The sequence below is a fragment of the Phascolarctos cinereus genome, unplaced genomic scaffold (assembly GCF_003287225.1).
Source record: "Phascolarctos cinereus isolate Bilbo 61053 unplaced genomic scaffold, phaCin_HiC Scaffold_726;HRSCAF=1367, whole genome shotgun sequence".
NCBI lineage: Eukaryota > Metazoa > Chordata > Mammalia > Diprotodontia > Phascolarctidae > Phascolarctos > Phascolarctos cinereus.
In genome coordinates, this window is record NW_027556098.1 from 424,038,997 (window position 1) to 424,276,556 (window position 237,560).

At 44.9% G+C, this 237,560-nt stretch overlaps 6 protein-coding genes across 7 annotated transcripts; 5 read left to right on the plus strand and 1 right to left on the minus strand.

Annotated features, from left to right (window-relative positions):
- The first annotated feature begins 3,676 nt into the window (after window positions 1–3,676).
- LOC110197901 (uncharacterized) lies at window positions 3,677–61,316 on the plus strand. The gene is given in 14 exon segments (XM_020971949.2): window positions 3,677–3,798; window positions 6,181–6,355; window positions 9,640–9,749; window positions 21,494–21,620; window positions 22,342–22,428; window positions 28,086–29,823; window positions 30,914–30,957; window positions 37,024–37,108; window positions 40,407–40,626; window positions 40,769–41,026; window positions 41,227–41,520; window positions 41,899–42,065; window positions 52,398–52,735; window positions 58,549–61,316. Coding segments are annotated over 13 exon segments (5,778 nt in total). The 5' UTR covers window positions 3,677–3,798; window positions 6,181–6,321; the 3' UTR covers window positions 60,825–61,316.
- LOC110197818 (uncharacterized) lies at window positions 44,018–52,280 on the plus strand. 2 transcript variants are annotated; one of them, XM_020971864.2, is made up of 4 exons: window positions 44,018–44,541; window positions 47,033–47,098; window positions 47,737–47,810; window positions 52,044–52,280. In XM_020971864.2, the coding sequence occupies exons 1-4, from the start codon at window positions 44,115–44,117 to the stop codon at window positions 52,263–52,265; spliced, it is 789 nt and encodes a 262-aa protein (XP_020827523.2). In that variant the 5' UTR covers window positions 44,018–44,114; the 3' UTR covers window positions 52,266–52,280. The 2 variants fall into 2 exon arrangements, with proteins under 2 accessions (XP_020827523.2, XP_078002557.1); XM_078146431.1 differs by having other exon boundaries at window positions 44,019–44,541; window positions 47,039–47,098.
- Window positions 61,317–81,344: 20,028 nt separating the features above from the next.
- LOC110197899 (uncharacterized) lies at window positions 81,345–109,393 on the plus strand. Its single transcript, XM_078146447.1, has 7 exons — window positions 81,345–81,777; window positions 99,635–99,742; window positions 100,447–100,573; window positions 101,093–101,188; window positions 102,368–102,441; window positions 103,498–105,361; window positions 105,526–109,393. The coding sequence occupies exons 2-7, from the start codon at window positions 99,710–99,712 to the stop codon at window positions 106,365–106,367; spliced, it is 3,036 nt and encodes a 1,011-aa protein (XP_078002573.1). The 5' UTR covers window positions 81,345–81,777; window positions 99,635–99,709; the 3' UTR covers window positions 106,368–109,393.
- Window positions 109,394–115,066: 5,673 nt separating this feature from the next.
- On the plus strand, window positions 115,067–135,222 carry LOC110197902 (uncharacterized). The gene is given in 7 exon segments (XM_078146414.1): window positions 115,067–115,233; window positions 118,436–118,527; window positions 128,917–129,043; window positions 129,562–129,657; window positions 130,836–130,909; window positions 131,966–132,806; window positions 132,809–135,222. Coding segments are annotated over 6 exon segments (1,710 nt in total). The 5' UTR covers window positions 115,067–115,233; window positions 118,436–118,470; the 3' UTR covers window positions 133,324–135,222.
- Window positions 135,223–153,685: 18,463 nt separating this feature from the next.
- LOC110197819 (uncharacterized) lies at window positions 153,686–204,387 on the plus strand. Its single transcript, XM_078146284.1, is given in 19 exon segments — window positions 153,686–153,865; window positions 155,897–155,988; window positions 160,497–160,549; window positions 165,455–165,581; window positions 166,093–166,188; window positions 168,192–168,325; window positions 169,078–171,672; window positions 171,674–171,769; window positions 180,377–180,488; window positions 180,866–180,976; window positions 181,118–181,219; window positions 181,625–181,750; window positions 181,843–182,069; window positions 182,489–182,581; window positions 184,708–184,834; window positions 185,333–185,428; window positions 200,074–200,168; window positions 200,623–201,969; window positions 201,971–204,387. Coding segments are annotated over 17 exon segments (5,697 nt in total). The 5' UTR covers window positions 153,686–153,865; window positions 155,897–155,988; window positions 160,497–160,510; the 3' UTR covers window positions 202,145–204,387.
- Window positions 204,388–209,917: 5,530 nt separating this feature from the next.
- LOC110197900 (uncharacterized) lies at window positions 209,918–224,568 on the minus strand. The gene is made up of 5 exons (XM_020971948.2): window positions 224,394–224,568; window positions 223,374–223,501; window positions 221,776–221,902; window positions 219,859–219,954; window positions 209,918–215,014 (listed from the first exon to the last, which is right to left on the minus strand). The coding sequence occupies exons 1-5, from the start codon at window positions 224,404–224,406 to the stop codon at window positions 213,012–213,014; spliced, it is 2,367 nt and encodes a 788-aa protein (XP_020827607.1). The 5' UTR covers window positions 224,407–224,568; the 3' UTR covers window positions 209,918–213,011.
- Window positions 224,569–237,560: the final 12,992 nt, after the last annotated feature.

A 237,560-nucleotide genomic window follows, 5' to 3' on the forward strand; every position in this document is an offset into this window, starting at 1 on the left:
TCCATGGTGGGGGCAGGGGCAGGCAGGAGCCCAAGGCTTCCTGGCTGTAGGGCTATTCTCTATCCCTGGGCCACACTGTGCCTCTCAGTGGTAATCCAAACTGAATAGCCTGCATACAAATTCTAGATATCAGAAAACAATAAAGTTTTTACACGTGTGATAAGATAGAATTTTGTTTAATTTCATAAAACTTGGATTGTTTGACTCTCTTCTCTTGACCTCATTCTGGACATCCCTGAAGCAGAACAATATCGACTCTTAGGAGCTGACAGTACAGGATATAACCTTCTAGATAAATACCCCGTTCCCAAGTTGTAACTTGACAGAGTGAGGTGATTTCTAGAACTTTCCAGAACTTCCATAAAGAATCCCATCCCCCCCATGGGAGTACATTAGACCCAGTCTCCTTGTCTCAAACTGGGACATTGGGTTGACAGAAGTCTCTCCGTCAGACCATTATCCTCCAAACAGCTGTTTTAATATTTGCTCATTTTTAACAAATGTTTCTAATAGCTCCAATCACTGAACCCAGTGTATTTGCTTGAATAACTCTAACCCAGGGATTCCTGAGTCCCCACAACAGCCCTGAATCTACGACCAAGGCCAAGGCTGTGTCCTATCTTTGGATTATCTGTAAATCTGAGAAGTCATTGATAAAAATGTCAAGTATCGGACAATGAAGCTCAGAGCCCTGCTCTAATTTCATTTTCTTCCCTTCCCAATCCCAATCCCACAGCTAATCAATTCACCTATCCAGCGTGGTCCTCTATTGTCAGATCCCTCCCCCCTCATCCTCTCATCTCTTAGCTCTAGCCAAACCTCACACCCCAGATTATTCCTACCACGGGTCTCCTCCACTCAGATGGAATGAAGTGGAAGAGCTCACAGCCATCTAGCTGAGAACTGACCTGAATTAAACAGGAGGTAGCCAGGTGGGCAAAATTAAAGTCTTTAGTGGGGCAAGTGAGTTGCAGCTTAGGGTGCCAAGAGGTACCCGAAGAGGGTGCTGGATGCGGGGCTCTTATAAAGCATTTAGGCCCAGGGGAGAGGGGCTGCAGGTGCAAGGGGGTTGGGACATTCCAGGATTTTACAAGGTAAGCTGTTTTGCATAACTACTGAAAGTTCCTAGAGAAAGCTAGGGAATCCTGGAGAGAGAGTTTGGGACTTTTACAGAACAATCAGAAGCTGGGAGTGACAACGTCTGGTCAGCCCCAGACCATTCATGGGTCTGGGAATTCAGACAAGGGCAGCTTCAGGCAGCCCAGTTTGATGAACAGGAGAAATTCAAGTTATCCAGTCTCACCTAGGCCCCGAAAGCAGCCATGTAAAGCTTTGGGTCCTCCCTGATTCCCTGCACTATCCCCATAGAAATTATTCTAAAACTCTCCTCAAGCCTCCCATACTTTCTCATCCCCACTCCCTCAGCCGAGGACTCTTCCTTCCCTGGTAGAACTGAGGCCATGCACCATGAACAGCCTGTCTACCCCCTCGAAATACCCCCACGCCCACCCAGCCAGCTCTCCTTCCCTGGTAGAACTGAGGCCATGCACCATGAACACCCCGTCTACCCCCTCGAAATACCCCCACGCCCACCCAGCCAGCTCTCCTGCCTAGTTTCTGACAATCAGGTCTTCCTCCTCTGCCAGAGGCCACCTGTCTACCGGTGTCAAGAACCTATCCACATCGCCAGACTGCAATTGCAAACTTACATTGTCCTCTCTCTTTCCATGCCACCATTCCTTCCTCCTTTCTTTCTCCCTCTCTTTTTCTCTCATCTTCAATATCTTCTTATCAAGTAGCTCTCCAGTAACATCCAGCATGTCCATACTCCCCCTTCCTTAAAAAACCTTCGCTGGACCTTGCAATGCCCTCAAGCCTTCATCCTCTATCTTTCCTCCCCAAAATCCAGAAAGAGCTGTCTGGCCCGGTAGCCTCCCTCTCCCCTCCTTTCCCTCCTCAGCCGCTTGTCATGAGGTTGGTGACCTCATCTCTCCAGTGGTTACCTGCTCTCTCACCTGCCCAGCCTGAGGGTCTTTCCTCAGTCCAGATTCTCTGCTGCCCCTCTGAATGCCCTTTCCCCTCGGGCTTTTTTGGGTATTCCTCTCCCTACCTGGAGGAGACGCCTCTCCTTATCTCCTTTGTAGGCGCCTCATCCATATTACTGCCCCTCCCTGGGGGGTTCCCCAGGCTCCAGTCTGGGTGTCTCCTTTCTCCAGTCTCCCTAGCAGGACCTAATCTACTCCTGTGGGTTTCTCTTTTCTTTGTAAACGACTCATAGATTTACAGATCCTGACCCTGGGTCTCCCCTAATTTTAGCTCCACATCACCAACTGCCTACATACGTCCTGTAGGCATCTCAACCTCCCCGTGTCTCATTCATGACCTTTTCCTCCACATCTCTTGCCATGTCCTTGTTTTTCTCTAAGGTGCAGCCATTCTTCCATTGTCCCAGGTTAGTAAACTCGAAGTGGTTCCCCACTGCTCCCTCTCCTTTTCCTGCCAGGTCTCCCTATGGCTCCCTCTCTCTGCTGGGCCACCAGCTGTCCAAGTGGTCTCTGGGCCCCAAGGCTCTCCTCGGATGGTCCAGGCCAGAGCGATTTCCCTAAGCACAACTCTAACCCAGTGCCTCCCCACCTCAATAAACCCTGCGGGGTCCCTTGGGCCCCAAGTATAAAAGGGCTTTTGAACTAGCCTGGCAGTGGGGCTATGTTGGCTTTCTTTCTGTTCCTCATGTGAGTGTGTCTGTCTCCCACCTTCATGCCTTCCCAAGTCCAGAGGCCTCTGCCCACTCGTCCGGAGGTGCAGATGTAGCCCCAGGGGTCTGGATGAGCCGAATCGGGGCGTGCCCCCCCCACATGCCGAGAAGGTCCGCGCTGCCCCCACATGCTGAGATGGCCTGTACCCCCACCCACATGCTGAGATAGGCCGTGACCCCACTCACATCCTGAGATGGGCTGTATCCCCCACCCTCGTGCCGAGCCGGGCCGCCCCCCCCCCCGCGTGCGTGGGCCAACCTCTCCCGTGGAGCCCTCCCCGCGCCTGGGCTTGGGCGGTTTGCCCCTCCTTGCTGACCCCGGGACGGCTGCCCACCACCCCGAGGGCACGGACCCCCCAGGAGCCCAACTCCGGGCAACCACGGCATCCTGACCCGCCTTCTCAGCACTAGCTTCTGAGGCCGCCAGGTGGTGCATCAGCGAGCGGTGACCCCGGCCGCGTCACTCGGCCGCTGCCTGCCTCAGTTTCCCCATCTGTAAAAGGCGGCCAACCCCAGCAGCCCGTTCCCAGGTTGTTGCGAGGGCGCCCCCGCGGCCCTTAGAGCGCTGGCCACGGCCGGCACGGAGGGGACACTTTCTTTGGACAAATCTTTCTAAATGAAGAAGGGCCCAGAACGGGAAAAAAAAGCCCGATTTCCTTTTAATACTGTGGACCCGCTCAGTAGGGTAATCCCACAGGCAGGGCCGAAGCCCGGCTCGGGCTGATTCCCGGCCTGAGCCCCTAGCCCGCTCTGGGCCGGATCCGATAGGGGAGGAGGGTGGGGGGAGGGGTTGTAAGGTTCCGTGCGCGCAGGCGCAGGCAAGACCGGGACAGCCTTGTGAACTTGAACGGTGGGGCATGCTGGGCGTTGTAGTTCGGGAGCCTCCGGCGCGCAGGCGCACTGCGCCTCCGGGCTGGGCGTTCTGGCCTTTGTCCGCGGGGCTGCGGAAGGTGAAGCCGGAGCCGGAGCGCGCGTGGGCGTGGGGGCGGGGGCAGGTGCATGTGGGGCCCCTAGTGTACGGCTGCTGGACTACGGAGGCGTGGGTGAGTGGGCGTTCTGCGGGAGTACGCTGGATCGTGGCCGCTGTTGTGCGTGAGTGTGCGTGTGTCAGGGCTCGCGAGTGTGCATGCGCGTGATTGCACTCGTGCGTGGCTGTGCACACGTGCACTTGCCTGTCTGCCCTTGGGCACGTGCGTGAGTGTGCGTGGGTTGCACTGGTGAGTGCCTGTGCATCAGTGCGTGTGCGTGGCATCCCCACAGCACTTGGGGGGGTGAGTCTGTGCGTGCGGAGTTGTGTGAGAGTGTGCAAGGAGGCTCTACCCTCAACGTGTGTGAGCCACGGAGGGAGCGTGAGCATCCTTTGGGAGCAGCGCTAGGTCATGCCCCCTCGTAGTCTGGGAGCTTAGAATGAAACTTGTTCCAGTGCTGCCTTAGGACCGACCCCCCACATATGGTGTCACCTCCAGACCCGCGCCCCCCACCCCCAAGCCCAGGCTGAGCTTTTTGACCCCCAGGGATCTTCGGTGGGCTGGGTGGCTCATCGGGGCAGCGCCCAGCATCTGGCGAGGGGATGGGGAGAGGGCAAGGAGGGGACCTGGGGAGGGCTCTCGAACTAAGAGATCTGCAGCTGGGGTGGGGTGGGGGGGGGAATTGGGGTGGGGCAGCCCAGGTGTGGGAAGTTCCCGCGGTCTGGGGAGGTTGCAGGGGAGCGGTCTGGAGCTGAGAGATCTGCAGCTGGGGGGTGGGGCAGCCCAGATGTGGGAAGCTCCCACTGTCTGGGGAGGATGGAGGGGAGGGCAGAGGGGCACCTGGGGAGGGGAGGGAAGGGTCTGGAGCTGAGAGATCTGCAGCTGGGGGGTGGGGCAGCCCAGGTGTGGGAAGCTCCCTCTGCCTGGGGAGGATGGAGGGGAGGGCAGAGGGGCTCCTGGGGAGGGGAAGGAAGGGTCTGGAGCCGAGAGATCTGCAGCTGGGGGGTGGGGCAGCCCAGGTGTGGGAAGCTCCCTCTGCCTGGGGAGGATGGAGGGGAGGGGAGAAGGGCACCTGGGGAGGAGAGAGAGGGGTTTGGAGCCGAGAGATCTGCAGCTGGGGGGTGGGGCAGCCCAGGTGTGGGAAGCTCCCTCTGCCTGGGGAGGATGGAGGGGAGGGGAGAAGGGCACCTGGGGAGGAGAGAGAGGGGTTTGGAGCCGAGAGATCTGCAGCTGGGGGGTGGGGCAGCCCAGGTGTGGGAAGCTCCCACTGTCTGGGGAGGATGGGAGAGAGCACAGAGGCACTTGGGGAGGAATGGGAGGGAGGACAGAGGGGCACCTGGGAAAGAGAGGGAGAGGTCTGGAGCTGAAAGATCTGCAGCTGGGGGTTTTGGGGTGTGGGGAACCCCAGCTGCTAGGGAAAGGCCCCTGGGCTAGCTATGTGGCACCAGGCCTGGGGAAGGGTAGCCCCACCTGCCTCAAGCAGGAGCCTGGGCCAGCCAGCTGGCCACTGCAGGCGGTGCAGTGTGGGGGCTGTTGGGGTCTCTGGCCTTTCCTTCCAGGGATCCTTTCCTCATTGCCCCCTGGGGATCGGCGGCCTCCTCTTCCTCCTTACCTCTAGCGTCACACTGTCACCCCCGCTCTTCCTTCTAAACTCTGTGCTCTAGTGGGCCTATATTTTTTCTTTCTTTTCTGGCTCCTCGGTACTGATGGTATTGTTCTAGATGTGAGGCGGCCCAAGTGCTCTTTCCCTCAAGCCCCGCAAGAACCCTGGGAGATAGCTGTTGTTATCACCTCCATTTGAAAGATGAAGAAGCCTGCTACTGAGAGTCCAAGAGCTGGGGCTTCCCTGGGCAGCTCCTGTCCCCTCCGTGGGGGCTCACTCACTCTGCTTTCCCTCCTCCCTCCACCTCTAGTTTAAGAAGTCCTGCAGTGTAGAGAAGGATAAGCTAGTGTTGTTGTTGTTATTATTATTGTCTAGCGTCCCTGTATGCAGGCATATGTGTGTGTGTGTGTGTGTGTGTGTGTGTGTGTGTGTGTGTGTGTGTAAGCGCACAGTCATGCTCAGGGGTGTGTATTGGTGGGGCCTCTGGCCATGCTCAGGGCTGGCCTTCCAGGTTGCTCAGCCCATGGGATCGATTCTCCCGGGCATTGAAAGGTGTGTCTATTTTCTCCAGACCTCCTCAGACTGTTTTGATCAGAAGTCTCTAGGACATGCTTGGAGCTGCTTCGGCAGCCCTTCCCCCTTGCTTCCTGCAGAGTCGGGCACACAGTGGGTTTTCGTGAGACCTTTATTGAATGAAGGTCCTTCAGGACTGCTTTGTTTGCCCTGGGCCCCTGGCATCTGGCTGGAGCTTCTGGGCCCTCCTGCAGGTGCTGTTTTCTGCTGGGGAGGCAGTGATCCAAGCCCCAGAGTGGAGGGAGGCCCCATCCCAAGTGACCCCACTTTGGTACCTCCAGGTCCCAGCTCTGCAGCAAGAAGGAAGTGAAGACTGACTGGCTGTGACCCTCTGCCCAGAGCTCCAGGCCCGAGCAAGGGAGGGAGCAGATCGGGAGCCTTGCACCATCCTGGCTGGGGGTTCTGGCCAAGCAGCAGGGAGGATGGACCACTTCTTCCTAATGCTCGAGGGGAGAGGTGAGAGTGAGGGGCCCAGGGCTGGCAGGGGAGGAGTGGTGGGGGAGGGGAATCTCCCCAGGGAAGAGTCCTCTCCCTACAGCTGGTCGGTGTCTTTTTCTGTTCTCCCGACTCCTTCTGGCTCAGTCAGCATGTATTAAGCACCTGCTGTGTGCTTGACACTGTGCTGGGCCCTTGAGGTACAAAGATGAAGGTGACGGGCCCTCAAGGATCTTCCATTCTGCCAGGGAGGGGCAGCTCTGGTCCAGATCCAGCATAGAGCTGCCTGTGGGAAAGACCTTGGCACCTCTATGCCCAGCTCTCCATCCTTGGTGACGACGGAGCCGAGCTCCCCGCCCTCCCGCTTGTACAGCATGTGTCTGGCACCCACTCATTTGTGGAGTTTAAACTGCCCTCTGCAGCAGGGACGGTATCCCCTGAACCCAGCCAGTAGCGGGCCCACAGTGGACAATCACAGATGCTTCAGGGACCCCGAGCGGGTCGTCCCAAGGATTGGAAATGCCCTTTCCCACCGTCTGTGTGAAAGAGAGCTTTAGAGAAGCCTGCCTTGGCCCGTGTCAGTGGTGGAGAGAGTAGCTATGTGCACTAGAAGATGGAGCAGCAGCACACGGGACAGCCAGGGAGGAGTGGGGGCCTAGCAGGACAGAACAGGGTTCCCTGAGAGTCGGCTGAGGTGCCTCTTCTGCATGGAGCGGCTGCTGGTGCCCTTTCCCCCCCAGTTGCCTTGGGTCTGCGTAGATGTACATGTGTACATATGCCACGTTGTCTTTGAGTCCCCAGCACACGGGGAGCGCTTCATGCAATCCCAGAGACGTCTCTGTGGATTGGATGAGGAACACGGCACCCTCTAGAGCGGCCGGGTGCCCTGGTCAGTCCACACACCTCGAGGGTAGGTGTGGATGCCATAGTTTGGGAAGGACACTGATAGGTGCGGTAGGGGCAGCCAGGATGGATAGCCAGGAGAGTCTGTTGGGAAAATGGGCGTTTGGTCTGGAGAGGAGAGGACCGTAGGGGGACGTAGGCTGATTGGCTTCATGCCAGACGGGTTTGCTAATTCTGCTTGGGCCTCACCCCCGGTGACTCCTGCCTCTGCCTCCAGTCCACCTCATCTCCCCACTTAGGAGGGCAGGGAGCTTCCATTCTTTGTACCTGAGTCCTGAACGCCTTGCCCAGCACCTGGCGCACAGCAGGTCCTTAATACATCTTCGCCGAGGTGTTGATAGGAGCAGCAGATGTGCACGGAGTCTTGGTGGGAGGCGGAGCTGCCTCACCCAGAAGCATGGGCCAGAGCGAGCTTCTCCCTGCATGAGAGGCTTCTGGCAGCTTGTAGAGGGGAATCTTCTTCAGGTACAGGGGATCACGGGTTCGAGGACTGTGTGAACTTGGGAAGTGGAGGGCCTCGGGATCTGGCTCTCTGCTCATCGGTCCTTTCATGGCTTGGATAAAAGCATCGTGGCAGGCTGGTCAGTCTTGGTCACGGCAGAGCCGGGAGAGGGGGTCAGGAGCATACCGGATGACTGTCGGGTCCGAGAAGCCAGGCAGTCAGCACCTCCTATGTGCCCGGCTAAGCACTAGGGAGGGGATACAAAGACTGACTAGAGTCGACCCCCTGCCCTCAAGGAGTTTACGGTCTAACGGGGAAGTAAGCCAGGGACAGGGACGGAGAAAGCTGACAAACGGTGTGATCTCTAGGGGAGAGGGAGAGTGGGAAGAACCCCTGCAGAAGGTGGGCCGTTTTCTCTCGGCCGGGTCAGCAGACATTTATGAAGTGCTTACTTAGGCCTGAAGGGAAGCCGGGAGGGGGAGTGAGGAGGGTGGTGTGGGGCTAAGCTGTAACAGACTGGGAAGGGATGGGGAGCACGGGGTCCGGAAGGGCTTGGAAGGCCCGCAGGATCTGGTGCGTAATCCTGGAGGTGCTGGGGAGCTGGGGAGGAGGTGAGGAGGGCCAAGCCAGGAGACAAGAGAGAGTGTGTGGCATGTTTGGAATGTCAAAGTGACAGATGTGGCAACAGCATGTATGTGGGGGCAGAGCCATCTGAGCGGCGAGCCCACCCCCGGCACCTTCACTTTAAGAGGAAGAGGGGAGAATTTGGGGAGGGGGGACAGATGCTGAGGTCCATCCTGGCCTCAGTGAGTTCATGATAGGTCATTGCAGACACAAGACTGGTTAGTGGTCTTGTGGGCCTAGAAGCAGCGTAGGGACCCCTCCTCAAAATACTGTTTTTAATGCATAAACTAAAATGCATAGGATTGCAAAGGAAACCAATCACGTTGACATACTGTTACCAGGATTTTCTTTTTTATTTTACCAAGTTCACGGAGCCCAGATGAAGAGCCCCTGGGCTCTGTGGTCCCTTCTCCGCCGCGGGGGAAGAGATGAGGCGGGATGGAGTCCTGGGCATGGGAGACAGAAGGCAGAAGAGGGGTGCCAGTGTCTTGTGTAAATTTTCTAAGCCACCAGCTCTACCTTACGATGTGGCTTGGTGAGGGGCCGAGCACGGCCATTAGTGACCGCTCGCTCTCTGGGCACGACCGTGCCGCCCACACCATCTGCCAGCCCTGATCACTCCCTTATGCACATGACCGGCCTGAGAGATTCGTCAGGGCTTTGCAGAAGTCCAGGTAACTCTCCTTAGGATGCTGCCTGAATTTACCGGCCTCCTGCTAGGCGTGCTGAGGAGGAGAGGAGGTTAGCTTGTCCTGACCTGTTTTTGATGAAGCCGCACTGGCTTCTGCTGCTTCCTCTGCTGACCGCCAGCCCGGCCTCGCGGATTCCCAGGCCAGGCCGTGCGCCTCTTCCCCCTTCTGAGACAGTCTCCAGTACTTGCTTTCTCCCGTGCTGCTGTCCCCTGCCTTGATCCCCCCCCACAGAGCCCAGACGGTTCAGCTTTGGCAGCTGATGGAGCCCACCTGGGCCTGTGCGCTGGGGTTTACCAGGGCAGGGAGCTGCTCTCCCCGTTTCTCCCCATTTATCGGGGTGGGAGTGGGGTGTTGTCGGTTGTTTCCGGCCTTCTTGTTTCACACTTTGGAGCGGCCATTCTCCTTGGCAGAGGACACTGAGGCCCAGAGAGGTCACAGGATCCTGGGATCCTGAGCTGGAAGGCCCTCAGAGCCGTCGGGCCCAGCCCGGCCACGAGACCACGTTCAGGCCCTGGACGAGTCACGTCTCTGAGCCCAGGTTTTCCTCCCTAATCCTCCCGGCTGTGCCCTCAGAAGCCAGGACAGGAGCTGGGGGCTGTGGGGCGGCTCGGTCTCTCTCTCGTGACTTCTCTCTCTTTCCTCAGGCCTACCTTCCCACGAGTTTGCCCTTTCCAGAGAATGGAGGCTGGAGGAGGAGGAGGAGCAGCAGCGGGAGGCAGGTGTGGCTTCGCGGCTCCTGGCAGCCATGGCCCAGGTGAGATGAGGGTTCTTCTTTCAGACGTCAGCGCGTCCAGCAAGAAGCTCCAAGCAAGACTGTGCGTGTGTGTATGTGTAATTTGTGTGTGCCTGTGTGTGTACAGACTGTGATTTCAACCATGTGGGGAGCTCCCTCTGAGCTCACGTACACACACTGGTAACTCTCCGCCTTAGAGAGTGGCCCGGGCTCCCGTGTGACCACTAGTGACTTGTCCAAGGTCGCACAGCCAGATTTGGACCCCCTCTGAGTGGACATCACGCTGGACTTATGCTTTATCAAACCCTTCTGTCTCTAAAGCGGGGAGGACCCGGTGCCCCCTGACCCCTCACATGCCCACACATTCCTGGGTTTGGGTTTTCAGGGAGGACTGGAGGCAGGTCTATGCCCGTGGTTTAATTGGTCCAGGTTTAGCTGGGACATCAGGAACTGTTTGCGCCTGACCTAGAGCCTGGCGTACAGCAGGTGCCTAATGAATGCTGCTGAATTCAGTCGACTTGGCCTCCCTTAGGATGGGCAGCCCAGTGAACCTTGTCCAGGAATGTGGGCTTGTAAAAGCATTCCAGGGAAGGCAGGCTGGTGGCTTGGGAGCTGCAGCCTCGGGTCTGGCCTTAGCTGGCCCAGAGGGTGGGGGGGGGCGGGGTGGTTAGCCCTGGGAGCTGAAGGCAGCAGGACAAAGGCAGCCCCTACCCTTAGGGAGCTTCCAGCCCAGGGGGAGCCAGGAGGCCAGTGGAAGTATTCATGCATCACCTTAGATGAAGAAATGCCCAGGCAGGGTTTTATTCTTCCTTATCGGGGAGGGAGAGTCTTCCTTCAGACCTGTTCAGAAAAGAAGGGACCCCAGAAGTGAGAGCCTCGAGCAGGGGAGGGAAGCTGGGGGTAACGAATAGATACAGAAGGAGCGCCCACATTCCTGCTGGCTCAGACGAGCAGAGAAGGCCCCACGGGGGCGCTGGGGTGTGTGCAGGTGGGAGATTGATGTGGTGGTGTCTGAAATACCCTCGGGAAAGGTAATGTGGCTGCTTAACAGAATGACAAACAGCGTTTTACGTTGCGTGTTAAAATGTAACATGTTTGGGGGGCAGCTAGGTGGCACAGTAGATAGAGCACCAGCCCTGGAGTCAGGAGCACCTGAGTTCAAATCCAGACTCAGACACATAATGCTCACCAGCTGTGTGACTGTGGGCAAGTCACTTAACCCCAATTGCCTCACCAAATAAATAAGTAAATAAATAACATGTTTGGGTTCATTTTGTGTGTTTTTATACACCCACCCAGGTTTACTCGCTGCTGTTCAGCCCTGTCTGACTCTCTGGGACCCCATTTGGAGTTTTCTCTTCTTTTCTTTTTCTTTTTTTGCTTTTTTGGTGAGGCAGTCGGAGTTAAGTGACTTGCCCAGGATCACATAGCTAGTGTCAAGTGTCTGAGGCTGGATTTGAACTCGAGTCCTCCTGACTCCAAGGCTGGAGCTCTGTCTACTGCACCACTTGGCTGCCCCCGTTTGGAATTTTCTTGGCAAAGATGGTAGAGAGGTTAGCTGTTTCTCTTCTCCAGTTCATTTTACCAATGGGGAAACTGAGGCAAACAGTTAAGGGACTTAAAGGTTAAAGGACTTGCCCAGTGAGTGTGTGAGGCCAGATTTGAACTGAGGAAGAAGAGTCCTCCTGACTCCCGGCCCATGCTCTGTGCACTATGGCGCCGCCTCACGGCCCATTCATTAGTAATAATTGATTTCAGTTTCTGGAATAGCCTGAGATTTTTCAGCTCCTCCAGCCAGGTCCCCAGCAAGATCCTTTTTCCATGGTCATGGTGGTTGCTGCTGGAGTTCTTTTCAAATTTCATGATATTTCTCAAGAAATACCTCCCAGCATTCCAGTGTATTAATGTGAGGGGCGGTGTGGCTGGGGGTCTGTTAAGTCTAGCCTCTGATGCCCACTGGCCCCGAGGGACCCTGGGCGATCGGCTTGACCCCTCAGCGCCCAGGGAATCTCTCTCTGCCTGTAAGTGCTGGAGGACATACCGTGGGAGAGTTCTCACTGGGAGTACCCTATGGGATGGATGTTTGCTAACATACCACAATTCATCTACCCATTCCCCTCTTGCTGGTGATTTTCGGTGTTTTTGTAATTACAAGTAATGTCACTGTGAAAATCTTTGAGCAGACGTCTCTTCGTTTGGGACAGCACTTTCAGGGTCTGCAGCCAGCAGTGGTATGTCATAAGAGTACGATTGATTTTGTAACTTCATGAATTGCCAGATTTCTTTCCAGAAAAATTGTTATTTTGCAATTTCTCCAGCCGCAGAGGAGCATGCCTGTTTTTGCACAGCCCCGTCAACACTGACTTTCATTGCTTTTCATTATTTTCACCACGTGGAGGTCTGTGAGGTGGTACTCTTGTGTTATTTTAGGTTGCATTTCTGGTTCTTAGTGACAGAGTATTTCTTCTTAGTGATTATGAATGATCTATATTTAAATTATTCATATTCTTTGACCATTTTTCCGTTATGGACTGGGAGTTACCACCAAGCCTCTTTAAATGGTTTTTATTAATATCTTTTGTTTTTGTATTACAGTCATTCGGGAGAAAGAAACCAACCAAATATCTTTGCCTTCATGCATTCTGTATGTGTAAAAGCTTTTTAATTTTTTATTGTGAAAATTGTTTTATTATTGTGATCTCCTCTATTCCTTGTTTAAAAGTCTCCCATCACTGTGGTTGTGAAACAATAGTGAGTACATTCTCTTCTCATTTTTAGAAAATTCAGGTCACATATCCATTTTGAGCTTACTGGACCATCACTGGGGCTTGTCAACAGTTTGCATGCAGTTAAACATCAAGGTTTTGTTCTAGTTGTATTTTCCCCAGCCTTTTTCTCGTCAGTTTTTTGAGGGTTATTGTATAGAATTTGTTATTTTGATAGAATCAGGCATTCTTGTTCTTAATAATTTTATTGGCTGAATGCGAACAAAAACCCCCATCCCAAATCAGGACAAAGACATCACTGCATGTGCTTCTGGCTTTTCTTAATAGCTATTTTATGCTTGTCTGTCAGCCAGCTGGAGTTCATTGGGAAACATCGTGTTACTTGAGGTCCTAAGTATCATTCCCACCAGGTCAGCCCTCAAATTTCCAAAGGGTGTTTCCTCAATAAGTGAGCCTTTCCCCAGTTTTTCTCTTCTATAGTTTTAACAAACACTCATCTTTTATAGACATTTGGTTGGATATCTGGAGTGTGTATTGTACCCCATTGGTCTGCCTCTCCATTTTTGTTTTGGGGGGTTTTGCCCATTTGTTTGTAGTTTTTAGAGTAACAGCCTTGTGATGTCATCCAAAGCCTGGGAGTGTAAGGACACACTTATTCCATGTGCCCCTGTATATATTTTGCTCCCTTGTTTTATTTGTCATTCTTAATTTTTTTTTTAAATTATTGATGTCCTCTTTACATCACCTCCATTTCTACATGTATCTCCTTCCCCACCCCAGGAGCCATCCCTTATATAATAAAAAAGAATGAGGGGGGAGACAGTTCAACAAAAGTAGCCAGCATATCTGCCTGGGTGGGTAGCATTTGCAGCGTTCCACACCCATAACCCTGCGTTTCTTCAGAGGAGGAAGAGAGGTGTATTCTCCTGATGCTCAGTAGCATAGGAACAGAGCCTTGAAGGTTTTGTGGAGGGTTTTCATTCATTCACATTGCTGCTATTCAGCATTTTATGTGCTGCTTTCTTGGTTCTTCATACTTGGTTTGCATCAGTTCACATAAGTCTTCCACGCTTCTCCAGTCATCTGTGTTGCCACAGTCATTGTTTGCACTGTTTTCTTGGTTTTTCATACTTAATTTGCATCAGACGCCTTCCATGCTTCTCTGAATGTTTTAGGCACCAGTTATTATGATAGAGTAAAACTCCATGACATTTATGAACCACAGTTTAGCCATTGCCCAGCCAGTGGTATCAAATCTAAAACATGTGGCTTTGAGTATTTTTGTGTGTTGGAGCCTTTCTGTATTTAATCTTTTGAAGTCTATGCTGAGAAGTGCCTCTGAGTGAAAGGGGTTGAACATTCTAGTCACATCCTTAACATAATTTCAAGTGATCATTTTTGCAGACTATGTGGTCCATTTCTCAGATCCACCAGTAGTGCATGAGTGTGCTTATCTTTCCACAGCACCTCCAACATTGATGATCTTCTTCTTCTTCTTCTTCTTCTTCTTCTTCTTCTTCTTCTTCTCTTCTTCTTCTTCTTTCTTCTTCTCTTCTCCTCCTCCTCCTCCTCCTCCTCCTCCTCCTCCTCCTCTTCCTCCTCCTCCTTCTCCTTCTCCTTCTCCTTCTTTCTTCTTTCTTCTTCGCAGTTGGGGTTAAGTGACTTGTCCAGGGTCACACAACTAGTAAGTGTCAGGTGTTTGGTCTGAGGCCAGACTTGAACTCGGGTCCTCCTGACTTCAGGGAAGGTGCTCTATGCACTGCACCACCTAGCTGCCCCTATTTTCTTTTTTTTACACAGAATAAAAACAAGGGCTGGGACAATATTTACTGTACATCAGCTAAATAAGGAAAAAGCAGGAGCTTTCAGACAGAGCAAAAAAATAAAACAAAGCACAAAAACCATTCACAACATAAAAAGAGATTAACAAGGAAACTGCATTATTCCAAAAGGAACTGTAGACAGCAAGCCAGTATCAGTATAAAACTTGTATGCTCCAGATGCCTGGCATCAAGACTCCATAAAAGGAAATTCACTGAATTATGAGAAGACATAGAGGTTAAAAGAGTAGTGACAGGAGATTTAATATCCTTTCTTAGTTTTAGTGAGTCTTAATAGAAAGGTAAAAGAGAAAACACAGAATTGAACACATTGCTGAAGAAACTAGAGCCAAAAGAGTAAATGGCATCTCCTAAACAGAACTGCTAAAGAATATATGTGTTTCTCAGCATCGCCTTTCACCCCATGGAACTTCTTTCTTTTTAACTGACCTCGTATTAGGGCCCAGAGATATTGCAGACAGATGTAAAATGGCAGAAATAGTGACCACATCCTTGGTGGACCGCAGTGCAATAAAGATGATAATCACTCATAAACAAAAGACACAGGGCCGTGTGGACGCTTAACACAGAACTCCCCACTAATGAGTGGGTCAAAGAACAAGTCATAGAAACAACAGGAAAGTGAACATGATGAAACAACAGACCGAACTTTTTGGGATTCAGCTAAAGCAGTCCTCCAGGCAAAATTATACCCCCCAAGTATACATTAACAAAACAGAAAAGGAGAGGAGTTTGAAAACATTAGGAGGGTGATAGAGAAACGATTTTCATCTTCTGTCCACTGTCATGTTTGTGCTAGAGCCAGGCTGATTAGCATTGTTTCACGAGCAGGATTTGGAGCGGGGCTGTTAATCATTTGCAGTTCTTTTGCTACCCTTTGTCCACTGCTCCACTGGGGAGGGGTCCCCACGGTTTTTTTGATGTTCATTTCAATATTGTGCTTTTGTCCAGTTCTGGAGGCAATAGACAGAAAGCTGGGCTTGAAGCCGGGACGTCTTGGGTTCCTATCCTGCCTCTCTTTGACCCTGGGCAACCCCAGAGAAAGGTCCCCCTCCCCACCCCGTGGGTAGAAATGGTTTCCTTGACCTTCAGAATCACAGGCCCTGCCTGGGTGCATTGTTGGCTTTTATTAAATCTGCAGCTGGTTTGGCTGGTTGTAAATGGAGTTTCCTTATTAGAAAAACCTTTGTTGCTGCTAAATGAGAATGTGGGCTGCTTTTGTGGGCTGGTCTTACTCTGTAAGTGGGCTGCTGGAGGCACAGTGGATGGAGCACTGGGCTTAGAGTCAGCCTCAGATACTAACCAGCCGGGTGACCCTGGGCTACTAGTCACCTAACCCTGCTTGCCTCAGTTTCCTCATCTGCAGAATGAGCTGGAGAAGGAAATGGCAAACCACTCCAGCGTCTTTGCCAAGAAAACCCCAAATGGGGTCATGAACAGTGGGACATAATCTGGAAAAGACTCAATGACATCAATGAATCTTATACCCTAACACGTCCTGTTTTCTGTCTTTGGCCTCGTAGAGGCAGGGTGGTGCTAGCCAACAGAAAGCAGCATGGAGGTCAGGAGGACCCGGGTTCAAGCCCTGCCTCTGACACTTAGTGACCTCTCAGGGCCCCAGGCCACTCTCAGAGACCAGAAGTCATGCCCAGGAGGGAGTTTCTGCTCTGGGACTTCCCTCTGGGGACGAAATCCTGGGTCCAGACAAAACACAAAGTCTCCTGAACCGCGGGCAAGAGCCCCCTTGATTCCAATCTTCTTCCAGCATTAGAGGTTGCTCCTTCACCTTCAGGTGCCCTGCGTTCGCTGGATTGGGTCAGGGTGCGCTCTGGTGTCTTCCAGCGTGCCTCTCTGACATGTGAGGGAGGGGAAGGGAACATGCATTTATAGAGTGAATGCCTGCTGTGTGCCAGGCACCATGCCAAACGCTCATTCAATCCTCACACCCACCCTGCCGCGTTGGTGCAGTTATTACAGATTATATTCTCATCATTAATAATATTATACAGCTGAGGAAACTGAGTCAGTCAGGGGTTAAGTGACTTACCCAGGGTCACACAGCCACTAAGTGTCTGAGGCTGGATTTGATGCAGCATTGCCAGTTCTTTGTGGAATGGAAGTTGTGACAAGTGGGTATTTTTGTTTTCTTGCCATTGTTAGTGGGAATTTCTCTAGTGTTTCACCAAACATATAATGTTGACTTTTATTTTCAAATAGATGCACCTTATCATATTGAATCTCCTCTGTCAATTCTTTCTGTTTTAAAATATTTTGTTACTATAAATTTAATAATACTCATGGAGAAACATAAATAATTAAAACAGGGAATCTCATTTTCTAAAAATCTAGGCCTGTGATTTCATTTGTATGAAGAACTTCCAGTACGGAAATGCCTTCTACCAACCCAGATCAGTAACTCACCCATTACTTAGAGTCAGAGAGTTAACTCCCTAGGATACTGAGAGATGATCTGAAGGGACTGCCCTGGGTCGCTCTAGCAATGTGCGTCAAAGGCAGTACTTGAACCCGAGCCTTCTAGACTCCAAGGCTGGCCCTCTGTCTGCTACCCTTCCCCTGTCCCCATCCGAGTTTCCCCCACCCCGCACTCCCACCACACACACACACACACACACACACACACACACACACACACACACACACACAGCCTGTCAGATCTCCCAAACAGAATTTTAAAAGGCAAACTGCCTTTTTATTGGAAAAAATAACAGTATGGAAAAAACATGAAAATAGAGAACAGGAGGTCAGGACTGACAGGCAGTGTGAGCTGTTGGTCTCAGCCGGAGAAGGTCCCCTCACATTGGCGGGGTCATTGTGGGGACTTTAGGAGGGGGGAGGACAAGGGACGAGTTTGGAAGGCCCAGATCAGTTGCGGTCTGAAATCATAGATCTTGATTTATCAAGGACGGCGCATTTATTCTGCATTGTTCTCTTCCGGTTCTCTGTGGGTATTTATAAAGGTCTGTCTGTTTTGTGTGGGCTCCTGTGGGTTGAGTGTCAATGTGAGTTTTTCCACATTTCTTTGTGTTTTTTCTGTAGCACAGTTTTTGTAGCTAACCTTAGCACGTACAGACGCCTTGTGTAGTAGATGCCTTGGGGATACATACATGTAGCTTGATGTAGGGTGTGAGAAATGCCTCACACCAAATTTCTGCCTGCCACTGGCTTGTTACCTTGTTAATTCTGTCACCAGGCACTAAGGTTATTGAGGTATATTGTGATATTATATCATAAATACCTGAAACCTGTAATTAATAGTTAGCTGTGAGCCCCCACCCAGTAAAACCAGTGACATCTCTTCCCATAAGCTTCTTTCCCTTTCTCCATTTCAAACCCTGATCCCACAGGCTTAGACAAACATCACTCTTAACTGTCTGTATAATTATTAGCAGTCACAGTCAATATCAAGACATAGATAAATATTTGCTCTGTGTATCGACTCTGAGAAAGGTCAGCCAGAATCACTTGAAAAGTGGAGAAAAAAGTGGTTGTCGTCCACTGGAATTTCCCCCCCGCCTGGCTTGCAGCTGCTGACCCCCCAAAGTACCAGAACTTATGGCCGTCATTTCAGGCCCCTTAGGATGGGGGTCAAAACCTCAGTGGTTCTGCACAGAACAGCCCCCACAGTGTGAGTGTTAAAAACGTTCTCTCAGGAGGTCGCTTCAGATACTCCACCTCTAAGACAGTTAACTCTCATTGTCCTCAACAAAGAAGATCTTAGCTCTGTCTCCCCACCTCCCTCAGGACCAGTAACTTTCCAAGCCTTGTTTTGTCGTGATGGTTAACTGTGGACTCTCATGGACCCCTTTCTCCCACAACGCAAGCTTTCTCCTCCAGGGATGCCCATGACAGATCAGTCTCCAAGATTCTACTGGTTGTTTTTTTCTCTTAAAGATAAAGTCATCGTGACCAGAGGGTCGGCAAACACATGTAACCTGGGGTCCTGTTTAGACACACTCTGATTTTGGTCTGTGCTTTTAGTCTGGGCAAGATAGTTGCAGGAGGAAAACTCCCTCCACGGATTAGTTGGCTGTCAGTGCGGGGCTCCGGATGTTGTCCGTGGTCATGTAGCCACTATCTGTCACAGTCTTCAAGGGCTCCAGTCCTTTTTTCCTTCCCTGTCACCAACCTTGCAGGTGATCCTCAGGCTAGAATCTCAACTAGGGGCTCTCTGCAGCACAGGGCATGATCAGTCTTGTGACCATTGATGCCCTCTGTCAGTGGATTTCCCTCTGAGGTCCGGCCGGCCTACCCTACCCACATACCAGGTGCACCGCCCAAGTGGAGTTTTATCACATCTGCCTGTTTTTGCACATTGATGGGAGTAAATTAGCATCTTAAGTTAGCGTGTTTTCATTTCTATTTCCCTGATTGTTAGATATTCACCATCTGAATTTGAGATGAAACAACTGAAAGCCAGAAAGGACCCTGCAGATCTCTGGTCCAGGGACTCTTCACCTTTCTTGGGCCCCAGACCCCTCGGACAGACAGTCTAGGGAAGTCTAAGGCCAGGCTGCTGCTCAGAATCGCATCTTTAAATGCAGAAAATAAAACAGAGGAAACCAGAAATGCTACGATAATAGTGTGATTCCCCGCCCATTCATGGATATCCTGAATTCTCTCCACAGACCTTAGATCTAGAACCCCTGATCTAGTACACACACACACACACACACACACACACACACACACACACACACACACCCCACCAGCCCATTGAGTTGAAATTACTTTCCAAAGGTCCCAAGGTTATAAGGAGCCAAGCCAGGGTCCGAGTTTGGCTCTTAACTTCAGCATGTTCTGTTTGTCAGTGCCCTGCCTTCTTAGCAGTGGAATTCGTCGCCTCCCTCTGAGGGCTGCCCACGCGTGTTCGTCTCTGCCTCCCTCTCCGGCCTCTGCCTCCCAAGCCTGTCTTTCTCTGACCCGGCGACGCAGCAGACTCGACATGGCTTTTCTTTGTGATGCTCACTCATTTGTTACTCGGGGCACAGATGAGATCCCCGAGGGTCTCACTCTGGACAGTGATTTTAAATAGGCAGTTTTTGTATTTATTCCTAGAGTCCTACGATCACAGATCTAGACCTGGAAAGGACCTTGTGGGTCACGCCATCATTTTACAGAGGGGGAAACTGAGGCCCACAGAGGCATTGTGGCAGGATGGATCATGGAGTCAGAGGCCCTGAGGTCAGACCCCAGCTTGCTTGCTGTGTGACCCTGGATCAGTCACTGTGCCTCGGTTTTCTCCTCTGCAAAATGAAGCAGTTGGGATGGATAGCCTCTGGAGTCCCTTCTAGCCCCGAGTCTGTGATGCCAGAATCGGTGACTGGTCCAAGGTCACCGGGGTGATACGCGGTACCCTGTCTGCCCCCTGCTGTTGGTGTACCTCTCTGAAATCTTCCCATTGGAGTTCAGAGGATTGTGGATCACGAGATGCAGGTGGAGAGCTGGGAAGACCTCAGGGGCTGCTGAGTCGGCGTGGGTGGAGGGACTTGACCCCGGGGCCCTGCAGTGCCCTTTCCCCACATCAGTGCTGCCTCTGCCCACCTTCGCTGGTGTCTGACACCATCTGTGCTGAGAGCCAGGTCCCTTCAGCCTCACCCGTCTGCCTCAGCGTTACGTGAAGTTCACGTTGACATCACCGGTCACAGAGCGGGTGGGTGAAAACCCTTTAAACGTGTCTTTGCGGCCGTCGTCATCGCTGTTAAATAGCCTTTTTCTCAGTGATTCTTTATTGAACTATTGACCGTTTGGTCGAATGCTAACAGAACACCTGTTTGTTGCAGTCTTTCTGTGACTGAACCGGCTTTATCCAGACCGCAGCACACAGCATTCCTTTTCTGCTCTTAGGGATGCAGGCTTCTTTCGCCTGGCCTCAACTCCCTGGGGGCGTCGGTTTGGGTGAAGCAGGAGGAACTGAGTCGCAGAAGCGGCCTGTCCTTGATCCAGGGCCCTCCCTGGCAACAAAGAGAATTGATGAAAACACAATGATAATACAGCTCTCTCCTCCTGGCCTGTCCGTTCTCCCCTGCCCCATCTACTGCTCCCCTGGCCACCCCTCAGCCCTCCTCGCCTTGTGCCTGGCCTGTTTCAGTAGGCTGCTGGGGGTCTCCCCGCCTCATGTCTTTCTGACTCCACGTCTGATTCCGCACCCGCTGGCTGCCTTGTGTGTGCAGGAGCTGAGTGTGACAATGAGGTGACTTGGGTGGCTGGGAAGGAGAAGTCCGAGAGAAGGAGATTTGGGGGGCAGGAAGACGATGGTCCTGTCGAGAACCCACAGGACATCCGGCTGAACGTTCTAAGAGGCTGTCGGTGAAGCAAGACAGGAGTTCAGGAGAGAGATGAGGGCTGAACCCAGAGACTGGGGAGTCATCTGCATAGACATGATACAGGAGCAGAGGAGATCACCAAGAATGTAGAGGAAAGAGAAGAGGGCCCAGGACAGAGCCCTAGGGGACCCCTGCCGCTAGTGCACGTGACACGGAGGGTGAAAGGACAGAAGAGCTGGAGAAGGAGCAGCGGTCAGACATGGAGGAGAAGGAGGACCAGGGGAGGCCAGTGCCAGGAGAGGTCAGTGCCCCCAGGACCTAGTGAGGAGTGGTCAGATATGGAGTAGGAGGACCAGGGGAGGTCAGTGCCAGGAGAGGTCAGTGCCCCCAGGACCTAGTGAGGAGTGGACAGATATGGAGGAGGAGGCCAGGGGAAGCCAGTGCCCCCAGGACCTGGCGAGGAGAAGGCAGTCATCAGCTTTCTGGGAAAGACACACAGAGTGGGTCAGGTTACGGGCGGGAGCCGAGGAGAGCTCACTTGAGCGTGCCCCATGTGGGCTCCCGCTTTCTGAGTCCACCTGCGCACTGTGGGGTGATTGGCAGTGGGGAATGACCGCGGAGTTGTCGGTCATCAGCAGTGTGCGCCTGCAGTGACTGCTGATGTCGGTGTTGTAGATCCGATCCCAGGACGGAAGTTGTTTTCGCTCCTGGTCTGGCCGTCTGCCGAGGGCACTCCTGCGCAGGTGAGCAGGGCCAGCCCGTTCCCTGCTGGATCCAGTGCGGCCGCTCTCTGTTCTCCAAAGACGCCCGAGCACCCCCGGGCCTCCCTCTCCGGCCCAACTGTCTCCCTTGGCCCTGAGGCGGCCGGTGAAGGGGACGGTCTGGGCTGAGCGGGGACATGTTTGATGTTTCAGCACCCAGTGACGTTCCGGGATGTGGCAGTACACTTCACCCGGGAGGAGTGGAGCCACCTGGGCCCCGCCCAGCGGGCGCTGTACCGGGAGGTGATGCTGGAGACCTTTGAGAACCTCGTCTCCCTGGGTAAGCGCAGCGTGGCCAGGTCAGGGCCGGGGTGGGGGATGGGAAGGGGGCTCTCCCCGCTTTCCTCAGTGTGGACTTTGCAGTCCACAGCAGACTGCAGGATTCCAAAGCCTCTTAGGGCCAGTAGACATCATGGGAGCAGCGGCCCCAGTGATAGCAGTAACTAGCATTTACCTAGAGCTCTGAGGGTTGTCAAGCACTCACCTCCTCTCTTGATCCTCACAACAGCCTTGTGAGGTAGCTGCTGCTATCATCTCCATTTCACAGAAGGGGAAACTGAGGCAGCTTCTGTGACTTGCCCAGGGCCAGCTAGCTAAGTAAATACCCGAGGAAGTATTTGAACTCCTGTCTTCCTGACTTGAGGTCCAGCACCCTGTCCACTGTGCTACCTCCCTGCCTCTAGAATATCTCTGCTCCCTGTTCGGGGGTGAAAGACCTTTGCTTTGTGAAAAAGGATCTTCCATGTTCTCCTCATGTTGGCCCCAAGGCTGCCCCCAGGTCACTGATTCTTCCCTAAGGTCTGGAGAGAGGGCAGGCACCCCCCCTTAGCACAGTCCTCCCCCATCCTCAGAATGCAGAGCAGAGAGTCTCCTCAAGGCCTTGGACCACCCCAGTCTTGTCAGCATGTCCATGACTGTCCCCGATGGGAAAGAAGGGCTCAGGATTGAACCCTGCGATGGCTCTGACCCTGGCATTGCTTTCCTTCTCTCTCCGTGCCCAGGGTCTCCTGTTTCCAAGCCTCAGGTCATCTGCCAGCTGGAGAGGGGAGAAGCGCCATGTCTGCCCGAGACAGAAGCGCCCCGTCCAGGTGAGTGAGGGAGTGAGTGGGCATCCCTGACCGCGGCCACAGCTCAGCGGGCCGACCTGGGCAGGGGGCTCTCCTCAGCATCGCCCCTTCCTGTGAGAAGCCTGCCTTGCTGCTCCCTCCCCTCTCTGCCATAGACAAAGGTCTTGTCATCTGTTTCCTCATCCCCGCCCAAGAGCCACCAGCACCCCTGCCACGTACAAGCACATTTCTGAGTGATCACACCTCTGGGACCAGAGAAGTGGGTATGTTGGGACCTCCGGAGCAGGAGCAGGTTCCCTTGGCTCTCAGGCTGCTGCTGAACTCGCGGCCCTCTGTTCATTTTCCCAGGGCTTGTCCTAATTGTGCGGGGCTTTGGGGCCATCACTTCCCAGCTCAGGTTTCCTGGCCCAGCAGCGTCTCGGGCATGGTGTCACGTGGGTGGGAGGGGGCGTTTCTCATTTCTCTTGGCTTTCCATTCTCTTCATAAATCTACTTCTCCCACTGCTCATCAGACACCAGGGTGGTTCCAGTTTTTTGCTGGGACAGAGTGTTGCTAGTTTCCCCTTCTGGAAGATGAGGGAGTGGGACCAGAAGGCCTGGGAGGTCCTGTCCAGCTCCAGAGCTAAGGTCCTGCTGCCATTATTTCTAGGATCGTGGTCACCCTTCCTCTGCCACAGCCCCCACCCTGCCCCGGATGGATGCAGTCCATGCTGGGCGTCTGCCTGCCCAAGTCTCTCCCCGCCCTGGTCCATCCTTCATTCAGCCGGTCATGTCACCTGCTCAGTAACTCGGTGGTCCTGTCATCTCCAGGATCTACAGCAAACGCTCAGCTTGGTGCTTGGCACTCGGAGCCTTTTATCACCGCTCCCTCCTCTCTCCCCTACTCGTCCTCCTCAGGCCTCCTGGCTGTTCCATGAGCAAGCCCCTCCCTCTCTCAGCTGGCACTGACGCCCCTCTAAGTCCCGCTAGAATCCCGCCTTTCACGGGAAACCTTCCCCGGGCCCTTTGAATTTCACTCCCGTAGGTCATTGAGGCAGGGACTGCCTTTTGCCTCTTCTCCTATGTACATAATGAATGTTTATTGGTTGATTGATTGACCTCAGAGGTCATTGAGGCCAACCCGTCATTTTACGAATGAGGGAAATGAGACCAGAGAGGTCAAGGTCTTTCACCTGTAGAGCTGGACAGAACCTTGAGGTCAGTGGCCGAGGAGAGGGAAGCACACAGGGGGAAGTGACTGGCCCAGGGTCAGCTAGTCTCTTTTTTACCATCAGATAAAAACGTGCTTCGTGTGCTTTCTGTTTTCATGGTTGTGCTCATTATGTGTATTATTTCCTCGGCTCTGCTGCCTGCACTTGGGGTGAGTTTACCGCGATCTTCCACGCTTTTCTGTATTGGACACACTGATTTCTTGTTTGTTGTCTCTTTTTGATTTATTATTTTGTTTTCTTTGAGAGGCAGCATAGTGGTTAGAGGGCCAGCCTCAGAGCCCAAGAGGTCTGAGTTCAAGTCCCACACAGGAACTCTGGGCAGGTCACTTAAGCTCTGAACGATCCAGGCAACCCTCTAACACAGTAAGTTTGGGTTTACTCCATTTCCTTATCCCAGAGTTTCCTGTGTGATGAAATCACTTTGTTGTTGTTTAGCTGCTTTCAGTGGTGTCCAGGACTCCTGGTGACCTCATCTGGGGTTTTCTTGGCAGAGATTCCGGAGCAGTTTGCCATTTCCTTCTCCAGCTCAGATGAGGAAACTGAGGCAAACAGGGTGAAGTGACTTGCCCAGGGTCACCCAGCTAGTAAGTGTCTGAGGCCACATTTGGACTCAGGAAGATGAGTCTTCCTTGCTCTAGGCCCAGTGCTCTGTGCACTATGGCACCGCCTCCGATTTTTGGTTACTGTGAAAAGAGCTTCTATAAATATTTTTGTATGTATGGGTCCTGTCTTTCCTCCTTTGATCTCTTTGGGGCCTAAAAGTGGTGTAGCTGGTGGTATAATTAGTAGTGGAAAAGCATGCAAACACTTTAGTGCCTTTAGGGAAGCAGCTCCAAGCTTCCTTGCAGAATGGCTCCACCACCTCGCCCCGAGGGGCCTGTTTTCCCACAGCCCCCAACTCGTCCTTGTCCTTTTTCGTCCACTTTGCCAGCGTGGTGGACAGGAGGTGAAATCTGCCAGCTGCTTTACTGTGCGTTTCTCTAAGTAGTAGTGATTTGGAGCATTTTTTCAAAAGGCTGTTGATAGCTTCGATTTCCTTTAAAACTGTTCGTGTCCTTTGACCATTTATCTGCTGGGGAATGGCTTTTTAGTCTTATGAATTTGAACCAATTCCTTATGTGTCTTAGATACGAGACCTTTATCAGAGAACCTTACTACAAAGAATTTTTTCCCCAATTGTCCCTTCTAATTTGGGGGGGGTGTAGGCAGTGGGGTTAAGTGACTTGCCCAGGGTCATACAGCTAATAAGTGTTATGTGTCTGAGGCTGGATTTGAACTCAGGTCCTCCTGAATTCAGTGCCGGTGCTCTATCCACTGCACCACCTAGCTGCCCCTCTAATTTTAATTACATTAATTTTGCTTGTGCAAAAGCTTTTATTTTGTAATCAAAATCATCCATTTTGTCTTGTGATGCTCCCTTTTCTTTCCATCTTCAGAGATTGGAAGGTCATTTCTTTGTTTCTCCTTTAACTGCTTAGGATGTCACCTTTTATGTCTAAGCATCCATTTAGAGTCGATACCTAATTCTGCCAGGCAGCTTTCCAGTTTTTCCGGCACTTTTAGTCAAAGAGTGAGTCCTTGCCCCAGTGACTGGGGGTCTTTGGTTTTAGTAAACCCTAGGCTATTGTGATTGCCTGATCCTGTATATTGTGCACCTCGTCTTTCTACTAATCAACTTTTCTGTTTCTTACTCTATACCAATCATTTCAATCATTATAGCTTTGTTGTATAGTTTGAGATCTGGTACTGCTCAGTCCCCTCTCTTTCTGCTTTTTTTCATTATTTCATTTTTTCCCCCTAGTTCTATTAAAAAAAAAAACAACTAGGGAAAAAATTAAATTCATCCCTCCCCCCCCAGTTCTATAAAATGGTGCAGTGGATAGAGTGGGCAGAGACTCATCTTTTTGAGTTCAAATCCAGCCTCAGACACTTACTGGCTGTGTGACCCTGGGCAAGTCACTTAATCCTATTTGCCTCAGTTCCTCATCTGCAAAGTGAGCTACAGAAGGAAATGATAAACAACTCCAGTATCTTTTCCAAGAAAGCCCCAAATGGAGTCAACAGAGACTCAGGCACACATGAAATGACTGAAAAACAATAACAAGAGTTCTATAAAATAACCCTTTGGTAGTTTAATTAGTGTAGCACTATGTAAGCGGGTTAATTTAGGTAGCATTGTCATTTTTATTGTATCAACTCGATCCATACACAAGTCATTACTGTTTCTTCAATTATGTAGGTCTGATTTGACTTCTTTAAAAGACTCCTTTGTAGCTGGATTCATCTAGTTCCTAGGGTATCTCTGGGGAGCTGGGTTCCTAGAGATTTTGTACGGTCGGTATCATTTCTTCATGTGATTTCTCTTTCTAGCCCTTCCTTCTGGGTTGATAACATGCATGAATGTTGGTGTGTGTTTATTTTCTGTTTAGCCACTTTGCTTAGTTTACGGTCTTAATTAATTTTTAGTTGATGAGGTTTTTCCAGTTGGGTCATCTGAAAAGGCAACAGTTTTGTTTTCTCTTTGCCTGTGCTTATTCACACTCTCTTACTGCTATAGCTAGCATCTCTGGGGCCATGTTAAATGATAGTGATAATGGGCAGCTTTGCTCTACTCCTGGATCTTATTGGAAAGGCCTCCAACTTTTCTCCATTGTATATCATGTTTGCTCCTGGTTTTAAATAGTTATTATGGACTATATTACCATATCTATTCCTAAGAGATTTTAAAATAGGAATAGGTGTTAGATTTTATCAGAAGCCTTTTCAGCCTCCATGGATAGGGTCGTGTCATTTTCATTATATATGACTGTTATTAACATGGCTCATTATGCTTATAATATTCCTTATGTTAAAGCAGCTCTGCATTTCTAGTATAAATCCAGTGTGGTTACAGTGTATCACTTTAGTATGTGGTTGAGGCCTGTTTAAAATTTTTGCATCAGTGCTCATTAAGGAGAGTTGTCTATAGTTGTCTTTCTTTGCCTCGTCTCTCCCTGTTTTAGGTCCCAAGATTGTATTTGTATCACAGTCTCTGATTAAAAAGGGCACTTTTCCTATCTATTTTTGCAAAGTTTATATTATGTTGGAATTAATTATTCTTAGAATATTTGATAGTTTACTTATAAATTCATCCAGTCCTAGAGGTTTTTACATTGGGAATTCATTTATAGTTTGTTCAATTTTTTTTTTTATGTTGGGTTATTTAAAGAATCTGTTTCTTCTTTTGTTAATGGGAGTATCTATTATTTTTGTAAATAATCATCCATTTCCTTTTTGATAGACATATTTTGATTTCTTCTTCCTATTTTTGTTCAAGATTAGCTTTTAGGTTTTTTGTTTTGTTTTGTTTTTCAAAAAGCCAGCTTCTGGTTTTATCTAAGTCTCTACTTTCCAAAAGTCCATCTGTTTTTTCTCATCTGAAAATCGAGGCATTTTCCCAGGAGCGATTCTTTGATGACATTTGTAAGTGTTTGCTGTTGCTGCACACACAGTTAGGTGAATTCTTACTGTCTCTTCCTCCTTACTACCTCCTCCTTGGGTATTCATTTCCACTTAACAACTCTTTGTCCCACCTTTTCTATAGTGAGCACCTTTCTCTCTGATTATAGAAGAAATTAACCCCAGAGCTCACCACAGAAGTGTCAGATACTCCCCAGCCCCACCCAAGGTTGGCCACGCCCTGGTCTTGCCCTTACCCACAAGCACACCACCACTTTCATGGTCATGAGCTCCAAGACTCCTTATCTGGTCATCACCTTTGGTCATTCCATCGCCCCCTCGGCCTTGCATCTTCCTCACCATGACTTCAGCCCCTCTGTTCTTCCCAGGTCACAGGCTACACCCTCCTGCCATCCCCATCTTGACTCCTCAGTGAGCCAGCTCACTCTATGTCTTTTTCTCTCAAGCCCCCATGCCCCCTTACTACATCTCTTGGCCTGACAAGCCTCGACCTTGGCTGACCCCCACCATCCACTGCCTTCACTCCTAGTCATATGCTGTTGAACCACGTACTCTTGGACATAGTGACCCGGCCTCCTGACTACTCCATGACCAAGAGGCTTCATCCCTCGGCTGCAGGCATTTTCTCTGGCTGTCCTCTACATCTGGAGCACTCTCCCTCCTCATCTCTGCCTCGTGCCCTCCCTGGCTGCTTTCAATCCCTGCTAAAATACCATGTTCTCTAAGAAGCCTTTCTCAATGGCCCTTCATGTTAGCCTTTCCTCTGTGGATGATCTCCCGTTTATCCCATGTATATTGTGTTTGTACATAGTTGTTGGCATCTTATCTCTCCCATTAGATTGTGAGCTCCTCAAGGGCGTGGACTGTCTTTTGCCTTTCTTCATATCCCCACCACTGAGCATTGCCCGACCTAGAGTAGGTGCTTAATAAACGTGCGCTACCTTGTCTCAGCTTCCTTCTCCCTGACACAGAGAACCATAGATTTTGACTCTTCTCGTTTTTTTTCAGAGTCTCTCAATTCAGGGACCAAGTATGAGATCAGCGACTGGATTCCAAAGCCCGGCCTTTTTACGGGAGCGTCATTCGAGGAAAGACCAGCAACCAGGAACGGGCCCTGGCATTCCAAGATGGCAGATGCTTGGGACCTCGATGTCCCAGGAGAGGGGCAGAGAGGCGGCCGGGAGACGCAGTCCAGACCTCTAACAGTCTCCTCTGGAAAACCTGTGAATAAAGTGAGCATCTCTGAACGCAGTCCAGCTGACAGGAGTTTTAGCCTGGAGTCCATCTATGCTCCGCAACAGAGAATCTCTACGGAGAAAAGTCTTCATAAATATGACACTCTTGTTAAGAGCTTCAAGCAGTTTTCTGACTTAATTGATTGTAATAGACTTTCCTTGGGAAAGAAGCTTTGTAAGTATAATAAATCTAGGAATCCTTTTAGTTACCACTCAGACCTTATTCAGTTTCATAGAATATATAATGGGGAAAAGATATATGAATGTAATGAATGTGGGAAAACCTTTGGGAAAAAAGCGTACCTTACTCAACATCAGAGAATTCATACTGGGGAAAAACCCCATAAATGTAATGTATGCGGGAAAGCCTTTAGTCATAGGGAAAATCTGACTCATCATAAGAGAATTCATACAGGAAAGAAACCCTATCAGTGTAATGAATGTGGCAAAGCCTTCAGTCAGTGGGGAACTCTAACTGCACATCAGAGAATTCATACTGGAGAGAAGCCCTATATATGTAATGAATGTGGAAAAGCCTTTTGCCAAAGAGGAACGCTTAACGTTCATAAAAGAATTCACACTGGAGAGAAACACTTTGAATGCAAAGAGTGTGGGAAAGCCTTCAGCAATAATTCATGCCTTAATCTACATCAGAGAATTCATACTGGAGAAAAACCCTATAAATGTAATGAATGTGGAAAAGACTTCAGACACAGAGCATCTTTTATTTATCATAAGAGAATTCATACTGGTGAAAAGCCCTTTGAATGTAATGAATGTGGGAGAGCTTTCAGCAAGAAAGGAAATTTTATTGAACATCAGAGAATTCATACTGGAGAGAAACCCTTTATATGCAGTGAATGTGGGAAAGGCTTCATTAACAACACGCGCCTTAATCTACATCAGAGATTTCATACGGGAGAGCGACCCCATAAATGTAATGAATGTGGCAAAGCATTCAGGCACAGGGGAAGCCTTAGTGCCCATCGCAGAATTCATACGGGAGAGAGGCCTCACAAATGTACTGAGTGTTTGAAAGCTTTTGGCCAGAGGGGACAGCTCATTAAACATCAGAGAGTTCATGCGAGGGCAAAAGCCCACAGTTTTGATGAATTTGGAAGACCCTTCAGTCAGTGGGGAAGCCTTGCTGAGCAAAAGAGGATCCCTGTAAAGAAACCCTTCGTGTGTAATGAATGTGGGAAAGCCTTTAGCCAGAACTCAAACCTCATTCTACATCAGAGAATTCACACTGGAGAGAAACCTTTTGTGTGTGAAGAATGTGGGAAAGCCTTCAACCAGAAGGGAAACCTTAATGAACACAAGAGAATCCACACTGGAGAGAAGCCCTTTATCTGCAGTGAATGTGGGAGAGCCTTCAGCCGGAGAGGGCACCTTACAGAACATAAGATAATTCACACTGGAGAGAAACCCTTTGAGTGTAATGAGTGTGGGAGAGCCTTCAGACGGAAGAGACATCTTACTGAACATGTGAAAATCCATACTCGAAAGTAGCCCTTGCAATATGATGAGTGTGGGAGAGTCACTAGCCAGAAAAACATCATGGACATCAAAGAATTTATTTGTGGTGAGAATCTTCATCGTGTATTAATGTGGGAAAGGCTTCAGGACCCTTAGGAAGCATCAGAGAACTGAAGAAAAACATAAGAATGGAATAGCCATGGGAAAAGTGGGGGGACCTTGTTCATCTCACAAGATGTCAGGAACTTAGCCCCCACCTGCTGTGAAGCTGAAAGGGACCTTAGGGGTCATCTGATCTGACAGCCTCATTTTCAGAATTGGGGAGCAAGGTGACAGAGGTAAATGGGTAGTGGAAAGTGCACGAGGACTGGTGCTCTAAACCCAAAGGACCGGGCTCCCATCGCACCCCTGCTTTGTCTCCCTCTGTGCCTCTGGATGAGGCCCAGGACCTCTATTTCCTCTTCTGTAAAACAGAGCCATTGGCCTTTCTGGCCCCTGGGCTGCCTTCCCATTCTCAGCCTCGGATGCTGTGGCCTGAACCCATGCTCTCTGATCCCAGATTCAAGGTCTTCCCTTTGTGCCATATCTGACGCTAGAAGTCGCGCCGCTTTTATGGGGAAATTTCATAACGACTTAGCTACTTGTTAAATACTCAAGAGTCGAGGCTGCGTTTGGGCATTGGCTCTGTCCCAGTTTGGTGCTTTGAGAGGCAGCAATGCCTCCAGCCTCTGTCCTGTCCCTCTTCAGTCCAGAATGTGTTTGCTGCCCTCAGGTGGCCTCCATCAGGGCAGCCAGTGGGCTCGGTCTGAAATAGCACCTGGACTGTAACATTACAGAAATAGATCTATTTTCAGTCAAGACCACCAAAATGTTATTTATTTAGTTATTTGTACAGGATTTGCCTTCAGTTTTCCTTTTTATGCTAAAGTTATTAGCCATCCACAACCAAAAAAAAATTCAAAATAAACACGCAGAGAGGATCATTGTACATTAAATGTATATTACCTCATCGACTGTTTGTTCAGTAAACCAAGCTGGCCACTCTCCCACATCCGCAAGATGGCGACCAAAGGGTTCTGTCTGTTTCTCTGGCCCTCTGTGGGCCCTGGCTCTCCGGTGTAGCCTTCTGAGTGTTGCCGCCATGTACTTGGGTGTGGTCTTTGAACGTATGTTATCATTCCAACTGCTTTCCTTAGTCTGCGTCGGTTTACACGTCTGCCCACATTTCTCTGTACTCTTTGTGTCTGTGACTCTGTTGTGGCGATTTAATATTCAGTTTAATTCAGATGAATAGAGGTAGCGGGTGGTATGGGGGATGAAGTGCTAGTCAGGAAGCCCTGATTAGACAGTTAAGGAGCTGTGTGACTCTGGGCCAGTCATTGAACCCGTGCCTGCCTCAGTTTCCTCAGCTGTAAAATGGGATGATCACAGCACCCACCTCGTAGGGTGATTGTGAGGATGAAATGAGACAGTATTTGGAACAGCCCTGGCACACAGTAGGGGCCATAGAAATGCCCGTTACTTCCCATTCCCATCTGAAGGGCGGTAGGGTGGGAGCAGATGGAGCATCGGCCCCTGAGACAGGAAGACCCAGCTTCCAGGCCCACCTCTCACACATCCTTCCTATGTGTAGGCAAGTCCCAGAGCCTGTCCGTGCCCTCAGCACATCTCTGCAAAGCAGGCCTTCCTAGAGGGAGTTTCCTTGCTATCCCAACTTCTCTCAGATTGTTTTGGACTCAAGACGCCTTTGTATTGTGAACTCACAAAGAGCTTTTGTTTCTGTGGGTTATGTCTACCAACAGGCTTGAGTCAGCTTCTACTGGCTCGCTGGAGCCGATTGTTAAATTTTCAGGAAGTCTCATGAGCTGGTTGTTAAACTGCCATTACTAAAAATTAAATTATATAAACATGCATATATTAAAATAAAGGTAACAAATAATCAAAACTCATCACTTCCTAATTATTTGCTAATTACTATTGCTTATGCATTTGAGGTTATTTTCATTTATTTGCATGGTGAAGATAGCACATAATGTGTGCTACTTAGGATGCATCTCTTCCCAGTTCCATGTTTGGTGATATGTATGTATGCATACTTCCCCCTCCCCTTCCACAGAGAGCTGGTGGTTAAACATTTACCAGCACATCACTGGCACTACTTATCAGTATCATATTAGAAATTAAAACTGATGAAATTTGAAAATATTCATTTTTAAAAAGCAATTATAAGCCCATTACATATAACATGGTTTTTTTTAAATAAACAGGTTTTTTTTTCCAAGTACACGTAAAGATAGTTTTCAACGTTCATTTTTCTTATAAGACTTTGAGTTTCTAACTTTTCTCCCTCCCCAAGACGGCACGCAATCTGATACAGGTTATATACGTGTGCCATCACATATAACATGTTTTTAATGAAAAATAACTTTTCCACCACAATTAGTGAGGATGGTATTGTCTTATGTATTTTTTCAGGTTTCTTCAGTGTCTGATTTGTAGAAGATTTAGCTGGATTCTCATATTGCTTCTGCGTTCACTCTTATGATGTGCTGTTTTGCATGGAGCGTAGGAAGAGAGTCTGACTTCACGAGATTTGTAGTTGGAAAGGAAGGAGTATCTCAATAGGCAGATAACCTCTTACTATTATTATGAAAATAGTCTTGTCCTTACAGATGTTATTGTTGTTTGCCCTTCGATCTCGATGAGGCCCATGACACCAGGGAGTTGGTGCCATGATATGCAAGTGAATTGGAAGGATTCGGGGGACCCAGAGGTTCACTGACCACACTTTGAGAACTTCTGCCCACTGCTAGGTCCAGTCCCTAAACATTTACTAAGCACCTACCATGTGCAGAACACTGCAGAGGAAAAGGGCACACACAAAACCATTTTTCTTCTAAAGGAGTTTACATTCTACCGGGGAGGTAAAACCCATTGAGACAAGTCAGTTCATGCTAATTTGATGAGGGACGAATGTTACCAGTGGGCAGGATCAGAAGGACCTGCATCGGAGGGGGCCCCTTTGGTAAACCTCAGAGGAGGAAGCCGGGTTCCGGGCTACGTGTGAAGGAGGGCACCAGAGCGCTTCCTGCAGGATGGCCTGGCTGTCCTGAAGCATGGCAGAAGGGTGGAAGGCAGCAACATCAGCCCACCGAGCTCCCTGATCCCAGGATTCCTAGCCCAGGAGGCAGGGAGGGCTGCCTAGCCAGCAGAGCTCAGAGACCTGCCCCCCGGGCTCGTGACAGGCTCATAGACCAGGGGAGTGAGTGGTGCCCATGAACCTCACAGACAGGCGCAGGCATTATTATCCCATCCATCAAAGGTGAAGTGTTCAGAGCACGTTGGGGGTTTGCTTCCTATTGTGGAGGGCACCCCATCCTCACAGTCCCCAGGCTCACACCCTTGGAGTCACCCTGGATCTTCGCCATCTCTTATTCCCCATGTCGGAGCCATTGCCAGGACCTGTAGAGTTCCCCTCTGCTACGTGTCTCCAGTACGCCTCTGATGCTGCCCTAGCCTGCTGCAGACACCTCACGCCTGGCCTATTGCACCAGCCTGTAGGGGGAGTCTGCCTGTCATCAGGTCTTTCCCCCTCCAGTCCATCCCCCATTCAGCTACTAATGTTATTTTCTAAAGCCCAGGTCCAACCATGTCACCACACCTTCAACTCCGGTGACTCCTTACCACTCCCCAGGGTGGGGAAAAGCTGCCTATAAAACATGGGAGTTTAGTTGGGACTTGAAGGAAGCCAGGGAAGTCTGTAGGTGCAGACAAGGAGGGGGAGTGTTCCAGGTGTGGGGGACAGCCAGAGAAAAGGCCAGGAGTCAGAAGCTAGTGTCCTAAGTCCTCTACAGAGCAAACTTGCACGTGGTTTGGGCTTTGTACAAACCCAAAGGGAATTTGCAAACATCTCGCTGTCCCCTGAGCTCTTACCTTTGCACTGATCGATAAATGCTTATTAACCAGTCAGTCAAGCAATTATTAAGCACGTGCCAGAGATATGAATACAAAAATGAAGCATTCCTCACTCTCTGCTCTCGGAGCTCAGGTCGTATTGAGGGAGGTAATATGTACCTGAAGATCTCATTAGCATAGGCAAGTCCCAGGGGAGGAGCTAGATAGTATAGCTTATACATATAAAGAGTATATTCGTGATCTAATAGCAATATGATGATTTCATGTATGTTTATAATAGTGTTTCTATTTGTTATTTTTATTTATATTTATTTATATAATAGCATTTATTTGTTATTTTTAATATAGCATTTAAATATATTCAATATTTATAATAGAAATATATTATTTAATATAATATGTTAATATTTAATATATTATTTAATATATTAAAATATAGTTATTATTACATAGCAATTTAAGGCTCGTAAAGTGCTTTACAAATATTTGACCCTCACAACCACCATGAGAAGTAGGTGCTATTATCTCTTACAGAGGAGGAAACTGAGGCAGGCAGACAGGCTCACTCACACCAGCAGTGAGCGTCTGAGGCTGGATACGAATTCAGGTCTTCCTGACAGGCCTGGCCCTCTATCCACTGCACTACCTAGCTGCTTAATACAGAATTGTGGTTTGTCCTTCGTTCTTGAAGAGGACCATGACATCATGGAGGTGATGCCATGACTTGCAAGTGAATTGGATTTAAGTGAGGCAGGGCAATGCTGAGTCACCAGCCTCACTTTCTCCTTAGGAGCCATTTGGGTCCCAGTGGCCAGATACAGATCAGGGTGACTGGAGATGGCCCATTAATACAGAAGAGATACAACATAAAGGCAAGGTGGTTTAGGGAAGGGGGAGAGCGGAAGCTGGGAGGATCAGGAAAGGAAGGCTTCTGTTAGAACGCAATGATCCAGTGGAATCTTGAGGGAAGCCAGGGATTCTTTGAGGTCCAGTGAGAAGGGAGTGCGTTCTGGCCATGGAATGCCTGGGTGCCCCCAAGCTAGATGCCTCTGCAAAAGAAGAGGAAAGAAAGTTGAGACGGCCAGAAATCCATGGGAGATGAAAACGGATTTCTGTGTTCCTGAACCTTGGTTTGAAGAATTGCCCACACCAGGCTTCTGGCTCTCCAGACCTGACTGGACCTTCCCTTGAAGGCCAGCCCCCTTTTCTTAACTCCTTATGTGTTCATCCATTACAGTGAAGCTCCTTCAGGGCAGGGACTGTATTTTCACTTTTATTGCGCTCCACCCCTTACCACAGTTACTAGCTCTTAGTAGGGGTTTAATGCTCTGTCTAAATCTATTTGTCTGTCCATCCATCCATCCACCCACCTACCCACCCACCCATCCATCCATATACCCATCCATCCACCCACCCACCCATCCACCCACTCACCCTTCTACTCATCCACACACCCATCCATCTATCCATCCATCTGTCTATCCATCTACCTATCTATCCCTGTCTTTCCTATCTGTCTGTCTTGTCTGTCTGTCTTCCTCTGTCAAGCATGGAGCCAATAGGAAAACCGATGTTTGCTCTTAAATATCTACACAGAGATGCTTCAAGTATAGATCGCCAGAAGGATGAGCTAGAGGTCCCAACACAAGCAAATTTGACACGTTAGGTAAAACTAAGACTTAGTGGGATGTGACCCGAGTCTGGAGTGTGCTTCTGGTTGGAAAGTGGATCTGCCTTATTATAAAGATCTGTGTATAAGTGGAGGAGGGGAGAGACATTTAATGAAATCAAAATGCATTAATACTGTACTCTGTTTTAGGCACAAGTCTACTGGAAACAGTTTAATTTATTATTATTCTACAGGGGAAGCTAGGTGGCCCTGAAGCCTGCAGTCAGGAAGACCCGAGTTCAAATCCAGCCTCAGATACTTACTAGTTGTGTGACCCTGAGCAAATCACTCCACTTGGGTCTGCCTCAGTTTCCTCCTCTGTAAAATGTGCATAGTAATAGCACCTATCTTGCAGGATTGTTGTGAGGGTCAAATGAGATAATAATTGTAAAGTGCCTGGCATATAGGATGCACTGTCATTATTATTATCAAGCCAGAAATGGCAGAGTTTGCTCTTGGATTTGATGATTGGCCTCAAGAAAATGTTAGGTGCCACTTGAAGAAAATCACAATAAATAAAAGTACAGTTTGGGGTTCACATTCCAGCAATTTGAGTAAACAAAGTCACCGTCCATCCCTCTCCCCGACCGTTCTCTTCTCTCCAGGACTAAACAGAAAGAACCCTCCTTTGGATACATTTCACAGGCCTTTGTCAAGGGAGAAAGGTGGGTCCTGGGGCCAGTCTCGGCCGGCCATGATACGTACCACACACAGGAGTTACTCCTGGTTGAAAGGTCGGGCACCAAGTTAGTCCATTTCCCATAGAAGATCCCACCCCTAGTTAAAAAGGCAGTGGTATCTAGGAGGCTGGAAAAGGCTTTAGAGGAAAATATTTCTAGAGAAGGTAAAATGGAGGTTTTTAATATGCTTCCACACATTATGTTACAAAAGTACCTTCATGTGGGGAAACTGAGGCACCAGGGAAAGGAAAACATCATGGGGCGCATTTTAGTAAAGATCAGTGGCAGCAGAAACACAAGTGATTTTGTCATGGGAATAAAGAACAGCCTCCCTGATAGAGGATGATAGGGAAGGTGGTCTGGAAACACAGAGGCGTGATATGATAGTGGTGAGTGATAATAATAGTAACAATAGCTAGCATTCATACAGCACCTACTATGTGCCTGCTAAGCTCTTTACAAATATCTCATTTGATCCTCACCACAGCCCTCTGAGGTAGGTGATATTATACCCCCATTTAACAGCTGGGGAAACTGAGGCCAACAGAAGTTAAATGACTTGTCCAGGGTCACAGCTAGTAAGTTTCTGAGTAGCATCAGTTATCTGGGTTTCGTTGGAGCTCTCTGTCCAAAACATAGCAGCTCACAATGTCTTCATTTGGCTTTATGATAATTCCATGCGTCGGAAGGGTGGAAGCATCATCAAAGGAAAGTTCTTTTCTTGGTCTGAGTCATAGCAATAGGGAAGAACTGGTGGCTGGAGTGAAAATAATGGGAGCTTTTCATTGAAAATGTTCTAGGAGAGGAAGAGAAAGCAGAGACTAGTCTGATATCGGGGAAGGCCGTTTTGAAAGGGTTCGGGAGGATGTGTAGGCCTGCACGAACTAAAATGCTGCAGAACTCAGCCAGGAGGGACAGGAAACCCTCAGGAACACAGCTGTGCAGCCAGAGATGAACTGTTTCAATAGGGAGGAAAAAGGAGGCGGTCTACACGAGTCCAATGTGGATCACAGGAAACTCACCAGCGGCCCGCGGTTTCTACAAGCGACACAGGTACCTCTGGATCCCACCCCACGTTACAGGGTGTACCACAGTGCCATGAGAGCTGGCAGCAGTGGTATAGGTCAAAAGGAATTATGGTTGGTGAAGAAAGCCCCTCACAACAAAAAGGCTGGCTTGCCCAGGGTCACACAGCTAGTAAGTGTCATGTATCTGAGGCCAGATTAGAACTCAGGTTCTCCTGAATCCAGGGCCGGCGCTCTATCCACTGCACCACCTAGCTGCCCCTGGCTTTTCTTAAAAAGCTGTATTAGGGAGTGGGGGAGGACCAGAGAAGGGGACAAGGATACTTGTATAGGGAGAAAGCAGACTGGCTAGTTTTCTGAGCCGAGGAGAATGACCTTTGGACAGGAAATAACAAAAATAGATCATAGGGAGCTAACGGGGCCTGAGATAAGTAAGAGAGCACCAGGTGGTCCAGGATGAGTTCAAGTCCCTGGCCCCAATGGACTCCATCCCCAGGAACTGAAAGCTGGCAGGTGCGGCCTCTGCCAGAGATCTGTGGTGCGCCAGCACTGCTTCTCCAAGAGAGCCTAGACTCTTCTAAGGCCTCCCCCGTGTTTGCTGCTGTTAAAAGGACAATCCTCTGTCTGGGCTTCTGCCCTGATTAATGAGACAACTCAAGACAAAGAGAATTAAGATGAATTTATTAAAAGTAGGGCAAGGGCGCTGGTCACCGACGCTCAGCCAGGGCATCGAGACGAAGCGAGCTCTTAGCAATAACTTCTGTGATGAGATAAAGACAATTCAGATGGACTGTTGCATCGGTCAGCCCTGATAACAAATGACCAGCAGCTCTGGGACCAAGGTTAGCTCCCACAGGTCATCACAGCAAAATAAAACCAGAAAAAACGGCGGTCGTGAGCAAAAGCTTTCTTTATTCTGTTGGCGGGAAACGAGCCCCGTGCAGGGGCCCCTCTAGCAGGAGCCCAATCTCAGTACTTCTGCCAATGGCTACACGGCGAGCTGTGGCCCTGACAATGAAGGCTCATAGCCACGAGAAGCCTAGCAGGGGTCTGGGATTCTGCTGTAGCTGTGCTCTTCCAGAGGGCTTGCACAAAGGATTGCCAAACTCAGGGCACAGTCTGCTTGCTGGGCCTTAGCTCTGGAAAACAGGGCGTCTCCTAATAGTGAAAAGAGAGGGATGGTCTTGGCCTGGGGATCCTGACATTGCCCCTTTTGGCCAAAGGGAGGGAGTCTGAAAGAACCCCTCCCATTCTGACCAATAAGGGAGAGGCAGGCATAAGCCAAGATGCCACAAGAGGGCAGCTGGGCCAGGATGAGAGCTGTTTAGGGGTTAAGATGGCAGATCTAACTAACAGTTTGTTAGCCCTTCCCCTTAGCAATGATGGATTGGCATTTGAGGGGACCCACGGGGAAGTGTGTCCCAGGTAGGCAGGCCGAGAACGTAGAGGAGGAAAAAAAAAAATCTAGCACAGTCTACTCAGTCCTTGTCTGGAATCTTGGGTTAGCTGGCTTGCCTGGATGTCGGCTGCTTCTGACTCTGTACTAGATAAACTCTGAGGTCTCCAGAGGGTTCTGCCATTCACTTGGGAATGGGGGCTTTCATCAGATGATCCAGGAGTCCACACCCACAAGTTTGGCAGCTGTGGGAGTAGACAAAAGGACCTAGTAGGGGCCCTTAGAAACACTGATTGATTGATTGGTATGGGGCAAATTTTCAGATAAGACATATGAGTTGTTAGAGATGTACATTGCATCAGTCTTTGGATCTGACTGAGTTTCTGGTCCGCATAACCTAGATCCTTAGTTAGAGTCTCTAAGCAGCAAGAAGAGGTGGTCCAACTTTCTAGCCACACAGGACTAGGTTCAAACAATGCAATAAGGTTTTTCATAAATTCATAGTCATAACTACAGTGTCATGTTACATTAATGTCAGGTTGTAGATCAGACTATTCAGAGGGCTCATAATGGACTAGCTTTGAGAAGGCAGATTTACATGTCATCAAAGTAACCAAGAAAACTTAAACTATGCAAAGTGATACAATTATCACCAATACTAACTCACATCAAGGCTCCTTGTATCTGAGTGACCCATTCTCAATATTTATTTAATCAGCACATTTTGAGTCCCAGATGTCTCATGTAATCATCTGGTCCCTACATATCTTTTCTTGGACAACAGGCTTTATTCTGTGGACATCTCCAAAGGGAGTTCTGCTTCTCTGATTCCAAATCTAGAGGTTCCTAGATAATTCTGATGATATAATTTAGCACAGTCACTTAAATTGGGTTCTCCAAATTTGAACCTTCAGAAAATGTTAAGTTTCTATACCATTTGTTATTTCTATCCTTACCTAAAACCTGTATCTGATATAAGAATCTTTTTAAAAAAATATTCATGAGGGTCCAACTGTAAAATGAACTCTTCTGACTTCTAAAATTATCAGATATTTTTAAAATGGGAAAATACTTTTACTTTCTTTACCCTTATCAATATAACTTATGTGTAAAATCCTTACTCCAATTTTGAGAATGTATTTCTAAAACATACTCAAAGCCTAAATTTCCATGATAGATACATTTGGAAGCCAATCATATACATCTGTACATAGTTCTTAGAGAAAGGACTAATCCTGTTGCGCTTCTCAAAATGTACTATTCCATTTAGCTAGAAAACTTTTACATATCACACCTTCGCCTTATTACTTCCTCCAGTCATTTCCCCCTTAGCAGGACATCATCCCTGTACTGTAATGCTCAAACTTGCATCTTATTATAGTAACGACATAAGCTTAGTAAACGCTGGTTGATTGACTGATTGTCATATAGTTCCATTTCTTCATTTTACAGGTGAGAAAACTGAGGCCTCTGCTATCTGGCTGCTTTCATTTTCCATGTAAAATCTTTTCTCTCAACTGATTATTTTCCATTGATCTTGTATGTACTCCTTGGTCCGTAGCCAATTGCATGTTGTGGAGCTCCTCTAAACCTTGCTTTGTATCTCCAGAATTTAACACAGTGACCGGTACACAGCAGGTGCCCAATAAATGCTTGTTGTCTTGTCCAGTTAGCCAATACTCATTAGTCGCTCTAATTAAACAACATCATGAACATGGCAGCTTGGGGAGCTGGCCTGAAAGTCAGGAAGGAGGAGCTCCAGTCCCTGTTCTAACCCGTCTATGCAGAGCAGGTGTGGAAGTGAGGACTAGATGATGGGGGCCCCTGTCTGCAGGGCAGGTGCAGACCTGTGGAGGTGAGGACTCAAAGGACGGGCCAGAGCAGGTGTAGAAGTGAGGGCCAGATAATGGGGCCCCTGTCTGCAAGGCAGGTGTGGACATGAGGACCAGGGGACGCACCGGTGCGGGGCAGGTGTAGACGCAGGAGCGGCCCTTCAGCTGCACGGGCTGAGAACCACCCACGAGGGGCTTTTTGGTGACCCGCAGGTTCCAGGGCTCCCCTCCCCCGGGGCCCACAGCTCCCGGGGGCACCACTGGTATCACTATTACTCCCGTGGAGAAAATGAAGACAATGAGGCTCGCCCAGCCTGGGTGAAGGGCCGGTCCGCGCCGGCCGCAGCCTGGTCGGGGAGGGAGAGGGCAGCCCCGATGCCCTCAGAGGCTCAGCACAGCACACGTGGGTGCTCTGGGCTCTCAGAAATCCGCATTCACTCATACGGACTTCATTTCCCAGAATCCCCACGGCCTCCGTCGTTCCGTCATCGCGTCTCGGCCGTGCATCCTCCGCACTCCCCTCTCCCCGTTGCCGCAGGGCCCGGTGCACTGTGGGAAGCGTAGTTCCCGAGTCGGGGCGCGCAGGCGCAGTAGGTGCGGAGAGGGTAGTCGGCCCCTTTGTTCTTGGTGGCGTCCCCGCAACGGCGGCGGGGACTGGGTCCGAGTTCCGAGGGAGGCTGGTTCAGGAAGCCGGGCCCGAGGGCCGCCTCCGGCTGAGGTGAGCGCCCGCGCCCGGTAGGGACCGAGGGCGCATGTGTGGAGGGTGCGCGTGCCCGCACGCGCGCGGGGCAGTGGGAGGAGTGGGGCTGGGGGAGGGGCGCGCTTCGTGTGCGAGGCTGCGGCTGGGGCTGGGGTCGGGCCGGGCCGGGCCGGGCCGGGAGGGGCTGCGGCAGGGACCGGGCGGGGCCGCGTGCGCAGGCGCGGCCGGGGCGGGGCGGGGCCGGTGTGCGCAGGCGCGGCCGGGGGCCGGACGCCGTGCTGCTGGCGGCCTGTAGGGTGGCGGGAGAGCTAGGGAGCCGGTGCGTGGGTGAGTGCGGCGGGGCGGGGGGCGCCGAGCCCCCGGGGAGGGCACTCGTCCTGGGTCACTCCGCCGGCTCCGCAGCGCGTGGGGAAGGATTCGAACTCGGGGTTTCCCGCCTCTGCCGCCCCCTCGCGGCCTCGGTAGAGACGGAGCGGTGGTTGCAGTGGGGCGCCCGGGGGTGGGGTGTGCGCGTGAGTGTGACGGAGGTGGGAGAGACGGACACAGGGTGACCGGAGCGCCCCTGCGGGCCCGGGCTGCCGGCACTCCCATTCTGCAGATGAGGAAACTGAGTCAGGCAGTGGCCAAGTGCCTTCCCTGATGCCTGCTATGTAGGCATTTGAACCCAGGTCTTCAGACTCCAGGCCTGGCGCCCCCAAAGATGGGTGATGCCCCCCCAGGACCGCAGAGCCCCTCTCCCTCCCCAGGACCCCCCCCTTCAGGACCGCAGGGTCCCCCCCAGGCCCGCTGGACCCCCGTCTCGGGGTCATCCTCGCCCTCTCCCAGTCCTATTGACGATGCCCAGTGGTCTCAGACCCGGGGGCTTCTGAGCCCCCTGTGCCCCGTCCCAGGCCTGGGGGTTGGAAGAGACACGGAGGACGTTTATGGTGTCCCGCTGTGCCTCTGACTTCATTGGTTCAGGCAGCTACCGGGCGAGCCCAGGCCCTCCACTGGGGCATGTCGCAGCTTCCCAGCCTGGGGCATCAGAGGTGGCCTACCGCTCCCCCCCCCCCCGGTGGTTGGCCATGCCCCCCATTTAGACGGCCTCTGAGCCGGCACCTGCCCACACTGGGAGGATCAGGAAAGGCAAGCCTTGCTGGGCTATTGGAAGTGCGTGTGAGGAGGAGGCCCTGCATTGTAAGGTGGGGTTCAGGCGTCTGGGCCCCTCACTAGGAGCAGCCTTTCTCTGACGCATCCCCACCCTCGGCCTTTGGTGGATTTGCCAGGACCCTGTGACGTCACAGCCAGGACCCATCTGTGCGGCCCAGGCTCACTCTGTCGTCTGTCTCTCCTCCCTCTCATCTCTCTCCATCTCTCCTTTCTCTCTCTCTCCCTCTGTCTTTCCTCTCCCTCTCTCTCCATCTCTCCTTTCTCTCCTCTCCATCTCTCTCTCTTCTCTGTGCCCGTCTCCCTATCCTCTCTCCTTCCCTCTCAGTTTCTCCTCTCTCTCCCTCTGTCTCTCCTCTCCCTCTCTATCTCTCCTTTCTCTCCTCTCCATCTCTCTCTCTTCTCTGTCCCCATCTCTTCTCTTATCCTCTCCCCTCTCTGTTTCTCTCCATCTCTCCTTTCTCTCCTCTCTATCTCTGAGTTTCTCCTCTCTCTCCCTCTGTCTCTCCTCTCCCTCTCTCTCCATCTCTCCTTTCCATCTCTCTCTCTTCTCTGTGCCCGTCTCCCTATCCTCTCTCCTTCCCTCTCAGTTTCTCTTCTCTCTCCCTCTGTCTCTCTCTCCCTCTCTCTCTATCTCTCCTTTCTCTCCTCTTCCATCTCTCTCTCTTCTCTGTCCCCATCTCTTCTCTTATCCTCTCCCCTCTCTGTTTCTCTCCATCTCTCCTCTCTATCTCTCAGTTTCTCCTCTCTTCCTCTGTCTCCTCCCTCTCATCCATCCATCTCTCCTTTCATTCCTCTCTATCTCTCCTCACTGTCCCCATCTCTTTCTTATCCTCTCTCCTCTCTGTTTCTCTCCATCTCTCCTTTCTCTCCTCTCCATATCTCAGTTTCTCCTCTCTTCCTCTGTCTCTCCTCCCTCTCATCCGTCTATCTCTCCTTTCACTCCTCTCTATCTCTCTCTCTCCTCACTGTCCCCGTCTCTCTCTTATCCTCTCTCCTCTCTGTTTCTCTCCATCTCTCCTTTCTCTCCTCTCCATATCTCAGTTTCTCCTCTCTCCCTCTGTCTCTCCTTCCTCTCATCTGTCTCTCTCTCTCCTTTCACTCCTCTCCATCTCTCTGTCTCTCCTCTCTGTCCCCATCTCTCTCTTCTCTTATCCTCTCCCCTCTCTGTTTCTCTCCATCTCTTCCTAACTCTCTCAGGCACAGAGGATTTGGATAAATGGAGACCAGCAGGGGGCCATGCACGCCACCCCCTCCCCTGCAGGAGGCAGCCAGAAGGGTCAGTGGACAGAACGTTGTTTGGGCTGGAGATCAGGAAGACCTGAGTTCAAATTGGCCTCAGACACTTAGTAGCTGTGACTTTGGGCAGGTCACTTCATTGCTGCCTGCCTCGGTTTCCTCATCTGCCCTTTGGGGTTATTGTGGGGATTCAGTGTGTAACCTGCGTCTTCCTGATAAAAGGCCCCTGCTTTTTCTGCCCTGTGGATAGAGAAAGGATTGTAGGAAGCACTTACTGCCTGTTGTCAGTGATGCTGTCTCTGCCCTTGGGACGCTCACGTTCTGATGGCAGAAGAGGGCTTGGTGTGGGGGGGGGTGGCGTGTTTCTGCAGGTGGCCTTAGTCCATTGGGCCACCCACCAGGCTCACGGTCAGTGGGCGAGGGTCCTGTCTGATCCACCTCATTTCCTCATCTGGAGCGCCTGTCTCGGGTTGCCTCTGGCCAGCCCTCTTTCTCATCTGACGGTGTCTGTGGTCTCCCTCGTGTCTCTGACCCTGTCTCCGCTGGCCTCCACTCTTTCTGTCGGTCCCATGTTTTCCCCCGTCAGGGGGTCTGGGCATCTGAACTTAGTCCTCCAGCTGGTGGAAAGCATGGTGCCGGCTCTTGATTTCCTTCCAGGAGCTCGGAGACCGAAGCCAAGCCTGTCATTTTACAGGCAAGGACACCGAGGCTCCAACAGCAGATGGGACTTATCCAAGGTCACACAGAGCTTGAACCCAGTTCTTCTGATCTTCTGTCCAGATTCTTTCCATTGCAACATGACTTTGTTATTGTAGTACCTGATTGGCATCATTTTCCATCAGTTAATAAGCATTTATTAAGTACCTACTTGTGCTCGGCACCATGCCACATGCTGTGGCCACAGAGAAAAGGCAAAACATGTTCCCTGCCCTCGAGCTCACAGTGCAATGGGAGAAAAAGATGGTGCGACCACTGTACTTGGACCCTTGTGCTGAGCACAGTGCCTGGCACACAGTGGGTGCATAATAAATGTTTGTTGACTGATTCAGGACAGAGAACCTTCCCAGCATGGGACAGTCACGTCACGGACTGGAGAAGCAGCCTGGAGGCCCGAGAGTTGGGTCCTAGAGCCCCTGGGGAGGAGCCAGGTAAGCCGAGCCTCCAGAATAGTTGGAAGGGCTGTAGAGGCCAAACGGAGTGTATGACTGTCCTTTCGTGGCCCAGAGAAGACACCATTAGACCAGAATGCGCCCTCCCACTGTGTAGGACGCAGACTGCGTTGGTGGTGTTGACAAGAGGCAGTAATGCGGGGCTCTCTCCCTCTCTCCTCCCCACCTCTGTATCTCCTTCTCACTCCTTCCCCTTCTCTCTCTCTTCCTCTCTCCTCCTTCCCCCTCCCCATCTCTTTCCCTCCTTCCCTCTCTTTCTCACCCTCTCTCCTTCCTTCCCCCCTTCCTCTTTTCCTTCCTCTCCCCCTCCCCCCCATTTGCTTTACTAATTCAGTAACCATGCGAAGGAAGGCTGAGAAGCCCTGCTCCAGCGTCCCTGGCTCCTGTGGGAGGGCTCAGGAAGGCTGTTTCTAGGCAACCGAGGCACTGGTATCTGGAGCATCTGACACAGCTCTGTCTGTGGCTTTGTGGAGCATTTTTCTTAATGGAAATAATATTCCAGATATTCCTACCATCTCCTCTCCCGCATTCCCAAGGGGAGAGTGATCGATTCACTTGAGAGAAGAAAAAAATCCATATTCATTTGAAATGTTGATGGGTGGGCTCTTTGAATGGGTCCGTATACAGAATCCAGACTTAGAGGGAATGTAGAGAGATGTTTGTGCACCATCCAGCGAGCGTGAAGATCCCTGCCTTGTCCAGGCCCCTTGGGTAAGTGGCTGGGCTGCACTTGGACAAGATGGTATGTGAAGCGTCCTCCCATTGGGCACAATTTAGGTACGTGAGCCTGAAAAAGTAGTAGTAGCTAGCATTTGCATAGTGTTTAAAGGTTTGCAAAGCTTTACAAGTCTTATCTCACAGCAACCCTGAAAGGTAGGTGTTGTTATCCCCACTGTAGAGATGGAGAAACCGAGGCAAAAGGTGTGACTTGCCCAGGCTCACACATCGAATAGGAATCAGAGGCCAGATTTGAACTTGTGCTGTACCCACAGAGCCACCTGGCTGCCCTGGGACTACAGGCTGCCAGCTCACCTCCCCCGGAAGGAGTCCCCCAGGCCTACTCAGGAGCCCCGGCCTTTATTGTATGCCATGATCCAGAAAGCCGGGTCAGGTCCCCACACCCCTTTCTCAGCCAGCCGTTTATTCCCACATCAGTTTTTCCTCTCCTGTATCCTCTGCTTCGGGTGGGTGGGCGGGCGTCAGTGAGGACAGTGGTCCCTACGCAGATGTCTGGTCCCTCAGGAGCCCCATGGGACAACCATTCTCTGCCAGCAGCTTCTGGCCTTCTCTCCTGGCCTCACTTTCTCGCCCGTCATGCAGGTAGGGCTTTTTCATTTTACAGATAGAGAAACTGAGTCTCAGAGCAGCCAGATCTCACAGCCAGATTGGAGGCTGGTAGGAGTCTAGCTGGGTCTCCTGACTTCGGATCTTCCCTGTGGGCTCAGCTGCCTCCCCGATAGCATCACTCTCTGTGAAGCTCTCTTGTCCCCCATTACTTTGTCTGCTCTGTTAGTCATGGCCCAGATAACCCCCTCCCAGAGAGGTCAGCCACTGTAGTGGAGACCCTGATATGCCCCCTGCCGATGAGCCAGGGTCTCCTGTTATTGCTGGGCCGCTCAGCAGCGATGTTGGCCAGGTCCTTTACCATGTCCATTCAGTGTGTACTCGGTGCCACGTGCTGTGCTAACCATTAGGAGCTACAAAGAAAAGCACAAACATGGCGCAGAGAGCTGGGGCTGGGTGAGAAAGACACCGGAGAAATCGGAGATGCCCCGAGGGAAGCCACTGGCACAAGGGAGGGTCGAGGGAGGTGGCTCTCTGTGGCTGGGATTTTAGCTGGAATGTGAATGCAGCCAGCAGGCCAAGGCGAGGGAGAATATTCCAGGCGTGGGGCTCAGCTGGGGAAGGTGCTCGGGGGCGGGAGATGAAGAGTCGTGTTTTAGAGGAGCTGGGGAGGCCGGGAGGCCAGTGTCACTGACCAGAGAGTATGTCTTGGGCATGCGAGGACCAGAAGAGGGGGAGGGGACTGGGGCCGGGCTGCAAAGGGTTTTGATTGCCAAGCAGACCATTGTGTGTTTGATCTGGGAGGCAATAGGGAGCCGCTGCACTCTGTTGAGTGGGGCGTGACATCACTTTTATGGCTGAATGGAGGATGAATTGGAGTGGGGAAAGACTGGAGGCAGGGAGACCCTGTGCAGCTATTGCCATAGACCAGGCCTAGGTAATGAGGGCCTGCACCGGCGGGGCGGGGGTGGCGGCAGAGGAGAGGAGAGGAGGGGGCGAATTCAGAGGTAATGGGAAGGATTGATGGGTCTTGACACCATATTGGATATGGGGGTGGGGAGCAGTGAGAGAGAGTGAGGAATCCAGGAGGACTCCTAGGTGGGAGGCTGGGGGGTTCCCTCTACAGTAAAAGGGGGTGGGGAGGGTTTAGGGGAAAAGATAACAGGTTCTGTTTGAACATGTTGAGTTTCAGATGTCTGCTGGACGTCCAGTTCAAGATGTCTGAAGGGCAGTTGGAGCTGGGAGATTGGAGGTCAGTGGAGAGGTCTGGCTGGCTAGGTGGATTTGAGATCGTCAGCATAGAGATGGTCATTGATGTGATCATCCAGTGAAGTTGGATAGAGGGAGAAGGGAAGAGGGCCAGGACCAAGCCCTGAGGGGCCCAAGGTTAGAAGGTGAACCGGCCCAGGAAGGGGAGGAGCATGGAGAGAATGAGGGCAGTTTGGGGGGGTGATGAGGTTGGAGGTTGGACTGCAGATAGTGGGAGGGGAGGAAGCACAGGCAGTTGTTATCTGCCGGCTGGACATCCCCTGTCCTGAGCCCTAGGAAGGAAACAGATCTGAACAGTGGAGAAGGGTTCAACCCTGTCATGCCCCACCCCCCAGCTCAGGGCTCTGCCTTGGACCCTCGTTCCGGGCCCAGAGTTCAGCCACCTGGAATTGCTTGCCAGCCCTGGGCAGGCTTGGGCCCTCCACTCTGGGGATCTTTGGCTCTTCTCAGACTCTGGAAGGATTCAGGGCTGGTCTGGCTTTGATTTGACCTCTTACTGGTAGGGAGTGGGGTGGGGGGGTGATGGACAGGTGTTTGACACCCTCCCCCCTTCTGTCCTAGTGGGTTTGAGTTCTGTGGGGCAGGTTTCATTGCCCTCATGGCTTCTTTTTCCTCCTATAGCTCTGCCTTCTCCCCCTCAAAGGATCCTCAAAGAGGCAACAATGACTTCAGGGCTCCTTTCAGCCATGCCTCAGGTGAGTTAAGATTTCTTCATTCCAAGTATAGATTGACTTGTTGACTTGAACTTTGCTCTTCTTTGCCCACCCTGGTTCCATCTAGGGATCTCAGTCTCACTCCTCCCCAGAACACTGGATTTTTCTCATGGTGCTAGACTATTGATAAGTCATCCAGGCCAGAACCCTTGTGTCATCTCAGGTCTCAAGGATTTCAGAGGCCTTCGAGAGTGGGCCCTGGGTGGACTCATTCCTCAGAGAGCCTAGGCCTCCAGGCAGCCAAGATCGCTGCTGATCATTTAGATTGCGTGAAGGGTCTACGCAGAGAGGGACAGGCCTAGAAGCTGGGCCAGAGAGAATGCTGTGAAGCTGAGGGAGAAATGGGAAATCCCACACATCCCATGGTGAAGGTGACTTGCCTAGATTGCAGTTCCATTGAGAAAGACCTGGGGCCTGTAATGGACCCCAGCAAGCTCACCATCCCTGCCAGAAAAGGCCACTGGTAAGAGGAACTTGGGCTGCATAAGAGAGGATTTGTGTCTACACTCCTACTGGAGTGGCACCCACTCCACTAACTTTGCCGAGAAAACCCCAAACGGGGTCACAGAGAATTGGGCAAGATTGAAAAAGAACTGAACAACAACGTAGAGGTGTAGGGGCCCAGGGTCACTGTTTTCAAGATCTGATGGGCCATCACATGAAGGAGGCATGAGAATGTTCTTGTTGGCCCCTGAAGGCAGAACCAGGAGCCAAGGGGGAGGGCCCTAGAGGGGAAGATTGAAGTTAGAAGGGCCTGATGAGAGATGGCGTGGAGGGGGTTATGGCAGGATTTCTCAGCTGCTTGGGCATGGGATGGGGCAGAGGGTTGGGAGCCTGGATGATTGAGGTCAGCGGAGATGGGGAGGGTTTAGGGGGAAGATAAATGAGCCGGATGTCACTCTGGTCGTCCGAAAGGCATCACCAGGCAAAAGGTGGTGAGCTGCGTAGAAATGGGAGTGGAATGCATGGGAGGTCACCAAGTGAGAGACTGGAGAAAGAGAAGAGAAGAAGGCCAAGGGCAGGCAGGCCCTTGGGTGCAGGCGATGCTGTGGTAGAGGCAGCTGAGAAAGAGCAGTCAGACAGGGAGGAGAGCCAAGAGAGCCCCCAGGGAGGCTGGGGACAGGCCAGCAGATTGGGCCATGAGGAGATTGCTGGTGGCTCAAGCAGGGAATATTATTCTGTTCCCATTCTTTAATTAATTTTGTGTCTGTGACTGAGAGTTACTTGTAGATTAAAGTCTCTGCTTCTTTCTCTGGTCACATCTGTAGATGGAATATCCTCTCTCCCTCATGCATTTTGACCTTGTTTGTCAGCCTTCTGTGTATTTTTCTTTTCTCTTTATTAAAAGATGCTAAAGTTAAGTCCTCATCCAAAGTAGTAATGTGATTGAGCTAGTTCTCACTTTGCTGAAAAATGAGTTTCAAACACATATAGTCTTCCCAGATAGGATTCAGATAAGAGCTGGTATGCTGGGATGGCCAGACAGCAGGCCTCTAAGTGAGGAAGACCTGGGTGGAAGATGTCCCACTCTGGCCATACTGGCCTAGAGACCCCCAGGCAGCTCTCGAGACAGGAAATATAGAGCAGCTCCATGAGCCCATTTGGGGTTTTCTTGGCAAAGTTAGTGGAGTGGAGTGGTTGCCACTCCAGTAGGAGTGTAGACACAACTCCTCTCTTATGCAGCCCAGGTTCCTCTTGTCAGTGGTCTTCTGGCAGGCCCAGTGAGCTTGCTGGGTCCACTAAAGGCCCCAGACCTTTCTCACTGGAACTGCAATCTAGCCTGTGGTAAGGGAGTTTCTCCACCCTGAGGAAATCTCAGGGGCAGTCCCCTGCTCACTTCCTCCCCATCTCAGAATGATCAAGAGATCAAGCATTTCTCACAGTCGGAGTCGCTGGGTCCAGCCTACCAAGGTGCTCAGTAGTCGGGGCTGACCCGGCCAGAGGCCCGAGACCTTGGGAACGTGTGTGACCTCGAGCCCGTGGCTTGTGTTTGCTTCCCTCGGCAGGATTTCACCCAGCTTCGGTGGGCAAAGCACAAGTTACGTCTTTGAATGTGCAAACAGGAAATGAATCATTGATCTTAGATTTAGGGAGCTGAGCTATGATCTCGAGATAGAAAGGGAAGCAAGCCAGAGCTGAGTAGCTTTGGTTTTTAACAGACTAATCCCCTAAATATTTTTTCCATTGTTTGCCTTGATTTTTTGAGGGGGGGGCCTCTTGTTCCTTCAAATGAATTTTGTTAATGTGTTGTCTAGTTCGAGCAACTCCTTAGTGGTTTCATAGTAAGTGATAGTAAATCTGTAATTTAATTGATAGTTTCATCATTTTAATTATATTGGTATCCATCCAGAAAGAATTAATTTTTTCCTACGATTATTCGTCTTCCTTTTTTTCTGTGAAGAGTATCTTGTAGTTATATTCATTATAACTTCTGTCTGTGTCTTGGTAGGTGGGATCCCAGATACTTGATATACTTTGTAGCTATTTTAAATGGATTCTTTTTTTGTGAGACAGTTGGGGATAAGTGACTTGCCCAGGGTCACACAGCTAGTAAGCGTTATGTATCGGAGGTAGGATTTAAACTCCGGTCCTCCTGACTCCAGGGCCGGTGCTGTATCCACTGCACCACCTAGCTGCCCCCTGGATTTTCTTTTTCTATCTCTTCCTGCTAGGTTTTGTTAATAGTATACAGAAATGCTGATGACTTTTGTGGGTTTATTTTCTAACTTGCTACTTGGCTGAAGTTATTAATCATTTTAATTAATTTTCAGTTGCACCTCTACAGCTCTCTAAGTTGTTTCCTAACTTTCTTTCCATCCCTGATTGGCCTTTGTGATTTGCTTCTGCATTTTGGTGATCGGCCATTTGTTAGGATGTATGACTCCTGGACTCAATGAATGCCTTTCCCAGCTGTTCCCCTAAAGCCAGCATCGTAGTGATTCTTCAGAGAATGGAGGATGTCTTTCATGACTGCTGCTATGCCTCACAACTGAATGCAGAAGGAGGCATCAGCAAAATTCCTCTACTGATTCTGACCCCAAAAGAGAGAGCCTTTAGTTATCCAGTCCTGTTCCCTTCAAGCCCCAGACAACTTGGGCAGGACCCTCGGCCACCTTCCAGAAGTCAGCAGAGATGCAGCTCTTACTGGGCCCATCCCTTAGGCCTCCCTAATGTGCCAGTCACTGAGTTGGCAGCTCTGCCCACCGGGAGGACTTGCCAGGACCTGAGCCTCATGATTCGTGAACTTTGTATCCCCCCCTCACTTACCTCTGTGCCGGGTGTAGTGAGGGGCTTACTAAATGCACCTCTCCCCAATCCCTCATTAGATTGTGAGCTCTGTGAGGCTCTGTAGGTCCCCCGGCACCCAGCACTGTGCTCATCTGCACACAGTGAAGTGTTGGGTAAATATGTGTGATAGTAAGGGAGTGGTAACCGAGTCTTCACTGTCTGAAATGAGCTGTGGTTTGGGAGAAAAAGCTGAGGGGCCTGAGTGCTTGGAGATGGGAGAACGTGTTGTACTTCATTATGTTACTCTTGGGATCTGGCCTCTCTCAGACTGTCTCCCCCAGAGCAGTGGGGTCAGTAATGGAGAACGGGCTTGCTAATAAGGGATAAAGAGTTGGGTGTGCAAGCTTGGGTCACATCAGTCGATGTATGTGGATTTTCTTTGTGTGCTGTGGTACTTTGTAGTGTATACCTCCCTTGGGACTCAGTTTGGAGGTAATTTGTAGGGTGAATTCGAGTCACAAAAAGGCTATCGATGTGAGGCTAAGTGTGGCATGAACTGAGGAGGTGGTGGTCAGTACTGGATGTGAAATAGCCCAAACTGTCAATGCATTGAGAACTCCTTATGTGTGTTGTGGGTTAGCCATTTTTCAGTCATGTCTGACTCTTCATGACCTCATTTGGGGTTTTCTTGGCAAAGATACTGGAGTGGTTTGCCATTTCCTCCTCTAGCTCATTTTGCAGATGAAGAGACTGAGGCAAACAGGGTGAAGTGGCTTGCTCAGGGTCACACAGCTAATAAGGGACTGAGGTGAGATTTGAACTCAGGAAGAGGAATCTTCCTGACTCTAGGCCAGGTGCTCTACCCACTATACCATCTAGCTGCCCCTTCTAAAAGAACGCCTTATAAATTCTGGTAACTCCATGTTTTCTCCATGGTCTACATGCAGTATGACCGCAGGCTGAGCAGGGATGTGTTTGCTGTTGCAGGCGGCACTGATGTTCAGGGACGTGGCCGTGGACTTCACCCGGGAGGAGTGGAGACGCCTGAGCCCGGCCCAGAGGGACCTGTACAGGGACGTGATGCTGGAGAACTATGAGAACCTGGTCTCTGTGGGTAAGCACGGCCACCCCCTGGAATGGATGCTCCGCTGGGTGGCTTTGGATTCTCTCTTGGTGAAGCCTGCAGGGACATGGGAGGAAGGCACCTAACATGCCTCTCTGAACTTTTGGCTTTTCTGGGCGGGAATATTTAAGAAGAGCTGATGTGGGGAGGCTCCAGAGACCTTTATGGCTCTGTTCCCTGCTTCTGGGGGAAAGGCTCTTGTTTGTATGAAAGGCCAGGTGCAGTGTGCTGACCAGGGCAACAGGTGCCCAACTGTCAGCAGCCTCAGGCCAAAGATCCTTCAGTAAAGTGTCAGGGCAGAAGTGGGAAGACGTGAAAAGTCCCACTCCAGTGGGGAGTGGGTCAGATGCACTAACTGTCTTTCTGAACCCAGACCATGTTTGGGAGACATTCCCTCAGAGAACCTTTCTACCACCCTCTGGGCCTGCTTCATCTGCTTTTCTGTTTCTCTGCCTGAGCAGGACTTCGCTTTCCAAACCCGAGGTGATCTGCCGCCTCGAGAGGGGAGAAACCCCCTGGGTGCCCCGGCGAGGAGCCTCCAGGACCACTTGTCCAGGTGAGTGAGGAGAAGGGAGGCCCGGGGAGTGACCTAATGGTGACAGCAGCAGCAGCAGAGTTAGGGGGCCTGCGAGGCTTCTGTGCAAGTGCTCAGGAACATTCTGCTTTGGAGAAGTGCCAGTCAGTAGGATGCTTGCCATTTGTACCTTGAGGACTGCAGATTTTCATCAGAACCATTTTTATTTACAAGCTGCACTGCCCTGTTTACTTTGGAAGTCTTGCCTGTGGTGGTGGCAAACTTTCTTCTTTGTCGGTTCAGGGCCAGCTATCTTGTCCCCATTGATTCCTACTTGTGTGATAGGTGAGAATTTTTGCCTCTACAATTATCCTAAGTAGATCCTACAAGTGTCTTTAAAATGGAAACTGTTTCAGATCCTTGATTTGGAATTTGTGAGATGGATGTGATTGCGTACTTTTGGCCACACTGCAATCTGTGTTTCCCTACCAAGGTCTCACAGTTGATATAGAGTTCAAAAACCGTCCTGTCCATGTCATCCTGGGCCATAATCCCTTGGGGCAGTGTCCCCAGCAAGTGAAAGGGAAACCACCTGTCTGAAGGCTTCACGTTCTGCTTCCTTCTGTGATCCAAAATCTGCCTCTGGGACTTGGTCCATCTTTGCTTCTTCTGTGCTCTGGGGCTATACAGAGCAAGTCTGGCCCTTCAGCCATCTGAATTCGGATAGAATATCCACCCCTAAATTTGAACTTTTTAGAGCAAAAAACCTTTTGACATCCCTATTTCCTTCATCACCTGATCTTCGTATGGTAAAATCTTGTCATCCTTTGTTTCCCTAGTCACCTTCCCCTGACTGCTTTCCGGTACATCATAGTGTCCCAGTGTGGTCATCTAGGCCAGCATAGAGTGGGATCTGCGTCTCGCCGGGGGCCTCTCAGGGTGACCGTGGAGTCACTTACCAAGCATGATGTCCACTAAGGTCCTCGGGCCTTTTTCAGCTGAACTGCTCAAGGAGAGGGTTTTTCGTTTTCTTTATCAGATTGGCCCATTTGAACATTTCAGGATTTCTTTGGCTCTTGCCTGGGCCGTCCATCAATTCAAGGATCTCCCAGCTTTTTTATCACCTGGAAAACACTGATAAAAAGGTTTTATTGAAGAGTCATTCTCCTCCCCATTGTTTGGTCAGCTTCGATTTAGCCAAATCTTATTATTCTATTTTGTGACCTCGGTTGTAATTCTGGAATTTGTCCTATTCTGTTTTTCTGTTTTTTCACCCAGGACCAGATTTTAGTTATTGCTGCTTTAGCCGACAATTTGAGAAGTAGCAATGCAAGTGTCACTTAATCCTTTTTGTTTCTTAATAATTCTTGGGTGTTGATGTCTGTCTAGTCTTCACATGAGTTTATGTCCTCACTTTGTGTAATTCTGTGAAGTGGCATGTACACACACAACAGGAAGGAGGGAGAGAGACCAAAAGGAGGGGAGGGGGAGAGAGAGAGAAATGCTGGCTGTTTTGTGGTGTGTCTTCCTTCTGCCACATCATTATGCTGGGTAAGGTTTAGCTTGCTGGAGCTAGTCGTCTTAACTCTTTGGTTTTGAATTCTTGGACATTCTTAAATTTTTCTCATTGTTGCCACCTTCTGAACCATCATTTTGTCTTAGATTTCCAGTAGTTTTCCAAGTGAATCATTTTTGAGCTCATTTTTCCATTTCTTGTGGGGGTTTTATTTTTCCTCTCGCTTTTGCCATTTTTGTATCTGATGTGATGGAAAATGCTGTCCACATCCAGAGAAAGAAATGTTGGAGTCTGAATGCTGATTGAAGCATACTACTTTCATTTTATTTTTTTCATGTAAATTCTATTTTTTTTTTTGCAAACTGTTTCTTCGTTGTCTGATATTTTGTTTATGTTTTCTGTGGCTATTTTTAACTATTACTTCCATCTTCATCTTGTCCTAAGATTTTGTAGTCACACGATTCCTTCTGTAAGAGGCATGATTTAGTGAATAGAGATTTGGCCTTGGACTCAGGAAGACCTGGGTTCAGATTCTGCCTCTGCTGCATTCTGTCTCTTGGGTCCCGGGCGAATCATTGAATTTCTCAGAGCATGCCCCAAGTAGCCATTTCCTAAGACTTGACAATGAAGAGAAAGTTTTATCTGCATCAATAAAAGAGTTCTTCATGAGGAGTTCCCTACTCTAATGAAATCACAGATCTGGTATAGAAAGAATACTTTTTCATTGGGTTTATTTACCATTTTATTGTGGGGTTTGTTTTTTAATTTAGCTCTTTTCAATTAAAAAGCATATCTTTTCTCTCCTTCCCACTTTTCATAAGCCATAAATGAAAAAAAATTAGGAAAAATTAAACCCTTGTAACGCACAGTTAAGCAGAACACATTTTCACCTTGTCTGTGCTCTTCAAGCCTGGCCCCTTGGCCTGCAGGTGGCAGCAGCGTGGCTTCTTCTGTCCTTTCTGATCGCAGTTGGCCATTGCCACGATCAGATTTCTTAAACCTTTCCCAGTTGTTTGTCTTTACAGTGTTGTTGTTACTGGATAACTCTTATCCTCTTTTGGCTCACTTCTTTGGATTCGTTTTGTACTAGTCTTCCTAGATTTCTCTGAAACTGTCTCTTTCCTCCACCATTTCTTGTAGAGTAACATCAATATTTCATTCATTTACATGAGATAATTTTTTTCAGCCCGTATTGCTAGGTATCACCTTAGATTCCAGTTCTTTGCCAATATAAAAAGAGCTGCTATGAATTTTGTACATATGTTTCCTTTTCCTGTTTCTCTGATCTCTTTGGAGCACAGTAATGGTATCAGTGGATCCAAGAGTTTTCCCAGTTTAGTGACTTTTGGGATCTAATTCCAAATTGGTTTTCATAATAGCTGAACCAATTCTTACAACTATGCCAGAAGCGCATTTTTGTTGTGTTTTGAGAAAATTGTAACTTTGTTTCTGGTATTACCACTGATGTACCAGTATGTTTTCCTTTTGGCATTTTTTCCTCAGCTTCATTGATCCTTACCTTTTAAAAATTGAGTCAGACTTTGTTTCTTCATTTTAAAAAATAAACCAAGTGTTTGAAGGTAATATTGCTCTTTTTTTTATATTGCTCTTTTTTTAACATTCATTTTTTATAAAATTTTGAGTTCCATATTTTCTTCCTTCTTCCTTCCCTCTCCCCTCCCTAAGATGGTAAGCAATTTGATCTAGGTTATATATGTGCAGTCATATAAAACTTATTTCCGTATTAGTCATGTTGTAAAAGAAGAAACAGTTTGCCAAAAAAAAAAATAGAATTTACAAAAGGAAAAAACCAAGAAAAAAATAAAGAGAAAATAGTATGCTTCCATCAGCATTCAGACTCCATCAGTTCTTTCTCTGGATGTGGATAGCATTTTCGATCATGAGTTTTTTGGAATTGTCTTAGATCCTTGCATTGCTGAGAAGAGCCAAGTCAATCATAGTTGATCATTGCACGGTGTTGCTGTTACTGTGTACAGTGTTCTCCTGGTTCTGCTCATTTCTCTCAGCATCAGTTCATGTGAGTCTTTCCAGGTTTGTCTGAAATCATCCTGATTGTCATTTCTTAGAGTACAGTAATATTGCATTACAGTTATCTACCACAGCTTGTTCAGCCATTCCCCAGTGGATGGGCATCCCTTTGATTTCCAATTCTCAGCCATCACAGAAAGAGCTGCTGTAAATACTTTTGTCCTTGTGCGCCCTTTTCCCTTTCTTATGATCTGCTTGGGAGACAGACCTAGAAGCGGTATTGCTGGCTGATTGCCTTTGGGCATAGCTCCAGCTGGCTCTTCAGAATGGTTGGATCAGTTCTTAACTCCACCAACAAAGTGTGTTAGTATCCCAGTTTTCCCACATGTTCTCCAACATTTATAGTCATCCCTTCTACATTGTGGGAATTAGGGGCATGGAGCCCCTGGGATCTGGAAAATCCGTGTAGAATTTTTTTGACTCTCCCTTTGTCCCAGAGAAAAAGTCTGAGTTATTATGGGATTAAAAGATAAAATATGTTGATCTTATACAGTACTGTACATATGTTTTGTGCATTTCTGAGTTCCTAAACTTTTTCTCTGTGTCATCTACCAGCATTTGCGTGTCATCTGCAGCTTCCATGAACTTCCAAAAAATACCCATTCAGTTTCTTATGCTAGCCTGCAATATATTAAAACCTTGATGGGGAAAATTGCGATGTGGAAGGGATACCTGTATTATTTTCCTTTTCTATCACATTAACCAATCTGATAGATATGAGGTAGTACTTCAAAGTTGTTTTAATTTGCATTTATATAATTAATAGAGATGTAGAGGATTTTTTATGTGATTGTAGATAGCTTTGATTTCTTCATCTGAAAACTACCTGTTCCTATCCTTTGACCATTTTATCAATTGAGGAATGACTTGTATTCTTAGAAATTTGACTGAGTTCTCTGTATGTTTGAGAAATGAGGCCTTTATCAAAGATACTTGTAAAAATTGTTTCCTAGCTTTCTGCTTTCCTTCTAATCTGGCTTGCATTGGTTTTGTTTGTACAAAATTCTTTTAGTTTAATGTAATTAAGGTAATTTTGCTCTTTTGAGGTGGTTATTAAGGAAATAGGTTACCTTGCAACCTCATTCCTCCTGTCTTCCCCAAAGTATCTGATTTTGGAGTCAAGAAAAACTCCCGAGTCCAAGGCCAGCATTATTTCTACTCTCCTTTGCTACCTTTTCTGTCTGTAGTGTGAGACTTAAGACTACTCAGCACGTTGTCATTTATCCCTTCACTTATCCCTTCACTGTCAGTTATCCAGCCTGATAAAGTTTGTCTGTCACCCAGACCCTCCTTCACCATTTCGTTTGGAGATAATGTGGCAGACTTTGTGAAATGCCTTGCTTAACTCTAAATACCCAATATCTGCAGCATCCCTTCCCCAGCCATTTGACCATCTTTATCAGGAAAGAAAATGAGGTGAGTTGTACATGATTTGTCCTTTCTGAACTGATAGTGGGTCTTCGGGATCAACTCTTTTTCGGTGTGCCCACACTCTCTGATGTGGTTCTGAATTTTGTCATGCAAGAGTCTTTGCCAATCTGTTCCTTTCCTGAACATTAGGCATTTTCCCAAAGATGATCAACAGTGGTTCTCAGAGGATGTCTCAAAAGTGCTTTCAGTACCCTGGAATAGAATTGGCTTGGCCTTAGCCTCTTCATTCAGAACTCGTTTGTAGTCGAAATTGAGTCCCACTCTGATTTTGGATTAGAAGATGTTGCAGTTAACCTTTATTGGCTGAGTACAAGCAGGTACTTGGGGAGCTTATTGGACAGAGTGTCTCTTTCTTCATCAAGAGCTCTGGCTTATAGTTCTTTGCATCAAGCATTCAGAGTGTAAAAAGAAGTGACTCACTGACAGCTAGTTCAGTAATAAATGATGGATCTAATTAACATTTTATAAGAGGCAAAATCTTAACAAGATTCAGCAGTTATTCAGATACAGGTTGGTAATGCACAGTTTTGTGACATTTCAGCATTAATTACCAATTTCTAAAATAAGGGAAACACATTGGGTTGAAGTATATTATGTATAGTTAGCACACACTTGGTTGTCTTTTGGGCCCTCAGCAAGTCTGCCTAGATCTTGATTTCTGAAAGCCTTGGTGTCTGATCCCAGAGTCTTAGGCTACCCCACTTAGCACATCCGTCTTCCTCCTCAATTTCTCCCCTTAGCAGTTGTTTACAGATCACTTTGTTTTTTCCTTAATCTTGTGAAAACAGAATCTAGGCCTTATTTTTGTTTGCACAGCCCAAAAAAACAGGGGTGATTGATAATGTCTGGTTTTTTCCAGGTTCCCATCGTCAGGAGACTAGCTGTGACAGCAACAGCATGACTTCCAAGCAGGATGTTGTTATAGGAGCACCGTCTAAGGAAAGACTGGCAAAGAGTTGGTATTCCAAGGCAGGAGAAACTTGGGGGTGTGATGGCAGGCTAGGAAGACAGCAGTGCAGCCCGGAGAGACACGCCAGACAAGTAACGGGCACAAATGGAAAGCCTGAAGGTGAAACATTTGGAAGAAGTTTGAATCTGGAGTCCGTCTTTGTTACTACACAGAGAACTCCCACAGAAAAAAGTCTCCAAAGTCATGCAGTTACAAAGGGCATAAAACAGTTTTCAGAACTATTTAAATATAATAGAATCCCCCTTGGGAAAATGCTTTGTAAGTACAATAAATGTGGAAAGTCCTTTAGTTATCACTCTGATCTCATTCAGTTTCGTAGACAGCATACTGGAGAAAAGCTGTATGAGCGTAACGAACATGGGAAAGCCTTCAGCAAAAGACCATACCGTACTCAACGGAAGAAAATTCGTAATCGAGAGAAACGTTATATATGTAATGAATGTGGAAAAGCCTTTAGTCAGTGGGGAAGCCTTATTGATCATCTGAGAATCCATACCGGAGAGAAGCCTTTTCAGTGTAATGAATGTAAGAAAACCTTCAGCCAGAGGGGAACCCTTATCAGGCATCATAGAATTCACACTGGAGAGAAGCCCTTTGAATGTAATGAATGTGGGAAAGCCTTTGGCAACAATTCCTGTCTTACGCTGCATCAGAGAATTCATACTGGGGAGAAACCTTATGTATGCAACGAATGTGGGAAAGCCTTTAGTGGGCGGCAAAACATGATTCATCATCAGAGAATTCACACAGGAAAGAAACCATATCAATGTAAAGAATGTGGGAAAGCCTTTCGACACAGGGCATCCTTTGTTTGTCATCAGAGAATGCACACTGGGGAAAAACCTTTTCATTGTAATGAATGTGGGAAAGCATTTAGACGAAAGGAAAACCTTACTGCACACAGGAGAATTCATACTGGAGAGAAGCCCTTTGAATGTAATGAATGTGGGAAAACTTTCAGCAACAATTCTTGCCTTACTTTACATCAAAGAATTCATACTGGAGAGAAACCCTACAAATGTAATGACTGTGGAAAAGACTTTAGGCACAGGGCATCCTTTACCTATCATCAAAGAGTTCATTCTGGAAATAAACCATATAACTGTAAGGAATGTGGTAAAGCTTTCAGTCAAAGAGCTAATCTTATTGAACATATGAGAATTCATACTGGAGAAAAACCTTTTGAATGTTATCAGTGTGGGAAAGCCTTCATCAATAATGCACGACTTACAGTACATCAGAGATTTCATACTGGAGTGAAACCTCATGAATGTAATGAATGTGGTAAAGCTTTCATGCACAAGGCAAGCCTCACAGCGCATCAGAGAATTCATACTGGAGAGAAGCCCTATAAATGCAGTGAATGTGGGAGAGCCTTCAACCAGAGTGCACATCTTATGAGGCATCAGAGAATTCATACTGGAGAGAAACCTCGCAAGCCTAATGAAAATAAGAAGACAGCCAACCAGTTGGGAATCCTGGGTGCAAATGAGTCAGTAAATACTAGAGAGAATCTTTATCATTGTGATGAATGTGGGAAAGGTTTTAGGCAGAAATCATACCTTTCTCTCCATCAGAGAATTCACACTGGAGAAAAACCTTATCATTGTAATGAATGTGGAAAAGCTTTCATTGGGAGAGGACAGCTCAATACACATAAAAGAATTCACACTGGAGAGAAACCCTTTGAGTGCAGTGACTGTGGGAAGGCCTTCAGCCGAAAGGAACACCTTACTGCCCATGAGAGAACTCATACCGGAGAGAAACCCTATCAGTGTAAAGAATGTGGAAAGACGTTTAGCCAGAACTCACACCTTACAGTACATCAGAAAACTCACACTGGAGAGAAACCATTTTTGTGTAATGATTGTGGAAAAGGATTTAGCTACAGGACCTCCCTTATTTCACATCAGAGAATTCATACTGGAGAGAAGCCCTTTGAGTGTAGTGTATGTGGAAAAAACTTTAGTCATAGACCATCACTTATTAAACATCAAATAATTCATACTGGAGAGAAACCTTTTGAATGTCTTAAATGTGGGAAAAGCTTTACCCACAGGTCATCATTTATTAAACATCAAAGAATTCATAATGGAGAGAAAGCCTACTAGTGAAATGAATGAACAAAAGCCTTTAGCCAGAGGGGAAAATTTAGAAGGGATTAATGCTGAAGAAAAAGCCTTTGACTATTGAATGTGAAAGCTTTTGTCCTGGTTCTTGATTAACTTGTTTTCAGAGACCTCACAGTTGGAGGCAGCCTGATGTGAGTACTGGACTTGGAGTCAGGAAGGCTTCAGTTCAGATCCTCTCTCTTGACACTTTCTAGCCATGTGACCCTGAGCAAATCGAATCTCTTTGGGCCCAGTTTCCAAATCTGTCAAATGGAGATGATCGCACCTACCTCACTAGATTGTGGTGAGGTTAAAATGAGATCATGTACTTAAAGCACTTTGCAATCCTTAGAGCGTTATATAACTGAACTGTTATTTTTTATCCCTGGTGAGAAACTACAGAAAAGCCAAGACTGTGGGAGAGCCTTTTTCCCAAGGTGATGTCCTACTGTACATCAGAGAATTTATACTGGTGAAAAAAATTCCATAAGTTTACCGAATGAGGTAAAGTCTTTTGTTTTTTAAATTAAAGTTTTATTTTTTTAATTAACAGAAATCTGTTTTCTTTCCCTCTCATACCCCTCGCTTCATCAGGGGAAAAAAGAAAAAAAATTCCTTGAAACAGATATGCAAAATCAAACAAAACAGATTCCCTCATTGATTGTGTTAAAAAATAAATGCCTCATTCTGCACCCTGAATCCATTCCCTCTCTGATCCACAGTGGATAGCATGCTTCATCATCAGTCCACTGCAATCACAGGTAGGCCTTGGATAGATCATAGTTCTTACTGCTTTCAAAGTTGTTTGTCTTCGCAATATTGTTATAGAAATTTGTCCTAGTTTTGCTGATTTCATTCTTCATCACTTTATGAAAGTCTTCAAAATTATCCTTTTATAGCATTGATGTTACTGTATAAATTATTATAACTGCTCACTCTGCTTTGCATCAGTTCATATAAGGCTTTCTTTGTCTCTGAAATCATTTTTTCCTCATTTCTTAACAGCATAATAGAATTCCATCCCATTTATATGCCACAGTTTATTCAGCTGTTCTCCAGTTGATGGGCGTCCCTGTAGTTTCCAGGTTTTGTTTTTTTTGCCACCACAGAAAGCTGCTACAAATATTTTTCTACACAAAGACCCTTTTCCTCTTTCTTTGGTCTCTTGGGCATAGGCTGATGGTATAGCTGAGTCAAAGGCTGTCATGGGTGTTTTGAGGTGTAATTCTGAATTACTTTCTAGAGATGTTGGACCCGTTCACTGATCTACCAAGAGAGAATCAGTATACCTGTTTGCCCACAGCACTTCCAACATTTGTTGTTTTCCTTTTTTGTCATCTTTGTCTATCTGATAGGTGTCAGGTAAAACCTCAGAATTGCTTTAATTTGTATTTCTTCAATCACTAGTGATTTGCATTATTTTTTTATATGGCTCTAGTTCTCCTGAGAACTGCCTATTCATATCCTTAGGTCATATATCATTTGAGGAATGTTCTTACTCTTATGAATTTGAATCAGATCATCATCAACTTGGAAATGAGACCTTTATTAACAGTAACTTGCTATGAAGTTTTTTTTTCCCTCTCTTGGTTGTTTTCCTGTTCATTTTAGCTTTGTTGGATTTGTGCAAAAAAATTTTTGTTATCCAAATCATCCATTTTGTCTCCTATGATCCTCTCTATCCCATGCTTGGCCATGAACTTTTTTTCTATCTATTGATCTGATTGGTTGATTTTTCCAAATTTATCTATTTATGGTGTGACCTTTTTTTTTTTTAATTTTTTTTTTTTTGCTTTTAGGCAATTGAGGTTAAATGACTTGCCCAGGGTCACACAGCTAGTAAATGTTAAGTGTTTGTTCTGAGGCCAGATTTGAACTCGGGTCCTCCTGACTTCAGGGCCAGTGCTGTATGCATTGTGCCACCTAGCTCCCCCCTGGTGTGACCTTTTATAGCTAAGTCATGTACTATTTGGAGTTTATCTTGGTATAAAATATGACCGGTTGGTCCAAATCCTAATGTCTTCCATACTGCTGTCCAATTTTCCCTGCAGTTTTATCAAATAATTCTTACCTCATTAGGTTTTTGTTTTTTATCAAACACTAGGCCACCAAAACATTAAACTCCACATTTTTTTATAAGCATTTCTTAAGCACAGTGGATAGAGTGCTGGGCCTAAAGTCAAAAAGACTTGACTTCGTATCTGGCCTCAGACACTTACTAGCTGTGTGACCCTGGGCAAGTCACTTAACCTCTGTTTGCCTCAGTTTCCTCAACTGTAAAATGGGAATAATAGTATCCATCTTGTAGTACTGTTGGGAAGAGCAAATAAAATAATAATTGTAAAAAGTACTTTTGCACAGTGCCTGGCACGTAGATGAGCTATTTCCTTTCCTGAATTCTATTAAATATTCAAAGAACAATTAATTTCAGTATTTTGCAAGCTTAGGAAGAAAATGCAAATATCTTCTATGACACAGACATTATCTTGATGCACAAACTAGGGAGAATTTTTTTTGAAAAGACCAAACTGAAACATTGGCAAAGAGGGTAAAAGCACATCACAAGGATTATACAATACTTGACCAGGTTGAAGTTAACCATATTAATAACGAAAACACCAAAAATCATAAGATTGTATCAATAGAAGCAGAAAAGGTTTTGACACAATACAACAGTCATTTGGTTTAAAAAAAAAACAAAACGAAACAAAAAACCCGATAACACTAGAAAACAGGAGTAAGTGGGTTTTATCTTAAAGTGATGAATAGTTACGTCCCAAATCAAGAGCTACTGTTCCATGTGATAGAATAAACTAGAATCCTTTCCTATTAAATTGGGTGAAACAAGGATATCCATTGTCACCACTTCTGTTTGACATCACCTAGACGTGGTGCTGTGTCCATAGGAAAAAGCAATGGAGGGCATGTGATCACATGGTAGCTTAACCGCTGGCCTTGAAGCCTGGATAATCTGAGTCCATGTCATGACTAACATTCATCTGTCATCAGGTCATTTACAGCTTCAGTACCCCCAGGTAACTGCACTTCTGTGAGTTACAGATGAGTTGTCTGTCTGCACTGATGGGGCAATTTCTACACTGGGAGGTTTCCCAACAGTAATGAAGTGACTGTGCTAATGCTAGTGAAATTATAGATCTGTGCCAAAAGAAAAACATGCATTTTCTTTTTTTGTTTTATTGATTCCTTTTTTTATACCACATTTTTTCATATTCCTCTTATGTCTCCAGGCATCTGGAGATATGGTTTTCAGTCTCTCTCTAGCCAGTCTATTGGCCTGGCGTCATATCCATTATCATGTGCACAAGTATCAGTATCACTTTTGTGGGAAGGGTAGGAAGATTAGTGTGAGTCCCAGCCCTCCATGTTTATTCTAGATTATTTCCTAAGATTAATTGAAAAGATAGTCACATTCTGCTACTTAGGTCATAACTTGATCTGGAAGGGCCCTTCAAGGTTAGGGTTAGTTCAACCCCCATCCCTCATTTCGCATTCAGCAGCAGTTATTCTTCTGAATTAGGGCTGATTTTGTGGTAAGCTTACCACCACACCAATGGAGAAAGAAAACTGCATACAGTAGCACTTTTTTTTTTTTGGCTAAGCAATAGGGTTTAGTGACTTGCCCAGGGTCACACAGCTAGTATTATGTGTCTGAGGCCGGATTTGAATTCGGGTCCTCTTGAATGCTGGGCCAGTGCTCTATCCACTGTGCCACCTACCTGCCCCTAGAGTAGCACTTCTTAAATTACAGGTCTCGACCCCATATGGAGTCATGACTCACAGTTTAAGAAGTGCTGAAGGGGTCTGAGTGGAAAAAGTTTAAGAAGCCCTGGCATAGAGCATATGTATCCTAATGAGGTTTATTAAAGGGTATTTTTTTCAGCCATCAGAGGCCTGGAGAATTCTGGAGATTGGAATGGGGTGGGGTCATGGCTTCTCTGGTCTGTGTCTGAAAGTTGGGTGTCCTCCAGTTATAGGGGCCTTGGGTCTCCATTCTTCTCATGGATGGTGGCAGTTCAATTGTGGAGATTACAACACTACCAATGGACTCCCTTTTCATGCAGAAAATGGGCCATCTCAGATGTGTATTAGTGATGTGTCTGGGTTCTAGGGCAGTGATTGCATAAAGAGGATCAGCTATGAAATCAGGTTTTGGAAATGGCAATCTCATCACTCTAGAGATATAAAGCAAAGTAACAAAGAGCTAAGCAGGAAAATGATCCCAGTAGGAACCCCAGTACCCTAATGGAGTTTTCTTTATGTCTAAGTAACTTGACCACTGGTGAGGAGGGAAATAGCCTTGAGGCATATACTTTTCAGTGAAAAGCTAATACCTGAAGTCATAGCTTCTACTTAATATGTTTCCTAGTTAGCAACATCAGCTAATAAAAATGCTAAATATATCCTGGTATACATTATGAAAGTGAGTAAACTACCAGCCAGATTTGAAAGGCTTTGGGGCATTACAGTTTAGCTGGTCCTGATGTTCAAACTCTACGCTCCCAGGCCCAATTGTTTTCTTTTCCCTCAAGGCTGATGGTGAGTTACTTCTAGGCAGCTAAGTGGTATGGTGGATAGAAGCATATATGCCTCACCCTCACCTCCACACACACACACACACACACACACACCCCCAAAAGAATACAGAGTCTAATAAGCTGAACCCAAATGTGGGCCTTTTGCATAGTCTGGAATGTTTAGACTGAGGTGCTGCTTTTTCCATTTATAAAAGTCCAGCTTACAGTTGGAAGTGACCTCAGAGGTCTTGTGGTCTGATATATATCCTCTAATGCATGATAATCAACCTTGGCCTGAATACTTTCAGTGAGAGATAACCCATCATTTCTTAAGGCACTTCCTCACTTAGGGAGGCTTTTCCTTCCAATAATCCTGAATCTACCTTTTCAACACCCTTTCCCTAGTGGGACCTGATTCTCCCATCTGAGGCTAAGCAAGCCTATTCCGCTTCCACACTGACAGCCCTTCAGGTAATGCAGCTGGAAGTCACACTGGTGTTTTGGGATGCCAGGTCACCATGTTGATGCATTGAGTTAGCAGCCCATGGAAACCTCTGGGTGGTGTATACCATGCTTCTCTCATTTTGATGATTTTGAATATAAGTATAAAAGCTTTACATATGATGTTTCATATTATAACCTATCAAAATCTTAGATCATCCCTGTCATCCAGCACTTCGAAGTTTTCATGCATCTGCACATGTGAGAAGTATAGCGTTGATGTTTGTCTCCAAGGTTGGGGATTGTGGTTCTGGTGCACATGTCTCCATATTTTCCACAAGAGTAGTAGAAGAGACTTTATCAGATGCTAGACTTTCCCCCGCAAAAGCAGTGTGATCTTTGTCAAATACTTTGCTGAAATCTAACTGATACCTCCTCTCCAATGACTGCCCAAAAAGGAAAGGAAGAGGATGTGGTATGACTTTTTCTCGATAGACTCATACAGGTTCTTGGTGATCACAGTTCCAGAGAATGGAGGCTATTCATCTGAAACTTGAATAAGAACCCTTACTCCCAACACAGGGTGAGTGGTCATGCAGCCTTTGCAGGAGGTCTCCATTGAGGGCAGGGACTAGTGGCAGGGGTGGCTGCCCGTCCACTTTGGGATGTTCCACTTGTTTGGGTATTGCCCTTTACGCAAACCTGTGTTTGCCATTTTCCAGTTTTCCCTTGTTGCTCTTAATTCTCCCATCTGAGGCCAAACAACTGTAATCTACCTTAATTTTCTAGGCAAGCGAGGCAGCCTGTTAATAATACATTTTAGAATTTTGCCAAGAATTGAAATCATACCCAGGGCCCTGCAGTTTGAGGTTTCTATCATCAAAATAGCGTTTCTCAAGGTTCTGTCTGCTACCACATGGGAGACCAGTAGGGAGAAAGAAATGATTTCTCCCTCTGGTCCTCGGTCTATGGGGATTGGCAGTTTCTAGCTGGCAGTAAATCCTTCTGGCATTGCTATTGAGTTACCTTCCCACAATCCTACACAAACCACTGCTTCCTCTTCTGCCGTTTGTCATGGCTGGCCAGACACCCCAAGTTCTCTGCACTGGCACCTGCCTAGCAAGGATCTCAGTTAACTCCCCCCAACTTCCTTCTCCAAGCAGATGTTATTCTTACCCCTCGTTGATATGCTTGTCTCCTGCTTTCTCTATGCCCTTGTTCACCAACTTCTCTTCATCTCTTGCTGTAATCTCCATCCTACAGCTACTCCATCCCTGAACATCCTTGCCAGTGGAAAGTGTCCATTGTTCCCCACTGCTACTCCCAGGCTCTTACTCTGCCCATATCTCTACAGCTGCCCCTTAAAGAAGGATGTATTTCTCTTTCCCAGTCACTATGTTGCTGCCTACTGACCTCCAAATGACCCAGAGTTCAGCCAAACGGGTCCCTCTCTTAGCTTCCGTGCATTCGTGCCTGTTACTTCTCATGTCTCAAGACTCTCCTTCCATAATTACTATCAAAATCTTTCTCACACATGCCCTAACTCCACCCCACAACTGAAAATTACTTCACTTCATTTTTCTCATGACACTTTGCTTGATTCCTATGCATTGGAATTCTACGTGGAATTTTGGGTGTGTCTTATAATGCCTCTCACATTGAAGGCTTCTAGCAGGCAGGGACTGTAGTTTTCAGTCTGTTTCCCATTGTCTTGAATGTACAAGACAATTAACATGTTCTGTTGAATGGTTGAATGAACATTTCTCTGCTTCTAGCCCTTTGCATCAGTCTAGGGCCCCTCATGACTGCTCATCCCCAAGAAAGGAATCGGGATCACAGATCTAGAGCTGTTTTCTTTATGTGAAATGATGGAGGCCATTCTCCAGGAATTCCCTCTTTTCTGTGCTCACATCCCCCTGATATCCTCCTCCAATATCTTCTCCTTTAATCTCTAATGAAGCTCTCTCCTTGCCAAAGCTTAACACTCTCTCTCTGTCTCTGTCTCTCTCTGTCTCTCTGTCTCTGTCTCTCTCTCTCTCTCTCTCTCTCTCTCTCTCTCTCTCTCTCTCTCTCTCTCTCTCTCTCTCTCTCTCTCTCTCTCTCCTTGATCCTATATTCTCCAGGAATTTCTCCCACTGTCATCCCAACTGCTTTTATGTCCAGTCTCCCCATCTACCACTTCCTCCCCTCCTGCCTTCAAACAAAGCCAAATGATTCCCTCACTAGGCCCTGCCACTGTAGCTGTTTCCTAGATCTCTTCCTCTTCTCAGATAAGCTCCTTTAAAAATTAATCTACTGAGGCAGCTAGGTGGCACAGTGGATAGAGCACCAGTCCTGGATTCAGGAGGACCTGAGTTCAAATCCGGCCTCAGGCACATAACACTTACTAGCTGTGTGACCCTGGGCAAGTCACTTCACCCCATTGCCTAGCACCCCCAAAAAAAGATCTTGTAAAAATTAATCTACATCCGGTGTCTCTACCTCCTCTCTCTTTTAAACCCTCTGCAGACTGGTTTCTGACCTCGTGATTCAGCCAAAACTCTTCTCTCCAGGGTTACCTAGGGATCTCATCAGTTGCCAAATGCAATGGCCTTTTTCTCATTCTTTGTCCTTTGTGACCTCTTGGCAGCTGCACTTGGCACTCCCGAATACCCTCTTTTTTGGGTTTTCGTAACTTCTCTGTCTGACCATGTTTTCTGTCTTCTTTCAGCACTGCCGCCTGCCTAAGCAAAGATGTTTCCTCATTAGGTCCCCCAGACTTTCTTCTCTTCAGCAGATCAGTTATTCTCACCCCCAATTTATATGCTTCTCTGCTTCCTGCTTTCTTGGTGCCCCTCTGCTCTAATGTTCACCAACTTCCCTCATCTCTTAGGACAGATTCATGCCATGCCGCTAACTGGGTGTAGACTCAAGGCATTTTCCTGATCACTGCCCTCTGTTCTCTTCCTGGGTCATCTCCTCTGTGCCTATGGGTTCCATTATCATCTCCATGGAAGTGATTCCCAGATTGGTACATATATCTAGCCCTAATCTCTCCTGAGCTTCAGTTTCATGTCGCCTTCTGGACGTTTGAACTGCGTGTCCCACAGACATCTCAAATTCAACCTGTCCAAAACAACCAATGATCTTGTCCGCCAAACCGATTCCCTTTGTGAGCTTCCTCCTTACTGATCCTCTCGGTCACCCAGGCTCACAACCATCCTGGGCTTGTCACCCTCGCCACACTGATCTGTTCAGTTGCATCACAGTGTTGTGTCTTTCCCTAACATTTCTCCTGCGTGTGGCCTCCACGCACAGATACCACCCCAGCTTTGGCCCTCCCCACCTGTCACCCAGACTATCACAACTGGTCTTCCTGCCTTACGAGCCCGTCCCCACTTCAGTACATCCTCACGCCTGCCAACGTCTGCATGTGCACACACAATTGGCTTCGCTGGGTCTGTTTACCGTTGTCTGCGAGATGAGTTGTTTAGTCCACAAGCGTTTAAAGGCCTTACTATGTGCCGAGCATTGGATTATTTTCTGAGTATAAAAAGAAAGGCCAGTGTGCTGACAGTGCCCCCAAGGAGCTCAACTATAAACTCTGCTCTTTATCATTCTGGCCAACGTGCTGTTCCTCTCACGGACGCTCCACCTCCTGTCTCCACAACTTCACGTCAGCTCTCCTACCATCCCTGTAATGTGCATCCCTCCTCTTGGGATTCCTCGCTTCCTTCAAGAGCCACCTTCTTTCTGTAAGAAGTCTTTCCTGGCTGCCCCTGCCCACTATGCCAGTTCCAATAGTAAAACACTTAACAGAGTGCCTAGCACTTTTAGGTGCTTAATAAATGCTAGTTGATTGACTGAAGGGACACAGAGGCCATCTCGCGCCCCATTTCTGCCCAGCCTTGTCTGAGCCTTCTTGTTGTTCAGTCACATTCTACTCTTTGTGACCCTACAGACCATAGCATGCCAGTGGGGTTTTCTTGACAAAGATACGGGAGTGGTTTGCCATTTCCTTCTTTAGTGGATTACGGCAAACAAAGGTTGAGTGACTTACCTGAGGTCACAGCTAGTAAGTGTCTTAGGCCGGATTTGAACTCAGGTTTTCCCAACTCCAGGCCTAGCACTCTCCACTGAGCTATCTTGCTGCCTTATCTGAGCCTACAGGGCCCCAAATTTTGTTTGTATTTTCTTGGCCTCTTATGTGATCACTATAATTCATCATACTGTAGCTGCTGGTAATAGGATACCTCCTCTCACTCTCATTTTTTGTCCTTTGCCCCGAGGCAAAGTCAAAACTAGAAACAGGGACCATAACTCAATAAAGCAGTCGTTTATAGGATAGAATGTGTGTAGTGGCCAAGCTGAACAAATTTCAATTGTGCAGGAGTTCGGCCTTCAAGGGATCCTCGAGTTCTGACGGGGGGGGCGGGGAGCCCTGGCTGGTGTCCCAGACTGTCTGGGGTATCCACGGTGCAGCTGCTGAAGTTTCCTTGGTACCAAAAGTAGGTCTCGAAAGAGGACAGATGTCAGATGCTCTTGATCTGAAAGGGCCTGGCCCAGGAGGAACACTTCAGTTCTATGGATAGAGTTTCTGCTCATACCCTGAGGTGTCTTCCCTGCCCCCAAGGTCTTTTTTTTTCTGCTTTGCAGCACATTCTTTCATATTTTACAACCAAGCGCCTACTGTCCAGGGAGATACCCAGAGCCATCTGAACACCAGCAACAAGGTGAAACAAAGTGGAAAAGCCAAGTATAACTTCAAAGTCATTCTTGATCTTCCCTCTCCCATGATCTCATATCCAATCAGGTCCCAAATGGAGTTGATTTTGCCACCAAAATATCTCAGATTCTTCTCTCCAGTCACACCTTCGCCATGTTACTTAAGACCTTCATCATTGCAGGTAACGAGCTATACTTCTGATTCCAGTCTTTGTCTTCTCCAATCTGTCTTCCACACACCTGCCAAAATCATCCTTTTCAGGCACAGATATATGGTTGTTGCCCCGCCTGCAAACCTCCACTGGATCCCCATGGCTTGTAGGATAAAAGATAAACCCCTTATGCGGGCCTTCAAGAACTTTCATGTCCTGGCTCCTTCCTACTTTCCCAGCCTTATGACTCTATGCCTTCTCATACCACATTCCAGCCAAACTGGACCATTAACTATTTCTTGAATGTGGCATCTCTATTGCTTTGATGCTTTTGGCCATGCCGTCACTTGTGGCTATGATGCTCTTCCTCCTCACCTCTTTTCTTTCAGAATCCTCATCTTCCCTCAAAACTCGGCTCAGATGCCACCTCCTCCATGAAGACTTCCCTAATTTTCTCCATTTGTTGGTGCTGTTTCCTGCCTTAGTTTTCCTTGTACTCCACTGCGTGTACATGTCCTATGCCTTTAGTAAAGTACAGCTCCCTGTAGTTAGGGATTATTTCATTCTTCTCTTTGTATTCCAAATAAGAAATGAAAGGACGGTTTCAGAGAAACCTAGTAAGACGTATGAACTGATGCAGAGTGAAATGAGCAGAACCAGAGCAACAATGTAAATAAAAACAACTTTAAAAGACTTAAGAACTCTGATCGATGTAAGAACCAACTATGACTCCAGAGGACCAGTGATGAAACACCTTCCTGTACAGAGGTGATACAGAATGAGATACATTTTTGGATGTGGTCAATATGGGGATTTGTTTTCCTTGACTACGCATGTATGTCACAAGGGTTTTATTTTTTTTCTTCCAAAAAATTTTTGTGGGGTAGGGGTAGCAATAGAGTTGCCCCCAAAAGAAGAGGGAAAAACCTTTTATCTCCCAGTTCCACCTCTCTGTAGTGGTCTTGCTAAATAGGAGTGTGGATTGTTGCCGATTTCCCAAATCAGAATTAGTTCTTGAGCCCCCACTAGGGGGGACCCTTCCTCCCTTTTCCTTTGATTTGCTGAACCTTAGTCATGTGACCTTGGCCTCATGGAGTCACTTCTCACAATGTTTGGCTGTATACAATTATTTCACTCAATAAAAGCAATAAATAGAGGGAGGGAGAGAATTTGGAACCAGAAATTTTAGGAAATGAATGTTAAAAATTTCTTTAAATATAATTGGGAAATATTTAACAAAATGAAAATATATTTAAACAAAAAAAGCAATAAATAGTATATAATAAAATAACTACCATGTTGTTTCTCCCAGAAAAGAAACCAACTTGGGGTTTCTAAGGAGGCAGCCCCTGACATGATGATAAGTTCTTTCATCACCCCCAAAGACCCATCTCACCCCTGGAAGGAAACAACTTTGGGGTTGCTTAACAGGCAGCCCCTACCATTGGACCTTTGCTGTCCAAATAACTCCTTTTAGGCACAGAAGGCAGGGTCCAGGTGTTGGCTGCCCCTACATCCTGGCCTCATTCCTTGCGGCTTCTTTACCTTTGGAAGACCTGTGTGGTCTTCTCCCCAAGAGACTGTCATTACCTGCAAGCCTCCTCTTCTCATTCTAGAGCTGGAATCTGGGTTCCTGGAATCTCCAGGAGCTTGACTTTGTAGTGGAATTCCTTGCCATCACTGGATGGGAGGCACGATAGTGATCCAAGAAATTTCAAAATATCTTCAGGGACTACAGACAGAACCTCTTACTTGGTCATATAATAATAACACCATGTGCCAGTTACTGTGCTAAGCACTTTAAAATGATTATCTCATTATCCTCACGACAGCCCTGGGATGTATATGCTATTATGATCATCCCCATTTTACAGTTGGGGAAACCAGGGCTACCAGGAGTCAGGTGATTTGCCCAGGATCACACCCTATTAAGTGTCTGAGGCTGAATCTGAACTCAGGTCTTCACTCCCACTCCAGCATTCTATCCATTGCACCTTCTAGCTGCCCCTCTTTGCTCATACTTTAATACCTCATTACCCTGAGAAAATCTTCTGGGGGGTCAGAGTGGCAAATTACCTGTTTCCCATTGTGTCCTTCCCTCCCCCTCTGGATTTGTGCTAGCTACCCCCCATGCCTGGAATCCCCCCACTCCCACATCTTGCTTGTTGAAATCTGTTTCTTCAAGGACCAATGTTAAGTGCTACCTCCTTTTAAAAAAACTTGTCCTTGTTCAGTCTTTGTATGAATTCTTGGATTCTTCATTTTGAATGAGACATATATAATAGGGGGAAAGTTTGTTACTACTCCCACTCCTCAGGATTTATAACTGAGGTTTCACTTTATACTGTGTAATTGGCAAAGGTGACGTTGGGGAATCAATTGTGGAGGGACCGTGAGATGATGGGCATCCTGATACACTGTTCGGGAATCTGCGAAGTTGTTCTCTCCTGTATTTCAATGTGGAACTGTGCTCCACCCAAAAAAACTGATTAAATTGTTCATGTCCTATCTCTTTTGGCCACTTACCGCAAGGAAGTAAGAGACACAAGCAAAAGTCCAATGTAAGCAAGAACATTCAGCGCTGCACCCTTTGGGGTATATGTACCCATTGGTTGGGAAATGCCTCCCAAAACAATGGCACATGAATTGATGAACTGAATGTCATATTGTTATGTAATATACAATGAAAAATATGAGGAATTCCAAGAAGCATGGGAAAGTTTCAATGAATTGATCCAGAGAGAAATAAGCAGAATGAAGAGAACCATATGTATGTTGACTATAAATGAGAAGATCATTAAGGAAAGTTGAACTCAATAATGGAAAAACCAGTGAAGATCTTGGTTAAAAAACATACTGGAGAAGCTACAGGAAAACAGGCTCTCTATTACACGTTGGTGGAATTGTGATTTGGTCTAGCCGTTCTGGAAAGAAATTTGAAACAGCACCCCCAAAGTTACCAAATTGTGCATATCCTTTAACCCAGATAGACTACTACTAAGCCTTCATTTCAAAGAGATTAGAGAAAGAGGGAAAGGACCCATGGGCACCACATATAGCAGCCCTTTTCAGAGTTGCCAAAAATTGGAAATTAAGGGCAAGTCCTTCTTTGGGAGAATGGCTGAACAAATTGCAGAATATGAATATAATGAGATACTGTTGCGCCCTAACCAGTAACAACACGGACAGTTTCAGAGCAGACTGAAAGGACCTTTCTTTACCAATGCTGCATAATATGAGGAGAACGAAGAGCATAATTTATACAATGACAACATCGTTGTCGAGAGAACAAATTCAGAAGACTTTGGAACTCTGATCTCTGCAGTAATTAACCACGGATTGGAAATAAAGCATGCCATTGTCTCCTCTGAGAGAGGTGGCAAACTCAACCTTCAGGGACCCGCACGTTTTGGGGCACGGACAATGTGGAAACGTGTTTTGCTGCATTATGCAAATTTATGATGATTTTGGTTCAGCGTGGTGAGGGCAGGAGGAGGGACAGATTATAAATGCATGTAAAATAAATAAATGTGTTTTTTTTTTAAAAAGAAAGTCTTGTTCAACATATAATGAAACATCTTCTCCCTCGTGGTAGAGAGAAGGGGGCTGGGCTACCAGGACAGAATATCGTATACCTTGTCAGAATCTCGCTATCAGATATTTTTGCTTATTTTTGTTAGTAGGCAGCTGGGTAGTGCAGTGAATAAAGTATTGGGTCTGTAGGTAGGAAGACTGAAGTCCAAACCCAGCCTCAGACGCATACCAGTTATGTGACACTGGCAAGTCTCCTAACCCTTATTTGCCTCAGTTCCTCATTGGTAAAATGGGGACACGCTGGAGAAGGAAATGGCAAAGCCCTACAGTATCTCTTGTCCATGGGGTCACGAAGAGTCAGACACACTGAACACCATGTGCCGAGCGTTGTAGTAAGGACTGGCGCAGAAGAAAGATGAAAACAGCCTCTGCCCACGAATAGTGCACGCGCTAAGAGGGGAGGCGCAAATGGAAGAGGGGCCAACAGCAACCTAAGGAGCCACGGAGACACTTTTACGCAAGGTTCCTTTTAATTCTGAAAGTCTGTGACCACTGCGTACAAAGGATAGTGTGGTTCAATGAGAAAAAGGCAGGATGTGCAGTCTCCAGACCCCGGGTCCAGTCCAGGCTCTTCCACGTTCTCCTATGTACGCTTGGGGAAATCACTTACATCATCTGCCTCAGTTTCTTCACCTGTCTTTATAGCGCTAGAATTTAGTACAGTGTCTCAAACAGCAGTCAGTCAATACACGTTTATTAAGCCTCTTTTATGTGCCAGGCACTGGGGTAAGCATGGAATACAAAAAACAAAACAAACAAAACCCATAATCCTTGCCCTCAAGGAGCTCATAATCTACAGGGGAAGACTCTGACGCCCTGCAGCCAGCTGGGAAAGGATGCCCCGGGCCCCCTCCTGCAGCAGGGGCTAAGAAGGAGCTCTCCCACGGCCACCCTCCACCCCCTCCGGGAGGGTGGGCACGCTGGGTGGGGCAAGGGTGCTGGTGGGCTCTGAGGACTGTGGAAAGCCTTCCACGAGACACGGAAACCCCGCACGCACGAAAAAGCTCATGCTGGGGAGTGACCCTCCGAGTCTGTGGGGTGTGGGGGAAACTCAGCCGGGAATCATCAGTGATTTCACCCAGGGGACTCCTGCCGCAGGGAAGCCCTTTAGAGGCAGTGGGTGTGGGAAAGCCTTCCATGACAAGCCTCACTTCACTGTCTCTCAAAGAGTTCAGACTGGGCAGAAACCGCATCAGTGACTGCGGGAAAACGGGGCTCAGCATCTCTCTCCTTTCACATCACAACAAGAGACGACACGCCGGCCCAAGCTAAAGAAAAGGGACCCAGGCTGAGAGCACGTCTACAGGGCGCCCCGCCCCCACACAGCTGCAGGTGTCGCGGGACACCGCGGCGCCTTCTGGAAACGGTAGTCCGCGAGCTGCTCTTGTTCAGGGGCTCACGAGCAGCCGGCTCAATGCCCGTCTTCATTTCCCAGAAGCCTTCGGTGTTCAACCCGAAGCCGCTGCTCCCGATGCATTGTGGGCATGGTAGTTCTGTGACTCCGAGGACCTGGGCACGCTTTCTGAGGCGCGTTGTCCGAACCTTTATTGGTCAGACTGACGCTGGAGGGAGGGCGGGCCGGCTAGTAAGTGAGCGAGCTGGCAGAGGATGGGTGGAGAGGAGGCCTCAGTTTACCCCGGAGAGGAGGGGCGGCCAAAGCCCGGATCCTACAATCCTATGGGGTAGGGGTGTTATCGGAAGCAGCCCCAGCGCGGGTTGGGGGGACGGGCTGGGCAAAGTGGGGCGGGGAGAGATGCAGCGCTGAAAGCCCACCTTCTGCTGGAAGCCTTGCTAGGGTACACGGAGGCCACAGAATGGCGGGGCGACGGTCCCCGACCGATGATGCACCTGCCTGGTTGTGCCTAGACCCTTCCGCTGCTGTCTGCCCCGTTAGAATGTCAGCTCTCGAGGACAGGCTCTGTCTTTGCCTGGCACGCTGTATACGCTTAGTCAATACTGGTTGACCTGAGTGACCATCCCATTCATGGCTTCACTTTGGGTACCACCCCCCTTCCCCCACCATTAACCTGTAAATAAAGCAAAACAATGTTTTGAGAAATTTGTCACTGTCAACGACAGTATTTACATATATCTTATGAAATTTCTTATTTAATTGCAAACAATAAAAAGCCCTACACAATAAGAGATCTCATGTTGCTTGGTGCTATTAAAATATCAAAAATAGTTCGTGGAAAAAAGTATGGGGATATAATTCGTAAAATTCCTTTATTGGATAATACTGTTTCCAAAAGAATTTCCGAAATTAGTAATGAACAACTCCAGAAGCTTATTACCAGGCTTAAGGGCAGCCCAAAGTTTGCAGTTCATTTAGATGCAACAACTGGTATTTCTAACATGGCACAGTTGTTACTTCATGTAAGATATGTTTATGAAGGAAGTGGACATGAGGAATTATTGTTTTGTCACTCTTTGGAAAGGCACACAAGAGATATCTTAAAGTCGATGAATTTTTCACAAATGAAGGTTTACAGTGGAAAAATTGCATTGGAGTCTGTACGGGTCGTGCTGAAGAAATGATGGGCGAGAATGTTGGATTTGTAGCAAAAGTTAAAGCTGGTGACAATGAACATACCACTTTTACTCACTGCATGATCCATCAAGAGGCACTGTTAGCCAAAAAAATATATATATCACCAGAGTTAGATATTGTGCTTCTTGATACTATCAAAATCATTAACTTCATTCAAAGCCATGCCTTAACACTTGTTTGTTTTCAAACATTTAGAAAGACTTGGACTTTGATTACAAAGGCTTATTATTAATACATGCAGAGGTGAGGTGGCTCTCAAGAGGGCAAAATTTAAACAGATTATTGAACTTGAAAGATGAAATTGTTATATTTTTGACTGAGCAGAAATCTCATTTTGTTAATTTTTTTCCCAATGACTTATGGCTTTCAAAACTGTTATTTGTCAGATATTTTTGAAAAACTCAGTGATTTAAACATGTTGCCTCGTGGGAAATTTTTTTTAACATATTTATGTTAAAAAATAAAATCAAAAGTTAATATATGGAAGAATAAGGTAAAAAGTGGTTCTTTAGAAACGTTTACAACTACAAATGATTTTATAATTGAAAATAACCTTCCCAAAGATTTCATCATAAGAGTTATAATTGATCATCTGAAGTGCCTGGGGACATAGTTTCAGAAATACTTCCCTTCAAATTTTGGTTCTAAAAAACTAATTTGGGTTCATAAGCTGTACTCAATTGAAATAAAAAATGTCAGTCATCTGCTATTAAAAGTTCAAGAAGAATTTACTAGTTATCAAGCAACACAGGTTTAAAACTTGAGTTTCTTAAAAAATCAGTAAATGAATTTTGGCTTGGGATTAGGACAGAATTTCCAACAATTTCTTAAATGGTCCTAAACATACTTCTGCCATATTTATGTAAAGTGGTGTTCTCAGCATTGACTATTATAAAATCAAAATATTGATCAACTCTGAAAAACATTGAAGATGCTCTATGTCCTGCAGTATCAAACATCCCACCAAGATTTAATTCTTTTTGTAAAAAGAAACAAGCACATCCATCTCATTAGCATGCAAATTGGCTTTTGTCTTTAATAAATGGTAAAATTATATGTATACTAAAGAATTGTTTTAAAATAAATTTCTTTATGATTTATTATCAGTAAATGTTTGATGTGTATACCTATTTTATATATCTATACCCAGGGTTCCATAAAAATTTCTTGGGCAAAAAGGACTGGAAAAAGTTTAAGAAGCCCTGGCCTAAACTGTTTCAATTAGGATTAGCTGTTAGCCTAAAACAGCCCCAGATGCAGAAGAGAACTAGAATCATGTTGTCTAGCAACAAAAATAAAACCAACAACTTAAATGAAATTGTAAATATTTACAAAAAATATAAAATGCCCACAAGGAACAGAACAAGAAATAGAGAATTTAAATAAGTCAATCTAAGTAAAAAAAAAAAATCAAAGAAGCCCCAAAAGAATCCCCAAAGGGGGGAATAACCCAAGATCAGATGGATTTACAAGCAACTTTTATAAAATATTCAAAGAACAATTCCAATATTACATGAATAGTTTGCAAAACTAGGAACAGAAGAGATCCTACGAAATTCCTCCAATGAAACCAATATTGTCTAAATCCCTAAACCAGGGAGATTCAAAAGGGAGAAAAGCTCTAGCTCGATATCCCTGATCAATAATGACAACAAAATAAATATTAGCAAAGAGGTTACAGCAACATAGCAAAAAGATGATGCCCTATGATCAGGTTTGGGTTTATGCTAGGAACGCAGGCTGAGTTCACTATTAGGAAAACCACAAAGATAATAGATGATATTAATACCAAGAACAACAAAAATTATATGATCAGATGAATGAATGCAGCAACAAACTTTTGACAAAATACAATATCCATTTTCATTAAAAAAAAAAAGTTATTGGAAAGCATAGGAACAAACAAACTTTTCTTAACATGGCAGTGTGCATGTATCTGGAATCAAGAGCTAGAAATATCTATAATAGGGATAAAGTAGAGGCTGTTTTGGTAAAATCAAGGTAACGCAACGCTGTCCATTATGTCCCGGTGTTACTTACTTTAGTGCTAGAACTGCTAGCTAGTACAATAAGATAAGAAAGAGAAATTGAGGGAAGGAGCCTAGGCAAAAGGAAACAATGATCGCTTTTTGCAGATGATATGATGGTTTACTTAGAGAACCCTAGAAAGTCAGGTGGGAGAGGATTCTTAACTAAAGGAGACAGAGATCAGAAAACAGAAAAGGGTCAATTTTGATTACATAAAAAAAAGTTTTGCAGGAAAAAATAACGTAGTTAGGACAAAAATTCCAACTGCAGTTGTGATGCAAAAACCTGTATAAAAATCCTTTAAGAATTCTGGTACCTCAGACATCTTTTGCTGTTGTTCAGTTGTGACCCCATGAACCCTAGCAGGCAGGGCTCTTCTGTCTTCCACTATTTCTTGACATGTGTCCAAGTTCATATTCGTTGCTTCCATGACACTCTCCATCCGTCTCCTCCTCTGCCATCCCCTTTTCCTTTTTTTGCCTTCAATCATTCCTGATATCAGGGTCTTTTCCAGCAAGTCCCATTTCTCATTACGTGGCCAAAGCAATTCAGCTTCAGTTCTACTTTTTTTAAGTATTGATTGATTTGACCTCCTCACTGTCCAAGGGACTCCCCAAAGTCTTCTCCAGCGCCACAGTTTGAAAGCCTCGATTCTGTGGCCTGGGCTTTCCTTATGGCCCAACTCTCACAGCCCTTGTTCGTTCATTCTTTGTTCTCTAAGAGGACCGATGACATCACAAGGGTGATGTCTTGACCTGCAAGTGGATCGGATTTAGGTGAGGCAGAGCAGCACAAAGTCATCAGTTCACTCTCCTCCAGAGTCACTGGAGTTCGGTGACAGGACAGAAGCCGAGATGACTGGCAATGAGCCGGGAATCAAGCAGCGAAAGGGCAGAAGGCAGCCAGATGAGCTGAGGAAGACGGTGGGCTTTGTGGTCTTCAAGGAGAAGCTGGACAGCCGCCCTTTGGCTTTGTCCTAGAGGAGGCCTTCCAACTCTAAACATCCTGTGTCAGTCCTAAGTCCTCTTCTTTGGCAAAAGGGATGTGTTCTCATTTGCTTATGTCACTTTTAGAATGCACCTAATACTCTGTATGTGTTCTGATCAGCTCCGAAGGACAAAACATCTATTACCTGCCCTGAGCTAATTGTAATGGACATGCCCAGTCTGGAGGAGGCAGCTAAGTAGTGCAGTGGACAGAGTGCTGGGCTTGGAGTCAGGAAGGGTTCTGTCTGACTCTTCTGGGCGTGAAGATTAGTCTTCTTGACTCCATGCGTGGTGCTCTATCCACTGTGCCATCTAGCTGCCCATGGAGTCAAGAACACCCAAGTTCAAATCTGGCTTCAGACACCCACCAGCTATGTGGCCCTGGGCAAGTCACTCAAACTCTGTTTGCTTTGATCCACTGGAGAAGGGAATGGCAAATCATTCCATTAATCTGTGCCAAGAAAACCCCACGGACAGTATTGGTGTGCTATGGTCCACCAGAGCAGGAAGGGTCAGACATGACTGAGCTACCAAACATTAACAACAAATGGGTAAGAAAAGGAGGAATCTCACTAAGACTTTTCCCAGGGGAGACACCAGATACAAAGAACCCTATAGCCCAGTTGTCTTTGGCCTTGTCTGGAACAGTCCATCCCAACTAGCAACCTTGTGTTCTGGCACCAACTTGCCCAGAAAACACCCAATCAACCTCTCTCTCCCTCCCTTCCCAGAAGAACATGGCTTTGAGTTTAATCCCTTACCCACAGATATCCATTTGAATCCTGGACCAGGATACTTCCTTCAGCCTCTTAGCCTATATTATTCTAGTGAGGCTAGAGCTGGGGTTCCTCATTTAGAAACAGCAAAACCTGGCACAACCAAGGGCCAAGGCTGAGAGGAGAGGGCACTGGACCAGGTAGAGTCCAAAGACCTCGGTTCTAATCCCAGTTCTGCCAAGGATGTCACTCACTGGGTTATTTGGCTGGGCTTCTGTTCCTATTTAAAAGGGGGGATTCGAACTTCATTTCTTACTAAGATTCTTGAAAGTTGCAACATTAACTGCTGTTGGGGCAGAGAGTGGACAGGAGATTGTCAGAAAAAGATCCCCATCTTTTCTGCACTGTCTGCTTTATTACAGCTACAACTAAAAGCCTGGCACATAGCAGAGGGTTTCACGAACGGATGTAAGGGGGTGGGAGCAGAGATCAGGCACTCTCCAGATCATCGCTCAGCTAATTCAACCTTAGCTCCTCAGGGGGCTCTTGGACCCAGCCAGGCTGGGTTTAGGTCTTCCTTCTGGCTTCCACTCCTCTCCCCTCAGGGCAATATAAAAAGGAGTTAACAGAGTTAACCTAGGGCAGCTTCTTCAAGGTCTGGGAGGACTCTCCAGAGCACACTTCATCTGCCGGAGACCTAAGCCCTGGGGATAGGATGGTCCCTGCTCTCAAGGAATTCTCGCTCTGCTAGGGGAGATATCTGGCCAATGTTGCAGTTTCATGGCGTGTTGCGATGGTACCATCTCAAAGAATTCAGACTCTAATCCAAACCTCTAATCCGAGTACAGGCATTTATTGAGGATTGACGCCCCTCAGAAGCAGGCTAGGTTCCGAGCAATTTAGTAAAATGACACAGGCAAATTTATAGTGTGATGATGCTGATTACGCAACAGAGAATTTGAATATGAAAAAGGCAGGAGGGGTTTGTTAAGGGATTAGGTAATGGGGAGGGGTCCCTTCTATGGTTAGGTAGTCAGACATCCTGGTCCTGCTACTTTCTGATTGGCTAGCTATTGTGGTCCTGGCTTGGGCTAAATAGATGATGTGATTGTGGTTGAGTACAAGGACACACCTGTGCAAATATGCGAAGTGGATCTGTGGTGTGGATCGTGTGGCGAAATCAGGACACGCCTGCTGTTCAGTGGGGCCCATAAGGAAGTTAGAATGTCGGGGCTTTATTAGGATTCCATCACCAACAGTCATGAAACAAGTTGTCACCGGGAGAGATTTCCTGCAGAAGGTGGGACTTGAAGGAAGCGGGGGAGGTCAGTGGTTGGAGCAGAGGAGGGAGCCCGCTCCGGGCATGGGGTACAGCCAGTGAAAATACGCATAGCTGCTGATGGAGATTCATATTCTTGGAGCAGCAAAGAAACTCGTAGCGCCGGGCTAAAGAGAGTGTGATGGGGAGTGAGGAGCAAAAAGCCTGGAAAGGCGCTGGGATGTTAGGTGGTGAAGGGCTTTGCACCCAAGCGTAGCAATTTGCATTTGAGCCTGGAGAGCTACTGAAGTTTGAGTAGGGGGTGGGGGAATGACGTGTTCCAGTTCTCTGCCACTGCAAAAAGTGCTGCTTTGATTAGCTTCCAAATATGGGACTTTTGTTTTTTTAAACTTCGTGAGTTCTATGCACAGAAAGGGGGTCTCAGAGTCAAAGGGTCTGGGGTCCAGCTGGGGCGACTTCCCAACTCACACATGGGTCCCCCTGGGTAGAGCTCCGAACCCCGAGCGATGTGTTATCAGACAGCTAGAGAACACAATACGTTCAAAGCAAAGGAAATCAAACAGGGAGAAAGAATATCCACCGCTCTCCTTCCCAGGGAAGGCCCAGGGCTGACTACATTTCCCAGAATCTTTGTGTTCAGACTCGCGGCTTGTCAAGGCCAATCACCACAGACTACGTAAAATTCTGGGAACTGTAGTTTTGGTGCTCTCTGTACGCAGGCGCAGGTCCGCGGGCGGGTTGGCTCTGCGCCAGCAGGGGGGGGGAAAACAGAGAGAGTGCGCACGCGCAGTTCAGGAGGGGTGGGGGGGTTCAGGGGCAGAAGCTTCTGAAGACAATCGGATCCTATCTCCGAGAAGTTCACGCGGTCCCTAGGGGGCGCGCGGCCCAACGGCCCCTCAAGCCCAAGGTCCCAAGACCTCCTGGGAATGGTAGTTCACAGTCTCTGGATGCGCAGGCACAGTTCTCTCAGTTTCAGGCCGGGCTCTGGTGGGACGAGGCGGGAGCGAGTGCGCATGCGCCCTGCTGCAAGGCTCGTGAGTGACGTGGCCGGTGAGTGGGCGCGCGTGGGGCGCGGGATCCGCCCGCTCCCTCTGCCCCGTCCCTTGCCGTGCTCCCCGCTCCATCCCCGAGGCCATTAGCGGGTTGAGCTGCCCATTGCCCCTAGAGTCGCCTAGGCCTCGCAGGTGGGGAAACTGAGGCCTGGGGAGGACCTGGTCCGTGAAGAGTCCACGCCCGCGCAATTCCCCTGGGCCCCCGCAGAGACTGAGCTCCGGGTGCTCTCTGGCCTCTGGGCCTTTGCCCAGGCCGTGCCTCCCTCCTCACTAACCTCTCTCGGTCTCCTTGGACGTCGTCAGGGCGCGGCTGCAGCAGCATGGTGTCACCACTGGTCAGCGCTGCCCGGCTCGGACAGGCCACCCAGGGCCACCCGGGCCTCCTCTTTCCCGGGGGTCCTGAGGCCCCCCCCAGCCCAGCCAATAAGACCCGAGTTCCAGGCCGGCCTCAGGCACCTCGTGGCCCTTAGTGAGCCGCAGCTTGCCTCAGTTTCCTCATCTGTAGCAGAGGGTTACCAAAAGCTTGCTCCCCGGCCCCCCTCCCCTTACTATAAGGAGGCAGCACCAGGTGTGGAAGAGCCCTTCTGCTTTCCGGCATTTTAAGGGCTGCCTTTACACCGTTTATTTTCCTGGCTGCGTGGGCGGCGTCTTTCCTGGTCACGCTCTCGTTCTGCGGCCACGGTGGTGCCCCACGTGGGTTAGTCTTGGGAGCCCCGCTCTGCCCTGCCCACTCCTCAGGATGCCCCCACTGCCCCCTCGGGTCACCCCGCATCCCCTCTGAGAGTCTCCCTCCATGTCCAGGCCAGCCCCTCCGGGATTCTTGGGCTGGGCAGTACTCCCACTCCCACGCCTGCCTCGGAGCCCTGTGATGGGCACCCCCTGGTCCCGCTTCTGCCGGCCACAGAGAGGGCTGTTGTCCGTGTTTTTGTACACGCGCCTCCCTTTCCGTCTCTGCTGTCGGAGGGGTGGGCTCCTCAAACCTCCCCCACCTTGGTCATTGACCTTCTTTTTGGTCATCTTGGTCCACCTGATGGGGAGGAAGTGAAATCCCAGAGCTGCTGCTGTCATTTACATTTCTCTAATTGATTGATGTCAATCGGAGTGTCATTAGTAGCTTGCCTTTCTTCTTCAGCAAATTGCTTGTTTGTGTCCTTAGACCGTTTAGCTACTGGGGAATGGCGCTTATTCTTATATATTTGAATCAATTCCCTACACATTTAGGAGACCAGACCATTTTCAGAGAAACTTGCTGCAAGACTTTATTGTTAACTCTTTTCTAATTTCTAATTTTGATTTCACTGCTCTTGTTTCTACAAAAATATTTCAATTTTATGTAATCACAATTGTCCATAGCTCCTCTGATCTTCTCTATTCTTTGTTTGGCCAAAGAAACTTTTCCTTTCCCATAATCACTTGTTCCCAGGAGTTCCTCATCCTGCTCTTTTTAGTAGTTCTTTCAAACTTCTAGAGCAGGAGTCAGCAAACTAAGGCCTGAGGGCTCACAGCCAGTTTTTGTACTGCCCCAACTATTTAAAAATATTAAAGGGCAGTTCAAAAACAGTCAGTGTCACTGTAGTTTTGCTGACTCCTTTTTTAGAGAACAATTAATACCTATACTACACAAATTATTCTCAAAATTTGAGAAAGAAAGCAATCTACCAAGCTCCTCTCAGAAGACAAATACAGTCCTAATACCTAAGCCAGGGAAGGATAGAGCAAATAAAGAGAACTATAGGCCAATATCATTAATGAACATTGATTAAAATAGTTAAAACAATATCCTGGTAAAAAAGACTATGGTTATTTATATAGAAATTCATTGTGACTTAAGTTGGATTTACATCAGGGTTGCAAAGTTGGTTGAATATTAGGAAAACAACTAAATCATATTAAAACTAAAAATATCTGAAATTACATGATGATCTCAATAAACGAAGAAAAGCCTTCAATAAAACACAATATACCAAAGAAAAAAACTATAAAAAGGATAGCCAAAAGGCATTTATAGGCATATAGGTAAATAATCTGATAAAAGATATCTAAAAACAAAAGCAATAGAGAATGCCTTCTAGAAGCTTTCCCAGTAAATAAGGAATAAAGCAAGGGTGCCCCTTTCCCTGTTATTATTTAATATACTATTAGAAATCATTGCAGTAGCAATAGAATAAGAGAAAGAAATTAAAGTCACAAAGATAGACAAAGAGAAGAAAAAACTATCCCTGCCAGCTGATGACATTATGGTTTACTTTGAAAATCTTAGCAAGACCAACAAAAAAATTGAGGCAATAGCTTTAGCAAATTATATGCTCCAGAATAAACCTGCAGAAAATCAACAGCTTTTCTATGTAATAATAAAGTCCAGGAGGCAGAATATTACACAATACTTGTATAGATAAAACTACCAAGTGCTCCTTAGAGAAATAAAGAACAATTTAAATAGCTAGAGAAATATTCAGTGCTCATGACTGGGCCACACCGATAGAATAAAAATGAAAAAACCCACAAAAGTTAACGTATGGCTTTAGTGCTATACCAGTCAAACTACCAAAAAGCTATTTTACATTGCTAGAATAACACAATACATTTGGAAGATCAAAAGATCTAGACTTTGAAGGGAAATAATGAAAAAAAAGTATAAATGAAGGAGAGCTAGTCATCAGATCTCAAACTACAAAGCAGTAATAATCAAAATCATTTGGTACTGGTCAAAAATAGAAGAGTATTATCAGTGGAACAGACTAGATAAGGATGAATCAGAAATAATTTAACTCAGCCTAGTGTTCAGTTAACTCCAAAATATGTTACCTCGGATAGAACTCCCCCTAAGCAGTAAGCAATTAAATGAAAAAAGGAGATCATATTTTGTTTACAGGAGGTCGAGAGTGAGTTCTTAACCAAACAAGGGATAGAATTAATTAAAACAGATAACATAGATAATTTAGATTATATGAAATTGAAAAGCCATTGCACAAACAAAACATTCACATCTAAGATGATGGAAGAAATTGCCTAGGAGGAAAAAACAACCTTTTTTTTGTTTCTTTTTTTAAGTCAAATATCCCTAACGAGGATTTTATATCCAAGATAAACAGAGAACAGAAAAGAACATGACCAAACAATTCTTATAAGAATTGCTAACTGTTAACAACCTTTTGAAAGAATTCTCTAATTCAGAGCAAATAAGAGAGGTGCAAATCAAAATCCCTACAAATTGGCAAAGGCAACAAAAGATGAGAAGGAATTGTGGTTAAACTCACACTAATACATTGTTGGTGGAGCTGTGAGTTGGTACAACTATTTTGGAAAGCAGCTTGGAATGAAAAAAAGTATCTAAAATGCTTACGTTTTTTGACCTAGAGACCGCACTGCTGGACATATATCCCAAGGAAGTCACTGGTAAAAATAAAGGCTCATATACATCAAAATATTTTTGTGGTGGCAAAGAACTGGAGACAGAAATGCTCGTCAATTGAGGAAGAGCTAAAAAATCATGGTACATAAGTGTAATGGAATATCGTTGTGCTATAAGAAACAGTGTAGATGAAACATGGAAATAATGACGTCAGCTGATGCAGAGGGACAAGCAGAGCCAGGGAAGCAATCTGCGTGCACGCACAACCCCAAAATAACACAGGAGATAGTGCCTCTCGTCCCTTTGCAGATGTCAGGGCCCATCCGAGTGGGACACTACTGCCTATAATAACAGATTCTTAAAAATGTATTTATTGGTTTTGCTAAAAACAATTTTCCTCTTTTTTTTCTTTCCTCCTTTAAAAAGCATTCTTTGGTTGTCTGGGAGGGAGAGGGAGGAAGAATACTGAGGAAAATCTAGGGGATATAAAACAAAAGATAGCAGTAAGAATCGATTTTAAAAGCTCCTTCTATCCGTGCTTGTAAAGGAATTTCCTTTCCACTCCTCAAGCGTGTTTGTGCCGTCCCCCTTGTATCTCGGTCGTGTGTCCCTCGGGAGCTTCTTGGGGTGTGTGACGTAAGAGGCCGGTCCCCACCTGCCCTTTGTTCTCCTGGCAGGTGCCCTGGGCTCGATCCAACACCGGGCTGTTAGGTTCGGCACCACGTTTGCTCCACGCGTCAGTTTTTTCCATTTTTAGGCAGTGCCAAGGTGTTTTGATGGTCACCATTCCGTGGTGTATTTTGAGACTTCACCATTTCTTCTCATCGTTTCTCTTGAGAATCTCCAGGTGAATTCCATCTTATTCTTTTTCTAGTTCTATAAAGTCATCCTTTGGTTGGGTGAGCGGTGTGGCACAGAATCGGGATAGTATTGCCGTTACAATTGTGTTGGCACAGCCCACCCATGAGCGGTTACTGCTTCTCAAATTATTTTGCCTTCCTTTATTTCTTGAAGAGTATGTTGTTGTATTTCTGTAATTTCTGTGTGTGTAGACTACAGGGCATCGCATATTCTGTTGTTCTGGTGAATGGCGGGTCTTTTTCTGTTTTTCCGCTGGGTTTTATTGGCAACACAGGCAGTTCTGCTGTGAAGAGACATAGGCATCCCCCCAAAGCATCTTGCTATTCAGAATCTCACGCTCAAAACCACAGGGCTGATGGGGAAAATGGGAATAGAGGCACGTTGTCAGGAACCTAATGAAAATGGCAGCACTGTTTGGGGGGCCTGTTGAAATACGTAAATATTGTAGCGCGTGGGGAGTCCATTCGAGGCGTGGGGCTGCTTCGAGGCCCGTAGCTGCGGCTGCGTGGGCCTGTGGGACGGGCCGGAGCCCCAGCCTTGTGCCGGCGTGAGGCTCATGGAAGGGAGGAGGGGAACAAGCATTCATGTAGCGCCTACTGCGTGTTTCAGGCCCTGCCCGGGTGCCTCGGCGGGCCCTCCTCCACCCTGCACCGGGACAAACACGGCCCTTCCCCTTCCCGAGGCCTGAAGTCGCCCCTGTTAGCCAGTTTCTGTCCCGGAGGTGTTTTCCGCCTTCTCTGCCGACCTAGTTTAACATCCAGCTGCTCCCTGACGCCCCAGTTATGTTGGAACCCATTCGCCATTTCGCAGCATGGGTCGTGGTACAGAAAACTAGGTGGTCTGTAGGCCGACCTCGCTGAAGCGAGGCTTCTGATTACTTTTTGAGTTGAATCGTCAGGGTTCTTTAAGGAAGCCACTGGATCATTTGCAAAAAGTGATTAATTTAATTGCCTCCGGTTTTTTTCTAATTGTTACCATTTCTGTGGTTTGTTTTTTTTTTTAAATGGTGGTGACTGGAAATTCCTGCTTTTACTGGCTTATCTTTTTGCAAAGCCCCCTTTGTATTTCTCCAGTACAGATAATGATAGTTTCCGTTGACCATATTAAGGAAACATCTGTTTTTCCCTTTTCTTTCTAATGTTTCTAATGTAAAACAGTGTCCTTTTTTGCATCTGTTGATATAGTCGTGTGGTTTTTATTGTTTTTGTTATTAATATGGTTTATTATATTTATAATTTTCTTAGTATTGCACCAGGGCAACTAGGTGGTGCAGTGGATACAGCACTGGGCCTGGAGTGAGGAAGACTCTTCTTCATGAGTTCAGATCTGGGCCTCAGATACTTACTAGCTGTGTGACCTGGGCAAGTCACCTAACCCTCTTTGCCTCAGTTTTCTCATCTGTAAAATGGGCTGGAGAAGGAAATGGCAAACCACTCTGGGATCTTTGCCAAGAAAATCCCCAGATGAGGTCATGAAGAGTCAGACGTGACTGAAAAAACTGAATTGAAGTATTGAACCAACCTTGCATTCCTGATATGAACCCCATGTGATCATAGTATATAATTTTTTTATCTGTTGCTGTAAGGTCTTTGCTAATATTTTATTCAATATTTGTCAGACATATTGGTCTATAAGTTTTCTCTGACTTAATCGTAATAGTTAGCATTTACATAACACTTTAAGGTTTGCAAAATTATTTACAGATATTTCTAATTTGGCCCTCACAACAACCCTGGGAGATATAAGCTATTATTATCCCCATTTTATTAATGAGGAAACTGAGGCAGACAGAAATTTAGTGCCTTGCCCAGGATCACACAGACAGTATTTGTGATCTAATTTGAACTCCGGTCTTCCTGACTTAAACTCTAACACTTCACAGCCCCACATAGCTGCTTCTTCTCTGGCTTAAGTGTCAGGACTATATTTGCCTTATGAAAGATTTGGTAGATATCATCTTTGCCTATTTTTGCACACAAGTTACACAAAATTGAAGCTAATTGTTCTTTAAATGGTAGAATCCACTTAAAAATCCATGTGGTGCTGGGGAGTTTTTCTTTAGAATTTCTTCTTAGCTTGTACCTTTCTTTTTCAGAGATTAGGTTACTTAAGTTCTCTAATTTTTGTTGCGCTAACCCTGAGTATTAGTATTTTTGTAAATAGTCATGTATATAGTATAAGTTGAGAGGGACTTTTTTGGGCATATGTTGGGAAAAGTAGTTTGTTTTTATTTGTTATTTTTATTTTTTTATTAATTTATTTTTAGTTTTCAACAATCACTTTCATAAGCTTTTGAATTTTAAATTTTTCTCCCCTTCTCTCCCCACTTACCTCCCCAAGACGATGTGCAATCTGATATAGGCTCTACATATACATTCCTATTAAATATATTTTCACATTAGTCATGTTGTAAAGAAGAATTAGAACCAATAGGAGGAACCACCAGAAAGAGGAAAAAAAAACAAAACAGAAGGAAAAAAAATAGCAAATAGTACACTTGGATCTGCATTCAAACTCCGTAGTACTTTGTCTGGCTATGGATAGCATTTTCCATCATGAGGCCTTTGGAGATGTCTTAGCTCACCCAACGTGGCTGTTACCATGTACAATGTTCTCCTGGTTCTGCTCGCTTCACTCAGCAGGAAAAGTAGTTTCTAAGGATTTCCTTTATTTCCTCTTTATCTGCTGTGAATTCTCTTTTATCATTTTTGATGATTTGGTTTTCTTCTCTTTCTTTAAAGTTAGCTAAAAGTTTGTCTTTAGTGCCTTTTCTTTTTTAGTTTAGTTTTTCTTTTTTATTCTGCACACTTAATTCATAGATATCTGTCTTTTCTCTTTTTTATTGTTGAAAGTACTTAGAAATATAAATGTTCCTTCAAGGACTGAGCTGTCTGTGTCCCAAAAGTTTTGGTGTATTGGCTCATTGTGATTTATTTATTTATTTTTTGTGGGGGAAGTAATTGGGGTTAAGTGACTTGCCCAAGGTCGCATGGCTAGTAAGTGTCAGAGGTGAGATTTGAACTCAGGTCCTCACGACTCTAGCACCAGTGCTCTATCTACTGTGCTATCTTATACCAAATACACACCCTCTACTACCCCTGCTCATTGTTATTTTCATTGAAGACATCTATTATTTCTGTGATTTGTTCTTTGACCCACCCATTCTCTAAATTATTGATTCTATTTGTAGAATAGGGAGAAAAAGTATTGCTGATAAAAATATAAGAGTTGGGTAGAATCTCTAAAATACAAAGACAGGAGATAAGGAAAACCGATTCAGGTAAACTCATTTAAGGCAATGGTCATAATGATGTATGTACATTCTAGGAGGGAGAGAAGGGACAAGCGGCCCTGAAAATCCCACCGGCTTCTAGGGCCACACAGGGAACAAAGACGAAAGAGGACCTGGGGTTCCCTATTCTTGCTTCTGACAAATAGAATGAAATACTGTCTACGTTCTTACCTGTTGGATTATGCTCAGTTTTGTAGGGTAATTCTTGGTTGTAAGACTTTATCTTTTGTAAAATTCTTACCATATTGTACTCGAGGATTTTCTCTACCTTTTTAGTAGTTGCAGCATCATCTTGTGCGACCCTTGAGAGATATAACGAAAATGTTTGTTCCCATAAATTTGGAGCAAACAGCTAGAGAAGTAGCTGAGTCAAACAGGATACGGTAGGTCTCATGTTTTGCTGGTAGAAGTTAGTTAATCAGAATGAAAGATTCCATAAAATTGGAACAACTGCTAAAAGTAACTAGGTAAAATAGGATAAAGCTGGTCTCATCTTGTTTTGCTGGAGTCATGAGGACCTGAGTTCAAATCTCACCTCTGACACTTACTAGTTTTACTAACTAAAAGTTAGTAAGTAGGACAAAGGTTAAGTTTTGCTTAGAGTGTGCATGCTTAATAGACTTGTAAATATTAGCTTCTCCACCTCCAGGAGGGGTTAAGACGCCATTTGCTGAACATGGGACATATGAAGAAGGAGGGCTGACGTGTCAAGGAGTAGATGTGTAATAGGCGTACTGGAAAGTTGTACACTCTGGAGTCCTCAGCCAATGAGGAAACAGAGGAGGGACTTTGTAGCCAGGATTAGAGATAAATAGTGAACTCCTGCTTTGGTATGATGTGTCCTAGTCCATAGGACACCCATGGCTGTAACTGCGTAATTGATTGGGCTTTTAACTTCATCCCTCCTGAGTCTGAATGAGTTATTTCTCACAATTCCTTGGGAGATTGTCCGGAAGACCAAGCATTGAGGCAGAGAGGCAATCATCACAAAAAGGTGGGGAGGTGCACCCCATTGTGAAGGCGAGTGCCCTTTCTGTCTGACTGCAGGGACCTAAGACTGATTGAAAAGGAAGGGTGCATAGAAAAGTGGAAAACAGGCACACAGGACCATGACCACTGTGTAAGCTCTTATATGGGGCAAGGTAAGAAAATGTGGACTATTAAGTATTACCTTGTCGGCAGGGGAATTATCCTACAGGGGTCTGAGCCTGAGAGTGTGAGGTGTACTTTGGAAGTACAGGAATATGGGGCTTTGCTCTGTAGGTGCAAGCCTAGATTTGCAAATCTGAACCTCTGATTAAGAGGTGGGTCTTTCATGCTTAAGATATCTCAGGAAGATAGGTAGGATGGGAAGTAAGGGAACTAAGGTGCCAGGCAAAGAAAAAGGGAGTTCTCTGGGGAAACATCCCTCCAGAGAGTCCTTTAGGGAGGATCTTGAAACATTGGACTGGCAATTCTTGTACAAGAGGGAAGGATAAGAAGAAAATAATAAAGTATTGCTATTTTACTTGGCCTAGACAGAGTATTTTACCACCAGCAGTGTTTTGGCCAAAATACAGAGCGGATAAGGATTGGGTATGTCAAATATTAAATGTTTTTGTGAATAACAAAGATCCTTTCAGCCAGGAGAAAGAGTTCTGTCAAATTGTTTCCACTTGAGACAAAGGAAAAAGGAAAACTCGAATGCAAAAAGGAGGAAGATTCTCAGAAATGGGACCCCCTTCTTGCCCTTCTGCCCCCTTATGCTCCTTCTACACCCAGAGTTATAGATATGAATTTGATAGATCTAGGGCATCAGGGAAAGAAAGCTGAGAACTCACAGAAAGATCCAGGAAGTTCAAGGGCATGTAGTGCTCCCACCTTTAGTAAATTAAGGAAAGAATTGGAACGATGTCAGAAGGATCTCCGGAATTACCCCCTTCCTTCTAAAGAGAAAGGGGAACCTAAATTATACCCCTTAAAGGAGGTCCCAGTGGGTCAAGGGAAGATTGGATATGTAAGCACCCCTTAACAAGTACTAAAGTATTAAGAAAGAAATGACATCTCTGATAGAGGACCCAATTGGCTTAGCAGATCAATTAGACCAATTTTTAGACCCCAGTTTTTATACCTGGTCTGAAATGGTGACAATTACGAATATATTGTTCTCAGGGGAAGAAAGGGGGATGATTAGGAGGGCAGCTTGAAGAAAATGGGAGAAGAATAACCCACCTGCGCTGGGAGTTCTAGCTGCAGAACAAAAATGTCCAAATACTGGCCCTAATTGGGATAACAATGACCCAGTAGATAGGAGAAAAATGAGAGATCTGAGGGAATTGCTAATTAAAGGAATCAAGGAAGCTGTACCTAAGTCTCAAGATTTCAACAAAACTTTTAAGATTCAATGGGAGAAAAATGAGTCCCCCTCTGCATTCCTGCAAAGACTTAGGTATGGACCCTGAGTCAGGGATGGCTCAAAGCTTGTTAAAGGTCAATTTTGTCACCAAATCTTGGGCAGACATCCAGAAAAAGATGCAGGAAATTGATGGATGGAGTGAGAAACCATTAGATGAGTTGCTCAAGGAGGCACAGAAAGTGTTTGTGAAGAGGGAAGACGAGAAGCAGAGACAGAAAGCCAAAATCGTGGTTTCAGCCTTGGATGAAGTGGTTAAGAGAAGTCTGGATGGGGAAGGATCAGGAAATAGAAGAGGAAAGGGAGAGAAAGGGAGGAAGGCAGGAAGAGGAAAAGGAAGGGGGAAGGGCAGAGAGGTAGGCCAAATTATAACCCCTCCAATTTGGCCAGATGTTTCTATTGTGGAAAATTTGGACACTTTAAGTGGGAATGTCCTGAACTAAAGGAGGAAGGAAAATTAGCACCTCTCATGACTTTTCATGAGGAATGGGGAGGTCAAGGGCTTCCAAATGGTTGGTCCCTCCCAGAACCCTTGATAAACTTAAAGGTGGGACCATGGGAGGAAGACATGGTCTTTTTAGTTGACACTGGGGTGACTACATCATCTCTGAATTTCAAATCAGAAGGGGTAAAATTTTCTACTCAGAAACTTATACTCTTAGGAGTTAAAGGAGGAGAATTTTCAGTACCCATATTTGAACCTATTAAATTAAAATTAAAAGAAGACATAATTGGACACCTGCTGTTTATTCCTGAGGCAGGGAGTAATTTATTAGGGAGGGATTTAATAGTGAAATTGAATTTAAAAATGGAAGTGTATAACCAGGAAATACAAGTGAAAATAGCATTACTAACAGAAGAAGAGAGGCGAATAGATCCAATAGTCTGTGTTAGAGAAGGAAATAGAAGAGGTTTGAAAATCCCTCCTTTGACTGTGACCCTGAAGAAAAAAGGTGAAGTGGTGTGGGTGAGGCAATACCTCATTCCCATGGAAGGGAGGAAGCCGATTATTGAGGGATTAGTAAAGGACGGGTTATTGGAACCTTGCATGTCTCCATCTAATACTCCAATTTTGCCAGTCCATAGGCCTGATGGGTCCTGTCATTTAGTGCAGGACCTACAGACAGTTAATAAAATAGTTTCAGTAAGACATCCAGTGGTCCTGAATCCTTATGCCATCATGGGAAAAATTCTACACCAGGATGGATGATTTAGTGGAATAGACTTAAAGGATGCCTTCTGGACCTGCCCCCTAGCTCCAGAAAGTAGTTATTTATTTGCCTTTGAATGTGAGAACCCCCTTACAGGAAGAAAACAACAATTTCAGCAGACTATTCTACCTCAAGGATTTAGAGAATCCTCGAATTTATTTGGGCAGGTTTTGGAACAATTATTAGAAAAATTTCCAGTGCCAAAAGGAACCACTTTACTGCAATATGTAGATGACCTATTAATATCAGGAGAAAGGAAAAATAAAGTAGTGGAAGCAACAAATGCTTTACTAAATTTCCTCAGGAACGAAGGTCTTAGACTGTCAAAAAAGAAAGTACAATATATGGAAAAGGATGATTTGGTCGTAGTGACTGAATCTTGTATCAATCCTGCCTCTTTCCTTCAAAAAGGAGAGACAGCTTATGAAAATTTGGGACATAATTGCCTTGACATCAAAGAGTATCAAATGTCCAGATTTGAGAGATATCTCTATGATGGGCATTGTCTTTTCATTGATAGATCTTCCAGAGTAATAGAGGGAAAAACACATGATGGGTATGCTGTCATTGATGGTGAAAGTAACTCTTTAGAGAAATCTGATAGGTTACCTAATAGCTGGTCAGCTCAAACTTGTGAATTATATGCCCTCAATCAAGCTCTAAAGTTGTTAGAAGGAAAGGAGGGGACTATATATACAGACTCCCAAGTATGCTTATGGGGTAGTTCATACATTTGGAAAAATTCAGTATGAAAGAGGAATGATAAACAGCAAAGGAAAGGAATTAATACATGAAGAATTAGCAAAGCAGGTACTGGCCAACTTATTGTTACCAAATGAAATTACCATAGTACATGTGAATGGCCACCAAAAAGGAGGAGTATTTGAAGCAAAGGGGAACAGATTAGCAGAAGAGAAGGCTAAGGAGGCTGCCTTGTCCGTGGAACCTACAAAAATGCATGTGTCAATTCCCCAAGTCAGTGAGACAAAAGTGATCCCTGTGTTTACAGAAGTCGAAAAGAAAGATTTGATTAAATTTGGGGTGATGGAAATCAAGCAAGGCTGTTGGTTATGACCAGATGGAAGAGAAATTTAATAAACAAATCATGAGAGAAATTTTATGAATTCTGCACCAAGGAAGTCATTGGAGAGTGCAAGCGATGTGTGATCTAGCTTTGAGAAAATACCATTTAACTGGATGGGTCAAAGCTTATCTTTTGGCTAATGCTACAGCAGCAGGAGTATCTAAGATAATTTTGGAACATGTAATTTCACAATATAGTTTAGTAGAAAATATAGATTTGGACAATGGTAGTCATTTTACATCCAATGAGACCCTAAAAAGACACATTTCCAAATTAACGTTAGAAACAAAATTGCCCTGGACTAAATGCCTGCCAGTAGCTTTAATAAGAATTAGGACTTCACCCAGGAAAGATCTTGGTGTATCACCTTATGAAATGTTGTTTGGGTTACCTTATCCAGGAGGGCAGGGAGACATCCCTACTTTTGAGACAAAAGATAGATTTTTGAGGAACTATGTACTGGCGCTATCCACTGTATTTTCAAATTTGAGGAAGAAAGGACTTTTGGCTCTGACTCCACCATTGAAATTCACGGTGCATAAATTGGGGACTACTCAAATCCTGGAAGGAGACCAAACTTCAGCCTGACTGGGAAGGCCCCTACCAAGTGTTGCTGACCACAGAAACAGCAATCCGGACAGCCAAAAGGGAGTGGACACATTATACCAGAGTCAAAGGACCAGTGGACAAACCCCAGGAATGGACTGTTCAAAGTTGCCCTGGCCCAGGAAGGAAGGGGACGTCAGAAGACCCTGGATTGATCATTCTTGTGCTTACAATATTGCTTGTTACTTGTAATGTTCTTGGTGGCCATTTGCAAGAAACTTAGAGAAGGGGTCCCTTTATTGAAGGAGCTAGTTAGGGATGATAGGTGTAGGGCTCCTGTGGGTGTAGTATTAGGAATTATAAGAACAGCTATATTCCCTGAGAGAATTATGGCAGAACCACAGCAAATGCTTCCATCATCCTACATAGTGATAGCAGTCCTAATCCTCCCTGGAATGGCCCTTCCCATGCCTCTTCCCGTTGCTCCTAATACCTTTTTACATCTAGCTAAAATAATGACTAACACTTTTAACCTGAGCAGCTGTTGGGTCTGTGGAGGTCCTGAAACAGCAGAATCGTGGCCATGGTACCCAGTACCTTTGAGTCTGGCCTGGATATTCAGTAACCGGTCAGAGGTAAGGAATGGCACTGATTTCTGGGACAAGGCAGAAAAACATAGTTGGCCCTCGGCTAGAAGTGTTCGAGGACAATATTGCCTGAACCAAACAGGAGCAGGAGAGAACCTAGGAGCAAGTGGCTGTGAGTGGACCTACTCCTGGGGAGAAGACTGTAGAGGAGAAAATGGTTGCCTAATTAATTGCACGTGGAAAGGGAAGCAGCAAATGTGTAGTGTAATTCAACATTTATAGAAGGAGGACCCTTGGGATCAAAAGAAAAGCAGTATTACCCCACAGTGCAAGGGAAAACCATGTTGTTTAGTGAAGAAAGACCTGCATTAAAGGGGCATTATTGGATTTGTGGACTAACTGTTTACACCCACCTATTATTTAATTGGACAGGAGTATGTTATATAGGGTTAGTAAGATCAGGCCTTTTCTTTTTAGAAGGACTAAAGGGGCATGACCTTGGAATCCCATTATATGATGATTTCCAAAGACAGAAAAGAACATTAGATACCAGCATTACCCAATCAGGGGATGCCAATGGTTGGGGGAATGAATGGCCACTTGAAAGAATAATTCAAACTTATGGGCCAGCAACTCCCAAGATGAGAGTTGGGGATATAGAACTCCCATAGATCTCCTTAATAGGTTAATTAGGCTCCAGGCAGTGGTAGAAATCATACCTAATCAAAACCGCACAAGCTTTAGAACTTCTTGCTGACCCAGCCACCCAGACGTGGGCAGCTGTTTATCAACATAGATGAGTATTAGATTGTCTTCTAGCAGAAGAAGGTGGGGGGGGTTCAGAAAATTCAATATGAGTAATTGCTATCTACAGATTGATGATAATGGGCAGGTAGTTAAAAATCTGGCTACAAAAATTCGTAAAGTGGCACATGTGCCAGTTCAAAAGTAGAAAGGACGGCTTGACTCAGACTGGTTTAATTGGCTGACTGGGTCATGGAAGAAGCAACTTGGAATGATCATTCTGTTAGGATTAGGGGGAGTATTATTTATAGCTTGTTTGATGCCTTGCCTGATAAGGCTTATTTCACATGTGGTAGAGGGGACGCCTAAAAAGACAAAGCAAAGTGTCTCAGTTATGGTGGTGAAAAGAAAACCCAGTCCTAGAGAAGAAAGGGAGGAGAAAGAATGTTTAAAACTTCTTGAAAATTTTGAGAAAAAGGGCTAAAAAGGAAAATAAGAAGTTATGGAAACAAAACCCATATGGAGAGAGAAAGGGAGAAATTGAGAGATATAACGAAAATGTTCCCATAAATTTGGAGCAAACAGCTAGAGAAGTAACTAAGTAAAACAGGATAGTAAGTTGGTCTCATGTTTTGCTGGTAGAAGTTAGTTAATCACAATGAAAGATTCCATAAAATTGAAACAACTGCTAAAAGTAACTAGGTAAAATACGATAAAGCTGGTCTTATCTTGTTTTGCTGATAGAAGTTAGTAGGTAGGACAAAGGTGAAGCTTTGCTTAGAGTGCACATGCTTAATAGACCTATAAATATTAGCTTCTCCACCTCCAGGAGGGGCTAAGATGCCATTTTCTGAACATGGGATGTATGAAGAAGGAGGGCTGACATGTCAAGGAGTACGTGTGTAATAGGTGTACTGGAAAGCTATACACTGTGAAGGACTCAGCCAATGAGGAAATGGAGGAGGGACTTTGTGGCCGGGATTAGAGATAAATAGTGAACTCCTGCTTTGGTGTGATGTTTCCTAATCCATAGGACAACCTTGATTGCAACTGCATAATAAATTGGGCTTTTAACTTCATCCCTCCTGAGTCTGAATGAGTTATTTCTCACACCCTGATGATAGTTCCTGGGATGCTGGACTCTATTTCTGGCTGCTTGTGGTATTTTTTTCTCTTTGACCTGAAAGCTCTGGATTTTGGTCATGATATTCCTAGGAGTTTTCCTTTTGAGATTTCTTTCAGGAGGTGACTGGTGGATTCTTGCTGTGTTCACTTTGCTTGCTGGTTGTAGTAGATCTGAGAAATTTTCATATATAATATCTTAAAATATAATAGGTTTTTTATTTGGTTGTGGTTTTCAGGAACCCCAACAATTTTTAAATTATCTATTTCCTTGGTCAGTTGTTTCTGATATAGATATCTTAGATTTCCACCTCGCGCCTCCAGTCTTCTGACTGTATTCTAATACTTATTGTTACTTGGGGGAGTTAGTGATGGCTGCACTTTATTTTCCACAGAGTTCATTGTTTGGGACAATCTTTCATCTTCTCTTTTTCCCCCTAGGGCTCTTTTTTCAGTTCTAATTTCATTTTTTAATGTCATTTCTTCCAGCCTTTCCCATCGTCTTTGTGGTCAAGCTGATGTCTTTTCTGAGTCTTCATTCCTGCTTGTCATGGAGGTGGCTCAGTTCTAGCTTCACTCAAAGCATTCCTCTGGGCGCAGTGCTCTCTTCTCTTTCCTCATCTCAGCTGTAGTTTCTAGGCTGGATCTTGGTGTGTGGGTCAGATTGCTTCATCCTGTGTTCTTGGATGGCTGGGGCAGGCCTTGTTTCATCCTGGCCATTTTGTGAGCTGTTCTGGGGCTCTGAGGATGGAGGAGGCCCTGCCTGCTGCAGGAATCCCTGGCTTCTGGCCGCTCTCAGGTGCCTTTTAAGGCCACTGCAGTGCTTTGCTACCTTGGTGCTAAACTGGCCCTGTCTTTAGCTGCAGCTCTGACCCAGGCAGCCTGGCACTGTGTGTAGCTTCTGCCTCCCTGAGCTTGTTTCTACTTTAATTACCTGCAGACATCTGCAGACTTTGTATGCAGTCCTGGAGTGGCTGGAGGAGTTTTTAGCCATTTTTCATTGGTTTTCTTCTGTGTTTAGGGATGTCAGTCTGGCCCCTGTGTGGACTGTGGATTGGGAAAAAAGAGGCAGGAGGCAGAGAGTCCAGGAAAGAATTGGCCACAGCTCTGGGGTCAGACTTGCATGTTAGCAGTTAATACCATTGGCAGCTCATGGCACATGATGACGTGCTGGGCCTGGAGTCAGGAGGACCTGAGTTCAAATCAGGCCTCAGACATTCGCTAAATGTGTGACCCTGGGCAAGTCACTTAACCTCTATCTGCCTCATTTTCTTCAGCTGTAAAGTGGGGGTGATAGAGGCATATCTCCACCCCAAGGTTCTTGTGAGGGTCAAAGGAGATAATATTCGTAAAGTTCCTAGCACAGTTCTGGGCACACAGTAGGTACTACATAAATGCTTGTTCCATGAGGAGGAGGGGTCAGGGCTGTTACAGGGCTTCTTTGACCTCTCACTTCCATGTGAACATTGATTTTCTCTCAGATACCCTCTTAAAGGCCATCGACTTAACCCACGTAACCTCTGTCCCGTAGAGAACAAGGTGGACACACCTACATGCTGTGCGTGGTGTTTCCCTGGTGAGGTCAGGAGCTGTGCCTAGTCTCGCTCTCTGGGATGACTTGTCTTCTCCTTGCAGCTCTGCCTTCCGAAGACTCTGCCCTTCCCCAGGATGAGTGCGTAGAGGAGGAGGAGGAGGAGGAGGAGGAGGAGGATGTCACCTGAGCTCCTGACAGCTGTTTACCAGGTGAAATACCATCTGGCACCTCCAGGCATGGAAGCATTTCCTTTACCCTCAGTTGTGCCTGCTCCGCAGGTTCCATTCAGGTGTCCAAGCCTCACTTGTTCTCCCCCATAAGACTGTCTGTCAGAACTTTACCAAGGGCAGAGCTGAGCTCTGTGGTTGGTTCCTGAGGTTCACAGGTGGTCAGACTGCTGGGCTGGTGCCATGGGACACCCAGATGTTCAGTCCAAAATTCTGAGCCCCCAGTAGCCTGTGGTACTAGAGAACACGGACGTAATGGAGCTCCCACCACCAGAGGTCCTACACCTCAGGGGTCAAGGGTGGGGTGTATGTTCAGTTGTTTCAGTCCTGTCTGACTCTTGGTGACCCCATTTGGGGTTTTCTTGGCAAAGATACTGGAGTGGTTTGCGATGTCCTTCTCCAGCTCATTTGATATATGAGGAAACTGAGGCAAACAGAGTAAAGTGACTTGCCCAGGGTCACACAGATAGGAAGTGTCTGAGGCCAGATTTGAACTCAAGAAGATGAGTCTTCCTGACTTCTGGCCTGGCACTCTAACCACTGCGCTGCCTAGCAGTCAAACATGTTACCAAACTACATTTATTGGAGAGAGTTCAGGATTGGAGAACTTCTCCCCATATTTCCTCCTGTCAATTCTGTGTCTCTCTGTGAACCCTGTGTAAGAAGAGACGTGTCTGATGTTTCAGGAATCGGTGACATTTGAGGATGTGTCTGTGGACTTCACCCAAGAGGAGTGGAGCCACCTGGGCCCCACCCAGCGGGCCCTGTACAGAGAGGTGATGCTGGAGACCTTTGAGAACCTCACCTCCCTGGGTAAGGATGCCCCCTGTCCCTGGAGCCAGGCTCTGATCATCGGGGGTCCCTGCTTCTCACTTGGCAGACCCCGGCAGGTGGCACACCTGAACTGGCATTTCTCTGCAGTGATGGGGTCCGGCACATCCCCTAGGGGAAGGTCCTGGAAGCTGTTTTTGCCCTCTGTGCCCAGGGGAAAGGACTTGGTTTTTGTGGGTGGGCATGCTGCCCCTGTGCATAATGGCCTTGAGGCTCCAGCTTCCCAACTGTCTGTCTCCCCAGGTCAGAGGTTCTTGCTCAGTCGCAGGGCCCATGTGGCCTGAAGACATGAGAAGATCCTCTCCTCTAGGCAGGGAGGGGCCCAGTAAATCAGTGGTCTCTGGGTCCCAATCAAGTCTGGGTTTCATCCCCAAAGAGGGGTTGAGTCCTGGCCTCTGGACCTTCCCCGCATGGTTTCTTTTCCCTGGAGAGAAGGGGACCAAGGGAGGATTCTGGGATGGTTTTCTGTCCTCAAAACTTCATATCTCTGTCCATGATCAGGCCTTCCAGGTTTGAAACCAGAGGTGATCTCCTGCTTGGAGAGAGGAGAAGCTCCATGGATGCTCGAGGGAGAGGTCCCAAGAGACCCTTACCCAGGTGAGTGAGTGAAAAGTGGGTGGGAGGATGGGCATCAGGGACATCAAAGAGTTGATGAATGAATGTCCAGAAAAGAAAGGGGTGATCCCCAAGAGCCAGCGTTCTTCATCAAGACCAGGCCCCACAATCCACTGGTGGGTTGGTGGGTTCTTGGCTTTGCTGACCTACTTTCTTTCCCCTTTTTTTCCTTGTAATTCTTGTTACAAGAGATGGCTCCCTGGGTAGGAGAGGTGGAAGGATGGACTCAGAAACAAGGTGATTTCAAGGAAAGATCAATAGAAATGTCATGTAAAAGGTCATGTTGGCCTAACCTTATTTCCTTTCTTTGGCATGGTTGCTCTCCTTACAGAGCAGAAAAGTGCTGTAGATAGAACTCACCTTTGCATTTTAGCAAAGCATTTAATAAAAGTCTCCCCTTTTATTCTTGTGGAAAAAATTGAGACACGTGGGCTAGAAGATAGTATCATTAGGGGGACGTGAAAGAGGCAGCATGGTTGGAGCCGGGAAGTGGTCCCTGACCTTGCATTCCTCAGGTTCGAATGGCCGGCTCCCAGGAGAAGGAGCTCTCTCTGCTGTGGCATGGTGCCAGAGGCTGTGCTGGATCCTGATGGTCACTCATGACATCATAAATGTGGACCTGGAGGGCCCGTAGAGGTCATCCAGTCCAGTCTCCTCATTTTATAGATGAGGAAACTGAGGCACAGAGAGGTGAAATGGTGTGCTCAGTCGTGTAGCCAGTAAGTGAGTTCAGGTGTTCTTGACTCCTACGTATAAGGCTTCCTATGCTGTGCCAACGTGCTATCTCCTGATGGCTGTAAGAAAAGATTTTGCATTGATAGCTTTTATTTTCAAATGACCTTCATTTCCTACTATATCCCTCCTCCACCCCCCATGCAGAGATCCATCCTTTATGACAAAAAAATAAAAGGGAAAGGGAAAAAAGCAGTCCCTAAAATCTCACCAGTGCATCTTATGAGTGCCGTCAGTGTGGCTGAATGTAATTCACTCAGCCCTGGGCATCAGGACTGTGTTCCCGCCTCCACAGCGGTCTTCAGTGCATTCTTCCTTTGGCATGTCGGTCTTCATTCTTGATGGGAAGAACAGTATCTCCAACTGAATGTAAAGTAGTTTTCTTTTTCCTAACACAGACGGCAGTGACTATTGACTTTGTTTTTTCAGGTTCATTTCATGAGGAAAGATGTGAAACCAAGGACATTGTGATGAGAGCATCAGCCAGGAAAAGAATGCAGAAGGTTGGTGTCTGGGACGCCTGTACAGGAGAAGCTGGGCAATGTGCTGTCAGTGTAGAGAAGAAACAGGGAACTGAGGGGGTGGGCTGGGCAAGCTGTATTCCTTCCCAGCAGCAGGATCCCTAAGGCGAGTGCCTCTGATTAGGATACCTTTGGAAGAAGTTTCACAAGACAGAGTCCCCACAAGAGTACATCTCCATCAAAGTGTGTATTTGAGGAGAACATCCCCCAGTGATAAGACCTACCTAGAGGTAATCGAATACCATGTGCTGGGGCAGTAATGGAGGAATGCCTTGAGACACTCCTCAGAATGCAGTGTCACACTTATATACTAGAGAATAGGTGCAAGACTGTAATGAATGTGAGAAACTCTTCAGTAAAAGAGCATCCGTCCCTTCCTTCCTGGCAGCATGGTGGTGCAGTGGATGGAGCTCGGGACCCTTGAGTTAGGAAGAGTTTAGGTTCAAATTCAGCCTCATACACTGATGAACCTTTATCTCAGTTCCTTATCTCTCAAATGGGGATAATAATAGTGTTTATCTCCCAAGGTTGTGGTGAGGATAAAATGAAATAATGTTTGTAAAGAGCTTTGCAAACCTTAAAGTGCTATATAAATGCTGGCCATTATTATCAGTGAATGTAAATTGGAGAAAACACTAAATGTGTTAGTGAATATAGAAACTGGACTGTAGTCAGTAGGGAAGGCTTAATGTCCATCAAAGAGCTCACATTGGAGAGAAACCCTTTTAATGAATTTTGGGAAACTTTCAGCCAAAACTTTTAACTTCTGCCCACTAGAAAATTCATACCAAAGAAACACCCTTTGAATGTGATAAATTGGTTTTCTTTTGCTCTTAAAGAGGACCATGACATCAGGGAGATGATGACTTGTAATTGAATTGGATGTGAGTGAGGGAGGGCTGTGTAAAGTCACCAGCCTCACTTTCTCCTCCAAAGCCATCTGGAGGCCAGTGGCCAGATGTCAATGAGGACGAATGGAGATGGCCCAGGTGATATTTGTGAGAAAGCCTTTAATAATGAGTTTGCCTTCTTTTACAGCAAGGAATTCATACTAGAGAGAAACCCAATAAGTGGAATGAATGTGAGAAAGCCTTCAGCCAGCATGCCCTCCTTATTTATCATGAGAGAATTCTTGCAGGTGAGAAACCCTGTAAGATTAAAGAATGTCAGAAAGCCTTTTGTCAATTGAGAAGCCCTAATGACTGTAAGAGAGTTTATGCTCAAAAGAAACACCATCTTTCTAATGGATGTGAGAAAATTTTTACTCTACATCAGGGAGTTCACTTTGCAAAGGAGCCCTTTTATTGTAATGAATGTGGCAAAGCCTTTAAGTGGAGGTGTAAACTCAATGCACATCAGAGAATTCATACTGGAGAGAAACCCTTTGAATGTAAGGAATGTGGAAAAGCCTTCAGTGAGAAGGTTTGTCTTAAAAGGCATCAGAGAATTCATACTAGAGAGAAACCGTTTGAATGTAATGAATGTGGAAGAGCTTTCCGTGATGAATCTTACCTTATGCTGCATCAAAGAATGCACACTGGAGAGAAGCCCTTCGAGTGTGGTGAATGTGGGAAAAACTTCAGCCTGAAGTCTTCACTTATTTTACATCAGAAAATTCACACTGGGAAGAAGATCTTTGAATGCAGTGAATGCAGGAAAGCCTTCCATTACAAGTCTTGCCTTACTCTCCATCAGAGAATTCATACCAGAGAGAAACCCTTTGAGTGTAATGAATGTGAGAGAGCCTTCATGTGGAAAAGCCAATTTAATAAACACAAGAGAATTCACAATGGAGAGAAACTCTTTGAATCTGATAACTGTGTAAAAGCTTTTAGCCTGGGGGGAATCCTTGTTGAATGTGAGGGAACTCACATGGAAGAAATACGATTTGAATGTAATGAATGTGACAAAGCCTTTAGATGGAGGTGTAAACTTGCTGCACACCAGAGAATTCATACTGGAGAGCAACCCTTTGAATGTAATAAATGCAGGAAAGCCTTTCGTGAGAAATCTTGCCTTACTGTACATCAGAGAATTCATACTGGTCAGCAACCTTTTGAGTGTACTGAATGTGGGAAAAACTTTAGTCAGAGGTCATCACTCATTTCACATCAGAGAAATCATATTACAAAGAAACCCTTTGAATGTAATGAATGTAGGAAAGCCTTCCGTGACAAGTCCCATCTTACAGTACATCAGAGAATTCATACAGGAGAGAAACCCTTTGAATGTAATGAATGTGGGAAAACTTTTAGCCAAAGGTCATCACTTAGTTCACATCAGAGAATTCACACTGGAGAGAAGCCCTTTGAGTGTAATGAATGTGGGAAAGCCTTTCGGGACAAATCTCATCTTACTGTACATCAGAGAATTCATACTGGAGAGAAACCCTTTGAGTGTAAGGAATGTGGGAAAAACTTCAGCTTGAGATCATCACTTAGTTCACATCAGAGAATTCACACTGGAAAGAAACCTTTTGAATGTAATGAATGCACAAAAGCCTTCCGAGACAAATTTCACCTTATTGAACACCAGAGAATTCATACAGGAGAGAAACCCTTTGAGTGTATGGATTGTGGCAAAACCTTTCACAACAAATATCAGCTCTCTGTACATCAGAGCACTCATACTGGACAGAAACCTTTTGTATGTCTTGAATGTAGGAAAGCCTTTATGTCAAAGAGTCAACTTAATAAACACGAGAGAATTCACACTGGTGAGAAACCCTTTGAATGCGTTAACTGTGGGAAAGCTTTCACCCGGAAGGACCACCTTACTGAACATCAGAGAATTCATACTGCAGAGAAGCCTTTTGAGTGTACTGAATGTGGGAAAAACTTCAGCCAGAGGAAATCACTTATTTTCCATCAGAGAATCCATTCTGGAGAAAAACCCTTTGAGTGTACTGAATGTGGGAAAAATTTCAATTATAAGAAGTCCTTTCTTTTCCATCAGAGAATTCATACTGGAGAAAACCTTTTGGGTGTAATGAATGTGAAAAAGCCTTTCATAACAAATCTCAGCTTACTGTACATAAGAGAATTCATAGTGGGGACAAATCCTTAGATTGTAATGAATGTGGAAAATCTCTCCATAACAAATCTCAGCTTGTTGTTCATCAAAGAATTCACACTGGAGAGAAACCTTTTGAGTGTCATGAATGTGGGAAAGCATTCTACAACAAATCTCAGCTTACTTTACATCAGAGAATTCATACTGGAGAGAAACCCTTTAAGTGTAATGAATGTGAAAAAGCCTTCTACCACAAATCTCAGCTTGTTGTACATCGAAGAACTCATACTGGAGAGAAACCCTTTGAATGTGATGAATGTAGAAAAGCTTTCCACAACAGATCTCAACTTACTGTACACCAGAGAATTCACACTGGAGAGAAACCCTATGAGTGTAGTGAATGTGGGAAAAGCTTTAGCCATAGAAAATCATTTGTTTTCCATTTGAGAATTCATACTGGAGAGAAACCCTATGAATGTACTGAATGTGGGAAAGCTTTCCACAACAAATCTCACCTTACTGTGCATCAGAGAATTCATACTGGAGAGAAACCCTATGAGTGTAATGAATGTGGGAAAAAATTTAGTCTGAGGTCATCACTTATTAAGCATTGGAGAATTCATACTGGAGAAAAACCCTTTCAGTGTAATGAGTGTGGGAAAAACTTCAGCCGGAGGTCATCACTTAGTTCACATCAAAAGATTCATACTGGAGAAAAACCCTTTGAGTGTAATGAATGTGGAAAAAACTTCAACCAGAGGTCATCACTGGTTTCACATCGGAGAACTCATACTGGAGAGAAACCCTTTGAGTGCAATCAATGCGGGAAAAACTTCACCCGTAAGTCATTACTTAGCAAACACAAAAGCATTCATACAGAAGAGAAACTTAGTTAATATAATACATGTGGGAAAGCTTTGCCATGCATAATTAATAAATGAGAATTCATGCTGGAGGGTAAGCTTGAAACCCTTGAAATATGGTTCTTGCTTGCTGGGTTATCCTGTTTGAGAGAAACTACACAGAAGCAATGAATGTGGAAAAGCCTTCAGCCAAAAAGGGCACTTTACTGAACACCAGAGTGTGCAGTGAGAAACTCCATAAGTGTAATAAAATGCAGGAAAGTCTTAGGCACTAATGGAACATTAAGGAGGGCTCAGAGAATTCATGCAGAAGAAAAAGTCACGAATACTGTAACCATGAGAAGATCTTCATGGTATGTGGTTCATCCCTTATTTAATATCATAAACCTCATGCTGCAAATGAACTGCAGTGATGATGGGAGCATCCTCCCAGCTTGCCAATCTGTTTAATGCCGGAGGGGCAAGATTGCTGACTTGATTACGTTATTTTGTGGTGTTTTGAGAGGGATAAATAACAATTTCCTTTGTTTCTCCTGAGCTCCATGCAGTTCACAATGGTTGCCACCAGGTGGCAGAAGAGTTGTACTAGTCAGTGCCTCAGAATCAGACTATCATCTAAAAAATCCCTTTTACTTTTAACTCCCACTGACAAGTTACAGGCATTCAAATGCATAAGAAACCTCAGCCCAAAATGGGTGTATGTTGTTTTCTAACACAGGCACAAGAAACATCAAAGCAAATTGGGAAATACATTTGTTCATTAAACACTTTCTTCCTCCATTAATTTATTTATGTTTTATAATAAGTTTTATTGATGCCTTTTATTTTCACAACATGAGTCATTTCTCCATAGAGCTTTACCCTTCTCCATACACTTCTCATAAAAGTCTGACATCCAACACTGATAGGGAGCTGACATGAATTTATAACAACAGGAATCGTTCTTCAATAGGCAAGTTGTCAAAATATGGGAACAGGCAGATTCAAGGAAAGGAAACACACATTATCCACAACCGTATGAAAAAAATTCAGAATTCAAAAAACATTCTCTGTGAATCTAAAAGGTCCAAGATTCTCTTCAACCCCATGGATTTGACAAAGATTGTTAAAAGTGAAAGGATTTGATGCTGGCATGGCTATGGTAAAAAACAAGCATGCTTTTTACTGCTCCTAGAGTCATGAATTGTTTAATCAAGATTGCTAAAAATTATTTGTAGGAAAACTCTGGATATATTTTATATTTACTTAGCTGTAAATGATTTTTCCCTTCCCTTTCAAAAAATATTATTGATAGCTTTTGTTTCTTCATTTCCTAACGTATTTCCTGCCCTCCTCTCAGATAGCTGTTATCTAAGGGATTGTCCATTTGTAAGTAGAAAATAGTTCATGGTTGGGCTGTCCCATTATGATAAAAATGATAATACTTTAATTACACAGTTGGTGTTCTACCAGTGAACACACTGAAGAATTATTTTGTAGCTCTAGACAAAATAGTGACCTTAGTTTGGAGGGGGAAAAGGTCTAGAATCATAGAGGAAATAATGGGGGATAAAATGTAAAGCATGAAGACATAGCCATTCTAGACCTCACACTATATGGCAGAATAGTAGTCATCAAAACTATTGTTGCTGATTGCAAATCAGTGGAACAGACTTAGATAAGTAGGAATCAAAAACAGTTTAGTGAGAAGGTGCTGGTGGGACCAGTTGAGCTATGACTGCCAAGTCAACCCATAACGTGGGTAATATGGGTACTGTGACTTTCTTCTTAGTGTGCAAAAAGATATGGTTATTATTTAGGGTTTTTATTATTGCACATACCTTCCTTTGGTTTTTCTGCTTGCCTCACTCATTCATTTTTTGTACATGCTTTCATAATCTGTTCCTCTTACTGCTTCTCCATAAAACGGAAATAAAAATGCCTTAATTGTAAGCAAGCTCAGTCCAGCAAAACCAGTTCCCAGATTGGCCATGCTATGAAATGTATGTGTCTCTGCATTCTCAATTCATCCTCTTTCCCAGCAGGAGCTGAGTGATTTGTTACTTCTTCAGTTTCCTGAAAGATCACATTGATCTTTCTTTTATTAATGTAAATGCATTGATGTTGCTTGTCAGTTATACATGAGTACCCACATTTATACATAGCTACATTAATAATTAAGACCCTTCTCTCCAATATTAGGTTCCTGTGAAGATTTTTTTGGCTATGTAAATCTCCCCTATCCCACCGTGTAGCAAGCATTCACATAGACAATCCAAGGTAAATATTTCAGGACTGTCTTTTAGTAAGGGCCCTTGTTCTCTTATTTGATATCCTAATGTCCTAAAAATATCTGGTGGCAGTGGCCAAGCCATTCTGAGATTGCACGAATTCCCTGGGACACTGGTGCCAGTACGGGGGACTTATTCCATGCTGTACAGTTTTCTTTCTTGGTGGTTTTTTCCCAACACCCCTAAGTCAGCTGAGGTCTGTTGCTGCCTCTGAACTTATGACTTGATAGCTGTGTCTACCTGGGTCCAAGATGCCCTCCCCTACCAGAGATTACAAATGAGATATTAATGTCTTTTGTTAACACACCTTAAGCAGGGATAGGGGAAAATAAACATTTCAGCCCTATGCCCCTTATCTCTTGTAATCAATTGTGTACTCTCAAGAACTTTAAACTATGGTTTGGGGAGTGCAGGAAAGGGGTACTTTGCTTCTCAAACAATTGTTGCCACAGAACTCTTAAGAAAGACAACTGTGAAGGAGTTAATGTGAAAAATGCTATGCATCCCCAGAGAAAGAACTGATAAAGTCTGAATACACCTTTTTTTAAAATTTTTACTTTACTTTTCTTGGGCTTTATTTTGGTCTGTATTTCCTTTTGCAACATGACTAATATGGAAATATGTTTTGCATGATTACACATGTATAACTTAAATAGGATTACCTGCCTTCTCAATAAGGGGGGTGGGGAGGGAGGGAGAGAATTTGGAACTCTATTTAAAAAATGAATGTTGAAAATTGTTTTTATATGTAATTGGGAAAAATAAAATATTAAATTAAAGAAAAGGAAACTCCCCAGTTCTGTCATCTCACATGCAAGCCCCCTCGCCCCAGCAGGAGTATCTGATTATTTTTATGTTTTCTTCTCTTGATCTGTTCTCCAGATCAGCTCTTTTTCTTATGAGATGTTTCACATTCTCTTCTCTTCTATTTTTTCATTCTTTATCTTTCATTTTATTATTTCTTGGTCTCTTATGACTTCGCTTGCCCAATTCTGATTTTCAAGGAGTCTTTTTCTTCCTTAAGATTCTGGATCTCTAATTGGTTGACTTTCTTTTTGTGATTTTCTTGTTTTTCTTGGAGTGTTCTTCGTTGTTTTTTTCCCCCCTCAATCTCTCTCATTTGATTTTTAAAATCTTTTTAAAGTTCTTCTTGGACAGGTGACCATTTGACATTACTGTTTGGGATAGAAGACGGTTTCTTTGCTTCAGTATCGTTTTCTGAAGATGAACCCCAGTCTTCTCTATTCCTGTAATAACTTTCCATGGTTGGATTCTTTCTCCTTTGCCTGCTTATTTTTTCCTTTGTAGACTTCTAGCCCTGGAGTAAGGGTGATTGTGCCTCTGCCCTCAAATCCTCTTTCAGTTCTCCCCTTTGGCCTGGAACCAAAACTGAGACCTCCAGCCTCCTGTAAGTGTCCACAGCCAGCGATTTCCTGCCCCACTGCTTCTGCATTCAGTAGGTATGTGCTGGTTCCTTTTCACTCAGGGCTGCATCTTCGTAGCACAGCTGGGTCCAGTGTTCCTTGTCAGCAGAGTTTCCCTCAGTCTTCCCCAGCTCAGATGCTCATCTCCCCTCACTGTCCCAGGGATAAAAGCTCCTGTGGCTGGGGCCCAGGGTGCCTCCTAACCTAGCTAATGCAGTTAAAGTGGAACCAGCCTGGAGGTGTTTACTCTTCACAGGAACCAAACCTCATCCTGGGATTTTCCTTCTGATCTTCTCTGATTGTCCCAGGATGACCACTGTTCTGTCCCTACTCATTTATTTTTATGCTGTATATTTATTCTGAGGTGCTATTTCATCTTGTTTGTGGGGAAAATCTGGTGAGCTTGGAATTTTTGAACCTTCCCAGAATCTTCTCAGGGTCCAACTTTCACATAAATTTCAAAGTGAAGAAATAGGCTGGGGAAATGAACAAAGAACAACAACAACAAAAAAAATGAACTTGACCATGAAAAAGCTACTGCAGTGGCAGGGAAGACCAAGACATGATCGTAGGAGGTACAAAAATTCACTGAAGAAAAGAACATCTTAAAAAGCAGAATTGACCAAATGGAGAAAGAGGTACAAAATGTCACTGAATTAAAAATCTGAATTGTGCAAGTAGAAGCTAATGACTCCATGAGACTTCCAGAAACAATCATCCAAAGTCAAAAGAATGAAATAATAGAAGACCATGTGAAATACCTCATTGGAAAAACAGCTGACCTGGAAAATAGATCAAGGAGGAAGAACTTAAGAATTATTGAACTACTGAAAACCATGGTAAAAAAAACCCAACAAACAGCCTAGCCATCATCTTTCAAGAAATTGTCAAGGAAAACTGCTCTGATGTTGTAGAACCAGAGGGTAAAATAGAAACTGAAAGAACCCACCAATCACTTCCTGAGAGAGATCCTGAAATGAAAACTCCTAGGAATAGTATAACCAAATCCCAAAAGTCACTGGTCAAGAAGAAAATATTGTAAGTAGCCAGAAAGAAACAATTCACATGTGGAGCTGTAGTCAGGATTCCATAAGATTTAGCAGCTTCCACATTAAAGGAGCAAAGGGATTGAAATATGATATTCCAGGGGGCAAAGAAACTAGGATTACAACCAAGAATAATTTACCCAACATAACTAAGTATGATCCTTCAGGGAGGAAATGGATAGTTAACAAAATAGAGGACTTTTAAGCATTCTTGGTGAAAAGATCAGAGCTGAATAGAAAATCTGACGTTCAAATAAAAGGTTAAAGAGAAGCATAGGCTGGCGGAGCCAAGATGGCGGAGTGAAAGCAGTGACTTGCTTGAGCTCTCCCCCAAACCCCTCCAAATACTCATAAAAAATGGCTCTAAACAAATTCTGAAGCAGCAGAACCCACAAAAAGACAGAGTGAAACAAATTTCCAGCCCAAGACAACCTGGATGATTGATCAGAAAGGTGTATCGTGCTGGGCTGGGAGCGCAGCGCAGCACAGCATGGGCGCGCAGGCTGCAGCAAACCTGGAGCAGGCCTCAGAGGACTGAATCCCGGGCAGCTGTGGAGTTTTCCAGACTCCTCAATCCACGAATGCCAAAGACAACTTAGAAGGTCAGTGGGAAAAGTCTGTTTCTGTTGGTGCTCAGAGAGGAAGGCAGGGTTTCAGCTCCATTCCCCAAGAGTGTGGCCTGGGTGGGGGGGGGGCAGCTGCTTCCCGAGCTTCTGGCCCACAGACTGAGGGGGAATCCAGTGGCTGATCAGAGAGGGATTGCAGGGATCTCTTTGCCAGTGCTGAGGCAGGAATCTCTTGCTTTGCCGGTGTGTGGATCTGGGTCACAGTTTTGGGTGGCAGTGCTGGGGTAAGGAGGAGTGCTGGCATGGTGGAGCTTGTAGTGGTTATAGAGAGGAACCCCTCCTCACAGTTACAAGACAGAAAGGAGTACTTGTGGTCACAGGCCAGGAAAGGAGTAAACACCTTGCCCCTTATCATACCACCTTGGAAGAACTGAAAATTTACAGGTCCCTACAAGTATCTCTGAAAACAGCTATACAAACCCCTGAAGCTTGGGACAGTACACTCTCCACATTGGAAGCAGACTCTTACCTTAACAAAGACTTTAAAGAGAAGCATAAAAAGGTAAACAGGAAATAGACTCATAAGGTACTTAATAAAGTTAAACTGTTTACATTCCTATATAGGAAGGTAATACATATAAGTCCTAAGAACTTTATCATTATTAGGACAGTTAGAAGGAGTCTGCATAGACAGAGGGCATGGGTGTGACCTGATTATGTTGGGACCTTCAAAAAAAGAATGTAGAGGTGTGAATGAGGGGTGCAGTGGGAGAAAAGGAAGGGAGTGGTAGACTGGAGCAAATTTCCTCCCATAAAAGAGGTGTGCAAGGAAGAACTTTTATAGTGGAGGGGGGAAATGGGCAGAAGTGGTGGGCACTGCTTGAACCCCACCCTCATCAGAATTGGTTCAAAGCGGGAAGACTGGGGCAGCTAGGCAGTGCAGTGGATAGAGTACCGGCCCTGGATTCAGGACCTGAGTTCAAATGCGGCCTCAGATACATAACATTTACTAGCTGTGTGACCCTGGGCAAGTCCCTTAACCCCATCACCTAGCCAAAAAAACCAGAGGGAAGACTATATATACACACTCAGGTGGATATAGAAATCTATTTTGCCCAACAGGGAGATAGGAGGGAAGAGGATAAGAGATATGGGGGGCAGGGTGATAAGGGCTCCAAGGGTGGATTGGGGAAGACAGTGATTGGAAACAATACAGACTTTTGAGGAGGGACAGGATGAAAAGAGAGAGGGGGATAAACAGAGGAAAATGGGATGGAGGGAAATGCACAGTTAGTCATCATAACTGAATGTGAATGGGATAAGCTAACCTATAGAATAGAATCAGATAACAGAATGGTTTGGAAAACTGAATCCAACAATATGTCATGTACAAGAGACACACTCGAAACAGAAAGACACACACACAGTTGAAATGAAGAGCTGGAGCAGGGTCTGTAATGTTTCAGCCAAAGTGAAGAAGGTAGGAGTGGCAATCGTGATCTCAGAGAAATCAAAAGCAAAATTAGACCTAATTTAAAGAGATAATCAAGGAAACTACATTTTGCTGAAAGGTACTGTAGATGGATGAAGTAATATAAAAAAATTATAGCAAGTGTCTCTGATAAAGGCCTCATTTCTCAAATATATAGGGAACTGAGTCAAAGGTATAGTATTAAGAGCCATTCCCAAATTGATAAATGGTCAGAGGATTTGAACAGGCAGTTTTCAGCAGAAGAAATCGGGCTCTCTATAGTCATATGAAGAAATGCTCTAAATCACTGTTGTTTGCCCTTCATTTTTTCAAAGAGGAGCAGTAGCATGGAGAGGGTGATGTCTTGACTTCAGAATGAATTGGATTGAAGTGAGACAAAGCTGTCAGCCTCACGATCTCTTCGAGAGTCATCAAACTCCAGTGGCAGGACAAAAAGTCAAGACAACTGGAGATTGCCTGGGATGGAATGGAGGATCTTGGCAGTTTTGGTGTGTGACCAAGGTCTAAGCACTCCACAGACCTGCTTCAGCCATCTTCATGGCCATTGGAAAAACTTGTTCTCCTCCACCCCTTCCAGCAGGGAAAGTCTTCCGATGCTTTGGGTAGACATCCCTCAGGTCACTAATGGCTTTCAGAGCTGTTGTTTACCCTCAACTTGGCGTATCTGCCAAGACAGTTTTACTGGGGCGTGGCTGCTGTGCATGCTGCAGCTTCTTGGAGCAACAGGTGCGAGTTGGGTGAAAGGTGGGCACCAGAGGTGCAAGTCCTCCCTGAATACCCCATACACCCCTCTAACTCACTATTGATTAGAGAAAGACAACTTAAACAAATCTGAGGTACCTACCACCTCACACCTATCAGAAATGATAAATGGTGGAGGGAATGAGGGAAAATAGGTGCACTAACGAGCTGTTGGTGGAGTAGTTCACTGATCCAACCATTCTGGCATATCCTTTGACCCAGCAATACCATTACTAGTTCTGTATCCCAAAGAGATTAAAGAAAAAGGAAAAGAACTTACATGTACAAAAATATTTATAGCAGCTCTTTGTGTGGTGGCAAAGAATTGGAAATTGAGGGGATGCCCATCAATTGGAGAATGGCTGCACAAGGGATGGTATATGAATGTGATGGAATACTATCGTGCTTTCGAATATGACAGGGTGGTGATTTCAGAAATAACAAGGCAAAGACGTAAATGAACCCATGCAAAATGAAGTGAAAAGAACCAGGAGAACATTGTACCAGTAATAGCAACATTGTAACGATGATCAGCTTTGTGAAAGACTGGGCTACTCTGAGCAATGTAGTGCACCAAGACAATTCCGAAGGATTTATGACCAAAAAACGCGATCCCCCCTCCAGAGAGAGGACTGACGAACTCTGAGTGCAAAGTCAAGTGTAATTTCCTCGCTTTCTTCCTTTTTTGGGAAGTGGCTAATCTGGAAATATGTTTTGCCTGGCTGTACAATTCTATTTGAAATATTGGTTGCCTACGCAGTGGGTGGGAGAGCGGTGGGAGGGAGAGAATGTGGAGCTCAAAATTTAAAAAGAAGAGAATGTTAAAAAAACATATAAATAATACATGTGTAGAAAGGGGCGGGGGTTAAGCTATGCTCGCCTTCTGGTGCTGAAATGAGGAAGGACCCAGGTTGTGCCTCACAGGCTTAGAGAGCGAGAGAGACAGAGAGAGAGAGAGACAGAGAGACAGAGACAGACTGAGAGGGACGGAGAGACAGAAAGATAAGACTTCATTTCCCAGGATTCCCTTCGCGTACCTCAGCCTCATGCCCTACCATCCTATGTCCCGATGCTTTCTGGGAATGGTAGTACAGGAGTTGGGTTGGAGAGACCATCGCGAGGGAGGGTGTGCGCATGTGCGGAGCGCGGCCTGGAGGGGCCGGCTTGTGTATCCCTGTGCATCCTGGGGATGGGAGTTCACGGGCTCCCTGTGCGCAGGCGCACTTTTCATAGGTCCAGCCTTGGAAGCTTTGCTGCAGGCTCTGCAGTGCGATCTGCCAGGCCCCCGAAGGAGGGAGTGCGCATGTGCTGTACTCACCCTGCCTGAGCCCAGGTGAGATTGTGGCATCGCCCAGGGGAGGTGAGTGTTCTCGGGGGTGAGCGTGGCCGGGGCAGAATGGGGGTGTTTCCGGGGCAGGGAGCGCAGGACCCCGGCCACATGCCCCTGTTCAACAACTTTCAGCAGCTCCCTGTTACCTCCCCGAGAGCCTGGGCCAGGTCCAGAACTGGAGGCGATCCCCGCAAACGCCCAGCCCAGCAGCCTCCCTTACAGATGAGGAAACTGAGGCCTAGCGGGGAATGGCCTGCCTGAGGACATCCCAGAAGGTGGTCCCTAGCCCAGAGGGTTGTGTCAGCCTTCCTGGTGTTGGAACCAGCCCCTGTGATCAGACTGCAGCCTCCTGGCTCCTCCTGTGTTCAGGGGCGATTCTGTGCTCCCCAGACTCTGGAGTGGTCTCCAGCCTCCGGACCTTTGCACAGGCTGTTCCTTCCCCCATCCCTTGACATCCTTCCTCATTGCTCTGCTTTAGCTTCCCGAATCTCTTCCAAGGCTTCCCTTGGGTGCCCTCCCCCCACTTGGACCAAACTTTCTGCTATACACCCCCGCCTCCCCCCACCCAGCCCCTTTGTTAGCTTGGGGTCTGGCCTGTGATTTCATTGAGCTGCCAGTGCAGGCTTGCAGATTCGCCTGTGGGGGAAGACTTGGGCTAATGGTTTGTGGGTAGCCACCACATGTCAGGGCTCAGCTTGAACCCAGGTTTTCCAGGCTCCTGAGGCCAGGCCTCCGTACAACAATTACCCCCCCCCCCCATTCCCAGTCGCAGGGGGTTGGGGTGGGGCCCAGGCCTTTGTATTCACTTACCTGTGCTCCTCTCTTGGCCTCTGCCAGCCTGGACTGATTCATTGTTTTCTCTGCATCCCTCCTGCCCAGACCAGTTACTTGCATGTAGTAAGCACTTAATGCAGGTATTTTGAACTGAATGGCCACAAAGGGCTAGTCTCCAGAGACAGGGGAGCTGGCAGGAGTCCAGCTTATTACTGATTCCAGTTGAGAGCTGAGACTTGTATCATGGAATCTCACCTGAGCCACACCCTCCTCTTTCTCACTGGAGTTTGAAGCTAGCCCTACTGTGGGCCCCCAAATAGAAATAACAATGATGTTATTTTATGTGATTTGTGTCTCCAGGGTCCACTGGTTAGATGTTGTCTTATAGCAGGCAAAGAACTTTGTCTAGTGAATTCAGAAAGTCGTTCTATCAGTAAGCATTTATTAAGTGCCTGCTGTTTACTGGACATTATGGTAAGTGCTGGGCATACAAAGAGGTGAAAGTCCCTGCCCTGGAGGAGCTCACAGCCTGGTAAGGGAGATGTCAAGTAAACAACTGAGTACGAACAAGGTGGAGACAACAGAAGGAAGGCACCAGCCTCTGTGAAGAAGGAAAAGCCAGGGGGGTCAGGAGTCAGAGCAGAGGAGGGGGAGAGTGTTCCAGGCATGGGGGTGGCCTGAGAAATGCCCAGAGCAGAGAGTAGGAGGGTCTTATTCATGAAACAACCAGGAAAGATGGGAGGGGGCCAGGTTTTGCAGGGCTTTGAATGCCAAGAAGAGGATTTTATATATCTGGAGGTGATAGTGAGCCATGGGAGTTTATTGAGTAGGGGGTGATATGGTCAGACCTGCACTTCAGTTAAATCTCTTTGGTCGGTGAATGGAGGATGGACTGGAGAGGGGAGAGACTTGAGTCAGGCAGGCCCACCAGCAGCCATTGCCATAGTCCAGGTGTGGGGTGATGATGCCCTGTACCAGTATGGGGGCGGTGTCAGAGGAGAGAAGGAGGGCTGTTGGAGAGATGTTGCAGGGGTGAAATGGACAGGAGGTGATGTAAGGGGGGAGAGTAAAATGGACAAAAGATGATGTAAGGGGATGAAATGAACCAGGGATGTTTCAGAGGTTAAATAGACAAGAGATGATGTAAGAGGGTGAAATGGACGAGGGATGTTTCAGAGGTGAAATGGGCAAGAGGTGTTGTAGAAGTTGTATGTCAAGATCAGCTAGCATGGGCCTTTGACTGGGAAGTAGAGTTCGCAAAGGGAGTTATCAGAAATATCTATAAAAGTAGGTGTCAGCCTCATTCAGAGGTCTTTATTTCTCTTTTTGGAGTACATTTTTTATTGATTTTTTAAATATCACCTACAATTCCCATTGTATGTATGCCCCCCTCCCTTTGACCCATCCCTCATAATCATGACCTTTTAAAAAGAGTCCACAAAAGCAGATGGCATCCAGAAAGTCTGGTGTTCTCTACAGTATTCCACACCCCTGGTCTCCCATTCCTCAGAGTTCCTCTTTGGGGCCAAGCTTGGCCTCAGCAATTTTGAGTGAACTTTCCATTTGGATTGTTCCGTGGCTGCCGTTCTCTCCGTTGGCGATGTCATAGTTAGTGTGTCTTGCTTTCCCGGCTGTGCTGATTTCGCGCTATATCAATTCACATAAGTGTTCCACTGCTTCTTTGTATGGTCAGGTTTCTAGGAGCACGGTAATATTCCATTTCATTGCTGTGCCATGAGTTACTGAGCCTTTCTCTGTTCAGTGGCCTCCCAGGCTGTTTCCAGTTCTTTACTACTACACATGCCAAAAAGAACATAAATGTTTTGGTGCATAGGGGCGTTTCTTTTTGTCATTGCCCTCGTAAGGCTAAACACCTAGTCATTTATCTCTGGATCAAAATATAGGAACATTTTAGTCACTTTATTTGCATAATTCTACATGTAATTTTTTTAACTTTAATTTTTTCCTCAAATCAAAATCGTCAATTCTTTTTTTTAATTTTGAGTTCCATATTCTGTCCTTGAGAAGGCAAGCAACTGGCTGTGGATTAGACATGTGCAGTGATGCAAAACACATTTCCACATTAACCATGTTATTTGCATAATTCCAAATTGTCTTTCTGGAGGTCTTAAGGATTTTCTGTTTTTGGTTAGAGGCAGTAGGGAGCCAGTGAAGGTGTTTGAGTAGTGTTGGGGTCAGGACTATCAGGAGGGTGCTTGTGTGGAGTAGGGGCTGAGAGGAAAGACTGGATGAGGGGAGACCAGAGACGAGTGTGCTGTGGCCCCAGGCACAGACTGGGCATCTCAGCGGTTCATAACTCCATTTCCTTGGCTTTTCCCTCCACTCTCCAGGGGCTCCTTGGGTATTGCAGTGCTGGGCAGGGCCTTCCACCCTGGGGCCTGGGGAGCTCTAAGCCATCCTTGGTCTCCCTCATCACTCCCCTTTGTCCCCCTGCCAGATTCGCTAGCTGTTGACTTTCCCCCAAGCTGGAGCATGGAGGAGGAAGAGGAGGAAGAAATCACCTCTGAGCTGCTGACAGCCAGGCCCCAGGTGAGTCCTAGGCTGCTCTGCTTCCTCTCTGGTCACCTTCTCAGAGCATGGATACATTTCCTTGGATCTTGGTCTTGTCTGCCCACCCAGGTCCCCGTCCAGCACCCAAGGCTCCGTTACTCTATCCCAGAAGGATCTGGCCATTCTGAAGGCTACTACTGACTTCATGGGTTGTGTTAGCCAGAATCCTTCCCTCATATAAACTGACAGATTCAAGGCTAAGCGATGAAGTCAGCACTGAGGTTGTAAAGATGGTAGCCCCAGGTGTCTGGTGGAAAGCATGCTCTTTCATGTTCAGGGAGAGTCACTGAGGCCCAGGAGCAGGGCCCCATGAGGACAGACATCTGCTAGAGTTAGTGAGTCTCTTCAGGCAGTTAGCAATATTCATGGCCTCTACTTGAGGGAACAAAGTGCTTTCCCCTCCAGTGGGGCATCCTTCAAGTGTGCCATCTTGGCAGAAGGCTCCAGAACCTCTGGAACCTGGAACAGGGACCACCATGGAGTGGCAGAGATCATCATGCAGCTGGGGTCCATGCTGCCTTCTGGCTGGACCAAGAGCCGTGTTGGTCATGCCAGGAGCCTGGAGGGCGGGTGTCCAGATCAGGGGCTGTCCGTGGCCTGCGACTGGTAGACTCTTGTTCTCCGTATCCCTGTGCTTCAGTTACTGTCCTCTGAGATGTCAAGGTTGCCCTTATTCCTTATGATGGCCCCTCATATCCTTGGGGACACCTGTCACGTGCCACCCCCACCCCACCCACTTGTTTTCTATTCCCAAGGCTCCACATCCCCCTTTCTTTTATTTTTTCTCCTGTGGAATGGGCCCAAGGCCCTTCTTCATCCTCCTTACCCACCTGAGGGAGTTGTCCAGCAGTCCTTCCCAATTTGTGGTGTCTGAAACCAGGCCTTTAGATGGGACCTGAGTAGGGCAGAGGACAGAGAGCTGTGCCTTCCCTGGGTCTGGAAGCTACATCTTTCTCTTTGTTTTTGCTTTGTTTTGTTTAATCACCTTCATTTCCCTCCTACTCTTATGCAAATTGCTATCTCTTGTAACAAAGAATGAGACAGAAGAAAAGCCAGTCCAGCAGAACTGTCCTGTGCTCTATGAAGTTTCTCCTGCCTCCACCCCCGGTCTCTGCCAGAAGGGGAGAGGGGCACATTCTTATGTCTCTTCCCAGGGGCCAGCCATGGTCCCATTCACAGTATTCCAGTTTGGCTTTGTCATCATTCTTAACATTTTCATTGTCACTTCAGCAAAATTAATTGTAGGGACAAAGTGTGGACCTAAAAAAAGAGAACTGAAAAAAAATCAATACTAAAGAAAGAAATGGACAAAAATTCAATCCTGACAATTATTTTATGTGCAAAAAATGTGGCCTTTGAAAAGTTTGAGAGAGATAATTTCTAGGTAATTTAATCATTTTATTAATAATGTCAGCATTAATAATAAAAGATCAGTGGCCCTCTCAAATTCAAAGACAGTAATGGCAGTGAGATCATGGTTTATATGCCCTTTTGAAGAGGAGTGTGATGTATATTCATGTACCTGCATTAAAATATAAGTACCTTTGATGTTATGAATTGTGCATTATTAAGTCAAGGGTTATGTTTAATATCTAAAAGTGTCAGTGGTGCATAGGTGGTTTGTGTAAATGGAAATGCATTGATGGGAACTTGAGAGCTGAAGTGGTGAATGGGGGGAGTGTATTTCCCCACAGCATCATTGCTCCTAGGATCTTGAGAGTATTTGAGTGTCACTACATGGTGGTCGTTCTCTGGAAACCTAGACCTGCTGGCGTGAGAGCAGATTATAGTGAATGAACCAGTCCAGAGAATGCGCAATGTGTTTACGATCCAGGTGATAAGCATGAGGTCCTATAGTATGGGCAGGACACCCTATGCACCCATTATACTGATAAACACAGTAGAGAAGTCTGTTGTCTTTCCATGACTATATCCTGAACATAACAGATAATGTTTCAAGATTTAGAAACGTGGAAGACAGTTAACCATTCGTGTATGCATAAATGACACTGCCAGAAGGATGCTAAAAAGTCTTGTCCATGATTATGGAAATCATGGTCAAGAAACAAGACCATAGGAACATAGGTTGTATTTGCATTACTTTCAACCATTGAAGGCAATGAATGCGGAAGAGAAAAATTAATTTGGGAAGTCAATAGCTGGTTAAGAAAATGGTGCCTGGAAAATGGGATTTGGATTCCTGGACCATGCCTTAAAATACAGAGAGAACAGATTATTGTCTAGGAAAAAATATTGTTTAGAGATGAAATTCACTTAAACAGGCTTGTATGAGTGCATTTGCAAGTCTAATCAAAATGACTTAAAAAAGGATAAGAGAGAGATATGACTGCCTATGTGTATCCTCCAAATTAAGCACCCTGGAGAGTGGTGACAAAGAAGGAAAGATAGTTGAGCTATCCAGAAATTTATGGGAGACAGAATCCAAGAAGGAGCCAGCAATAAAACCCATGGCCTCCAATGTCTATACCCAAAAGCTCAAAGTTTAGGCACTAGGTAAAAAGAATTGGAGAACCTAAATCAAAGTGACCCACTTGACCCCACAGGGGTCGTGGAGAATTGGTGGAATGAAAACCTCATGACTGCTCTATTGCTCTGGATGGGTATAATTTGTTGAAAATAGACGAGATAGGTAAAAGGAGTTAGGAGTAGAGTCGCATTGTATATTAATGTATAATGTTTATTGTGCATCAGTGCTCAGTGTACAATATACAATGTGCAAGAATATGCAGTAAAAAGGCATGCTTATGAGGAATTTCAAGAAAAAGAGGGAAGGAAAAATGGAGATTATTTGGGTGAAGGTCGAAGGAGGGAGAAATAGAAGGGATTTACTACAGATCACTTGGACAGAAAGAGGAAATAGATGAGTGTGGGAAAAGGATACAGGTTTGGCACACAAACATGATGTGGTAGTAATGAGTGAAATGGATGGAGCATTGAGGAAGTGCTTACTGTGTGCCACGCACTGTACTGGTAAAACCAATGGAGAAGTCAGTCCCTTCCATTGAGGGGCTCCCTCTCTAAGGGGGGAACAACTCAGGGAGGTTTTAGCTCCTAGTCCCAGGGAAAGGTCTCGGGGGGAGGAAGCAAAGTGGATGCTCAGGTCTCTTATTTCATGACATTTCTGCTAATAAAATCACTTCACCTTCTGGTGTTGAGCCATTGGGCAGGACAGGGTCTGTGACGGCAGAATTCTCCTGGGTCTCCAGTAGCACCTTCGAGCCGTGTCTCCATAGAGGCTGCTTCCCAGGACGATGGCTGATGACACTGGGCTGGAACCTTTCCCATTCCCAAGGGGCTTGGGCTCAGGGTCCTAGGCTGCTTCCCTCAATATCTGAGGGGACATGGTGGTCGAGGCAATGGGAGTGGTCTGACTTAGCCTGGCACAAATGATGAAGGTGGTGTCAGTTTTCTGTGCCAGAAGCAGAGCAGGTATTTGCTCCTTGACTTACTTGCCTTGCTCAGGGTTTTGTTTTTGTTTTTTGGCTAGGCAGTGGGGTTAAGTGACTTGCCCAGGGTCGCACAGCTAGTATCAAGTGTTTGGTCTAAGGCTGGATTTGAACTCAGGTCCTTCTGACTTCAGGACCAGTGCTCTGTCCACTGTGCCACCTAGCTGCCCCTGACTTACTTGCTTTAATGATGATTTCACCCTTCAAAGGTCTCGGAACCAACAAGGGAAATTCTGTTCCGAGTCTGATTCTCACTGACTGGAAGGAGCTCAGTGCCTGTGTTGAATTCCAGTCACCTGCCCAAGATGAACCACCTCCTTGAGTACTGAAAAGATTGCAGATGGCATTACTGGGGCAGTGATGTTAGAAAGGTCCTCGAAAATGGGAGCCCTAACTAAGGGCAAATATCCCAATTAAAGAAAAATAAAAAGAAGAGAATCTGCCAGCTGTAGGACCATGAACTTGGCTTTGAGTCCTCAACAAATTCTGGATGGGTTAACCAGGAGCCCTCAGAGAAGTGATGGTTATAGGGAGCCAGCGTGGCCTCATCAAGGCCGGCTTGTGTGAGACCAACCTCATTCCCATTTTGATGTGTGTGAATTAGTAGGTGAGAGGAATTCTGGCCTTGAGTTTGCCTGGATTTTAGCCAAATGTCTGATAAAAATGGAGAGATGTGGACCAGACAATGGTGACAGTGGATGTCTGGACACAAAGTATAGCTGCTGTTAGTGGTGCAGCACATTGTGGCAGGGGGTCTCTAGTGGAGTGCCCCAGGGATCTGTGCTTGGCCCTAGGTTGTTTCATGCTGTTATCAGTGACGTGGCCTGCCCATCTCACTGGCAGATGGTACCAAGCTGGGAGGGATGGCAGGGTCAGAAAACAAAAGTATCTTGGTAGGCTAAAGCATTGGGCTGACTCTAGTGAGACGGATTTGATTAGAGTTAAATGTAACATCTTTTACTTAGACACAGAAATGCCACTAAGCACCTACTATGTGCAAAGGAGGCATGGTCATGCAGCATTTCTGGAAGAGATCTGGAGGTTTTAGTGGACCTCAAGCTCCATAGTAGTCAGCCATGGGATGCAGAACCCAAAAAAGCTGATAGAATCTGGAGTTGTGTGAGGAGAGGAGAGGAAGCATTTCCGAGAACAGAGAGGTGATAGTCCTACTGCGGGTCCTGTCCGTCGTCAGAGCCCAGCTGAGCGTCGTGTTCGGTTGTGGGGCTCTGGGTTTAAGGACCACGTGGATAAGCTGCTGCTGTTATTTTGTCTTTTGTTTTTGAAGGATGAATGACGGGTTGTGTGTTGCCTTGCCCATGGATTGGATTTAAGTGAGGCAGAGTTGCACAGAGCCATCAGCCTCGCTCACTTTTCCTGAGTTATTGAAGTCCAGGAAGTAGCAAGACAAAAGTCGAGGTGACTGGTGCCGGCTCAGGATGCAGGGGCTGACCTTAGCATCTTCGATGTCTGACCAAGCTCTGAGCTCGCCGCGGCGTCTGCTCCAGCCGCCTTCCTGGCCATTGGAACAAACTGTTCTCATCCACCCATTCCACCGGCGGATGTCTTCGCGTGCTTGGGGTAGACGTCCCCTAAGTCACCAACGAGTTTGAGGCTTGTCTGTTACATTCAGCCTGGTTTATCCCATCTGCTGAGATGGTTTTAACAGGCCGCTGCATGTGCTCCAGCTTCTTAGAGCCACAGGTGACAGTTCGGTGAATCAGGTGGACACCAAAGGTGGATGAGCAGGTCTGAAAGGGCTCAGCAGACCTCCCACCAGAGGTGGTCGTCCTCCTGAACACCCCACACATCCCATGGAGAAGCTCGAGAGTGTCCAGAGGAGGACAGTCAGGACGGTCAAGGGCCCTGGGGCTAAGTCGTAGGAGAATGAGTTGAAAACACTGGGGCTGTTTGGGTTGGAGAAGCAAAGACTCAGATCGCCTTCACGCCAGGTCTTTGAACAGAAGAGCGGATGAAGGGACTTTAAATAGGATTCCTGTTTCGGCACTGGTTGGAACAGAAGAGCCTTGAGGTTTCTTCAGTTATGAGAGTCTGATGTGTGAAGGTATCAACAAGGGGAGTGAGGACATTGTAGTCAGATGGGTCATCAGCACTGGTGTTGAAGGCCATGAGGGGGACAGCAGGAGCATGATTGGGAAATAAAATGTCCATGTCTAGAATCACCATCAGAGATCCTGGGAAGGAGAAAAAGGATTCCTTGTGGGTCGAGGGGACCGTGTGGAGAGGCCAGTATTTCAGGAGGTTTCCTGCACTTAGTGGTTGGCTTGGTTGTAGAATGAAGCAGGTCCCTCTGGGACACGCTCATCGCTTTGAATCTCCTCACCAGGGTACCAAGTCAAACCTTGGCTGACTCCACCACCCCAGGACTGTCCTCGCCTTGCACTGGAGGCTGGAGCCCCAACTCCTCCCAGAGCCCCCCTTAATTCTATTAGGCAGAAACTTGACTCTGTTCACTCCACTTTGCATCTGCCGCTCCATCTGGTTTCAACTCCACGGAATAAAAGGCTGCTGTGACAGATGTCCCCTGGCGTCCCCTTCCCCCCCTCACTCCCCTATCCCCACCTCCTAGTTCTTTTTGTGTATTGTCTTCCCCTTTAGATTGTAAGCTTCTTGAGGGCAGGGACTGTCTTTTTTATTGGTTATGTTCCTAGCCCATAGCACAGTGTCTGGCACATAGCAGGTGTTTAATAAATGTGAATTGGGTTGGTTTGAAGGAGAGTACAAAGAGATGGAGGGTCGGTGGTTTGACAGTTGTGTGGAGAGGCAGAGAGAGCTGACTACACATGCTTCCTGAGCTTGTGGTAATGTGAGGATGAGGCTTTCCTGCACGGGGGTAGCCAGGTTTCTCCTGGGGTCCATTGTTAGAGGGGAGAGATGACACATGCTCAGGACAAAGCACAGTCATCCTCACCACCCCCAGCCTTCCCCAGCCCTGGGCCCCATGGGTGGTAAGTTTGATACAGAGTGTCAGAGTAACAGGAAGGAAGGTGGGAGAAGCAGGTGTGTATAACTTGTATTAGGGCATCATCTACTGTCTTCTGTCCACCACCCAAGACATGCTCCTGTCGCTGCCCTGCCTGCAGCGCATTCACTTTGTGTGAGGGGCACAAAGAGGCAGGCCCAGAGACGACCCCCCCCCCCAAGGAGCCTGTGCTGAGGAATGGCTCAGGCTTAGTCTCCACGGGGTTCTGATTTTTTGTTGATCAGTGTATCAGTGGGCCAGGGGCAGAGAGAGGTGATGGATGATTCCTCATGTGCTGCATTTTGGGGATGTAGGGTGTGTTCAGGAAAGACTAGTACCTCTGGTGTGAGGGCTGCTTTCCACCTTTGGTGTGCACCCAACTCTTCACCTGTGGCTCTGAGAAGCTGTAGCACATGCAGCGTCCACACCCCAGTAAAACTGTCTCAGCAGATGGGTCAAACTAGGTCAAGGGTAACCAAGGGGTCTCAGACCCTTTGGTGAGTTGGGGAGATGTCTACCCCAAGCACGTGATGATGTCCCCTAATGGAATCGACAGATGAAAACAGTTTGTCCCAGTGGCCATGAAGGCGGCTGAAGCAGGCGCTGTGGGATGCTTAGAGCTTGGTGAGACGTTGAAGATGTCCAGGCCGTCCACTGCATCCCAAGCCATCGCGAGTCATCCTGGCTCTGTCCCGTGACAGCTCTGGATTCGAGTGAGGCCGAAGCCTTCATGCAACTCTGCCTCACTTAAATCCAATTTGTGTGTGAATCAAAAGACAGCCATCCCAGTTAGTGGACTGAAGCAGCAGTGGGATTCGGCAGCCCCCTGGGTGTCTGAGCAGCCTTTGAAGGACTACACTGCTCACCTCCTGGTGTGAGGAAGGGGCTAGAAAAGGTACCCTCAAAATTGTCTGCTTCATCCAACCCTGGCCTGCTTACTGAGAGAGGAGGGGATCTCATCCTGCAGTCAAAACAAACAAAAAAATGTACAAAGATTTCTGCAAAGATGATTCCACTCACTGTCAGTACATGGAATATGTGCATGCTTATGGACAACACGAAATCTAGTAGACCTGAAAGACAAGCAGCTCTTGTTGCAAGAGGACTCAGCAGGATCGCATCCAAATAAAAGCCCTGAGTGAAACAAGGCTGGAAATGAAGGCCACCTTACTGAAGTTGGAGCTAGAAACACTTTTTCTGGAGTGGCTTCAGTGAAGGTCAGTGCCATGAAGCTGGTGTAGGTTTTGCAATCAGAACTAATCTAGTCAACAAGCTTGTATGCCTACCAAAGGAGTGAAAGAGAGTTTCATGACAGTACAATTACCACTTGCAGGAAAATGTCACGCCACCACCATCAGTGCCTGTGTTCTCACCATGACGAACCCTGATGAGGTCAAAGAAAAATTTTATGAAGACCTGGAGACCCTCACCATCCATGTGCCAAGAGGACAAGCTTGTAATTCTGGGTGACCTTAATGACAGAGTAGGCACAGACTATCAGACATGGCAGGGAGTCCTTGGGAGGAATGGAGTTGGAAACAGCAACAGCAGTCAGTGGTCACTTGCTACTGGAGACGTGTGCGTCTCGTGACCTTCTCATCACCAAGACTGTCTTCCATTTATCTAAATGCGATAAAACTTCATGGATGCCCCCTCGCAGTGAACACTGGCATTTAATAGACGATGTGATTGTAAGGAGAAGAGATAGGGAGGATGTGAGAGTGATGTGTGGTGCAGAGCGCTGGGCTGATCGTTGACTTATCCTCTTCAAGCTAAATATTTGAATTCAACAAAATGGGTGGCCCCGAGGCAAAAGGACTACCAGAAGAATTAATGCCAGCAGATTAGAGTGCTTCCCTGAGAGGGGATGGTTTGTTGCTAACTCGGAGGGAAAGCTGAGCCACGGTGGAGCAGAAGAGGAGTGGGCAGCTTTCAGAGACTTGGGATACAGCCCTGCATTTGCTCATCTGGACCACAGCACTTGCAAACACCAAGATTGGTTTGATGAAAATGATGGGGAAATTCAGAAGCTGCTAAATGAAAAATGAGAACTTCGCAGGGTTTACCAGCAGGATAGTTTGTCCAGCTCTAAGAAGGCAGTGTTTAATGCCATCAAAAGTAAAGTGCAAGCAAAGCTTAGAGAGATGCAGGATTCTTGGCTCGGTGAGAAGGCAGGTGAGATTCAGTTTTATTCTGATAGTAACAATCCAAAGTGCTTTTAGGATGCCCCAAAGGCTGTTTGTGAGCCAAAGACCTATGGTGCATCTCAGCTACTCAGTGCTGGTGGGAGCCACATTGGTTAGTGATAAGGACGTGATTCTGGAGAGACAGGCTGAACACTTCCAGAGTGTCTTCAACAGACCATCATCAATCAGTGCTGACGCCACTGACCATTGACCTCAGGTTGAAGTCGCTCCCTCTCCAACCAAGTTTCCACCTGAAGAGGTTTGGAATGCCATCAGGCTCCTCTCATGTGGCAAAGCACCCAGGGCTGAGTCTATTCCAGCTGAGATTTACAAGGTGGAGGTCCGCTGCCCATACAGAAGCTGACTGAAATGTTCTAGGTTGAATGGCAAGAGGAGGTCATCCCCTAGGCGTTCAAGGACGCCTCCATTGTCCATCTCTGTAAAGGTAAAGGAAATAGATTGTCCTGTGACAATCACGGCGGGGGCTGGGGGGAGGGGGGCGGGGCTCTCTTATGCAGAGTCCTCCATAATAGGTTGGTCCTCCACCTGGAAGATGGTCAGCCACCTGAGAGCCAGTGTAGCTTCAGAAAGGGCCGAGGAATGCCGGATGTGGTGTTCGTTGTAATTATGCAGCAGTCAGGTTTGGTTTTTGTCCTTTCTAGTTACACTGTTGTAGTCATTGTGTGGGGCAGTGGGTAGAGCCCCGGGCCTGGAGTCAGGAGGACCTGAACTCAGATCTGACCTCAGACACTGAATAAGCTGTGTGACCCTGGGCAAGTCACTTCACCCTATTTGCCTTAGTTTCTTCATCTATAAAGTGAGCTAGGGAAGGAAATGGCAAACCCCTCCAGTATCTTGCCAAGAAAACCCCAGATGAGGTTACAAAGAGTCAGATGTGACTGAAATGCCTGGATGTCAACAACAAAAGTCACTCTGTGCATTGTGTTCCTGGCTTTGCATGTGGACCACTTTAAGCACAGACTTTATACTTTTGTCGGACCAGTGATTGTGTATTACAGTTGCTTCTCTGTTTGGCATGCCCCTACACCCCCAAGCACACGCTGCTTGAAAGCAAGGGCTGTGTTTTCTGCAATGTTGCATTTCATTCAGCTCCTAAAACAGTGTATGCACACAGTAGGTTTTAGCAAATATTTGTTCAAACAAATAGGGGAGAATTTTATTCTACTCCCATGTAGTACAAAGAGAACAGTGTCTGGTCAGAGCAGGGTGATCTTATTGTCTGGAGAAGAGGAGGCACATTATAGTATACTACTGGGGAGTGCTGGTTTTTAAAAAAAATTTTAAAACCAAATATTCTGAGAACAGGGTGATTAGAAAGGAACAATGATTACTTCAGTGTAGCTAATAAGGAATTAATACATTTAGTATGATTGCTGATGTTAGCATCATGTACCTAACTAGAAGGTAGAAGCCAGTGGTTCTGACTGATTGATTTGGTTCTTTGAGAGTAAAGGGCATGATTTGCTAGGACACCACTTTGGGAGATGATTTTTCCAGATTAAATTGAACATTGAAGAACCATTTCTATTTCTTTGAGTCTAGTACAAAATGAGACATGTGGTATTTATAGGGACTCAATCAATACTTACCATGAAATGCTTAAAACTCACTTCTGTAAAAAGCTGTCTCCACATTTCCTTTTGTCAACTCCGTATCTCCCCCTAAGAACTGTGAGAAGGTCCTTGGGTAAGAAGTGACGTGTCTGATGTTTCAGGAATCGGTGACATTTGAGGATGTGTCTGTGGACTTCACCCAAGAGGAGTGGAGCCACCTGGGCCCCGCCCAGCGGGCCCTGTACAGGGAGGTGATGCTGGAGACCTTTGAGAACCTCACCTCCCTGGGTAAGGATGCCCCCTGTCCTTGGAGCCGGGCTCTGATCACGGGGGATCCCTGCTTCTGACTCGGCAGACCCCGGCAGGTGGCACACCTGAACTGGCATTTCTCTGCAGAGATGGGGTCCGGCACATCCCCTAGGGGAAGGTCCTGGAAGCTGTTTTTGCCCTCTGTGCCCAGGGGAAAGGACTTGGTTTTTGTGGGTGGGCATGCTGCCCCTGTGCATAATGGCCTTGAGGCTCCAGCTTCCCAACTGTCTGTCTCCCCAGGTCAGAGGTTCTTGCTCAGTCGCAGGGCCCATGTGGCCTGAAGACATGAGAAGATCCTCTCCTCTAGGCAGGGAGGGGCCCAGTAAATCAGTGGTCTCTGGGTCCCAATCAAGTCTGGGTTTCATCCCCAAAGAGGGGTTGAGTCCTGGCCTCTGGACCTTCCCCGCATGGTTTCTTTTCCCTGGAGAGAAGGGGACCAAGGGAGGATTCTGGATGGTTTTCTGTCCTCAAAACTTCATATCTCTGTCCATGATCAGGCCTTCCAGGTTTGAAACCAGAGGTGATCTCCTGCTTGGAGAGAGGAGAAGCTCCATGGATGCTCGAGGGAGAGGTCCCAAGAGACCCTTACCCAGGTGAGTGAGTGAAAAGTGGGTGGGAGATGGGCATCAGGGACATCAAAGAGTTGATGAATGAATGTCCGGAAAAGAAAGGGGTGATCCCCAAGAGCCGGCGTTCTTCATCAAGACCAGGCCCCACAATCCACTGGTGGGCTGGTGGGTTCTTGGCTTTGCTGACCTACTTTCTTTCCCCTTTTTTTCCTTGTAATTCTTGTTACAAGAGATGGCTCCCTGGGTAGGAGAGGTGGAAGGATGGACTCAGAAACGAGGTGATTTCAGGGAAAGATCAATAGAAATGTTATGTAAAAGGTCATGTTGGCCTAACCTTATTTCCTTTCTTTGGCATGGTTGCTCTCCTTACAGAGCAGAAAAGTGCTATAGATAGAACTCACCTTTGCATTTTAGCAAAGCATTTAATAAAAGTCTCCCCTTTTATTCTTGTAGAAAAAATTGAGACCTGTGGTCTAGAAGATGGTATCATTAGGGGGACGTGAAAGAGGCAGTACGGCGGGTGCTGGGAAGTGGTCCCTGACCTTGCATTCCTCAGGTTCGAATGGCCGGCTCCCAGGAGAAGGAGCTCTCTCTCCCGTGGTGTGGTGCCAGGGGCTGTGCTGGGCCCTGATGGTTGCTCATGGCATCATAGATGTGGACCTGGAGGGCCCGTGGAAGTCATCCAGTCCAGTCTCCTCATTTTATAGATGAGGAAACTGAGGCACAGAGAGGTGAAATGGTGTGCTCAGTCGTGTAGCCAGTAAGTGAGTTCAGGTGTTCTTGACTCCTACGTATAAGGCTTCCTATGCTGTGCCAACGTGCTAGCTCCTGATGGCTGTAAGAAAAGATTTTGCATTGATAGCTTTTATTTTCAAATGACCTTCATTTCCTACTATATCCCTCCTCCACCCCCCATGCAGAGATCCATCCTTTATGACAAAAAAATAAAAGGGAAAGGGAAAAAAGCAGTCCCTAAAATCTCACCAGTGCATCTTATGAGTGCCGTCAGTGTGGCTGAATGTAATTCACTCAGCCCTGGGCATCAGGACTGTGTTCCCGCCTCCACAGCGGTCTTCAGTGCGTTCTTCCTTTGGCATGTCGGTCTTCATTCTTGATGGGAAGAACAGTATCTCCAACTGAATGTAAAGTAGTTTTCTTTTTCCTAACACAGACGGCAGTGACTATTGACTTTGTTTTTTCAGGTTCATTTCATGAGGAAAGATGTGAAACCAAGGACATTGTGATGAGAGCATCAGCCAGGAAAAGAATGCAGAAGGTTGGTGTCTGGGACGCCTGTACAGGAGAAGCTGGGCAATGTGCTGTCAGTGTAGAGAAGAAACAGGGAACTGAGGGGGTGGGCTGGGCAAGCTGTATTCCTTCCCAGCAGCAGGATCCCTAAGGCGAGTGCCTCTGATTAGGATACCTTTGGAAGAAGTTTCACAAGACAGAGTCCCCACAAGAGTACATCTCCATCAAAGTGTGTATTTGAGGAGAACATCCCCCAGTGATAAGACCTACCTAGAGGTAATAGAATACCATGTGCTGGGGCAGTAATGGAGGAATGCCTTGAGACACTCCTCAGAATGCAGTGTCACACTTATATACTAGAGAATAGGTGCAAGACCGTAATGAATGTGAGAAACTCTTCAGTAAAAGAGCATCCGTCCCTTCCTTCCTGGCAGCATGGTGGTGCAGTGGATGGAGCTCGGGACCCTTGAGTTAGGAAGAGTTTAGGTTCAAATTCAGCCTCATACACTGATGAACCTTTATCTCAGTTCCTTATCTCTCAAATGGGGATAATAATAGTGCTTATCTCCCAAGGTTGTGGTGAGGATAAAATGAAATAATGTTTGTAAAGAGCTTTGCAAACCTTAAAGTGCTATATAAATGCTGGCCATTATTATCAGTGAATGTAAATTGGAGAAAACACTAAATGTGTTAGTGAATATAGAAACTGGACTGTAGTCAGTAGGGAAGGCTTAATGTCCATCAAAGAGCTCACATTGGAGAGAAACCCTTTTAATGAATTTTGGGAAACTTTCAGCCAAAACTTTTAACTTCTGCCCACTAGAAAATTCATACCAAAGAAACACCCTTTGAATGTGATAAATTGGTTTTCTTTTGCTCTTAAAGAGGACCATGACATCAGGGAGATGATGACTTGTAATTGAATTGGATGTGAGTGAGGGAGGGCTGTGTAAAGTCACCAGCCTCACTTTCTCCTCCAAAGCCATCTGGAGGCCAGTGGCCAGATGTCAATGAGGACGAATGGAGATGGCCCAGGTGATATTTGTGAGAAAGCCTTTAATAATGAGTTTGCCTTCTTTTACAGCAAGGAATTCATACTAGAGAGAAACCCAATAAGTGGAATGAATGTGAGAAAGCCTTCAGCCAGCATGCCCTCCTTATTTATCATGAGAGAATTCTTGCAGGTGAGAAACCCTGTAAGATTAAAGAATGTCAGAAAGCCTTTTGTCAATTGAGAAGCCCTAATGACTGTAAGAGAGTTTATGCTCAAAAGAAACACCATCTTTCTAATGGATGTGAGAAAATTTTTACTCTACATCAGGGAGTTCACTTTGCAAAGGAGCCCTTTTATTGTAATGAATGTGGCAAAGCCTTTAAGTGGAGGTGTAAACTCAATGCACATCAGAGAATTCATACTGGAGAGAAACCCTTTGAATGTAAGGAATGTGGAAAAGCCTTCAGTGAGAAGGTTTGTCTTAAAAGGCATCAGAGAATTCATACTAGAGAGAAACCGTTTGAATGTAATGAATGTGGAAGAGCTTTCCGTGATGAATCTTACCTTATGCTGCATCAAAGAATGCACACTGGAGAGAAGCCCTTCGAGTGTGGTGAATGTGGGAAAAACTTCAGCCTGAAGTCTTCACTTATTTTACATCAGAAAATTCACACTGGGAAGAAGATCTTTGAATGCAGTGAATGCAGGAAAGCCTTCCATTACAAGTCTTGCCTTACTCTCCATCAGAGAATTCATACCAGAGAGAAACCCTTTGAGTGTAGTGAATGTGGGAAAGCCTTTATGTGGAAGAGCCAACTTAATAAACACGAGAGAATTCACACTGGAGATAAACCCTTTAAGTGTAATGAATGTGAAAAAGCCTTCTACCACAAATCTCAGCTTGTTGTACATCAAAGAACTCATACTGGCGAGAACCTTTTGGGTGTAATGAATGTGGAAAAGCTTTCCACAACAGATCTCAGCTTACTGTACACCAGAGAATTCACACTGGAGAGAAACCCTATGAGTGTAGTGAATGTGGGAAAAGCTTTAGCCATAGAAAATCATTCGTTTTCCATTTGAGAATTCATACTGGAGAGAAACCCTATGAATGTACTGAATGTGGGAAAGCTTTCCACAACAAATCTCACCTTACTGTGCATCAGAGAATTCATACTGGAGAGAAACCCTATGAGTGTAATGAATGTGGGAAAAAATTTAGTCCCAGGTCCTCACTTATTTCACATCAAAAGATTCATAAGAGAGAAAAACCCTTTGAATGTAATGAATGTGGAAAAAACTTCAATCAGAAGTCATCACTGGTTTCACATCGGAGAACTCATACTGGAGAGAAACCCTTTGAGTGCAATGAATGTGGGAAAAACTTCACCCATAAGTCATTACTTAGCAAACACAAAAGCATTCATACAGAAGAGAAACTTAGTTAATATAATAAATGTAGGAAAGCGTTGCCATGCGGAATTAATAAATGAGAATTCATGCTGGAGGGTAAGCTTGAAACCCTTGAAATATGGTTCTTGCTTGCTGGGTTATCCTGTTTGAGAGAAACTACACAGAAGCAATTAATGTGGAAAAGCCTTCAGCCAAAAAGGGCACTTTACTGAACACCAGAGTGTGCAGTGAGAAACTCCATAAGTGTAATAAAATGCAGGAAAGTCTTAGGCACTAATGGAACATTAAGGAGGGCTCAGAGAATTCATGCAGAAGAAAAAGTCACGAATACTGTAACCATGAGAAGATCTTCATGGTATGTGGTTCATCCCTTATTTAATATCATAAACCTCATGCTGCAAATGAACTGCAGTGATGATGGGAGCATCCTCCCAGCTTGCCAATCTGTTTAATGCCGGAGGGGCAAGATTGCTGACTTGATTACGTTATTTTGTGGCGTTTTGAGAGGGATAAATAACAATTTCCTTTGTTTCTCCTGAGCTCCATGCAGTTTACATTGGTTGCCACCAGGTGGCAGAAGAGTTGTACTAGTCAGTGCCTCAGAATCAGACTATCATCTAAAAAATCCCTTTTACTTTTAACTCCCACTGACAAGTTACAGGCATTCAGATGCATAAGAAACCTCAGCCCAAAATGGGTGTATGTTGTTTTCTAACACAGGCACAAGAAACATCAAAGCAAATTGGGAAATACATTTGTTCATTAAACACTTTCTTCCTCCATTAATTTATTTATGTTTTATAATAAGTTTTATTGATGCCTTTTATTTTCACAACATGAGTCATTTCTCCATAGAGCTTTACCCTTCTCCATACACTTCTCATAAAAGTCTGACATCCAACACTGATAGGGAGCTGACATGAATTTATGACAACAGGAATCGTTCTTCAATAGGCAAGTTGTCAAAATATGGGAACAGGCAGATTCAAGGAAAGGAAACACACATTATCCACAACCGTATGAAAAAAATTCAGAATTCAAAAAAACATTCTCTATGAATCTAAAAGGTCCAAGATTCTCTTCAACCCCATGGATTTGACAAAGATTGTTAAAAGTGAAAGGATTTGATGCTGGCATGGCTATGGTAAAAAACAAGCATGCTTTTTACTGCTCCTAGAGTCATGAATTGTTTAATCAAGATTGCTAAAAATTATTTGTAGGAAAACTCTGGATATATTTTATATTTACTTAGCTGTAAATGATTTTTCCCTTCCCTTTCAAAAAATATTATTGATAGCTTTTGTTTCTTCATTTCCTAACGTATTTCCTGCCCTCCTCTCAGATAGCTGTTATCTAAGGGATTGTCCATTTGTAAGTAGAAAATAGTTCATGGTTGGGCTGTCCCATTATGATAAAAATGATAATACTTTAATTACACAGTTGGTGTTCTACCAGTGAACACACTGAAGAATTATTTTGTAGCTCTAGACAAAATAGTGACCTTAGTTTGGAGGGGGAAAAGGTCTAGAATCATAGAGGAAATGATGGGGGATAAAATGTAGGCATGAAGACATAGCCATTCTAGACCTCACACTATATGGCAGAATAGTAGTCATCAAAAACTATTGTTGCTGATTGCAAATCAGTGGAACAGACTTAGATAAGTAGGAATCAAAAACAGTTTAGTGAGAAGGTGCTGGTGGGACCAGTTGAGCTATGACTGCCAAGTCAACCCATAATGTGGGTAATATGGGTACTGTGACTTTCTTCTCAGTGTGCAAAAAGATATGGTTATTATTTAGGGTTTTTATTATTGCACATACCTTCCTTTGGTTTTTCTGCTTGCCTCACTCATTCATTCATTGTACATGCTTTTATAATCTGTTCTGTTACAGCTCCTCCGTGAAACAAAAATAAAAATGCCTTAATTGTAAGCATGCACAGTCCAGCAAAACCAGTTCCCAGATTGGCCATGCCCTCAGATGTATGTGTCTCTGCTTTCTCAATTCATCCTTTTTCCCAGCAGGAGTTGAGTGGTTTGTTACCTCTTCAATCTCCTGACATCACATTGATCTTTTATTAATGTAAATGCATTGATGTTGCTTGTTAGTTATACGTGAGTACCCACATTTATACATAGCTGCATTAATAATTAAGACCCCTCTCTCTAATATTAGGTCCTTGTGAAGATTTTTTCTGCTGTGTCTAGCACCGTGTAGCAAGCATTCACATAGACAATCCCAAGGTAAATATCTCAGGATCGTCTTTTAGCAAAGGGCCCTTGTTCTCTCGCTTGATGTCCTAATGTCCTAAAGCTATCTGGTGGCAGTGGCCACGCCGTTCTGAGATTGCACAGATTCCCCGGGACACTTGTGCCCATACAAGGGACTTATTTGCACGCCTGTTACGCCATGTTATGACTTGAGAGCTGTGTCTACCTGAGTCCAAGATGCTGCCCCCACCAGAGATTACAAGTGAGATATTAGCATCCTTTGTTGACACACCTTGAGTAGGGATAGGAGAAAACAAACGTTTCAGTCCTATGCCCCTTATCTCTTGTAATCAATTGTGTACTCTCAAGAACTTTAAACTATGGTTTCAGGAGTGCAGGAGACAGATAACTTTGCTCCTCTACAGTCATTGCCATAGAACTCTTAAGCAACGTAGGGAAACCAATTATGTGAATTGCAGAGGCACCCTTTCCTATAAAAAGCATGAAAGTGAGAAGCCATCTTTGGAGCTCTAGGAACCTGACCCCAATCTCCATGAACAAACTTGCTGTAGATTTGGAGCTTTGCAGCATCCCAGTCTACTGGACTCCTCTTCTTGAGGCTTCAGCTGGCTGGATCTGATTCAGATATATGCGTTTTGTTCATGGGTTCTTTCTTTTCCACTTCCCTACCATGGGCACTCATTGACTGAAAACAATCACTTATTGACTGAAAACATATCACGTACATTTGCTGCCAAATATAGAAATTAAAGTGAGTAGAAGAATTGGATGTATTCTCTTCATTTTAATGAAGGAATCCTGCAGACTTGGAACAATAGCACTGATTCACTAACCAAGTGTGCAAAACACCCAGGAACGTAAACTGCTTATGGAAGAACTTTCTCTTTAACAGGAACTTTTAAGAAACCAGAAATCACTTTCGCAAAAAGTAAACTTGGAGTAACACTTAGGCCTTGTACCACGATACATTCTGAATGGATACATTACCTAAAACAATTCATATCATACAGAAAAATTAGAGGAAAATGAAGTCAAATGCCTTTCCCAATTAATGGAACATAATTCTTAATCAAAGACAGGGTAGAAGAGGTCATAAAAGAAGAGAGGGACAGTTTTGACTACACAAAATTAAAAAGGTTTACAGAAATGAAGAAACTACGCAGGACAGACAGGTCATAGTGGAGAGCTCTGACAAAAAGTGATCCACTGGAGATGGAAATGGCCAACCACTTCAGAGCGTCTACCAAGAAAACCCACGGACAGATGATTCACGTGGTCATGAAGAGTTGGACACGACTGAGGGAGCCAACAACAATGAACACAAACAAAGTCAGTGCAGCCAGGATGAGAAAGGGAAGTATGGATTAGGGAAAGTCTTTGTATGAAGGGACAGAGTTCCTGATAGGCTTAGCTGCGAGTGAGATGGGATGCCTCTGGAGACCCCCCAAGGCAGGTCTTCCCTCACAACTTGAATGACCATTGGTCAGGTCTGTTGTAAAGGGCTCTGGCTGGGCCTGGGGAGCGGTTTGGATGGGATTGGATCTCTGGTGTCCTTCCAACCCTGGTTTGTGGGCAGACTGCCACTGAGCTGGCACACAGATTAGTACCGAGGCTGGCGGACACGCATCAGTTCAATCCGAAGAGCATTTATTAAGCCCTTAAAATGTGCTGGCTCTGAGTGTGTAAAGACAGGTGATATGGAGTGTGCCTCACGGTGCTTACATTTGGGAGGAAATAAATCAGTACAAAGTATTCAGAATACAAAGTAATGGAGGGGCATTAGCAGCTGGGGAGGCAGGATAGGCCTCTTGTAGGAGATGGCGCTCGGGCTGAGCCTTTTGGGGACGAAGGGGTTCTAAGAGGGTAAGGTGAAAGAACATTCACACCTGGAGTGGAAGGCAGGCCCAGAAGTGGGAGACAGAACAATGAAGAAAGGAAAGAAGAAGGAGGACAAGGGGGCTAGAAGAATGAAGTGCGTGATGGGGAGAAATGTGTATTCAGGCCCAGACAAGAGGGAATCTGATGCCCCTGGGAGCTGGGCAGTAGGGAGCTTCGGAAGCTTCTTGAGCGGGGCAGTGGCATGGTCAGACCCTGGCTTTAGGCCTATTTCTTGGTCCAGCCTGGCCTACGAAAGGTATCATCTCACACTCAGTGCTGCAGCTCTGTTCCTGTCTCTACATGTAACTTGAGGGAGCCTTAAAACATGCAGAAACCATGGATCCCCTGCCCTAGGGAGCCTGGAGTGGGAGCAGGAGCCCCATCATGCCCTGTCTCTGCCAGGGACTAGTGGGAAATGAGACAGTACTGGGGCTCCTCCGTCATCAAAGGATTGAGAGCTGAGAGGGTCTTGGAAGTCATTTTGGCTCAGTTCTTTCATTTTACAGATGAGGACAATGCAGCCTGGAGAATGGGCCTCCTGCTCACAGTCACACCACCTACTCAAGAGTGTGGTGGAGGTAGGACTTGAACCCAGGCCTTTTGACTCCCTTTGAAAACTCCCTTAGGCCCATGAAAGGAGAAAGAGAGAATAGAATAAAAGGGGTGAAATAGGATAGAGGGAAAATACAGTTAGCAGTCATAGCTGTGAAAAAAAATGTGAAGCAAGTTTCTCTGATAAAGGTATCATCTCTCAAATATAAGAGAAATGAGTCAAATTTATAAAAATAAGAGCCATTCCCCAATTCATGGGTGATAAAAAAAAATGAACTGTCAGTTTTCAGATGAAGTAATCAAAGCTATCTATAGCCATATGAAAAAATGCTCTAAATCACTCTTGATTGGAGAAATGCAAATTAAAGCAATACTGAGGTACTGCCTCATACCTATTAGACTGGCTAACAGGACAGAAAAGGAGAATGATAAATGTTGGAGGAGATGTAGGGAAATTGAGACACTAATGTGCTGTTGGTAGAGTTGTGAACTGATTCAACCATTTTGTAGAGCAATTTGGAACTATGCCCAAATATTTATAGCTGCTCTTTTCTGGTGGCAAAGAATTAGAAATTGAGGGGATGCCCATCATTTGGGGAATGGCTGAGAACAATTTGTGGTATATGATTGTGATGGAATACCATTGTGATATAAGAAATGATGAGCTAGATGCTCTCAGAAAAACCTGGGGAGACTTACACGAACTGATGCAAAGTGAAGTGAGTAGAACCAGAACATTGTACACGGTAACAGCAACATTGTATGCTGAAGAATTGCGAATGCCTTAGCTCTTCTTAGCAATACAGTGATCCAAGACAATTCTGAAGGACTTGTCGTGAAAAATGCGATCCATCCCCAGAGAAAGAACTGATGGAGTCTGAATACGGATTGAAGAACACTTTTTTAAAACTTTATTTTTCTTGGGTCTTTATTTTGGTCCATGTTTTCTTTTACAACATGACTAATACGGAAATATGTTTTGCATGATTACACATGTATAACCTATATCAAATTGCTTGCCTTCTCAATGGGGGGGGAGGGAGGGAGAGAATTTGGAACTCAATTTTTTAAATCAATGTTGAAAATTATTTTTACATGTAATTGGTAAAAAATAAAATATTAAATTTAAAAAGCTCCCTAGGCCCTCCATCTCACAAGTCTTCTGCCCTACCAGTCCTTTCATTGGGCTGTCTCACACACACACACACATATATACACATACCCAAGCATACTAACACACATGCACACCTCCCCCCCCCCACCTTAGCTGTCACTGCTGCCCCAAAGGTGACTCTAGGCCTGCTGGTGCCACGGGGGTGTCTAGAGGGAATTAGGAAGAAGTCAGTCTTCATCAGGTCCTTGGACACAATCCTAAAGTCCCCTGGGGCTGGAGCCTCCAGGAAACCCTTTGAGTCCACTCAATAGTTGCCCACCTTTGGCAGGCTCCTTGTGTTTCCTTGAGAAAGGAAGGCAGAAAGCAATGATGTCCCCACAGTGCTCCCTGAACTGCCTTGTGTAGATGAGCCATGTCACAGATGGTGGCAATGGTGGTTGAGTGCAGGCAGTTGAGAGCAGTGAGCAGGGTTTATGACACTCTGATGAAGTGATGCCCCCTCCCAGACTGCTGCTACCAGTGGTGCTGGCTGCAAGGTCTGGGCTGTAGCTGGTTGTACATCTTGGGAAGCCTTAATAGAGCCCAAGGGCCTCCCAATCCTTGAGGAAGAAGGAGTGGGTTGAAGGGCGGGGCACTGAGGGTGGGCCATTGTCGAGCCATCAGGACCAGGATGCCAGACTCCACATTTTGTCTCTGGCTACATTCTTGGTCCAGATTCCAGTCTGTACCCTGGTGATATCTCCATAGGGCACTCTTTGAACTTGGCACCAGGAACTTTTTCTTTTTCTTCTATCAGTTCCTTCATCGCTTCTAGATCAGCCCCTACTCTGTGTTATCCCCATCCCTAAGGCAATGTCTTGAGGCACAAGTCAGAACAGGGAAGTCCAGGGGCCAAGACTCTCATTGCTTGATTTTTCCTCCTCGGAATGGGAACTTTTCTCTGGATGCCATTTTGAAGGTTTCCACCTTTTATTCCAAGCCAAAGTCCACTTGGGAACCATAGCCTTCAGGATTGGGGGAGACACTGAGGCAGGTCCCAGCTTGTAGTGCCTTTACAATGGCTTAAAGATGCCAGAAGGTCAGGTCTCATGGGTGAATCTGTTGAATGAGCAGCCTTGTGTCAATGACCAAGCTTAGGCATTCAGTGCTACCACACAACCTTGACCCTTTAGGTCTACTTTGGTGTATCCTCCCCTGAGCTATGACAACCTCCCCAACTATGGGCCAATGACTGGCCACCATTAGGAGGGTCGAGCAGGGGGGAAGAATTTGGAGGCTCTAGATGAAGCATAAAAACGTTCACTCAAAAGGAGCTGCAGAAAACCATTCAGAGAGCCATGCTGATGGGGTGGTGTCAGCTCAGCTCCGTCAGCTATCTGGGATTTAACCAAAGATGCCCCTTCTGTTCCCTGCAACCAAGCAGTGGAGACAGGCCAGAATAATCTTCTGAATCAACTTCCACAGATCTGGCCCCAGAAGTTGCCCCTTACCACTGATATGGAGACCCCAGAGAGATTCTGGTAGATGATATTGAGTGGTTCCGGGTGGGGTTGGGGGTGGCACACTGCCACATGTCACTTGGTTGTCCTGATCTCCACCCATGCTGACTCCTGCCAGGTGAAAAAAAAAATTTAAAAGGGACCTTGAGTCTTTTGAAGGGAACTCTTCATTGTCTTGGCAAGGGATGGTTGGAATAGTTGAGAGGAGAAGACTCAGTCAATTTATTAAGCACCTACTACATACTAGGCATTGTGTTAAGTGCTGAAGATTAAAAAAAAGAGAGAGAGAGAAGAGACAGTGCCTGCCCCCAAGGATCACACAGTCTAATGGGGGAGAGAGGTGAACAAATATGTGCAAACAAGTTACATACAGAAAAAGTAGGACTTAAGAGGGAAGGCACTAGAACTGAGGGATTGGGAAAGGCTTCCTGTAGAAGATGGGATTTTAGTTGGGATGTGAAGGAAGCCTGAATGAAGAGAGAGTGCCAGCCATGGAAGACAGCCAGAGCAGATGCCCAGAGCCAAGAGATGAAGTGTCTTCTTCGAGGAACAGCCAGGAGACAAATGTCACAGGATTGAAGAGTACGTGTTGGGGAGTAAGGTGTGAGGAGACTTGAAAGGTAAGGGAGAACTAGGCTTTGAATGCCAAACAAAGCACTTTGTGTTTGATCCTGAAGGTGATAGGGAGCCACTGGAATTGGATATAGTCAGAATTGTGTTTTGGGAAAATCACTTTGGCAGCTGGACTTATGGATTGGAGAAAGGAGGCATGTTATTGCAATAATCCAGGTATGAGGTGCTGAGAGCCTGCACCAGGGTGGAGGCAGTATCAGAGGAGAGAAGGGGGCTCAGGCATAAGTACTAGCAGCTGAGTCTGGGTCTCAGCCGCAAATGATCAAGGGTGGATGGGTGGGGCTATGAATAGCATGGTTATGGTTACTTGGAGACACCAGTGATCTCTTCAAAAAGAAGATAGATGGTCAACCAGGTAAGAATTCTCTTCGACATGTATAGTCAGTGAGGGTGTGAAGGGGTTGAAGCCCCTCTATATCTCCCCTAGACCCCCTTTCCCATCCTAATCCTATCCTCATCTCAGTTCCAGAATCTTATTCTCTTCAAATGATAGGATGGCTAGTATCCCCAGGGAGATGAGAAAGCATGCCATCACCTCTGTTATCTTACCTGAGGCTCTTTACCACTGTCTTTTCGTACAGGGATAGGACAGGCACACTCAGGAACTGTTGGGACACTGTGTCCCAAGTTCCTCAATCCTTAGCATGTTCAAATGGTTTAGGAGAGCCTCAGTGTGTGTTGGAGTGTAGGGAGGCAAAATCTTGAGGGTCCTGGTACTAATTCGTATTATTATATGCCCTGTAGGTCTTCACATTCTGTTATAGTCCTGGTCCTTGAATATATGTCAGATATGGATACCCTGGGGAATTGGCAGGGCTCCTTGTGAGCCTTCTGGATGAAGGGTTGCTGAAGCTGTGTTCCCATAGAAAATAAACTTCTTGATGTCATGGGCTGTTTCCCTTTTGTCCTTCTACATTGCTTTGTCCATAATGGGAGGTGTGTGTTATAAATGCTTGTTGAATTGAATCAGTGGGAAGAGCCAACCCTTGGAATTCTTCCCTCTTCCAAAAAGAGTTAATCAGAAGCAAGGAGATGTGCCTGAAATTATAGCTGCCATACATGACCTGTGGGGAAGTTGGGTGCTGACTCCTGTGGCCTCCCCCTGTGACCGATGTCTCATGTGGAATGAATGACATTGCTACATCAGGTGGGGAAGCCAGTTACGGCAGTGGGGACTCCAGTTTGGCTTGATGCAGTAGTGATCCCTTTGGAACAAGTGAGTCGTGTCCCTGGAGAGCGGTGTGCTGTGGTTGACCTTGCCTTACTCCCAATGCCAGTGCATCCCAGTGATCCCATTGGGTGGTTCATATTGCCACGTAAGACCAGCACTGCCCTTTCACCCTCCTGCTAAAGAGTATGTCAGTCTCCCAGCCACTACCACAACTCGCTTCACCAGGACTTGGACAAATTCTCTTTGCCACCTCAGATACGTAAGTGGCACTTTAGGCTAACATTATGAAGGGAAAGATGGAAGCCCAGAAGGGTCGTGATGTGCCCGAGGCCACGTAATGATGAGCTGAGATGGGGACCCAAGTCCTGTGATTCCAAATGTTACAGGGTGCCACCTGCTTCTGTTGATGACGTGTTCATTTTCACGGACAGAAAACACTGCAGCCAAGGTCCTGCCTGGCTTGCTTACTCAGGTGCAGGGAAAAGAGAGGCTGGGAAATGAGTCCCCACAGAGGCCCAGCCAGGTCTGTGAAGTTTGCGTTGGCACAGTAACCAACATGAATGAGGGACTACAGTTGGCCCTACCAGCTACTGAGAGAGAAACCCAGTGCCAGGGTTGGGATAGTTCTGAGTTTCAGGACTAATGTCATTCTGGCATCCATAATTTAGATCAGTGGTGTCCAACTCAGACAGAAATGGGAGTGGTTGTGTCTCCACAACTTTCCAAGGCATTCACAAACTATGGCCCACCATCTGTTTTTGTATGGTCCCAAGCTAAGAAGGTTTTTTTTTAAATTTTTAAATGGAGTATTATTGGTAGCCATGCAAAGATAAGGATATGTTAGTTGTGATGTTGTCTGGCAGTAGTTAGCTCAGTCTTGGTCATTCCGAATGACGAGGTGCCTACAGTAGCCAGGACTTTAAAGCTGGGAACAAGTACGCTTACAGTAGTTGGATTTGTGAGAATGGGAAAAGATGCTAAATGTGCGGGCTGCCCTCGTGTCCGAGTACTGGGAATTAGGAGGTGTGGGTTTTAGTTATCGCTCAGGCACCAGCTGAGTGACCCCTGAAAAGTCACCTAATCCTCCTCAGTCAGTTTCACAGTCCTTCAGATGGAGGTGGTAGCACCTACCTTCACAATATTGTAGTCAGAATCACACGAGATAAAGTACATAAAGCAATTTTCAAGCCCAGGAGTTGTGTATAAATGTCAACTCTTATTATTGGCAGTAGTGGTAATAATAGTATATGTTTTTTATTAATATCTACCCAAACCCTTAAGAAAAATTAACCCTGTAGACTCTTCCACCATTTTTTACTTCTCTGTATCTGATATGCTTCACTAGCCCAAAATGAGTAAGCCTCTGAGATATGTGGGTATTCCTATGTCCAGGAGCATAAGATTTCCCTGGCAAAAGCTAATTTAACTAGGCTGCCACTTCCTGCTTGCCTGACAATACACACAGATGTCATTGTATCCTGATTAAGGCACCCTTTCTACAAGAGACCAACCTATCATAAAGTAGCAAGGGGCCCATACTCTTACCCCCATACCCTTCTTGGTATGCTCAGATATGACCCAAGAGGCATTGATGCATCAGCTTAGAATTTTCTTTCCCTGCCAACAAGCCAATGCAGCTTCCATGTCTCCACAAATACCCCAGCCTCCTGATTCATCAGCCTCCTTGAACCCCACCATCTGCATCATCATTCCAGGCACACACAGGGATAGTCTTACCCTAGATCTCACCCTCACACATCATCATTCAACCTCTGTGGTCCAGAACTCAGGAATTCCTCTCACCATCTCATGTCTCCCACCTCTCCTTTTGTCTTATTCCCCCTAAAACGATTCATCCTCATGACTTGCCGTCACCCCAGCTGTGGCCTTTCCTCCTTTAAAAAATTTGACCTGATAGTTAAGCAGTTCAACCTTACTCTGTTCTCTGTCCTCAGATCTTCCAAACTCTTGCCCACTTATGCCCAGACAGACTCCAAAACTGGTTTTCTAGGACTTCACTTATTCTTCTTGTGCTGCTGAGCAACTAGAGGAAGTCTACTGGATTCTAGAAGTGGATTCACTTCAGATTTCATTTCTTTAATTCCAGTTGTGCCCTCACTGCTGCATTAGTTTCCTTACATGCTTCCCTGACTGAGTCCTTCTTGTGAACTCTGCTGCTCCTGTTCTGAACCTTTTCTCCTTGAGTTCCCTACACCATCACCACCCCCTGCCTCCTCAAGGGTAGCTCTTCTTGACAAAGCCAACACTGCCACTTGCATGCCAATTCCATGCCCTCCGACTCTCAGATATTTGCCTTTTCAATATTCTCCTCTTTCTGGTCTTCAATATCACTTTATACACTTGCTCCTTCCCTGGGTTTAAATTCCATTTCATGTTAGGGGTATGTCTGACAATAGCTTCCTGTTAACTCAGGCTCTGTGTTGGGATGAAATGAGACACTCGTAGGTCATTGAACAGTTAAGAAAGATGTGCTTAGCCCTAACATAGCAAGGATATAAAGTAGCACTTAGCTCAGATAGAAATTCCCTCCTACCCCTGCCTCTATGTGGAAACACATCTGATCATTGGGACAAGAAGTGGTGACTTATGAGGCAGCCGGGGGGGCAGTGGATAGAGCACTGGCCCTGAAGTCAGGAGGACCTGAGTTCAAATCTGGCCTCAGACCAAACGCTTGACACTTACTAGCTGTGTGACCCTCTCAAGTCACTTAACCCCAATTGCCTTAAAAAAAAAAAAGATGTGGTGACCTGCAGGGTCTTTGGGCATCTACCAAGTATGAAGGGTATTAACCGCATGTTTATAGGACCTTGTATGCCTCCAGGTGACCAGGAAGACACCTCAATACAGAGGCCACCAGAAGTTTCACCAAGAGGGACATAGCTTACTGCCCTCCCTGGCTCCCAGTCAACCAAGTCCTGGTTTTGTCACCTTCTCCTTACCCATGTGGTGGGGAAGGGAGGGAGAGGAAGGAGCCCTCAGAGATATTAGTCCTATTACACCCTTGATGCTTACTGGCAGTGTCCTTCCAGGCAAAGCACCTGACTCCTTTCAAGATGAATTTCCTCAGCTTTAAAATAGGGGTAATGGGGGCAGCTAGGTAGTGCAGTGGATAGAGCACTGGCTCTGGAGTCAGGAAGACCTGAGTTCAAATCCAGCCTCAGACACTTGATACTTACTAGCTGTGTGACCCTGGGCAAGTCACTTAACCCTCTTGCCTAGCAAAAAACCAAAAAAAAAATAGAGGTAATAATTTGCTTATCTCCTAAGGTTATTTTGAAGGTTTAATGAGATAATATGTGGATTTCGGAGACCTATGTCCACTAATGAATGAGAATTTTTTAATGTTTGTGTAGTTGAGCCCCTGGAGGTCTCTAAGACTGTAAAGTTAGCCTGTAGAGCTGGCATAAGGGTGAATTTCCAAGACTACATTAGCAAGGGAACTGGGGAGGGTGAAGAAAAGTTGAGAAGTGCTTGCTCAAGCCTGGGACCTCCATCACTGACTGGCCACTCGTGGCTGCCATCACCACCACTGGGAGTCAACTGACCTTCAGCAAAAGCTGAGATACTGTGGAAAAGACTGTAGCCATGCTGTGCTGAAGCAACATAGGACAGAGACAGAGTGGCTGGAGCCAATCATAGACCTGAGAACAGACCTGGGGAATCAGTGATTTCCAGTCCTTGTCTTCACTCGCACTCATTCTTCTCACAGGAATGACTTGTCTCCTCATTCCTATTTCTTAACCATTTGTTTTGCTTTGCTACATCATAGTTTATCTGAAATAAAGAGCTTAACCATTGAACTGCTGGGCTGTGTATGTGTGTCATTACTCCTTGCTGTCAGCAGGAGAAGTAATAGATGATAAAGTACCTTGGAGAAAGAGACATTTTTTTTTCTTTTTCTATTTTTTTAAATTTATTTATTCATTTTTAGTTTTCAACATTCACTTCCACAAGATTTTCAATTCCAAATTTTCTCCTCATCTCATCCTTCCCTCCACCCCAAGATGGCATGCATTCTGAATACCCCTTCCCCTAATCTTCCCTCCCTTCTATCTCACCCTCCCCCCCCCCCCCCGAAAGAGACATTTCTTATGACTGCTGAGACATTTCTTGGAACAATGGGGGCTTAGACATATGCAGAAGAGATTTCCTTGGTTCATGCTTTAGTAACTTCCCCAAAACAGAGAAAGAGAAAGTGGATCTAAATCAGTCCTAGACAAAATGAGAAAAGTGATTTTTGTTTGAAGAATGAGCCTTTCTGAGGCGGTTATCTTTGACATTTACCCTTCCCCTTGTTTCCTCCCAGAAGGTGTGAAAAGAAAACCCAGCTCCTGAGGGGTGGAGCCAAAAGTAACTAGAGGAAAAGTTATGTCCAAGGGGGAGGTCAGAGGGTGAAGTCAGGAAGCTTAGCACCATCTTCACAAAGGTGGGGGCCAAAGACAGAAAGTAACTAGTCCTCGTCTCACTAGCCCAATAATACCCACCTAGACTGCTGCCAGAGAAAGCTTGTTGTAAATCTTAAAGTGTTGTAGAAACGTTCCCAGATCTCACCACCCATTAAAGAATATTTTTATTATGAATTTGACAGTCATCAACAAACATGAACATTTTCATATATATAAGACAGAAAAAAAGTATCGCACGTGAAATGTTAAGCCTACCATTTACAACTTAAAAAAAACCCCCATCAAATTTAACATGGTCCATTAGACTGTGAGCTCCTTTAGAGCAGTGACTTTTTTTTTTACTTTTTTTTTTTTAATCTCCAGTCTTAGCCCAGTGCCTGGCACATAAATAATAAATAAACGTGTGTTGACTTGACATGGTGGTAACAACAGTGCCCTCATCTGTATCTCCTTCTGACCTTCCTTTTCCTCCCTTCTCTGTGTTATTTAGATATTTCATTGATGTACTCCTTTTTCTTTTTTGCATCATTATCATGGCCCCTCTCCAATATTTCCCTTCCCCATATAAAAGTCCTTCATTGTAACAAATAAGTAAAATCAAGCAAAACGTATTTATTCTGTGTTGGTTATATCTGAAAATGTATGACATTCCTGGGCAGTTGCAATTTGAGGCTTCTTTCAGGAGATAACTGGTAGATTCTTATTGGTTTTTACTTTGTCCTCTGATTCTGATAGATCTGGTCAGTTTTCATATGTGATTCACTGAAATATAGTGTCCAGGTTTTTGGTTTGGTCATAGTTATCATGGAGTCAGTGATTCTTAAATTATCTCTCCCTGACCTGTTTTCCAGGGCAGTTGTTTTTGATAGATAGCATTTCTATTTTTCTCAATCTTTTGTCTTTGTTCTAATATTTCCTATTGTCTTATGGTAAACTCTCATGAGTTCTGCGTACTCCATTCTGTTTTTCATGATATCTATTACTTTCACAGAGTTTTTCGCCTTCTGTTATAAGTTATATATCCTTCCATTTCTTTCCTCCAGTGCTCTTCATTTTTCCTCTCATTTAATTTTTTCTCTATTGCCTGTAGCATTTTTGTTTATGCACATCTCCTATCTCAGTTTCTGGATTGGGCCTTTGACCCTGAGTCAAAATCTACCTCCCCTTGCATTACTGGACAGGGTAGTCAGTTCCTGCTTGGACTTATCCTTTTCGTAGTCTAGATGCTGCTATCTCTTCTGTTCTGGATGAGGTGGCTAGGACCAATCCTTCCCTCCCCCTCCTCCACCAGGAATCCCTGGTTTCTGGCTCGGTCTCCTAGTCATTCAATTCAGGTTTCAGTTTTAACCTCCTCTCTGTCTCCTACTTCTCGCACTATCCCCAACAGAATTGCCACCATTTTTGCTCTGACCTTGACTTGCTCCATCTGGGTTTGGTTGATTGTTTTGGTAAAACCAAAGGTTCTCTACTAGCCCTTGACTACTTGTGGTCCGTACTGGCTCTGGCTCTGGCTCTTGCTGAGGCTCTGGGGCAGGCTACCTGCATTCTGTGGTTTCCACTTCCCATAACTTTTCTCCACTCAGAGCAGTCTGGGGCTCAGAGCTAAGTCTTTATTCTACAGTCTAGCCACAAGCAATACTTCCTAGACAGAAAAAGGGCCACACCAGAGATATGGGCCTCCACTGAGACACAGAATATCTGAACTTGCTGGTGATCATACAAAGCAGGGTGAGGCCCACTTAGCCAGGCACATGCAAACAGCCTCAAGAGTGGAGCTAGGAGCAGAGCCAAGATGGTGGTGTACAGGCCAAGACCCAGCTGAATTCTCCCAACATTCCCCGGTGAACATTTTAAAAATAATGCCTCAAGTCAAATGTTGGAGCAGCAGAGACAACAAAAGGTCAGATGGAGTCATTTTACCAGACAGCTGAGGAGGTCTGCAGGAGAGAGCTGTAGCACCAGGGTGGACTAAGGCCTGGAGCATGGTAGCAACTGTGATAGCAGCAGCAGCTTCAGGAGCCCCCAGCTCAAGGGCAGTAAGGGGGCTGGTCAGAGAGAGATTACAGGGGATGCTTTACTGGCACTGGGTTCTTGCCCATACGCAGTTCTCTTCCAGGATGGAGAGGGGCGCTTACAATGGGGCACCAAGGAGCAAGGGTCCTAGCCGCAGCTTCAGGGCCAAAAGAAGTATGATTGTGCATGACTGCAGAAAGGCAGAAGCCCTTCCTGGGTAAAGACCAGAGCACAGACTCTGGCAGTGACCACACCTCTCCCAGGATAACACCACCCTTAGAGGCACCAAAAACTTGCAGACCCCAGAACTAGCTTTGAAAAGAACAGCACAAAAATGTCTGAAGCTTGGCACAGTGCTTCCCCACCCCAAAGCGAGCAGAACCCACTCTTATTATCTTTTGTTTCTTTGGTCTTTTTGATTGTTAAAATTTTCTTTATTTGAGACTTAAATACTAAAACTTAAGAAAAGAAAAGAAACATATTATAAACATTAAATATTGAAACTTAAATAGAAAACAAGAAAAGAAAAATATATTGCTATGTGCATAGCAGAACATGAGAGTGGATTCAAAATATACAGCAATACATTTCCATTTCAGGAAAGCCCATGTCATAAATACTGTGTGTTGTGTTGAGAGCTAGCCACCTTGTCTCTGTTTCCTGGTAAGTTTTCTTTTGTTCTCTGCTGTGCGCTTTTGACTTTGTTCTTTTTTCCCATTTCCTCTCCCCCCTTCCAAAGTCTACAATTGAGCATGGATGTATGCATACATGCACCCGCATGTATGCATGCATGCATGCATGTGTGTCTGAATATGTATATACATACACACAAAGATATATACATATCCATTCATCTACCTGTACGTACACTTACATACACATACATAGATATTGATAATCATACTCACATACAGACATATACATTCACATGCATCTATGTAAGACCATATTATACTTATTTATCCTCTGTTTCTCTGACAGTGGATAACCTCTTCCTTTAATAAGTCCAAGTCTTTCTATATTTTTCCAAGTACACCAAATTGTCATTTCCTACACCACAGCAATATTCCTACTTTATAGTGTCTAATTATTTTAAATAATCCAAAACAATGTTGAATATGTCTGACACATAGTGTAGTTTCCCTCTTTTGATTGAATCTATTTTAGCCTTAACTTTGTCCAAGATCATGACTATCACCCCTGCTCCTTTTTCCCTAGCAAATTCTACTCCTGAACTGTATTTTATGTTTGTCTCTCATATTTTCTCTCATTTTCTATCTCTCCTAATTCCTCTACTTTACTTCTAACCACTACCTTCCCCTCCTATTATTTAATCTACCCCCCCAAGGAACCCTCTTTTACCCTCCCATTCCCATTTAACCCCCTTGTATACCCCACTTTAACCTATTCCCTCACCCTCTCCTCTCAAGATCTCTCTCTTATCCTTTCCCCACTCCCTGTCTTCTTAGTGTTCTATTTCTTTCTGAGGTTAGGAGACTTTTATACTCTTCTAGATGTATATGTATTGTTCCCTCTTGAACCCACTCCTGATGAAGATAGGGTTCCAGAACTACTAGACCTCCACCCCATCTAATTCCTCTGTGTCACTTCTTCCTCTCACACCTCATTTGTATAAGATAATTACTCTTTTTAGCTGTTCCTAAATGGTTTTACTTTTTAAAATACTCAGGTCTACCCCAGTCTTTCTTATGAACTACCCAATTACCAATAACAGTCTCAGACACACGTTTTACATTTATTTCCCTGTATAAAAGGTAAATAGTCTGTCCTTATGGAGTCCTTTGTAATTAGTCTTTGGTTTATACCACATATTTCTCTTGGCTCTTGGATGTCAAATCTATTAAGTTCAAGTTTTTTTTAAACAAAATCCAGAAAGTATGACAATTCATTACATGTCCATTTTTTTTTATTCAGGATTATGCCTAGCTTTGCTGGGTTTGATATTTTTGACTGGAACCCCATTTCTTTTGCTCTTCAAGATAGAGTGTTCCAAGACCTGCAGTCTCTTAGTGTTGCTGCTGGCAGGTCTTGTGTGATTCTAATTGTGGTACCATTGTATTTAAATTGTTTTTTTTTCTTGTTGCTCATAATATTTTATCCTTGAGCTGGGCGTTTTGGAATTTCACTAAGATATTCCTGTGGGCTTTCCTTGTAAGATCTCTTTCAGGTGGTGATCCGTGGATTTTTCTATTTCTACTTTCCCCTCTTGTTCTAATGCTTCAGGACAATTTTCTTTAATTATTTCTTGTATTATTGTATCAAGAATTTTTGTCCACAGCCTTTATGTAGTCTGATTATTTTTATGTTTTCTCCTCTTTATCTGCTCTCCAGTTCAGCTGTTTTTCTTATGAGATGTTTCACATTCTCTTCTATTTTTTCATTCTTTACATTTTGCTTTATTATTTCTTGGTCTGTCATGACTTCATTGGCTTCCCTTTGCCCAATTCTGATTTTTAAGGAGTCATTTTCTTCCTTAAGATTCTGGATCTCCTTTTCTAATTGGTTGAATTTCTTTTCATAATCTTGTTTTTCTTGGATTGTTCTTTTTTTTTTTTTTAGTTTTTCCTCAATCTCTCTCATTTGATTTTTAAAGTCTTTTAAAAGTTTTTCTATGAATTCTTTTTGGGCAGGTGACCATTTGACATTACTCTTTGGGGGTAGTAGAGGGTTTATTTGCTTCAGTAGCCTCCTCTGAAGATGGACCCTAGTCTTTTCTACGCCCATGGTAACTTTCTGTGGCTGGATTCATTCTCCTTTCCTGCTCATTTTTTTTTTTTGTAATTAGCTCTAGTCCTGGGGTGTGGGGAATAGTGCCTCTGACCTCAAATCCTCCTTCAGTTGGGGAATGGCTAAACAACTGTGGCATATGAATGTGATGGAATACTATTGTAATATAAAAAATGACAAAGGGAGTGGTTTCAGAAATAACACTGCTGTACTTCATTCTCCAAGAGGACCAAACTGACAACACTATGTTAGAGTCAAGTTACAGTGTGTCTGACTGTGGATGATCGGACCATACGTGCTCGGAATGTTCTACCACAGGTCGAGCACAAATAGACCATGTAAACATTTGGGGTGGATTCTCTCCATCTGTGCATCTCAAGTTTCTTTTGAGCTACTTTCATTCTGCTTTGCTCATAGAACACAGCACCTTCTCTTTTGAGGGTACGCCATGCTGGGCAGGCCTGTGCCAGTGTCTCCCATGTCTCAAAATTAATTCCAAAGTTCTTAAGAGACATCTTGCAAGGGTCCTTGTGCTGCTTCTTCACACTTGCCCAGTGTGAGTTCTCCTGAAAATAGTCTTTTTGGCATGCATATGTTTGGCATTCAAACACTGTGGCCAGCCCATCAGAGCTGCACTCTCTGCAGTAGAATTTGAATGCTTGGCAGTTTACCAGAGAAAGGACCTCAGTGTCTGGTATCTTTTCCTGCCAAGTGATCTTCAGAATTTTCCTAAGACAATTCAAATGAAAGCGATTTAGTTTCCTGGCATGGCGCTGGTAGACTGTCCAGGTTTCACAGGCATACAACAAGGTCAGTACAACGGCTCTGTAGACCTTCAGTGTGGTAGGCAGTCTAATACCTTTTCTCTCCCACACTTTCCTTCAGAGCCTCCCAAACTGTTAGCTCTGGCATTGTGTGCGCCAACCTCGTTATCAATGTGTACATTGCTTTAAAGTACACTACCAAGGTAAGCCCTTCTCAGGGCTGCTTTCCACGTTTGGTGTCCGCCTGATCCACCTAGCTTTCACCTGTGGCTCCAAGAAGCTGTAGCACGAACAGCAGCCATACCCTGGCAAACGTTTCAGCAGACAAGCTAAACCAGGTTGAGGGTAACTGAGGGACCTCAAACCTGTTGGTGGGTTGGGTGGGGGTGTCTACCCCAAGACTTCCCCTGCAGGAATGGGTGGATGAGAACAATTTGTTCCAACGGCCACGAAGGTGGGCTGAAGCAGGCTCTGTGGAGCCTTAGAGCCTGGTTAGACGTCAAAGACGCCAAGGTCATCCACTGCATCTCAGGCCATCACCAGTCATCTTGACTCTGTCCTGCCACTGGATTGGGAGGACTCCAAAAGAGAGAGTGAGGCTGATGACCACCTTACTTAAATCCGATCTACAAATCAAAAGAATCCGCTATACCATTTAGAAATAACAGGGCAAGAGGAAGTGAACCCATGCAAAATGAAGTGAAAAGAACCAGAAGGACATTGTACCCAGTAATAGAAACATTGTAATGATGATCAGCTTTGTGAAAGATCTGGCTATTCTGATCAATATAGTGCACCAAGACAATTCCAAAGGACTTACGACCAAAAAACGCGATCCCCCTCCAGAAAGAGAACTGACGAACTCTGAGTGCGAAGTCAAGTATGACTTCCTCGCTTTCTTTGTTTTTTGGGACATGACTAATCTGGAAATATGTTTTGCCTGGCTCTACAATTCTATTTGAGATATTGTTTGCTTACGCAGTGAGTGAGGGAGAGGTGGGAGGGAGAGAATCTGGAAGTCAAAATTTAAAAAGAATGTTACAAAATATAAATAATACATGTTTAGAAGGGGGGGGGGTTAAGTGCAACCAGGTACGCTCGCCACATGCTGCTGAAATGAGGAAAAACCCAGGTCCTGGCTCAGAGTCTCAGCCACCCCCGTAATGAGTGTGGGGAGAACCAAAGAAGACTCCATTTCCCAGGATTGGCTTCGCACACCTCAGCCTCATGCCCTACCATCCTATGTCCCGATGCTTTCTGGGAATGGTAGTACAGGAGTTGGGTTGTGGAGAGACCATTGCAAGGGAGGCTGTGCGCATGTGCGGAGCGTGGCCTGGAGGGGCCGGCTTGTGTATGCCCATGGATCCTAGGGATGGGAGTTCACGGGCTCCCTGTGCGCAGGCGCACTTTTCATAGGTCCAGCCTTGGAAGCTTTGCTGCAGGCTCTGCAGTGCAATCTGCCAGGCCGCCCCCAAGGAGGGAGGGCGCATGCGCCATAGTAATCCTGCCTGAGCCTAGGTGAGGTTGTGGCATCGCCCAGGGCAGGTGAGTGTTCTCGGCGGTGAGCTCCACGCTCACTCTTGGGGCAGAATGGGGGTGTTTCCAGGGCAGGGAGCGCAGGACCCCGGCCACATGCCCCTGCTCAAGAACCTTCAGCAGCTCCCTGTTACCTCCCCGAGAGCCTAGGCCAGGTCCAGAATTGGAGGCGATCCCCACAAGCGCCCAGCCCTGCAGCCTCCCTTACAGATGAGGAAACTGAGGACCAGTGGGGAATGGCCTGCCTGAGGACATCCGAGAAGGCGGTCCCCAGCTCAGAGGGTTGTGCCAGCCTTCCTGGCTCTGATACCAGCCCCTGTGATCAGACTGTAGCCTCCTGGCTCCTCCTGTGTTCAGGGGCGATTCTGTGCTCCCCAGACTATGGAGTGGTTTCCAGTCTCTGGACCTTTGCACAGGCTGTTCCTTCCCCCCTCCCTTGCCATCCCTCCTCATTGCTTTGCTTTAGCTTCCCGAATCTCTTCCAAGGCTTCCCTTGGGTGCCCTGCCCCCCTCGGACCAAACATTCTGCTATACACCCGCCTCCCCCCACCCAGCCCCTTTGTTAGCTTGGGGTCTGGCCTATTATTTCATTGAGAATGTTTCAGAGGTGAAATGCATAAAAGATGGTATAAGGGGTGGTGGTGAAATGGACAAGCGATGATGTAAGAGGGTTAAATGGACCAGGGATGTTTCAGAGATGAAATGGACAAAAGATGTTGGGGGGGGGGTGAAATGGACCAGGGATGTGTCAGAGATGAAATGGACAAGAGGTGTTGCAGAGGTTGTATGTTAAGATCAGCTAGCATGGGCCTTTGACTGGGATGTAGGGTTCACGGGGGGGGGGGTAATCAGAAATATCTGTAAAAGGTGGCAGCCTTATTCAGAGGTCTTTATTTCTTTTTTTGGAGTACATTTTTTTATTGATTTTTTAAATATCACGTAAAATTCCCATTGTATGTATGCCCCCCCTCCCTTTGACCCATCCCTCATAATCATGACCTTTTAAAAAGAGTCCACAAAAGCAGATGGCATCCAGAAAGTCTGGTGTTCTCTACAGTATTCCACACCCCTGGTCTCCCATTCCTCAGAGTTCCTCTTTGGGGCCAAGCTTGGCCTCAGCAATTTTGAGTGAACTTTCCATTTGGATTGTTCCGTGGCTGCCGTTCTCTCCGTTGGCGATGTCATAGTCAGTGTGTCTTGCTTTCCCGGCTGTGCTGATTTCGCGCTATATCAATTCACATAAGTGTTCCACTGCTTCTTTGTATGGTCAGGTTTCTAGGAGCACGGTAATATTCCATTTCATTGCTGTGCCATGAGTTACTGAGCCTTTCTCTGTTCAGTGGCCTCCCAGGCTGTTTCCAGTTCTTTACTACCACACATGCCAAAAAGAACATAAATGTTTTGGTGCATAGGGGTGTTTCTTTTTGTCATTGCCCTCATAGGGCTAAACACCTAGTCATTTATCTCTGGATCAAAATATAGGAACATTTTAGTCACTTTATTTGCATAATTCTACATGTAATTTTTTTTAACTTTAATTTTTTCCTCAAACCAAAATTGTCAATGCTTTTTTTTTTTAATTTTGAGTTCCATATTCTGTCCTTGAGAAGGCAAGCAACTGGCTGTGGATTAGACATGTGCAGTGATGCAAAACACATTTCCACATTAGCCATGTTATTTGCATAATTCCAAATTGTCTTTCTGGAGGTCTTAAGGATTTTCTGTTTTTGGTTAGAGGCAGTAGGGAGCCAGTGAAGGTGTTTGAGTAGTGTTGGGGTCAGGACTATCAGGAGGGTGCTTGTGTGGAGTAGGGGCTGAGAGGAAAGACTGGATGAGGGGAGACCAGAGACGAGTGTGCTGTGGCCCCAGGCACAGACTGGGCATCTCAGCGGTTCATAACTCCATTTCCTTGGCTTTTCCCTCCACTCTCCAGGGGCTCCTTGGGTATTGCAGTGCTGGGCAGGGCCTTCCACCCTGGGGCCTGGGGAGCTCTAAGCCATCCTTGGTCTCCCTCATCACTCCCCTTTGTCCCCCTGCCAGATTCGCTAGCTGTTGACTTTCCCCCAAGCTGGAGCATGGAGGAGGAAGAGGAGGAAGAAATCACCTCTGAGCTGCTGACAGCCAGGCCCCAGGTGAGTCCTAGGCTGCTCTGCTTCCTCTCTGGTCACCTTCTCAGAGCATGGATACATTTCCTTGGATCTTGGTCTTGTCTGCCCACCCAGGTCCCCGTCCAGCACCCAAGGCTCCGTTACTCTATCCCAGAAGGATCTGGCCATTCTGAAGGCTACTACTGACTTCATGGGTTGTGTTAGCCAGAATCCTTCCCTCATATAAACTGACAGATTCAAGGCTAAGCGATGAAGTCAGCACTGAGGTTGTAAAGATGGTAGCCCCAGGTGTCTGGTGGAAAGCATGCTCTTTCATGTTCAGGGAGAGTCACTGAGGCCCCAGGAGCAGGGCCCCATGAGGACTGACATCTGCTAGAGTTAGTGAGTCTCTTCAGGCAGTTAGCAATATTCATGGCCTCTACTTGAGGGAACAAAGTGCTTTCCCCTCCAGTGGGGCATCCTTCAAGTGTGCCATCTTGGCAGAAGGCTCCAGAACCTCTGGAACCTGGAACAGGGACCACCATGGAGTGGCAGAGACCATCATGCAGCTGGGATCCATGCCACCTTCTGGCTGCAGTCACAGACGCCCCCCCCCCCAGGACCAGAACCGTGTTGGTCATGCCAGGAGCCTGGAGGGCAGGTGCCCAGAGCAGGGGGTGTCCATGCCCTGGGAGGGGTAGACTCTTGTTCTCCGTATCCCTGTGCTTCAGTCACGTCTTCTGAGATGAAGACCCTTCCCCTCTGAGCCATCACTTGCGCTTTCCCGTGGTCTCCTCTGTCCTGAGCCTTCACAGAAGGTGTGGATTTCTGATGTCCCTGTCCCCAGCTCCCTTGGGAGCCAATACTCTTTGGCAGTCCTCCTCCCTGCCATCTTTAGGTGCTCCTAGAAACCAGACCCGATGTGCGGGCTACCCTGTCCACCTCCTGGACACGGGGCCAACAGGGAGAGCTCCCCACTGCCCATCACTGCCCATCTGCTGCTGTTAATCTGCAGCCTTCATCCTTTCAAGTTTCAGTGTATCCATCTATATTGCCCCATGTCACTTATGTGATGGTCCTATAGAGGCGGCCATGGGGTGCCACAGGACATACAGTGCGGGGCCTGACGTCAGGAAGATCTGAGAGAGTTACAAGCTGTGTGACCCTGGGCAAGCCACAGAACCTGTTTGCCTCAGTTTCCTCACCTGTAAAATGGGGATAACAATGGTACTAGCCCCCAGGAGGATTTGTAAAGCACTTAGCACAGTCCCTGGCACAGAGTCCCTTCCTTGCTTCCTTCCATCTTCCCTTTGTTCCTCCCTCCCCCGACCCTTCCCCAGCAGCACTGTCTGACATGAGCCCTCCACCCTGCCCCCAACATTGCCCTGCTTGTTCCCAGGCTGCTTAGCTCATCAGACTCACAGCATTTTGGTTGCTTGTTGTCCTTCATTTTCAAAGAGAACCAAAATGACGTCGCTGTGCTAGAGTCCAGGGGCAATGTGTCAGACTGTAGCTGATCCGACCAGTACGAGCTCAGGTCGGGCACAAACAGTCCGTGTGAACCTCTGGGGTGGATTCTCTAAGTCTGTGTATCTTGGGTTTCTCTTGAGCTATTTCAATTCTGCTTTGCTGACAGAGTACAGCACCTTCTCTGATGAGGGTGCGCCATGCCGGGTGGTCCCGTGCCACTGTCTCCCATGTCACACAATCAATTCAGAGTTCTCAAGAGACACCTTGAGAGTGTCCTTGGATCACTTCTGAATGTTTGCCCTGTGTGAATTCTCCCTAACATAGTCTTTTAGGCAAGCATATGTTTTGCATTCAAACAACGTGGCCAGCCCATCAGAGTTGCACTCTTTGAAGCAGAGTTTGAATGCTAGGCAGTTTAGTTGGAGAAAGGACCTCAGGGTCTGGTATCTTGTCCTGCCAGGTGATCTTCAGAATCTTCCTAGGACATTTCAAATGGAAGTGATTCAGTTTCCTGGCCTGGCGCTGGGATACTGTCCAGGTTTCACAGACATACACCAATGAGGTCAGCACAAGGGCTCTGTAGACCCTCAGTTGGTAGTCAGTCTAATCCCTCTGCTCTCCCACACTGTCCTTCAGAGCCTCCCAAACACTGAGCTAGCTCTGGTAATGTGTGTGTCAACCTCATCATCCTTGTGTACACCCCTAGAGAGTACCATGCCAAGGTAAGTGAACTTATCCATAGCATTCAAACTTCTCCATTTGCTGTAACTGATGGTTCCACATATGGATGGTTTGGTGGTGGCTGATGGAGCGCCTGTGTTTTCTTGGTATTCACTGTTAGGCCAAAATTAGCACAAGCAGGAGAGAATTAAGCCATACTTTGTTGCATCTCAGCTTCAGAGGCTGCATTGAGCATGCAATCATCTGCAAACAGAAAATCATGCCCCAACACTCTTTCCTCTTTAGTTATGACTTGTCTTTTCAAGTTGAAGACTTTACCATCAGTAAGGTAGTTGACCTTGATGCCATGTTCATCTCCTTGAAGGCATTTGACCACATGGCTGAAGACATCACGCTAAAAAGCACGGGAGCAAGCATGCGGCCTTGTTTCACTCCCTGGTGACTGGGAGAGCGCGAGAGCATCGTCCCTGAGCAAGCGTGTCATCGTGAAGTTGATATGCAAAGCTGATGAACTTCTCTAGACAACCACTTTGACATCATTTTCCATAAGCCCTCATGACTAACAATATCAAAGGCCTTGGTCAGATCTACAAACATTGTGCACAGATCTCTGTTCTGCTCCTGGCATTTTCTCCGGGAGTTGTCAGGCAGCAAACACCATATCCAGTGTTCCTCGGCCCTTTCTGAAGCCACACTGGCTCTCAGGTAGATGACCATCCTTCAGGGGAAGGGTCAGTCTATTAGGAGGACTCAGGAAAGAAATGACTAAGAGAGAGACACCCCCCACCCCCACCCCGTGATTGTCACAGGACAATCTATTTCCTTTACCTTTATAGAAATGGACAATGGAGGCATCCTTGAACTCCTGGGGGGATGACCTCCTCTTGCCAAATAGCTTGGAAAATTTCACCTTTTGTGTGAACAATAGATCCCCCACCTTATAAATCTCAGCTGGAATAGAATCAGCACCAGGTGCTTTGCCACACAAAAGGAACCTAATGACATTTAAAGCCTTTTCTTCAGTTGAAACTTCAGCTAAGGAGGGATTGACTTCACCCTGAAGTAAATGGTCAGTAGCTTCAGCATCGATTGATGATGGTCTGTTGAGGACACTATGGAAGTGTTCAGCCCACCTCTCCAGGATTGTGTCCTTATCACTAATCAATATGGCTCTATCAGCACTGAGCAGTTGAGATACACCATAGATCTTTGGCCCATAAATATCCTTCAGGGCATCATAGAAGTGCTTTGGATTGTGATCGTCACCATAAAACTGAATCTCACCTGCCTTCTCACTGAGCCAAGAATCCTGCATCTCCCTAAGCTTTGCTTGTACTTTACTTTTCATGGAATTAAATGCTGCCTTCTTAGAGATTGATGAACGATCCTGCTGGTAAACCCTGTGGAGTTCTTGTTTTTCATTTAGCAGCTTCTGAATTTCCCCATCATTTTCATCAAACCAATCTTGGTGTTTGCAAGCGTTCTGGTCCAGATGAGCAAATGCAGTGCTGTATACCAAGTCTCTGAAAGCTGCCCACTCCTTTTCTGTCCACTGTTCTCAACTGTGTGTTGGCTCAGCTTTCCCTCCAAGTTAGCAACAAACTGTTCACGTAGGGAGCAGCACTCTAATTCATTGACATTAAGTCTTCTGCTAGTCTTTTAGCCTTGGGGACACTGCTTTTGTTGAATGTGAATATTTAGCTTGAAGAGGATAAGTTAATGATTAGTCCAGCACTCTGCACCATCTTTGTCGCTCTCACATCCTGTCTGTCTCTTCTCCTCACAATCACATCGTCTGTTAAATGCCAGTGTTTTCTGTGACGGGCCATCCACGAAGTTTTATTGCATTTAGGTAAACAGAAGTCAGTGTTGGTGATGAGAAGGTCATGAGATGCACACGTCTTCAGTACTAAGTGACCATTGCTCTTGCTGTTTCCAGCTCCATTCCTCCCAAGGACTCCTTGCTGTGGCTAGTAGTCTGAGCCTACTCTAGCATTAAAGTCTCCCAGAATTATAAGCTTGTCCTCTTTTGGCACACTGATGATAAAGGTCTCCAGGTCTTCATTAAATTTTTCTTTGGCCTCATCAGAGTTCTCTGGTGGGAGCATAGGCACTGATGATGGTGGCGTGACGTTTTCCTGCAAGTGGCCATTGTATTGTCATAAGTCTCTCTTTCACTCCTTTGGTCGGCATACAAGCTTGATGACTAGATTAGTTTTGATTGCAAAACCTACACCAGCTTCATGGCACTGCCCTTCACTGCAGCCACTCCAGAAAAACATGGATCCAGCTCCAACTTTGGTAAGCTGGTCTGCATTTGCTTGCCTGTTTCACTCAGTGCTGATATTTGGATGTGATACCTTACCTGCTGAGTTCTTTCACAAGAGCTGCTTGTCTTTCAGGTCTACTGGATTTCATGTTGTCTATAAGGGTGCAGTCATTCCATGTCCTGATGGTGAGTAGAATCATCTTTGTAGAAGTTTTTGTACATTTTGTGTGTGAGTGTGTATGTGTTTCAACTTCAAGGTGGCATCCTCGCCTGCCATGGTAATCAGGCCAGGGTTGGGTAAGCAGGCAATTTTTAGGGCATCTTTTCTAGCCCCTTCCTCACACCAGGAGGTGAGCAGTTCGGCCTTTAAAAGGCTGCTCAGACACCCAAGGAGCTGCTGAGGCCCACGGCTGCTGTGAGAAGACGACCCTATGGTCTGGGCTGCCTGTGTGCAGGGTTGTGACTGTAGCTCCCAGCTCCCAGTATATCCGCACCTGCTGCTTCATCACTCGCCTGTCACCACAGGTCTTTGAGATAGGTAAATGGTAAAGTGGTATGGTGATGTCTTCTGATTCATGCGTAAATTGGATTTAAGCGAGGCAGAATTGTATGAAGTCATCAGCCTCACTCTCTCTTACAGAGTCCACGTATTTTAGTTGAAAGAAACTCCGTAGCCATCTAGTCCTTCTCAATCCCTGACAAAGAATTCCCACTACTGCCCCATGGACAATAATAACGATGATAGTAACGAGAACAGTGGGGGAGGGAGTGAGCACCCATTTGTGTAGTGCCTCCTGTGTGCCAGCTGCAGTGCTGAGAACTTCACACACACGTTCTCCTTTGAACCTCACAACAACCTGAGAAGTAAGAGCCATCATCATCCCATTTTATGGTTGAAGAAACCGAGGCCAACAGGGGCTAAATCATTTACCCTGGGTCTCACAGCTAGTAAGTGTCTGAGGTTGGATTTGAACTCGGGGCTTTGTAACTCCAAGTCTAGCTGCTGACAAGTGAGACTTGAGTCTCTGCTTGAAGACTTATGAAGAAGAGACTTCCTCTGTCTCCTTGGAGCCCTTTCCACTTCTGTATATCTGTCATTATTCAGAGATTCGCCCAACATCAAGATGAAACTGGCTTCACTGCAGTTACCATCCACCTCTCTTCATTTTTTTGCCTTCAATGACAAAAGAACAAAGTTTGCCCCCTCTTCCTTATGGTGGCCTCTCATATCCTTGAGGACACCTGTCACATGCCACCCCCCCATTGTCTTGTCTTCTATTCCCGAGGCTCCACATCCCCATTTCTTTAATTTGTTCTCCTGCGGAATGGGCCCAAGGCCCTTCTTCATCCTCCTCACCCACCTGAGGGAGCTGTCCAGCAATACTTCCCAATTTGTAGTGTCCAGAACTGAAAGCAGGCCTTTAGATAGGGCCTGAGCAGGGATGAGGGCAGAGGAGCTGTGCCTTCCCTGGGTCTGGAAGCTCCACCTTTCTCTTTGTTTTTGTTTTGTTTTGTTTAGTCATCTTCATTTCCCTCCTATTCTCATGCAAATTGCTATCTCTGTGACAGAAGAAAGCCAGTCCAGAAGAACTGAGCCTTGCTCTGTGAAGTGTCTCCTGCCTCGCCCCAGCCTCTGCCAAAAAGGAGAGAGGCACTTTCTTAGGTCCCTTCTCTGGGGCAGCCATGGTCCCATTCGCAGTATTCCAGTTTGGCTTTGTCGTCATTTAAGGAAAATTAATCATAGGGACAAAGCGTGGACCTAAAAACAAAGAGACTATTCCTATAATCAGACCACCCCCAGCCCTGGACAGTCTAGACAAAGAATCTATATCCCCTACCCAAACCTGAGCTAGTTGGGTGGAGTAGCAGTCCCCAGAATGAGGAGAATGTTGATCCCATCTTCCATCAACTCTGTCCTTGAGAGATTGGACAAGGAAATAAGACAGAGGGGAAAAAAGCTGAGGTCTCCTCACTTTTAATAATTGGCTATTAATATGAGAGAAATAATCATTTCTCACAAAGATGAATGCCACAATCCATTCACCTAAAAGAGTCATGATGTGGCAGAGAACAAAACCTAGAACTGGAATAATTTAGAAAGTTGTCCAGCAGAGGGGAGAGCTGAAAAGAGGGCGGCCCACTCACCCCATTGCCTCTAAGTTACACATTTTATAGGGTTCAGACAAAAGAACGAGGAAATAGTAGCTGATGGACCAGGATGGAGGCAGTTTCCAGATGAGACACATCAGGCGTATGATGGGAGAAGCGGCACAGGGCTAGGTTCCGTGTTGTCCAGTTTTCCCTCAGTTTCCCCTGTTGCGGTTAAAGCCCTAAGGTAATAGAAGCATCGTCTTAGATGCAGAGAGCTGAGCTAAGGCTTAAAAACAACCCTTGTCAGGGGAGGGGCCCCATAACCGCTCATCTCCTCACGAGGTGGATCGCATTTCCTCAGGGAGTGATAGGGACCAGAGGGTGGCAGCTCCTAGTCAGAGGCATCCCACTGGGTCAGGGGACTGAGACCTGGACCAGCAAACAAGTGCACTGCACAGGAGGAGGAGATTTCCCAGACACCTAAAGGACACAGACAGCCATAAATAGCACAGAAGTTAAAGAAGAGAGAGAGAAATTCACAGTCTCCTGCTTCCTTCAGTGTCATAAAAGCTGAACAAGCTTCATAACCTCATACATCTCTTAAGGAAATGAACCTAGTTAAACAGGCTCTGTAGGTAAACTGCACCAGGTTACAGATGAGACTACATTTAATCAACTTACTTCATCTTGAGTCTCAGCTGTAGCATGTAGCTGTCTGATACTTGGAAACATATTCCCTTGAAAATTCTGGAATAGGCCTCATTTCCAAGCAGTTCTAGAAGAATGTTCCTCTTAAATTTGGTCTTCTAGTAATTAGTTCATGTGCTGCAAACCAGTTCAGTTATGGAGCTAATCTTATACTTGTCTTTTTTGTCATTATTTTTGGTAGAAACATTTGAAAGCGAATCATATACAAACACACATAAATATGTGTGTGTATAAAAATAGAAAATCTTAGTTCTTAGATTAAACAGTCTTGTTGTTTTTCTCAGAGTGAAGTTTACGCCTCAATTAAAATCTAAAACTTTTACATCTTCATCACATCACATTTTTGTTCTAATTGTCCTGTCCTCACATTGAGGATATATATTGGGGCAGCTAGGTAGTGTAGTGGTTAGAGCCCCAGGGGTGGAATCATGAAGACCTGAGTTCAAATCTGGGCCTTACACACTTACTAGCTGTGTGACCCTGGGCAAGTCACAACTCTATTTCCTCAGTTTCTTCATCTGTAAAATGAGCTGGAGAAGGAAAGGGCAAACCACTCCAGTGTCTTTGCCAAAAAAACCTCAAATAGGGTCACAAAGAGTTGGACGTTTCTGAAAAACAACTGAACAATAACATTATCCTCAAATTGTCCAGAGGGAATGAGATACTTTAAGGACCTCATCTTATACATGAATATATAACTATTAGTGATCACAAATTTAGAATACATAAAGTGAAAATAGGTGTTGCATGCTTGCATCCCATTATAGTAACTCAGAGATGCTGAGTATTGCAACAACAGGATTCATCGTGTGCGTGTGTGTACACACACACCACTCACACCCATTTACCTACTGGGGTCAGAACACTCACAGACATCAAGATTGGTTTTTACAAAAATGATGGGGAAATTCAGAAGCTGCTGAATGAAAAACGAGAACTCCACGAGGTTTACCAGCAGGGTAGATCATCCATCTCTAAGAAGGCAGTGTTTAACCCCATCAGAAGTAAAGTACAAGTGAAGGTTAGAGAGACACAGGATTCTTGGCTTAGTAAGAAGGCAGATGAAATTCAGTTTTATGCTGATAGTAACAATCCAAAGTGTTTTTATGATGCCCTGAAAGCTGTGTATGGGCCAGAGACTTATGGTGCATCTTAGTGCTGATGGAGCCACATTGATTAGTGATAAGGATGTGATTCTGGAGAGGTGGGCTGAACACTTCCATAGTGTCCTCAACAGACCATCATCAATCAATGCTGAAGCCACTGACCATTGACCTCAAGTTGAAGTCAGTCCTTCCCTAGCTGAAGTTTCAACTGAAGAAGAGGTTTTGAATGCCATTAAGCTCCTCTCATGTGGCAAAGCACCTGGTGCTGACTCTATTCCAGCTGAGATTTACATGGTAGGAGGTCCACTGCTGATACAAAAGCTGACTGAAATTTTTCAGGTTATATGGCAAGAGAAAGCCTCCCTTGTCTATTTCCAGGAAATAGACTGTCCTATGACAGTCACGGAGAGGTAGGGGAGTCTCTCTCTTAGTCATTGCTGGCAAGATTCCTGCCAGAGTCCTCCTTAATAGGCTGGTCCTCCACCTGAAAGATGGTCAGCCACCTGAGAGCCAGTGTGGCTTCAGAGAGGGCCGAGGAACACTGGATATGGTGTTCATTGTAATTATGCAGCAGTCAGGTTTGGTTTTTGTCCTTTCTAGTTACACTGTTGTAGTCATTGTGTGGGGCAGTGGGTAGAGCCCCGGGCCTGGAGTCAGGAGGACCTGAACTCAGATCCTACCTCAGACACTGAATAGCTGTGTGACCCTGGGCAAGTCACTTTACTCTGCTTGCCTTACTTTCTTCATCCATAAAGTGAGCTAGGGAAGGAAATGGCAAGCCACTCCAGTATCTTGCCAATGATTACTTCAATGTAGCTAATAAGGAATTGATACATTTAGTATGATTGCTGATGTTAGCATTGTGTACCTAACTAGAAGATAGAAGCCAATGATTTTAACTGATTGATTTGGTTCTTTGAGAGTAAAGGACATGATTTGCTAGGACACCACTTTGGGAGATGATTTTTCCAGGTTAAATTGAACAATGAAGAACCATTTCTATTTCTTTGAGTCTAGTACAAAATGAGACGTGATATTTGTAGGGACTCAATCAATACCTGTCATGAAATGCTTAAAACTATTTCTGTAAGAAGCTGTCTCCAAATTTCCTCTTGTCACCTCTGTATTTCCTCCTAAGAACTGTGAGAAGGTCCTTGGGTAAGAAGAGATGTGTTTGATGTTTCAGGAATTGGTAACATTCCAAGATGTGGCTGTGGACTTCACCCAGGGGGAGTGGAGAAGGCTGGGCCCTACTCAGAGGGCCCTGTACAGGGAGGTGATGCTGGAGAACTATGAGAACCTGGTGTCTCTAGGTAAGGACACCCCCTCTGTCCCTTGAGCCGGATTCTGATCATTGGGTGTCTCTGCTTCTCACTGGGTGAAAACTGGGATAAAGTGACAGAAGAGGTCTCCTGAGTTTGAGATTTTTGTGTAGTGTCAACTGAGCAGTGTTTCTGTTCTCTGTTCCCTGGTGAAAGGTCTTGGCTTTTCACAAATAGACGTCCTGTGGCTTCATTGTCCTGGTCTTAAAGGTCTGGTTTCCCAAATCTTTGTTTCCCCAGGCAAAAGGTTCTTGCTGTGCCAGGGCTCATGTGGCCTGAAGATCTGAGGAGGTCCTCTCCTCTTGGCAGTGAGGGGGCCAGTGAATCAGTGGTCTCTCTGAGTCCCTGTTAGATCCTGGCTCCATCCCTGTAAAGGGAAATGAGCCCTGTTCTCTTGGCCCTCTCAGCATGACCGCTTTTCCCTGGAGAGAGAGGGATCAAGATGGGATTCTGAGATAGTTTTCTGTCCCCAGAATATCTTCACTTCTCTTCCCATGATCAGGGCTTCCAGTTTTGAAACCAGATGTGATCTCCCGGTTAGAGAAAGGAGAAGCACCATGGATACCCAAGGGAGAAATTCTAAGAGAACCTGACCCAGGTGAGTGTGTGACAGGGGAGCAGGCAGATGGGAGTCATGGTGAGCAGTAACTCAAGTGGCAACACCTTTGAAATGTTAGCCAGGGAGTTCTTCCCCAAAGGGCCTGAGCCTGGGGAAGGGATAAAACAAATGTGTATTTCTTGTTTTATACTTTATGACATCTGGCCACGTATCTGGTCAAGCTTTGATATCCTGCTATATGATAAGCTGAATGAACAGGGCTCTTCAGGGTGTATAAGAGAAGACTTTTGGGAGGAAATGATAGCTGTCTTCCAAACCTCCCAACTAAATTAAGTCCTCTCATTGCAACAATTACAGTGAAGGTTCTCTGAGCTTGAGAAATTTAAAAAGGAGGAGACTCAGTCACATCCCAGTGCTTTCATTTGGTGGCAAATGCCTCCCTGAATGCTTCATTCTCAAAGAGGACCAGTGACATCAGCAGGGTGATGTCTTGACTTGCAAGTGAATTGGATTTAAGTGAGGCAGAGCTGCGCAGTCATCAGCCTCACTCTCTCCTCAGCATCATCGGGAGTCCAGTGGCGAGATGAGTCAAGATGACTGGGTATGGCGCAGGATGCAGTGGGTGACCTTGGCCTTTTTAGATTAAGGTCTTTCCCAGGTCTCAGTTTGTCTGAGGTAATGCTTCTTCAATGACTAAGGGCTAGGTGAGAATTGAGACAAAAAATGGTCTAGTTTACTATCACAGAAGTATCAGTCTGGGAGGGGAAGACCCTCAGAGTTTCTGGCCAGAACAGAAAACAGTTGCTATTTCTACTCACTCTAAATCCTGGGTAACCAAAGCTTGGGCTCGAACCTATTCAATGAAAGCCAAAGTGATTGGAGTTTAAAGGTATAGTCAGGTAGCTCCATTTGAATGGGCTTTTTAAAAGACCATTTATTTTTCAGTGCTCTGTTTCAAGAAATCATAAATGAAAACAGTGCAGGACAAAGAATAAATCTTCCCTGCTTTTTGAAAAAAAGAGAAATTTTAAAAATAATTTAGCCCCCAAACCCCAAGATAACTTACAAACTATAAGCAACCGAAAGTTATATTCCTGTGGACAGAGCACTCTCATGTAAGGGTATGAATCCTTAAGTGGAGAAAGGAACCACATGCAGCCAGGGAAAGAGGAGGAGGAGGAGGAGGAAAACTACAATTACTGCTGCTATTGCTACTACTTCTACTACTACTACTACTACTACCACCACCACCACCACCACCACCACCACCATTAACATTTTGGGTCCCCAGTACTACTCACAGAATGTTCATCATTCTCAGAGAGGACCAATATCATTCCGAGGGTGTTGTCTTGACTTGCAAGTGATGACAAGAGTCAGGTGAGGGCCCTTTCTGAATGATTATATAGTAACCCAGAATCTACAGTGAGGAGGGGAGAAGGAAGCCAACATGGAAAACTCACACATCCAAAAGAGATTTATTGAAGGATATTCTTTCCATCTGGCCAGAGTCAGGAGTGCAATAATAGCACAAGCCTCCAGATATGTCCATATTGGGTGGGTAGTGTGGCATCCAGGTCTCACCCAGACCTATCATGCCCCTTGTTGCTGTCCTAGCCATCTTTAGAAGATGTCACCTCACGTATATCCTTCCTTTTTCATGTCTAGCTCTGAGAATAGTAATTAAATTAGGCCTACAATTCCTGGAAAGGACAGGTATCAGTCAACTTCTCTTGTGGCTCCACTTGCCATCCCTGTGATTTCTCAGAGATGGCCTCACCCTTGCTGTCTCTCCTCTATACATGCTCTCTTAGAATGGCAAGCAGCTTGAAGGCAGATACTATCTTGCTTTTTTTGTAATTTGTGTCCCTCACCCCCAGCACTCTACTTGGCATACTGACATGCTTTCTCTGATTCATTTCTTAGAAAGCGTGGATTTCAGCTTCCCTTATCAATGCTCTGTCTTTTGCACTTTAGTCATTAATCTTCTTACTGAAACAAATTGAATCTCAAGCCTAATATAAAAGTTTTCCTTTTCCTAGCACAAACAACAGTGGATATTGTCATACGTTTCCCTTCAGGCTCCCTTCTTCAGAAAAGGCGGCGTGTCCCTGAGGACCAATCTCTGAATGAGGGCATTTGCGTGAAAGCATCCTTTAAGGAAAGACTGCAAAAGGTGGGTCCCTGAGATTGCCAGATGGGAGAAGCTGGGATGTGTGAGTTCAGGTTAGAGAAGGGAGGACAGTAGGGAGTGGACGAGATGGCCCAGATGAGTAACATTCTCCCCAGGTGACACTTTTAATAAGATGAGTTTAATGAACTTGATAGGCATTTCAGTTTGGGATCATCAGTCATTGATCTATATAACACAGAGTTACTACAAGAACAAGTCACCACAAATACGATATATTCAGTAGGTGCTACAAAGTCTTCAGATTAAATTAAATGTAATAGAATATCCTTGGAGAGGATGCTTTGTAGAGGTAGCATATGTAGGAATCTCTTCCATCACCATTTGGACTATCTTCCATTTCATACTTAAATGCTGGAGTAAAGCAGGATGAACATAATGACTGTGGAAGAATCTTAAAGAAAAAAATTCTTACAATTTGAATACATACTGGGGAGAAACTCTAAGTGTTGAGTGAATGTGGGGCAGCTAGGTGGCACAGTGGATAGAGCGCTGGCCCTGAACTCAGGAGGACCTGAGTTCAACTCCAGCCTCAGACATGACACTTACTAGCTGTGTAACCCTGGGCAAGTCACTTAACCCCATTGCCTAGCCAGAAAAAAAATGTTAAGTGAACGTATAAAAGCCTTTATTCAGTAGGGAAGCCCTCATGTACGTTAGAGAGTTCAAACTTGAGGGTAGTCATGTGATGTAACAAATTCAGGCATGCCTTCAGTAATAATTCTTGTCTTTTACAGCAGAGAATTCACACTGGCAAGAAATGCTGTGAATTCAACAAATTTGGGGAAGCCTTCAGCCACGGTGCACCCATTATGCGTTGTGAGAGAATTACTACTGGTGATAATTCAAAAGAATGTGGAGAAGCCATTAGACAGTTGAGAAACCCTGATGATCATCAGAGAATTCAGGCTAAAAATAAACTACACCTTTCTAATGATTTCAGGAAAACTTTTACTATACATCAGAGAGTTCAGGTTGACGAGGAACCCTTTGATTATAATGAATGTGGCAAAGACTTTGAAAGGAGATGTAAATTAAATGACCATCAGAGAATTCATACTGGAGATAAACCCTTTGAGTGCAATGAATGTGGGAAAAACTTCAGCCTGAGATCATCACTCATTTTACATTGGAGAATTCACAGTGGAAAGAAACTCTTTGAATGTAATGTATGTAGGAAAGGCTTTCACTACAAATCTTACCTTATCCTACATCAGAGAATTCATACACGAGAGAAACCCTTTGAGTGTAATGAATGTGGAAAAGCCTTCAGATGGAAGAGTCAGCTTGATAAGCACAAGAGAATTCATGTTGGGGAAAATCATTTGGAATCTGATAACTGTGAAAAAGAACTTAGCCAAAGGGGAAATGTTGCTGAAAATAAAATAATTCATACTGTAGAGAAACCCTTTAAGTGTAATGAATGTGGCAAAGCCTTTCAATGGAAGTGTAAACTTAATGAGCATCAGAGAATCCATAGTGGAGAGAAACCCTTTGGATGTAATGAATGTGGAAAAAACTTCCGCCTGAGATCATCACTTATTTTACATCAGAGCATTCATACTGGAGAGAAACCCTTTGGGTGCGGTGAATGTGGGAAGACTTTCCACAACAAATCTCAGCTTACAGTACATCAAAGACTTCATACTGGAGAGAAAACTTTTGAGTGTAATGAATGTGGGAAAATCTTCTACAACAAATATCACTATACTCAGCACCAGAGAATTCACACTGGTGAGAAGCCCTTTGAGTGTATCGCTTGTGGGAAAAAATTCAGCCTAAGGTCATCACTTATCAAGCATCAGAGAATTCATACTGGAGAGAAGCCTTTTGAGTGTATTGAGTGTGGGAAAACTTTTACTGAGAAATCATCACTTATTAAACATCAGAGAATTCATACTGGTGAGAAACCCTTTGAGTGTCATGAATGTGGGAAGAGGTTTAGCTGGAGGCCATCACTTATTTCACATCAGAGAATTCATACTGGAGAGAAACCCTTTGAATGTAATGAGTGTGGGAAAAACTTTAGCCAACGGACATCACTTACTCTTCATCAAAGAACTCATAGTGGAGAGAAGCACATTAAATATAATAACTCTGGGAAAGACTTCATGCAAAAGGACCAACTTAGTGAACATCAGAAAACTCATATTGTAGGAAAACCCTTTAAATGTAATGAATGTGGAAAAACCTTCAGCCTGAGGTTGTCACTTGTAGCACATCAGGGAATTCACACTGGAAAGAAACCCTTTGAATGTCCTGAATGCAGGAAAGTCTTCATGTGGAAGAGCCAGTTGAACAAACACAAGAGAATTCACACAGGAAAGAAACCCTTCAAGTGTAACGAATGCCAGAAGTCCTTCCATGACAAATACCATCTTACTGTACACCAGAGAATTCATACTGGAGAGAAGCCCTTTAATTGTAATGAATGTGGGAGAAACTTTAGTGAGAGATCATCACTTATAAAACATCAGAGAATTCACACTGGAGAGAAACCCTTTGAGTGTAATGAATGTGGGAAGAACTTTACTCAGAGATCATCACTAACTTCACATCAAGGGATTCATACTGGAGAGAAACCGTTTGAATGCACTGAATGTGGGAAAGCCTTCCATTTCAAATCTCACTTTATTGTACATCAGAGAATTCATACTGGAGAGAAACCCTTTGTGTGTAATGAATGTGGGAAAAACTTCAGCCAGAAGTCAACATTAATTTCTCATCAAGGGATTCATAATGGAGACAAACCCTTTGAATGCACTGAATGTAGGAAAACCTTCTGTTTCAAATCTCACTTTACTATACATCAGAGAATTCATACTGGAAAGAAAACCTTTGAATGTAATGAATGTGGGAAAGCCTTCTACAGCAAATCCCACCTTACTGTACATCAGAGAATCCATACCGGGGAGAAAACCTTTGAATGTAATGAATGTGGGAAAGCCTTCTACAGCAAATCTCACCTTACTGAACACCAGAGAATTCATACTGGAGCGAAACCTTTTGAATGTAAGGAGTGTGGAAAAAGCTTTCGCCAGAGGTCATCATTTATTTCACACCAGAGAATACACACTGGAGAGAAACCCTTTGAATGTAATGAATGTGGGAAAAACTTTAGCAGAAGGTCATCACTTATTTCACATCAGAGAATTCATACTGGAGAGAAACCCTTTGAGTGTCATGAATGTGCGAAAAACTTTAGTCGTAAAGCAACACTTATTTCACATCAGAGAATTCATACTGGAGAGAAACCATTTGAATGTCATGAATGTGGGAAGAACTTTAGTCAGAGGTCATCATTTATTTCACATCAGCGAATTCATACCAGTTAAAAAACCCTTTGACTATAATGACATTGGGAAGGCCTTCACTTGAAAGAACCGTTTTCTTCAATATCAGAGAATTCATAGGGGAAAGAAACCCTTTTAATTCAGAGAATATGAGGGGAGGGAAAAACTTCATCCAGATAACATCACTTAGCTTCCATCAGGCAATTCACACTGGAAATAAATGCTTTGAATGTAATAACTGTGAAAAAGCATTTTAAAAGGACCAACTTCCTGAATATATTTTAAAAATTCATATTAGAAGCCCATTGAGTGTATAAGATATAAAAAAGAAATTTCAACCATAAATCATCATTTAGTGGGCATGAAAGAATTCATATAGGGGAGAATTCCTATTAATGTGATTAAGGTAGGAAAGCTTTCCAATTTAAAATAAAACTTAGTAAGCCTAAGAAAATTCCTGCTGTAGCCTAAGTGATGTGGGAAAGCCTTTAGACAGTCTTTATTCCTTGTATTCTCAGAATTTTTGTATTTCAGATAAAATACACAAAAGCAATGAATGTATCAAAACCTTTAGCTATAGAGGATGGTGAGAAACTCTATAAATGTAATTAAAGTGAGAAACTCTTTAACACTAATCAAGCCCTTGGGGTGTACTGCAGAATTAACAGAAGAAAAAGATTATGAATGCAAATGGCCACGGGAATATTGGGGTATAATTCATCATCAGATGTCACTGATTTCATGATGGACTGCAGTGATGAAGCAATGATAGGCAAACATCAGAACAACTTGCCATTTGTTAGAGGGTCAAGATGATTGAGTTCATTACCTGTCACAATATTTTGTGATACTTAGAGAGAGAGAAAAATGACTGCATCTTCCATGGTTGCTTCTCACTATAGTCCCCTTTGCACGCCATCAGGGGACAGCAGAGTTGCACAATTCAGTGAGTCAAGTTTGGCTGATGCAAGATGTTAAATAATCAATAAACTACCTTTTAAAAATGTTATATTGAAAATATGTAAGATCTCTGCCTAATGACTAATAAATGACAATAACTAGAGAACCTAAATAATATCAGTGTTCATATGGTTGGTATTCACAAAACCAGAAGAAAGAAGTAGGTTGCAGCTGAATGAAATGATGGCACACGTGTACTCTATGGAGAGGCAAAGAAAGTTGGCAGAATGGGTTCTACCATGTGACTCAAAGCTACAAGAAACATTATTTCATGGGACATTTGGTCACCATGTATTGCCAAGGATAAAATATTTTCCCTCCAAAAACCAGCATCAAAACAATTTCAATTTATACACCAACAATTTCTGGATGAAGGGGTAGAGAAATTTTATTAAGACCCTGCAAATAAAATTAACTCTGATACTTAGTGACTTCGGTGCAAACTTGGGAAAAAGATTGGATGGGGAAAACTATATGGACAAGTATGTCTCAGGGGAAAGAAATGAGAGAGACCAAAGTGTGGTAGATTATAAAGAAGCCTCACACTAATATAACATGAACATTTTCTTTAGTGGAGCTGGACCTGGGGAGTACTAAACAATATCACAAAGAATGCTATAGACTATATTTTAATGGACAGGAAAAGATTTATTATCAATGTAAGAGTTTTCAAACCATCTGAGAGTGAAGATTGCAGTTTATAATCAACCAGAATAGTAATAATGAGAAAATACATGGCACAATATTTTAAAAGATTTAACCATGAGTTATTTAAGGAAATGAAAATTTTTAAATGGGAAATGGAAAACAAATATACCAGCACTGACTATAATAATGATTTCCAGAAGTTAGGTCAACATCAATTAATTGGCAAAGGAGACCAATATCCTCAAAAGCACCTTACTTTGCTCAAAAGCAAATATTTGCCATACTTGCCAAACTCTCACCAAACTAGCAGAATAGAGGAACAGTGGTGGATAAAACTAAAGAAAGCTGGGTAATATGCCCAACTAAATAAAATCACCCCAAGGATCATTAAAAGGTGAAAATGGAAAGAGAACTACAAACAGAAGATGCACAAGAACCATTTCAACAAACTTCTGTCAAGAGCAGTAGAATTTCCACACTTGGATTCCAATATAACAATCCCTGAGTTACTTTTAAAAGATATAGAAATGACATTTAAGAGAACAAAGACAGGACAAGCCATTGGGGCACTGAGAAAGGCCCACTGCAGAAGGTGAGATTTGAGCTGAGTTTTGGAAAAGCCAGGGAAACTGAGGTGGAGGTGAGGGGGCAGAGCATTCCAGGCATGAATAAAAATGAGTGCAAAGACATGGAAATGAGACATTATGTGTCACATATTTGAGGGATAGTTGTGCTTGAAGCTACTATCACTGTAGAGGTGAGAAGTAAAATATAAGAAGTCTGTAGAGTTAGAAAGAGGCTGGGTTACAAAATGATTTAAATTCCAAATAAAGGAGTTTGTGTTTGATCCTGGAGGTAATAAGGAACTACTGGAGATCACCGAGAAAGAGGATGACATGGCCAGACCTACACTTGAGAAAAATCACCTTGGCAGTTGGATGGAGGACTAATTGGAGTTGGAAGGAACTTGTGTAAGGAGAACAGCTAGAAGACCCTTGGACTAGCCCAGGCGAGAGGCAATGAGGGCCTGACCTAGGGTGGTGGCTGTAAAGGGAGAAACAACAAGATTTGGCATAAGATTGAATATGTGGAGTGAGAGAGGAGTTGAGGATAGCACCACATTTTTGAGCCTGGGTGATGGGAAGATGGTAGTGCTCTTGACAATACAGGAGTTACAAGAGGGAGACTTTGGAGGATGATAATGGGTTCAGTTTTGGACACGTTGAGCTTGCGGTGCTTATGGAATTCAGTTTGAGATGTTTTAAGAGGCAGTTGTCAATGTAGGACTGGAGCCTGGGGTTGAATATGTAGAAGAAGGAATCATTTGCTTAGAGATGATAATTGAACCCATGAGAAGTGATGAGATCACCAAGTGAGACAGTGTCAAGTGAAAAGAGGCCCCAGGACAAAACTCTGGGGGAGCCCACAGTTAATGGATGTGACCCTGTTGATTGGATCAAGCTCCAAGACATTACAGAGCTTCATAACCACTCGAAGGAATTTGGCTTGTCCACCTGTGCAGGAAAAAACGAGTGGATGAAAAACGTCTTTTAATCAGATTTCAGCGTGCATCTGCAGAGATACCCTATAGAGCTTGCACAAAAGTATTTTTGTCTGGGACAGATCATACAGATGGACGGTGAGCTGCACTCAGAGTTGAAAAGGAGAGCAAACTAGATTTCTTTGGGGAAGTTGCAGAGCTCTTTTATGATTCCATGAAAGCAAAGGTCTATCTTTTTTTTTTTTTGGCAAGGCGATGGGGTTAAGTGACTTGCCCAGGGTCACATAGCTAGTGAATATCATGTGTCTGAGGCCGGATTTGAACTCAGGTCCTCCTGACTCCAGGGCCACTACTCTATCCACTGTGCCACCTAGCTGCCCCTGCAAAGGTATATCTTTTCAGTATAACTATTTTACCAGTGTTACTGTGTGGTAGTGAGACCTGGGACATCGCTACCTCTAAAGAACTGAAGAGCATCACACAGACGACCACAGAAAGATACATGGTAGAAGTGCCAGTGAGGAACTCTGAAGGAGAACAAGAGTAACGGATGTCATCAAAGAAGTGTCTAACAGGTAGAGATGGGCTGGTCACATGGAAAGAGTCAGGTTTTGCATAAAGACAGGAAGAGTGCTCCATGTGTACGCTGTCTATATGAGTATAAGGGGAGGAAGGCGTCCCTGTTTTAGGTGGATTCACTTTTAGGAGAATATGGATGGAAGTTGTCCAGGATGGGCAAGACTGGAAGGGCTGTTGTCATCATTGGAAGGCACACTCATACTGATGAGATCAAAGACCCATTTGAGCATTTAAAAATTAGCTTTTAAGTCCCATTGACATGTTCTAATATTCAAACGGAGAAATAAGAGCTTAAGAAATTTCAACCCCACACCTATAAATTGCCTTTAAAACTGTAATAAACACAGAAACATCTGTATTTGGGGGAGAATCCTTTCATTAAATATTTGCTTCCCCCATTTAAAAATTCATCTTGGGGATTAAGTTTATTGATGCCTCTTATTTTTATATCGCAGTTATTCTTTGTCAGAGCTCACTATCTCCTCCTTATGTTTTGTAAGGTCTAACATACAAATTTTGTTTTTGTTTTAACACACAAAATTGATAAGGGCCTTATAGAAAATTATACCGGCGAGTACCCTACTTCATTGGGTATATTATCAAAAGATGTAATTGGGCATTTTTCAAAAAGGGGAACCCAATGTTGATACTTGAATGAAAAGGTATTCAAAATCTTTACTAATCTAAGAAATTCATATGAAACTATCTCCTATACTCATTAAATTGGCAAAGATATTTCAAAGTGATAAAATTCAATGTTGTCATAGCTATGGCAAAAAACAGGCATGCTGCACATGGTGTGGTGAATTAAGTGACAATTTTACAAAAAAATTCTTTGTGGTAAAACCACATTTTTGTTGATATCTATTGCTTTTAAGGGGCAGCTAGGTGGTGCAGTGGATAGAGTGCCAGGCATCAAGTTAGGAAGACTCATCTTCCTGTGTTCAAATCCAGCCTCAGACAAGTAATGAGCATCTGCACCAGAGCGGTGGCAGTGTCAGAGGAAGGAAGGGGGCTTATAGAAGAGATCTTATGAAGGTAGAAATGACAGGATTTGCTCACTACTTGAATATGGGGAGTTCTAAGAATGAGGAGTCAAGGATGATAGCTCAGTGTCAAGCCTAAGTGACTAGGAGGATTGTGGCACTCTCCACAATAATAGGAAAGGCAGGAAGAGTAGAGGTCTTGTGTGTGTGTGTGATGTGAATTCAATTTTGTGCACGTTGAATTTAAGATGTTTATGGGACATCTAGGTCAAGATGTCCAATAAGCAGTTGAAGATGTGAGACTGGAGGTCAGGAGAGAGGTTGGGGTTGGACAAATAGATCTGGGAATCATTTGCATAGAGATTATTGAATGCACTGGAATTGATGAGATCACCAAATGAAATAGTAGAGAGAGAAGAGAAAAAGGCCCACAGCAGAGCCCTTTGGGACACCCATGCTTAGAGGATGTGACCTGGATGAAGATCCAGCAAAGGACACTGAGAAGGAACAGTCAGATGTTACAGTAGAATCAGGAGACAGTGATGACTCAAAAACCTAGAGAGAAAAGAGCACCATGGAGAAGAAAAAAAGACTGCAGAGAGGTGAAGTGTGGGATGTTTGAGAAAAGGCCATTGAATCTGGCAAGTAGACCATTGGTAACTTTGAAAAGACAGTTTCAGTTGAATGGTGAGATTAGAAGCCATACAGAAGCCATTCTTTAGAGAATTAAGAGAGGGAAAAGGAACAAAGTGGAGGCCCCCATTGTAGCCAGCCTTCTCTGGGAGTTCAACCACAAATGGCCAGAGGTACTGGGGATAGATGGATCATGCGAGGGGTTTTTTGAGAATGCGGAGGTCAGGGGTCTTTGCAGGCAGTAGGGAAGGAGCCAGTAGACAAGAAGATTGGTGAGAGATTGGGGGTAATGGAAGAGGCGATCTGCTGTCAGAGACTGGATGGAATGTAGAGGGGTTTGCCTTGGCAAAGAGTAGGAGAAGATAGAAGGGGAAGTCATCTGGGTGAGAGGAGAAAGAGAGACAGAAGAGAGCTCTCAGCAAAGAGCTGCATTTTTTTCAGTGAAATATGAAACAAGGTTTTTGGCTGAGAGGATGGGGGGAGCAGGGGCTGTGGGAGGTCCGAGGAGGGACAAGAAGGCTGGAAGAGCTGCTGTGTTGAGGGGGACAGCCAGTTGGTTAGGGAGGTGTGGGAGGGTCGACTCACCACAGCAAGTAGCTCATGTAGGATCGTCTGGGCCAGCCCTCTTACCTGTCCTTGCCTCATATTGCAGCAAGGAAGCTAAGGTCCAAGTGCCTCAGTCACCTCCCTCCACTCCCCCCATCTCACCCCTCCCAGGCCCCAGGTGACTCTTTTTCAAGTTTTTGCTTGAAATGGTTCACTACATAGTGAAAATTATGGCTCAAAACTCTACGAGATTCCTTAAAAAATGAGGTAGGAAAAGACACACGGCAAGAATCAGGTGTGGCGGGTCATTCTCCAGATCTTCTTTTTTGGGAATCCACCCCCAGTTCCAGCCGTTGAGCAACATTTTGTGTAATCCCGGGCCACTTCTCTGCCTTCTTTCCATCATAGCCAATTACTCCTAAGAAAAGGCAAAAGAGCTAGTCCTTCTCCAGACACTCCAGGCACATGCCCCATTGTTCAAAGGGGAAGATATCTATCTAACGGCCCTGAAAGACATAAGAACTCTGATCAATGCAATGACCAACAATGATTCCAGAGAACTCCAGATAAGGAATTTTACCTATCTCCGACAGAAAGGTGAGGGAGAGGGTGAGAGGAAGAGAAAATAAATGCTTGCTGATTTAAAATATATAATTTAATTTAAAAGAGACTATTTTGAAGAAAGACAAAAAAACCTTGCATCTTTGGAGAAAAGGATCAGAATTCGAAGAGGAAAAGGGCCTATTGGAAGTGACGACTGTTTGTTTAGTCAATGTTTATACAACACCAAGAGATCTGATGTAAAAACTGCTAATAAAGCATCATCTTCTTTTCAGAGATTTCCTGTCACACAGACCAAGAAGCTAGGGATAAGGGAACTAAAAAGAGTAGAATTAGAATTAGATCTAGGAGAGAGCTAAAGCCAGAGAAAAAATACTCATATGGACTCAGGGAAAGGACTTGCGATTAGAAGTCCAGAAATTGAGAGTTTTACTACCTGCAGGACTGCTAACTGACTCTGTGATCCTGGGCCATTCACCTAATGCGAACTTCACTTTCTATATCTGTAAATGAAGATAATAAGCCTTATGATCTCTAGCTCAGGAAGTCATTGTGAGTTTTAAATCAGTTTTGAAGGAAACACATAATTTTACATGATTGCTCATATATAACCTATATCAAATTGCTTACCTTCTTAGGGAGGGAAGAGAAAGGGAGGGAGGAAGAAAATTTGGAACTCAAAATTTTATAAAAAATGAATGTTTAAAATTGTCTTGACATGTAATTGGAAAAAATAAAAATATTATTAAAAAAGAATCGGGTGTGGCACAGGTATTTTATTCTGACACAGAAAGAGAGTCTAAACATTGAAAGAACCACAAGCAGGGTTAACAGAGTAATTACTGATTAATAACTGGCTGAGCAGCTCAAAACATACCAGGTTGGCAATGCTGCTAATTAGGTTATGATTTCACCTCAACCATACCTGGCACTTTTGTTGGGGTCAGCCAGTCAGGCTCAGACCAATCCTCTTCTTGTGGTTTTCCAGTGCTGTCCCAGCCCCCAGGTATTGCTGTTCAAGGTCACTACATCATTCCTGGTTTCCCCAGGACCTCTGGACCTTTTGGAATTCCCAAGGTTGCTGCCGGTCCTGGACACATCCACTATGGGATACTCATTTATCAAAGATTGGGAAAAGGAGACAACAGAGGCAGCCTCTGGCTGCTTGCAAGCTGAAGGGGACACAGGCCAAATGCCCCTCCCTTCTTCCCCCCAGACTCAGCTGAATACAGCACGTTTCCCAGTCAGAAAGTAAGGGAGAGAGGTAGGAGCATACTGAGGTGTTTTTTCTGCTAGAATCATTAATTCTTCAAGTTCAGCAGTTGATTAGACTCATCTCTGATTGCAGGTGGTCAGAAGCAGTCCTGCCCCTCCCCAGAGTCCCTGGGATCTGGAACGTGGAAGGGACACTGGGGGGCAATGGGGAGGGGGGACTTAGGAGGGCAGGAATGACCTCTGCTGTGCAGACAAAACTAGACAGCAGACTGGCAGAAAATGAGAGCAGACCAGCATCTTGGCTTCCCTGGCTTCCTTCAAGTCTCAGCTAAAATCCCACCTTCTACAGGAAGCCTTTCCTGTTGTTGTTCAAGCCTTCCAGTCGGGTCTGACTCTTTGTGACCTTATTTGTAGTTTCCTTGGCAAAGATACTTGAAGGGTTTGCCATTTCCTTTTCCAGGTCATTTCATACACGAGGAAACTGAGCAAACAAGGTTAAGTGACTTGCCCAGGGTCACATAGCTAGTAATTGTTTGAGGCCAGATTTGAACTCAGGAAGACAAATTTTTCTGACTCCAGGCCTGGCACTCTATCCATATGAGCCCCCTAGCTGCCCTAAGCCTCTCCTGATCCCCCTGTTAATGCTAATGCTTTCCCTCCATCGATTATCACCAACTATGCTATCAGCTGCATAGAGCCGCTTTATAAATAATAATAGCTAGCATTTGTATAGTGCCAAACGGTTTACAAACATGATCTCATTTGATTCTCACAGCAAACCTGGGAAATAGGTGCTGTGATTATTCCCATTTTACGGTTCAGGAAACTGAGGTGCACAGAGGTCAAGCGACTTGTCCAAAGCGACACACACACATACACATCGCCAAGAAGTGTCTGAGGCCAGATTTGAACTCGGGTCTTCCTGACTCGAGTCCCAGAGCTCAGCTACTTCACAGTGTTAGTACGGCTGTGTGCATGTTGTCTCCCCCATTAGATTGGGAGCTCCTCGAGGACAGGCCTGTCTTGAATTCCCAGCGCTTCGCACACTGCCTGGCACCAAGTAGGCGCTTAATAAACGCCTGTTGCCCAGATGTGACTCCGGGTGTGTCCGCAGGTTCCCCCCATCAGAACGTGGGCTGTTTCACTTTTCTATCCTTGCATCCCTAATGACCGACATACAGCGGGTGCCTCGCAAGCCGTCTCCGTGCCGTCGGGCGCTGTCTTAGGTGCTGCAATGATTCCGCACGCAGGAAGAAGGGCAAAGGCAGCCCTTGTCCTCAGCGCGCCCCCAGTCTATTGGGGAAAGAAAAGACAGAAAAAGAAGGCGTAAAGAGGGAGAAGGAAGGAGCCCGAGCCGAGCCCAGCTTGGAGGTACCACATACTCCTACGGCCACGTGGGAAATGAGTCATCCACACTGGCCCCCTCCTTAAATGGAGGTTCTGGGAGGAGCTCTCAAGGGCCACGCCCACCTGCGGGGCGGGGCTGCTGAGGAGGTGGGGCCTCAGAGTTGATTTGATTTAGCGGAAGCTGAGCCCCAGACGGAGGAGGCGGGGTCTCGGAGTTGAATCCTGACTGGGCAGAGCCCAAGCCCCGCCCCAACAGGACGGAGACTCAGTGACCCAAATAGGCTGACTCGACCTCCTCGGCTGGAGTGGAAGTTCACAGAGGACGGCTCTCCTTTCCACCTGGCGGTGGTGGAAGAGGAGAAAACCGGTTTCCAGTAAAGACACCAGTCACGGTCCAAGGAGCGAGTCCGCGCTTCGCTTCCGGGCCGCCGCCATCTCTGGGGTGAAAAGGGACAGAGCAGGGCGGACTGCATTTCCCAGGATTCCTTGCCGTGTCGCGTACACCTAGCCGTACTGGGAGTTGCCCCAGAAGGAGCGTGCGCAGGCGCCGTGGCTATGGCCCCGCCCGTTCTGCCCTACCTCGAGCCGGTTTCATATATGGAGCGACCGAGTGAGAGAGGAGGCTTGCTCACACGCGGCTCAGGGTTGCGGCCCCAGTATAGTCTATACTGGCCTTCGTTCTGGTGTCATCATCCTGTGGCCAGGCTCCATTTCCCACGTGGGCCCCGGGTGCCATATTGCATTCTGGGTAGTGTAGTTCAGGCACTCCCTGCACGCAGGGAGGGGGAGGAATGCGCATGCGTCCTGGGCTCGCGCGGCCTGAGAGCGACATTAACCACCGAGGGCCGCGGGGGTCCTGGAAGCATAGGGAGGTGAGTGCGGGCGGGGCTGGGGTGTGGGGGCGAGCGTGGGCGCGGTGCCTTCTGGGAGGGGACCGCTGGAGGGCGGGGCCCGTCCTTGAGCTGTGCTGCCTGCCCTGCTCAAGAGCCTTCCCTGGCTCCCCTTGGACCGCGAGGGGGCGCCACAGCGCAGAGCATGGCGCTGCCACGGCTCGGGTGGGAGCGGCACCCGGACACGTCGTCCCTCCTGGCCCCTGGGCCCCGCCCCCTCGACCCCAAGAGTAGCTCCTCCCAGGGCTGTTGTGAGGGTCCGGGCTCTCGTGGGCAATATCCGCGGGAGGACCCCTCCGCTTTTTCCCTGGGCCCCGTCAGGCTTCAATTTCCCCTTGACCAGATCCCCCTTGGGCCGCCCGGCTTCGGTCCGAGAGCCCGGGTGGTCCTGGATCCCCTGGGCCCCTCCCATCTCCCGCTGCCCTGGCTTTGCCCGCGCCGTGCCCCACAGCCGGACTGCCCTCCCACAGCCCACCACCGGGCAGCCTTGAGGCCTTTCTTGTTTGGGTTTTTTTGCAAAGGGGGGGCGCTTTGGTGACCCCCCAGGATCACAGGGGCAGCAGGCATGGGGTGAGTGGACTTGAACCCTGGTCAGCCACTGCAGAGCCAAAGAGCACTTAGGAAGCACCTACAGTGTGCAGGGCATCTTTGGGGGTGGGGTAGCCCGGCCCCTCCTTGCCCGCAGGGAGCTGACTGCAGAGGGGAAGACCCCCCCATCACTACTGAGCCTTGCCTCCCCAATGCAAAGGAATCCCCAGTATAGAAAGCACCTACTGTGTGCCGGGGGGGGGTTGTTGGCCTGGGGGGCAGGGCTCTCAGGAAAGGCCTATGGAGGGCATGGTTTCCAGGCACTGGGGACCCCCTGGGCAAAGGCCACCGTCTGGTGGGGGGGGCTCCATTGGGAGGAGGGAGGCTGGCCTCAGGGAGCAGCTCCAGGGGGCTTGGCTTCAGTGGTCAGCTGCCCTCAGTATTGTCCTCTGCCCCCACAGCCCAGCCTTCTCTGGACTCTGACCTTCCCCGTGAGCATGGAGGAGAAAGAGGGTAAAGCAAGGACACCCCAGCTCCGGACAGCCGGTCCCCAGGTGAGGTCAGGGCCCCTCCCCTCCCCCATCCCTTGTGACACAGGGCTGAGGGGGCGCCAGGGGCCCCAAGTCTGCCCTCTCCCTTTGTTCTGATGCCCCAATCACCTGCCCGTGAGAAGGGGGTAGGCCACTTCCTCCTGTCTGCCTCAGTTTCCTCATCTGTAAAATGAGCTGGAGAAGGACATGTCAAACCACTCCTGTATCTTCGCCAAGAAAACCCCCAATGGGGTCAGGAAGAGTCGTACAGGACTGAAACGACTGACAAAAAATGTTAGCAACTAATATTTTTGTTCAGCTATGACTGAATGAAAGAATAGATGAATGAGTGAATGGATGGAGGAATGAATGAGTGAAAGGATAGACGGAATGAATGGATGGATGGACAGATGAGTGGAAATGCATAGATGGAGGACGAGTGAATGGATAGAGAAGTGGGATGATGATTGTAAAGTGTTTAGCTGCGGCACACAGTAGGTACTGCATAAACGCTTCCTCCTCCCTCCCACTCCCTCTGTCCACCTTATTCCAGGTTCCTGTAATGCCCTTTCTGCCTCCATCTCTGCCCAGTCTGATGCCTTCCTTCAAGCCCAGCACAGATGCGTTTGAGCCGGGGAACCTGTCCCGTCCCTCCCGTGCCAGCCCCCGGGAGCCACAGTGGGTGCTCCCTAATTGTTAGCTCTCATCAACATCATCACCCACATCTCAGATGTTTCTGCATCGCCCCAGTCTGACAGCTCCTTTCTCCCCTCCCCTTCTCAGCCAGGCGTGGGCACCAGAGGTGCACAGCCTCGGTTTCCCTTTTTCAACAGTCTGCATTCCCGTTGTTGGAGTCACCGTCTGGTTTCCCTGGTTTTTGATCTGAACTTCCTTTAGGCCCCTCAATGTGCATTACTGCCAGACCCCTCCTCTTTGCCACCCCCAAAGAAAACAAGTTTTTTTTTCTTTGTTTAAGAAGTAAAAGGAGGAGGAAAAGCCAGCAAGCACTGATTGATGTGCGCCCCAAAAGTCTGTGCGGTGTTCCTCGGGCATGGTTTCCCACCTGCCCTCCCCTTGCCAAGGAAGCAGACAGGCATCTTCTCCTGTCTCTTCCGAGGCCACGTTCATTCTTTGGTATTTCCCAACATTGACTTCCAACTGTCCTGTGCTCTTGTCCTTCTGTGGTCACTGTTGCATTGTGGCTCCCCTGTTCTTGACTCTGCTGGCCTCACTCCACCTCAGCCCTTCTGGGCTTCTGCCGGGGCATTGCCTTCCTCCCTTTGTACTGCGCACTCGTGGGGGTGTTTGAGAGATTTGTTCAAAGAAATGGGGAAAGGATTTTATTCTAGGCCCAGAAAGTGTTTAGGGAGCAGCGTTCACTGAGAGAGGGAGGGAGAGAAAGAGAGAGAGAGAGAGAGAGAGAGAGAGAGAGAGAGAGAGAGAAGAGAAGAGAAGAGAAGAGAAGAGAAGAGAAGAGAAGAGAAGAGAAGAGAAGAGAAGAGAAGAGAAGAGAAGAGAAGAGAAGAGGAGAGGGGAAAGAAAGAGACAGAGAGAGAAGGAGAGAGAGACACGGAGACAGAGACAGGGAGAGAGAGAGAGAGGCGAGAAGGATGCGGTGGGGCGGGCAGAGAGATGCCCGTTCTTGGCTGAAGACAAGGCGAGCTTGTGCCTCGGCTTCCTTGCTCTGGTTTTTTAAGTAGATCTCCCCAGAACGAGGTGACCAGTGATGGAGAGTGGTGGTTTGCTAGGCTATTACTAATTAGAAATTAGTCTTCTAATGAACAGGACCATCAGCGATCACACCTGAATACAGGGTTCCTGGTGGGTTCTAGACCAGACAGATGGTGGCCATTGGGGTTGATTGTGTCATTCGGGGCTTTCAGACCAAAGGGCAGGATTGGCTGGAACCTCATTTGGAGGAGGGGCTTTCTGGGTCCAGTTAAATGGAGCAGTAACAGACAGCCATCTCCATGCCTGGTAATCTAGTGCAAAATGAGGGGTGGGCTGTTTATTGTGAACACCTTCCACGGAAAGCTTCAGACATTTGCACTGTGAGAGGCTCTCCCCAGCTTCCTCCTCTCAGTACCCTGTGCCCCAGCAGCCGGGAAAGGATGGTCCCTGAGTAAGAGGAGATATATTGGACGTTTTAGGAATCGGTGACGTTCTGGGACGTGGCCGTGCACTTCACCTGGGAGGAGTGGAGCCACCTGGACCCCGCCCAGCGAGCTCTGTACCGGGAGGTGATGCTGGAGAACTTTGAGAACCTTGTCTCCCTGGGTAAGGACCCCCCCCCGTCCCTGGAGCCGGGCTCTGATCACTGGGGGTTTCTGCTTCTCACTTGGCAGACCCCGGCAGGTGGCACACGAGCTCTTCTGAGCTGGGACTTCTCTGCAGTGATGGGGTCCAGCACTTCGCCCTGGGGAAGAGCCTGGAAGCTGTTTCTGCTCTGTTGGCCTTTTGTGGGTGGGTGTCCTGCCCCTAATTGTCCTGGCCTTAGTGCTCTGGCCTCCCACCTCCCTGTCTCTGCAGGCCAAAGGTTCCTGCTCAGTCCCAAGACGTGAGAAGGTGCTTTCCTCTTGGAAGGGAGGGAGGTCGGTGAATCATTGGTCTCTCTGAGCCCCACTTACCTCTGGGCTCCTTCCCTGTATAGGAGATGAGCCCCGGCCTCTGGGCCCTCTCAACATGGCCTCTGGGCCCTGGAGAGAAAGGGACCAAGTAGGGATTCTGAGACGGTTCCTGTTCCCAGAACGTCTTCTTTTCTCTTTCCCGTCTCAGGGCTTCCAGTTTTGAAACCCAACGTGATCTCTCGATTGGAGAGAGGAGAAGCTCCATGGCTGCTCAGGGGAGTGGTCCTGAGAGACCCTGACCCAGGTGAGTGAGTGACAGGAAGGCAGGTGGCTGGGAGCCGTGGTGAGCAGGAACTCAGGCGTTATCCAGGGAATTCTCCCCACAGGCCCTGAGCCCTGGGAATGGGATGAAACCAGTATTCTGGGGGATCTTCTCTTGAGAACTGTCTGTTTATCACAATTAGTCGTTTAAATGTATGCAAGCATACATTGGGACCGTGAGATGCGAGGATAAGCTGAAGCAACCAGATGAAATCCTGTCTGTCTCTGATGTTCTTAGAGAGGTTCCCTGCGGACATCTGCCATGGACCCCTTGGCAGTCTGGGGTCCCACTGACCCATGGTCTAGACGAAACCACAGCAGTTCACCTACTTTCCTCAGAGTAGTTATGTAATTCCAAGAAGCCAAGCTCTTCCTTTGTACGATATTGACAGGAGTGGGATGACTGAGGCCAGATATGATGGAAAGAAGGAAAGCAGGGCAGGAGTGAGGGGTTGTTGGCCCTGCTTCGTGAAGCCCCTTGTACCCCATCAGAGCCTGGCCTCCGTCTGGTCCTGCTGCTCTGGGAGCACAGCTTCAGCTGGGCCTGAGCCCGTCTTCTGGCTTTCTCATCTCCTCTCTGGCTGATGCCGTGTTTCTGTGGTCCTCCCTGTGACTGTTTCTCCGTTGATGTCCTTCATGGGTCTGGTACAACTGGTATGTCAGTCCCTAAGATACGGGGCGCTCCCCTTTCTCTTCACCTCTCATCCTTCCCGTTCCCTTGGGAGAGCGTGTTTAAAAGCACATCCTCTTGCCTTGAGTGCAGGCAGGCTAATTCACTTTTCCCTCAGAGAGGGCCTTTCCTTCCAACCTGAGCCCCTGACTCGATGGAACCTTGGCTTGAGGGTTTTCCTTTGAGAAGCAAGCAAAGGAATTGGGGTTGGGGCTGCCCTAAACCCAATGGCAGAGAGAGGCCATTGTCAAAATGGCAGCCGTTTTGTGTTGCCTAGTGTCAAGGGTTTGAGGAATCCTCCAGAGACCTTGAGAAAACTCTCGCACTTATATCGTCGGACTCTGATTATCAGCCACTTCAGTGCAAAGTCAGAAATAGGTGAGGGACATGGCAACCAGGCCCGACTCAGACCTGTCTGGTGGTTCAGGTGTAGAAGGAGAATGAAATGAGAGACTTGTGAGCTTTCTTAGTGACCAAGATGGGGTTTTACTTGGCCATGTCATGGAAAGAATACCCAGCCAGGATACAGCCTTGATCTCTGCCTTGACCTTGGTGACACCCTGATCAGAGACATGGGCTGGCGATCAGGGAGAAGTCAGGAATGTCTCCTGCGCTCCCCTCTGCCACCAGGAAACGGAACTGATGGTTGAGCTTAATCCTTGGGCCATCAGAGGAAGAGCTCCCCTCCCCTGCCTGGACATGACAGTGGCCTTTTGCCGTCCCACTAAGACCCTCCATCTCAGGGCTCCCTGCATTTTCTCTGGCTGTTCCCCGTACCTGGAACATTCTCCCTCCTCTGCCCTGACAGTGTGCCTCTCTGGCTTCCTTGAAGTCCCCGCTAAAACCCCATATTCTTCAGGAAGTCTTCCCCAGCCCCCCTTAATTCCAGTGCCTTCCATCTTGATTATCTCCAGTTGATCCTGTCTGAATCTCGTTTGTACAGAGGTGTTTGCGTATGGCCTCCTGCGAGCAAGGACTGCTTTTTTCCACCCTCTTTGTATTCCTGGCACTTAGTGCCTGGGACACAGGAGGTGCTTAATCAGTGCTAGTTTACTAACTGAAAAGAACTGGGAACGAGGGAGGCCGAAGCTTGCAGATCGCACAAAAGTCCCCCGTGCCTCTGCGTCATGAAGTCTTTCTTCCAGAAGAGGCTCAGAAGCCGCTGAGCCACAGCAAATAATGACATGGAAGTGAAATGGAATATGTCTTCTAAAAATGGTGCTATTTTCAGTTAATGTGCGTCTGTGCTCTTCCTGCCTCACCACCATCACTCTGTCTCCCTCGTTGGGAAAGAAGACAAACAAACCAACCCTAGTCACAAACGTGCACAGCCGAGCCAGACAAATTCCCATGCCGACCACCTTCAGAAACGTGTGTCTCGTTCTGCACCTCAAGCCCCTTGTCTGTCTGTCAGGAGGGGGACAGCTCGCTTCCTCACTGATCCTGGGAAGCAAGCCAGAGTTGGAAGGGGCATCACGTCGATGGAGTTCTTAAGACTTTGTCCTTTTAAGCTGCTCTGGCCCAGCTCCCTCCCTTTGCCTCAGTTCATCCAGGTTGTCCCAGATGTCTCTGAAATCACCCCCCACACCGTTCTTTTGGCTTCCAGGTATTCGGTTATGTTCCTGTATGATCGTTGGCCCAGCCATTCCTTACTTGATTTCTCATTTTTGGCTACTACAAAAGGAGCTGCTACAAATACTTCCATACGCAGGGATCATTTTCTTTGTTGGATCTCTTTGGGGTGTGTGCCTCATAGTAGTAATGCTGGGTCAAGGGTATGCAAGGTAAGTGACTTTGAGAGCCTATTCTAAACTATTTTGGGGAATAGCTGGACAGCTCCACCAGTGGGGCTCCAGTGTGCCTGTTTTCCCACAGCCCACCAGCATTTGTCATTTTCCATTTTTATCAATGTTGCCCATCTGGTGGGTATGAGGAGGAAACCTCAGAGCTACTTTAATTTATGTTTCTCAGATTATTAGTGATTTGGAGCATTTTATCATACAGCTTTGGATGGCTTAGATTTCTTCCCTGAAAAACTGCCTGTTCGTGTCCTCTAACCATTTATCGATTGGGAAGTGGCTTTTATTTGATCAATTTGAATTAGTTCCTCTTATAACTTGGAAGTGAGGCCTTTATCAGAGGAACTTGCTGCAGAGGCTTTTCTCTCCCTCCAGTTAACTGTTTCCCTTCTAATCTTGGCTGCCGTGGGTTGGATTATGCCAAGCCTTTTTCATTTTATGCCTTCAGAGTCATCCAGTTTATCTTTTGTGATCCCCTCTATCCCTTGTTTGATCTTCCCTTCTCCACAGAAACATGGACTTCCCAGGGCTGTGGAGATCAGATGAGATCACGTCTGTAAAGCACTGATCTCAGTGCTTGGACATAGTAATGAGTAAATCAGAAAGGTAATTTCTTCCTTCTTCCTCTGATTTGTTCAGAGTGTGGCCCTTTTCTTTTTTAATGTAAGTCACATGTGCATTTGGATTGTGGTGTGAGGTGCTGGTCTAAACCTAACTTCTGCCAGACTGCTGTCTAGTTCTCCCAATAGACTTTTGTCAGAGTGAGTCCTTGCCCCAGGAGCCTGGGATCTTTTGGGCTTATTGAACACTGTGTGCAATCTGTTCCACAGGCCAGCCCCTCTATTTTTTAACTAGTGCCAAGTTGTTGTGATGACATTAGTGCTTTATGGCATAGTTTGTGATCTGGCCCCCTTCCTTCCCAGTTTTTGGTTTTTTTTATTTTTCTTTTGGAATGTTTGACCTTTTCTTTCTCTGGATGAGTTTTATTATATTTTTCTAGCTCTGTAAGGCAGTTCTTCCATAGTATGATTTGTGTGACACTAAGTAAATTAATTGTTATTTTTATTATATCAGCTCAGCCTACAGACAAGCAATTAATATTTCTCCAATTATCTACGTTTGTGTTTCTGCAAACAGTGTTTTGTAGTTGTATTCATTTAGTTCCTGTGTGTGGCACAGTGGATAGGGAGCCAGGCTGGAGTCGGGAGGACGTGAGGTCGAGTCCCGCCTCAGCCACTTGCTGGCTGTGTGACCCTGGACGAGTCGCTTGGCCTCTTGTCTGCCTCCATCGTCTCACCTGTAAAATGGGTCAGCAATGTAAATGTAAACTGCTTAGCCAATCTGAAAGCGCTATGTAAGGGTAAGCCATTATTATAGTTATCGTGGTATCTCAGGGCAAGGGGTAGACTCCCAAATGGTGTACACATTCTGGAGTTGTTTGAAGTGGAATTTCTCTCTCTGGCTGTCCCTGCTGGGTTTTGTTGGTGATGCGCAGGAATGCTGGTGATCTGTGTGGGTTTCTTTTGTGTCCTGCTGCTTTGCCGAATTCGTCATCTCAGTTCATTTTCAGTTGATTCTTGAGAGCTCTCTAGGTACATCATCATAGCACCTACAGAAAGTTGTCATTTTGTTTCCTCTTTGTCTATGCTTGTTTCCCCCCATCACAGTAGCTGGCATTTACAAGCACTTCAAGGTTTGCAGAGCTCTGTACAAGTACTATCTCATGTTATCCTCACAACACCCCTGGGAAGTAGATGTTACTATGATGCCCGTTTTACAGATGAGAAAACTGGGCCAGACAAAGGTTAAGAGGCTTGCCCGGGGTTACCCAAGGCCGGACGGGAACTCGAGTCTTCCTGACTCCTGGGCCTCGAGGCCCAGCGCTTTGTACGCTGCGCCACCTCGCTGTCCTTGGTTTCTTCTTTTTGTCTCATTGGTATAGCTAGCATTTCTAACACACCGTCAGATAGTAGTAGTGATGAGGGCCCCTCTTGTTTTACTCCTGATTTATGGGAAAGACTGCTAAGAATGAATTGTTTTAACAGAGAGGAGAAGACTCGTCATTGATGTCGGAGTTATCCATGAATTGGCTGTCAGTTTATAGTCAGACCATTGACTCATCAGAGCTAACATCAGATTTAGTGAAAAAGGAGAGAGAACAGTGATTGAATAGATAAGCCACACTGTGAACTATAGAAATGAGCACTTGAAAATCACGAAAGGAAACGGCAGCTGGCGTGAGATCACCGGTTACAGTCATTCTTTTATCCAGGAGTTTGACTGAGGTGTATTACTTGGCACAAGAAGACCACGATGGCACGGAAGGGCCTCCGGTGGACGTCTGCCTTATCTCGCCTAGGGAAAGAGGCGACTGGCAGGGGCAGAGGTCCAGTAACTTTCTGTTAGGTTCTGTGCCAGACTTGGGTTCGTCCTTCTCCAGTCGGGAGCTCACTGTGATTCTGGTCCAAGATGCTGCTCGGAACTTAGGCTGTCTGGCAGCTTTGTTCTGCCCTCCTCATGTCCTCGGGAGGCGGGGCTGATAGTTCAGAACTCTGGATCAGAGATACCGTTTTCAATGGCTTCCCAAGGTGGATGGACCGCTCCACCAGCCACACACTCCATTCCCTCCAATGCTGTTTCTGTCTTGGCCATTTTTTGGAGAGTTGTTTTCACTTACAGTTATTATTAGTGATTTTGAGCAGTCTTTAGTGTGGTGGCTAATGGTCTGGAAGGAAAACTTTAGTACTCTGTTTTAGGTTTCAAGTCTGTCAGAGATATCTTTTTAGAATATTGATTAATATTTATAAGCATCACTGCTAATTGAAGCTCTTCCTCTCTAGACAAAGGCTTTGTATTTTTGGTAGAGTTCAGAAAAATCTGAAATTCTAGGATTGAGATTAAGCATGAATTCGGAGTTTAGATAACAGTCTCTAGTTTAACTTAAAATGCCAAATGAGTGTTTCCCTGATCCCGTTAAGCCCAGAAGGATTGCTGCTGCTACGTGGATTCTGTGAAGGAGCTTTAGCTCTCGTCTCTTCACCGTTTTAACTGGTCTCCAAGGAGACCCGAGTTCTGCCCAGAACTTGGGCTTACTGTCCCTTTAGAAAGTAGGGAGGCCTCTCATGAGATGGATTTCAGGGTCAAACCCTATCTCCCAGGCATTTATTTGATTAAGCAACAGAACAGTCTGCTTTATTCCGATGAGTCTGAGACTCTAAGACCAGGAGATGGGAAAGAAGCTGTCTGTGAAGACTTCTAAGGGGATGGCAGGGCTGAGGGTCAGTGTGAGCCCAGGAGAGTCCGCTGTTCTTTTATTGAGGCCTGGCAGGGGCAGAGCCTGATCTGGATGGTCTCCCTAATTTTAATCACAGTGTTTTTGTTTATGTCAAAACTTCTGTTCCACGGAATCAAGATGGTCCGGTTTTTATTGCATCTTCTTGTGTAAGAATTTGTTTTTAAGCTAAATATCCATTTAGGACTGTTGAGGTCTGTGGATGAAGCCGTTCAAAACTTTATGTTAAAATATTTTCCTGTTTTCCCCAAATTTATGTCAAAGAAGAAGTTCTTCCCAAAGTAGTTTGTTATGGGTGGTTAAATTTAATTGTTTTTTCTTCTTGTTTTTCAAATTTATTCCTCTGATCTACTTTTCTATTTTTAATCAGTAACAGTTTTTAAGATTAGATATATATTTTTCAATCTGCCAAAATCTGCGTTCTTTCTCTTTCCCCCTCCTTTTTTCCTCAAGTTAAAACAAAAGGAAAACAAAACCTATGCTGTAAACATTCCTCTCTGTCTCTGTCTGTCTTTGTCTCCTTTTGTTCCTTTCTCGTTCATCCCCTTCCCCCTCCCTTTGATGATCCCCATGTTGTCTGTGTCCAAAGCAACGTGTCTCGTTCTGCTCTCTGATTCCTTCACCTTTCCTTTGAGAGGTGGACAACATACCATCGTATGTCCTCGAGTCCTGGTGGGTTATGGCTTTGCTCAGAGTTCCTAAATCTCTGATAATTCATTATCTTTACTGACATTCCTTTGTAGATTGTTCTCCTGGTTCTGCTCACTTCCCTCTGCATCAGTTCTCTTAAGTCTTCCCAGGTTTTTCTGTAGCCATTCCGTCGTCATTTCTTGTAGCACAACATATTCATCACATTCATATACCACAGCTTGTTCGGCCATTCTCCACTTGATGGGCATTCCCTAGTTCCCAAATCTCTGCTGCCACAGAAGAGCTGCTCTCTGTATTTTTGTACAACCTCGGTTAGAGTTTGTTTTGTCCAAGACTAATCACTACCTTAATCCATCCTCCCTCTGATTCACCATTCTTCTCCCCGCCCTGCCCTTTGCCTTCTGCTTTTCCTTTGAGTATGAGGTAGCTGGTGGCCAGGTTGGGTCTGGAGTCAGGAAGATCTAAGTTCGAATCTGACTGCAAACACTTCCTAGCTGTGGCCACGGGTAAGTCACTTAACCTCTGTTTGCCTCAGTTTCCTCAGTTGTGAATTGTGGATTCTTAGGATCAAATGAAATAATATTTGTACCATAGTAGGCACTGCATAAGTAGCAGCTGTTATTACTATTGCAATTATAAATGTACTTCTTTGCCCACCTTTGTGTGTGTCTGTGTGGCCTTTCCTCTTTTTACCAGTTTAGATGAGAGTTAGTTTTAGGTGTCGCTCTCCTTTCTCCTTGTTTGTATAGACTTCTGCTTTCATATCCTGATTAAGTGAGAGGAGTTTCCCTAACCTTCCCTTCCCTTCCCTTTCCTTCTCCTAACAGTGTAGTTCCCTTTCCCTCTCTTTCCATTCTTCTTTTAAGATCATCGAGACATAGCAGAGCCCCTCCCAGGCCTTGTCTAATTGGAACCCCTTCTAACTTCTGGTGATGTTGGGGTTCAGGAGGGACACACAAATCATGTCCCCATGAACACAGCCAGTTTATTCTCGTTTAGTCACCTGTCATCGTTCATTGTTTACTTTTTTTTTTCCTGTTTGTCTTTACTCCTGGGTTTGAAGTACAAAGATTCTCCTCTCTGGTCTTTTCATCAGGAATGTTGGGAAGTCCTCTCTCTCATTAAAGGTCCATTTTTCCACTGTAGGATTAGACTTGGCTTTGCTGGGTAAGTTATTCTTGGCTAAATTTAAAACAAGGACTCCACAGGGTTTACCAGCAGGATAGTTCATCCAGCTCTAAGAAGGCAGCATTTAACTCCCTCCAAAGTAAAGTGGAAGCGAACCTTAGGGAGAGGCAGGGTTCTTGGCTCAGTAAGAAGGCAGATGAAATTCAGTTTTATGCTGATAATAACAATCCAAAGTGCTTTTATGATGCCCTGAAGGCTGCTTGTGAGCCAAAGACCTATGGTGCATCTCAGCTACTCAGTGCTGGTGGAGCCACATTGATTAGTGATAAGGACGTGAACCTGGAGAGATGGGCTGAACACTTCCATAGTGTCCTCAACAGACCATCATCAATTAATGCTGAAGCCACTGACCATTGGCCTCAGGTTGAAGTCGATCCTTCTCTAGCTGAATTTCCGACTCAAGAAAAGGTTTTGAATGCTATTAGGCTCCTTTCATGTGGCAAAGCACCTGGGGCTGATTCTATTTCAGCTGAGATTAATAAGGCTGACTGAAATGTTCCAGGTTATATGGCAAGAAGAGGTTATCCCCCAGGAGTTCAAGGACACCTCCGTTGTCCATCTCTGTAAAGGTGAAGGAAATAGGTTGTCCTGTGACAATCACGGGGTCATTGCTGGCAAGATTCTTGCCAGGGTCCTCCTTAATGGGCTGGTCCTTCACTTGGAAAGATGGTCATTGACCTGAGAGCCTGTGTGGCTTCAGAAAGGGCCGAGGAATGGTCGATATGGTGTTTGCTGCCTGACAACTCCCAGAGAAATGCCAGGAGCAGAACTGAGGTCTGTGCACAATGTTCATTGATCAGACCAAGGCCTTTGATACTGTCAGTCCTAAGAGCTTGTTGAAGATCATGGCAAAATCTGGTTGCCCGAAGATCATCAGTGTTGTGCATTCTCCACCAGAAAATGTGGATCATAATAGCACCTCCCTTCTGGGGTGTTGTGAGAATCAAATGAAATAATATTTTTAAAGTGTTTAGCACAATGCTTGGCACATAGTAAGTACTTATGTATTAGTTATTAATACTATTATCATTATAATTATTAAGCACAGGCAAAAAAACTTTTTAAAGTGTGAAAAGATACAATAAACATTTTGAAACATTTTATTGTGAGTTTTAAATATGATGAAGCATATTTAAACATTCAAATGATTAATAAATTAGTGTTTTGATGAGAGAAATGTACATAAATATGCTTAATTTATTTTTAATAACTTTTCAGTTAATTAAATCAATGTAGAAAGCTGAGTAGATAGATCTTTTTTTTTTTTTTGCTTTTTGGTGAGGCAATCGGGGTTAAGTGACTTGCCCAGGGTCACATAGCTAGTAAGTGTCATGTGTCTGAGACTGGATTTGAACTCATGTCCTCCTGACTTCAAGGCCAGAGCTCTATACACTGTGCCACCTAGCTGCCTCTAGATGGATCTTTTTTAAAAAACATTTTTCATAGTTATACTTTATTTTAGCATTCATTTTGTAAAATTTTAAGTTGCAGGTTCTTTCCCTCTCTCTAGTCCTTCCCCCACCCATTGAGAAGGAAAGCAATATGATATCAATTATACATGTGAAGTCATGCAAAATATATCCCCATATAGCCATGTTGGGAAAAAAAAAAAAAGAAAAATTAAGAAAAAGAAAAAAATCCTTCAGTCTCTACTCAGATTCCACCAGTTCTCTCTGGAAGTAGGTAGCAGTTTTTATTATGAGTCCTTTGAGATTGTTTTGAATCATTGTATTGATCGGAGTAGATAAGAGTTCCACAGTTGATCATCATTACAGTATTGCTATTACAGTATATGATGTTCTCTTGGTTCTGCTCACTTCACTTTGCTTCAGTTCATATAAATCTTCTCAGGTTTCTTGGAGTCATTAGCTTTGGCTTGCCCAGTGAGATTTTGTGCCACTTTCCATTTTACCTGTTTTCTTCAGTATTGTGTGTGTGTATGTTTTACCAAGTGGTTAATTCTCTTCATAATTTTCTTGCTTCACTTTCATTCTTTTCCCAGTTTTTTCCTCTACTACTCGTTGATTTTTAAAATCAGGGTTTTTTTGCTCTTTCTTTGGCTCTTCCGGGAATTCTTGTTGGACTTATGTCCACTTCAGTTTTCTTTGAGGCTTTGCTTGTAGATGTTTTCACATTGTTGTCTTCTTCTGAGTTTGTATCTTGATCTTCCTTGCCACCATAATAGATTTTTATGATTAAATCCTTTTTTTAGTTGTTTGCTCCTTTTTTTCAGCCTCTTTCTTGACTGAACTTTATGTAAAAGTTGGACCCTGCTCGCTTAGTGTGGGAAGCAGCGTTCCAAAATTCAGGCTTTTTTGTGCTTCTATTTTCCAAGCTAGTTCTAAGAGTATGTTCAGTTTTTGGTGCTGCTGAGATGGTGTGATGTGGGAAGAGGTGTGGTCACTGCTCTTCAGATCTGTGCTCTGGTTTTTACCCAGGAAGGGCCGTTGGTTACCTTCAGCCACAAGTGCTAGCACTCCTCTCAGCCTTAGAACTGTGAGCCAGAACTGCGTGTGGGCAGTAAAGCTGCCAGTCAGCGCCAGCAGCACCCAGTGCCAGTGATGGTCCCCTGTAATCTCTTTCTGATCCTCTTACTGTCTCTGGGCTGAGAGCTCTTAAAGCTACTGCTGCAGCTGCTGTTATAGCTGTCCCCGATGGCCCATCACCGGTGCTACACTGCTGCAGATAAGCTTCCACTCCTGTGTCATAGACGTCTCCTATCCAGCGCCTGGAAAAATGTCTCACCTTAGCCTTTTGTTGGTTCTACTGCTCCAGAATTTGGTTTAAGGTATTATTTTAGAGTTGTGTAAGGGAGGGGAATGTTGGTAGAGCTCAGCTGAGTTCCTCCTCTATTCCTCCACGTTGGCTCCTCCTGAATTGCTTTTTAAAAAAAGTACCCAATATCCTCAGTTGATAAATGGTCAAAGGATAGGAACAGACAGTTTTTGGAGGAAGAAATCAAAGTTGTATATAGTTATGTGAAAAAAAAAATGCACTAAATCATTATTGATTAGAAACCATGCAAATTAAAACAACTTTGTGATACCATTTTACAACTACCAGATTGGCTAAAATGATAGAAGGAGAAAGTGACAGATGTTGGAAGGGATATGGAAAACTTGGGACACTAATACACTGTTGGTGGAGCTGTGAACTGACCCAGCATTTTGGAGAGAAATCTGGAATAATGCCTAAAGAGTTACAAAATTGCCTATACCCTTTGACCCACCACTACCACTAGTAGGTCTGTTTCCTAAGGTGATTAGGGAAAAAGGAAAAGTACCTGTATGTTTTAAGATATTTACAGCAGCTCTTTTTATGGTGGCAAAGAACTGGAAATTGAAACTCACCCACTGGAGAACGCCTGAAAAAATTGTGGTATATGATCGTGATGGAATCCTACTATGCTGTGAGAAATGATGAGCAGGATGATTTTAGGAAAACATGGAAAGACTTGCATGAAATAATGGAGAGTGAAGTGAACAGAGCCAAGAGAACATTGTATACAGTAACAGCAATATTGTTTGAAGAGTAAATGTGAATAAGTTATTCTGAGCTATGTGAATATTCAAATCAGCCACAAAGGACTTATGAAGGAAAATGCTTTCCGCCTTCAGAGAAAGAACCGATATATGGAATTGTGTATTATATGGTTTCACATACATGTCTGTGTGAAATATTGGCCTTCTCTAGTACATGTTTGCGAGGCGGGATGGAGAGAAACAGAACTCAAACGTAACCAAAAAAAAATGTTACCCAATATGAGTCAACCAATAGGTCAGTGAGTACCCCCTCAGTCTGTGAACTTGAATGACAAGAAGGGGGGTGGTGCCCATAATATAAACAGGGAAATTTGGAAGCAGTGTGCTGGAGAAAAGTCTACCTGCCTATGCACAGGAAGGGGTCAGGGAACGGGCAGAAAATGACATCACTTTCACCTGAACTAGGGGTAGAGGAGTCAAACACACAGAATGAACAGGGGTGGGTTTGGGATAAAAGATCCTGTGATGAGATCTGTGACAAAGATCTCAGCTTGTCCAGGCCTCCTCCTCCAGTGTGACTCACTGTCCTGCCCACAGTGAGAGTCAGGAAGGGCACTTAGTCTCCGGTCACAGTCCTGGAACACAGACCTGACTCCCAGAAAGGTTCCTACCAGCCAAAGTGATCCAAGGGTCAGTTGGTAAGTGTTCTGGGGTTGGGGGTGAGGGAGCTGGATTCTCCCCCTACCTGTGTGCAGCTGCTTCTTTTGCTACCTGGATGCCTGCTGAGTTGTGACTATCCCAAGAGATCCTCAAAAGATGGTGGAATCCAGGGAAAGTACTGATGGAGTCTGAATGCACATCGAAACCTACTGTTTTCACCTTTTTTTGTTTGTTTTTTCATAGTTTTTTTCCTTTTGTTCTGTTTTTTCCTTCACAACGTGACTAATGTGGAAATATGTTTAACATGATTGCACATGTATACCCTAGATCAGAGTGCTTGCCTTCTTGGTGAGGGGGGAGAAAAATTTGGAATTCAAAATATTTCTAAAAATGAATGTTGAAATTTGTCTTTATATGTAATTGGGAAAAAATAACATATTATTAAACAAAAAACAATTAAAAAATATATATGGTATGGAGAAAGGACAATCATCCTCATTTTCTTTTTTTTCCTTTTAAAAAAATTTTATTAATTTATTTGATTGATTGATAATCTCTTTCATATGCTTTTGAGTTTAAAATTTTTCTCCCCACCATCCTCCCCAAGATGGCACACAATCTGGTATAGGCTATACATTTACATTCCTATTAAACATATTTTCATATTAGTGGTGTTGTAAAAATTAAAACCGATAGGAGGAACCATCAGAAAGAGGAAACAAAACTTAGCAGAAGAGAAAAAAACCTAGCAATTCAACTTTCATAGTTCTTTCTTTGAATGTGGATAGCATTTTTCATCACGAGGCCTCTGGAGATGTCTTAGATCCTTGTATTGCTGGGAAGGGTTAAGTTTATCAATATTAGTCATCGCACAATGTGGCTATTACTGTGTACAGTGTTCTCCTGGTTCTGCTCACTTCACTCAGCACCAGACCATACGAGTCTTTCTAGGTTTTTCTGAAGTCAGCCTGCTCATCATTTCTTATAGCACAATAGTGTTCCATTACATTCATAACCACAACTTGCTCAGCCATTCCCCAATTGATGGTCATCCTCTCCATTTCCAGTTCTTTGCCACCACTGAAAGAGCTGCTATGAATATTTTTGTATGTGTGGGTCCTTTCCCCATTTTTATGATCTCTTTGGGATGTAGCCCTAGAAGTTCTGTTGCTGGGTCAAAGGATATTGCACATTTCTATAGCCCTTTGGGCATAGTTCCAAATAGCTCCCCAGAATGGTTGGATGAGTTCACAATTCCACCAACAATGCATTAGTGTTCCAATTTTCCCACATCTTCTCCAACATTTATCATTTTCCTGTTTTGTCATGTTGGCCAATCTGATAGGTGTGAAATCATCCTCATTTTCAAAAAAGATAGAGCAGCATCTCCAGACTCCAGGTTGGTGAGCTTGATTTTGACTCCTGGAAAAGTTGTAGGACCTGTTGGTTAGTAACCTTCTAGAGAGAAAGTGGTGAAAATAACAGTAATGATAATAAGAGTAAAAGCGTGCATGTGTAAAGCCCTACCAGGTTTGCAAAACATTTTAAAAATGCCACTTCATCTGTTCCTCACAACAGTCCTGCGCCGTGGGGGCGGACACTCTCCAGGGAAGCTAAGGGACTTGGCAGGGGTCAAGTGGCCATTAAGTGTTGGGGGCTGGTTTTGAATTCAGGTCTTCCTGACTCCAGACCCAGTGCTCCACCCACTGTGCTACCCAGCTGCCTGTTGATCAGAAGTATCCAGATCCTGCCAGATGATGCTGGGCTCTGTCCATGTGCTTCTGAATTTTGTTGAAGTATTTCTCCTTCCCTACTCTTTTTATTCTTGCTGTAAGGAGGTGGATACAGTAGTCAGCTAAGGAGCACCACGGAGTGTGGGCCCTGAAGTCTAGGAGACATGAGTTCAAATCCAGCCTCACATACTTCCTGGGTGACCCTGGGCAAGCCACTTAACCTCTGCCTCAGTTTCTTCATTTATAAAATGGGGATAATGACAGCATTTGCTTCCCAGGGTGGTTGTGAGGATCAAATAAGATGTTTATAAAGTCTTTTGCAAACTTTAAAGAGCTGTAAAAATGCCAGTTCCTACTACTCCAATAAATCAAAAAATTAAGGTTTTTTTAAAAACAAAGATTTCAATGAAACTTTTTTAATGGTTACTCTGAGCCTAATTTTATTTCCTTTTTTTTTTTCTGACAAGGTTACTAATCTAGTATATCAGGGAAATGCTGGAGATAGTTTACCTGGATTTCCCCAAAGCACTTGATAAAATCTTTCATATTTTCTTCTTGTGGGAAAGATGTGGTCCTTGCAGTTGTACAATTAGATAGATATAGAAGTAATTGAACCCTGGAACCAAAGAGTGGTCATTAAGTTGGAATTAAGTTAGCCATCTCTAAAGAGATGTCTCCTCAGAAAGAGCAAAGATATCTTCTCTTCACTGGAATGTTCCTGGTATCTGTGCTGAGCATTCTGCTCATTAGCTTTAAAAATAAATTTTGCAGGAATGGTTCTTGACTGAGCTCTCTAAGAATGCTAAAACATCATTGATGTCTTTTGTTTTTGTATCACCTTTATTTCCCAATTTGGCCTTCTTCCCATCCTTCTGCAGAATGTTATCTCTTATAGAAAAAAAAAACCCTAACCAGTCTATGTGTAAGTGCTGTCAGTGTGTTTGGATGTAATTCACGTAGGTTCTGATGATCCAGGTTCTCTGTTACCCCTCCTTTGCTCCTTGTGGTTTCAGTGCCTCTAGATCAGTGTTCTGTGTTTTGCAGATAAATCATCATTCTCCTTGATGGAACAGAGTCTCACACTTAAATGTCAAACAGTTCTCTTTTTCTTTGATCAGATTAAAGTGAATATTGACTTTTTGGTTTCCTTCAGGGTCCCTTTGTCAGGAGCAGCAACGTGACACTGAGGATCCAGCTGTGCATCAGACCACTCACCTGACAGCATCCCCTCAGGAGAGACTGCAAGAGGTTGGTCTAGGGGATGGCAAAGTGCACAGAGAAGCTGGGAGTTTCAGTTTAGGGAAGCAGCAGATGGGAATGAAGAGAAATGGGTGAGATCAGGATTGGGTCAAATTCCTCCCATGAAATACTTGTGATAAGGTGAATTATATCTCTGAATTCAGTACATTTGGTAGAAGTTGCAGTCTGGGGTCAGTCATTGTGAATATGACATACTTGGCCAGAGCTGCAAATAGTTTTTAGCTGTAATAGAATGTCCTCAGGTAAGACACTTTGTAAGGCCAACAAATATAGACATCCCTTCACTTAACACCCAACCCATGAAGCATTTCACAGGCTTATGGACTAGAGAAAGCCTTAAGTAAAAAGAGCATTTCTTTCTGTTAGAGAATACATACTGGAAGAGGAACTTTGTGAGTGATGCTGGAAAGCCTTCATTAATAATTCTTGCTTCCTTTTACAGGAAATGATTCATACTGGTGAGGAACCCTGTAAACTTAAAGACGGTGAAAATGCCTTTAGTCATTTGGGAAGACCTAATGATTATCAGAAAATTCATACTCAGAAGAAACTCCATCTTTTTAATGAATCAGGGAAAGTGTTTCTTCTACATGAGAAAGCATGTGTTGGGAAAGAACCCTTTAATTCTAATGAATGTGACAAAGCCTTTCATTGGGAATGTAAGCTTGGTGCACATCACAGAATTTATACTGAACAGAAACTCTTTGAATGTAGTGAATGTGGGAAAAACTTTAGCCAAAGGTCATCCCTTATTTCACATCAGAGAATTCACACTGGCAATAAACCCTTTGAGTGTAGTGAATGTGGGAAGGCCTTCTACAACAAATCTCAACTTACTGTTCATCAGAGAATTCATACAGGAGAGAAACCCTTTGAATGTAAGGAATGTGGGAAGAACTTTAGCCTGAAGTCATCACTTATTTCCCATCAGAGAATACATACTGGAGAAAAACCTTTTGAATGTAATGAATGTGGGAAAAACTTTAGCCAGAGATCATCCCTAATTTCCCATCAGAGAATCCATACTGGAGAAAAGCCCTTTGAGTGTAACGAATGTGGGAAAAACTTTAGCCAAAGATCATCACTCACTTCTCATCTGAGCATTCATACTGGAAAAAAAGCCTTCACTTGCAGTGAATGTGGGAGGGCCTTCTATGACAAATCTCAGCTCATTTTACACCAGAGAATTCACACTGGAGAGAAAACTTTTTTGTGTAATGAATGTGGGAAAGCCTTCTATAGAAGATCTCAACTTACTGAACACCAGAGAATCCATACTGGTGAGAAACCCTTTGAGTGTATTGAATGTGGAAAAAATTTCACCGTGAGGTCATCACTTATTCAGCACCAGAGAATTCATACTGGAGAGAAACCCTTTGAATGCACTGAATGTGGGAAAGCCTTCTACAACAAATCTCACTTTACTGAACATCAGAGAATTCATACTGGAGAGAAACCCTTTGAGTGTGCAGAATGTGGGAAAAACTTCAGCCTGAGGTCATCACTTATTTCACATCAGAGAATTCATACCGGAGAGAAACCCTTTGAGTGTGCAGAATGTGGGAAAAACTTCAACCAGAGGTCATCACTTATTAAACACCAGAGAACCCATACTGGGGAGAAACCCTTTGAATGTACTGATTGTTGGAAAAACTTCAGCTGGAAGTCATCCCTTATTTCACATCAGAGAATTCATACAGGAGAGAAGCCCTTTGAGTGTAATGAATGTGGAAAGGCCTACTACAACAGATCTCAGCTTACTGTACATCAGAGAACTCATACTAGCAGGAAATCTTTTGAGTGTAGAGAATGTGGGAAAAACTTCAGTGAGAGGTCATCATTTATTAAACATCAGAAAATTCATACAGAAGAGAAACATTTTGAGTACAATAAATTTGGAAATTCTATCATTTATTGCACATCAGATAATTCATTCTGGACAGGTACCCTTTGAGGGTAATTAATGGGAAATATTTCACTACAAATCTCAGCTTAATGAACATCAGAAAATTCTGAAAAGTGTGTTAGAGAGAAATCCATTAGATGTAATTATGGAAAGCCTTTACCTGAAAGGATCGATTTACTGACCATCAGAATTCATATTTGAGAGAAATCCTTTGAGTGTTATGAATTTGGAAAACTTTAGCCAGAGGTCATTAGTTATCAAACATGAGAATTCATACAGGGGAGAATGCCAAGAAGGCAACTAGGTGGTCCAGTGGAATGTTCTGTCCTTGGAATCAGGAAGACCTGAATTTAAATTTTGTCTCAAAGATTTCCTAGCTGTGTGACACCATGAAAATTACTTAATCTCTCTCAGCCTCAGTTTTCTCATCTATAAAATGGGGGATTTGGACAACTCTAAATCTGTGATTCTGTGCGAAAATCCTGTTTATGCAATGAATGTAGGAAAGCTTTTCTACCGCAAGGAAAACTTACAAAACACACATCATGCTAGAGGTTAAGCCTTTGACCAGAATGAATATGGGAAAGCCTTCAGATATGCTTAATGCTTGACTATATTAGAGAGCTCATATTTGGGGGAGAAAATACATTAAAACAATGAATATGGAATCATCAGCCAGAAAGGACACCTTGCTGATAAACTCCATGTATTCAATTAAATATGAGAAAGCCTTTAGCACTAGTTGAAACCTTTCAGAGAAAGGGTCAGAGAATTAATACAGAATGAAAAGATTGTGCAGTCAAAAGAGAACCCACTTTATTGTAATGTAGAAGATGTTAGTGAATGGCTTTATTTCATACCTTGTTATGTGCAATACCAGCAGTAAGTGTCAGAAAACATAAGCATGCTGAGCTCACAACTGATCAGCCCCTGCCTGGCCTTTACGTTTCAGGGGAGGAGATGCAAAGACATCCAAATCTATTCCAAGGGGCCCTCCATCTTTTGGTTGGCATTGGAGAAGAACTGAGGGATGGGAAGGCTACCCATAAGGGTTAATCATAACTGCCCATTTTCACTCGAAATAGACCCACAGGCTAAAGGGATATTACACGTGGCTAGATGTAGTGCCCCCTTATCTTTGCCACCGCAGTTCAATAACCATGGCAGTGTGGTGTAGTGAATAGTGTCGGGAAGTCAGCAAGACCTGGATTCAAATCCTGCCACAGAAACTTGTGAGTTGTGTAACTGTTTGAAGGTTACTTCCTATCTCTTAGCCCAAGCAAGTGAGAGGCCTGAACTCAATGACTTCTTACATACCTTCTGTCTTGAAATCTGTGATGTTCATGGATTCATACTGGAGGTGAACCATAGAGGTCTAATAATGATGGGAAAGCATCACGGCAGCCTGCCTTTTGTTCAGTGCTGGAAAGTCAAGGATGCTGAGCTGTTACTAGCCATAGAGAAAAGTATCTTCGTCTTCCTTTGGGTCTCCTCACTATGGTCTATTGACTACCTCTATGTAGCCATAGAGTTGCACAAGTCAGTGCTCCTGGTGTGATCTCTGCAGAATCAATAGCACTTAAACTACTATTTTAAAAAGTCTTGGTTTTTAAAAATAAGTTGCAGTATTCAGATGTATGTATGTAAGTGCATTCGCACTTTGCAGTAAGTTTTACTGATGCCTTCAGTTTTTACATCATAGTCATTTCTGGACAGAGCTCATTTCCCACTCCACAGCCTTCTCACAGAAGTCTGACATGAGAACTTGATAAGGATCTGACAACTCTATAGCTGTGTGAGCCATTCTGCAGCGGGGAAATTATCAGAATTTGTGAATGGGCAGTTTTCAAAAGGAGAGAAACAATATGTCCACAATCACATGAAAGGATGTTCAAAATCTCTGCTACTTGAAAGAATTCAAATGGAAACATCAGATTTCCTAATAGTGTCAAACTGAGAAACTGATCTCTACTGGTTTGCTATTGACTCGGAGAACCACAGATTAGCATTAGCTCTATTGTATTGTATTTTTATTTATTTTGTTAAATGTTTCCCAATTACATTTTTATCTGGTTCTCCATACTTCTGGGCTGTTTGATGCTCTCCCACCAAGAATTTGTCAAGTTTGACAAATTTGCCCTTCCACATCATCACTGAAAAGTGATGAAATTAAGGAGTGGCATGGCTGTGGCGAAACAGGCATGCTGTTAACATGGCTTATAGAGTTATGAATTGTTTAAATGACAATATTACCAAAAAATTCTTTGTAATAAAACCATTGGAATGTTTTCTGCTTATGTAGTTTAAGTGATTTTCTTTTTTTCTTTTAACATTATTTTTGAAATCTATTGAGTTTCTATCCCTTTCATTTACAAAAGGAAACCTGTAGGTCCTTAATAGTTCTTTGCCCTGTTATATTAGAAGAGTAGGCCTTTTGGCTGGTAATGACCAAGCTGTTTAGTGTTGGAGCCCCTGTGGCAATGCTCCTCTACCCACTTACCACAGTGAGTTTCCTAAAGCACAGGTCTGATAGCATTATCACCCCACCCCAATGGATGAGCTTCATTCAATGCCGCCTCTTGCCTGTAGCGTCAAATGGACAGTTTCTTGGTGCTTAAATTCCTTCCTGACCTGACCCCCTTCCCATTTTCTTACACTTTGCTTTCCTCCCCACTCTCTAGGGTCCAGCTACCCTGGTCATTGCTGTTTCTCATGCATGACTCTCCATTTCTATACTGCATCTTTATACTGCCTCTTTGCCATGCCTGGGATACTCTCTCCTAAATCTCTTTGGCTTCCTTCAGTATTCAACTCAAATCGCCCTGGGCCGTTTCCAGTCGTCCCCTGGCCACTAGACCCAGATGGCCCCAGATGAGACTGGTGCCTTTGCACAGCCCTCCCTCACTTAAATCCAATTCACTTGCGAGTCATGGCATCACCTCCCTGAAGTCATGGCCCTTTTTGAGAATGAAGGGCAAACAACAGCCGCAACAATCACCATCAGCAGGAGGACTTTCCTATTGCTAGTGCCTTCTCTCTAATTAGAATTATGAGCTCCTTGGGGACAGTGATTTTTTTTTCTTTGTATCCCAAGTACTTGGCACAGTGCCTAGTAAATGGTTAATAAATGCTTGCTGGATCATGGGTTGCCATGACTTGTGCTTATGCCAATTTTTTTTTTGTTTGCAAGTGTATGTAATTTTTCTTCCCATTTTTTGGTCTTACACTCATAATACAGCTGAGAAACTCTTCTCCTGGCTTCAAAATTATGATTTCATAAATGCATTCACCTGGATCCAAATGGCCTTATACACCTGGATCACCAATAAGATGTCCACATCCCCTTGTTAGAGGCAGCTAGGGGACACCACAATGCACAGAGTGGTGGGCCTGGAGAAAAGAGAACGAGTTCAAATCTGGCCTCATACTTCCTAGCTGTATGACCCTGGGCAAGTCACTTAACTGTTGCTTCAGTTTCCTCATCTGTAAAATGGGAATAATGATAGTCTCTACCTCTCTGAGTTGTGAAAATTAAATAAAAGGATTTTTGTTAAGTGCTTAACCCAGTTCCTGTCACATAGTAGGCATTTAATAAATGTTTATATTTTTCTGTAAGGTCCAGAATTCCCCCACCAAGGGAATCCTGTACTTCCCTCCCAAATAGTGGAGTAAGTTTTATACAAAAGAAGGGGCCAAGGAGTCCTAGATTGAGTGTAGGTCATAGTTTAATCAATTGGGTTGCTTACACTGGGGCAGTATGATGGATCCCTGCCAAGAAAATAACAATCTTCAGTCTGGGATGGCAGCCACACTGATGGTGGATCTCTGCAAAGACTCCCAAAAATCTCTGTGGCAATTGTAGATATCAGACAAAGAGAGGGGGAGCCATAGAGTGCTTCACTGTGGACTGGTGGATACTTTGGGTTTTTCTGCTTAGTTAATATTTTAGCTAATATTTTAGTTATACTTGGTATTGTACCCAATTCTCAGACATCCAGGTGTTTACCCAGTGCTGCTGGGTAAATGCCCAGGCAACTCAAAGTTAGGTACTGGTCACAGTACCTAAGTTACAATTTTGTATCTATGTTATGATTTTTTAACAAGTCATCGTGTCCAGGCTTCTAACTTTTGCAGAGTTTAAGTTAATGGCTTTCACTTCTTATTGTGTATTTTGGCTTTTCCCCAACAGGGACTCCACACCTTCCTTCCTAAGATTCGTTGTATAGTGATAGAAGAAATGAAAATTCAAATCCTATGGCCCTTATCCCATTTAATCCATTTTACACTTAGAGATCCTAAGGTGTAGTCCTTGGAGTGGAAGAAGCAACATTTTACTAGTCAGTACCCTAGGATTCTAAGGAATGAAGGGAAATTAACACACAGAAGACTCAGCCTTTCCTATTTTAATAATTAAAAGTGGGAAAACTAAGAAGCTATCTTTAAAGCTGTTACTGCCCTCACCTATCACTCCCATGAATTGGTTTGATTGCAGTCTTAGAGATTTGCAGCACTCTTGTCTCTAACCCTCCTGAGGCTTGAGCTGGGTGGAAAGCTTTCCCCAAATGTGATTTTCATATGTACATTTTCATATGAGGGCTTTCTCCTTTTCTCCTCCCTAGCATGGATACTGATTTACTACAGAATCACTTGTTTAGAGAGACATTTACTTCAAATTAGGAATTAAAATGCTAAGGAGGATCAGATAAATTATTTTGATTTTAAGGGGGAAAATCTTGTAAACCTAGACAAGTAACACTGATTCAGTGGCCTACTGTTTGACTAATCCAAAGAAACTACTTATAGAAGGACTCGTGATTTGACAAGAACTGTTAAGAAAACTAGAAAGCATTTTGGCAGAAAATAGACTCAGAACGGTATCCTATGACATATACTAAGTGTCAAGTAAATATGTAATATAAATGTCAAATCAGGTTTTTTAAGAATGGAAGGAGTAACTTTTTACATTTATGGCTGGGGAAGAATTAACCAAACAAGAAATAAAGGAGATTGGGGGGGGAGAGAACTTTTACTTCATAAATATGCTTGCAAATCAGTATATTATTTATCTCTGTGCCATATTAAATATTTGTGGGGAATTGATACAAATATCTAATAAAAATATTCCTTAATATGTAATGGTGAAAGTATATTCTTGAGTCAAAAGTTATGAACAATAAATTTAGATTGAATATAAGGGCAGATTGCCTAACAATTAAAATTAGCCAAAAGTGAAACGGGGATGCCTTGGAAGATGGGGACTTCCCTACACTTGTCTTCACACCAAAGTTGGATGACCACTTTTTTATATGTTGTTAAGGGTGTGTGTGTGTGTGTGTGTGTGTGTGTGTGTGTGTGTGTTGTTCTGTTAGGAGTTGGATTAGATAATGTCTGGTGTCCCTTCTAAATCTGATTCTGTTACTAGAATATGTACTCTCTTTTAAGTGAGCAGATGCTATGACCAACAAATACAGGAATTAGAATTGAGATTAACTGAAATACAGCTTCAGTTCTGCTCTCATAAAGCTTTCTTTCTTCTTGGGGAAATCATATGCATACAGATAAACATACACAAAGTAATTGGGTGGGGGTGCTTCAGTAATAGCTGAAAGATTCAGGATAGTCCGCTTGTAGGAGGCAGGGCTTGGGCTGAGCCTTTAAAGAAGCTACAGGTTCCAAAGGCTGATATGAAATTCTCTAGAGCATACCCAGGGTTGTGCTGGAGCCAGCTCTCACTGGCTTGGGAGAGATGATTGTTGAGATTTTCACTGTGAGCATTTGTATCTCAGAAATCAGCAATTTATACAAATCAAGACTTGATTTATTGTTCTGTTGATTATATAGACTTAAGAATGGGTTAATAATAAAGATGAAACTTAAAAGCATGTGAACATATTTACTTTGTATTTTGGAGAGCCTGGTTGTTAAACATTTACCAGCACACCCCTATATTACTCTATAACATTGCTTGAGCTCAATAGGAATGCAATAGAAAGCTCAAGGAATGAAGTCATCACGAGGCTGGAGACCTGGTAAGTGTAACAAGGAGGAAGAGGAGGGTAACTAGCACTTTAAGGTTTTTCAAAGTGCTTTACACCCATCAACTTATTTAAGCCTCACAGCACCCCTGGGTATGCCTAGAAGGGAGAGAGCCTTTACAAAGGCATAGGGATGTAAGATGGAATGGTCCAGAAGGGGTAAAGAAAATGAGCCAATTTGGCTGGGATAATTGTGTAGCAGGCGTGAGGCAGGGGTGTGGAAAGATGGCAGCTGCGCTAGGACAGAACCAAGGAAAACTTCAAATATGGGCAGGTCTGCTAGAACACTTGTTCTGAAAACATTATTTGTCCCAATGCAATTGATATATAGGTGAATAATTTGAGCACGATATTAATTTTATATTTACTTTGGCACACTTTTGTCTGACTTCACAACCTGAACCAAGCCTTGTAGAAATACACAAAACATACATATGCACACATCTCAAACATCTACCTCAGTTCACCACATATATGGGTTATCATATAAGGTTGTCTTTTGCTATTTTTTTGCATTTGTGAACCTTTTTATATTTAAAAAAAAACCCCTCACTCATTCAACATCCCAAATATCTTTAAGTGTCCTGGTTCAAAAATGCCAAGCAGTATATGCAAAAAGAAAGCTTTAAGTATTGAATAGAAGATTGAAATAAAACATTTTGAAAGAAATGAGGATGTGTGATATCTCTCAAGCAACAGTCATGAAGGAATTATGGACCATCAGAGAAAATACCACAAAAATAAAAGAAATGTCCTTGGCTGGAAATATTGTGTCCCTAACTCCATTTCCTCCATAAGCACTGTTTTTTTTATTGTGCTGTTTTATATAGCATGCTGATTTAATAGCAGAACTGACTGAGAGTTGCCCAAAGGGTAAGCCCTGAAGAAGAGAGCAATCTCATAAGTTTAATTAAATCCTCAGAGAACAAGAAATATCTGAGCCACAAGGACTACAAGAATACCTGGAAGAAATAAAATGAGAGACAAAGTGGAATAGCTAAGGAGAAAAGAATGGCAAAAAATATTGACAGCTGAGAATCTGTAGTGGAAATCCTAACACAAGAACTGAATGCCCTGGAAATTAGAATGAACCAAACACAAACAAATAACCCAGTGAGTCAATAAGAAATAGTAAAACAAAATTATAAAATGTAAAAAAAAAAATGTGAGAAATATAAAATTGAAAGCAACTGACCTGGAAAACAAATTAAAGAGAGATAAATTAATAATTTTTAGACCATCTAAAAACCATGGCAAAAAAAATCCTGGATATCATATTTCAAGAAATTATAAATGAAAATTGCCCAGAACTCTTAGAACCGGATGAAAAAGTGAAAATAGAAAGAATCCACTGGTCACTTTCTGAAAGAAGAAAACTCCCAGAATTTTCATGGAGAAACCAGGACTTCCAGGTCAAAGAAAAAAAACTGTAAGTACCTAAAAAGAAAGTTTCCATACCAAGGAGCCAGAGTAAGATTTGGCAGCTGCCACCTTAAAGGCGAGGAGAGCTTGGTTTAACACTGGAAAGTAGTCTGGCAGAAATAGGCATTTACCAACATCTTGTATCATATACCATGATAAGTTCAAAGAGGGTGTGTAACTTAGATAAACAGTGATAATCATAAGCAAATTAGTGTAGCCTGGAAGAAACTACCTGTCCAATCTCTGGGTAGAGAAAAAGCCCATGACCAAACAAAAGGTAAATGTTGATAGGAGATAAAATGGGTAATTTTGATTACACGAAACTAGAAAGGGTTTATACAAACCAAAACAATGCAGCCAAAGTTAGAAGAAAATTAGGAAATGAAGAAAAAATGTTTATTTTAGTAAACTTTCTCAGATAAAGGTCTCATTTCTCACACATGTAGAGAACTGAGCCAAAACCCCACAGTTTAAGAAGTGCTGCTCTAGAAGAGAAGCAAAAAAGCAATGACATTAAAAGGAAAAATGATTTCCATATGGACATATTGATCTAGAAGACAAGGCAAAAAGAAACAATTTAAAGATTATAGGTCTCCCAGACAAATTTAACAAGTCAAAAAATCTGAACACCACAATACAAGAAATAATAAAAGAAAACTTCCCAGCACTTTTGTCAATTGAAAGTGTCCATTGAAAGAATCCACAGACCACCTTTTTTTTTTCCTTTTTGGTGAGGCAATCGAGTTTTGATGGCACAGAACGAGTGTAAATAGCAATTGTTTTCTGTTGGGACCAGAAACTTTGTGAACATTCATCTCCCAGATTGATATTTTTATGATGGGAAATTAGATCCTTTTTTGTCTCAATTTTTACCTAGACTAGTCATTGAATAGGTGTTGCCTCAGACAAACTGAGGCCAGGGAAAGACCTTAATTTCGAAAAGCCAAGGTCAGGGATGGGAAACCTGTAGCCTCAAGGCCACATGTGACCCTCTAGGTCCTCTAGTTGTGGCCTTTTGACTGAATCCAAATTTCACAGAACAAATTCCCTTAATAAAAGGACTTGTTCTGTGAAACTTGGCTTCAGTCAAAAGGTCACACCCAAGGACCTAGAAGGCCACATGTGGCCTCAAGGCTTCAGTTTCCCAACCCCTGTCCTAGAGGTTCAGCCTAGGGGTGGAGTTGTCCCATGTTGTCCATTGGGCAGGAATGTATAGAAGGTCCTGTTCATATCCTTTGACCATTTATCAGTTGGGGAATATATAAATTTGGCTCAGTTCTCACAGTTCTCTGAGACCTTCATCTGAGAAAGTTCACTAAATTTTTTTCTTCGTTTCCTAATTTTCTTCTAATTTTGGCTTCATTGTTTTGGTTTGCATAAACCCTTTTTAATTTCATGCAGCCCTTTTATGTGAGCTAATTTACCCCATTTTACCTCTCCCCTATCCCAGTGCAACTCTCTAACCTCTTAATTTTATTTTTTCTAGATATCATCCCATCATAGTTAACTTAATGCCATGCCCCCTGTCTATGCATACTCCTTCTAATTGCCCTAATAATGATAAAGTCCTTAGGAGTTACAACTATTACCTTCCCATGTAGGAATGCAAACAGATTAACTTTATTGGATCCCTTGTGAGTTCTCTTTCCTGTTTACCTTTTTATGCTTCTCTAGAGTCTCCCATTTGAAAGTAATTTTTTTTTAATTGGGCTCTGGTCTATTTATCAGAAATGCTTTGAAGTCCTCCATTTCATTGAATGTCCATTCCCCCACCCCCCACCCCAAAGGATCATACTCAGTTTGGCTGAGAAGGTGGTTCTTGATTGTAAACCTAGCTCCTTTGCTGTCGGGAATATCATGTTCCAAGTCCTCTGATCCTTAACTTAGATGCAGTTAAATCTTGTGTGATCCTCACTGTGGTCTCATAATATTTGAATTGTTTCTGACTGCTTGCAGTATTTTTTTTCTTGACCTGGGAGCTCTGGAATTTGGCTATAATATTCTTGTAAGTTTTCATTTGGGGATTTCTTTCAGGAGAGTATTGATGAGTTCTCTCAATTTCTATTTTATACTCTGGATCTAAGATATCAGGGCAGTTTTCCTTGATAATTTCTTGAAAGATGCTATCCAGGCCTTTTTAAAAAATCTTAACTTTCAGGTACTCCAATAATTCTTAAATTACCTCTTCTTATTTTCTAGTTCAGTTGTTTTTCCATCAAGATATCTCACATTTTCTTCCAGTTTTTCATTCTTTGGACTTTGTTTTCTTGTTTCTTGATGTCCCATGGAGTCATTAGCTTTCACTTCCCCAATTTTAATTTTTAAGGAATTATTTTCTTCAGTGAATTTTTGTACATGAATTCCCATTTGACCCATGGTGGGCTGGCAAATTGTTTCACCACATCCTTTTGTTGGTGGTGCCACTTGAGATTTTGCTTTGAAGCATTATTTTAAAGTTGTTTGGAAGGGAATTTGGAAGAGATCAGGTGAGTTTCTGTCTTTCCTGTGCCATCTTGGCTCCACTCCTTTGTATATACATTCTACAGATGGGAAAAATGAGGCAGGAATAGGTAAAATGATTTGCTTACAGTCATACATCTAGTAAATGTCAGAGACTGAATTTAAACTCAGGTCTTATGGCACCAGAAGTAGTACTTTATCTGCTGTGCCAACTTCCAGCCAAAAGAAATCATTACAGAAATAAATGTCAAATAGTTACCAAAACATTTATTTATTTTTTGTTTTTTACGAAAACATTTATATCAAAATTGTGTCAACAAAGAATAGGAAACAAGTAAGTATTAAAATGGGGAAGCCTGATGAAGTTACAGTATATAAATATGGAATATTTATGGAATATTATGGGGATGTACTGAAAAAACAATAGCCTTTCAGAGAAAAATTCATTACATTTATAGGACTTTATGCACAGTGTGAAATTTGGAATGTCTACATCTGTGCTCAAGCAAAAGGTTTACTTATTAATTGATTCATAAGTTTTATCTCCAGCATAATTTCTCCAATGTATAGTCAGGTATGACCTCCATGTCAAGGCTTTCCCACAATCACTGCTTTTATGAGCCTTATTTCCAGTGTGAGTATTCTGATGTTTAGGGTCTTCCCTCTTCCATCAAAAGGCGTGTCCCCAATTAGTACCGTAATAAAGTTTCTCCCACTATGAGTTCTCTGACATAAAGAGATGATCTCTGACTGAAGGTTTTCTCACATTGAGTTTATATCGAGCTTGTCCTCAGAATGAATTTTCTGATACCTACTCCACTCTCTCCCAAGTGAGACAGATCTTTCCTACCAACTTTCTAAATTGTCATAGGCAGCAAAATTGTTTTACCACATCCCTCATTTGAATGCTTTCTCTCATTCATTACAGTGATAAGATTTATATCTAGTATGAATTCTCACGTAAGCAATCAGGGATGACTGTTACTGATAGGTTTTATCACGTTGATTTCATTTATAAGGTTTTTCTCTGGTGTGGAGTCCCTTATGTTGAGCAAGCCAGGAGCTCTGTCTGGAACTCTTTCCACATTGATTACATTTATAAAGTTTCTTTCCAGTATGAATTTTCTGATGTTCAACAAGATTGGATTTATTTGCAAAAGTCTTTCCACATTGATTACATTCATAAGGTTTCTCACCAGAGTGGATTCTCTGATGTTTAGCAAAATTGGCCCTCTGTGTGAAAACCTTTCCACACTGATGACATTCATAAGGTTTCTCTCCAGTGTGGATTCTCTGATGTGCAGCAAGACTAGAGCTCAGTCTGAAAGCCTTTCCGCATTGATTACATTTATAAGGTTTCTCTCCAGTGTGGATTCTCTTATGTGCAGATGCACTGGAACTGTGTCTGAAAGCCTTTCCACATTGATTACATTCATAAGGTTTCTCTCCAGTGTGGATTCTCTGATGTTCAGCAAGATCAGAGATCTCTCTGAAACTTTTTCCACATTGATTACATTCATAAGGTTTCTCACCAGTGTGGATTCTCTTATGATTAATAAGACTAGAGCTGTGCCTGAAAGTCTTTCCACACTGACTACATTTATAAGGTTTCTCTCCAGTGTGGATTCTCTGATGTTTAGCAAAACTGGAGCTGTGTCTAAAACTCTTTCCACACTGATTACATTTATAAGGTTTCTCTCCAGTGTGGATTCTCTGATGTCCTGCAAGATTAGATGAGTTAGTGAAAGTCTTTCCACACTGCTTACATTCATAAGGTTTCTCTCCAGTGTGGATTCTCTGATGTTTAGTAAAAGTGGCCCTCTGTGTGAAAACCTTTCCACACTGATTACATTCATAACAATTCTCTCCAGTGTGGCTTCTCTGATGTACAGTAAGATTGGAGCTGTGGCTGAAAGTCTTTCCACACTGATCACATTTATAAGGTTTCTCTCCAGTGTGGATTCTCTTATGCTGAGCAAGATTGCAGCTCTTTCTGAAAGCCTTTCCACACTGACTACATTTGTAAGGTTTCTCTCCAGAGTGGATCCTCTGATGTTTAGTAAAAGTGGCCCTCTGTGTGAAAACCTTTCCACATTGATCACATTCATAAGGTTTCTCACCAGTGTGGAGTTTCTGATGATTAGTAAGATTGGAGCTGTGTCTAGAAGTGTTTCCACATTGATTACATTTATAAGGTTGTTTTCCAGTGTGACTTCTCTGATGTACAGAAAGATAAGAGCTCTGTTTGAAAGGCTTTCCACACTGATTACATTCATAAGGTTTCCTTCCAGCGTGGCTTCTCTGATGTACAATAAGGGATGACTTTTCATTGAAAGCTTTATCCCATTCATGACACTCACGGAGTTTCTCTCCAGTATGAATTCTCTGATGGGAAATAAGGGATGACTGTCTCCTGAAGGCCTTTCCACATTGCATACAGTTATGTAGCTTTTCACTAGTATGAAATTTCTGATGGAGTGTAATGGATGACTGTTGCTTAAAGACTTCACCACATTCATTATATCTATAATGTTTCTTTGCATTCTCAATTTTCTGTTGGTCAATGAGCTCTGAATTATGGCTGAAGGCCTTCTCACCTTCATTACAGATATAGTGCATGTTTCCACTATGACTCTTCTGATGTCTAATTAGGTCTGAATTCAAGCTGGAGGCCATCTCACATTGGTAAGTTTGCACTTCAGGAGGCTTCTCACAAGACTCAACAAGGTCTACCTGTTCAGTAGAGCATTCCCTATATTCAGTATCCTGACAACAGTCATTCCCTGAGGTCATTTTCTTACAGTGAATTAGGACTGAATATTGTCTGAAGCTGTTTCCATCTTTATCAAACTCAGAATGACTCTTTTGTTTTTTCTCTATCTTGATATCAGAGTCACAGACTGCTCTTAAATTGAGGTGATCATCACTCATATATCTTGGCTGTTGTGATTCTCCCACAGAAATGCTCAGCTCTGAAGTGGTCTCCCTCATTTCATGCCTGGTCTCTCCATCTGAAGGAAACAACAAAACGTATTGATGGGGAGACATACACACATACACAGATATAAAATCTTCCCGGAACTGATAGAAAGGAAACTGATTTATAATCTATTTCCCTAGGGAAAGAGAAGAGTCTTCAAACTTAAATTGACAGAATCAATCCTTTGAAAATGACATTGGTTCACATCCCCAGACTGATTTAATTTACAAAGAGCTTCACATACAATAACATTGGATCCTCACAACAAACCTGAGACATAGACAGGCTGAGCATCCTCATTACAGTCACAATTCAGGCCATGAAGCTCAGAATGGTCGAGTGACCTGAGCAACATCTCTGCAGCTGAGATTAAAACTGTAACTGGGCATGCTCTGTCCATGGTACTAGATGGCCTTTCTCCATCACACTTTTCTTAAATTACACAACTCTTTCATTATTGTGTGTTCACTCGTTTATATTTGTAAGTATGTGTAAGTATACGCAGTAGTTTAAACAAGTGCCCAGGGGCAGCTAGGTGGTGCAGTGGATAGAGCACCGGCCCTGAAGTCAGGAGGACCTGAGTTCACATCTGGCTTCAAACCAAACACTTGACATTTACTAGCTGTGTGACTCTGGGCAATTGCTTTAAAAAAAAAAAAGTGCCCAGTGGAAATAGGGTACTTGGCGTGTCTGTAATATTTTTTTAGAGGTATTGCTGCACAAGTGCAAGTTAAATTCCAATGAATAGTCAGAGAAATGTATTGCAAAAAATTAACTGCAAAAATTTGGACATTTTTGAAACACAAATTTAGCTGAATGTTTTAAAGCTATAGTTCTTGTCATATTCTGTAGTTACTGTGCTTATTAAAAATGATGACTACTATTTTGCACTTAGTTGTTAGAAAAAGTTTCTTTGGGAAGGCATCGCTAAGTTATTGTTGTAGGGAGTGGACCACTATCTCACCCTGGAATAGGAGGTGATCACTGCCAAGCACCAGAACCTAGAAATGATTCCAGCAGCAATCAGTTCCAGCCCAGTCTCCTAGTGATCATTTTCCTTCTTAATGACTGCATATATCTCTATATTGTGGTCCTTCAGGGGCTGTCAGCATATTTGGGTGGTTTCCCAGAGATTAAAATGATGGTTCTCTGCATTGCCTGTAGATGTCATCTTTTTGGTGTAAGGAAGCCTCTAAATAAAGAAGTCTTAGATCTTTACCTGAGGCTCAGGTAAGGTACACAGCTCCTAAGTGGCCATGGCATGATTTAATGTTTTCTTCCAATTGTGTCCAGTACTCTCCATAAACAGACAAGCAGCCTAAAAGTGGTTAGGGGGAGGTGGACCCCAGCCATGGGTAAAGATGATGCAGGTCCAGGAGGTGTCCCTCCAGCTCTGTAGGATACTGCAGGGGCCAGGAAATCTGACTGAGGCTCTCTAAGACCCTTGTCCTCTCCCACAGGTATGCTGGTAACTGCTGGTCTCCATAGCAACAGCCCTAAACACCAAGGACCCCAGAACTTTGGAGACCACTCAGAGGCAAGAACACCACAGTCCTGGGAGACATGCAACCCCCAGCCCAGCTTCTCCCCTATCCCAGGAGAAAGACTCTTTCTAAGGGACTCCGTTGCACTTTCAATCCTTTCTTCAAATGCCAGCTGTTTATACTTTTCATTGTGTTGTGCTTCTTCTGGTTTCTCTTTATTGACCAGGTCTGATGCATTATCACAGTTTACAGAGAATTCTGTAAATTTCATATGCTTAGCTAAGAAATAGTTCTGTTCTTGTGTAGCAATTTTCAATATTGTGTCCAACTGTTCTTATATTATATTCAGATCCCTAGATGTGCCATTTGTAGCACATACACCAAACATTCATATTATTTCATTGCCTATTATGTCTAGAAGAATAAGTGAATTTCCCTGGTGATCCCTTTTATCTTTTTGTTGTTATTCTCATGGCTAAGATCACATTATGATTGCCAACCTTGGGGGGTTTTTGTATTTTTATTTTTTTAAATCACCTGAGGTATACCATATTTGGTTCTAGCTCATCACTTTTTTAGGACAGCTACTACTCTTTATTTTTAAATTTTTATCTTTGAATGCTTCTGCTTCCTCGTTAGAAAAAGAAAAGCCACAATCCTTGTAATAAACATAATTTTAAAAAATCCATCCATTTCCTATGTCCAAAAATATTATGTCTTATGCTTGACCTTAAATCTATCACTCTTTGGTCAGGAAGTAGACAGCATGCTTCACTATTGGTCCTACTGTACCCCTAGCCATTTTGTGGCTGATAAACCCTTTGGGGCTTCACAATAATGGACTAAGGGGTTTGACCTAAAAATTATTGAATGGGACCTTGAGCAGAAAATAATTGCCAAATTTTGTTATAAATATTTTTAAATAAAAATAAAATAAATGCAAATATCTAAATATTTTCCTCTGGAGCTAACAAGCACGCTCGTTTCAAACGTAATAGTTTTCTTCCTGCAGCGACTCCAAACTGTCAGAATCAAGCATATGATGTTTTTCAAGTTCAGGCAGTGACGACATCAAACTCTGACCACTTCTGACTAAGTGCAACCTGTCCCTTCTTCAGTTTCTCAACCTGACATCAAATTGTTTCCCAACAGCCAGAAAGGTTTGAGTGCACATCAATTCCCCTTGGATGGTCACAGGCATGGACTGATGGTCACCTGCTTTCTGTCACTGTACCAGAGTAGTTCCCAGGTTATCTTGTAAGCACATCTCATCAGCAGGGTTACATCTCTGCACAGATGGCAGGCTCTTTGGAAACCATGAACACATTACAAGCCATCTTGAAACCATCGTGGACCATCACAACCATTCTATGGAAACAATCCTTATATTACCTCTCATCTTGCCTGGATTCACTATAAATTTAGGGAGCATTATCTCAGCTGGGCCCCAACTGTGGCAAGGCAATCCTTTGACGTCTCCTTAACTGACTTCCCATCCCGCTCAACACAGTAGCTTTTCCAAATCTTTTCATTCCTTCCCAACCCTCCCATGTGGCTTGCTCCCTTCCCCCAGCCCTCTCACCATAGAACCTGGCCTCATAGTTCAATAAAACAATTGGACGTTTACCTCCTCCTCATCTCACACAGATCAGATGCCTTTTTTCCTTCCTTTATCCCAGTCTCACATGAGGGGGCCCTCCTGAATGACTAGACAAATATGCCCCAATGATCCCATTCCATCCCATCTATTCCTCCATCACATAACCTACTCCAGCATCTCCATTTTCTCACTAATTTTCAATCTTCCTATTTCTACTGGTTCCTTCCCAACTACCACAAATGAAACCATTTCTCCCCAGTCCTCAAACAAGTCTCATCAGATCCATCCATTCCCAGTGGATGGTGTTCTACACCTCCACTCTGTTTCATGGTGAAACACCTACAGGTGGCCATTTACACTTGGGGTCTCCAATTCCTTCACTCTTACTTTCTACAAAACTCTGCAGTCTAGCTCTGAACTTTACTGTTCAACCAAATCTCCTCTCTCCAAAGTTACCAATGATCTCCTAATTGCTAAATCAAAATCCTCACCCACCCACCCCTTTTTTTTAACCTCTCTGCAGCTTCTGACACTGTCACCACACCCCTTTCCTTGATACTCTCTTCTCTCTAGATTTTGGTGATTCTCCTCTCTTTGGGTTCTCCTCCTGCCATGTCCCAAACCAACCTCATTATCTTTTCCCCAACCCTCCCATCTTCCTACTTTCCTAACACTATCCAGGTCACCCTCCCGACTGTCCAGGCTCATAAAAGGGATGTCACCCACTGCTCACCATCTCTCGCACTCATACCATCATCCCCCTCCATCTTCAATCTTTTGGAAAGTCCTGTGGATTCCACCTTTGTAACATCTCTCACATACATCCCCCCACCCCCTTCTCTCCCAACACTGCCACCTTCTAGGTTCAGACCCCAATTGCCTCACACCTGTAGTATTGAAGCAAGCCTGCTGCTTGGTCTCATGGCCTCAAGGGTCTCCCTAGATCAGTCAAGCCTCTACCCAGCTGTTAAGTTCATCTTCCTAAAGCTCATATAAGCACCAGGATGATATATAAAATCCTTTGTTGGGCTCTTAGAGGCCTTAATCATCTGCCATTCTCCTCCCTTTCCCAGTCTTCCTTCATCTTACTCCCCCTCCACATATAATCCAGTAGCAAAGGCCTCCCTTCTATGCCTGGAACAGGACACACCATCTCCAGTCTCCATGGACTTTCCCTGGCTGTCCCTCATGCCTAGAATGCTCATCCTGGCTTCTCTGAAGCCCCAGCCAAAGCCCACCATCTACAGTGAGGCTTTTCCAACCTTCCTCAATCTAAGGGCCTTCCCTGCCTTGACTAGCTCCAATCTAACCTGTATGTGGCATGTTTTACATAGCTCTGTCCTTGTCTCTCCCCACTGTCTGTGAGCTCCTTGAGAGCAGGGGATGTACCTTTTCTTTCTATAGATAATCTGGGGACTGGCACATAGTAGGCCCTCAGTGAATGGTTGTTAACTTAAAAAGAGTCTAGAAGAGAGCTGGTATTAGACAGTCCTTTTTGGATATCTTCAGGAGCGCTCCATGACCCAAAGTTCCAAGCAATGGATCTTATAGGATCATAGTTTTATCACTGGAAGGGAAGTGAAGGGGATAAAGTTCAACCCTTCCATTTTGCAGATGGGTAAACTGATGTTCAGAAGTTCAGTGACTTGCCCAGGATCCCTGGGCAAAAAGTACCTGAAAAAGATTGGCAGGTCAGGTCTTTCTGCCCCCAATGCTAGCATAACCTTCTCTGTGACATGTAGCTACCTCTTGTGATAACAGCCCTCATACACCTGCTTTCATTTAACTCACCTGGAGAGGAGTGTCTTGGGTCTTCCCTCACCAGTATCAGTGGTCCTTCCCTTTGCTCAAAATTGGAGATGAAATTTTCTTTGGGAACTGGAACACCTAGGCATGGGAAATAAGGAAGGGACGACGATGGAGAGACACCTGCACTTTAGTTCACTTCAGGAAAAGAGGGCTTGTAGGGAGGGCTACCAGATGGTTCCCAGGACTCCTTAAAGCTTGTTTTCATGGCATCGATTGTTGGGAGCTTTGGTGGGGGAGGGAAGATCATTCGGAATCAGAACATTCTGTTTTCTGTACTTCCTTCATAAAAGCATGGGCTGATTCCATAGATTCCATTATCTAGAATTTAAGAGGCAGCTGGTCCCTTTGACCCAGCAATACCACGTCTAGGGCTGTATCCCAAAGAGATCATACAAATGGGAAAAGGGCTCACATGTACAAAAAACATTTACAGCAGCTGTTTCTGTGGTGGCAAAGAACTGGACATTGAGGGGATGCCCATCAATTGGGGAATGGCTGAACAAGTTGTGGTATGTGAATGTAATGGAATACTACGATGCTATAAGAAATGATGAGCAGGTGGACTTCAGAAAAACCTGGAAAGACTTGTATGGTCTGATGCTGAGTGAAGGGAGCAGAACCAGGAGAACGCTGTACACGGTAACAGCCATGCTGTGTGATGACTGACTTTCATAGACTTAACCTTTCTCAGCAATGCAAGGATCTAAGACATCTCCAAAAGCCTTGTGATGGAAAATGCTATCCACATCCAGAGAAAGAACTATGGAGTTTGAAGACAGATCAAAGCAGACTATTTGCTATTTTTTTTTCTTCTGTTGAGTTTTGTTTCCTCTTTCTGATGGTTCCTTCTATTGGTTCTAATTTTTCCTTACAACATGACTAATGTGAAAATATGTTTAATAGGAATGTGTATGTAGAGCCTATATCAGCTTGCGTGCTGTCTTGGGGAGGGTGGGGGGGAGGAAGGGGGAGAAACTTTTTAAACTCAAAAGCATATGGAAGTGATTATTGATAAATCAAAATAAAATATTTTTTTAAAAAAAGAGGCAGCTGGTGGTACAGTGCAGAGAGTCTTGGGCCTGAATTCAGGAACCCCTGAGTTCAAATCCAGTCTCAGACAATTACTACGTAAGTACCCGAGGCAAGGCCCATAAACTCTGCCCTAGTTTCAACTACAAAATGAGGATAATAATATCATCTAACTCACACACTTGTTGTGAGGATCACATCACAAAAAAAATTTTAAAGAAAGCTCTTAGAGCAGTGCCTGGCACACAGTAGATATCTATAAGGGCTTATTTCCTTCCCTTCCTCTCCCACCATTTGTTCTGGAATTCTGGAGATTTAGAAAGAAGAACAAGGACACACTTGGTACACCAGGTTTCTGAGGGTAAGACTAGGAGCTGTGAGCTACAAATCTACGCTTGTTGACAAGAAGAACTTTCCAAAGATCCGACCCAACCCGAGGGGGAAGAGGCCGCTTTGGGAGGTAAGAGCTTCCTCCACTGCCCATCTTCAAGGAAAAGCTGCCTGGGCACTTTCCAGAAATCTGGCAGAAAAAATTCAGGTTCTGGAAGAGGTTAGATGAGGTACACTTCCAAGAGATGACTTCCAAGTCTGAGATTCTTCAACACTGGTTTGATCTTTGACCTCAGGCTCCCTAGAACCAGTAAGAGGCAGCTTCAGGGGCAACAAAGGAAAGTCCCAGCTCCCATGCATATGATGTAAAGACCTTTTACTGGAGACCAGGCAGCAGGAGGACCCTGTCTCTTGGACACAAGAAATCAGCACTTTGGCCTTTCTAGTCATTGATAAATGCTCCAAACCCTGTATATGAGGGAGGGAATGAAGGCAGTTCCTTGGATGGCAAATTCAAAGCTCCAGAGGAAGTGTCCTTACCCAGGGAGAGCAGGTTCTGGGCATTCTCCAGCATGACCTCCTTGTACAACTCCTTCTGAGGATGGTCCAAGAGGCCCCACTCCTCCTGGGTGAAGTCCACAGCCACATCTTGGAATGTCACCAGCTCCTAAACCATCAAAAGTCATAGGATTTAGACTGAGACTCCAGACTTCATCGAGTCCAATGCCCATCAATTTACAGGGGGAAACTGAAGCACAGAGAGGGGATTTGCCCAAAGGTCACACCTTTTAGGAGTGTCAGAGCCAACACTTAGAACCACAGCCATGAAAAACTCAATGGAATATTGACAAAAGCTTTTTACAATTGCAGCTGGAACAAAATGGAGCATGTGTTAATATGTATTGTTCTCCCTATGGAATCAGAGAACTTATGTGATCTATCAGAGATATATTAGGATCTCTGGAGGAGAAGAAGAGAAGGTGATGGGAAACTCCTTCATCAGAACAGGAGTAAGTAATACTTTATAAGAAAAATTCCATGAAGAATTGGTGAGATGCCAGAAGGTATTGTATATTCTCAGGGTGGGATTGGGGGGAGAGTTTCCTGTGATCACTAAAGAGAGAGTAAAGAAAAAGAAAAGATCTAGTTTATTTCCTGAGTGCTTGAAACGAAGTCTTATCCAGATGAAAACATGAAGAGGATTCTTGAGAGGTGACAATCACAACCTGGACTGAACTAAGTGGCATGAGCCTGTTTCTAGTCAAGGGAAAAAGAGACATCTCTCGTTATAGCGAGGGCAGAGGTGGCTCTGGTATCATGTGTCATAAACAAAACATTTCACGCCTTTGCATGATTTATGCATTTAACCAGAGCATGAGAAGGAATTTTCTTAATTGAATAGGTTGTAAATACAATCAGATAGGAGAATGTCAAATGTCAGATCCAGGATATCTGTGTTTCCTTTACCACCACAGAATATCAAGGTAAGAAAAGTCCCCTTATTCAAGGTAGTGTCTGGGTGAAAGGCGCCTTAGTGGTCACGAACAGAAGAATGCTCTTGATCAGCTTTAGCTGTCGACACAGGAAGGGGCATTCTCAGTTCACTCGGGAAGAAAAGATTAATTCAGGTTTTTGGCCCTTATTGGGGCTCAATTGATCTTAAATGAGTATCGGTGTGTATGTGTGAGTGTGTGTATGTGTGTGTGTGTGTGTGTGTGTGTGTACATGTGTGAGTGTGTGTGTAGGTGTGTGTGTGAGTATGTGTGTATGTGTGCGTGTGTGTGTGAGTGTGTACGAGGCCTGCAAAAAGACATGATCCCTATTGAATAGAGATGAGTGAGTGAAGTGGGCATTCCTGGCAGTCAGTTGTCATGAGGGATAACACATACAGAGGGTAGTAATTTGGGGGAGGGTGGCAGGAATTAGTGCGAGTGATGCCACGGTGCCACTGAATCAGTTGAAAACACAGAAGGAGAGAGCAGGGCAGTGTTGTAACTCCTGCGTTCAACTTCATGCCTACTTTTGGAAAGAAACAGTCCATAGGTGAGATGTTGCCAGCCTCAAGGACAGTCGTCTTTGTCTACCGAAATGGTCAAGTTGGCTCATCTCGGTCGAGTCTTTGAACAGAGAGCACTCACCTGGGGTAGGGATCTCCGGTTCCCAGGCCATTCTCTTCTAGCTCCTGGCTTTCTGCTTGGGCCAGGCCTTGGTGGTCTGCAGACTGAGCTGGGGACCCGGCTGAAGGCTCCCAGGGCAGGAGGTTGGCCTAAGGGGATTTACAGAGGGTGAGGTCCCACAGGGATTACAAAGACTCTGGCCCTGGGCAGAGATTTCAACCTACACAGGGAGGATCAGGTTTGGAAATGAAGATGGTCTGAACAGGAAGACTACTCCACTCTCTCTCCAGCTCCTTCTTTGTCCCATGCCAGGGAAGCAGGAGGCCAGGGTAAGGAAGGCTCTGGGAGGCAGGACACTGTACCAAAGCTGGGGGAGAGGAGAGGGGCCATCTCAGTGACAGAAGGGTTCCAGGAGGCAGCTGAGTCTGGGAAAGAAGAATGACCGTGTCCTGGGTCTACCTAGGAGCTGGGGGAGGGCTCCTGGGCCCTCTTTGGAGCTTAGGCTTGGAGGCTGCTTCTCTGGGTCCCTGGAGGGGAACTAGGGACAGGGAAGCAATGCCTGGGATCTGATGGGGAGCTGGCAGGAGAGCCACAGGTCCAGGTAAGGGAGGCCAGGCAGGAGCTTTGGGGCCTGGGTCCTAGGTAGGTCCTGGGGGCAAGGAGACAGGACTCCTGGGTCCTTATAGGGAGCCAGGGCTGCTGGTAAGACAGCCGAATCTCTGAACAGGAGCTGGGGGCGGGGAGACAGGACACGTGGGTCCTGATGGGGAGGAAAAAGGCAGTACTCCTGGGTGCCTATGGGGAGGCCTTAAGGCAGGGCAAGTGTGACTCAATGATAAAGCTGGGGATGAAACCCCAGGACATTTGGGATGTGACGGGGAGCCTGGATAAGAGGCAGCAATGGGAAGCCGGCCTTGGGAACAAGGAGGGCTCCTGGTGGCGTGGAAGACACAGCACGACGTCAGATGAGGAGGCAGAGACGCAAAGGAAAGTTCTGCCGCCAGAAGGTGAGGGCCTCGTTGCTTCCTGGCTCAGACCTACCTGGGACCTCCATGCCCACAGCTGGCTTCCGGACGGCACAGCGATCTCAGCTCTAAAGGAAGCAGAATGATCTCAGCTCCTATGGAGGAAAGGCAGAGTAAACCCAGCTGCAAGGAAAGAAAGCAGCCAGATCCTAGCTCAAAGCACTTGTGCTGCCAGCCAGCCCACTCTGGGCGGGTCCTTCCAGTCCCAAGAGCCCCGCCCTCCCCAGCCTGCCGAAACCCCAGGATCTTCCCTTTCCTCCAGTGTCTCCTAGAGCAGGTCCTCAGACCTGCCTGCCTCCCCTCTCCAAGCCCTGCCCTCCATCCTGTGGAATGCCTTCACCACTACAGTGACCCTCTTCCACTCTAGGCCCCTCCCAGGCCTCAAATTCCACCTGGGCCACCACCCACCAGGCTGGTCATCTGTTAAGTCCTTCTCTCACAACCTCCCTCCCTCCCTCAGCTCTAGGACTCAGACCCTCCTCCTTCTGAGCAGACTCTCCCGGCCTTCTTCCAGATCTCCCCTTGCTATACTCTTCTTCCAAACTAGGACACCCAGACCCTCCCTCCTTCCTGATTCTCCCAACCATTCCCCTCCCCCACATCCCTCACTCACCAGGCACTCTCCGTAATCTGGACCCCAGGCTTACCAACCCCAATGTGTCTTTCTCCTCCAACCTGGAAATATTTGCACACTACTAGGGTCTTTGCCTCTATCTTATTAATCTTCCCTAGGGGACAATCTCTCACTGGAAGACAAGTGGGTGCTCTGGGAGAGCTGAGGCCAGGGAGTCAGGACACTGAGTCCCAGAGCAGATATTACAGGTGCTTGTGATGGGGTGCTTGGGTGCCTGTGCTTGGATCCCAATTTCTCCCTGGCCTCAGAAACACTATCCCTCTGGCCCAAGGACCCTCTCTGTGGCAGTGACTCATGAGTGGGCCCAGTGAGGCAAACTATCTCTCCTTGTTAGAAGAGCAAGCTGATCTCAGGAGAATTTCCCTTGTATGAACAGGACCATCTCGTACCAGCAGAACTATCAGGTACTGATGCCCACAGTTACCACCTACAATCCAGAGGTCAAGCTATAGACGTCAGCTCCTGAAACTATGTTGTTACAGACATAACAGCCTTAGGAACCACACCCCTTAGAAATCCCCATGGTGTCATTGTATGTTATCTCCTAATTAGCATACATGCCACATAATCCGCTACTTTTCCTATGTAAGCTTTTGCATCATTCCTGTTAGGTTGTAAGTTCCCTAAGGAGCTCTGCCCACCATGGCAGAATTCCTTAAGAACCTCTGACCACTGTATAGTGTGACAATAAATCCTGACTTAAACAATGTTTGAGTCTGCGAATTCATTCCAGAAAACCCCATCATGTACTCCAGTTCTTGAGGGGTCTCAAAACCTCTTAGACCTCAACACTTGTAAAATGAGCCCTTCTGCCTCCTCACATTCTCAGAGAGGGATTTCAAAGCAGGAAACAAAACAAAACAAAACACCATGACTTAAAAGTCCTACTCAGTAGTTGAGAGGACAGGGGATTTCAAATTTTTGGGACAATGGTGTTCCCCATCCAGGAGGGGATAACTAAGAGAAGGTAGAAGGTAAGCCACGTAAGTCTTGGGTTTAGAAATACAGAGTTCAGGGGACTGTTTTGCCCAAAGCATGGAACTTTGGATTCCTTAGAAAGTTATGGAATTTTATGGAGTAATCTCCCAAAACCAGTCTAGGGCAGAAGAGCCATTGACATTGCTAAACCTTCATCTTCACAATATTTGAAAGTTTTCAGTTTTACCCAGTCTCTGTTGGGACTTAGCTTTCAGTGGAAACTAGGGAGGGAGATTTGGCCAAAGCACACCTATTTCCTTATGAATTTAAAGTAGACCGTGTACTGTAGATTTTTAGCTGAAGAAAAAGAAAAAGTTTATATTGAAGAAGATAAGAATGGGAGAGTGATTTGTAACACTAGAAAGCAGGTCGCCTTGACAGCTGTAACTTCTCCTTTCTTTCCACATTAGAGAAACTAAGAATAAAACTATGGGACAGGTCTGCTGCTCCTTAAAGGGCCTACTTTCACAAGTGACTGTTGTGTCTATACTATATATCTGTGCTTTGTGCTAACATGTAGCTAACAGGTGTTTTACCTGAATAAAAAGGTTTGAGAGACAGTTTTGGGAAATTTAATCATTTTATTAATAAGGTGATAATCATTTAAGATTAATTGAGTACCAATAAGGGCCAAAAACCTGAATTAATCTTTTCTTCCTGAGTGAACTGAGAATGCCCCTTCCTGTGTCAACAGCTGAAACTGATCAAGAGCATTCTTCTGTTTCTGACCAATAAGGCACCTTAACCCAGACACTAACTTAAATAATGGGACTTTTCTTCTCTTGGTATTTTATGGACATGTGCTGTGTTGCGTCATGTTAAGGGTAAAGGAAACACAGATATCCTGGACCTATAGTTTACACTTCGACATTCTCCTATGTTATTGTATTTACAACCTATTCAATTAAGAAAATTCCTTTCTCATGCTATGGTTAAACATATACAGAGACCATAAGTCTGAGGAACACAGACATCCTTGATTCAGTCAGAGTTAAAGCTCTGGCTCCATGTGACATGTTACATGCTGCTAACTCAAGGGAATAAACAATATGGATTTACTTATCACCTACCTTGGTTAAAGAGACAGCTCTTTAACCAACTTTCAGGTCAACAAAGGCCAGCAGGTTATTAGTAAAAGAATGTACATTTGGCTGTCTCTGTTAGACCAAAGACAACCATGGTGGTACGCTCATATATGTATGTGTACGTATATATATATATATATATATATATATATACACACACACACACACACACACACACATACATACATATATACACATATATGTATATATATGTGTGTATATATGTATATATATATATATGTGTATGTGTGTGTATATATATATACACACCTTTCATATACTCATATATACCCTTCAAAGAGTAGTAGGTGTTCAATGAGGGGCTGAGAGTGACATCATGTCACCCTTGGACAGAGAAAATATCTCTATACTCAGACCACCTTGGGCTATCTACAAAAGGATCTGTCTCTACCCAAGTAGAACACAGTAGGCTTCCCTGATTTAGACTATATTTCCTTGTAAGGTTGGGTGGGGTCTGACCAAGGTGGAGAAGCTTTAATTCAATCTCATTATCAGTATTGTCCTTCAAGAGACCAACCTTTTTAAAACCAGGAATTTGGAAGAAGAGGAGAGCTCTGAATCTCCACAAAACATTGGTGATTAATAATCATTTCTCTCAACCTGTGCCTTTTCTTTCGGTGTGATCAACCAAAAGAAACAGGCTATAAAAATAAACTTTCGGGGACAGCTAGGTGGTACAGTGGATAGAGCACCAGCCCTGGAGTCAGAAAGACCTGAATTCAAATCTGACCTCAGACATATGACACTCACTAGCTCTGTGACTCTGGGCAAGTTGCTGAATCCCAATTGCCTCACAAAAAAAAATAGGAGTTATTTTTTAAAAAAATAAACTTTCAAAAAGTCTTAACAGAAGGCAAATCTCTCTTTGCTCTCTGTTTCCAACACTGGCAACATTGGAGGTTGCTGAGATGAAAGACAGACACAGAAAATTAATTGGAAACCAAGATAGAAAAAACTGGTTGGAAACCAAATTTTGAAAAGAACTCATTAATTTCTTTCACTTCTAAGTTGTAATTTGGATGTCTTTATAAAGCATTCTGATGAACTTATGGCACACTAGCAAACTGTAGAGTTTGATGAAACAAAAAAATTCACAGATCAGTTATTCAATAAAGGGACCTTTAAAATGACTAGGGATTGATTTATATTCAGGAGAAATTCAGTGAAATAGGGCTTCAGGGAAGTGTTAAAGTAAGAAAAACTTAGGAAGCAGTATAGGAGGAATTAGAACAAAACTCTTATGAGCTTAAATAATTTCACAACTCAGAATTTAAAAAGAAACACATTTGCTGAGACTGAAGAAGTTTCAGCTAGCCAATCTCTAAGTCTGGAGTTTTGGGGTATCAATCTGTGAAATGGGTTTAATGTTAGAGTAGAATAAAAGGCATATTTAAAAACTGTACTTAAGGTTAGGACAAGTTTCTTGCAGGAAGGAATTGTTCTTATTAGAAGGTAGAAAAAGGAACTTTTAGACCATCTTCAGAAAAGAACAAAAGTCAGTAGAAGTGGATTCCTTTACCCTTTTGTTATTTATGAACAAGTGGGCACCAAGTGAGTACTGATTGGGATGCCCAGATTGAAGGTGAACTCCAAAGTGCTCCCAGAAAAAGAAAAGCTTGTTTTGAGATCAGGAAACAACTGCAGGTAAGCGAAATGTAATGCTACTATTGCAGTCTAAATCAATTGTTTAAGTAAATTAAAACACAGTAAAACTTGTGTTGAAGTCAGTGCAAGTGAAGATAAGTTCAAAATTGAAGTTTGGTAGAACTATGATTAGTAGGGCTCTAATCAGTTAGGGTAAAAGGTATCAGGGATAGAATTGATCACAGAACATAGGCATAAATAATGTGCATGCACACCTGCTAGAGGTGCTCAGATTATAGAAAATCACATTGAAATGAGCATATGGCTTATGAGAGCATAAAATACTAAAATTTTGAAAAGGACAAGCAGAACTTGCAATTTTTTTCAGGACAAATAAACATTTTGTAAGATGAAATAAGGAAACACAATATATAGACCCCTCCCCAAACCATTTTGAACCCCCAAAACGTGCAAAAGGCCTACAATCTGGATTGGCTGGTCAGGAGAGACATTTTGGCCCACTCTGGGCTTAATCTATCATTATGATTTGTGTGCCCTGGACACGCTTTTCTTTGTTTTCTGAGTAAACACAAAATGCCCCTTCCTGTGTCAAGGACTACAGTACCAGATGAAGCTGACCAGCATTCGTCCTGTTTATGGCCACCACGGATAGGATATCTGGGAACAGACATTGTTTTGAATAGTGAGACTTTTCCTATCTTGGTATTTTACAGATATACACTATGTTATGTCACCTTAATAATAAAAGAAACACAGACATCCTGCATCTATAATTTCAATTTACACTTTGACATTCTCCTATCTCATTGTATTTACAACCTATTCACTTAAGAACTTCCTTCCTCATATCATGGTTAAACATTTGGAGACCATAATTTTGGCTGACATAGGCATCTTGAGCCAGGAAGGGAGGAAGACGTGAGAGAGAATTGCTCTGAACATATAAAAATCCTCTTTGTCCATTTTTGGGTTCATTTACACAATGAGTTCCCATGCGTATCTCTATATGCATGTTTCGCAAGCTTTGAGAGAAATAAACACTTATATTCAGATTAATTTTGTTTGTCTTTCTAAGAATGAACTCAGTAAAGGTTGACAAACAAAAATTTAATGCTTATGAGTTGAAAGCTTGCAAAGTCACAAAACAAACCGCTATGCTTTGGAATCTGTACTAAATGATGCATTACGGTAAGTTATGTTAAGAAAAAAAATGGGCAATTTTTGAATGATTTGAAAGGAAATAGAGAAAAAGTTATACTGTTACCCTTCAGAAAAGTACAGTCTCCTTCAGATAGTTTTCCAGTAGGGCAATTCCAGTTACCACTTTATGCAGTCAAAATTCTGTTTTGCTAAAGGAAACTTTAAATCTATAATAAATTATCATACAAAGCAAAGGCCAAAATGGAACTTGCTTTTATACAATGCTATTACATGATTGAGAGAGAAAATTGAGAAAGAAAAACCATTAAACTATGAAGATAACTGTAGATAATAATAGCTTACTATTGTGAAAAGAATAGCAGAGATCCTTGTAGGGTGCTCATATCTGTGCCATAATTGGGCTCTGGCCGATGTCCTTGGTCATTGCTAAAAGAGCCAGATGAATGCCTTCTGCTCTAAAGTCAGCCTGCTTACTGAAATCTGTAACAGGCTATAAGGAGGAACCAGGAGGAACCTCTGCTTTGCATTTGTGCTGAGTGAATCATATTTGGATGTATTTGACTGTTACTATATTGACTATAATATAATATTATATGTAATTATAATATAGAATACAGAATATATGATATTGTAATATATTACTATATTGACTATAATAATGTAAAATAATATGTTTACCACATTATAACCATGGACACATAGATTAAAAACTAACTGAAGATGAAACAACCTAATCTTAAAGACTGAGTGGGTTAAAGAATAAATCATAGAAACAATCAATAATTTCATTTTTAAAAATGACAATAATGAGGTAACATATCCAAACCTGTGGGATACAGCAAAAGCAGTGATCAGAAGACAGTTCATATCTCTCAATGCTTACATCAATAAAATAGAGAAAAGACAGACCAAAGAACTAGGTATATAATTTAAAAAAAAAAAAGAATGAACTAAAAATCCTCAATTAAATACAAAATTGAAAATCCTAAAAATTAAAGGTGAGAACAACAAAATTGAGTGTAAAAAACCATTGAACCCAGGAACTATATGAACACAATTACAAAACACTTTTCACACAAAGTCAGATCTAAATAATTGGGAAAACATTAGTTGTTCATGGGTAAGCCGAGCTAATATAATAAAAAATGACAATTCTACCTAAATTAATTTACTTTCTCAGTGCCATACTAACCAAACTACCAAAAAATTATGTTGTAGAGCTAGAAAAAATAATAACAAAATTCATCTGGAAGAACAAAAGGTCCAGAATACCAAAGGAATTAATGGAAAGAAATGCTAGGGAAGGTGACCTAGCCATTCCAGATCTTAAATTGTACTATAAAGCAACAATCACCAAAACTACTTGGTACTGGCTGAGAAACAGAGTGGTGGATCAGTGGAATAGGTTAGGTACAGAAGACACAGTAGTCAATTACTATAGTAATCTACTGTTTGATAAACCCAAAGACCCCAGCTTCTGGAATAAGAACTCACTATTTGACAAAAACTGCTGGAAAAACTGGAAAATAGTACGGCAGAGACTAGGCATAGATGAACATCTTATATTGTATACCAAAATAAAGTCAAAATGGGTACATGATTTAGATATAAAGGCTGATATTATAAGCAAACTAGGAGAGAAAGGAATAGTTTACCTGTCAGATTTATGGAGGATAGAAGAATTTATTGCCAAACAAGAGATAGAGAACATTACGAAATGCAAAACGGATGATTCTAATCACATTAAATTGAAAGGTTTTTGCCCAAACAAAGTCAATGCAACCAAAATTAGAAAGGAAGCAGAAAACTGGGAAATTATTTTTACCAATGTCTCTGATAAAGGTCTCATTTCTAAAATATACAAAGAACTGAAGCAAATTTATAGGAATACAAGTCACTCCCCAATTAATAAATGGTCAAAGGATATGAACAGTTTTCAGATGAAGAAATTAAAGCTATCTATAGTCATATAAAAATGCTCTGAATCATTATTGATTAGAGAAATGGAAATTGAAAAAACTCTGAGGTACCACATCACACCTATGATATTAGCTAATATGACAAAACAGGAAAATGATAAATATTGGAGAAGATATTGAAAATTGGAACACTAATGCATTGTTGGTGGAGTTGTGAACTGATCCAACAATTCTGGAGAGCAATTTGGAACCATGCCCAAAGGGCATACCCTTTGACCCAGCAATAGCACTTCTAGGTCCATATTCCAAAGAGATCATACAAATGGGAAAAGGACCCACATGTACAAAAATATTTATAGTGGCTCTTTCTGTGGCGGCAAAGAATTGGAAATTGAGGGGGTGCCAATCAATTGAGGAATGATCAAACAAGTTGTGGTATATTAATGTAATGGAATACTATTAGGATACTATGGAATATTATAAGAAAGGATGAGCAGGCAGACTTCAGAAACACCTGGAAAGACTTGAATGAACTGATGCTGAGTGGAGTGAGCAGAACCAGGAGAACATTGTACATGGTAAAAGCCTCAATGTGCAATGACTAACTTTGATAGACTCATCTCTTCTTCGCAATGCAAGACAATTCCAAATGGAAATGGCGTCCACATCCAAAAAAAGAACTATGGAGTCTGAATGCAGATCAAAGCACATTATTTGCTCCCTCTCTCTCTTTTTCTTTTTTGTTTCTTTCTTCTTTCTCATGGTTTCTCCCATTGGTTCTAATTTTTCTTTACAACATGACTGATGTGAAAATAGGTCCAATATGAATGTATATGTAGAGCCTATATCAAACTGCATGCCTTCTTGAGGTGGGGGGAGGGGAGAGATGGAGAGAAAATTTGGAACTCAAAATCTTGTGGAAATAAATGTTGAAAACTAAAAATAAGTAACTTTGAAAAAAAAGATGTGTAAGGAGGGAAAAAAGCTTTTGAATTTGTAAATAAAACTAGGAGATGGTTTTATGGGGGGAAAAAAACACAAAATACATAAACCATTAGTTAATTTGATTAGAAAGAGAGAAGAAAATCAAATCTCTAGTATCAAAAATGAAAAGGGTGAATATACCACCAATAAAGATGAAATTGAAGCAATTATAAGGAGTTATTTTGCTCAATTATATGCCAATAAAGTTTGTAATTTAAGTGAAATGGAAGAATATTTGCAAAAATATAAATTTCCTATGTTAGCAGAAGAGGAAATAAAATATCTAAATAAACTTACCTTAGAAAAAGAAATTGAACAGGTCATGAATGAGCTTCCTAAGAAAAAAGCACCAGGACTCAGTAGATCTACAAGTGAATGCTGCCAAACATTTAAAGATCAGCTGGTTCCAATATTTAAAAAAAAAATATTTGCAATAATAGGCAAAGAAAGGATCCTATCAAACTCCTTTATGAAACAAACATGAGAGTGATACCCAAACCAGGGAGAGCAATACCAGAGAAAGAAAATTATAGAACAAATTAATTAATGAATATGGATGCAAAAATCCCAAATAAAATACTAGCTAAAAGATCACAACAATATGTTACAAAGATTCTACATCATAACCAAGTGGGATTTAGACCAGAAATTCAGGGATGGTTTAACATAAGGAAAACTATTAACATTTATTGATTATTTCAATAACAAAACATTTTTTAAATCATATAGTTTTTCAATAGATGTAGAAAAAGCTTTTGATGAAGTGCAACACTCCATTAAAAACACTTGAAAGTATTGGTATAAATGGATTTTTCCTCAAATTGATAAAAAGCATTTATCTAAAACCATCAGCAAGTATTATTTGTAATGGGGATGAGCTAGAAGCCTTCCCAGTAGGATCAGGTATGAAACAAGGATGCTCACTGTCATCAATATCATTCAATATTGTATTGGAAATCATAGCAATAGCAATCAGAGAAGCAAAGGAAATAGAAGGAATCCAAATAGGGAATGACATGATAAAACTATTTCTTTTTGCAGACAATGTGACAATATACTTGGAAAGTCCCAAACATTCAACTAAAAAGCCAGTTGAAACAATGAATAATTTTAGCAAAATAGCAGGACATAAAGTAAATCCAGATAAATCATCAGCATCCCTCTACATCACTAACAAAACCCTGCAAGAAGAGATACAAAGACATGCCCCATTTAAAATAACTAAACAGTATAAACTGACTGTTCTTATCTGCCTATTCTGCCAGGAAGTCTTCACATGTCTGGGGTAGATATCCTCTTAACTCACCAAAGGTTTGAGACCCCTCAGTTACCATCAACCTAATTTAGCCCATCTGCGAAAATGGTTTACCAGGGTCTGGCCACTGCTCATGTTACAGCTTCTTGGAGCCACAGATGAGAGTTGGGTGGCAGGTAGCCACCACAAGTGAATGAACATCCCTGAAGTAAATGAAATAAGGTGAAGACTCCAAGCAAAATCAGTTTATTAACAGTGATGTGTATAACTGTTAGCCAAGCAGGTCAGACAAGCACCCTCAGTAAGGACAACAGCCCCAGTGGGAAGGAGGGAGTTTTCCTTATTGACACACAGCAAAACAGGGGTGTTGGAAAGGTGTGGAACACTACAACTGGCCATTCTAAGGAAGGTGGGCTGGCATTCTGGCGACTCTAATTGCACTCCTCTCTAACAATTAAGGAATGTTAATTGTATGAGATAACCCATCTGCATCCTGTAATCTTTGCTAAGGGATCAAAACTACCAGACTTCTTGTCTCCTTGGAAGAGCTAAAACTCTCCTAATTGCACAAGGACAGTCGAGGACAGACAACATATCTTTTGGAATGGTACCAAGTTAACTTGTGGGACTTAAAGATAATAAACAGGTGTCCTAAAAGTACTGAAGGGGCTACTGGCATGAGAGTTAACGACGTTTCTTTCAATTATGCCTTTAAACTAACTCAGAGGGAAAGCTAAATTCCTGAGCTCAACTCAAGGGCAAAGTAAGGTGGCTTCAGGCAGATGCAGACTCAGTTATAAAATCAATGCAGCATAAAATCAATTATAGAATCAATGCAGGAGGCATCAATATAGTAGAAACTTGAAGTAATATTGATTTTGATCTTCCCAGCACTAACCAGACCCAACCCTGCTTAGCTTCTGGCCTCAGCTGGGACTGAGTGCATTCAGGATGATATGGCCTAGATAAAGACATTTCACTGGAAAGTGATCAATTTTGTCATCAGTAAATAGTACAACATGCCTGGCCAGAAAGAGGAAATTGATAAGGAGTCTGGGAAAACCTGTACATAAGGAATGAAAGAAGTGAAATGAAAAGGCATTTATTCAGTATTTCTTATACTCTGTGCCAAGGTCTTGGAATACAAGTAAAGACAGGAAGCTCTTTGCTCTCCAGGAGCTCACGTTGCACCTGGAGGAAAAAAACATGAATCGGAGGGTTTCCTTGTGGGTGGATGGAATGTTGAGCCATTCTGTGCCCTTGAGCTGAGACCTATGGGACCAGGGTGGGCATGTTGTTATAACCATGTCTGTCTGTCCTTCCTTTCATAGCAGATCTCTCTAACCATGGCAGGTCAAACTGTATTTTTGTTATTCAATGAATCTTGTTACTGCAATGCATCAGTATCTCTGAATTGCTACAAAGGGATTGAAAAAAAAATAAGGTCCCTTATTGGGAACCCACTCTGATGTTCTTCCTCTAGCTCTGTTGTTCAGAAGGTTAGCTCCATGAGGTCTGAACTGGTTTTCATCACATCAACTAATTACTGGAAGGCCAATCTGACTAGATTTTGTCAAGTTTTACTAAATTATATCCCTATCACAATCAGCCTTTATCAGCATTACATAGAGAATCTGCACAAATGACCTGGAACGTGGATGCTGGTTGAAGGGGAGTTGGGGCCCTTCTTTGGGCCAGTCACCTGAGGAATGGCCCGATGGGACATGCACAGACACTTGAGAGGGGCGCAGGAGGTGCTCCCCAGACACCTGAAGGAACAGGTCATAGACACTGCCAGACTTCACACCCCTAAAGCTACAGCTACATTGGGTGTCTTGACTTACCCTATTGTAATATTTGTTTGATTAGGTCTCTCAGTGTCACGGACCTGTTATGTATTCTGTAAGCTGTGCGTCATTTCTGCTCTTACTGACGCTGCTTTGGGAATTGTTAGGAAATCCTGAGATGATTAGTCTCAAAAGGGAGAAATGCATGGTTAGGTTTTGTACAAATGTATAACAGAATGCTGAAGAAAATGTCCCTCTCCACAATGTAGCAAACAGAAAAAGGAGGCAATAGATTTGCAGATAAACGGCAGGATTGCATGAAAGAAGATATCTGGATGTTCTTGAAAACAGGATAAAGAGGAGCTGAGTCAATATTGTGTTAACTCGGGAATGATATTTGGTAAAGAGAAGAAGCCAGAGTTGATTGTCCAAGGGTAGATAAATGAGGACTCTGTAGGCAAACTTTGTAGATTCTCACAAGCCACCTTCATGCACATATTCAGCCTGCATCCATATATTCAGGTTACTGCCTGTGGTAATCAACAAACTTTCATTACCTTGAAATAGTTTTTGTTTTCCTATTTTTGTGACCTAACACTTGTCATGCCTTCAAAATTGGTGGAAATGACAAAAAGGAAACCAATGATACGTAATTTTTTAAAAAAAATTTTGAAATTCTCAGACACAAAATAAAAGGATCACTTTATGTACACTGTAAATCAGAAAAAGAAGATTGCATAGGAAATAATTTCTATTATGTAGAGCTTGGTTTTATTTTTGCACAATAAAAATTTCAACATGATATTTACAAAGCTGTCCTGATTTTATTGGAAAATTCTTCTGTTCTACTAAAAATATCAAAGGTAATTACCTTCTTTTCCTTTTTTGGTGGGGGTTATGGTGGGAATCCAATCCCATTCCTGGTCCCCTTTTTACTGCCATTGTCTCCCACCCAAATTGGAAAACAAACAATAAGTATTTGTAAAGTAAAAATCAATTGCCAGGTTGTCCATGGACCAGATGTATTTTTTATTCAACTCGGCAAATTTATCAGCTCTGAGTCAGGAGGCAGGTAGCAAAGTCCTCTGGAATAGTGGTGGGTCATTACAGGAATCAGAGTTGTGACAGCTTTCAAAGTTACTGGTCTTTACAATAATTGTCGATTTTGTGGCATATTTGTGTTCAGATCCACCCATCTAACAAACTTTGCTCTGCGGTTGCCTTATTCTAGGGCATGATACCTTAGTTTCAAGTTGTTATCACTAACGAAGCTTGAAGAAACATTTCCATACACTTCAGTACTTTTCCTCTTTCTTTGATTTAAGGGAATATGCTGAGGCAAAGGGGAGACACAATGTAGTGACTCTGGGAGCTTCATCAACATGGAACTGAATAATATGCCTATTTTCTTTTTTTGTTGTTGTTGTTGTTGTTTGCATTTTGGCTAGGCAATGGGGTTAAATGACTTGCCCAGGATCACACAGCTAGAAAGTGTCCAGTGTCTGAGGTCACATTTGAACTCAGGTCCTCCTGACTCCAAGGCTGGAGCTCTATCCACTGTGTTATCTAGCTGCCCCTAATTTACCTATTTTCCCACAGTTCCTCCAACTCTGGTTATTTTTTTCCCTTGTCATCATTGCCAATTTACATGAGGGAGAGATAGTTTTATTTACATTTATCTAATTACTAGTGATTCTGAGCATATTTCCTTAAGCTTTTAAAAAGGTTAATAGGATTTTAAATTAAACAAACCT

Coding starts and splice junctions, on each gene's coding strand:
- LOC110197818 (XM_020971864.2), top strand. CDS start 44,115: ATGGGACTTATCCAAGGTCACACAGAGCTTGAACCCAGTTCTTCTGAT. Junction 47,099..47,736: donor TTGGAGCTGGGAGATTGGAG/GTCAGTGGAGAG, acceptor TTCCTCCTATAG/CTCTGCCTTCTCCCCCTCAA. Junction 47,811..52,043: donor TCCTTTCAGCCATGCCTCAG/GTGAGTTAAGAT, acceptor TTGCTGTTGCAG/GCGGCACTGATGTTCAGGGA.
- LOC110197899 (XM_078146447.1), top strand. CDS start 99,710: ATGTCACCTGAGCTCCTGACAGCTGTTTACCAG. Junction 99,743..100,446: donor TCCTGACAGCTGTTTACCAG/GTGAAATACCAT, acceptor CTGATGTTTCAG/GAATCGGTGACATTTGAGGA. Junction 102,442..103,497: donor CCAGGAAAAGAATGCAGAAG/GTTGGTGTCTGG, acceptor CTTCTTTTACAG/CAAGGAATTCATACTAGAGA.
- LOC110197900 (XM_020971948.2), bottom strand. Junction 221,903..223,373: donor ACCGGAGATCCCTACCCCAG/GTGAGTGCTCTC, acceptor TTGATGGTTTAG/GAGCTGGTGACATTCCAAGA. Junction 219,955..221,775: donor CCAGAACCTGCTCTCCCTGG/GTAAGGACACTT, acceptor TCCCATGCCTAG/GTGTTCCAGTTCCCAAAGAA.